The sequence below is a fragment of the Mus musculus genome, chromosome 19, assembly GCF_000001635.26.
Source record: "Mus musculus strain C57BL/6J chromosome 19, GRCm38.p6 C57BL/6J".
NCBI classification, from domain to species: domain Eukaryota; kingdom Metazoa; phylum Chordata; class Mammalia; order Rodentia; family Muridae; genus Mus; species Mus musculus.
Window position 1 is genome coordinate 45,342,120 of NC_000085.6, and position 286,038 is coordinate 45,628,157.

The 286,038-nt window shown below is 45.2% G+C and overlaps 4 protein-coding genes, 2 long non-coding RNA genes and 2 pseudogenes across 47 annotated transcripts in view, besides 7 other annotated features; 3 read left to right on the top strand and 5 right to left on the bottom strand.

The window, feature by feature from the left end:
* Positions 1-21,568: 21,568 nt before the first annotated feature.
* Positions 21,569-191,224, top strand: Btrc (beta-transducin repeat containing protein). Of its 29 annotated transcripts, NM_001360124.1 has the most exons (17): positions 21,615-21,767; positions 57,386-57,494; positions 64,426-64,467; positions 81,014-81,121; positions 114,414-114,491; positions 128,896-128,985; positions 160,813-161,044; positions 165,565-165,751; positions 170,526-170,622; positions 171,268-171,405; positions 171,889-172,007; positions 173,739-173,988; positions 174,896-175,014; positions 176,690-176,800; positions 177,323-177,401; positions 185,145-185,337; positions 186,854-191,224. In NM_001360124.1, the coding sequence occupies exons 4-16, from the start codon at positions 81,020-81,022 to the stop codon at positions 185,304-185,306; spliced, it is 1,764 nt and encodes a 587-aa protein (NP_001347053.1). In that variant the 5' UTR covers positions 21,615-21,767; positions 57,386-57,494; positions 64,426-64,467; positions 81,014-81,019; the 3' UTR covers positions 185,307-185,337; positions 186,854-191,224. The 29 variants fall into 29 exon arrangements, with proteins under 29 accessions (XP_030106574.1, XP_011245425.1, XP_011245421.1 ...); NM_001360120.1 differs by lacking the exon at positions 57,386-57,494; XM_030250711.1 differs by lacking the exons at positions 21,615-21,767; positions 57,386-57,494 and adding an exon at positions 21,973-22,155 and having other exon boundaries at positions 186,854-191,216.
* Gm18104 (predicted gene, 18104) lies at positions 54,646-55,677 on the bottom strand (annotated as a pseudogene).
* On the bottom strand, positions 108,157-109,128 carry Gm6807 (predicted gene 6807; annotated as a pseudogene).
* Positions 191,225-200,646: 9,422 nt separating the features above from the next.
* On the bottom strand, positions 200,647-202,914 carry Gm41856. The gene is made up of 2 exons (XR_001782646.2): positions 202,845-202,914; positions 200,647-201,551 (listed from the first exon to the last, which is right to left on the bottom strand). It is a non-coding gene; the product is annotated as a predicted gene, 41856 (long non-coding RNA).
* Positions 201,542-204,227, top strand: Gm19639. The gene is made up of 2 exons (XR_386758.2): positions 201,542-203,332; positions 203,982-204,227. It is a non-coding gene; the product is annotated as a predicted gene, 19639 (long non-coding RNA).
* Positions 204,228-210,155: 5,928 nt separating this feature from the next.
* Poll (polymerase (DNA directed), lambda) lies at positions 210,156-218,445 on the bottom strand. Of its 3 annotated transcripts, NM_001330506.1 has the most exons (10): positions 218,367-218,445; positions 218,078-218,245; positions 217,461-217,597; positions 216,506-216,800; positions 216,137-216,296; positions 215,596-215,913; positions 213,803-213,976; positions 212,972-213,100; positions 211,390-211,558; positions 210,156-211,051 (listed from the first exon to the last, which is right to left on the bottom strand). In NM_001330506.1, the coding sequence occupies exons 3-10, from the start codon at positions 217,570-217,572 to the stop codon at positions 210,687-210,689; spliced, it is 1,722 nt and encodes a 573-aa protein (NP_001317435.1). In that variant the 5' UTR covers positions 217,573-217,597; positions 218,078-218,245; positions 218,367-218,445; the 3' UTR covers positions 210,156-210,686. The 3 variants fall into 3 exon arrangements, with proteins under 3 accessions (NP_001317435.1, NP_064416.1, NP_001317436.1); NM_020032.3 differs by lacking the exon at positions 218,078-218,245; NM_001330507.1 differs by lacking the exon at positions 218,078-218,245 and having other exon boundaries at positions 210,156-211,204.
* An 18-nt stretch (positions 218,446-218,463) lies between these two features.
* Dpcd (deleted in primary ciliary dyskinesia) lies at positions 218,464-236,170 on the top strand. Of its 4 annotated transcripts, none has more exons than XM_011247238.3 (7): positions 218,464-218,588; positions 218,868-218,965; positions 222,792-222,872; positions 229,766-229,890; positions 230,286-230,419; positions 234,874-234,976; positions 235,352-235,642. In XM_011247238.3, the coding sequence occupies exons 3-7, from the start codon at positions 222,800-222,802 to the stop codon at positions 235,454-235,456; spliced, it is 540 nt and encodes a 179-aa protein (XP_011245540.1). In that variant the 5' UTR covers positions 218,464-218,588; positions 218,868-218,965; positions 222,792-222,799; the 3' UTR covers positions 235,457-235,642. The 4 variants fall into 4 exon arrangements, with proteins under 4 accessions (XP_011245540.1, NP_766227.1, NP_001343876.1 ...); XM_030250901.1 differs by having other exon boundaries at positions 218,486-218,588; positions 229,766-229,879; NM_172639.3 differs by lacking the exon at positions 218,868-218,965 and having other exon boundaries at positions 218,466-218,588; positions 235,352-236,170.
* Positions 224,768-226,336: an enhancer, noted in NCBI's record as "AS071-HSF51-2". NCBI's record gives its function as "enhancer in diencephalon and hypothalamus" and the evidence as "EXISTENCE:transgenic organism evidence [ECO:0001131][PMID:18334644, PMID:22937095]".
* Positions 225,228-225,357: a transcriptional cis regulatory region, noted in NCBI's record as "CNE1a region". NCBI's record gives its function as "required for enhancer activity in the dorsal midline" and the evidence as "EXISTENCE:transgenic organism evidence [ECO:0001131][PMID:22937095]".
* Positions 225,228-225,812: an enhancer, noted in NCBI's record as "AS071-HSF51-1, also known as AS071-CNE-HSF51". NCBI's record gives its function as "enhancer in diencephalon and hypothalamus" and the evidence as "EXISTENCE:transgenic organism evidence [ECO:0001131][PMID:18334644, PMID:22937095]".
* Positions 225,228-225,813: a conserved region, noted in NCBI's record as "conserved region; AS071 comprised of CNE1, SINE, and CNE2 regions". NCBI's record gives the evidence for it as "COORDINATES:sequence alignment evidence [ECO:0000200][PMID:22937095]".
* Positions 225,358-225,493: a transcriptional cis regulatory region, noted in NCBI's record as "CNE1b region". NCBI's record gives its function as "required for enhancer activity in all brain regions" and the evidence as "EXISTENCE:transgenic organism evidence [ECO:0001131][PMID:22937095]".
* Positions 225,494-225,696: a transcriptional cis regulatory region, noted in NCBI's record as "SINE region". NCBI's record gives its function as "required for enhancer activity in the ventral midline of the hypothalamus" and the evidence as "EXISTENCE:transgenic organism evidence [ECO:0001131][PMID:22937095]".
* Positions 225,542-225,696: a mobile genetic element.
* Fbxw4 (F-box and WD-40 domain protein 4) overlaps positions 236,135-286,038 on the bottom strand; it is an 82,267-nt gene continuing 32,363 nt past the window's right edge. For 2 of the 9 annotated variants that reach the window (XR_877675.3, XM_006527131.4), the window contains 5 exons: positions 249,610-249,675; positions 240,597-240,685; positions 237,534-237,674; positions 237,002-237,143; positions 236,135-236,806 (listed from right to left, as the gene is read on the bottom strand). Coding sequence is in view for 5 of the 9 variants with exons in the window: in XM_006527131.4 (XP_006527194.1) it covers positions 236,687-236,806; positions 237,002-237,143; positions 237,534-237,674; positions 240,597-240,685; positions 249,610-249,675 (558 nt within the window). In the remaining 4 variants the exon portion in view is untranslated. Of the gene's footprint in view, positions 236,807-237,001; positions 237,144-237,533; positions 237,675-240,596; positions 240,686-249,609; positions 249,676-277,619; positions 279,452-286,038 lie in introns of those variants that run through there. The other 7 variants (XR_386482.4, XM_011247258.3, XR_386481.4 and 4 more) reach the window with 5 other exon arrangements.

Genomic DNA, 286,038 nt, shown 5'->3' on the forward strand with positions numbered 1-286,038 from the left:
CAATGTTTCACAGTCTCTTCCTCAGGGGGTCCCCCGAAACATTGAGTGCGAATGCTTTTGAAAAGAAAGCAGGGGTGCTGGAGCTAAAAGCCAGCTGTAGATCATTGAGCCAACCGCTCAGCGACTGACCCAATCAGCTTCCCTTAAAGCCAAACACCAACTGTTTCATATGCAATTAATGATTGCCCTGGCAAATTAAAGTGCATCAAGTCATCACAGGCATCCTTGAATGACAAGGCACACAACAGTCACAGGTATCTCGTCCCTGGCATCTACATAATGATATTACTAGGCTAATCTGGGCTTGGAGATTTAATTCTGCAAAACGCCATGTGCTAAATATTTATATTCATAAAGGGCTGGAAAACGTGTTCACATGCTACCTCTTGGCTCTCCATTTATCTGGACTAGGCCTGGGGCTCACTTGCTGGGTCGGTGGTAAAGGATAAAAAGCATCAGTTGATGTCATTAGAATCCCACTGTTTCTGGTCCCCAACTTCATGCCTCAAAAGGGCTTATTGCTGGGTATCTAGAGGTACTGGGAAAAAGAGCAAAGCCTTTCTTGCCTGGAGATGCCAAAATAGCAAGCCCGTCATATGTCAGGGCTAAGCAAGGGGCAGCAGGATGGATAAACATGCATCTTGCTCGTTCTTCGGTGCAGAAAATCAGAGTCCAGAGGGGGAAAGCAAAGACCACCTCAGCCATTCTTTACAGATCTCAATCAGAGAAATCGCAGATGTCTGATTCGGGTTATCACTGTGTTTGAACTATAAAACTGAAGAATAAGATCTCTCTAAATAGTCCTAAGTTTGCCAGCGTTGATGGAAAGGGAACATATTGTGTGGCCTTTCAGTTTTGTCTTAGTTTCCTCTATTGAAGCTTGAGTCTGAGCTCTTGCCTTTCAGAAGACCCCAGTATATAAGGCAAGGACCCCACAGGGCATGGCTCAGCCTCCTCTCTCAGGGGATTGCCAGCATCATTTGTGTCCATCCAGACACTGATTCCCTCTTCCTGTGAGCATTTTGAAGCCCAATTGTTCAATCCAGTCCCCTCTGCCATTTCTCTCTCCCTGGCAGCAAAGGCAGATGATGGAGCCTGTCTCTTTGTGCACCCCAGGACTTGAAGCCTTCAGCAGCTTTTCCAGGGCTCTGCAGATTATAATCACCATGGGATCAGCTAGTGAACATCGCATTGGTTGCAATCTAGAAAGATTAGCCAGCCTTAAGGGTTTCATGGCTAGGCTCTTCATTGTTCAATTTCCTACAATTAAGTTAACAACAGACGACATTAACAAATAAATTGCCAGACTGGAGAGATGGCTTAGGGGTTAAGAGCACTGACTGCTCTTTCAGAAGTCCTGAGTTCAATTCCCAGCAACCACATGGTGGCTCACAACCATCTGTAATGGGATCTGATGCCCTCTTCTGGTGTGTCTGAAGACAGCCACAGTATACTCATATATATAAATTAAATAAATAAATCTTAAAAACAAACAAACTGCCAGATCACTGACTGGAGGTCAGTCAACAGGAAGGGAGAATGGTTCTGCAAACTTGGCCATGACCTGCGACCCAGATTCAGCTCGAGGCCGGGGATGTAGCACAGTGGGTAGAGCGTTAGCCTAGCATGCATGAAGCTCTGAGTTCTGTTCCCAGCACTGCATAAACTGCATGTTTATATGCACCTATAGTCCTGGCACTGAGGAGGTGAAGGCCAGAGAGTCAGGCCAGCCTGGCTACACAAGACCCTGTCTCAAAAACAAACAAACAAACAAACAAACAAACAAATAAACAAACAAATAATCTTTCTACCAGACAGACAGATAACACAGCATCCAGCCTGTGCATTCTAGCACGTTGGATAGTGGCTTTCTCAGATTTCTGGGGTGCAGAGGGAAGAGGAGTAATTTCTGGCCTTATTCCTAAAAAAACGGTGAATAGACATGAGAGCTCCTACCCACTGTGCTACATCCCCGGCCTCAAGCTGAATCTGAGCATTTGAGAGCCTGACTCCCCCTCTTCCCCACCTCCCACTCCATTTGAGGAATTTCCCTGTCCTCCACAGATTCCTCAGGCGCCTGCCAGAGACAATTCAGAAGGGATCTCTGTTCCTCTTGAAACACAGCTGTGCCAACTCACTCATTAATTTCAAGTCACAAGTCCTACAGCTGAACATGGTGGTGTATGCCCGTGACTCTAGCACACAGGGGATGAGACAGGAGGATTGCCACGAGTTCAAGGACAACAGGGGCTACAGAGCGAGGTCGTGTTTCAGAGAGAGAGAGACAGAGAGAGAAAGAAGAAACTGAGACCTCAAGGCGTTATAATCAGTTGGAATTGAACATGGATTTTGAGCCTGTTCTTTTAATGGTAAAGTGGTCAAATTGTTAAGAGTGCAAACAGTGGCCAGGCGTGGTGGCGCACGCCTTTAATTCCAGCACTCGGGAGGCAGAGGCAGGTGGATTTCTGAGTTTGAGGCCAGCCTGGTCTACAAAGTGAGTTCCAGGAAAGGCCAGGGCTATACAGAGAAACCCTGTCTCGAAAAAACAAACAAACAAACAAACAAACAAAACAGCACAAGGTTAGTCTCTCTATAGATTAGACACTGTTTCCACTCTTTTTGTTTGTTTGTTTGTTTGTTTCTGGTCCTAGACTTGAATCCAGGGTTTGACACGTGGTAGACAAAACCTTTAACACTAAGCTATATTCCTAATCTTCTCTTTACTTTATATATGTTTCTATATAGTTTTTAAAATTATTTATTTATTTTATGTGCATTAGTGTTTTGTCTGCATGTATGTCTGTTTGAGGGTGTTGGATCCCTTAACTGGAGTTACAGACAGTTGTGAGCTGCCATGTAGGTGCTGGGAATTAAACCTGGGTCCTCTGGAAGAGCAGCCAGTGTTCTTAACCACGGAGCCATCTCTCCAGCCCCTTTACTTTATATTTTATTGAAGGTCTTTTTTGTTTGTCTGAGATGTTATCTCACACTGTAGCTCAGGTTAGCCTAAAACTCACTATGTAGCCCAGACTGCCTCAAATTATGGTAATCCTCCTGCTCCTCCCCCCACATTTGATGTGATGCACGAACCTCCATGCTACTCTACTTGACAGAGATGCTCTCAAATGCTCGGATTTAGCTTTAATTTAAGATCCTCCTGCCTCAGCCCCCTGGGTTAGGGGGCGGGGGAGATGGGAATTATACACCTGCTTATCATATCCAGCTCAGGTTTAAGTTCTGATTTTGGCTAGAAGCACCCCTTCTGCTAGCAGGGTCATGTTCTCTTTGAGTTTATATTTAAACTTCTTCAAAATCAACAGCAGGAGACCAGAGAGGTAATCCACAGGCAAAGTGCTTGCTGAACAAGTCTGAGGACCAACTCCAGCCTCCTGGCTCTCCCATAAAAGCCAGGACTGCAGCCTCTGGTCTTATGCACACGCGCAATGTGTGCCTTCCCACCACACCCCCAAATCAGTAAGTTAAACTATAAAATAAATTAGAAAACAAAACAATAACAACAACAACAACAAAAATAACAAGAGCCAGGTGGGATACTTCCCACCTGTAACTCCCAGCTAGCCTGTGGCAGGCTGAGACAGGAGAATCACTAGAATTCAAGACGACCATGTGGTTCACAGCAACTTTCAGGCCAAAGGAAACTTAAGTAGACGGTAATTATAAACCTTGAGTTACAAACCCTGAAGGAACTAACTGGATGCTTTGGTCCTTCGGAGCTAGCTGTGAGAGAGGAACCAGTAGTTTAGTGGGGAGTAACAGCCAGGGCAGGCAGGATCTGATGTGGGTTACACCTGGGCTCAAGAGGGAAACTCTCTCTTCTCTCTCCTCTGCTTGTGGGTTTTGGTATCCTTTCTTTTGCCCCCTCTTCCCACTTTCAAATTCTCTTCCTTTCTTCCAGTAGCTTCCTGCACTGTCTGCCTTCTTTATACAGAAGAGTCTACTGCCTTCTCTTTTATCTTAGTGAAAAGTCATTAGTATAATTCCCCACTCCTTAGCAAGGTGGAAATGGGGGAAAGGCAAACTTGATACCTCGTCCTCCCCCAACCTCCACTCCAAGAAGCTGGCCTTGTTGTCCAGGTTGGACTCAGACTCGCTCAATTACATGTTGCCGCCTTGGTGGCAGGTTACAAAAATGTATTTTTGTTGTGTTTTATTTTGAAACAGTCTCTCTCTGTGGACCAGGCTGACCTCAAACTCACAGAGATCTGCCTGACTGCCTCCCTGTGTTGGACTTACAGGCAGCCTACTGGGGAAGGAACCCAGAACTTTGCATATGTTAGACAAATGTTCTACCCATGAGCAACATCCTGGCCTAGCAGATTTGATCTCAGAAATGGTTTTGTTTCAGAATGATTTGAGGAGAGTTTATCTTTTTTTTTTTTTAAATCCACTGTGTATTTTACAGGAACATGAGTCTATTACACGTTTGTTTGTTTGTTTGTTTGTTTAATGTGTGAGGTGGTTGCAGATGCTAGAGTGATCTTGTGGAGGTCAGATGACAACTTTAGAGAGTCCTCTCCTTCTACCATGTGGGTCTCTGGGATGGAACTCGAGTTATTAGGCTTGGTTCTCTCCTCCTCCTCCTCCTCCTCCTCCTCCTCCTCCTCCTCCTGCTCCTCCTCCTCCTCTTCCCCCTCCCTCCCCCTCCCTCCCTTTCTCCTTTGTAGCTGACAGTTTTGTATTTCTTCTGGGTCCTCCTGTTTCCAGGGTTTCCCTGCATGTCCTTCTATGTCCAGTGAATTGGTCACCTTTCCAGTCCTTCTCTACCCTGAAACCAGCAAGTGGCTGTAGAAACCCCACCTTGCCCTTTAGAACGTGGTCGTCCATTGTTACCCATCCACCTTTGGACCTTGAAGCCACAGAGATAGCACCAAAAACTCTCTCTGACCCCTCTGTTTTTCATTTGTGTTTGGCTAACCAGAAAAATGAGTCTAAAACGCAGGAGGGAAGAGATACGATTCTTCCAGTGTTTCCCAGCTGGGTTGCCCATCCTCCCTTTTGGAAGGCCCGGGCTATTGTCAAGGCATCTTGCTCTTGTATCTGCCCTCTTAGAGAGTCTTGGTAATTAACCATTCTCCCCCATGCCTCGACTCTTTGGGCGTGTTGTCAGTTGTATTCCTTGATAGTATTCCTAAATCCTGCCCAGATCTTTTAAAATATGGTTGATTTATTATTTGTTTACTTGAGACAAGGTCTCAGGTAGCCCAGACGGACCTCAAATTCCCTCTAGAGCTGAGGATGACCTTGGACTCCCATCCCAAGTCTCTGGCCACGACCTCCAGAGTGTTGAACTATAGGCATATATCACTATGACCATTCTCAGTTTATACAATGCTATGGATCAACACAGGGCCTCGTGCATGCTAGGCAAGCAGCCTGCCACCTGAGCAACATCCCCAGCCTAGCCTCTTAATCTACAGATTCATCCAATCTGCCTGTGCCAGCACTCTGGGGAATATAAGCCCTCCTATTGCCAGAAAACCCTGTTAATGTATATTTTTATGTTGTTCTTCCTCTAGAGCAGTGGTTCTCAACCTTCCTAATGATGCAACTCTTTACTATGCTTCCTGGTGTTTGAGTGCCCCTCCCCAACCATAACATTTCTGTTATTTCATAACTGTAATTTGATACGCATAATGTAAATACTTTTGGAGATAGAGGTTTGCCAAAGGGGTCTTGACCCACAGGTTGAGAACCACTGCTCTGGAAAACAAAACAAAACAAAACAAAACAAACAAACAAACAAAACCAAAGACTTTTTGAAAGGAGACGTTCTCTCCTTTCCTCTCCTCTCCTCTCCTCTCCTCTCCTCTCCTCTCCTCTCCTCTCCTCTCCTCTTCTTTCTTTCTTTCTTTCATTCATTTATTTGCTTTGTTTTTCCAGACAGGGTTTCTCTGTGTAGCCTGATTCTCCTGAAATTCATTCTGTAGATCAGGCTGGCCTTGCATTTAGAAATCCACCTGCCTCCCTCCCGAGTGCTGCCATTAAAGGTGTGCACCACCTTCCTTTCTCATCCATCTGCAGAGTGACAGATACGAAGTGAGCGTTTAATCCTCTCCAATAAACCAATCCTAGCCTCGATCACCTCCTCAAATGGCTTTGGGGAGACAGAGAATAACAGAAAGCTTCCAATGATGTAAATGGCTGTGAAATCATAGCCGCCAGAATAAGGAAACCATCACCAGTCCTGCTGAGGTCTGGTGAAGTCCAGTTAAACCGAAAACAACCTGTACAAACAGGCCAAAGTCTGCAGACTCAGCGTGATGAATACTGTTTGTCAAACAGTCTAACAAATTGAGGCACAGAAATCCAGGGAAAGATAGCAGTGTCAGCACAAACAGCTGAATGCTGATTAATCTCTCAAGCCTGGAAAGAACATAGCAAATAAAGTGTGTATGAACATGTCTACACACACACACACACACACACACACACACACACACACATTTCTATAACCAAAGTGAGCACTTTTTGTTTGTTTAGACAATGGTTTCTGCTTTGGATACTACTGTTAATAACAAAGAGACACTACCACTGCAGCCAAGCTTAGGTTAGGCTACTTGTAAGGTCTGGTTCCATAAGAACGCGGGGGACCTGGGGAAATGGCTTCACTGGTAAAGAGCTTACTGTACAAGCATGTGATCTGAGTTCAGATAGCAGGCACAAAGCCAGACGTGGTGGCATGGCATTTATAACCCCATCGCTGAGGAAGAAGACACACCAGGATTCCTAAGGCTTGCCGGCCTGGCAGCCAGCCTACCCTAATCCATGAGCACCAGGTCAATCACTGAGAGACCTAGTCTCAGAGAAACAAGAAGCTGTAGCCCTGCAGAAACTCACAAGGCAAGGTATTTACTGATGCTTCCTACAAGATAACAAAATTGAGAGGCCTGTGACCACGTTGTCTCTTTCTCTTCTTTTCATTTGCTTTTTTTTTTTTTAAGAAAATTACTTTTTTATTTTTTTGAAAAATTTATACATGTAAATAATGTGTTGTGATTCTATTCATCTCCCTTTACCCTTTGTTGTTTTCTCAAGACAGGGTTTCTCTGGATAGCCCTGGCTGTCCTGGAACTCACTCTGTAGACCAGGCTGGCTTCCAACTCAGAGATCAGTCTGTGAAGGTGTGCGCTCCCAGGCTCCAGTATCTTTTCTTGTTCTTTTCTTTGTTTCTTTCTTCTTTTCTCTCTCTCTATTTTTCTTTCTCTCTCTTCCTTCCTCTCTCTCTCTCTTCCTTCCTCTCTCTCTTTCTTCCTTTCTTTCTCTCAGAGCTGAGGATCAAACCCACATGCTCCGTTCCCCGTTCTTGTCTGACCCTCTTCCCAACTAGTCTCCCTCCCTCCTTCTCCCTCCATCCTTCTTTCTCCTCTCTTCTCCTCCCTTCCCTTCTCTCTCTCTGTCTCTCTGTCTCTCTCTGTCTCTCTCTCGGTCTTAAGTAGGTAGTCACAGTTGCTGTTTATTTGATATGCCACAACCCATGTTACTTTTTGGCTTTTTTGAGACAGAATCTTAATCTGCAATCCAGGCTGGCTTTGAACTTAAGGCTATTAATCCTCCTGCTTCAGGTTTCCAAGTACCAATTATAGGTACTATGCAGGAGCCTCCATGCCAAGCTAGTTTGGTTTGGGGGAACACGTTTGTACTGTGGATTGGGGAGCAGGGAGTGGGGAGGGTATAGGGGACTTTCAGGATAGCATTTGAAATGTAAATGAAGAAAATATCTAATAAAAAATGAAATGGAAAAAGAAAGAGAGAAAGAAAGAAAGAAAGAAAGAAAGAAAGGAAGGAAGAAAGAAAGAAAGGGAAAACTGACTTTGAATCCCATGGCTCACACCTTTAATCCCAGCACTCAGAAGGCAGAGGCAGGCAGATTTCTGTGAGTTTGAGGCCAGTCTGGTCTATAGAGTGAGTTTCAGAGCAGCCAAGGACGGACACACACACACACACACACACACACACACACATATGAAACAAAAAAACCAACAAAAAACAAGAAAGGAAGAAAAAGGAAGGAAGGAAGGAAGGAAGGAAGGAAGGGAGGGAGGGAGGGAGGGAGGGAGGGAGGGAGGGAGGAAGGAAGGAAGGAAGGGAGAGTTTAAACTCAATAGCTTGTCTCAGCACCTCCAAGGCTATCATCTGCACCACCGTGAAGGCAAGTTCCAATCAGGCCTTATGATGACTCAACTCCTGTTACTTGGGCTCCAACCCTCAGCTAAACTGACCTTGAATTTCTGGTACCGATGAGTTGTTTATTGTGGTTTATGCAGTTGTTGGGTGGTTGTGTGTGTTTGTGTGTGTGTACATGCATAGACAGGCAAACATTGTGGCAGGAGCAGGATCTAATGGGTCATTCATTTTGTTTGGTTGTCACGCCCTTTAAGTTCCTCTGCACTGAAGTCTTTCTCTCTCGAACAAAGAATATTTCTCAGGACTCCCTACTCAGCTTCCACCTCTAGCCGGGCTGCTAGGTTTTCTTTCCTTTGTGAGTTACACATTTTGCAAAAGACACGGAATAGTCCCCGCCTCCTTCCGGTTCTCTCCAGGGTGCTCGCTCGCTTGCTCAGGGCACTTACACAGCCTAGACCTTCTCAGTGTTGTGGGTCTTTCTTGGGCTCCTTTGCAGCCTCCTCCTCCTCTGCTTGTCGGAGAAAGTATGGTTCTCCTGGACTTGGCCCTCTGCCTACCGTTCTTTCTACTATTTGCGCTTCCCCTGTGCGACTTCTTCCTTCTAGGTGCCACCTATATGTTGAGACCCCTGACTGCGGAGCCTTTCTCTTGTTTCGATTCCAAATAGCCAAGGACTTCCCCCGACAGCTGACTCCTCACGGAAGCCTCACAGACACCTGTGAAGCAATATGTCCAGAAAAGAACTGATTACCCCCCCCCCACCCCAGCATCTCCTTCTCTTGTGCTCCCTGTCCCTAACAGTGGCACCTCTCATTCATCCAGTTTCCTGAGCCAGATACCTAGAAGTCATCCTGTGGCACACCCCTTTGACATCGTTCATGACATGTCTAATCAATCACCGAGTCTCACTGATTATCTTTTTCTGTAGCGTCTCTGGAATCCATCTATTCCTTTGGGTTCTCACCGACTCCCTCATTCGGGTTGCCACCATCTCTCCCAGGAAGATTTCCGCAAACTCCGTAATCCTTCTCCCAGCCTCCAGCTGTGCTCCACTTTAATCTATTCTCCACCCTGGGCTCTGAGTGATTTTCTAAAAATACAAATCTGACCAGGATGTAGCCCTGCTTAACATTTTTCAGTACTTTCCCAGAGTCCCCAGGGAAAAAGCATGAATGCCTGATTTTAGCCTGTGTGCTGGGGTCAAGATATTGATAGTCTCTGAAGAACAGGGACAGACCCCAGATAAAAAGGATAGAAAGCTGCTCACCTGACCACCTTGTGCCAGCTGAATATTGTTTTGTTTTTCATAAGAGCCCTACTGCTATCCTCTGCAGTCTGGTCTAGTGCTATCCATCCTAAAGTCATATGGTCTTGTTCTTGTTCTCAGACTATAACATCAACTACACGGCCACCTTTGTCTTTGTGATGTTTCTTTTAGATGTTGGTTTGGGTTTTGTTTTTTTTTCCAGACAGGGCTTCTCTGTGTAGTTGTGGCTGTCCTGGAACTCACTGTGTAGAGCAGGCTGGCCTTGAACTCACAGAGAACTGCCTGCCTCTGCCTCCTGGGAGCTGAGATAAATGGCGTGCGCCACCTCAGGGTTTACCTTTGTCTTTAATATTCTTTCTGGTGGCCCCATCTTCATCTCACCCATCTGAACCCCACTCTGCATGGGCCATGACTCTTTTTCTTTAGGGTCTCACTGCATATGTAGCTCTGGATGATCCGGAGCTCATAGAGAGTCTCCTGCCTTTGCCTCCTGAGTGCTGGCATCAAAGGTTCGACACTGTCATCCACTTTTGTATGTCCCAGGGATCAAACTCAGGTTGTCAGATTTGGTAGGGAGTACCTGAACCTGATGAGCCATCTTGGCTGTCCTATCTGGTTCTTTTTAAAAGAACAGTATCTCATACTACAGCCTATGCTATCCCAAAACGAAGTCAGTAACAAAAATCAGAAAGCAAAACCAAACAAACAAACAAAAAGCCCCAGACAACAGCAAATCTAGAAATGTATTGACCATATCTCTACAACTCTGTGTACATTAAATTCAGAAACTACCTCAGTGCAAAGGGCACAACTGTAACAATGCCACTGACTTCCAGGCTGTATGCGAACAATCCACACTGGTCTCAAACTTGCAGCGGTCCTCCTGCCTCAAGTCTGAGATTACACGTGGGAGCCATCAATCCTGACAGGACATTCATCTTGTTGATAAAGTTCCCCAAATGACTTCTGTGTATAATCGGGGTTAGAAACTCGATGGCTATAGGAAAGGGGACAGGAGAAAAGAGCACAAAAGTTGATTGCAGCATATTTCTGACTCGTCTGAAAGAACCTAGTGGGGAAACCCCCACTCAATTCCCGTTCCGTGTGCACCCAAAAATCACAAACAGACGACCATCTTGATGTAAAAGTATGAGGTAGTTTAATGACGGAGCTCTGGGCCGACACATATCTCCTGCAGGAGACAGAGGTGTTGACCACATGGTGGAGCCATAATGGTGGAGCTCTAGGCCGAAACCTATCTCACGCAGGAGACAGTAGTTTCGACCCTGAGGCTTGGAAGCTAGGGACTTTTATAGAAAAGGGGTGGGGCTGGGGGAGGAATTGGCGCCATTTCACATGATTGGTCCATTTAAACATCAACAGACTGTCAGGAGGGCGGGAGAAAGGGAGGCACTAGGCCAGTCAGGACATGTAACGAGGGGCCTGCCCAGGCATGTCCTGGCCTGTTCTGCTATGTTTTCAGCCCCAGGTTTCAAAGCTCACAAACAACTCTTTGGGCTATTTGACATAAATTACATGAATCACAGGTCTCAAGTTTTATTTCCTTTCACAGTCGGCTATGTGTGAAACACCATACACAAGCTACCAAGGTGGGGACAGAAGGGTGGATTAATGTACTTAAAGAAGCATTGCGGGTTGGGGGTTGTCTAGACAAGGTGAAACCTAGACATTGGCAAAAGAGTAGCAGCTTGGTTAGTATCAAGTGCTGTAAGATAGATCAGTGGGAATGGAAAGCTTTACTTGTCTCAGTCTGTATGCAAAGAGAGTCTGCGTGCTCGCAGTCGTCAGAGCACCTGCATGAAGGATACGAGGGCCATCATGCTGAATATTCAGGTGCTGGACATAATGGCCCATGTCTATAACCCCAGCGCTTGGGAGGATGAGACAAGAGGATTGCCTGGAGTTCCAGGCCAGCTTGGGCTACATAGAAATATCCTGCTTTAGCAATAACAAAGAGATGGCGAGATGGCTCAGTGCATAAAGCATTTGCAATGCAAGTATGAGGTTGTGAGTTCAGATTCACTGAAGCTACATTAAAAAATAAATAAATAAATAAAATAAAGCCGGGCAGTGGTGGCACACGCCTTTAATCCCAGCACTTGGGAGGCAGAGGCAGGTGGATTTCTGAGTTTGAGTTCACTTTGTAGAACTCACTGGTCTACAAAGTGAGTTCCAGGACAGCCAGGGCTATACAGAGAAACCCTGTCTCAGAAACAAACAAACAAACAAAGAGAAGAGAAGAGAAGAGAAGAGAAGAGAAGAGAAGAGAAGAGAAGAGAAGAAAAGAAAAGAAAAGAAAAGAAAAGAAAAGAAAAGAAAAGAAAAGAAAAAGAAAAGAAGAAAATGTGGTACATTTACACAATGGAGTACTACTCAGCTATTGAAGTCACTTGATATGCACTCACTGATAAATGGATATTAGCCCAAAAACTTAGAATACCCAAGATACAATTTGCAAAACACAAGAAAATCAAGAAGAAGGAAGACCAACATGTGGATACTTCATTCCTCCTTAGAATAGGGAACAAAATACCCATGGAAGGAGTTACAAAGACAAAGTTTGGAGCTAAGACGAAAGGATGGACCATCCAGAGACTACCCCACCCGGGGATCCATCCCATAATCAGCCACCAAACCCAGACACTATTGCATATGCCAGAAAGATTTTGCTGAAAGGACCCTGATATAGCTGTCTCGTGTGAGGCTATGCCAGTGCCTGGCAAATACAGAAGTGGATGCTCACTGTCATCTATTGGATGGAACACAGGGCCCCCACTGGAGGAGCTAGAGAAAGCACCCAAGGAGCTAGCTGAAGGGGTCTGCAACCCTATAGGAGGAACAACAATATGAACTAACCAGTACCCCCAGAGCTCGTGTCTCTAGCTGCATATGTAGCAGAAGATGGCCTAGTTGGCCATCATTGGGAAGAGAGGCCCTTTGGTCTTGCAAACTTTATATGCCCCAGTACAGGGGAACACCAGGGCCAAGAAGTAGGAGTGGATGGGTAGGGGAACAGGGCAGGGGGAGGGCATAGGGGACTTTCGGGATAGCATTTGAAATGTAAATGAAGAAAATATCTAATTAAAAAATTGAAAACAACAACAACAACAAAACAAAACCAAAAATAAAATAAAATAAAAAGGTTGATCATCATGGTACCCTTACCTATATTGTAATTCTAATGTTTGATAGCTGGAAATGGGGAATTCCCAGGTTAAGCACAATAGCTAGACATTAACCATTGAGCTCCAGGTACATCAAGAGAGCCACCTCAGTAAATAAGTGGGGAGCTAAAGGAGGAAGACTCCACCTGAGGTTGTCCTCTGGCCACTCACACATGGTTGCATATTCACTCGTAGAAAAAGGAAGAAGAGGGGTTTGGAGAGACAGCTTAGGTGGAAAAATGCTTGCTATGTAAACATGGGGACCTGGACTTGATCCCCAGCACCTGTACGAAAAGCCAGGCATGGTAAGCATGCCAATACTCCAGGGCTGGGGACATGGGGACCAAGAGATCCCTAGGGCCTACTGCCTACCCAGCCTAGACTATTCAATGAGCTCCAAGCCAATGAGAGCACCTGTGTTACACATCAAGATAGACAATGCCTGATGATCCACACTGGATATTAATATTAATCTCTTGTCTCTGTACACATATGTGCACACATCACACACACACACACACACACCCTTAAACGGACACATACAAACAACAAAGCAAAACAACAGAAGGCCTTGGGGTGTAGTAGCTCAGCTGGTGGGGTGCTTGTTTAGCATGCATTGAAGCCTCAGGCTCTTCCCCCAGCACCATAGGAAAAGGGTTTCCTGGCAAGTGTCCGTAATCTCAACACTTGGCAGGTAGAAGTTCAAGGCCCTGGTTGAGTACATAGCAAGTCAGAGATCAGTGGAAGCTGTATGAGATCTTGTCAGGAAAAAAAGTCCAGAGATACACTGCCCACATCACCATCCTGCCCCATGAAGTGACCTGTGGCATTAAATTCAGAAACTACCTCATTGCAAAAAGACACAACCATAATAATAACACCATTGACTTCTGTGCTGGGTAAAGACAAAATCCCCCAAGCCAGTGATGTTTGACCTTGGTCACTTTCTCTGAACAAGTGACAATTTTAAGAAAGTGATGCCAGGCCTTTCTACACAGGAAAAGGATGTATGTGGGAGAGAGCTTGGCTCGCAGGGAGCTGTTTTTTTTTTCTTCCTGATTACCATTTTGCAGAACTTTAATCTAGAATCTCTGGTTGTCTTAAAGGACATGATGTCACTCGAGTTGCCAGTGCGCTACTATCTACCAGGGCCTCGTCACTACTCCCCTGGAGAAAGCTGGAATGTGTGGCTGCTGAATGGAATAGTCTGTAGTCTCTTTATCTCTGCATCGCCATCTGCTCTGTCCCCCTTAGACATACCTTCTTTAGCTTCTTCTCTTTTCCCCATTCCCTCAAGAGCCTGAGATTGTCTTCATTCTGCAGGGTCCCTGGTGACTGCATGAATACAGCTTACATTACGCACAGCTTCCTGTGCCCTGTACAGCTTACACGCACTACCCCAATCAATAATACTTACCTAAGGCTGAGTTTCTGCCAAGGATGAAGGCTTGGCCTGTGATCTCAACACTTGGGAAGCTGAACACAGAGGGTTGTTTTGGGTTGAAACCTGCCTGTATCTTATAGCAAATTCCAGGTTAGTCTGGGCTACAGAGTGAGATCCTGTCTCAAGGATAAAACTGCTAAGTTATTGATTGGTTGTCATCGAAAAACAGCAACATGATTGGCAATGACAGATCTGTCTCTTTTTGTTGTTGTTGCTGTTGTTTTGTTTTCGTCTTTTGGACTTTGGGTGTTTTGTTTTTGTTTTGTTGTTTTTTGAGACAGGGTCTCTCCATGTAGTCCTGGCTGTCTTTGAACTTGCTATGAAGACCAGGACAGTCTAAAACTCACAGAGATCTGCCTGGCTCTGCCTCTAGAACACTGAGATTAAAGGTGTGTATCCCACACTCAAGCTGAGGTCAGTCTCTTGGTCCACACCTGTAGCACGTTCCCTCCTTGTTTGACCATCTGGGGCTCTCTTACCATCCTTGCCTTTGTTTAAATCTCTTTATTTGGCTTTCAAGATGTTCACCTTATTTCCTCCTATTTCTCTAGCCTCACCTTGTACTTTGCCTGATGGGGCTTCTCTGCTCCCAGTGTTTCCCATTCCTATCCTCCCCTTCTGTTGGTCATTTGCAGGGCTGGATGGCATCATTCCCCCTCCATATGTATTCATGCTCAAGATTCTTTGTTTGTTTGTTTGTTTGTTTGTTTGTTTGTTTGTTTTTTGAGACAGGGTTTCTCTGTGTAGCCTTGGCTGTCCTGGAACTCACTCGGTAGACCTCGAACTCAGAAATCCGCCTCTGCCTCCCAAGTGCTGGGATTAAAGGCACGTGCCACCACGCCCAGCTCTTTCAAGATTTTTTTGTTTGTTTTGCCTAATAATAGAGCCTCAGACTCACAAGCCAAGGTTAGCCTGATAATCATGTCTCTACCTTCTGAGAGCTGGGATTGTAGGTGTTCATTGTCATGCACAGCTTCAAGGTTCAATTCAACTATTCTTTTTTTTTTTTTTTTTTTTTTGGTTTTTCCGAGACAGGGTTTCTCTGTGTAGCCCTGGCTGTCCTGGAACTCACTTTGTAGACCAGGCTGGCCTCAAACTCAGCAATCCGCCTGCCTCTGCCTCCAGAGTGCTGGGATTAAAGGCGTGCGCCACCACACCTGGCTCAATTCAACTATTCTTAAAAACAAAAAAGCCGGGTGTGGTGTGTGTGTGTGTGTGTGTGTGTGTGTGTGTGTGTGTGTATATATATATATATATATATATATATATAGAGAGAGAGAGAGAGAGAGAGAGAGAGAGAGCAGTAACTTAGGAACAAGATGGCGGTGGATGAGGGACCCATACAAGAGAAGTAATTAAGTAATTGGTGTGGAATAGAAAGACATTTGATGGACTGGTGACATCCAAATACTGAGATCAAGGAACACTGGCATCTTCAGTAGGTAGTTAGAGGACTACAGAATGTCCAGCAGGATCTAGGGTTCTCCTGATAGAAGACCATTTTCTGATAAAGTGATGTCTAAATATTTCTTTCTTTCAAGACTATGTAGCCCCGGCTGTTCTGGAAGTCACTAGGTTAAACAGATTGGCCCCTTGTCTTCCTAGAGGTGAGTGCTGCGCTAAAGGTATGCATAGCCAAGCACAGTACTTGCTCTAGATTGAATTTATTTTTATTTTATAAATGTATGAGTGTTTCCCTGAACATATGTCTGGATTACAGATGATTGTTAATAGCCATGTTGTGCTGGGAACCAAATGCAGGTCCTCTGGAAGAGAAGCCAGAGCTCTTAATCGGCTAAGCTATCTTCATCCTCATAATTTGTTTTTAAACTTTCATTGGTTTATGTGTTCCAGAGGTCATGGGAAGAAACCCTGAGTGGCCTAGGATTTACATGATTTCTCTCTGTCTTCCATGTGCTAGGATTATAGGTGTGTGTCACTCTGCCTTTTCTTTCTCTCTCTGTGTGTAGTGTAGTGTCTGCCTGTGCGCAGGTGTGGTGTTTCCACTCCTTTGTGCATGCTGATGGAGAAGCCAGAGGTCTTGTAAGCATCTGCAGAGGAAGCCAAGCATCTTCCTCTAGTGTTCTCCACCTTTTTTGTTACTGCCTGCTTATGTATGTATGTATTTATTTATTTATTCGAGACAGGGTCTCACTCTGTAGCTCTGGCTGACCTGGAGCTTACTATGTAGGTAGACCCAGGTGGTCTCAGTATCAGAGATTTGACTCGAGTGCTTTCTTTTAATTTTGTTTGTTTGTTTGTTTGTTTTGTCTTGTCTTTTGAGACAGGGCTTTTCTATGTAGTCTCCTCCTTTTTGACCCCAAACTTATTTCTAGCATTGGCAAGATGACCCTGGCTCCTGCTTCTACCTCCTGAGTATCAGAATAACAAGCAGTATACCACCATGCCTGGTATTGGCCTCTGACATCTGGAAACTCTAAAATGTACACAATTGTGAGTTGAGTGTAACTCAGCTTTGGGGCACTTGCTTAGAATGCCTGAGGAGCTAAGTTTGCTTTTCAGCACTGTCATCCAGACAGACAAACATGTAAAGTACACATCCGTGTAACTGAAAAGAATAAATGTTGAAAAAAATAAGCACTCTTCGGGAGTGGTGGTACACGCCTTTAACCTCCACACTCGGGAGACAGAGGCAGGTGGATCCCTGAGTTCGAGGCCAGCCTGATCTGCAGAGTAAGTTCTGTACTTAAACTGAAGAGAAAATCTAGGGAAGGGAAAGGGTTGTTCCAAGGAGACAGTGGTCAGGGCCTCAGGCTATATCAGATTCCAGGAATACAAGTGGACTTTTGTGGGAATAAAGAAAGGGTTTATTAGTTGAGGAGGAGATTAAAACATTTGCATAAAAATTTCACAAGGGGTGAGGGTAAAAATATTTGAATTCCTTATCCTAAACAAAAATGTTATAGTATTTGGTAGAAAAGACTCATACTTATTTCGGAATGCCAGGAACCTCTCTCTTGGTTGGATGAGTCCCTGGGCAATCTGAACAGCTAATTTCAGCTCAAAGACAGAGCCAAGAAGTGTATTTGGTGTATATTTGATGTACCCTGATGAATATCATCTAAAGTCCTCTTCTTTTTCTGCTCTCCACCCCCAACCCCTGACCCCAGCCTTGGCAGTTGGCTTCCCAATAAGCCTTTCTTTCTACCTATGGAATAGCTTGGCGGATTCACTGTATGAGATTCTGTCTAAAAGAAACAAGCGATAAGTGAACCTTTTGAAAGAGGATTGGAGCTGGGTGGTGGTAGTGCATAACTTCATCCCAGCACTTGGGAGGCAGAGGCAGAGAGAGAGAGGCAGAGAGGCAGAGAGAGAGGCAGAGAGAGAGAGGGGCAGAGAGAGAGAGAGAGGCAGAGAGAGAGGCAGAGAAAGAGAGAGGCAGAGAGAGAGAGAGAGAGAGGCAGGCAGGTGTTTGAGCCAGCCTGGTCTAAAGAGTAAGTTTCTGAACAGCTAGGGCTACACAGAGAAACTGTCTGGGAAAACAAAATAAACAACAACAAACAAATAAACAGGAAGATGGAAAAAGGATGGGAAAAGTTTGGCTAATTACAACCTATTAGTCAATAGAAGGGTGAGCTAGAAGTAGGTCTCTTGTTCTTTTCTTCGGTTGGAGGGAGTGAATTTAGGGACTGATACATACTAAGAATTAGTCTCCTCAGGTCTCTTTCCTCTGATCCAAAGAATTTGCCTAAACTGGTTGGCTATGAGGGGCTACATCAAGGCAAGTCTCACAAAAAAACAGGGTTTCTCTGTGTAGCCCTGGCTGTTCTGAAACTCACTCTGTAGACCAGGCTGGCCTTGAACTCAGAAATCTGCCTGCCTCTGTCTCCCAAGTGCTGGGATTAAAGGTGTGCCTGGTTGTCTTTGTGTTTTAATACCTGTGATTACAGCTTTTTTGAGGCCAAAGCAGGGAGATTCCAAGTTCAGTCAGAATGGAGATAAATCACAAGACTTGGGGCTGGCGGGATGGCTCAGCGGTAAAGAGCACTGACTGCTCTTCCGAAGGTCCTGAGTTCAAATCCCAGCAACCACATGGTGGCTCACAACCATCCATAATGAGATCTGACGCCCTCTTCTGGTGCATCTGAAGACAGCTACAGTCTACTAATGAATAATAATAAATAAATATTAAAAAAAAATCACAAGACTGCCTCAAAGAAGAAAAGATAGCAGGGTGTGGTGCATGTCTTTCCAAGGCGGCCTGGTCTACAAAGCAAGTTCCAGATAGCCAGAGAAAGAAAGGAACAACAAAAGTGTTATTTTGAAAGAGGAGAGGAGAATTCTGACCCAAATCATCATGGCCAAATTAGTTAAAGCAAGTTTTTTTGAATTCATGAATAAATGATTTGGGTCAGAAGTCTCTCTCCTCTCATCTTTCAAAATAACACTTTGCTTGTTTGTTTGTTTATCTCTGTGTAGCCCTGGCTGTCCTGGAACTTGCTTTGTAGATGAGGCTGCCTTGGAAAGGCATGCACCACACCCTGCTATCTTTAGCCTCCCCCTAAGGTGGAGTTCTAGAGGTCAGTTTTGGTTGTGGGAAAGATAAGGCTTTTATAGCTCAAGGTTAGGGAGTTTCCAAATGGGGGATTTAGCTAGTAAATAGGCAGGGTTACAGATGAAGAACATAACAAGGTGGTCCTTACAAGGTGATTCTAACAAGAGCTGTTAACAGACTGTCTGTCCTGGAACTCCATTTGTAGACCAGGCTGGCCTAGAACTCACTAGAGACCTACCTGCCTCTGCCTTCTCAGTGCTGGGATTAAAGATGCCTGGATATAATAACTTTGAAACAAAGGTAGGGTGGTCATAACAATTTTGAAACAAAGACATGGTTGCCATTTTCTGGAATAGGCAGTACAGAACCACTTGTGGTTAAAATTACAGGTGGAGCATAGCCCAATCCTAGAGAAACAGTCACAAACAGGAATGGACCCAATTTGTCTTTAGTACAAAATGCCTTTTAAGTCTGAAATGGAGGCAGGTTGGTTCATCAAAATGTTCTCAATTTGGATTTATCGATTTAACATGAAAGGTGATTCTTGGTTTTGTTTGTTTTTGAGAAAATGCCATGTGGTTCAAACTGGTCCCAAATTCCTGATCCTGGGTTCTGGGATTACAAGTATACACCTCCAAACCTAGCTGTAAATAGCCAATTTTAACAAAGATTACCCCCCCCCCCATTTTTTTTGGCCAGCCCCTGACAGTTTCCTTTGAATTCATATGTACATGAGTGTTTTAGCTAATGGAGCTGATAAACCAAACCTCTTGGTTAGCAGGTGATAGTGGTGCATACCTTACATTCAAGCACTCCGAAGGGGGGAATCTCTGATTTTGAGGCCAACCTGGTCTACGGAACAAGTTCCTGAGCTACAGCTTCCCAGTTTGCTTTACCAGCTCTCACTTTCTACGTGAGTGGCCAGAGAAAGCTGCAGACCCACTGACAACCCTTCTTTGTTGTTTTGCTTTTTTTTTTTTTTTAAATAGGGTTTCTCTGTGTAGCCATGATTGTCTTGGAACTTGCTCTGTAGATCAGGCTGGCCTTGAACTCAGAGATCTGCCTTCCTCTACCTCCAGAGTGCTAGGATTAAAGTTGTGTGCCATAATGCCTGGTTTATTAGAAGTTATTAATGTAAAATTTCTAGTGATGGGCATAAAGTGATGGTGACAGCAGCTGTGACCAACGTTGCTACTTTTTAAAATACAGACTTCCATTTGTAGCCTAGGCTAGTGTGGAACTCAACTATGCAGATCAGGTGAGTGTTGAACTCTGCAGCATCAGCTCCAGACTAATTGGTCTTCCTTTAACCTGTAGAGTGAGTATATTTGCCTTCTGCCAAAACTAAGTTGGTCTAGTGAGATGGCTCAGTGGGTAAAGGCATTTGCCACCAAATCTAATTATCTAAATTTGATCCCTGGGACTTACATTATGGAAGAAGAGTAATAACTTTTTGTTTGTTTGAGTCCTGGTTTCACTATGTAGCTCGGGCTGTCTTGGAACTTCCTATGTAGACCTTGTGAACCTCGAACTCACCAGCTGCCCCCTTATCTCCACAAGCCAAGTGCACCTACGTATACACAAAATAAATAAAAAAGTAAAAAAAAAAAACCAACAAAACAAACAAACAAACAAACCCAGAAAACACCAACCAACCAACCAGAAAAAGAAAGAACAACAGAAACCTAACCAAAATTTGTTGTATTATTCCTAAGTACCATTCTCTCTTGGCCAATGATGTTCTCCTAATTAAAGATCTACTCCAGGTGAGGCACAGTAGTGGCTGTGGGTCATCATGTGGGTGCTGGAAATTGAACCCAGGTTCATTGCAAGAGTAGCAACTGCTCTTAACCACTGAGCCCATATACCCCAGCTTTTTATGTGGGTGCTAGAAACTTGAACTCAGGTCCTTGTCCTTTCATGGGAAGCACTCTTATCTACTGAGCCATCTCCCCAGCCCCATCTTGTCCCTCTCTTTTCTTTTGTATTTTTCAAGACAGGGTTTCTCAGTGTAGACTTTGCTGTCCTGGAACTTGCTCTGTAGACAAGACTAGCCTCAAACTCACTACATCAACCTGCCTCTGCCTTTGCCTCCTAAGTGTTGGGACTAAAAGCATGTGCCACCACACCTGGCCCATTTCTGGCTTTTTTTTTTTTTTTTTGGTTTTTTGAGACAGGGTTTCTCTGTATAGCCCTGGCTGTCCTGGAACTTACTCTGTAGACCAGGCTGGCCTTGAACTCAGAAATCCTCCTGTCTCTGCCTCCCGAGTGCTGGGATTAGAGGCGTGCGCCACCATGCCCGGCTCCCATTTCTGGCTTTTTATGGCCAAAGACACTACTTATAGATTTCACTTGCTTGATAGTCATTGAATTTCATTTATGTAACACAGGACTTTGATCTCAGGGTTAGCAATGGTAGTTCATACTTTCTGAGCGCTAAACTCAAGGTTTCCTGGAGTGAGTTCTATCTGTCCCTGGCTTGCTTGGGGAGAGAAAAGGCTCTTCTGAAAAAAAAGAGGCAATAATAGCTTAGGATGTTATCGGAATCTTGCATTGATGTTGAGGCTGCTGTTACATGCACACTTGGCTCAAGTCTCTAGGTCTCAATCTTTCTGCAGATGCCAGATGTATGAACTTTAGGAGGGTCTGGTTTTCTAAAATCACAATTAGGGAGAACCAAGGACCCTGAGTTCTCTATTTTCCTAGTATTTGGAATACAGAGGAAGCGCTAGTCGCCATCTTGCTATCAAATGCCAGGCAAGGAGCCACTGGCGTCGTTTGGTAACCACGGTGACACTCCGGCTTTGCCTTCTTAGAGACTGGAAACTACAATTCCCATCAGCCGACTTCCCCTCCGGGCTCTCGAGTGCTCTACATTTGGCTTGCACACAGCCGCGACTCTACGCAGTGACCCGTGGGAGTTGCTGTTCGCCGCGTAGCCTTGCCTTTTGCCGCTGGAGCCTCCAGAACTACAAGTCCCGTGAGGCAGCGGAGTGCGCACGCGCAGAGCCGCGGTCCTCCTCGGGCCCCCTGCCAGTGCCAGGAGGTAAAAAGAGAGGGCGGGGGAAGGAAGAGGAGGCGGGATCCGGACGCTGCGTTGGCTGCGGCCTGGCACGAAAGGGGCGGCCCCGGCGGAGAGCAGACCCAGTAGTCCGGGCGATTATGGACCCGGCAGAGGCGGTGCTGCAGGAGAAAGCGCTTAAGTTTATGGTGAGGAGATGGGTGCGGGCAGGGGACTAGTGGAGGCGGCTGCGTTGGCGTGTCGCTGAGCTTAGGCCAGGGTCACCCGCTCACCGCAGGAGGGGGCAGTGGGACTGGGGGCCAAGGCCAGTGGCGAGGCGGAGGGAGGGACTGGACCTGAGCTTGGGGGAGGGTGCAGGAGGGTACAGAGGGGACCCTGGGGTGGGGGCAGCAGCTCCGCCATCTTGTGGAAGAGAGGCCAAGTGACAGCGGGAGCTCATTCGAGGTGGGGGCTCCTGGCGGCGCGCGGGGCCCCAGAGGGAAAGGGGCGTGGGGACAGTTACTGAAGAGCGGAGGAACCCGGGTGGAGAGACGCCTGTGGACGCTGGCAGGGGCCTTCCCGGTGTCAGGGTTACGGGTAAGGCCTGGGAGAGGAGGTGCACTCAGGAGTGGGGAATAGTGGAGATAGGATAATGGCAAGACAGACACTGGGGGCAGGGGGAAACTGGGCAGGGCTGGAAACTGATGGCTGTAACGGCGAAAGTGGGAAAACCATGGCTGGGAGGCAAGTATTTTTGTAGGATGGGCTGAGAAGATAGCCTTTGCCTAAGGGCTAAGGGTGGAATCCCAGTTAGCTCTACTAATGTTGGCAAACTCTGGAAGAGGCCTCATTTAAGAAGATAAGGACTCAGACCTAGGGCTATGGTGACAGTTCCTGGGAGAGAAAGACAGTGTTGATTGTGAGCTAGAATTACAAATATCAGAAAGGAGATACGTGCTCTGTTTTGAAGGAGAGGGTCAAAATTATTTGTGGTAAGGACAAAGCGATGAAAGAAATGTAGTTACAGGTGAGTGGGGACAAGGTTAATAACCAATAAGAGAAATCAAAACAAAACTTGGGCCTTCAGTGGTGAGGTAGTAAAAAGTGGGGGAAGCCAGGTGCTGTATTGCTTTCTGTGAGAAGAAAGTCCTTGGAGAAATGAGATGTGAGGAAATTTCAGAGGAAGGATGTAGGGAGTAGAGAAAGTGAGATAAGTCGGGATTGGTGGTTGCCCGTGAGTTTTAGGTTGTAGTACAGAGTGAGTATTGCATTTTTAGGGTCTGTGTCAACCCCTTAGGCCCTGTTTCTGTAACTTTGTATGGTGGTTCTCCTTTGCTGTGCTTGTCTTTGGCAACCTTGACCAGTCTGATATTTGATGCTTTTAATCTGATGCTTTCTTGTATAGCCTAGGTGTAAACCAGCCTCTAGTTACATCTAAAGAAGGATGGATGCATAGATTTTTTTTTTAAGCTTAACAGGTGGTCTTAGGGATAATGCATTATTTTCAATCAAGTCTTGTGGTTTTTTGTTTATTTGTTTGTTTGTTTTTGTTTTTTTTCAGAAGTAATTGTAACCCATCTTTCAAATAGCATTCCTTGGTTGAATAGTTTTTTTGTGCCTTTGCCTAAAATGCCATAACAAATTTGATAAACATAGATACTAACTTAGTTGAAATTAGGTTTTAAATTGTCCCATTCATATTTATAGAAGCTGGTCAAATTTAACTTTTTATTTTGGGGACTGGAGAGGCTGCTCAGCAGTTAAGACCATTGCTGCTCTTCTAGAGGATGAAGGCTTGATTCCCAGCACCCACATGGCTACTCACAGTGGTTTAACTCCAGTCCACCCTCTTCTGGACTCCCCCCCCACCCCCCCACCATGTACACAGGTGAACAGGTGATGCACAGACATACATGCAGACAAAACATCCATACACGTAAAATAAATAAATAAATAAATAAATAAATAAATAAAGTGTATTAAAAAGATAAAATTTTAGCTGGGCTGTGGTGGCTTGGGAACAACACTTGGGAAGCAGAGGCAAGACTGATTTCTGAGTTCAAGGCCAGCCTTGTCTAGAGTACCAGCTCCAGGTAGTATGAGCTCTGGGACAGCAGAACTACATAGAGAACTTCTGTCTCTAAAAGCCAAACAACAAAAACATTACTTTGTATCCGTACCTTCAGAAACACAAGTTTGTCATTCACAAAATTCTATTGAGCCAAAAGACATTTCTTGAATTTCTGTCCTGTGTTGACCTTCTAAAATATTGAGACCCCAGGTCTGGAATTGTGGCTTGTACCTTATTCTCCAGTACTTAAGAAGTGGAGTCAGGCTGGGGAAGGTGGCCTACATCTGGACTGGTAGGTGGATCTCAGTTTGAGTCTAGCTTGGTCTACATAGTGAGTTCTAGGATAGCTAAAGGCACATAGTAAGAACCTGTCTGAAAAACACAAAAAAGAAAAGGAAGAGGAGGAGAGGAGGAGGAAGAGAACAAGCAGGAGGATGGTGAGGAAGAGGCAGGAGTATTGGCCAGGTGAAAGCCAGCTTGGGCTACATACGGAATTATACCCTGTGTCAACAGACCATAAACAAACAAAAAAACCAAACAAGCTAGCTAGGTGTGGTGGTGAATGTCTGTAATCCTAGCACTGGGCGGAAGGGTCAGGAGTTAAGTCTGCCAGGGCTACTTGAGACCCTGTTTACAAACAAGCAAATGAGCAGAGACCTTGAAATCTTGGGGGAGAGGATGGGAGTAAGTCAGTACTGCTTTTATGCCCTCAGCCAGCTTCCAGTTGTAAGTCAGAAAAGTGCTCAGTTTTGTTTTCCGGTTTCGAGGGTTGGCTCTGAAGAGGAACCTGCCATTTAATTAGATTTATGGAATAATGAGACTTAGCAATCATAAAGAGACATTGTGAGATCACCCCGTACTGCTGCCTGTGATCCTTAGCCTAGGAACGTTCTGAACTCCCTCAGCTCTGCTTTGTGAGTTAGGTGTTGACAGTGCCCGACTCTGAGGTGGCTAAGTACTAGTTTGTAGTTTTGAGGGCACCACACATGAATGAAAGTTGAGTCAGTCACAGGGAGAAGCTAAGTTTTCCTTTACATTTGGCTACTTTCTCTTTTGGCCTTGCCTGCCGTTGTGGCTGCTTTTTGAGAAAAGGCCACAACTGGGAGAGTGGCCAAGAAGGACACCTCAGTAAGAGAGGTCGAGACGGAGGGTTCCAATTCTCTTTCGGCTCAGCCACACCCTTATTATGAATCTGAGTAAGTCACAGCTTCCCCTCGGGTACCATGTACCCCACTATATGGTGTCTTTCCGTTCAGAGTCAAATTTAAGGTAGAGAAGGTATTTTATTTGAGCTTGCATCAAGCAATTAATGCACTACTCTGTACTCACAGTGGAAGGTTATCCTTTAGTCAAACTGAAAATTTTAGTTGCTAATAACAAGCTTGATAATTTTTTAAACTTTTTTTTCTTTCTTGACACAGGGTTTCTCTGTGTAGCCCTGGTTATCCTAGGACTCTCTATGTAGACCAGGCTGGCCTCTGTCTCCTAAGCACTGGGATTAAAGTTGTATGCCGCCACATCCAGCTTCGGTTTAAAGAATATGATGTAAAATTTATTGAGAAAGCCATCATGCAATGGAATGCTTCATGAGTTTAATTAATATCACATGAACATTGTACTTATTTTTAAACAATGGATTGTTCTTAATGTTACTACAAATTTCAAGTAGACCATTCACATGGTTTTGCCCTCTGATACTTGGGAAGGGTAGTGCAAGCTGAATCTTTAACTTCTGAAAGCAGATTAGTGAGAAGAAAGCAGTAGTTTGCACAAACCATTCTGCACCGCTGATCTCTCTCATCCAGCATTAGCAGGTACGGAGGGACCGTTTCTTAGTCCACAAGAGTGAGAACCTCAGAAAAGATACGGGCTGGAAGATGGCCTCAGCAGCCAAACGAAATTGATGGGGAGGAGCTAGGCCTCCTCAGCACAATGTACTAAGGAAGAAAAGGTGTGCTTGGTCTAAGAAACAGGAGAAATGCCGGGCGGTGGAGGCGCACACCTTTAATCCCAGCACTCGGGAGGCAGAGGCAGGCGGATTTCTGAGTTCGAGGCCAGCCTGGGCTACACAGAGAAACCCTGTCTCGAAAAAAAAAAAAAACAAAAAAAAAAAAAGAAAGAAACAGGAGAAATGTATTCCTTCCCAGCCAGTCTCAAGATCAAGCAGGAAAATAATTTTAAGATTTAAAAAAATATATTTTATGTATATGTATGTTTTGTATGCATGCGCATCTATCTGCATACCAGAAGAGGTCATCCGATTCCATGAGGCTACAGTTACAGATGGTTGTGAGCCACCATGTGGGTACTGGGAATTGAACTCAGGACCTCTGAAAGAGTAGCCAGTGCTCCTAACTGTTGAGCCATCTCCCTGGCCCCAAGATGTGTTGTTTGTTTTGCTCCTTTATTTTTATTTTCTTTTTCAAGACGGGTTTTCTCTGTACTCTTGGATGTTCTGGAACTCACTCTGTAGACCAGGCCGGCCCCAAACGTATCCAGCTGCCTCTGCCTCCCAAGTGCTGGGATTAAGGGCATATATACCACTACATCCTGGCTAAGACACTTTTTTTTTTAAATAGCTAGTAAGCAAAATAGCATGACAAGGTGAACATTGCTGAATATAACAACACATAACTGTATTCCTAACATGTAGGAGGCAGAGATGGGAGCATCCTCGGGTTGAGGCTAAGCTTAGTTCAGATAAGGTTGAGAGCCTGCTTTTTATTGTATGAACATTTAAATATGGTGCTTTGTTGTACTCCAATGAGGATTCCAGGAAATAAGAGGCAGAAACTGCCCAATGCTCTTGTGCTGGATTTGAAATTCAAGATAAGAAAAAAAATGAGACCATCTCTAATGTCATCGTGTTTGAGTCCAGTCAAGGTTAATCTAAAATCAGGGCTGGTGGGCATGGGGAGAACGTGTACCTGCTGGATGGGAAGAATAGCATTAATGCACAGGAAGGAAGAATTCCTGGACGCCGTCCTCTGTAATCTGCTGCCTTAAATGCTCTTTTAGTTGGGTGTGCAGGCTGCATGTATGAATGGGACCAGCTGACTTTGTGAGTGATATTGCAGAACGCTTGGGTTCACATCTTTGTCTGATGTGAACGTCTCAAAAAACTAATAGGATCTCCTTCGCTAGGTGCTTCTAAGCTGAGTAGAAACGATACTGAGCGAATTAATACAATTTAGTAACTTTTTTTTATTTTGTGTGTTTCTGAGGTCCGCTCCAGATGCCTTCCTCAGGAGCCATTCAGCTTGCTTCTTGAATTTAGATTCTCTGGAGCATGGGGCTCACTTAGCCTAGTGAGTGAGTGAGGAGGAGTGGCTTGCGAGTGGGGGTGGCAGTGTCCTGGAATCTGTCCTCCCGTGTTCCCCCCCCCCCCCCCCCCCCGGCACTGGGATGACAAGAGTGGACCAGAGTGCCCAGTCCTTAAGCCTACACAGCAATCACTTACCACTGAGCTGTCTTCCTGGCCTCAGCCTTCCTTGACTTATCTGAGAAACAGATGTTTAAAGTATATAAAAACAAAATTGTATCAAACAAAATCATTCTGTTTGTTATAGGTGCTTTCTGACTAGCCCCAGTAGCCTGGAACTCACAGTGTAGCTCAGGTTGGCTTTCAGCCCAGGTGGTACTCCTTGTCTCAGCTTCCAGAGTATTGGTGTCACGACAAGTGCCAGCCACCATGCATGCCCAATAAATCTCCAGACATTTCTACAAAGGATTTTCTTTAAATCAGTGAGATTGATTGCTGGCTGAGTGGTTTACATTTGAAACGAGCTCTGTTTGCCACTTTCTCTGCATCCTTTTCGTATTGGTTTTTTACTGAGACAGGATCTCCCTGTGTTGTCCAAAATACTCTCAAGTTCTTAGACTCAAGTGATCCCGCTTAAGGGTCATGGATGGAGCTACAGGCTCTTGGTACCACCCTTACCTTCCCATTTTAAATTAGTTTCTTTCCTGGATTCTCTTATCTAAATATCAGGATATGAAATTATAATGTACTTTTTTTTTGTTTTGTTTTTTGTTTTTTGGGTTTTTTTTTTGAGACAGGGTTTCTCTGTGTAGCCCTGGCTGTCCTGGAATTCACTCTGTAGACCAGGCTGGCCTCTAACTCAGAAATCTGCCTGCCCCTGCCTCCCAAGTGCTGGGATTAAACCTTTACTGTTTAAATGATAATTCTTTGTGTTCGTAATAGATGAATGAGTGGCAGTGCATTGCCAGGCTGGACTTGGTGTTAATGTAGGTACTGAGGAGGGTGAGGCAGTAGAATCCTCCTGTGGATTATAGGGTGAGTTAAAGGCCAGCGTGGGTGACTTAGTGAGGGCTTATTACAATGAAAACTGAAAAGAAGGGATGGATAGGCGTTGTCTAATGTGCTAGGAACCTGAGTTCAATTCCTAGCGCCTGAAGAATATGAAGAAAAAGAAGTGGATTATTAAATATAAAAGTAAAAAAATGTTATTTTGAATATTTGTTAGGAATTTTTATTGCCAAATTATTGAGCTTCCAGAAGAGATCATTTGCTATCTCTTATGTTTAAACCCTGAAGAAAGGAAGCAGGTAAGAGATTTTTTTTTTTTCTCTGCTGAGGGGAGACAGGACATTATGCAAAAATCTTGATCATATATAGATAAAGCCCTTTGTCAGTAGCACTCAAACACCTTTGAGATGTAGCTCAAAGTAGATAGTTTGTTTAGCATGCACAGGCTCTGGGTTTGATACCCAGCTCTGGAAAACCAAAATCAGCAGCAACAACTAATGGCCCAAAGTCTTCGTGCTCAGGATGCCTTACAGTCTTACCTGTTTCCTAGGGACACTGTGTTGTAGAGCAGAAGTCCTGTCTTCATATGAGGATCTGTTGAAGGTGAAATAGAAACTATTTACCCAAGTTTAACTTTTTTTTTAAAGATTTATTTATTATTATACTGTAGCTGACTTCAGACGCACCAGAACAGGGTGTCAGATCTCATTACGGGTGGTTGTGGGCCACCATGCGGTTGCTGGGATTTGAACTCGGGACCTTTGAAAGAGCAGTCACCGCTCTTAACCGCTGAGCCATCTCGCCAGCCCGAAGTTGAACATCTTAATAATAGCATTGTCAATGAGAAGAAATGTGAAAACTAGAGATCATTCCCCACCGCCCAATAAGACCTTGTCCTTTAGCAAGGCAGTTCCAGCATCCTAAGACAGGCAGTGGAGGGTCCCAAGTCTTTGGGAAAGGTCAGTTGTATTTTAATGGTGTTGATCAGTTTTCCACACTGGCTACCCTACACTTAGGTGATCTCTGCGTAGAGGAGCCTGACGCATATTCCTCTTAATATCCCAAAGCCCAGTAGAGACCATCTTTACACGTGGCTCAGATAACAAAAGTAGAATAGGCAGATTGAATTAATGTTGAACTAAGAATATGGTTGATCTCTGAGGCACTATCATCTTAGTATATTATTTCACTTCATTCTCCCAATAATCCTATGAGGCAGATTCAATACTATTATTTCTGTCATTTTTCATATAAGGAAACTGATTTCAAAGAGATTAAATAACTTGCTCAAAGTTACTCTGCTAACAAGGAATCTGAGGTCAAACTCAGGCATCCTTACTCAGAGACCCTCACTGCATAGGCCACCCCCAACTCCTCTGTGTGTGTGTGTGTGTGTGTGTGTGTGTGTGTATAACTAACTGTCCGTTAGCATGTGCTCAGAGGCCAGAGGAGGACTATTAGTGTTCTTCACCACCTTCCTATTAAGCAGGGTCTCTCAGAATCTAGAGCCTGCCATTTTTTAGCCAGGCTGTCAGTCCAATTTCAAACAATCCTCCCTCTGTCCTACCCAGAACTGGAGTCAGGCAGTTGAAGGCAGTTGTGTGTTGTATAGTGTGGTTGCTGGCAACCAAGCTCTTGCCTTTTGCACCCGCAGCACACTTTGGTTTTCATTTGCTGACCCTTGACTTTTGTTTTTGATTTTGTTTTTCCTCCTCCTTCAAGTCAGGGTTTCTCTGTGTTACCAACTCTGACTATACTGGTGCTCTGTAAACCAAGCCAGCCTCTGAGTACTGGGATCAAAGGCGTGTGGGCCCTGCTTGCCTGGAGGCTTGACTGTTTGTTACTACTTTAAAAAGCTCCATACTTATTTTGCTTTCTGACTCTGCTTCTGCCTTTAATATTTTTTCAACAGTTTTCTGTTCCTCAATAAGGAGGGCACATGGACGCATCACACATGGAGCCACCTTAGGCCCTGCTGACGTGCGCCTTTGTTTTAGACAGTCTCATAAGGACTGTACATCAGGAACCTCTCCAAGTTTGACCAGGCACACACAGCATACAGATTTTGGTGCTTTCATAACCTTCTTGGTATAAAGGTAAACAAATCCTATTGCCAAGGGTTCAAGATACCTAGTTTTGGGGGCTGGAGAGATGGCTCAGTGGTCAAGAGCACTGGTTGCTCTTCCAGAGGACCAGGGGTTCAATTCCCAGCACCCATATGACAGCCTACATGCAGGCAAAACACTAATGTATATAAAAATCAAAGTAAATAAATTAAAAGAATAGTTTTGTCAGGGGCCATATTATAGGAAGCCTATGATGATATGTCCAATGCTGGGCTCTTCTGAGTGCCTCTTAGCACTTTCCCTAGAAGAGCATAGTACGTGCTCTTAACCACTGAGCCATCTCTCTGGCCCAGATGGCGTGTTTTCTTCTTAGTTAGGTGGTAGCCTGAGAGTAGTTACTATCCGGACTTAACAGGTGTGTTTTCTGGTTATTTGAATTACCAATGAGAATCTGAGATGTTACAGTTGCCACATATATCTCTATTGGTGTGTGCTGTAATTAGTTTTCCTTTGAAACAGGGTCTCATGCACCCCAAGATGGCTTTCGACTTGCTGTTGAGGATGACCTTACAGTTCTGATCCTACTCTCCACCTCCTGAGTGATGGGGTCATAGGCATAGGCTGCTACCATGCCCACTTTATGAAGTCCTGGGGTTCAAAGTTTTGTCACGCTCAGTGAGCACTCCACCAACTGCCACCTCCCCAGCTGTGGTGATTGCTGTTAGTAAAGTACCACAAAGCATGCTTAGTGTGTAGTGACTGAGTTGTAAACTTGTGCGCATTGGGGAGGTTATTTGATGCTGATGGGCTTAAGTGGGTGATGGTTACATATTTTGGGATTCAGAAGGAAGAAGCAGTGACTTCATAGAGAAAGAAAGCCCTTCTCATAGTCGCAGGGATGGCTAACAGAGGAAGATGAGCTAGTCATGTGTCTTTCAGTCACTGTTTGTGTGTGTATAATGACTGCCGAATATCATTGACCAAAGACCACATGGTCAAGATGTAACTAAAGTGGAAGAGGAAATAATTTGTACAATAATCTACATTAACAAGAACCTACATTCTGTATTTTTTTCTTTTTGATAATTTTTAATTGCTTTTTCTTTTTTCCATTTTAAGGATTGAATCTAGGGCCTAAAGCATGCTAGGCAAATGCTCTATCATTTCATTAGAGCCTCAGCATTTAGTTTTTTTTTTTAATTTGAAATTTTTTATTATTATTTTTTTATATCTCTATACAGTTTCCTCTCCCTTCTTTCCTCCCCTCTGCCCCCTTGTCCAATCCATTCTCCATTCTCTTCAGAAAAAGGCAGGCCTCCGTACAAACAAACATGGCATATCAAACATGGCAGTAAGACTAGGCACCTCCTTTCGTATTAAGGCTGATGAGGGGACCCACTAGGAGGAATAGGGTCCCACAAGCCAGCAAAAGTCAGACAGCTACTGCTCCCAGTTAGAAGTACCACAAGAAGGCCAAGCTACATAACTAATATATATGCAGAGGGCCTAGCTCAAACATGTGAAGGCTCCCTGGTTGTTGGTTCAATTGCTGTGAACCCCTGTGAGCCCAGGTTAGTTGATTCTGTAGGTTTTCTTGTGTCTGTTACCCCTTCTGTAGGATTCCGTGAACTCTGCCTAATGTTTGGCTATGGGTCTCTGTGTTTGTTATTATCGGTTGATGGATGAAGCCTCTTTGAGCCCCGGAATTTTAAATGATATATTTATTTTGTGTCTATCTGCCTGAGTGTATTGTGTGCACTACTTGTGTGCAGTTCTTGTGGAGACAGAAGGGAGTGTAGTATCCCCTGGAACTGGAGATGAGGGAAGTTGTGGGCCTCCTAACATGGGTGTGGGGGGAACTGAATTTGAGTCCTCTGAAAGGGCAGCAAGGTTTTTTGTTGTTTTAAAAAGCTATCTTTCCAGCCGGGCATGGTGGTGGTGCACGCCTTTAATCCCAGCACTTGGGAGGCAGAGGCAGGCGGATTTCTGAGTTCGAGGCCAGCCTGGTCTACAGAGTGAGATCCAGGACGGCCAGGGCTACACAGAGAAACCCTGTCTCAAAAAACCAAAAAAAAAAAAAAAAAAAAAAAAAAAAAAAAGAGAGAAAGAAAAAGAAAAAAGAAAAACCTCTCTTTCCAGCCCCCTGGTATTTTTATTTAGTTTTATTTTTTAAAGATTTATTTATTCATTATATGTATAAGTACACCGTAGTTGTCTTCAGACACACCAGAAGAGGGCATCAGATCCCATTACAGATGGTTGTGAGCCACCATGTGGTTGCTGGGAATTGAACTCAGGACCTCTGGAAGAGCAGCCAGTGCTCTTAACTGCTGAGTCGTCTCTCCAGACCTTTTATTTAGTTTTACAATGTTACTTCTCTTTTTTCTGTATCTGTCTAACTGTCTCCAGTGCTGGAACTCAAGCCTAGGGACACACATGCATTAGATATGTGTTCTACCGCAGAACTACATTGCAAGCTCTGGTATTTATATTTAGTTTTTGTTATTTTGTTTTTTCAATACAGGGTTTCTCTGTGTAGCTTTGGCTGTTCTGGAACTCACTCTGTAGACCAGGCTGGCCTTGAACTCACAGAGATCCTTCCTCTCCCTCCTGAGTGCTGGGGTTAAAGGTGTGCACCACCACTGCCTAGCTATATTCAGATTTTTTTCTTTTTCTTTCCCTTCCCTTCCCTTCCCTTCCCTTCCCTTCCCTTCCCTTCCCTTCCCTTCTTTTATTTCTTTCTTCCTCTCTTTTTTTCTTTCCTTCCCTTCCTCTCTCCTTCCTTCCTTCCTTCCCTCCCTCCCTCCCTCCCTTTCTCTCTTTAATTTCTTTCTTTCTTTCTCTCTTTCTTTTCTGTTTTGTTGTTGTTGTTGTTGAGACAGGGTTTCTCTGTATAACTGTCCTGGAACTGGAATTGTGGACCAGGGTGCCTGGAATTCACAAGAGATCTGCTTGCTTCTGCCTCCTGAGTGCACCACCACACCTGCCATATTTAGATTTTTAAACCCTCCCCCCCCCCCCTTAGATTTGGCAGCAAGTGCCTTTACCCGACCCTGATGAAGTTTTTTTTTAAAAGAGGTCTTGTGTAACTCAGTCTAGCGTCAAACTCAATTTATGGTTGAGAATGTTCTTGAAGTCTTGGTCCTTCGGTGTCCCCATTTCAGTGCTGAGATTACAGCCTTGTGACTGTTGCTCTTCCTCCTCCTCCCACCTGTGTGTATTTGTTTGTCCATGTGTCTGTCTGTGTGTGCTCAGAGGATTAAGGATCACATTCAAATCCAGTAACTTGTATATCCTAGACAAGTGCTCTACCACCAAGCCAGATCCCCCTAGTCTCTTTCTTGCATACTCTCTCTCCTTTAAAAAAATGAATGTAGCAGAATATCATTAGGAATTATTTCATGTTTTCCTCCCTCTGTATATATGTTATGACTGTCAGCTCAGTGTTTTTGTGGGACTCCTAACAATGGGAGCAGGAATATTTCTGACTCTTGCCTGCTCTGGGAACTCTTCCCCATGTTGGGCTGCCCAGTCCAGCCTGCATATGAGGGCTTTTTTGCCTTGTATTTTGTTCTGTCCTGTTTGACTGTTGACTCTTGGAGGCCTGCTCTTTTCTGAAGAGGAGACAGAGGAAGTGGAGCTGTGATAGCTGGGAGGAGTTGGGTAAAAACTATGGCCAGGATTTATTGTATGAGAGAATATTTTCAATAAAAATTTAAAAATTAATTTTGTTTGAGACCATGCATGCTTCCTTTTTCTGTCAAGAGTCTTGCCTGCCTTCCTGCCTGCCTGCCCTCAATCTCACTCTGCAGACCAGGCTGGCCTCAAACTCAGAGATCCGCTTACCTCTGCTTACCTCTGCCTCATTAGTACTGGGATTAAAGGTAGGCTTCACTGCTGCCCAGCTTGTTTTCAGATTTTGCATTTGGGGGATCAATAAAAAATTTCAAGAGATTTTGTACTGCCTGCAGGCAGGCAGGGTCAGTCTACATGCTAGTGTGTAAGAAGACTGGAGGATGGCAAACACAGATGTGCAGCCGAGCACTTATGAGTGATGCCTTAGGCTCAGTTGCCCAGCACAGAAAGAAAACAACCAAATAGTAATGACTACTATTAGTTCCCTCCATCATTTTAAAAAGAAAATACTTTAGTGCCTCTTTCCTCCAGATATGAAGGGTATAACTACAGAATAAATGAAAGTGTGAACATTTTAAGATTAGGTCGTGGAATGTTGACACTGAAGCAGGCAAAGATGCCCAATTCTTTTACTCTTTATTTATTTATTTATTTTTAGTTTATTTACCTTATATATACAAGTACACGGTGGCTGTCTTCAGACACACCAAAAGAAGGCATCATACCCCATTAAAAATGGTTGTGAGCCACCATGTGGTTGCTGAGAATTGAACTCAAGACCTCTGGAAGAGCAGTCAGTGCACTTAACCACTGAGCCATCTCTCCATCCCCCATCTTATTATTATCATTTTTTAATTTGGCCTTTTTGTTTTTTGTTTTCTTTCCAGACAGGGTTTCTCTGTATAGCTCCGGCTATCATGGAGCTCATTCTATAGACCAGGCTACCCTTAGTCTCAGAGATCTGCCTGTCTCTGCCTCCAAGTGCTGGGATTAAAGGCATGGGCCACCACCACCCAGCCTTTTTTCTTTTCTTAAATTTTATTTAGGTGTATGGGTGTTTTGCCTGCATATATGTCTGTGTACCATGTGCGTGCCTGGTGTCCGGGGAGGCCACAAAAAGGTGTTAGGTCTTCTGGAATTAGAGTTACAGACAGTTGTGAGGCACCATATGTGTCCTTGAAGTTGAACCAAGTCCTCTGGAAGAGTAGCCAGTACTCTTAACCATTGAGCTTTCTCTCCAGTCCCAAGATGTCTACTTAATACTATGACTGCAGTATGCTGTGTGGTAAGGAGGAATTAAGGTAGCAGATGGATTAATGGTTGCTAATTAGTTGACTTTGTTATTGATGTTTGTTTTGAGACAGGGTTTTTCTGTATAGCCCTGGTTGTTTTGGAACCCAATCTGTAGACCAGGCTGGCGTCAAACTCAGAGACCCACCTGGCTCTGCCTCCCGAGTGCTGGGATTAAAGTTGTGCACCACCACTGCCTGGTTTAATCAGTTAACTTTTAGGTAGGGGGTTTATCCTAGACACGGTTAGAGTTCATTCATTCACAAGGGACCTTGGATGTGTATGAGAAAGTCCCAGTGAGTAAAAAGCATTTGATGACCTGATGACCTGAGTCCATCCCTGGGGTCCATGTTCAAAACCTGGGTGCAGTGGCCCCATCTGTAATCCTAGCACTCGTGCAGTGGTCAGATGGGAGTACTGAGCTTTGCAGAAAAGACTGACCCTGCCCCAGCAAGATGGAAGGAGAGAACTGCCTTCTGACTTCCACATGTGCACCAGGTCACAAGTGCCCACACAAACATGCACACACAGAGCCACTAATAAAAAAGAAATATGTGAGGGAGACTGAAGAGGTTAGGATGGTGCCTTGTGAACATTCTACCTGCTCTTGTTGACTTAGAAGATGGGAAAGTCGTGAACTGGAGAATGTGAGATTTAGAAACTGAAATATGGGCAAGTGAAGGCCTCTGGGGTGGAACTGGATGCAGCTCCAGGAATACCTTCCTTCCAGGCTGGTCAACCTTTGAAAGATTTGTCTACATATGGAAATAACCTACTAACAAGCATGTGGTACTTATATATCAGCACAGAAAATGAATACAGTTTTCTGGATAGAAGACACTTTCTTTAATTGGCACACATATGTGTGCTAATGTGTGATTGCATATTCCTGTGCATGCATGCATGCATGCATGTGCTTTCTTGCCCAGGGTGACCTGGAACGAACCATCTTCCTACCTAACTCTTCTATATGTAACTACACTGTAGCTGTCTTCAGACACACCAGAAGAGGGCGCCAGATCTCATTATGGATGGTTGTGAGCCACCATGTGGTTGCTGGGAATTGAACTCAGGACCTTCAGAAGAGCAGTGCTTCTTAACTTCTTAACTGATGCGCCATCTCACCCCATCTCTCTCTCACACACACACACACACACACACACACACACACACACAGAGGGAGGGAGGGAGGGAGGGAGGGAAGGAGAGAAAGAGAGAGAGGGAGAGAGAGAGAGAGCATGCACAGATATATATCAATACACATTTAACAAGTTGAAAGTGAACATGATGCAATACAGATACTGATTTGATCCTCAGACCTCAGTCAAAGGTAGTCCATTCCAGTAATGGGTCCAATAACAAACAGCTCCACTCCAACCTGGGGTGATTTTACACACCTTTTGGTTTTGGTTTTTGGTTTTCTTTTTCTTTCCTTTCTTTGTTTTTAAAGATTTGTTTATTTATTTTATGTATGTGAGTACACTGTCCTGTCACTTTCTTCAGACACCATTAGAGGGCATCGGGTTCCATTACAGATGGTTGTGAGCCACCATGTGGCTGCTGGGAATTGAACTCAGGACGTTTAGAAGAGCAGTCAGTGCTCTTAACCTCTGAGCCTTCTCTGCAGCTCCTTGTTTTGTTTTTCAAGCCATGGTTTCTTTGTGTAGCCCTGGCTGTCCTGGAACTTGCTCTGTAGACCAGGCCTGCCTCAAGTTCAGAGACCCTGCCACTTTAATCCCAAGTGCTGGAACTAAAGGTGTGTGCCACCATATCTTGCTAATTGGTGCGCACCTTTTAATTCAGGAAGCTGAAGCAGGAGGATGCAAGTTTCAGGTCAGAGGTCATCTTGGACTGTATGATAGATTTGAGACCATTCTAAGGTACAAAATAAGACCCTGTTCCCAACCTCTGAATAAAGAAAGATTGACTGTACATACTGAGTAAAATTGTCCTCACTATTTAGTCTCCTTCAGTCTGGAAATAATTCCGTAGATTTTCTTTGGTGTTCATGACTATGGCTAGGTATGGTGGCTTACACCCATAATCCTAGCACTAAGATGCTCAGGCAAATGAATTGTTGCAAATTTAAGTCTAGTGTGTGATACATAATAAGTTCTAACTCAGCCTGGACTAAAGAGTGAGATCTTCACACACATGCACGTCTACATGCACAGTGGATGGATACACACAGCAGTTGGAGGAGAGGGTCAGTTATTCTTCGATCACTCTCTTATTCTTTTGAGGTACAATCTCTGAATCTGAATCTCACTTTTTGCCTTTGACGACTGCCAGCAAGCCCCGGTGGTAGTCCTGTCTAGAAAACCTGCACAGCAGGCTTCTGTGAGGCCACTTCCACCTTGGGTGTAGAGATGATCCAAACCCAAGTTTTCTAGGTTGTTCAGCATGTGGTTATAACTACTGAGCCATCTCTTCAGCCTAAGAGCCAGGTGTAGTGGTATATGCCTGTAATCACAGCATTTGACAGGAGAACTAAGAGGTCAAGGCTAGTCTTGGCTACTTAGTGACTCCAATGTGCCATCCTATGCTACATGAGATCCCATTTCAAAGCACAACCCAAACCAAAACCAACACTTCCTTCCAAAGAAAACAAACTGAACAAGGAAAAACTTGGCTTCAATTGGATGATCAATGTGCAAGAGTTTCAAACATTACTCCTGATGTTGTTACAGAAGAACTGCTTAGAAGAAGTTCTCAGCTTACTGTTCCTGCCCATTGGTTTGTTTTCCCTTAGAAGATGCAGAACCTAGAACTTGTGCTGGTAGAGAAGCCCAGTCCTAATCGAATGCTACTGGCAACATTTGTGTTTCAGAGAAGAAGAGGAAACAATTTCTGGTCCCCGGAAGTACCTATCATGACCATATGTGCCATACCCGAGTCTCCTCCTGAGGGCTCCCTGATTCCCCACCCTCACATGCTCCAGCTCTGGCCCGGAGTTGAGATTTGTTTTTCTATCTATTTGTCTCTGTTGTCTTTGAGTTACAAGCTGGCCTTGAACTTGCTATGTAGCCAAACTAGCTATGTAGCTGAGGCTGCCATTGAGCTCCTGATCCTCTCCGCCTTTCAGAGACTGAGATTACAGGCATGCACCATCACACTGGCTTTAGAACAGAGCTTAACACGTGTTCAGTTTAGGAAATGGTCATTGTTATTTATTTTTTTTAGACAAGGTCTCTGTAGTCCTGGCCTTCTTGGAACTTGCTAGGTAGACCAGGCTAGTCTTGAATTCAGAGATTCCTGTCTCTGCCTCTGGACAAACATAGAAAGAAAGGTGTACTCCACTGTGCCCTGAGACTTTCTGCGGTTCTGTTATTGTTATTTGGGACCTGGTCTGGCCTTGACATTACTGTCTTCCTCTCAAGCCTCCCAGATGGTAGAATTACAAGCATGTGCCATCACACCTGGCTTGCTCATATCTTTAAAGAGTTTGTTATTCAATGTTCGTGATTTCTCAAGGATGTGTAACATAAACTTGAGACTAGTATATGATTCAGTATATATCCTCAATATATTTAATTCAGTATCCTTAAAATGTTCTCAACCATGACACTGAGCATGGGAGTCCCACTTAGTTTCTGATAGTGTCTTTTGTTCTTAGTTTGAGTTTTTATGGCTCTATATGTATTTTATTATTTTAGGACAGTTTCCATAGGTAGTCAGGCCTGTGTCTCCATGCCCATTTCACAGTGGTGATCTTGAGCCAGGTAATTGCTATCTACTGACCTCTTCTTGGCTGCACAGGGCAGTGGCATGATCTCGAAAAAGTTGCTTGTTCAGGGAACTAGTTGAGAAAGCCATGGTGGCCTTTCTCTGGAATCGTGTACTTCTTCCTAACTCCCCCCAGCCAGCGGCTTTTATGGTAGGAAGCAAAACGAAATGATTGGTAATTAAATGTTTAGTGTTTATTTTAGCTGGTTATTAGATTGAGGTTAAGCTTGTTTAATGAGTGACTATGGGAGAATTGTCCTTTTTAACAGTTGAGTGTGTGCTTGCTGATCTCTGGTATGCCACTCCCATTTTATGAAGCTGGAACATAATTTCCTTTTTTTAATGATTGCAGAGTTTTAAGTTACTGAATCTGTTTTGATGCTGTTCCTTATGCCAGTCCTTTCTTTGCTACCATGTTTCAGGAAATAGTCTCCTCATTATAACTTGTTTCTAGAGAGAATATAAACCACTTTGAAGCAGTTTCCAGTAATATATCGCTGCAGAAATAGATTGTCAGGTGGTGTTATTCAGGCTTCGTTTTTGTGTAATTTAGAAAAGGTGATTTAAGTAGAACTCTTGGTGTATCTTTTTCAAGTTGCAGTTAATTATAACGACAGGTAATTATGAACTCCTTTTTACTCTTTTAGAATGTTGTCCAACTGTAACAAATTTGGCAGGATTTGAGTTAAAAACAGACAATTTAAAAGTCAAATGAATCAATTGAAAAGAATCCTGCCTCTTCAAATTCAGTCTCTAACAGCATTTTTCTTTCTTTTTATTTTATTTTTTTAAATCTCCAGCCATATCGAGGCATCCACAATGCACAGGGTGGGACAAGGCTCACTTTTAATCCTAGTGAGCAGGATCTATGAATTTCTGATCTCTAATCTCACTGTTCAGAAGACAGAAGCCTCTAATGTAGCAAGTTCCAGGCCATCCAGAGCTACGAAGTGAGATCCTGTCTCAAGAACAAACCAGCAGGCACGGGGCGTGGGCCAGGAGGGAGAGCAGGAGACTGCAGGGGATGATGTCAGCTTGGATTGGGGTCTCAGAGTAGAAACTTACATAGATATGTGTAGATCACCTTTGACTTTGTGATAAGTATAGATGTGATCTTTTTACCTGACACAGACCTCATTAACAAACTATCTAATTTTTGTTCTAGTTATACATGGTCATCTAAAAAGTACATTTTGTTTTGGAAAGGGAAGAGTTTCGCCATATAGTCATAGTTAGCATGGAAATTACTAACTAGACTAGCCTAGTTATCCTCTTGTCTCTTCTTACCTGGCAGTTTTTCTACCTCTACTTTCCAAATCCTAGGATTAAAAGTACACACTACTACACCTGGCCTAAAAAGGAATTTTTTTGTTTTTGTTTTTTCGAGACAGGGTTTCTCTGTATAGCCCTGGCTGTCCTGGAACTCACTCTGTAGACCTGGCTGGCCTGGAACTCAGAAATCCACCTGCCTCTGCCTCCCAAGTGCTGGGATTAAAGGCGTGAGCTACCACGCCCGGCTTCATATTAGGTATTCTTAATTGCATCGTTTTTTTTTTTTTTTTTTTTCAAGAAAGGCTTTCTCTGTATAGTCCTGACTGTCCTGGAACTCACTCTGAAGACGTGACTGACCTCAAACTTAGAAATCTGCACCCTTTCTAGTACTGTATTTGAACAGTGCCTTATGGAGAAAACATTCAATTTTGTGACTATTCATATTTTAAAATTATTAGAAATAATAGAAATGAGGCAATCTTGGGACTAGAGCCCAGAGCTGTGCCTGTTAGGTGTGTTCTCCAGTGCTGGTTGCATCTCTAGCCCTCAGACCTGCTCTCCTTCAGTGTGCCTTTAAATTGTAGGTTTAGCACAGAAGAGTTCTGTCAAGTCAACTGAAACATGGATCCAGATCGATTATGGATGATGCGAGGGGAGCCTGAGTGAGACACTCACATGATTTCTCTCAGAGACGCTTCTTTAAATGGTTCTGTTAAGTGTAGGAATGGTCTGATGATTATCTTTTTAATTAAAATGAGAAATCTTTGTTTAAAGTGGCATTCGTTTTTTTACGGCCTGTTACAGTCTCTGTAACAATCATTTCTTAAGTCTGAACGTTTTATTTCCAGGAATCCATTTATATAAAACTATGTTTAGACTTAATTAAGGAACGATTCTTACAAAGCTTGTAAATAGCCAAGAAAAAAGAGACCGAAAATCAAACTGACATTCACATTTAACAAAACAGCTCTTACAAGGTATGTAATAAGCCATTAAAATACAATAAAACCCTTTTTATAAGAGTTCATATTTTTTGATCCTTGTTTTCAAAGGTATTTAAGACAAATATCAAAGCTCTACACACTGGAGTGGACCAATGGTAACTTCTTTGGCTTATAACTGGTGATGGAAGAGCCTACCTATCTTGTTCATGCTTTCTTTGAAATACCCAAGACTGGGCTAGTTTAGACTACAATGTAAATTTTAAGTTGTGCTGTAGTGAAAACAAGACCTGTTTCCCAGGTTCAACTTTCTACATGTCATAAGACATTGAATAGGTTGCTTAGCTGCTTTGAGTCTGATTGCCTTATCTGGAAAGCCGTGTTACCTTCGCCTACTTCTGTGTCAGACAGCTCTTAGGAGAATAAAGGAAAAATTTAAATATGAGACTATGTTAGAAATTATAAAGGACTGTAAGTATCTAAAGTAATGTTTCCCATAAAGATGGACCAGTATAACAGCACCGCGCCCCCCCCCCTCCTCCCCTGCCTACAGGTGTTTTGTTGGGCTTCCATGACGACGCTTGTAAAAGAAAGCGTTTTACTGGGGCTTTCTTACAGTTTCAGAAGTTCAGTCATTGCATCTGTAGGCTTAGATTTTTCTTTTTTCTCTTTTTTTTTTTTTTTTTTGGTTTTTCGAGACAGGGTTTCTCTGTGTAGCCCTGGCTGTCCTGGAACTCACTCTGTAGACCAGGCTGGCCTCGAACTCAGAAATCCTCCTGCCTCTGCCTCCCGAGTGCTAGGATTAAAGGCGTGTGCCACCACGCCCAGCGGCTTAGATTTTTCAAAACCTATTTTAATTATGGTTCTTTAATGCTTCAACCTCCCTTCTAGCGCACCATCCACCAGAGATGGGGGGAAAAATGTTACTAGGAAACAGGGGTTGTGGACCTGTTGAGGAATAGTTCTTTGGGGTGATTCCATCTTCATTGCCAGCAGTCCAGTCCTCTAGCAAACACCAAACATCAATCAGTAGCAGGGGCTTGACACAGAAGCAGCCACTCGGGGCCAATCGGAGTCTGAGGAAGCAGTGAGAAGCACCTGAGGTACACTTTAAGTTCTTTGGTGCATTTCTCTCCCGGAAGTCAAGACAAGCGAAGATCAGTGAAGAAAGCAAGACAGACCATTGCAAGAGTGTTGTCGGTGAAGTTGGTGTCAGTGAAGCCCAACAAAGTTGCAAGGCAAACAATGCAAGAGCATTATCCACTGTCTGCTGTTGGTTATACTTACACTCTTTCCAAACCTCACACGTCCTCTCAAGCTTCCACTCCAGCAAAACATCACATGCCCTTTTACCAGGCAGCTTCTGGCTGATCTCAGCAAAATGTCCTCTCCTAAGACAGTTCCCAGAAAAACATGGAATGACTCAAGTGTGTCTCCGGTGATACCAGAAATTCCCACTTAAGTCATCATGGCAGGGAACAAAGCAGTGCACAAGCAGACATCACATTGGAGAAGTAGCCAGGACTGATTCATCTGGATCTTCAGGCAGTAGGAAGAGAGAGCATCTCTTGGAATGGACTTTGTGATATCGTGAAGCCCAGCCTGAGTGACACACTTCCTCCAACAAGATCACAACTTCTAATCCTTTCAAATAGTGCCACTCTCTGGTGAACAAGTATTCAAAGTTATGAGCCCTTGGAGACTGTTCGCATTCAAACCACCATACAGGGTCTCTATATAGCCCTGGCTGTCCTGGTATTCAATATATAGACCAGGCTGGCCACAAAACTCAGTGACTGCCTGCTGAGATTAATGGTAGGCACCATCAAACCCTGTACATGGTACATGTATTTCTTTTTTCTTTCTTTTTTTTTTTAAGATTTATTATGTTATGTATATGAGTACACTGTAGCTGTACAGATGGTTGTGAGCCTTCTTGTGGTTGTTGGGAATTTAGGACCTCTGCTCGCTCTGGTTGGCCCCGTCCAGTGGACCCTGCTTGCTCCGGTCAACTCTGTTCGCTAGGTCCCTGTTCGCTCTGGCCCAAAGATTTATTTATTATTATACATAAGTACACTGTAGCTGTCTTCAGATGCACCAGTAGAGGGCATCAGATTTCATTACGGGTGATTGTGAGCCACCATGTGGTTGCTGGGATTTGAACTCAGGACCTTCGGAAGAGCAGTCAGTGCTCTTACCCGCTGAGCCACCTCGCCAGCCTGGTACATGTATTTCTTAATATTTTTCTTGTCAGGCGTAGTTGCTCATGTCTTTTAATCCTAGCACTTGGGATACTGAGACAGGTAGATCTCTAAGTACAGTGTGAGACCCTGTTTGAAAAAAAAAAAAAAACAAGAAACAAAAAACTCCCTTATAATTAAAATACCATATTCTAGTCAGAAAATTTAATATTGATAAATTAATAATTTAATGTACAGTTCCTATTCAGAATTCCTAATTGCCTCAGTAATGTCCTCCTCAGCCCCAGCCCCAGTGCTGAGGATCTGACTCAGGTCTTTCTGTGTGCTATGCATCTCTTCTAATTCTGAGCTGCAAGAAATACATCTTTTAAATACTCAGGAAAGAGGGCTAGGGATGTGACTCAGTTGACAGGGCTCTTGGCTAGCTAGTGTACAGGAAGCTCTAGGCCTAGTCTCCAGAGCTGTACAAACTGGGCATGCTGGCACATTCCTGTCATCTCATCACTGGGGATGTAGAGGCAGGAGGATCAGAAGTTCAAGGTTCTTGATCAGAGGATCAAGTTCAGCTCAGAGCTAATATCTCCTGGGATGGATGATAACCTGCCTCAAAAAGGTCTGACACTAAATATAAAAAAAACATGGGAGTAAACTGTGTCCTGTGTAATGTCTCTTTAGTTTCTGTTTCTTTACAGTAGTCCCTCAACGTGGTTAATTATGAAATTAGCCTTTTTTGAAACTGTCTTTTTCTGTATCCTAGTCTGACCTGAAGCTGGTGGTTTTCCCTGCTGTCTTACTTAGTCTTTCGAGTGCCAGGAATACAAGTATAGGCCGGCATCCTTGGCTCTGAAATCTCAGCTCTTCTTGGATAGTCTGGAGATAGTTTTATAGAATTCCCCCCACCTGGATCGTCTGCTTCTTCATGATTGATTTTATGAATTATAGTTTCTTAGTGTACGAGACCAGAAGCTACATGGTGTCCTTTTGTTCTCTCACTGGCAACGTTAAGTGAGCTTCCTATCAGGCATTGCTTCCCTCACAGTTTCATTGTAAACTATCACCACAGAGCAGAGCACCACCACAGAGCATCACCACAGAGCACCACCACAGAGCACCACCACAGCTTCTCTGTAAAGACTTTTTTTTTTTTCAAGGCAGGGTTTCTCTGTGTAGCCCTGGCTGTCCTGGAACTCACTCTGTAGACCAGGCTGGCCTCGAACTCAGAAATCTGCCTGCCTCTGCCTCCCAAGTGCTGGGATTAAAGGTGTGCACCACCAACCCTGGGCTTCTGTAAAGACTTTAAGAGAAGAGAGATTTACTTTGGGGGATGGAGAGATGGTTCAGCAGTTAAGACAACTTGCTGCTCTTGCAGAGAACCTGGGTTGAGTTCCCAGCACCTGTATCTGGTGACTCTCAAATGCCCATAGCGCCAACTCCAAGACCTTTGACCTCAGGCATCCCAGATAGACATATACATATAATTAAAAATAAGTCTTATTTGCATCTATGTGTGTGTGTTTATGAGAGTATATGCCACGTGTATGAGATGCTTGTGGGGGTCAGAAGAGTTCAAGGCAGTTGTGAGCAATTGGATCTGGGTGCTGGGAACCAAACTCGGATCCTCTGGAAGAACAAAAGTACTCTGAACCATTGAGGGAGCTCTCCTGCTCTAACTTAAACATCTTAATTGGCTTTCATTGTGATTCTGGAATTGGGCACCACCGTTCTAAAAAGGAGAATGAGTGTTCAGATCATCACCTTCAAGCATGAGTGCTGTTCTACAAACTAACTTTAGCCAAAGGGTGTGTGCTAAGGGCTGAGCCACATCCTAACTAGAAACAGGTTCACATATACTGTAACATCCACTTTTATTTATTTATTTATTTATTTATTTATTTATTTATTTTGAGATAGTGTCCTCTGTAGCAGTTCAGGCTAACTTGGAACCCACTTTGTAGCTCAGATTGGCATTAACTCAGATAATTATTTTATTATATAATTATAATTTATTATATAAATATAGTTTATTATATATCATCATGCAATTATTAGAGAGAGAAAGAGTGTGTGTGTGTCTGAGAGAGAGAGAGAGAGAGAGAGAGAGAGAGAGAGACTGACTGACTGACTTTATACAGGCCTGGGCTGCTCTGGAATATATATGTAGGGACCTTCCTTCCTGCCTCTGCTTCCTCAGTTCTGGAATTGCTGGTATGAGCCATTACTCTCAATAAGTTTTTTAAATTACATTTGTGTGTATGTATGTGCATATGTGCATAATGTGCCATTGCGCGCTCTACCATGTGGAACCCTGGGGTCAAACTCAGGTGGTCAGGGTTGGTGGCAAGCACCTTTACCTGCTGAGCCAGCTCAGTGCTCCTTAGATCTTTATCATTGATGAAGAAATTAGTAAGGTAGGTGTTGTGGTGTGCCTATAATCATAACACTCTGGACATCAAGGCAGGAGGATTGCAAATTGAAGACCAGCTGGGGCTTCATCCCTAGCAAAACCTATCTCATAAACAGTAACAAAAACAGGAAACAAAGCATTACTTAGGCTCCTTAAAGAAAGAACTAAAACTTAAGGAGTCCATTAACACTGCCTGGAGAGCTGGGGGCCTCTTCTGGGCTTGTCCATTCTGCAGGTCTGTGTGTCGCACTGTTTCCTAGTCCTGCTGCTGGTCTGGGACTACACTTTCAGAGTCACTGTGGTTTCTTTTATTTATTTATTTATTTATTTATTTATTTATTTATTTATTTATTACATGTAAGTACACTGTAGCTGTCTTCAGACCCTCCAGAAGAGGGAGTCAGATCTCATTACGGATGGTTGTGAGCCACCATGTGGTTGCTGGGATTTGAACTTCAGACCTTCGGAAGAGCAGTCGGGTGCTCTTACCCACTGAGCCATCTCACCAGCCCCAAAGATTTATTTATTTATTTATTATATGTAAGTACACTGTAGCTGTCCTCAGACACTCCAGTCTGATCTCGTCACGGATGGTTGTGAGCCACCACGTGGTTGCTGGGATTTGAACTCCTGACCTTCGGAAGAGTCACTGTGGTTTCTATAGGCCTGTTAAGCCATACATTGCTTGTATGTAGCACGTGATTTTGGGGGTCTCCCCCCCTCCCAGCTCTACCAGAATAGTGAGACTATAATATATTAGAATAAGTTGAAGTTTATATTAGTAGATTTTGACAAATACTGGGAAAATTTTAACAACTGGCTAAATTACTGAATTAGGATCTCATTAGCCCCAGCTAATCCAAAATGGGCCATGTTGTAATGAAAATGGTAATAGGTTATTTTAAAACTTATTATAGCGCTTAATATTTGTTGAATCTTTTGTATTGTGATCTCTGTTTTGACTAATTTGGCTCGACATCCACAGTCGTCAGTTTGGGCTTTCCAAGTGTATAAGTGATCTCTGCATGCTCTGGAGCAGCTTGGTTCCGTTACATCTGTGTGATTAAGCAAGTGGAAAATTTGTCATGTCACTGGGATATTTTCGCTTTTATAGAAGTTAGCCGGCTGGCCCTTCTCCTTTGCTTCCTCTATTAGAAATGCTATGAACATCAGAGAGGAGAGGGTGACCTTAATATTTGCTTCTCCGACTAAATCACAGCCTTGAAGCAGCTATTTCTTTTCAAATAAGAAGTTTAATTTCACGCCCTGATTAGTGCTAGTGCGTGCAGGTGGATATTTCTTTTATGCAGCTAAACTGATCTGCCCTTGCAAATTACTTGCCAGTCAGCAGAACTGTAGTTTCTTATGTGTAGTTGTTGTTGAGTTATAGTTCTCATTAGTAAGTTTTGTATCTTTTCAAAAAATATTACCGATTTATGAGGTAGGGGTGTATTTCAGTCACTAAATTTTGGCCACACTATAATTTATATTTTCCCTCAAAGCTCAAGGATTGATGAGCTTAAATTAACAGGCTAAATTAATTAGCAGTGGAGTCAGATCTTGTCTCCAGTTGATTAAAAAAACAGTGTACTCAGGATCTAGTAAAAGTGATTCCTTGAGGGGAAGTCCAAAAAAAGAAATTGTCTTAGTGAGGAATAAAATACTGTGTGGTCAAAATGTGAGTGTGCAGAGAAGCTTAAAGAACAGGGAGGTAAACTGAGGAAAGGTGGGTAAGATTTGAAGTGCAAGGACGGTATTGAACCTTTATTTATTTAGACAGTCTTATGGGCTGGAGAACTCATTAGGTAGACCAAGCAAGCTTTGAGCCCAGAGATACATCTGTGTCTGTTACAATTAAAGGCATGGCCATCATGTTTAGCTATTATTGAATATTTTTAAAGATTTTTATTTATTTGTGTGGGTTTGTTTCTCTGTGTGAGTCTAGTACACCATAGTTGTACAAGTGCCCTTAGAGACCAGAAGATGTCAGATTCCTAAGAGCTTGGGTTATAGTTAGTTGGCTGTGAGCCATTCAATTTGGGTGTGAGAAACTTAACTCGGCTCCTTTGCAAGAACAGCAAATATTCTTAACTACTGAGCCACCTCTTTTTCTTCCTTGGAATAATTGTTGTTGTTGTTGTTGTTTTATTATTGTTGTTGTTATTTTAATTATTATTATTATCATTATTATTGTTATTATTATTGAGACAGTCTCACTACATTGCCCTGTAACTTGCTAAGTAGACTAGGCTGGTCTTGAACTCACACAAACTTCCTAATTCTACCTCCAGAGTTCTGGGATTAAAGGCATGGCTACCTTTCTGGCTGATAATTGAATATTTAGTTGTTTAACTGCCATGGAACTGAAAGAATGCTGAGATTTGAGCCTAAGGTCTTTACATGCTAGGCATGTGCTAGACCGTTGAACTATATATCCTTGCTCCCTTAGCATTTAAAACAAGACTGACTTTCATTAGATTTGAACCAAGGATAAATATAATTAATTAGAAGGAAGTATAGTCTAGTTTTGGTGTGTCCGTTCTTAGACCTTTTTATCTCAGATGGAACCAGGTTCTCATGGATCATAAACTTGAGGTATTTGGAGGATCATCTTAAATTCAAGGTGGCCTGACCTTTTGTGGTCACAGTCTGCTCTGCAGCAAGATCCTCTCCCGTCTCTTACATTTTGCACACCGTTTCAGAAGATTCAGCAATCTCTGAATCCTATCTGTGGGTCCTAGTTAATGTTCCCGTACTAACCTTATTTATTTATTTATTTTGATTGTTGTGTGGTTTTTGTTTTTGAGACAGGGTTTCTCTCAAACTCAGAAATCTGTAGTAAGAATTTCAGGTTATGGTTTCTCTAAACAAAGAAACATTGTAAGAACATGTTTTTGTTTTAATCCCAGATAAGAGAATGTGGAGCTGCTTCAGACTGTCTGCAGCAGTTGACTGTGATTTGTCTCCTGCTCTAGCAGAGGTGTGGTTTTGCCAGCTGCAGATAGTTTCTGTGATTGTGGAATTCTGGGAACTTTTCAGAGGGTATATAAATGCTAGAACCCTGATAGGTGGGATAGGAAGTTGGTTGTTTGAGGGGGTTGGTTTTGATTTGTTAGTAGTCCTGCTCAAAGAAGCAACAAGAAGAAAAAAAATTAGATTCAGGGATTCTCTCTCCCTCTCTCCCTCTCTCTCCTTCCCTCCAGTTTTCCCTTCCTCCCTCCCCCTCTCTTGCCCCCTCTCTTGCTCTCTTGCTCTGGTTCTCTCTCCCCTCTATTCTTCTTTCTCTCCTATCTAGTGAAGGGGTGGGTGGGAATAGGGTGGGGATAAAGAGGGGAAAAAGAAGAATCCATTAGTTACAAGCAAAGAAGAAACAAGAAGAAAGAAATTAAATTCAGAAATCTCTCTCTCTCCTCTCTCCTTCTTTCTGTTTTATCTAGTGATAGGGGGTGAGACAGGTGGGGGCGAGGATGGGAAAAAGAACCTGAGAACTAGCTAAGAATGGCTGCAGAGATCCACCTGCCTCTGTCTCCCGAGTGCTGATATTAAGTTAAAGGGTTGCACCATTATCACCCAAGTGTGTGGTGTGTTTTTCATCATTTGTTGTTGATAATTATCATTTCAGTACAACTAGTTATGACTATTTTAACAAGGGTTTGACTATAAGGTCTGAGCTTCATCATAAAATGTCATTTTGAGAAGCTAATGAAGCTAATGTGTGTTGTTTGGTAGTGTCACAGAAAATGGTGGAGAGATGACTTGGCTGGTGCTTATAAAAAATGTCTTCCTAGAACATCCCGTTCTTAATATTCTCATTCCCCTAGCTGCTCAGGCAAGCAGCCACAATTTATCCCTGTCTACAATGATGGAATTTTTCTTGTCAAGAACATGTGGATAGACACACTTAAATCCTTTGATTCCTGTCCTACTGTATTTCCAGGGTATGTCTGCTTTTCTCAGTTTTATTAGAGAAATGGCATGACCAAGCAGATGCCCAGCAAGGTCAGTTTACCCCAGTGAGTGCACTTTACATCTAGGAGCGATTGAAATAAACTATTCCATCAAGGTCAGCCTTAAACACTGTCAGCATGTTCTGTTATTTATACTCTGCAGTCTGGGAGACTGGGAAACATTTATCTTCCTCTCCTTTTCTGCATCCTCTTAGGTATCAGCACTGGGAATGCTGTCCACCCACTTAGCTCGTTCAGCAAAGGCAGTTTGTGATGATTTTTAGGTCAGCAGCACACCCTGCGCAGAAGACCTGGTTAGAATTCCATCTTACAAATCCCACATGTTGCTTGAAAAAAAATCCAGTTGTATGTTATCAGTAAAGTCTATCTTGGAATATTTTCCTATTTAAAAAAAGGCAGTGGAGGTGGAAAGACTTGGGGGTGTTGTCCAAGGTCCCGTGATGACAGACTGCATTAGAGCCATGTTTCCCAAGTGTAAGGTCAACCTTATGTTTAGCTTGTAGTGACTTAAAAGCTTATAAAAATAGCCTCTTTTACATTTCCAGCTCTAATGTCAGTAGAATTTGGGTGTATTTAGTGTGAGGAAGGCATTCCATCACATTTCTTTCTCATACAGGCATCAGTGACCTCCAACACTACTTTTTGGAAGAATCTGAATTCTCTGCTGGTCTGTTGTGCTCTCTGCATCAGAAGTCCTGTCTTAGAATGTGTTGGTTTTCTTCTGAGCTCAGTACACTGTTCTTATGCCTTCCTGAGAAAGAGCACTGGATAGTGACCTGGAATTTGCTATGTACACCAGACTGGCCTAGAACTCAGAGAGGTCTGCCAGCTTCTGCCTTCCAGATGTTGGAATTAAGGTGTGAAGCACCATGCCTGGCTGTCTAGGAGCTGGAGATGGCTCAGTGGTCAAGAGCACTGGTTGTTCTTCCAGAGGTCCTGAGTTCAGTTCCCAGAAACCACATGGTGGCTCAGACCATCTATAATGGGATCCGATGCCCTCTTCTGTCATGCAGATGTACAGAAAGACAGAGCACCCATACAAACAAATAAAACTAAAACATAAATGTTCACTTGTTTATTGTATATGTCTACACACACAGTATGTCATAGCACATGGAGGTGTGGAGGTTATAAGACAACTTATATGAGTTGATTCTCTCCTACTATGTGGATCCTAGAAATCAACTTCAGCTTTTTCAGAGTAGCTGAAAACATCCTTACCACTGAGCCATCTCACTGTTTCCTGAGACAAGGTCTTATGGTGTAGCCCAGGCTGGCCTTGAGTTTGGGAGCATCCTTACTCAGAGTACAGCTCCTATAGTCCACAAAGCCAAGCCCCTGCCCCCAAGTCCACAAAGCCAAGCCCCTGCCCCCAAGTCCACAAAGCCAAGCCCCTGTCCCCAAGTCTTTGGCACTTTCTTTTTTCTAAGTTTTCTCTTCCTTCCAAGCAGCTTTCAAACTTTTAAAGATGCTCTGAGCTTGAGACTGTTCTGCTGCTCCTGTATGTGACAGGGAAGGCTTGTGTCTCAGTTTCCAACTTGAGATATTCTGTAAGAGTTCACACATTAGTTAGAATGAGCAAAGTTTGTATCTTTTAAGTCTTGTGGGTAGTTTAGATATATAATTTCATACTTGTGTAAAAAGGAATAAATATAAATGATTATCATACTTAGAATTTTATTTTTTGGTATTTAATGTTTTTACCTAAAAAGTTTTTCCTGAATAGTATGTGTAGACATGGATTTCTTGAGACAACATTCAGTTCAAATCCTTGTCTTTCAGCCAGAGTGATAGTGCATGCCTTTAATCTCCACACCCAGGAGGCAGAGCCAGTGGGATCTCTGATTCTCTAGCCAGCCTGGGCTACGTAGACCCTATCTCAGAAACAAAACAAATGAGACAGATGCCAAGGCAGAGTAGTGCTCCTCTGTGTGGTCACTGTAGCCCTTGCTGGGATTCAGACAACAGCCTGGGAGGGCAGATGTGACTTGAAAAGCAGCGGCAGCATTTGAAGTCCGGGCAGATATGTTTGAGTTAAAAAAGTTCTTCTTAAAAAAAAAAAAAAAAATCAAATGTGAGAACTGCTTTTTAGAAATGTATTATTGCTTTGGAATATATATAAAGCTTGATGATCTTTGTAACAAGAGGCTTACTATCCGATAGTATTAAATGTAGTGCTCTTAGAGCCTTTTAAAGATTTAGGTTATTTATTCAAGTCAAATGCTATGATAAATACAAAAGAGAAATTTGCCTTTGTGTGTTTAGTATGGTTTCAGCTTTTATGGATCAGGCTTCACAAAACATTCCTCATTCATCAGGTATTGGAGTTGATTCAGAGAATAGAAAAATGGAAAAATTGGTATGTTCCTTAGTTTGCTCAATTCTACAACGACGAAGCTAAAAAATTGCTACTAAATCAATAGCTTTCTAAGCCATCTGAGTTATTTTGAGCATCAATTCTAAGCAGTTTGTGTGTGTGTGTATACATACATGTATATTTGTGCACAGTCAACCAATTTGAATTCATATGGGAACCATGACTTTTCAGTGAGTATTTTCTTCTGTTACTACCTTAATTCTGCATATCTGTCTGTCTGTCTAGCTACCTCCCTATTGTTTTGTGACATCAACTGATCTTGGTTCTTTGCTGGGACTGAAAGATCTCCGGTGAGCACCGGTTTCCTGTGTCTGGCTCTCTCAGTAGCCGTGCCCAGCTTTACCTGGGGCTGGGTGTCCATGCTCGGCTTCTTGTGCTGACTCAGCATCTCCCTCGCCCACAGCAGAGCTTTTCTTTTGTTTATTTTCAACATACTGAAAAAGAATGGATAACAAGCATCCGCTTGTCACCCATTTGTGTTGTGGCACATGATCATCTAACAGCAGGTCAAGGGAACCGTTGTCAGTCTATATTGTGGAAATTAGAAAAAAATCACCAGTACCACCATCCTTGTCCACTTTTGCCACATAGTGAATTTTAGGTTCCTTTGGGATGCAGAATGAGACCTTGTCTTAAAATCAGACCAGGCTGGAGAGGTAGCTCAGCCTTTTCAGAGTGCTTACTGTTCTTTCAGCTGATGGAGTTAGGTTCTCAGCACTCAGCATCCATAAGATATAGCTCAGGGTGTAACACAAACTCCAGGAGATCTGATACCATCTTCTGACCAAGGCCACCTCATCTGCATGAATGTGCAGACACACACACACACACACACACACACACACACACACACACACAATCTTAAAAAGCAAACAAACAAATGAAGAAAACCAAGCCAGCCAAGCAACTAAACAGTAAAATAGCAAACGCGCTTGAGGAAATGATTGCTATGAAAAACCTTACATTTGTTTTTCCTACTCAGGTTCGGTAAGTAAATTATAATTTTCAGTTCATTGCTTTCTACAAACTTTATTAAATTATATAAGCTGTGATTAAAATTAAAATGTGCCTTGTTAATATGTGAAAATTCTCTCTAGCAAAAATAGTACAATATTATAAATAATCTTCTCTATGCCTTCAGGGAACTAATGGGAAATTTAGTAGCATTTGCATATTCTGTTTTATTTGTAAGCAGTAAGTGTGTGTGTCACTGCTCACACGAGCGTGGTTCTTTACAGGACTTTGGGGCACTTTATATTTGTGTGCCGATAAGGAATCCGAATTTAGTGATTGAAGATATTCATGATAAACCTTAAAAAACCCTTTCATCCCATACCCGTTCCTTTCTTTCTCTTTTCTTCTGACTGGACACACGTGAGCATGACTGCATGTGGAGGGCAGACGATGATTGGAGGGGTTGGTTCTCTGCTTCCACCGTGGAAGAACTGGGGGTCAAACTCAGTGTGCACGCTCGACGGCAAGCATCTTTACTTCCTGAACCATCTTGCCGGCCCCAAGATAGGATTATAATTTTATGTTGTCAATTTTGAACAGTAATTGCCTTTTCTTTGACCTTTTTCTGAGTGTTTTTCTTATGAGTGAGTTTTTGTAAACACTATTTATGCCATAAAGGTATTTAAACTATAAGTTTCTGCAGGGTGGTTCGACCACAGAAAAACTTGATTGTGAGGTTAAATGGCAGCTAGCAAGTAAAAGGCCCACTGCTGTCTCTGTGGTACTTACAGCAAGTAAAGTTGGGTTAGCACAGCAAAGGGTTTGGGACTATTATTCCTGTTTTACTTAAAAGAAAAAATTAGATATATTTATTTTATGTGTATAAGTGTTTTATTTGTATGTATGCACATGTAGCGCGTATATTCCTGACGTCTACAGAAATCAGAAGAGGGCCATTAGTTCCCCTGGAACTCTCCTCTTCCCTTCGGACCCCCCCTCTTTCTTTTTCTTTTTCTTTTTTTAAAATTTATTTTATGTAAATGAGTACACTGCAGCTGTCTTCAGACACACCAGAAGAGAGCATCAGATCTCATTACAGATGGTTGTAAGCCACCTTATGGTTGCTAAGAATTGAACTCAGGACCTCTGGAAGAGCAGCCCTCTCCACCCCTTCTTTTTCAAGACAGGGTTTCTCTGTGTAGCACTGGCTGGCCTGAATCTGTTGACCAGGCTGGCCTTGAACTCAGAGTGCTGGGGTTGAAGGTGTATACCACTGTGCTTGTCTTTTTCCTGGACTCATAACGGCAGAACCACCTCTCCGGTCCTGCCACTGTTTTCATTCTTGCTTCTTCTGCTTGGGCCAGGTATTACTGGACACTTACTTACAGCTCATGTCATACTTGTTGTGGCGTTGCTATGTTTTGACTGGAGAACTATGTACCAAAATCAGTCACTGCGACCTGTAAAGTAGATTTCATAAGATATTCTGCTTGGGGCTGGTGAGATGGCTCAGTGGGTAAGAGCACCCGACTGCTCTTCCAAAGGTCCAAAGTTCAAATCCCAGCAACCACATGGTGGCTCACAACCATCCCTAATGAGATCTGATTCCCTCTTCTGGAGTGTCTGAAGACAGCTACAGTGTACTTACATATAATAAAAATAAATAAATCTTTAAAAAAAAGATATTCTGCTTGTTTACTTTTAATTTAAGAACGTTTTAATTAAAAACATTAAATTAGATTTTAAAAATCCCACCTTTTTCTGTGTATGGGTGTACACAGTATCTCCAGAGGCCAGGAGTGGGTGTTGGATTCCCTGAAACAAGAGTTGCAGATGGTTAGTTATCTGCCTTGTGTTTGCTGGGAATCAAATCCTGGGTGCTCTGGAAGATCAGCCACTTGTTTTGTTTTTAGCAGACTTAATTCTTTTATTTTCCTTGTACAAAACCCTTATGTAGTAGCCACAGCTGGAGCCTGGGTCCTCTGAACAGAGACTCTGGTGTGGGTTTTCACAAGATGATCCGTGAATTCCTGATAAGGAGACTTGGTGAAGACAGTCTATTTCCAGAGGTCAGGGGTCAGGTAGCTGTAAGTCTTGGAGATGGCATCAAAGGTGGCCTTGGCAAAGTTGCCCAGGGTGTCAATGCAGCCTCTGGCTGAAGTGTAGCAGTCATCTATACCAGCCATCATCAGGAGCTTCTTGGTCACAGGAGCAGAGACAACGCCAGTGCCTCTGGGAGTCAGAGATGAGATGCACCAGCACAGAGCCACATCAGCCTTGTCACCTTGCATGGAACAGTGTGGGGCTTGCCAGACTTGTTCCCCCAGCAGCCTCTCTGCACAGGGACGATGGAAAGCTTGGCCAAGATGATGGCCTCTCGGATGACAGTGGCAACCTCCTTGGAGTCCTTAACACCAAGACAAACGTGACCATTGTAGTCCCTAATAACAACGAAAGCCTTGAACCTGGTCCGCTGGCCAGCCCGAGTCTGCTTCTGCACTGGCATGATTTTCAGAACCTCATCCTTTAGTGACGCACCCAGGAAGAAGTCAATGATCTTAGACTTTTTTTTGTTTGTTTGTTTGTTTTGAGACAGGGTTTCTCTCTATAGCCCTGGCTGTCCTGGAACTCACTTGGTAGACCAGGCTGGCCTCAAACTCAGAAATCCACCTGAGTGGCGATCTTAGACTTCTTAATGGGCAGGGAAAACAGGTAGATCTCCAAGGACTTGATCTTCATGTCCTTAACCAGGCGGCCCAGCTTGGTGATGGGTATCCACTCCTTGTCTTCAGCTTTACCCTGCGGCCTTGACCACGGCCACGACCGCGGCCCCTAAGACCACCGCGGAAGCTGCCGCAGCGGCCTCCTAATTCTGGGCCCCTGGGTCCTCCGGGCTCTCCTGCTGCACGGTGTCATCCGCCTTTTGGTGTTTTCCCGAAGAAGCACCAGTTTTTTTAAAACTACTATGCCATTTCTCCAGCCTCTAGATGTCGTTAGTTCTGTATGATGAAAGTACTTAATGAAAGTAACTCTTCCACCAAGAAAGAAAATTGGGTTCTAGATATTTAATTAAAAGTCCTATATAAATTCCATTTTTATTTTCTTTATTTCTTTATAGGGATTTGCTTTCTTTATAGGGAAATCCAGTGTCCTTAAGAGCACAATCCTAAAACAAAGTTGATACATATTGGAGAAAAGCAGAATGATTGTGTTGTTATGGCAAGTCAAATGGGGAAAATGAAAGCAGCACAGATAAACTCCATCCTGTTGTCATAATAACCATAGTTGTGACATGATTAAAGCTGGTTGAGAAAGGATGTATTACAGCTTTAGTTTGTTGAAAGTAAGAAATGAAATAAAAGATGGGGGACATGGTTTTAGACACAAGTTAAATCTGGTGCCCTGAGTTCGTAGGTAGTACATTGTATACAGACGACTCTTAGTTCTGTTTGATAATATTTCAGCTGTGTTGTCTCAGATCCTAGCAAAATGACACCAAGGAAAGGTACATGTAATAACTGTATGTAAAGGCTGTGAGTAAGTCTTGTTCTTGTTGTTGGCAAAATTAGAAAGAAATCAAAGTTAGAAATTTTTATTTGTAAAATTGGTTTTTAAAGTATTACTTTCTCCCATTTCCTTTTCTTCATTTCTCAGCTAGTGTTTAATTTTCATTCCTTTTCATTCTTTCTCGTTGTGACATTTTAGTCATAAGTGGTAACCATACACAAATGTCTATGGTCATGGCAGTTTATAAAACCTTAGATGCAGCATTTTGATTGCATATGAACAGATAGATGGATTTGGTGGTAAAATATAAGCATCATAATGTATGTAAAAAATTAAATTTATTTCTGTCTTTTAAACTTTGTAATCAAAGGTTAAGTGTAATTTTAAATGTCATTATTTCTTTTACAACTTTTATTCATGCATCAAAATAAAAGTGCTTCATCCATCAGGGTGAGACGTGTCAGGAATGAGCCTGATGGAGGCAGCGCTCTTTGTTCAGCAGCTGGCTGCTTGCACAGGGTGCTGTGGTAATGGAATTGGCATCTTGTATTAGAGTATTGATCTCTGCTGCTTTGGAGGGACTGTGTACAAAGTTGCCCAGTTACAATGTATTAAAGAGCTTTAAGAGCAGTTTATATTACAAATGAGATGGAGGGAGATGGAGTTCTGCAAGACCAGGTACAGTCACATGCTGTAAATATCCATAAAACTGTAGGTTCTTTTTCTAAAAATTCACATCTAAAGTGCTCATATTTTCACCAATATTTCATTGCAAATAGTTGAACATTACCTGAGCTGCCGCTGCCTACTCTAATGTCTTTCTCTTCCCCTTGGATACAGGGTTATGTCTATACAACTGTTGTTGTTAAAGCAAAATTAGGTTTTAAATAGAAATAAAGGATTGCATTTGCTTCAGAGAAGGTGCTTAAGTGAGCTCTCCTGCTCTTTGTCTCTGGAAAAGGATTGTATATGCCCAACATGGTATAGGCTTCCCAAGAGAAAGAATTATGTCTTTGTGTGTGAGTATATGTGTGTGTATTTTGTGAAGTTGGTTTTTAGTTTGTTTGTTTGTTTGTTTGTTTGTTTGTTTTAATCAATTAAAAAAGACTGCATAGCTCTGGCTCACCTTGAATTTCCTTTGTAGACCAAGCTGGCCTTGAACTTGCAGAGATTCTTCTGCTTATGTTTCCTGAGTGCACCAACATCACCCAGCTTTGACTTTTTACTTTCTAACGTAGTCTCACATAGCCAAGGTTGGTGAATTCACTATCTCCTGTTTCTGCCCCTCCCCCTCTTCTCTCCTCTCTCTCTTGTTCTCCTTCCCTTCTTCACTCTCTCCCAGTCCTTGCTGGCCTGGAACTTAGTATGAGATCTGCCTGCTTTTGCCTCCTGAGTCCTGTGCTGAAATTAAAGGTTAGGACCTGACAGCCTTGAACTTTTTGAGGGGAGGAGGATTAGGTTCTAAGGCAAGGTCTCACTATGTAGCTCTTGCTGTCCTGTTCTCAAACTGACACGATTTGCCTCTGTATCCCCAATTGCTAAGATTAAAGACGTGTGCTTATACGGCTAGGTAACTTTTGATCCCTGTCACTCCACTTTGAAGTGCTGGTATTATGGGCATGTACTACAACCCGCTAGCTAGCTTGCTTGTTTGCTTGCTTGCTTGCTTGCTTGCTTGCTTGCTTGCTTGCTTGCATCCTTCCTTCCTTCCTTCCTTCCTTCCTTCCTTCCTTCCTTCCTTCCTTCCTTCCTTCCTTTGTAAACCTCCCCATTCAAATTCATGGCCTCTTTAAAAAAAAATCTTATAACATGTATATATGAGAGAGAGAGAGAATATGATAATTCCTAAACACCTAAATCCCCTCATGTATGTTTTTAGGACTCACCAGTTGGTAAGCTCTTCCCTGAGGAGGACTGCTTCTCCTGCATTCCTTAGTTCCCTGTAGTTCTTTGTGTAGGACGGAAGCCTTGTGAGCTTTCCCTGTCCACGTTAGCATGTCTATTGGTCTCTTCCTTGTTCAGGTCATGTATATGTAGCCATGCTGGTGAGACTTCATGGTTGCAGCTTCTTAGTTACTAGGAGTCAAAATCTCACAGCAAACTCCCTTGACCCTAAGATGCAGGAGTCCAGCTCTGCATTTGATGAGTTATAGTTTTCTGTTAGTGGTCTTCATCCATTGCAAAGAGAAGTGTCCTTGGTGAGGGGTGAGGCCTAGACGTCTGTGGGTATAAACAGGTATTCAGATGTAGTCGGGGATTATGCTGGTTTCGTAAAGTGGCAATTGTTGACTCTCCTCTAAGATCCAAGACTCAGTGCTGGGGAGTTGATGGGTTCCTAGTACTAGGCATGGTGTCTTTCTTTTAGGCAGGCCTTAAGTCTAATTAGAGAGCTCTTTGGTGTGTGTTGGAAGAGAATCTTTTAAATGTAGTTTGTAAAACTGTGAAAATACTTTATATTAACATCTGATGCAGGTTTTTAAATTGGCTTTCTGAAAATTGATGATGAACAGGATATGTATTTGAAATGTACTAGTTTGCATCCTGGATTATGATAAACTGAATTGTAAGATGGAATTCTTTATTTTCCTCCAAGATTATTAGATATACTCCTTACTCTCCGCTTCACACTTTCCTGTCACATTTCACTTGCTTCAGAAATACTCATTTTCTATCCTTCTTGTGAATATGTAACTCTTAATACAAATGTCCTTAGAGAGAGGAGATTTTCCTATCTAACCTCAGTAATAACACAGCTTCACAGAAAATGTCCTCACAACACATCAAGCAACCAGAGAGCCAATAAATCTATTCTCCTGCTAAATTCCACAGCCTGGATCGGGAGGTTAGATCATGTTCATATTTGTTACTTACCAGGGAACATGACACTTGCTCTCTATGATGGTTCTTTATTTCATATATTGTAGCTGCCAATCAGTCAGCCATTTGCAAATAGTGGAGTAAACACTGCTGAAAATGAGTTCTTCTCTCTGTGGTACTCAAGAAATCAGGTGCAATATGGCTGTCTTTAGTTCTGTAACCACTTATAATGAGTAGGTAATTTCCTTTTCTCCATGAAAGTTAAGGAGCACCTGAGAGAACTGGGAGACTTGGTCTGCAGTCATTGAAATACTGTTTGATACCAGGTGCCCCTTTCCTGAGCAGCCATTCTCTTCAGGAGAGAGCCACAGACAGCCCTCGGAGCTTCAGCTCGTCCACAGAGGAGCTGCTCAGAAGTACAGCTCAACGGTTTGGCCTCTTTCTTTGGAAAGGATCTTGCTGTGGCTACTTTTAGCGTCTGATGTGGTGGGCACCCTTGGCCTCAGCATGAGCTTTATTATTGTGGTGCCCACCTCAGTGAGGTCATGGCAATATTGGCTGTCAACAAATGTGTCAGTGTGTCAGCTCCTCAGTGCCGAAGTGTGCCAAAGCCCTTCCCGTGGTTTACAACCCAGTTTTCTTTTTCTGTTTTCTCCTTTCTTCATTCCTTTCCTGTCTTCCATCTCTCAGAAATGCATGCAGCCTGACTTTCCCAGTGAGAACTGAGATCATTGGAAATGTGTGTATAGGTAGGCCAACTCTACATTCCTAAAACCTTCACTGTTGGCCTACTTATTTCAAAGAATATTTAATGCAATAAAGTTTAGGGTAATAAGAAATTTGGACTTTTTTGTGACTTATTGAAATGAGATTTGACTTGATTTTTTTTTTTTTTCAAGACAGGGTTTCTTTGCAGTCTTGGTTGTCCTGTATTCACTTTGCAGACCAGGCTGGCCTCAAATTCACAGAAATCCACCTGCCTCTTCCTCTCAAGAGCTGGGATTAAATGTGTGCACCACCATTGCCTGGCTTGACTTGATTTTTTTAAACTCGAATTTAATACAGTGAAATTCCAATGTGACCAAATAATCAGACATGATTATAATGTTTGTGGTTATTAAACAAAAAACTTTTTAATATGAGGTAATTGCGATTTTTCTGTGAGAAAATGATCACTTACAAAATACAGGAATCCTAAGTAGGAGATTTTTAATGGCATAGCAAAGAAAAGTGAATAAACAGACTTTATTCTCTTCTGGGAAAAATAAGATACTGTCTACCTCTGTCCATAAATTTGTTCATTAAGTTTGTTTTCCTGTACATGTGTATTAAAAGAGGTGTGTGTATATGTGTGTGTGTGTGTGTGTGTGTGTGTGTGCATGCATTCTAGAGAGAGGGATTTGGGGGAGAGTGATAGATCTCACTATCTAGCTCTGACCTGTAACTCCCTATGTGTAGTCCAGGCTAGCCTCAAATTCACAGAAATTTGCCATCTGTTTCTTCCTCCTGTGTGCGAGGACTAAAGGGAAGGGTGGGCTGCTTGACTAGCAGAATGGCTTTTGTTTTTTTTTTTTCTTCTTCATGTCTCCCATGCTGGCCTGGAACTTAGCATGTAGCTGAAGCGGACCTTGAACTGTGACCCTCCTTCCCCTCTCTCCTGTTTTGGGGTTACAGGTGTGTACTACTGCTCAAGGAGCTGGGAATGATCACAGTTGTCACTGGAAAGGCCAGGTGTGTGCATTTCTGAGGGATGGAAGATAGGGAAGAAATGAAGAGAGGAGAAAACAGGAAAAAAACTGGGTTGTAAATACAAAAAAACCACAGAAGAGGCAGCCATCTTACATGGCAGAGAAACGCTATGCCACATAGGCAAACAAGTCTTTCAATGACCTACATCCCCAGCCCCCAAATGACTTTTTTGGTATTGAAAATATTCAGTCTCTTGATGATGCTATGATGCCCTGTTGTCTGCTAATGTTTAATATTTTATCTAATTTTAAAAAATAGTTTTTATTTTATTCTTTCAAATTCGACAGTCCTAATTTCTATGCTCCCTAGCTTCTTCCCTGTTAAAATGTTTCTAACAGTTCCTTACAGATACAGTTCTGCATCTGTAATTGAAGTCAGTATTCTAATACAGATGTTTAGAGTCCCAGTTGTTAATTCCACCACAAAGCTTGGTAGATAGAAAGGGGTGGGGGTGGGGAGATCTCCTTTCTGGGAGGGAGGGTGGCAGCCCCCAATGCTTCCTTAGAACCTTACAGGTCAAGCCTGGCTAACTTCTAAAGCATTTGCTCACCATTATTTATTAAGGACACAATTAGTCAGTTATAACCCTCTGATAAACTAGAATTTTGAACAAACAAATGCTTTAAAATTCTAATAACTGTGCATAATCAGTAAATTATTCTTACTTGACTTTCCATGGCTGTGCAGAGGAAGGTTCCTAAGTACATAATTGCATAAGAGAGCCACCCAGATTTCAGAGGAGCCATTCCAGTGAATTGTGTAAATAATATGCTTTAAAAACACAACCTCCTCACATATGAATTTAGATTTTCCAGATATGGAGTAGCTTTGCACCTGTGAGACTAGAGCACAGCCCTAAAAAGGCCTCCCTAATTATGAGCTTACTAGAGAGACTAGAATGACCCAAAGCAAATTAATATATAGATTTTTTTCCAACTTTCTATAAAACCATTTTCACTGTTCTGTTTTAGTTCAGAAAACAAAAGATCTTTAAAGCCACTGCCAAGAGATAAGAACAGTAGCATATACAAAATCATTTTTTTATATCAGCATTCTAATTTTCTTAATTGCCTAATGCTTTATGTTTTACTTTTATTTGTATTAACATAAATTATATCTGGTATTTGGATAAGTTTACTGTAAAATCTCCCAAAACCGCGGAAGCGTGGGCAGGGAAAGTCAGAGGAGCTCAAGGTTCTCATTGGCTATGTAGTGAGTTCCAGGCCAACCTAGGATACATGAGACCCTGTCTTAAACAATTATTTCAGGGGCTGGAGAGATGGCTCAGTGGCTAAGAGCACTAACTGCTCATCCAGCGGTCCTGAGTTCAATTCCCAGCAACCACACGGTGGCTCACAACCATCTGTAATGGGATCTGATGCCCTCTTCTGGTGTGTCTGAAGACAGCTACAGTGTACTCATATACATGAAATAAATAATAGTTTAAAAATAACTAAAAAATAAATGTAAAGAAATAGATTTCTGTTTATTGTACAATAATCCATGTGTCCTAAAGTGGGCGTGGCTTCCCAAGGTGGTAATAAAGAACAGGTGAGTTCTGTAGTCAGATCAAGCTAGTAACAATTTAATCCTAATTTGGCCACCACTGTCTTTCTTTTCATTCTTTCTTTCTTTTCAGGCCAGTTTGGTCACATAGTAAGTAAGTTATAGGACAGCCAGGATACCATAATACACAGATCCTGTTTCAGAAATAAGCAAGCAAAAGTTTGGGGCTGGAGCGACTGACTCTTAAGTAGTTAAGCACACTTTGCTGCTCCTGCAGAGGACCTGGCCTTCCATCCCAGACCCCACATGACTACACACAACCACCTGTAACCCTAGTTCCAGGGGTTCCTTCTGCCCTCCGTGGACACCAGGCACACACAGATCTACATGGAGGCAAAACACCCATTCACACACACACACACACACACACACACACACACACACACACACACAATCATTTTTTAAAAGTACCTGGGGCTAAAGAGATGGCTCAGTGGTTAAGAGCACTGACTGCTCTTCCAGAGGTCCTGAGTTCAATTTCCAGCAACCACATGATGGCCCACAACCATCTGTAGTGAGATCTGATGCCCTCTTCTGATGTGTCTGAAGACAGAGACACAGTGTACTTGTATACATAAAATAAATAAGTAAATAAATCTTTTTTAAAAAGTACCCGTAGAACACTTTAAAATGTGGTAAAAGTTTAAATCTCATGTTTCTTATGAAGTTATAAACCCTGGGGAATTATGTGTCTTTACCAGTTGCTTTATCAGTTGAGTTTCAAATATCAAGTTGCCTGATTCCCCTTTAAGTAAGGCTGGTCAACTATTGAAGGGTAGAGATAGTTCATAGAACTAAAGGGAAGATGGACAGTCAGGTCCCATAAGGACTGTATCAAATATCTTTAGTTCCCAAGACAGTGATTTTCCACATCTGTATGTCGCTGGATTTTGTCAGTATTTTGTTGGTTTTTTTGCTTGTATGCTTATAATCTTCATTTTGCTACTGTTTTCATTCATTAAATGAGTTTTAAACTTTCAGTTCTTACATTTCCACTTCTTTATTGTTTCTTTGCAAGTAATTTTATTTCAGGAGCTTTGCCCCTAATTATTGAAACGTTTTCATTCTAGCTATATTTTTACAATTTATTTCAATGTCTTTATGGTTTTGCCTTGGCATTTGCTGACAAAGCTGAAGTTTGTTCCTTTTGGTATGTAAATTTGGTTTATCACTGACACTTCCTGTTGTTTGGTTCTTGAGACAGTTTCAAGTTGCCTGTCTTAGAACTTGCTCTTTAGACCAGGCCGCCCCTGGAACTCAGAGATTTGCCTGCCTCTCCCTCTCTATTGCTGGGATTAAAGACAAGCACCACCTTTGTCGATGGCTGTCATCGACACTTTTAATATTACAAGGCTCTGCATTTTATTCAAATCTCAATCATGGTTCTATTTTTGATGCCCATAGTGATGCATTCCTGTAATCTCAATGTTTAGGGGAGGCTGTGATAGGAGGGTTGTGAATCTGTGGGTTTACTGTCTGTCCCAGTAAGAAAGCCTCTGCAAAGGGCATTGAGGTTTGTTTACTCTGTGCATGATAGTTGGTGGCTACTCTGGGATCTAGTTGGTGGTCTGTCTTATATTTCAGTTGTAAGAGTCTTTAGCTTGCATCTACCTGCTCGTACCTTGCGGTGAACACTGGAGTCAGTGATTATAGGATTGCTCTCCTAGCGTCTTTCCCACAGTGTGAGGATCAGTGCTGGCTGGTTTCTTAGGGCTACTGATTTCAGTCCTGTGTCTAGAAAGGCAGTGCTTTATTTAAACCTGAAAATGTTATTGCCTCTGAGAGTAAATGATGAAAGGAATGAGGGGTGGGAGGTGGGAATGATGGAAACGGGAGGAAGCTTTGAAACCTCCCTTTTACCAGCTCAAAGAAGAATACCTCTTAATTCAGAGTTTTGGGTGACTTTTGTCATGGGATGGCTTAGAGAGAATGCAGTGAATTTTTAAAAAAGCATGAGGTTTTCGTTCTCTCAAGATACCCTACCAAACTTGAACTAGAATCAGGCTTTTCTGGAGCCCTTTCTCTACACTGATGCTCACTTTTGGGTTTCAGGCTGCAGTTCCGGCTGGTGGATATTGGAGGAATAATAAAAAGGTAAATTCACTGTTGGTTCAGTACTATGTTAAGGTCTCCTTCCCACCCATACTAATGTTTACCTTTTAGAGTCCTTCATAGCTGCTCCACATGTTCTGCCTGTTTGTGTTAGTTGCATTCCATGGGAGATATAAGAGGGCGCTTACTGTGTCATGCATGGAATCAGGACCCCTTTAGTTACTTTCTCATTATTTATGCTGCTCAGCAGTACATTCTGCCACTTCATTCTTTTGAACTAAAGTCATGGTCTACATTAGGATCTATCATGGCAACAGCGTTTTAAGGAGTCTGTGCACTGCACTTGATGGGTGTGGTGCCTGAGGGTCAGCCATCAGGTGAAGCTGAGTTACTGCAGTCGTCACTCCGACTCCGTGTGCTAGTTATTTCAAGGATATGTGTTGAAATCTCAAACTATGGATGCAGAATTGTATGTCCTCCCTCCCTCCCTAATCTTTCCCTTCCCCCTCCCTCTTTTGTGCATGATACTGATTTCTGGGCCTCACACAGTAGATAAGTGTTGTACCACTGAGATGTATACTCTTATTTTGCTTCTTATCATTTAGAACTTTTGTTGTTAGGGAGATTGAAATACTTTTAAATTTTGAAGCAATTTCAAAGATGTGAAAAAAGCAATTCACATTTTATAATGTATTTTGACTTAGTATACTATCATTCCAGATGAATTCAGTGTAAAGTTGCTGATGGTGTTTTACCTTTACAGAATAAACTCACTGGGTATTTAAATGATTATAGGTAGAATATGCCACCATTCACGTGCAGAGTGGCCGTGTGAGACTAGTGTTTTGTATTATGTAGTGTGCACATATACACACATCTAAATGTAGATATTGACATGATTAAACCATTCGTTTTTCTATTTGTCTTATCTGTTTTTAAACTTGCCTTTAATGGATTATTTTTTGGTATTCTGTTTCTTTTGTTCTCATAGTAGGAATTTTGTCTTAATTTTAGAGGTTAAAGTATCCTTTTTTTTTTTTTTAAAGACAAGGTCTTGCTCTGTAGCCCAGGCTAGCTTTGAACCTATCCTTCCTTCTGCTTCAGTTTTCTGACTGTGTGAGCTATAGGTGTCCATTTCCAGACCCTGTAATATGCATTTTAAAGTGTTAATCATAGTTGAAATTATATATCCACAATCTCTAATTTCAGAATACTTCAATTATACCATGTAAAATTTATTATCTGTTATGTAGTTTCTATTTCTCCCCCACAGCAATTGCCAGTCAACATTCTGTCTCTATGTGTTTCCTGTTCTGTATATATCATGTTTTGTTTCTACCTTTTTTATTTAGCGTAATACTTTTTGGGTTCATGTTGTAACATGTATCAACTTGTTTTTATTATTAATATTGTTTTATTTAACATATGGTACACTTTCCTTTATTTACTCAGTTATCTAGGCCATTTGGACCTTTTGACTATTTTGAAGAAATACTGCTGTGAACATGTGTACATTTATGTGAGTTTCATGTGAATATGTGAGTAAGCAGGATTGCAGTATAGTCCTATGGTCATTCTACATTTACCTTTTAGAGATTAGCCAAACTTATTCCCTCAATTTCTGAACTCTTTTTTTATTTCCCCAAGCCGCATGTTCAAGGTTCCTATTTCCCCATACTTTCTACTCTGTTTGTGTCCTGGGATGGTTTTGTATTTTGACATGACGGCCAACATATCTGGTCGTCTTAGCATACCTCTTACTGAAGAGTCTGGTTGACTCCAGGGTCTTTTAAGCTGCCTTCCTACTTGGGTGTGAAATTCATAATGTCGAAGAATCTTTTCATGTATTTTTGTTATTTGCACACCATTTGCATATTCACGTAGAGCCTTGGCTCTCAGCCTTCCTAATGCAGCTCCTCATGTTGAGGTGACCCCAACCATAAAATTATTTTTGTTGTTACTTCATAACTGTAATTCTGGTCTTGCTGTGAATTGTAATATAAATATGCGACCCCTGCGAAAGGGTCCTGACCACAGGTTGAATTCCACTGTCATAGAGAAATCCTCGCGGTTTTTGCCCATTTAAACATTGGGTTACTTGGCTTTTGTCGTTATTGTTGTTGAGCTATAGAAGTCCTCAAGCTTCTGGATTCAGGTGATCCTCCTGCCTCAGCTTCCAGAGTGCTTCTCCTAAGAAGCCCATCTTACGTTTACTCCTCCTCTTTCTCTTCTTCTCCTCCTCTTCTACTTTTTCTCTCCTTCTTCTCCTCCTGTTGCTGTCACACTGGGGATTGGACTCAGTGCTTCCTATATACAAGGCAAGCTTTACATTTTGCTACATTTATTTTGCACAAAAGTTATTTGTGTATGTGCCATATGAAGGTGTGTACATGTGTGTAGAGTCTAGAGGTCACCTTCAGGTAGCATTTCTCAAGAGCCCTTAATTCTTTGAGGCAAGATCTCTCATTGGTTAGCCAGGAGCACACCATAGGCTGGCTGCTCCACCTTTCCAGCCCTGGTGTTTGTAAACACACCATCATGTTTGGCTTGTTACAAGGATTCTGAGAGTCAAGCTCAGGGCTTCACATTTACACAAGCACTTTACTGAGAGTTACTACAGCGCACCCAGAAGTATTTTCTGAAGCCTTTCCCCCCATGTTTTTTCTGTGACTAATTATACACACACACACACACACACACACACACACACACACGTCATATTACTTCATAGTTTAAAAGCCCTGAGGTTTTGTTGGTTTTTCTTTTTTTAATGACTTCCTTAATTTATTTTTATTTTTTGTACATTGGTGTTTCGCCTTCATCATGTGTGTTTGTGTGAGAGCCGGATGGACAGAACTGGAGTTATACACAGTTGTGAGCTGCTGTGTAGTTGCTGGGAATTGAACCCTAGTCCTCTGGAAAGGCTGCCAGTGCTCTTAACTCAGAGCTATTTTTCTGTCCTGTTATTTTCTTAGTCTTCACCTCTTGCTTGTCATTTTGTGTATTGCTTGCCTGCCTTCCTCCTCGCCTCTCCTTCCCCCTCTCCCCTCCCTCTCCCCCTCCCTCTCTCCCTCTCCCCTCCCCCTCCCCCTCTCTCCCTCTCCTTCTCTCCCTCTCCCCCTCCCCCTCTCCCTCTCTCTTTCTCCTTCTCTCCCTCTCCTTCTCTCCTTCTCCCTCTCCTTCTCTCCCCCCCTCCCCCTCCCCCTCTCGCTCTCCCTGTCCCTCTCCCCCTCTCTCTTCCCTGTTTTTTGTTTTGGTGTTTAGAGGCAGGGTTTCCCTTTGTAGCTTTGGCTATCCTAAAACTTGCTCTGTAGACTAGGCAACCCTTAAACTCAGAGATGTCTGTCTCTGCCTCTGAGTGCTGGGGCCAAAGGCATGCACTACTACCTACCAGCTTAATTTTCATATTTTTATTTTTTTCATTTTTTTCTCGACAGTGTTTAATCTGTAGGAAAAAAAATCCTATCTTGTAAAACTACCTTTTCATCTTCTGTATTTTTCTTTTGGAAACTTGTCATGTTGTTCTGAGACAGAATGGGTCTCGCTGTGTTCCAAACTGTTCTTGGCTTCCTGATTGCCGGGATTGCAGATTCGTGCTACCATGTCCACCTTCAATTTAGTTTGGACGCTAAACGTTATACTATTGGACATCTGTATTGCTTTCTTCTTAGAAATTACTGAGCTTACTTTGGTTGGTTTTGTAAATCAGCCTTGTGCTGTTGTGCATTCTTGAGATTTGTTAGGATAGAGTTCATGTGACTTTTCTGGTAGTTTCTCAGTATAAATGACTTAGCTTTCTGGGACTAAGTTGCATTTTTAGTTTCTTTTGAATGTCTCGTTTACGATTTCTTCAGTCTGGATGATCAGAACAGAAGAGTCCCCACCCCCCACCCCCAAGCCCCAGGGTTTGGGTGATTTCTAGTTGTGGTACCCATAGGCGCTGTTGTCACTGTTTGTCTAGTCTTGTAGTCATGTATTACATGTAGTCTCTAGTCCTATATTACAAAGAGCTTCATACTCAAGAACAGACCTGAGGAGGTGAGTTCCCTGTGAGTCAGCTGAAGGCTTCTCCAAGATACATGCTCCTCAATTCTAATCTCTTTATCTTTTATAAATTCTCTTCTGGGTTTCTTCAAGGATGTAGTCTTATTATACCCTGGGTTTCTTTTCTTGTTACTGATGGAAACTGCCCTGGCTGTCCTGGAACTTGCTCTGTAGACCAGGCTGGCCTCGAACTCAGAAATCCACCTGCCTCTGCCTCCCAAGTGCTGGGATTAAAGGTGTGCACCACCACGCCCGGCTGCACAGTAGCTTAAAATACTGCTTCCCGTATCCAACCTGGCTTTCCTGGCTTGTGGCTGACACCATGGTTGTCTTAGTTAGGGTTCCCGTTGCTGTGAAGAGACACCATGGCCAAGGCAACTCTTATAAAGGACAACATTTAATTAGGTCTGGCTTAGAGGTTCAGAGGTTCAGTCCTTTATCATCAAGGTGGGAACATGGCAGCGTCCAGGCAGACATGGTGCTGGAGAAGGAGCTGAGAGTTTTAACTCTTGATCCAACTGCTGCCTAGGCAGCTGGGAGCAGGGTCTCAAAGCCCAGCCCCGCAGTGAGTGACACACTTCCTGCAAAAGGGCCACACCTACTCCAACAAGGCTGCACCCCCTGGTGGCACTCCTGGGCCACCTATGCTCAGACCAGCATAGTGGTAGAAGCTGAAGTCTGCTGCTTGTCCCTTACTCAGATCCTCTGTTTACATGCAACAGCCATGTGAGATGCCCTTTAACTGTATCTCTGTCCTTTATGGTGAACTCAAAGCCAGCCCAGGCTACATGGTAAGATACTCTCCCAGCAAACCAAAAAATCCTAAAGCAAAAGCTAAATTTAAACTTTGTAAGTTCTCATGTTGCACTGCTCTAAGTTACAGAAATTTCATTTACTACAATTTAGTTAAGTAATACCAATTAGCATAGTTTGAATTTTAATTAGCATGGTATGTTAACCATAGCTACACAGTATATAAATGTCTTTTGTTGCCAATTCTCTAGTTCATGGCAACTGTGTCAAAGAAATGTGTACTGTGGTCAGTCATGTCTTCCTAGGATTAGTGGTTGTCATCTGTAGCTGGTTTATCTGCAGACAGCAGAGTATTTAGTTGTGTTGGTTTCTTCCTGCTGGGATATTTTGTAAATATTGATAATTGAGACTGGAAATTTGGGAATAAAGGTAAAAAAAGTGACGAAGTAATAACTGAAGTCTGAGGGAAGGGTAAGATGGTAAGAAAGAGACAGCAGCCGGTGATGATGGAAGACATAGCAGATGGCGATGATGTCACGCTGTGAAAGTGACTCCACAGGTAGCCACAGGAAGTTAGGAAGTTGTTTATATCTCAATAAGTACATGCATATATTCTAACCCCCCTGCCCCATCCACAATTCTAGTCCCAGCAAATTTAGATGAGAAATTTAAAGAGATACATAATTTTTTCAAATGATAGAAAAATGAAAATTTAGATTGTTTATTTTTCAAGATAGGGTCTCACTGTCTAGCCCAGACTTAAACTCCTTGTCTTCCTGTATGTTGGGATTAGAGATAGGAACTACCATTCCGGACCAGAATTTTTTAAAATGGCCTTTTTTTTAAAAGATTATTAATTTATTTAGTGTTGGCATAAATGCATATGCATGTGCATGCGTGCGTGCGTGCGTGTGTGTGTGTGTGTGTATTGCATGTATTGCACATGGAAATCAAAGGTCAATTTTGAAAGTCAGTTCTCTCTGCTATGTTTTTTTTTTTTTCCTCTTCAAGCTTCACTCAGCAGGCACCTTCACTTGTTGAGCCATCTCACTGGGCTAATACATATTTTTAAGTCTTCCTTAGCTCAGGAGTACTGACTGCTACATGGAGATTTGTGCTATGCCTTGGCTTAGACTTAGGCCTCTTTCTGAAGTTTTTTCATGTCTGTCTCTTTTGAAATATATATTTTTTTCTCTGTTCTGTCTTCTTCATTCTGTTATATTTGGTCAATGAATGTGAAATATTTATATACTATATAACATGTTTTCATACACACAGTCACTGTGAAGTGCTTGCCACAATTAAGCTTACTACCAACATGCCTACGGCATTAATAGCTTTGATTTTTGGAGTCACAAGTCTGGGCACAGCTGACCTGGCACCTCTACTTCAAGATCTCTCACAGGGACAAAAGTATTGGTCAGGGGTAATGTCTGATTTGACCTCTTGATTGAGGAAGGACTAACTTCTAAGCTTTCAAGGTAGTTGGCGGAATTATTTTCTTGAAGGGCTGTTGGACTGAGAGCCTTGGTTCTTAGCTGGTGCTTGGCTGAAGGCCACCCTTTAGTCCTTGCCACGTGGACTTCTTCAGTGTGACTGCTTGCTTCATTAAATCACGCAGGCCAAGCAGGCCAAGCAGGCTGTTCAGTCTTTAAGGTGATAGTTAGCTTTATGTAATCTAGTCATTGTCATCTATTCATATTTAAGATGATAGTTAGCTTTATGTAATCTAGTCATTGTCATCTATTCATATTTAAGGTGATAGTTAGCTTTATGTAATCTAGTCATGGTCATCTATTCATATTTAAGGTGATAGTTAACTTTATGTAATCTAGTCATGGTCATCTATTCATATTTAAGGTGATAGTTAGCTTTATGTAATCTAGTCATGGTCATCTATTCATATTTAAGGTGATAGTTAGCTTTATGTAATCTAGTCATTGTAATCTATTCATATTTAAGGTGATAGTTAACTTTATGTAATCTAGTCATTGTAATCTATTCATATTTAAGGTGATAGTTAGCTTTATGTAATCTAGTCATGGTGTCTCAGTACCTTTGCCAGACTCCTCGGATGGAGGTTTTAGGCCCTCCCCATACAAGGAGTGGGGTTAACCAAGGGCATGGACACTAGGAGGGAGAAGCCATCAGGAGAACATGTTAAAGTTTGCTTGCCACAATTGTAACCTGCTATCACTATTCATTTGATGTTTAGATTGTTTAACATTTGTTTACTCTTCCAGCTTTTCGTCTGTCCACTCTGCCATTTTGACGTGTCTCCTGATCTTTGAACACTTCAAGAAGTTGTTCCAAACTCATCTTAAATTTTTAAGGCTAGAGCTCTGGACTTAGTCATTGTTCTAAGGCTCTATTTAGAACAATCAAATGTGTTCATTTTTTACTAGATTTTTAGTAATAGGCATTCTCAATTGGTATTGTGTGTGTGTGTGTGTGTAAAGGTATGCATATACACACTTCATTTCTCAAGTTCTGTCTCATAGTATTATCTTCAGTTGTAACACAGCAATATACCATTGATTCTGGTTTTTTTTTTTTTCTTTTTCTTTTCTTCTTCTTCTTTCTCTGATAAGCCTGACTATTTTTCTCAGTCTCCTCCCCATCACATGGAAGTCTCCTTTACTTTTGGTTACTTGACAGCAGTGCTGCCTTCACCTTCTTTAAAACCTAGGTGTGAAACTGAGTTCTGGACTCTGTCTTTTCACCTCTTGCAGTGCCTCATGTGCCCTTAAGGAACCTTCCTGCCCCTTGCCCTGCCCGGTGTGGGTGTGGATTCTCAAGTCCTCCTGCTCACTGGAGTCTCGTCCCTAGCTCCATGCCAGGCCCATCTGCTTCCAGTGATGTTCTCATGCTATTTGGACTCCAAAAGCTTGTTTTGAGCCACTGCAGTCACCTAGCAAGAGGCCTGCTTAGCTCGTACTCACTAGTGACTGCTTCCTCTAATTGTGTAGAGAGGGAGGAGACCAGGAAAAGCTCTATCACTTACATTTTTTTTTTTAAAAGCTTCACTTTGGTTTTGATTGCTTGTTTTTTGTTTGTTTTGGTTTTGGTTTTTGTTGTGTTGTTGTTGTTTTTTGTGTAGCCTTGTCTGGCCTGGAAATAACTTTGTATACCAAGGCTAGCCTGAAACTCAGAGATCTTCCTGCTGCCTCTGCCTTTGAGTGTTGGGATTAAAGATTTGCACTACCACCACTTAGTGGGTCTTTATTGAAAGAGTTTATAAAGACCACTGACATTAGCCTAGGGGTGGGGAGGGAATGAGAAAGAAAATGAATTAGTGCATATGATTTTTAAAAGTATTTTTGGCTTTTTAAAAAAAATATATCTGAATACAGTATAGCTGTCTTCAGACACACCAGAAGAGGGTGTCAGATCTCATGACAGATGGTTGTGAGCCACCATGTGGTTGCTGGGAATTGGACTCAGGACCTCTAGAAGAGCAGTCAGTACTCTTAACCCCTGAGCCATCTCTCCATCCCCCATCCATGACTTTCAAAAATGCCTCCCCAGCTTTCTTTTTTGAGACAAGATCTTAGCCCAGAGTAACCTAACTTAGATTTTCAGCATTAAAGTGCCACTTTTATGTATACTTTTCTAGGTAGAATATTGTAGTTTAGATCCTATATTTACCATTTGCTAGGTACCCCGCAACTTTTGCTAATTGACTAACCCCCCTTTATCAGGGATTATACAGGTCAATAATTGTGGAAGTTTTTCATCTAACTTGCCTTATACTCTAGTTGACTTAATCTGTAAGTAGTGATTTCTCTCTGGTGTGTGTTTTGCATTGTTTTCTGATGATTAAAGACACATTTTTTTTTTGAACATTTACCATGGCCAGATTAATTGGCTTGTTGTTGTTGTGCTGTTTTGTTTGTAATAGAAGAAAGTTTATTTAGGCATTATGTTTTCAGGGGGTTGGAGTCCACAATGCTGCTGCCTATGTTCCAACACAGGCAGCAGGGGGCAGCCAACTAGGGCAGCCTCTGAGAGCTCACATCTTGAGCTTCAAGAGGCAAAGAGAATATTGGAAATTTGAGAAACCCCGTCTCAAAAAACCAAAAAGCAAAAAAAAAAAAAAAAAAAAAGCATGAATCATATCCCTGAGGAACAATCTGGGCAATCTAAGAGAGTAGGCAAATATATGATAACTTAGAGTAATATTGCAATAGAACTAAAGCCTATGTCTGAACATTTATAAACATTAAAAAAAATATTAATAGCACATACTGTCTAATCCAGTGTTATTTTTATACTTTTTCTTGTAGTTACTATGTGTGTTAGTTTCTCTCTTAAATAGAGTACAAATTAGGGGATAATATAGGACATTGCTTATCATACTCAAGGCTCTGGATTTGGTTCCTTGAACTGTGTGTGTATGTAAGAGAGAGAGACAGACAGACACACACAGATTGAAAGAGACACAGACAGACAGACAGGCATACAGACAGACACAGAAACAGACAGATGAGGCAGAGAGACTGAGAGAGGACAGGGCACAGAATTAAATGGTGTGTGAGCAGTGTGAGAGTGGGTTGAACCTGGAGGGACACACTGACGTCTCATGTCTGCCATTGCCATTTACTCAGTGCAGCATTCTGTATACAGAACAGTGATGACTTTTTAAATGAAACAATTTGGTAGGAAAACACAGTTTTTTTTAGTAAACAATTTCTGTCTGGTAAACTTTAGTGCTCTCCTGTACCTGCACCCGTGAGGAGTCATTGTATGGTGGATGAACTTGCCGCAGCTGTGGACGCTCGTCCACACTCTTACCAGAGCAGTGTGTAATGGAATTGGCATTCTTGGAAGCTGTTGGGGTTTGTTTTGTTTTGTTTTGTTTTGTTTTGTTTTTGAGACAGGGTTTCTCTGTGTAGCCCTGGCTGTCCTGGAACTCACTCTGTAGACCAGGCTGGCCTCGAACTCAGAAATCCACCTGCCTCTGCCTCCCCAGTGCTGAGATTAAAGATGTGTAAACAGACTTCTTAAATGTGGCTAATGATGGATTGGCAAGTGAGATGGCTCAGCAGCTAAGGCCTGACATCCTGACCAGGACCACACAGTAGACGCGCAGATTGATTCTCCCTAAGAGCTCCTCTGCCCTCCACATGTGCAACATGGCATACAAACTCTCTCACAATAAATAAGTAATTAAATAAATGTGATATTTGAAGGCAAACATTGACTTTGTAAGTTAGAGCCTGAGTGCCTTGCAAGGAATATGGAATACTGCATTTCTCTTGGCCTGAATTTTTTTAGTTGATATAGTAGTGGAAAGGGAATTCTTTACCATGGCTTAAGGATACATAAACTCTCAATGCAGCTATCTTTTTATTGTTGATTATTATAGCCTCTATTACTCCTAGAAGTTGACCAACAGGGACCTGAGTTTAGGAGATTTTTGCCATTCAGCTTTCATATAGTGAATGCTGAGGCCAGCCCTTTGCCTGCAGGGCCTTTATCATCGAAGAGGATGGGGCCTTACTTTAGGAGTCAAGTGTGGGGGAGGGGTGAAGATTCTCAGGGATCTCAGGGTGGATTTGAACTTTGATAGGCACATGATGCTGAATTCTTGAAACACCAGACACATTTTGTTGCAACATATCAGTCTCTTTATTTTCTCATTCTTTGATTTAGTAGAAACCTGTTTAGCACCTCCCTCTATTTTGCATAGACTTTTTAATTTTTTTAAGATTTATTTTTAAATTATGTGTGTGTGTGTGTGTGTGTGTGTGTGTGTATGTGTATGTATGTACACATGAGTGAGGGTGGAGGCACAAGATTATGGGTAGAAGACACTAGAAGGAGTTAGATTTCCTGGGCTGGTGGTTGTAAGCTCCCTAATGTGGGTGCTAGGAAAAAAACTCTGGCCCCTTGCAAGAACGGCAAGTACTTCTAACTGCTGAGCCACATCTCCAACCCTTCCTCATAGAAAGATCATTATATATTTCTTCTGTATATGAGAGTTTTGTCTGCTTGTGTGCCTAGTACCATCACAGGTATCAGGTCCCCTGGAACTGGAGTTATAGATGGTTTAGAGCCACTATCTGTGGTGCCCAGGACCCAAGTCCTTTGCAAGAGTAATGAATACTCTGAACCCAGGAGCCATTTCTCCAGCCCCTCATTCCCCACATATTAGATATGTTTTAAAAGCTGACGAACCTGTGTAGTTGAACGCATTTTTTAGCTTAAATAAAGTATTGCAGTCTTTACTTTGAGTTTTATTTTTACTTACTGTGTTTTTGTGCATATTTGCATGTGCCATGGTGTCTGGGGATGGAACTCAAATTTTCAGACTCCTAAGGCTTGCTCACCAAGCACTGTTACTTGCTGAGCCATGTCCTTGGTCTAGCTTTCTGCTGTAATGCCAAGGAGAGTCATTCAGGGTGAAGTTAGATAGAAAATGAGCTGAAGGAACAGGCCTGTGCTGTCCAGAGCTGTGTTTACACAGGATGAAATATAATCTATTAACTGAGGCTTTGAGTTTACCCAGGAAAATCATTTAAGAAGTGTGCCATTCAGGAGTTCTTTAATGATTAGTAGAACTTGCATATTTAGATGTGGGAATGTAGTTGTAGTTGTTGGATTGAAACACACACACCCTCATCTTTCTATTTAAAAAGTTAAGGGCATGGAGCATGGCTCAGTATCAGAGTTATCTAAGCATGACCCTGGGTTTGATCCACAGCAAAAGAGGTTGGGAGGATGAGAGAAGTTTAGAGATTTAAGTTTGCAAAGAGAAAAAGCAAGGCTTAGTTAGAAAACTATGTGCTAGGCTGGAGAGATGGCTCAGCAGTTAAGAGCACTGACTGCTCTACCAGAGGTCCTGAGTTCAATTCCCAGCAACCCCATGTAAAGGGATCCAATGCACTCTTCTGGTATGTGTCTAAAGACAGCTACAGTGTACTCATCCTATAAATAAAAAATAAATAAATCTTAAAACAAAAAAGAAAACTATGTGCTTAAAGATGTGGTCTTGCTATAGAGCCTTATCTGGCCTCAGACACATAATCTTGTTTTAGCTTTCCATGAATTGGGATTACTGGAACGTGCCAGCAGGCCTGGATTTTCAAACTTTTTTTTTTCAGTCCTAGGGATAGAACTTAGGGCCTCACACATTAGGGACGCACTCTACCACTGACCTATATCTCCAGCTCCTTCTTTTAACTTGTTTCTTTTAGATATGATATTGCTAAGTTGTCCAGACTGGCCTTAAGTTCACTCCATAGATCAGGCATGTCTTGAATGTGTGATCCTCCAGCAATAGCCTCCAGTAGCTGGGATCACAGGCCTGGCAGTTGAATCAAGGGCAATATTATTAAATGATGGACAGAACATGTATTATGCCTTTGTTTAAAATTGACCCATAAACTTGGGCAACTCTCATTGGGCAGCATTTACCAGTATGAGTAAGATTAATTATTGCAATACAAACCAATTTGAAAATTGGTTTTTAAATTGAGCCATAATATATAAAATCTTATGATAATGTACAAATCTGACTATATTCAAGTGCAGTTTTCTTACCCATACCAATTGTCTTGTAATAATCGAGAATGCATCCTCTGTGTGGTGTTTGCAAGTTAATACTATTTTGGAAATCACACTGGGTATATCTGTGGCTTCCCTGGGTGTATGTGGCTCATTATTGATCATAATTTTATTTTGGAATTTTAGTTTAAGTAGATGGGGTAAGCCCCTTTCAGACTTTTAGCTGTTGGTGGAGTTGTGATGGAGGATTGGGTGTGTGAATGAGAATGAACATTAGAATGAACACAAAGGAGGCTCTGGTAAAAATTCATCAAGTGCTAACACCAGCATAGATTCTTAGGGAAAACAGGAGACCACAATCATGGGAGAAATGCCTTCAAAACCTACCAAGAAGCTCTACAGATACAAACAAGTATGTGTGTTGTAATGAGAAAGAAGAGTCCATGTCTGCGAAGGAAGGGGTTTGGCTGAGTTCTAGACCTGCAGGACCTACTGTGCGCTGTGCAGAGCTTCAGTATGGCTGAGGTGTGCGAGCACCCGCTTCTTCTGTCAAGCTCTTTTCCAGTGCTTGCTGCACTTGCATGTCCATCCTTCCCTTTTACGCACTCTCACTTTTCTACCTCTCCTACAGGTCTCAGATTGAGATTCGCCTTCAGAATGACACTGTATTTTAAAGATAAAAAATACACTAAGCAAACTTAATAAAAGTACCATGTCTCTAAAGAATAGCAGGATAGTAAACTTTAGCAATGAGTTTCTCTATATTAGGAATCTTTCGTGTATGGTGACGTCATGCTGACGGATGAATATGTTCCATGAAGGAAAGGGATTTTTTTCTTTCCTTTTGTTTCCTTTCCTTTCTTTTCTTTTGGTTTCCTTTTCTTCCTTCTGATACCAGCTTGCTAATTCTCCTGGCACTGATGGTGGCTGGCGCGCATGGTATTCACTATATAAACTCAAGCTCATGGTGAAGTGCGGGCAGTCATCTGACCTCAGTCTCTGTAGTTCTGGGCTTACTGATGTGAGCCGCCATGCCCAGCTAAGAAAGGAATGTTTTTTAAAAAAGATTTACTTACTTACTTACTTACTTACTTACTTATATCCCAGCACCAGCCTCTCTTCTCCTCCCAGAAAGGGATTTTTTTTTTTCCTTTTTAAGGCTGTTGATATAGCTCAGTGGCAGATTGCTTATCTACCATGTTTAAAGGTCTGCTTTCAGCATGAGTAGTATCAAAAGAGGGGGGGGAAGAATTTCTTTTTGTTATTGTCTTAGTCAGGGTTTCTATTCCTGCACAAACATGACCAAGAAACAAGTTGGGGAGGAAAGGGTTTATTTGGCTTACACTTTCACACTGCTGTTATCACCAAAGAAAGTCAGGACTGGAACTCAAACAGGTCAGGAAGCAGAAGTGGATGCAGAGGCCATGGAGGGATGTTTCTTACCTGCTTGCTTCCCCTGGCTTGCTCAGCCTGCTCTCTTATAAAAACCCAAGACTACCAGCCCAGTGATGGTCCCACCCACAAGGGGCCTTTCCCCCTTGATCACTAATTGAGAAAATGCCTTACAGTTGGATCTCATGGAGGCATTTCCCCAACTGAAGCTCCTGTCTCTGTGATAACTCCAGCTGTGTCAAGTTGACACAAAACTAGCCAGTACATCCATTGTTGTATCTGGTGCCCAGAACAAGAAAGACATTCAATAAATACTTTTCGAATAAGTTGATAAACATTAGCTTTAAGAAGAACTCATGTTGTAACTTACTTATGAAAATTATCTCAGTTAAACTTTGCGTTGTTAGAGGCAGGGTCTCACTGTGTAGCTTAGCCTGCCTGGAGTTCAGTAGACCAGTCTAGACCAGTCTAGACCAGTCTAGCTAGGAGGGATGGTGTCAGTTACTATTTCTGATTCAGTGAGGCGTTTTCTTTTTAATTAACTTTCTGAGATTTTATTTTATTTTGTGTGTTTGGATGTTTTACTGGCATGCATGTCTGTGCACCATGTGCCCCTGGGGGTCAGAAGACGGTATCGGATTCTCTGTGACTGAAGTTACAGCTATGTGGGTTCTGGGAACTGAGTTGCCAGTATTCTTAATGCCTGAGCCATCTCTCCAGCCCCAGTAAAGAGAGCATTTGTGGTTCAGAGCAGGGATTCTCAAAGTGACAGAAACTTTAAATATGACTCTTAACTGTCCCCTTTGTTCTGTTGCCCTTCTCCTAATATAAGTATTTCAAGTGCAGATGAGCTGAAAAGGACTGAAATTAGTAAATATAGTGCCCAGGAGACACAGAGGTAAATGGCAGGTGTAGATGGCAGAAACAAGAGCACGGAAATTATAAATGTGTTAGGGCTCAGAGAAGCATCTGAGTAGAGTATCAAAGCAGTTACATAGCTTGAGTGCCAGAGCCAACCAGAAGGGTAGATAGAGGAGGTGGCTTGATAAAGGCAGAGAGAGGAAATCCCTGATGGAAAACACTGAAGACAATGCTTAGCTGCTGTTTGTAAAATGCGTTGTAGCTTGATGTAAAGAAATTGGAGCAGTGAATGGAAGGGGCTCACTGCTGTAGAAGTCTGGGTGATAACTCTGCCTGGCTTGTTGTACTGTCTGGTGATGCCTTTAGCAGACCCTTTCTAAGTCCCCATCCCCAGGTTTTGATACAGGGATGGTGACAGCAGGATGAAGAGCTCCAGGAAGTAGGAATGGATTCTAGTCCCCACTTGCTGTCCTATTTCCTAAGTTCCTGAGCATGAGCAGACAAGTCCTTACCTATAACATGAAAACAGTCACCTGTAAGCAGGCATCTAGACTGGAGTCTTTAGCAACTGTTATCTTCATATGAGTTATAGACAGTGTGAGCAGGAAATATATCTCGTATCTCATTGTGGACTTCTACCAATTATTTCAAGCAGTAAAAGAACTAGAACATTATCTCATATTCTGTAAAACTTTATTTCTTGTGAAAATGACTTTCTGTTTTAAGATATGTGTTCATTGAGTATGGATGGGTCTTTTCTATTTTAGCTGTTATTAAGGCTTCATAGTGCTCAAGCTAGTGGGCAAAACTTCATCCTGGGGTCGCTTTAGAGAAACACAAAGAATACAGTGTCCACTCAGCCATATGTAGATCTTGTGGAACTAAGCAGAGCTTGGGGAGATGATTCGGTCAGTAACATGCTTGCCAGGGCATGTGATGTGCCCTTGTAAGACTAATGAGCAAGTCTCAAGTTCTAGTGAGAGACTTCATCTCAAAACACAAGGTGATTGGCTCCTGAGGAATACCACCTGAAGTTAACCAACCCTGACTTACACACACACACACACACACACACACACGCACACGCACACGCACACGCACACGCACATCTGCAAACTACCTCCCCCCACCAGCCTCAAAACACGGTAACACTAACAGTGTTTAATGTCACTAGTTTGGTACTTTTGGGGCTGTTGAATGCACTCTATTCTGTCCCTTCCTTTCAATGCTGAAGATTTTAGGACCACGACTCTCCGGCTCCCTACTCTTCTTCCCCTGTTGTTTTGTTTCTGTTTGGATTGTTTCTTGCCCTACCCCCTTTAATCCATCTGGAAAGATGAAGAGGCAGCTGCTCTGGTTAACTGTGCACTGCGGTTAATGAATAACAGACTAACAGGACACATAAAGCGTATGCGAACTGTGCAGTCAGCGCTGTCAGGCCCTAGGGAGACAATGCCTTTTCGTTTCTTTTTAAAGACATTCTCCTGTGATATTTTGTTTCTTCATTTACCATTCTTAATATTGTAATGCTTCCACAAAGTTCTCTTTTCTGCTTAGTTTGTATAGTATTTCTTTTACTGTATGATGAATTTATAGAAGACGGTTAAGGTCCAAAAAGGGAATTAATCAATCCAGCATATTTAAGAAGTATATTTCCTAGTTCAGGTGTATTTATTCATAGAAAAACAGGGATAGAAATTTATGACATGCGTGGTTTTTGGATCTGTGACATTTTGTCTCTTGCCTTTTGTTTACTAGTGCTCCCTTTGAGTTTCTCTGGGATTAGAACCACAGTATACCATTTTCTCCCAAGAGCCAGGAGGCAGAGGTAGGCAGAGCCTGGTCTACCTAGAGAGCTCCAGGCCAGCTAAGGCTACATAGTGAGCCTGCATCTTACCCCCTTGACAGTATTTCTATCATAAAGGTCAGCTACAACTTGAGTATTACATCAGCCAATCCTTGAAAATTCCTGTAATCTGTGCCATCCTGTCTCATACTGTCCCATCTCATAGTTGTCCTCTCTCTGCAGTGCTCTATGCCCAGGTCTCTGTGGCTGGGCTGCTCCAGCCTGGCGGACAGCATGCCTTCGCTGCGATGCCTGTATAACCCAGGGACTGGCGCACTCACAGCTTTCCAGGTACTTTCTCTGTCTCTGTGGATTATGGGTGGGGGTTTGTCTAATTCATTAGTGTGTCCTTCCTTCTCTCCTATAGTTTACTCACATCACCTCTTCTCCTTTATAGCGCCTGTATTTTACACCACTCAGTATTTCTTCGGGGCTAACTTTTAATGTGGACCTAGACTTACTGACTTTTAGAACATCTTTATCATAATTGTTTTGTCAAAATGGATAAAACACAACTGGAGCAGTGAGTTTCAGATCTTGTACAGATACGGATTTTTAAGATACTATAAGTAGCAATTCAGAACGTAGTGTTTGCTGTGGACCCACATAAAATCAAATCAAATAATTAGGTAATTGAAATCATATGCACAAACATCTTATGTTTTTCTTATGATTACTGCTATGTTCAGAATGCCTGGGCTACTATGCTACTATCATGTGTGTGTATGCATACATACACATTTATGTTTGCATTACACATTAAGAACAATGTGTTACTTGCATCTTAAAGATTTTCTTGTTTCAGAGTGGGGAAGCTGTCGATATAGTTTCCATTTTGAAGTACTCCAGTTGGTCTTACATGATGGACTCTAGCTCCTCCTGGTCTTCCTTAGAGGTCAAGAGGTCATTTCCATGGTGTCAGAGAAGCTGTAGAAGAAGCGAATGGAACTTTGTAGAGGAAAGTGAAAGAAAGAACTTGATGCCCGTAGCTTATGGGTTAGGGTGTCATGCATGATTGTTCTTGGCAGAAGTGTTGTCTATCTACTTAAGGTATTTGGAATTTGTGTTTAGCTTTAATACCTTAATAGTATTAAAAAATTGTCTTTCTTTTAGGTATATTTTATTTTATTTATGTAAATGTGTGTGCAGGTGTGTGAAGAGGCCAGAGGGACATGGGATTCCCTGAAACTATTGTGTACAGGCAGTTGTGAGTCACCAAACATGGGATCTGGGGCCCAAACTCAGGTCCTTTGGAAAGAGCATTAAGCTCTCCGGCTCCTCAAAATGTGTCTTTTAATGTCCATGTATGCTGGTACGCAGGAGTGAGCCGCTTGTCCAGCTATTTGCCAGGTTGTTTTTTACCCTTGCAATTTATTATCTGTTCAGAGAAATTCCACAGACAAGTTGTAACTAAATATGAAAATATCCATGATGAAGTCTGGAAGAACGGGATTAAGTACTGACAGTTAGTTACCAGTCTTCAGCAATACTGTTAGTCATGCTTTCATTTTCCTTTGTGCAGTTTAATTTCACTTACTTTGCTTATACTCGAAAATAGTAGGTAAATCATTTCAAATACTTTGTCACTCACTCTTTTATGTGGGGGGGGGGGGGTTATTACTGTGGAGAGAGATTATGACCACAGCAACTCTTATAATGGAAAACATTTCATTGGAGCTGGTTTACAGTTCAAAGCACTGTATGGTGAGAAGCCTGGTGGCATATAAGCAGACATTGTGCTGCCTGTGTGTAGCTGAGAGTCCTACATTCGGATCAGTAGGGGACAGGAAGAGAGAGTGACACTGGGCCTGGCTTGAGCTTATGAAACTTCAAAGCCCACTCCAGTGACACACTTCCTCCAAAAAGGTTACACCTCCTCCAACAAAGCCACACCTCCTAATAGTCCCACTCCCTATGGCCCTGTGGGGGCCATTTTCTTTCATACCACATAGTCACTGTGATCTTGAACAAATTGTTTTACTTTCATGTTCATTTCCCACATCTGTTACATGGCAACTGTAGACATGAATGGACACATGTTGCTGTTTTTATCATCGTTGTATACATTGTTGCTTTGAGAGAGTGTATGGTATCCTGAGAGTGTTAGTTCATCCCAGAGTGAATTATTTTGTTAAGGTGGTTTTTTTGTTTTGTTTTAAATCAATGTATTCTGCTCAGGAATGTCCTGACTTCAAGAACTCAAGAGTTCTTTGCTTTGTTATTGTTATGTTTGAGACAGAAGATCACTTTATAACCCAGGCTGGCCTGGAACTCTAGAGTATCCTGCCTCAGCCTTCTGAACCCTGGAATTGTAGGTGTGTTTCAGCAACCCCTGCTAATCTATTGGTTTTTAGTTGCATTGAGTTTAACCAGTCTGTAAAGTCTCAGGGAATAGGCTCATCAAAATTGTCTACACTTTAGGCCCAATCACTCTCCTCTCAGGGTGGATAATTTGTTTGAAAGTATTCGAAGAGCTTACTGAAAGCAGTGATACAGATTATTAACATGTAAAGGATACACGTTAAACCTAGTCAAGAGAGACATTCACGGGCCAGAGAAGATGGCTCAGTGGATAAGATTGGTGACCTGAGTTCAATCTCTGGATTCCACAAAATGGCAGGAGAGAATTTACGCGCCAAGGATTTGGATGAATTTTCTCACTTTGCTTCGCCTCTCTTATCCTTTTTTCTCGTGTCCTCCAATGTCTCCTTTTCCTCTCCCTCTCTGTGCTCGCTGTCTGTCTCTGTCTGTCTGTCTGTCTGTGTCTGTCTGTCTGTCTGTCTCTCATACTTCCTCTCTGTCTATCTCTCTGTCTGTCTCTCTCTCTCTCTCTCTCTCTCTCTCTCTCTCTCTCTCTCTCTCTCTCACACACACACACACACACACACACACACACACACACACATTTGTGTGCCACATGCATGCAGTGCTTGCAAAGTCCTGAAGAGAGTGTTAGCCCCTCTTGAACTAGAGTTAAAGAACGATGCTTGTGAGCCACCATATGGATGAGAGGAATGAAACTCAGGAGCAGCTCGTGCTCTTAACTACTGAGTTATATCCAGCCCTAAATAAATAATCTTCAAGAAAGACTTAATTAAAAAGAACAAAACAAATACCACAAAAGACACATAGGAAAGGATCTTAGAGAGGCTAAAATGTACAGTTTTTAATCACTCTCTTTCTGTGGAGCCACTCTCACTATTATAGCCTTTCAGGCACAATGTATGGTAATCTATACCAACCTCCAAAGTCATATTTATTCAAACTTATTTGTTTATTGCCTCCATGGATGGCCTTTAGTCTCTAGCCCATCCTTGTAGGCCATACTAAAGCCTTTAGAGTCCGTCTCCTCTTGGTGTTGAAACTTAGACAGTGTTTTTTCCACCTCTCAATGTAGATTGCATTTCCAGTATTTAAAATCCCCTAGCAGAGACACTTCTATTCACAAGAAGTCAAGCAGCCAAACACCACTTCCTTGTCACCAAGGGCAAAGGCAGATTTCTCTTTAAGTTTAATTCTTCACTACATAGGTATCATAACCTGTTATGGAAATGCAATAGGATCTATTTACCCTGGTGTATATAGAAGCCAAATTTTATTTAATAGTTATTTATAATTTTATATTTATATTCTATTGTGAAATGAGTAAGAGAGCTATGAAGCCACATAATCCCACAGGCAGAATCTCCCTGAAGTGATTGGTACTATAAAAGAAATGTGCAGGGAGCCAGAGGACTATATACAGGAGGGGCCTGACCGGAGTTATAGCAGAATGTAAGAGCACTACACAGTGTGCACTGGGTTCTATGTGCAGCACCACAAATAAAACAAACTAATCCTGGTCTAACCTAAGAGTTGGGGTAAGGACAATCAGCTAACCATATAGACTGAGAATGGACTAGGCAAAAGTCCGAGGACAGGAATGGCTTGGTGCATTAACAGCCGCCCCCCCCCCCCTTTCTCTCATGACACAACAGCTGAATACTGAGATACTGGTATGGTAACCTTACTGGGAACAAGCTGGGGAAGCTGCTGATGACCTCGTCATGGACGGCTGGGGCATGGGCAGTGAGGTGCTGGAAGGGCTGAGCACAGATGTTTACCACTGTGGCTATAGACAGATCATCTCAGAAAGCGAACATTTCTCTTGGTCACCTTTTCATTTGTCTACCTCCAAAGTTCTGACATTACAGGCCTCTGCTACCATACCTAGCAGTTTTACTAATTTGGAGGTGAGGACAGTTTGCACTCCTTAATAATTACTGAGGAACCCTAACTAACTTTATGCATGTGGCTTATTTCTACTGATATTTACTTTGTTTGAAATGAGAATAGAAAAAATATTATTACTTAAAATAATTATAATTACTCTTCAGGATGTGAATGAGTTCAAGGTTGGTCTGGCTACAGAGCAAGTTTGAAGCCAGCCTGGCCTACATGGAGTCCTGCGTAATAACAACAGTAACAAAAAAATCCTGCGACACATAAATAGAACATTCTTAATGACAACTGTATTTAAAACACTAATGCTGGCATTGTTTAATTTTTTACATCTAGTGTCTGGAGTAATTAAAGGCAGATGAATTTTCATAGACACTTCTGCATTCATTGTTATTCTTTCTTTAAAGCTTAGGAAGGAAGACTGTCTAGTCTATAAAGAGATATAAAGTTTAAAAGCGAGGTGCCAGGCTTGATGTCGTAATCCCCGTAAGCACTGAGAATCAGTTGTATGGCGAGGTGGGGCTAGCCTAAGGCTATATAGCAAGTTTGAGAATGGTCTGGAATACATGAGATTCTTTCTCAAAAATATTTATATGACTGTGAGCTTGCACGCGCCTGCACGTGTGTGTTTTTAAACCTTCTGACTTTGGTATCAGAGTAGAGTACCAAGAAAAATTCAAGTTTTCATTTGTCCTAAAACAATTCTGAATTAAAGTAGCAAATAATTCTCAACCAGTTCACCACCAGAGCCTTTTCTAGTCTTAATTAAAAGTCAATCGTGATTTTAAGAAGCTGAACGCTCTCTGTATGTTCCTACTTCTGGAATTTATTTGTAGGAAAGCTTATTTAGAGATATTTTTATGTGTATGAGTGTGTTGCCTGCCTGCATGTATATGTCTGGTCCCATGGAAGTCAGAAGAAGGTATCATAGGTACCGTAGGATCTGATATCAACCGTGTGGTGCTGGGGACTGAACCTGAGTCCTTTGCAAGGCATCTTTCCAGCCCTATGAAGAGCTTTTACTGGAAAATCAAGGAATAAATCGACCAAGTTGACTGTTGATTTTATCACAGGAGTCAAATTGTTTAATGTAAACAGAAAAGGAGCTGCTTATCAGACAGGAAGGAAAGGAAGCCCAGAGGTTAGGTTGTAGGATGGGGACCCTGGGGCAGGGTTTCCTGGAATCTGAGCTGGCTTTGTTCCTAACCACTGAGCCTGAATCTTTCTCTTTAAGGGATCACTATTGGGCCAGAGATATAACTCGGCTTGTATAATGCTTGCTTATTATGCACGAGGTTTAGGTTCTGATCCCCTACATTTCATAAACTAGATGTGATGGCAGATGCCTGTAATTCCAGAAACGACCAGAAATTCAAGGTCATCCTAAGCTACATAGCAAGTTTGAGATCAGCCTGGTATACATGAGACCCTGTCTAGATCACTACCACTACCACCACTACTAGTAGTCATTATTGTAATGACCATTACTAGTATCTTCACACCATTATTAATTAACACACTTGTTTCCATCCGTCTGGGTGACTTGGCTATACATTTATGTATGCATGTGCATGTAATGGGTTTGTTTTCAAATGTTCCTGTTGGTTTTGTTCTCATATTAATCATTAATCAAATATTGTTAGCTGTAGAAAATAGAAGTAGAAAGAAGAAAGACAATAATGATGTCCTTTCAAATATTAACATTTTTACCAATATTAGTTAGCACTTCGGAATTTCAGGTAAATTACGTGCTTGCCCAGGCCACAGCTCGCAGCTGGTGTTCCTGATGAGAGCGGCCACTCTCTATTTTGTGGACGGTTGCTTACATGGTTTTAGGCTGAGTGAAGATTGAACCTGGCTTCTACTTCACAACTCTCCCTTTCATATAATTCTCAACTACTGCAATTACAGTGCAGCATGAGTACAGGAGTCCCACTGTTTGAAAATAGCCGTGTTGACCAAACTCCAGGACACCTGCCTTTGTGTTCTCTAATCACGCCATCTGAGGCCTTCCACACACCTACCCCATCTGCCTTTGCCTGGGGATGTCCACCTTTCTCAGTAACTCTATCGTTAATTGTGTTCAGGTTGAGACAGGATTAAGGTTTTTCCAGATCTGTTCTCCTTTCTCTCTCAGGCAAGCCACACATTTGTGCCCAGAATATGCAGCAGCAGAGATGTGCTGCCACAGCTATTCTGTGCTGCTCTGATTATCTGTGTCTTTGTCTTCTGCAAGACTGAATTCTTTGAAGGTTGAACTATGTTTTTTCTTCATTTATTCTCCCATTGTCAAAAGTAATATTTCATACTTCTGGTGAATCAGTGAATGAACAGACTTAGATAATTTGAAGAAAACTATCCAATAACAATCCAGGGTCAGGAGAGGAGGCATAGTATTGTGGTGGCCCCTCCTATACAGCATACAGATGCTCTGCATTCAGAAAGAAACCATGACAGTTAACAGTCATTCCAGACATCACACATTTGCACAGAGAAAAGAAAAACATGCCGAGTCTGATTTATGGGAAGTCCTCAGATTTCATACATTTGGCTTTCTTACAACTCACTGTGCTGGTCCCCTCTGAGTTGGATTCTGTATACTGAATTTGGACTCTTGTTCATGAACAAATGCACATTTTAGGCTATTAAAGACCGCCATTGCCAGCCAACTGACTGAACATTCAGTTTCAATGGTGTCTACGTCTTTATCTGCGGTGCAGCGTGTATTTGGATGAGCATTTGACTGTTGATTGCAGCGTACCCTTACTTTGTAAAAGAACGGAGCAAAGTTGAAGTGCTGAGTACAATGAACATCAGGCTAGAGAAAGGTTGAAAGCCAACATATTGATGAATCTTTGGACTTAAGACTAAAGTCCAATTTTAAAGCATATGTGCGAAATGTTAGAAATATATTTTTGAAGATGTTTTTATAGCGAGGGGCAGAGGAGATGGCTCGGAGGGCAAGATTGCTTGCTATGTAAGCATGAGGAGATGTGGCTTCAAATCAGCATCCACTAAGTAGCCTCATGTAATCCAAGCAGTGTGGAGGGGCGGAGGCAGGGGAATGGCTGAAGCTTCCTGGCAACCAGAGTCACTCCAGGTCTGTGACAGTTAAGAATGCTGACACTCCCACCCACCCCGCACCCTGTGTGTGTGTGTGTGTGTGTGTGTGTGTGTGTGTGTGTGTAGGTGAAACACAAAATTATAAAAAAATATAGTGAAATTGTTTTAAAGTATTGGGTACATTGAAATCTAATGTTACTTTCATCTTTTATGTGTACTTCAAGTGTTAAAAGTAAAAATGACCCAAGTTCGGCTACATTTTTGCCTTATCTTGAAAATAACCTGTATTGGAGAAGTGACATCTTCCGCTGATTGCCTTTCCAGCTACTTGCTTGGTTGTTGAACTATTTTATTTCAGGTTTGTTAAAAACACAATCCTCAGTTGCTGAGTGTTTTGACATGTCCAAGTGTAGCTAATGTGCACTTATGGGATAATGTATGACTTTATCTGGTGTTTAGAATATGCCAAAATCATCATCTTGTGAGACAAATCAGATTTCCTTGAAACATTTTTATTCTTCATGATGGATGTGAAAAGTAAAAATCTTCTCAAAGTATTTATTCCTTTGTTTAGATATATTCAATAGTAATGGATTTGCTTTCCCTCAAGTGTTTTTACTTGGTCAGAACCTTGTGAAGGGGATGATAGTGCAGATGATAGTGCAGATGCCAGGGATGCAAACCATAGGAATGGACCTGGTGGGAAGAGGGTGGCGGCGGCCTTTGGAGGTGCCCTACCTAAGTGACAGATCCTCTCTGTGGGCACTTAGACTAATCTGTGTCCTCTGAGAGAGGCATGTTGTTTCTTTATGTTCGAAGATTCCCAGTTATTTCCGTTCTTTGTGCATACAGAGGCCATGGTTGTATGTGTGTTCTTTCTGTGCTGGTCAGGAATTGTTGGGTGGGTCTGTGGCTGCCAAGGCTATGCACTCCTCTTCCACTGTGGTCCTTTGTTAATGTTTTTGCCTCCATCCTGTGGAGATAAAGAGTCTCCGTGTTAGGCAGGCGGTGGTAGGCAGGCATTATTCAGGAAACTCTTTCTTTGTCATTTATTTATGCCAGGGTGTTTTAAGAAAGCTTTGAGCTGGAGAAATGGCTCAGCAGTTAAGAGCACTGACTGCTCTTCTGAAGGGCCTGAGTTCAAATCCCAGAAACCACATGGTGGCTCACAACCACCATGATCTGACGCCCTCTTCTGGTGGGTCTGAAGACAGCTACAGTGTACTTACATAAAATAATAAATAAATCTTTAAAAAAAAAAAAAGAATGCTTTATTTAAAATTAACAAGCAAGCATGTGAGCAACCCAAGAGCGTGCACTCCTGACTGGCTTCAGAGGACCCTATGCACTGTAGCACATTTCCATTAGGAGCTGGTGCATGTGAGTTTGTTTTTCTTCTGAGCTTTTCTGCATCCTTACACACAGTTCTCTGGAGACCAGGGATGTTATGTTTTGAGATAGTTATTTAGAAAGCAGGAGAAGGGTTTTGCAGTTTATCTTCTTTTGCTGGGTGATCTGTCACCTGGCCTTAAGGTCTTTAGGTGTACAGTGAAGAGCTACTGCCTGTGTCTTCGTATGAGTTAAGCTGGAGTTCTGTGACCTGTAAAATTTGCATGACGAAGGCAGCTGTTCCTTTTCATACGTGAACTTTAAAGTCAGCTTGGTTTTTATGTGTTGGTCCATATAGTCAGGACTAAGTGAAAGCACGAGGCGTTAGCAGTCCCCTTAGATTTTCACGCTACACATAAACCTACTCGCCACTTCAAGCTAGAAAATGTAAAGGTTCATCCATAAGAGCCAAAAGCTTTATATTTGAATGAAAGCCCCTCATTAGCTTAATTTAAATGAAGCTGCTGTAGTTTAACAGCAATGTAATTTCTATCTTTTGCACAAGTCACTACTTTGTATGACTTTCTTTACTGATAGTAAACCATAAGGGACATTTCTAGTTTAATATTAATGTATTTCCCCTCGATTTTTTTAAGTAGCAGGTTGTTAATTTTTTAAGCATATCAACTGTAGCATAGTACAGTCCTTTGAGGGAAATTAGTAAAATGAGGATAAGATGGATACAGGAATCCAACAGCTTGAAAATCACTGTTTGACCAAAATCTCTTTTGTATTCCCTGCTCTGGTTCTATTTCAGTAGTCCTGGAAATGTGCCTGTGTGCTATTTGCAGCGAGATTATAAAACTGAATCATGATTTTGGTGATGGAAGCCAGAGCATGTGCTTCCAGCACCCCAGCTGGCAGGAAGCTCTCCGTAGGTTTATGAATGTAGTTAGATGGCCCCCAACTGTTTACAAGACAGCAGAGGTGAGATCTTTGATTGACAAGTCAGAAATGCATTAGATCATTCTCTCTGCCATTCTCTGGTTCATGCTGTTAAAAATGTCAGCCTCCAAGTTTGAATGGCAGCCTGAGGGCCTTAGAAGCTTTTTGTTTTCTGAGATGGAAACACAAATTGGATGTGTGCCTGAGCGCTTCATCCTGGGCTGTAATTTCATCTTTTAGCTAAGAACCACAAGGTACACGGGCAAAGCACCCTGTAAACAATAATACTGGGGAAAAAAATAAACAAGGTCGTGTTTCTGGCACGTTGATCCGATGGTGTCCTGACCTCCATCACGTTGAACATCTCCACTCTGATTGCTGTTCCCTTTGGCATTACAATGAGAGAGAGAGACTGACACAGAGGCGAAGATTTAAAGTTGCAGTGCCGTTGCACATTCCTTGTATTGGTCATGAAATATTGAACTGTCAGAATGTGACACTTAGTTTTTTAAGCAACCTTTCTTGTTTGAGGTGTTCACAGTTCATTCCTTTCTCCCCTATTTGTCCGCTTTCATTCATAGGGTTGGAAGTAGTGGCCTTAAGCACATAAAAAGGGACAATGTTAAAGAGAAGTGGCGCCAGCAAAGCCAAATGAACCTAACACTGAAACAGAAACAAGCTGTGAGGGTAAAGTCGAGTCAGTACGTGGGTCTCAGGGCTTATGGAGAACCCCAACATGAGGAAGAGTCACGTTAGGCCTCTCATCTGTGTCTGCAGCAGGAAGTCAGGAAAGCGGTTATGGACAGGTATGAGTGGACAGTGGCGTTGTCTGCTCCTTGCTGCTGACCACAGTGACACTCTTCCCCACTGCCGACCATGGCATGATGTTGCTGTGCAAATACAAGTTCACCCACTGTGTGTGTGTTTGTTTATTGGTTAGATTTTTAAAATTTTGAATTCCATATGTGTAGGGCGTGTATGTGGAGGTGAGGACAGCTTGCCACAGGTTCCTCTCCTCTCTTTGTGGGGTTAAAGTCGGGCTTTTCCTGCTGAGCTGTCTCACCAGCCCCAAACCTACATTGCTTTTTTTTAAATGTATTTTTATTTTATGTGTATTGGTGTCTTGCCTGCATTTATGTTTGTATTAGAGTATGGGTTTACAGACAGTTGTGAGCTGCCATGTGGGTGTTGGGAATCGAATGCAGGTCCTCTGGAAAAGCAAATATACTCTTAATTGTTTGATCATCTCTCCAGCCCAACCTCCACTATTTTGATATTACTCAAATGGTGAATTTATCAAAGACTGAAATTTTAGTAAGAAAAATACTTTAATATGCAAAATTTGTATTTTATAGTAACACTTAAGAAGAACTGTTTTGTTTACTCCAGTGTTTTGTCTGTCTGCATTTGCACCATGTGTGCACAGTGCCCATGGAGGCCAAAAGATGGTGTTGGATCCCCTAGAACTGGAGTTACAGGAAGCCGTGAGTCACCCCGTGGGTGCTGGGAACTGAGTCTTGGTCCTGTACAAGAGCAGTCAGTGCTTTTTTGAAAAATTGAACCCAGGGCCTTGGCCATGCTCACGTGCTCTGCATTGAACTAAATCCTCCTAATAGCTCCTAACCCCTGTATCCAGAGTTGCATGCTACTTGTAGAAATCGAGTGCTTAGAGAGTAAGGCCCAAACCAAGGACAGTAAGAACGAGTCATTGCTCTGTAGTTTGAAAACACACATATTGACGTAACACTTGCTTATAAGCTATAAGATCCCACTGTCTAACTTAGTGGGGGATTAAAAAAAAAACACTCTTCTGGAAATTGATTTCTCATTCACTGATTTTCAGAAGATGAAAGGAAACAAATCTTTCTGTTAGTTAGTTTATCTATTTCATGTATGAGTATTCTGCTGCATGCCAGAAGAGGACAGCAAATCCCCCTATATATGGTTGTGAGCCTCCATGTGGTTGCTGGGAATTGAACTCAGGACCTCTGGAAGAGCAGCCAGTGCTGTCAGCTGCTGAGCCACCTCTCCAACCTGCAACCATTCTTTTAAATAAAGAAAATCTGGAATGTAAGAAATGATCCTAATACAGGGAGGCCACAACATTTCTTCCCATGCTGTATTTATTATAAATGCTTTAGTTAACAGCTCAGACGCTGAGGGCTTTCACAGCATCACACCTTATGAGAATTAGCTTTAGGGTTCAAAAGATCACCAGAGGACAGTATGTCACATGTCCTCTTTACGATTGGTTTTTGTCAGGGAGTCATCCAATCTGTGCTGATCTCGACCCATGTGCGAGAAGTGTCGACACGAGGTTTCTTTTCTTTCCTTTGTTTGCTGTATTAGATTTCTTTCAAGGAGTCAAACTTTAGTTCACTCATTGTTCCCGACAGTGTTTTGTAGTAATATGGAATAATTGTTCATAACCAGTTGTCTCCCATCCCCAATATCCTTGGTTTTACATGTGCAGAGTCAGCCAGTTTTGAAGCCGAAAATGAAGTTAGGCCAGTGATGTATACCGAGTAGACTTTTTTCTTGGTATTATCCCTTAAACAATACTGCACAGCAATTATATGAATAACAGTTGCAATTTAATAGGTGTTAAGTAATCTAGACATAATTATTTGGGAGGACGTGTCTACGCTGTATGCAAATATATACTGTTTTTGAGATTCCTATACTTTGCTAGGAGGATGAGGACTGGAGGGTCCTGAGACTGATCTTTCTGGATTCTGAATGACAAGTCTGTTTATGTGTTGAGAGCTGTAAGATTGCTTTATCCACGTTACCCACGTAGACTGTTTCCAATTCTGTTGTTTCTTTGGAAAATACCAGCCATGATTTCTGTCCTTTTCATAGCCATATTTTGGGATCAGCGTTCTGGTTGTCCTCCTGTGAATACACCCCCATCTTGACACCACCATCATTGCAGTATGGAATGCATGGCTACATACACTGTGGCAAGAACAGCAGACAGTAAGAGGCCTGGGGGTGTGGCTCAGTGATAGTGTGCATGCGAGGGATATTGAAAGCCTCAGGTCCAAGCTATAGCACTGCATAACAACAGGAAAATCCTCTACAATTATATTGTGTGAAGTATAGTGAGGTAGAGTTGGCCTTTGGTGAGAGGGGTTTCCTCTGGCTTTGTTGAATTGCTTGAGAGAGGGTCTTACATTGTAGCCCAGCCTGATCTCATACTTGAGATCTTGCCTTTTGAGTACTAGGATGCATTTTGTTATAAATATAATTTAGAAAATGTAACTGAATTACTGCAGCCTAAAATTCTATACTTGTTTACGTTGATAAGAACCTTTCTAAGAGGCTAGCCTAGGTTTGTTTTCTCGTCTTTTCCTTGAAGTCAGAGAATCATATGTAAGCACTTTGACAAATGATGTAATGTAGTGGTGTTATCTAAGTCGTACAGGTATTTGAAACCTAGCTCCAGTTCCCAAAGATGGGGAACATCTGCTTAGAGGTATTGTAGAGCTCCACAATGCACTAATTGAATTACTCTTTTCTGGAGTTGTTGACTGCACTAATTGAAGAGAGAGAGAGAGAGAGAGAGAGAGAGAGAGAGAGAGAGAGAGAGAGAGAGAGAGAGAGAGAGAGAGAGAGAGAGAGAGAGAGAGAGAGAGAGAGAGAGAGAGAGAGGAGAGAATGAGAATATATTCCAGCCTTAGTGGGAGAAATGTTAAGAGCTCTGACTGATGGTGTGTACTGTGCTGCTCTCTAATGGCAGTCCCTGGAACTACTCCATGGTCTCCAGGGAAGAGAAGGTAGTCATGTGATTTAGAGTGACCTTAGTCTAACCCCACCCTGCTTAGTTCAAAAGGTCCTCAAATATGTTTACAATTATGAATTGAGGTGGGGGGAGCATCTGATTAATTTCTTATGGCTAAGATGTATTTTATTAAAGAATTTTTATGAACAAAAGTAATTATTCAATTGAATTAAAGTTTTCTAACCTTTAATTTGTAAAAACTGATTCTGGCATTTTTTTTTTCTGTATAAATTGTCTTAGTGTACTAGGCAGGATGAGTAATACAAGGTTTATTAGTATTCCTGAATATAACTTCTTTCTGGTGGTAAGAACTACGTTCCAGCAATGAACAAATTTAAAGGTGATGTGAGCTGGGCGCAGCACAGAACTGTAATTCCAGTACTTGGATCCCGGTATTTGAGACCAGCCTGGGCTATGAGGCCTTGTCTCAGGACAAAGCAAAGCAACCAAAGAAGTTATGAGATCTTGCCAAGTATATGATTCTGCTTACATAAAGTGAAATTTTTCTATAGGAAAAATTAATTACTAGATGGCTTAAATATAATTTTAACATAATTTTGGGTGTGTTTGAAACCCTCCACAGTGAAGTAGGTAATCTTTTCTGTCTGTCTGCGTCCTTTCTTTCTTTCTTTCTTTCTTTCTTTCTTTCTTTCTTTCTTTCTTTCTTTCTTTCTTTCCTTCCTTCCTTCCTTCCTTCCTTCCTTCCTTCCTTTTTCTCTCTTCCTCTCTCTCTCCTCCCTCCCTCCCTCCCTTTCTTCCTCTCTCTCTCTCTCTCTCTTCCTCCTTCCCTTCCTTCCTTCCTTCCTTCCTTCCTTCCTTCCTTCCTCCCTTCTTTCCTTCCTTCCTTGGGGCAAGGTTAGGCATCTCAGCTGAGGCTGATTTGAACTGATTATTGTGGCTAAGGCTGTCCTTAAATGCTTGATTTTTTTTTTTTTCTTTTTTGCCTCTACCTCCTAAGTGCTAAAGTAATAGGCATTTGACACCACATTTAGCACAGTTTAATAATTTCTAAAGACATCATGCAATGTAATTCTGTGCAGCACAGAAGGCAACAGAAGACAGATCAAGCCTGGAGCGAGGAAGATACACACCTTCAGCCCCAGCACCGAAAAGTAAGCTCCAAAGGCATCTCTGTGAGTTCAAGGCCAACCTCCCAGCAAGTCCCAGACCAGCCAGGCTGCACAGAGAGATCCCGTCTCAAACAGCAACAAACAGAATAACAACAACAACAACAAATGGCCAGACAGTGATGGCGCACACCCAACACTCAAGGGAAGAGGGAGGCAGGTCTCTTAGTTAGAGGCCAGCCTGGTCACCCTGATCATAGCAAGTCCCAGGACAGCCAGGCTACACAGAGCAACCATGTCTCGAAAAACCAAACCAAACCAACAAAGCATTATGAACCATATTGTGGTTTAACTCTAGGCATTCTAACTTGTAAAATATCTCTTAACAGAATTATACATTAATATGCAGATATACTCATATAATACTCACTGGATATATGGAATGTGTGTGCACTGCCATTTCATTAATCAGAAAGTGCCATTGGGTGCCTTTCTGACCTTTTGAAACTTTTCTTTCAGTTGAGGCAAAAAGCACAGAAAAACTTGTAATTTTTTTCTTATGGTTTTCATTACTAAAATACGTTTGAATTTGCCAATATTGTATTGAATATGAATGTGTGTCTGTAGGGTGTGTATGTGTGAGTGTGCATGCACATGAGCCAGATTGACAGATGTCATCCTTCATTGTGATCCATTGTCATCATCTACTTTTTAAGATATATTTATTTTATGTGCCCTGGTGTTCTGTTCGCATGTTTGTGTTAGGGTTCCAGATCTCCTGCAAGTGGAGTTATAAAGTCCTGAGCTGCCATGTGGATGCTAGGAATTGAGCCAGCTCCTCTGTACAAGCAGCCAGTGAGCTTAACCACTGAGCTATCTCTCCAGCCCCCTATTTTCATCTTTTTGCTCAGGCTGGGTCTCCCCAGTCCTGCAAATGTAGCTGGCCAGAAGCTTGCCCTTGGATTCACTTACACCCTTTGCTAGAATTACAGGCTTAGCTCTGATTACCCATGCGCCAGCTCCTTAGCCCTGGGAATATGCCAATATTTTGGGTCCATTTTGTTGTTAAGACTGAGTTACTTGCGTTTCATATATTAATCACTTTGATAAAAACAAATTAGAAATAAGATATGGAGTTTGCTCGCTTGCTTGTTTGAGGCAGGGTATCATGTAGCCCTGGCTGGCGTGGAACTTGCTACGTAGACAGGACTGGCCTGAGATTGTCAGTGACCCTTCTGATTATGCCTCTGACTCCACAGTCCCGAGACTAGGCGTGAAGCACCATCTTGACATTAACGTATACTTCGTAGAGTGTAACGCCTCTGACATCATGTAGATCTAAATCCTACAATAACAGGGCCATAACTCCACTCAACTCACCTGTATGTGCCAGGTGGGTTTTTGTTGTTGTTGTTGTTTTTAAATATTGGGCATAAATTAAGATTCAGGCACTGGCCTCAAGGAGCTTTTAGTTAGTCATTAAACATATATTGCAAACCTTTGTGCAAGCTCTGCGGGAGCTTTGTGCGTAAGGGGAGGGATTATGTGAATCCCTATCATCTCATCCCCTTTCCCATCCATTGAGCTAAGTATCTGGTTGAATAGCTGTCTAAGAAAATAGTGAACTTATTATCATATCCAGTATAACTCATCTCAGCAGAAAAGAATGATTGATACCCTAGTATGTCTCTTGGAATAGTTTTTCTTTCCCTTTTGCACATCCTTTCAGGGTCTCTGGGGACTTTGGAGATGCATTGGCTACAGTGCCTCCTGCTGGTGGGTAATTTTCTGTTCTTCTCTACCTTTGCTGGTGCCCACTTGGGCTTTGAGAGTTATTTCAAGTCTTCTCCTATCAATGCGTTTGTTCCATTCAAGGTAGAAAGGACTTCTTTTAAACAGTATTTCTAAAGCTTAAATTGTCTTGGGACAAGCTCTTGATATAAAAATTCATAGGAACCCATTTTTCACAGAGTGTGGTAACTATTTGCCATAGTGCTAGTGTGTTACAACTCACAGTGGCCAGGTTGTTCTGTAAATTAAACCCTGACAGCCGCCCTCAGGGGAGCAGCCAATGTATTTATGATGATGTGCTGATTACACAAAACACACTGCAAGCAGAAAACAGCTGCAGAGAACAAACCCCTTAAAAAGAATACAATTACAAATAGCACCCTCAGTATTTCTAGTGGTGAATGTAGAATACAGCATGCTAATGCAGTTTTCTTACTTAGTCTGCCCGAAAACAGAAAATCTGAAGGAGATAAGTTAATTCTGGTTGAATGCACATGCAGTGCCCACGTGGCAGTGCACAGTTCCCTTCCTGAGCAGGGCTGGTGCACGTTTCAGGTGGGGGGGGGGGCCCGACATGCTCCCTCTCCATTTTTGTTACTGGGTTTTAAGTAAGTGCTTTTCTCTCATACAGAAAGGTATGGCCTTGAGGGTCAAGGGCCATGGAAACTTGAAGGACAGTACACAGTAATTGGACAGGGGGACACCTAAATTGTGCTTAAATTTTTCTGGATGATGTTGGGGTTCAGATATCAAGATTTTATTTGAAGAGCTTAATATTTTCATAATAGTAATGAAGATGTTTGCCCTTGGAATTAATAAAAGATATTATGACTCTTTGTGGTAAGGTCTTTGTGATGTTATAGTCTGTTTTTCAAACTGCAATAGCTGGGATTCTGGGGGAATTTCAGAAGAACTGGGTCTCTTGTGTGTCCCTTTCAGCCCTTCCTGTTACTGGCCATGTGCACATAGGAAAGGAAATTAAAGTTTTTCGTTCTCTTTGCCTGAGTTTTTCTTTCTCTTTTAGAGTTAGGGGCCAGTCTCTATAAAATATATCTCAGCTGCTGAACATGCTAGCCTCTGCTTAAATCAGTAGAATAAATGTTGATCTCCCACAACATAAATTTACTGGCATCAACTGTAAGGTATATCAGTGAGACATAGTGATTGGAAACAGTTCACTTCACCGCCTGAAACTAAGAATCAACTCCGCAGTGTATGGATCACTGGTATGTAATAATCGACTATTATTGGTCTGTCTGTTGGTCGCTTTTTAAATCAGTTTGGAACCTCCTGGAGTTATTTTCTTGCTCTGCTGACATCAATCCCATGTGGCAGAGGACTTGTGTATAATCGCTTTGGTTTAATCAATAGAATAATTGATAAACCAGATAAGATTTAAACTGATTATAGCTTCAACAGAATTCCCCGGAGGCCTTGGACTCTCTTAATTTTGACATGTGTGTTGTGTACCCCGAGGATGAAGTGCAGTTTGAATTATCTGTTTTTATTTGCTTAATGACGGGGAGGGTGTTAAAGTCAAATGTTTAATTAACCCAGCAATGGGCTGCGTTGTCACTTACACACAGCTGATTGAGATATCTCATGGAGAATACTGAACAGGAATGATAATGTGGCACCGGGACGGAAGATTGCTTTTGCAATCCATTTGCTGGGTCACTGCTCTGAATGTCTTATTGGATGAAAGGCATTCAGCCTGGAGAAAAAATTCAGCATTTAAGTACATTTTGTTCTCTCCTCCCCTTTGCCCCCTCCCTACCCTGAAGTTAACTAAAACAGATATGTTCTAGGTTTAATAAGCCAATCATGTAAGAGATCAGAGTAGCCAGCAGCCCCGCGCTACACAATTTCCTGTGGGAACGGAAAAATCCTACCAGCCTCTAGGGTATTCTAAATGTTAGCTCTTTGTCCCTCACATCTCTGTCCCGTGCTGTTGTTGTAGGTTGTCTCTGCTTCCCTGTCTCTTGCCTCTCTCTGCAGTATTTGTTAGATGTGCAGTTACCTCTAGGGCCACAGACAGACCTTTCCCCCACCCCACAAAGCAGCCGTTCCCTAGTATAATTTTGCAGCTGGCTCTTCTTTGCCTGTATTTTCTAATCCAGTATTTTAGTAAGATAAACTATTCAGAGATACGAAAACCTGAGTGATATTTTTTGCCAGTTCTATTATGTGAACACCAGTACCATATGTATTTGAATTATTATTATTATTATTATTTTGGAGCGAGGCACTTTAGTTTGCCATACAGGACTAAAAAAACTAGGCCAGTAAAGAGTCCAATAGTCTGCACTACAAAAAACTGCATCCTAGGCAGTTGGCGTTTTAATGACTTGCTGCAGCCTACAAAATAAATAAATATCTCAAACTTTATAATCAAATGGAAAATTCTCAGGCATACAAGGAAAACTTTTTAAAAAGGAGTCATCATAGTTTTCTTTTTGTAATCTTCTTACAGTTTTTTTTCTTCTGGTCCCTCAAAGATCTAAGCCAAGGATTTACTAATTTTTTTTTCTTTAGTAATTTGTATTCCAGAGAGCACAACAGGGAAAAGGATACGAGATTGATTTTTTATGTGTGTCCTCCTGAAAGCATAGTCTGGTGGGGTTTCAAAGCAATAGAAGCATGCAGCTAGTTTCCAGGCGCAGGTTGGACTTTTGCGGGTCAAGGCAGACCAGACAAGTAGCTTATCTTGAGGGACGCAAGTAATAGACCAAATATAGAGCAGCTATTTCAGGAATCATGTAGGTCATTTAATTATCCATTATGATTGAGTGGCTAATGCTCTTTTGGCAATTACATGACCTCTGTTATTCTTGAAACCTTTCCAGGCCCTCGTGGGTCGAATGACCCACCAGTCAGTGCTCTCAGACTTCATTCCACGGAGAAGAAAAGGAGATGCTGGGAAGCACTGGCATTTAGAAATGACTGCTCTCTTTACTGACCACTCCCCAGAATGTCCTTTGTACAGCAGGCAGTGAGAGGCAACTGGTTTTGAAACCAACTGTTTCTTCATTGTCTGCAGAAGCAAGGAATAGTCATTGATTTTTCACAGAGGGAATTTTGGCAGGACACACTGATGCCAAGAAATTGAATATTACAGATTTCAAAGCTTTCTGCTATAACATTAAAATTAGTGTTTTATATATGTGAGACTCTATAGTAAGCAAAGCAGTTTTTACATTTTAATTCCATAAAATGACAAAATACTGTGTGATACCTTATACTAGTTTTTACTGAAAAGATTATTGATTAAAACTACCCTAACTTAAATTTTGGTAAGAAAAAATAGCATTAAATTGAATGGCCAAAGAGCTAGACTGGGCCAAGTTTTTCAGCCTTAGAAACCAGACATTTATAAAATCCAGAGAAGGGAAGAGTTTGTAATTGTAAGGAATATGTGCTCGGTGGAAAAACTCACTGGAAAGCAATAATAGAATATTTTTCAATAATAAAGGAAGGAAGAGAATGATCAAATATGGCTAAGTTCCTAATAACATTATCAGAATTACCCATCTCTGTCTTCTTTCTGGCAGCTACTTATCTAGTTGGGCTTGTTGTTTTTATTTTTGTCCCAGAATGATGATGGTCAGAACTATAATATTCAGGAATGTTAAATTAATGTTTCCTCACTTATTTTTTAATCAACAAAGGATTATTAATATTTCCAAAGAAAATTATTTATTTTTACTAAGTGACAGGAAATAATTTTATAAAAATAATCTAGGTTTATGGTTGTACATCTAGAAAACAGAGACTGTGTTAAATAGTATTAGTGTAACTAAGTTGTAGAATGTCAGAAATGTAAACAACATGGTGTATAGTCGGAGAATGGACGATTAGAAAGCATGTGACTATTCTCCAGCATTACAACAACTGAAGACTACAGACATGCAAACAACATGCAAACATATCCTTTTAAGTTGTCTTCTTTTAAATAGGAAGGATTTCTACTGTTAAATTCTTCCGTTGGAGAAGACGACTTTTGAAATCTGTTAATTGTCAAAGCGCGTTGTATTAAACAAAGACACAAACAGGATTACTCATTCCTAGGAAAGTAAAATTACTTCATCGTTACAAAGAAATATACTTGAGTACTCTACTGATAGAACTCCAAGTTGGGGGTTGGTTTTATTTTCATTTTGTTTGATAACGTTAGCTTTAACATTCAAACAAGTCAGTTGTCGGTGTGTATAACCTTTGGCCTGTCCAGAAAAGAAATCTCCTTCACTTAAATTTTAATTCCTAGTCCAGTTCTCCCTCCATGTTAAGCTACTCAGAAACCTGACAATCCAGGAGGTGTTGTTATGTTAGCTGCTTTCCTTTTAAAAACATAATCCACCCCTTTCTATAATAGATGTTATCAAAAAATGAGAAAGCAAGGTTTACAGTAAAAACAAAGGTTAAAAAAGATCAAGGTCAAGTATATGAATATAGTTAGCATACTTAGCATTTTAAGAAAAAGCAGAGAGTATAAAGTGTGGTACGTACAAGCTGCCTCTTCTTCTTCTGCCTCTTCTTCTTTTTTTTTTTTTTTTTTTGAAACATGCCTCTGTTCTTTAAAACATACATTTAAAGAGCTATGCAGGACCAAATATTTACAAGAACCAGTGAGAAGGACAGTTTGTAATTGTAAGAAATATTTGATAAAATAGTTAATTTTACAGGGTAATAAGAATAGAACAACTTGTTAATAATAAAGGAAGTAAGAGAATGGTCAAATATAGTCAACTTTATAATTATAAATTCCAAACCCAGAACACAAAACAGTCTGTGTTGTTTGTTTTGTATTGTTCTGTTATTACTTATTTAGTTAGGGTGTTTTTATTTTTGTTCCAAATTGGTAATCACTTGGAGGAAATTAACAAGTTGATCAAATCTTAAATTTTTTTGAAGATACTGTTGAAGTGTAAGTAACATCTAAGCAAGGAAGATACCCAAGGTGAGGAAAAGAATTTAAAAGAACCCAGAGAACATACGAGGAACGAGCATGCCAGAGGTCTCAGTTCACTGGGGTCTGGGCGGATGGCCCAAAGGCTCTCTAGTTGCTGGCCTTATTTTGAGAAAGAAGAAAGATCTATACAATGTGCATAGATACCTTTGAGTTATAAACTAACCAGTTATTCATAGGCGAGGCAAAAGTTCACCTCTTACTCACATGCAGATAACTGTGATGATCTCTGTAGAAGATAGTATATAAAAATGACATCAAGGAAAACTGTGGCATACATGAAATTCTCCCCAGTACATATTCAGGAGGGATAGTATCGTGAAGAGGGCAAAAAGACTCTTCAATTGCTTTTAAACTTAAAAGTTTGTGCAGAAGTAAATCAAACTCCTTGCGGTTTGGTCCCATGGTAGATGTGCTTGGCCTTTTATTTCAGTCTTTCAATCCTACATTCGCTTGGCAAATGTATCTTAGTTTACTGTGCTCATTTAGCCTTATGGGTTGATTTTTGGTTTCCTTTTTTGAGGTGGGGAGGTTGTTTTGGGGTTTTGTTTTGTTTTGTTTTGTTTTGTTTGGGAGACAGGTAGTCCTGGCAGTCCTGGAACTCAGAGGTCTGCCTGCCTCTGTCTCCCAGAGTGCTGGCACTAAAGGTGTGTACCACCACCACCCAGCTGTTTTTGTTTTTTAAACCATGAAATATATGTATGAAAATATTTTTTAAAGGAATATTAGTTCTGGTCTGACACACAGGGGTCTATTTTGTTGTTCTATTTCAGTTTGAAATTTTAAGCCATGTTATTAGAGTTCGGTGACTGCATTGTCATGTTCAGGTGAATAAAATAATTTTAAAACTTCACAGCCTACAGATCTAAATGGGTAAGGAATAAAGTATGGTTTGATTTTTCAATTAAGTCTTTAGAGCCCAGAAACTTAGTTTTGTGTTTACATAGACTGTTATTCTGGTGTAGAACATGTTAAGTTAATTAAAAATTCTTATATATACTTAGAGTCATTGCTAAGTTGATGTTCAAATCTTTGATTAAGAAGACACAAAGCTAAATATGTTCAGACAGCTGTCATCTCTCCTCTTCAGAAAATAGAGATAACTGTTTTAGCTGTTTTGGGGAATGGTCCCTATATTGATTGCTGCAAATTTGTTTTTCTCTTATATCTATGCTTTAATGATAAAATACTATTGTCTTGATTATGATGCTTGTTGACTTGAAAGTGAACAAAAGCAACATTGGCGCCTCTTCTCTTGTCTCCCCCGGAACAGCTCCTCTCTGTCTTTATCAGAGCATCTCAGTGCTGAGCTGAGCTTGTTTATCTTAGAAGAGCAGGAGGCAGGCTTTTAGGGAGTAAGCTGCATGTTCCAGAATAACAGGCACCAATGCTGTTTGGCTTGAAGAACATTTGATCTCTTACATTAACAGCCCATGTCACTGTAATAGCGAGTACAGTCAGGCTGTTCAGTTTTCTATTATTTTAGCTTTGAAATAACCGTTAGTGCTGCTCCAAACTCCCTGTGTATAAAACTGTACACTGGCTGTCCCCCAGGACTCGTGAGTAAACAAGGTGATATGTGTGGCCAGAGGGAGGATATTTTGTTGGCTTTGTTTTAAATAATAACTGTCCCTATCTGAAGGTGTCCTTTCTGACCCCTGGTGTGCTTCATGATGTGGGTGCATTTACAGACTGAGCAGTATCCTGAGCAGAATTTTGTTTGTTACCAATATTTGTACTTACCGCCTATTAACTTGTAATGTTTATATTTTCTTCTCTTAATAGTGAGGAATTTGGGATTTCTGAAGCATAACCTCAAAGATTGTTTACACTTTGTCCAAATAAACAGTTTGCACAATAGTTGTTGCAAACAGGCAAGCAGGAGTTTAAGAACTATGTTTGTCAGACTCTAATACTATTTTGCTTTGTCTAAATAAATGTTCTGCTGATAATTTCTATGTTGAATAGTTTGGCATTTGGAGTCAGGTTGTGGTGTTGAAAGAATAGAAAACAGAATTTCTGAAATCAAATTGGGTTTCTTTTTGAGAAAATCTCTTCTTTTACTGACAGACTGTAGCCTGTTTTAATCATGGTGAAACTGGCCTGGATTATTTAATTCCTTCCTTCTTCTTTCCTTTATTTCCTAAATTTGTTTCCTCACTTTTATTTTTCTTGCATAATAAAATGCAACTAGGCCACCCCAGTATTTCTAATTTAATATACAAACACACACATATACACAGCTAGCACAAGAATAATTGGTCAAAAGGCAAGCATCTACCCAGGGAATTGTTCTAAATACTGAATGTGTCAGTGTGTTTTGACATGACGTATTTGTAATATCTGTGGATACAGAAAGCACTTTCTGTCTTAGCTGTAGGTATCAAAGCAGTAGTGTGTTTTTAAGAGTTTGTGCTGTGCAGATTCTGGCTTGTGAGGTAATGACAAGTGTTTGCCTGCATAGACAATATATTTTTCTCCCTGAGGTCCCCACACACCTAGTTTCCCTCAAGCTCATCATCTCTGTCAGGTTAATCAATAGGCACCGTATGGCAGAGGGTCAGTAATCAGTGTCATCGTGCCTTTAAATCGTGTTGAAAATTTGCTTAAAGCCTGGGCCAATTAACATCGAGATGATGAATGGATGGGAAGATGGGAAGAGCCTGCCGCTCAGGGGCTTTGTGAGGAGGAGATGCTCAGCTGTTGAGCAGCAGACACCAGCGAATAAAATCAGCCATTCATGTGAGCTCAGTCCACCCACTCTTAATGATAATGTCAATCTAGCAAAATATATACACATTGGAGTTGTCATGAGTTCATAAATCAAAGGAGTTTGTCAAAGGCATTCAGATTAACGAGGCAGCAGCAATAACAAGTCAAATTTGCATAGAGAATTGCTTGAATCTCAGTAAATTATGATCCTGTTTTTCATTTGATTATTTGCTAATGTCTCAAGAGGGAGAATGATTATATTAGCATGCAAAATCTCCTCCAGAAGTAGAAATCTGAGGTATGGAAGACCAACACACTATGACAATTAATCAGTTTCTGCATACTAGCATAAATGCACAAGGCCCAGAAATGAACTTCTTTTTTATTATTATTTCTCCTTGCTACTGATCCAAATGGTTCAGCTTGACAGAGACTTTATATTGCTTTAACAGTGTTCTGAATTGTGCCTGCAGGCAAGACATAGTTATGCAGCTATAACCAACCTATCCATCTGCCAACCAGATTGGAATTCTCCTATCCAAGGCTTCCATTAACCCCCACTGACAGCTCCAAACAGGATTAAGAATTTGGAAGCATAAAAAATAGTTGTTCTTTGCAAATACACACAATCCCTTTGCATTTTGAGAAAGGCTGCATCTGTAGTATTCTTATAATTAGCGTCAGACAATGTAGCAGGGGGATCAACCCACTTGGCAGGTTTTTTGACTTCTGTCCTAGGGAGGAAGGCAGTGCGGATGGCAGTTAGTACTCTTTGGTTTTTTCCCAGGGAGCACTTTCCATTCTATCTGGTTCCTACCACTATGTTTGGATCTGTGCACCGCTGAAAAATAGCCCCCCTTGAAAGCTTGGACTGGGGTTCCATAGAAGTTAAACACTGTGTGCAGACTTTGTTTGATGTTGCTGTGGTGTAATAGAGTGTGCCAAATGGTGAACTTGCCAGAGAAGCTATTGTCTGTGGAAGCATGCCAGAGAGGATTATTTTATGAGGATACTTCAGGTCTTCCCTAAAAACTGGTCCTTGGATACAACTGAACCTTCAATAAGCTTCTAAACTTACTTACTTCTCCCATTAATCCCAGGAAGATTCATTAATTTTTTTTTCAAATGCAGAGTGTGGTGGGCTTTTGTTTTGTCTTTAGAGAGAGTACCTTACTCTGTAGCACTTGCTGGCCTGTGACTCACTACTCAGACTAGGCTGCCCTTGAACTTTCAGTGATCCTCCTGCCTTTGCCTCCCAAGTATTGGGATTACAGTCATTTTCTGGCCAGCTCTGTGTGTGTGTGTGTGTGTGTGTGTGTGTGTGTGTTTTATGTCACCTTTCACTGAAGAGCTTTTATTATTTTTTTATGTAGCTAAATTACCTTTTAAGCTTGTAAAAATACCTTTTGTTTTTGTAAACTGGAAGCCCTGTGTGTGGAGGTTAAAGTTACTGCCGAGTCGCAGGACAGGTGGTGTGGAAGCAGTGTTACTCCAGTCCCTAACTCGCCTGCAAAGCTTACCACGGGATCGTTTAGCTGGTTACTAGAAATAGTCTTAGGTTCTTTTCTTCATATGTGTTTGCCATTCTACATGACAGTGAACAGTTGGATTCTGAAGTGCTTATTTGTGTGGTTGTGTGTGCATGCACATATGTACAAGCATGTACATGTCATAATGAATAAATATATGGAGGTCAGAGGACAACTCTTGCTTGGCTCTCTCCTGCCACCTTGTTGGATCTGGGAATTGACCTCAGGTTATCTCTAAGGGAGTCTCTCTCCCCTATCAACTGTCTCACTAGCCTGAGTTCCACCTTAAAAGGGTTCAGATTCAGGGATGAAATTTGCCAGCATCTACCTGCTTTGCTTCAATAATAACTGAGTCACATACTCATTTGAATTATTACAGTGAAAAATGTAGCATTGGGACTAGAGCTATGATTCAGTGGTCAGGGCCGTTCTGGCTGCTCTTCCAGAGGACCTGGTTTTGATTCCCAGCACCCACGTGGTGGCTTACAACCTTCTGTAAGTTACTTCAGTCCCATGAGATCCAACAGCCTCTTTTGGCCTCCATGGGCATAACGCCCAAACATACAGACAAAATACACAAATACATTAAATATGTAAGTATTAAAAAAAAAAAAAAAACCCTGAAGCACAAGTCAGAAAACATTACTTCTAGTTTTGAAACTTGTGATTTTACTTCTAAGTGATGTCTTTTCATACTGGCCTTGAACTTACATCTCACATCGATATTTCTCTCTCTGCTTCCTGAATGCTGAGATTAAAGGTGTGCACCCCATACCCAACTGGGTCTTATTTATTTATTGAGCATCTATTGACCCTATTTTCTGTAACGTGTTGAGCTGTGGAGAAAGCTATGATGGTATTTTAATTGTCACTTGAGTCAAGATTTTTTAAAATTTACATTTAATCCCTCCCTCCCCACCCCCATCTGTGTGTGTGTGTGTGTGTGTGTGTGTGTGTGTGTGTGTGTGGAGAGGCAGGAAGTTAAATGTATAAATGCTGGAGCACTCATAAGATAGCTTGCAGGGGTTGGCTCTCTTCCTACACTGCAAAGGTCCCAGGAATTGAACTCTGGTCACCTTGGTGACAAATATCTTTCACTGCGCCTTCTCACCAAGCTTGGAATTGAGAATTGAGACTTTAGTAGACGAAGGGATAGGAAAGCAGGCTCCTATCATAGGCGGGGGCGATTCAGTTAGCAAAGCTGTGACGGCGTATTTATAACTCTAGCACTTGTTGTCTACACACCGAGTGCAGGGTCATCCAGGCCCTAGAACAAAACTGTGGCCAAAGAGAAAGAGCCAAGTGTGATGGCACATACCTGGGACCCTAGCATTCAGGATGAGGCAGGAGTATTGTCACAGGTAGAGGCTGGCCTCAGTTAAACAGTGAGACTCTGTCTGAGAGTCTGAGAGGAAGGAGGGGAACAGAGGGGGAGGAAGAGTAGAATGGGAAGGGAAAAGAATGAAAGGAAAGAAGTAGAAAATTGACGAATGGTAAACGGTGTGTGCTTTGTGGAAGTTAAATTGGCCAGGTTACTAGGGTTTTAATGTATTGAGCTGGGGACAGGGAAGTAGGACCATAAAAGTTTCCAACTCTTCTGTGTACTGCTGGCTGTGCTGGAACTTGCTATGTAGACAAGCTAGCCGTGAACTCATAGACAAGTGAGACAGTGAGGATCTGATTAGAAATGCTGCGGAGGGGTTAAAGATTTAGTACGCTAAATTTGGATGTGCTGATTTTGAGACAGTTTATCATCTGACTCCTTTGTGAGACAGGTCTTATTGTGTATTCCAAGCTGGTCTTGAACTTGCAAGAGGAGTCCACCTGCTTTAGCTTCTTAAGTACTGGGATTAAAGGCACATGCCACCATGCCATCTCAGAACCTCTCCCCCCCTCCCCCCCGTTACATTTTTTTTTTTAACCTATGAAGCTGTTTAATGAGGTTAACAATTTAGAAGACCAGTTTGTGAGGATACATCCCGTTTGTCAGGGAAAACTGAGAGCGCAGGTAGCCCTGGAGCTGAGGAACAGCTTTAATCTTTGGCAAAATCTGCAAATCCACAGCTTTCTGGTCAGCCTTTCGCTGCTCTGTAATCTCGTATTTGTCCTTCTCCGTGTCGAAGATCTCGCCCTCCTGATGCCTGGGCTTGCGCAGCTGCTTCTTGAAGTAAGCATCAGTCAGGTGTTTGGGGATTTTAACATCGCTGATACCAACTTTTGTAGAGGTGGCAATGACAAACTTCTGGTGTGTTCTGCGCAGAGGAACTCTGTTGATGACAAGAGGCCCAGTCACAAGCAGCAAGCCACTGTCCAGCTGCTTCAGGAAAACCACTCTCTTGCCCCTGTGGCGCCCAGCGAGGATGATCAGGAGAGTCCGGGGAGTGATGCTGGAGCGGAGCCTTCTCACGTGCTGGCTGAAGGGCTTCTTGCCATGGCTCAGCAGCTTCCGAGGCACGTCTTCGGTGGGATAATACCTAGGCATTTTTCGAAGCTTCACCACCCGGGTGCCACCGTTCTTGTCCCCACCAACTGTTTTGGTGACAGTAGCAAGGACCTTCTCTTTTTTCTTCTTCTTCTCAACCTTGGTCTTGGCAGCCGAGTATTTCCTTTTGTACAGGGCCTTCCTGGAGTACATAGCAGAACGGGAGTACCTGCCAATTCCTCTCACCAGGACAGGGTTTCGGCTACAATGGGGCTTCGCCTTCTTGGGCTTTTTACCCTTAGGGTGAACCTTTTTGGCTACTTTGGCGGCCCGGGGCCGGGAGGCAGCAGCATCACTGCCAGCCTTCTTGGCCGCAGGTTTCTTCTCCTTTGTATCAGGCGCTTTTTCACCCGCCATCTTGCAAGACGGGAAAGAGAACTAAGGCAGCGGCTTCCGGTCTATAAGCAATGACACACCCCCCCCCCCCCCCCCCGTGACATTTTTATTGCCAGTTACTTCTGAAGATATTTTCAAAAAAAAAAAAAAAGGCATTTGCGGTCTGCCTAAACAGTATCTCACTTTTAAGAATTATTAATACTTTATCTTCTTATGCCACCATCCTCTCTGTTATCAATATTATGTCTCAGCCTGGGCTATATCTGAGACCCTGTTTCAAAAAAAAAAAAAAAACACACCCAAAAAAATTAAACTTAAGCAAAAACTGCATCTCGTTTTAATTGTAAGCAATTTACCTAAGGTGGAAAAAATACTTTTGGTGTTAATATAAAAGGTAAAAAGCTATATAGAATTTTTTAAATTTTGTTTTTTAATCCCACCCCTCTGTGTGTGTGTGTGTGTGTGTGTGTGTGTATGTGTATGTGTGATATGACAACCTGGGAGAGTCAGTTCTCACCCTCCACAGTGTGGGCCCTAAGGATGGACTCAGGTTATCAGGCAGTCAGTGTCTGTATCTTTGACAACATCTTACTTACTGGCTCTAGAATCTTTTTCAAAGTCCTATTCACAGATTTTTTTTTTCAGGGAGTTTTTGCTCAAGGACTACAAACACATTGAACCTATTGTTTTCTGTAATGAGGTGTTCTGGCTGTTGGAAATAAATTATCCTCAGCAGTCATATTTGCTTAGGGTTTTGTGACAGGATGTAAGTTTCGGGTACTGAAGAAGTAAGTTTCTAGACTGTGTACTGAATGCACGAAGCCCTGTATTTGATTCCTGGGACCATGTAAAGTCATATTTGCGGGTATATATGACTATATCCATATTTGCGGGTATATATGCGGGTATATATGACCATATCCAAGCACTGGGGCAGTAGAGAGCAGAGGATCAGAATTAAGGTTATCCTCGGCTACAAAGCCAGTGCCAGTAGAGATGGGCTACACGAGACCCTGTCTCAAGAGGAATAAAAAAAGTCTCAGTTAATTTTTGGGGATTTTCTTCCCAAAAGTTTTGACTAACAGCTCCCCTCTCACCCTGCTTCTTATTTCTGTATTTTCTTCAGGTTAGGCCTCTGTATTGTTTTTCTCCTCACTTTGACAGAATAACTGGCAGAAGGAAGCAGCTGAGTTGAGGAGGCCTTTATTTTGGATCACAGTTTAGAGTCCATCATGTCCAGGAAGCAAGGGAGCCTGAGGACACTTAGTCTCTGGCATCAGGAACATGTGGTGGATGGTCACATTGTGAAGAGAGGCGGGAAACAGAGATCTTAGGTATAAGATTGCTGAGCCCACCTTCAATGACCCACCACTGCTAAGCCATGTCTCTTCCACCTAGGGGTAGTAACCTCCCAAGAGCAGTGCACCAACTAGGGACCAGGCTGGAACACGTGAGTTACAACAGACAACAACAGCCTCGTGTTTCCTTTCTGACAGAACAGTACAAATCATCCCCTTATATTCTTTACACACAAGTACCAAGTGCTCATGCCGCCACGTTCTCGTTATCTCCGTGCATACACACTCACACTGACATGCTTTTTTCTGAACCATTTGAAAGCTAAAGATTTACTACATAATGTAAGATCAAAAGCAGGAAATGAAATGTGTAAAGAGATGGACGTATCCCTATCGTAGATTGGTACTTGGCAATAAAAAGAAGGAGCATGGTGGCTCATTTCTATTACTGTAGCACGTGGGAATCCAAGGGGTGCTGTGAGTTCAGACCAAGCTGTGTGAGCCACAGTGTGAAACTGTGTCTAAAATGAGGGGACCAGAAAAGGAAATAATAATTTATATAATCATAACCTGAGGGCTGGAGAGATGGCTCAGCAGATAGGAGCACTGACTGCTCTTCCAAAGGTCCTGAGTTCAATTCCCAGCAACCACATGGTGGCTCACAACCACCCATAATGAGATCTGATGCCCTCTTCTGGGGTGTCTGAAGACAGCTACAGTGTAGTTACATATAATGAATAAACAAATCAAAAAAAAAAAAAAACCGAGTAAATCTCAAAACTGTTTTGATGAGCAAGGAAAAAGAATAGATTCAAATGCTCATGTTACCTGAGTGCATTATATGGCATTTTGGAAAAGACAAAATAATTGAGCTAAAACAAAATAACTGATTTTCAGTGGGGAGAAGATTGACTGTAAAGATTTGAGGGAGTGGTAAACTTGTCAGAGCTTGACTGTGTTACAGGTACAAAGCTATATACCCCCCCCCCCAAATCCATGTCTTCACATAAGGAAGAATGAATGTTGCAAAACATTGAATTTAATATTAGCATATCTACAAGGTTTTACTTAGATTTCCCCCCAGTTGTTCAATATTCGCCTTTATGGGGGGAAAAAATCTCTGATCACATATTAAAATTAGTCGTCTCTGGTTTCCCTTTACGAAGGAACTATTACTCATCTACTCTATGACTGACGTTGTTGTTGTTGTTGTTGTTGAATTAAGGATAGTTACTTTTATAGGATTTCCTGCATTTCAGGTTAGTCTGTCACCTTAATGAGTAGGTGGGGGTGTGCCCGCACACAGGTACACATGACCACTGCACTTATGTGTGGCCGTCACCCACCTCCCACCATGCTGCAGACAGGATGTCTTGTTCATTCCTGTGTCTGACAGGCTAGCTGGCCCACAGGCTTGTCTGCCTCTTGTGCAGCAGGAATGCTGAGGTTAGAGAAGCTGCACATGAACTTTGGGGATCCAAACTTAGATCTCTATGCTTGCATGGTAAGCACTTTTGCCACTTAGCCATCCAGAGTAGATGTTTTCCTGTTTGGGTTTAGGAAACTAACTTCAAAGGTGATTTGTTCATCCTAAATATGTTCGTTTATTTTAACTTTTTCATTTGTATGTGTGCAGGTGTTTTGTCTGCATGTCTGTCAGTGCACCATGTGTGTGCCTGGTGCCTATGGAGGTTGGTAGAGGGCATCAGATCCTCTGGAACTGAAGCTACAGACTATTGTGAGCTGCCGTGTGGATGCTGGGGATTGAACCCTGGCCTTCAGGAAATGCTTCTGCAAAGCCATCTCTCTAGACCAAGAGACCAGTGCATTGTTTGCCCGATTTCTTCACTGTAGAGTTACTATTTTTTCTTAGTATCTTATGACGATACAGTCAGAATTATGTAACAATTTTACTATTTATAAAAAGTGCACCTGCTATTTTAGTAGTCTGCTAGTTTAGTAGCCTCTGGGTGATGCTTGCCTGTGTCAACTAGTTCCTCTTGAGTTTCTTGACTGTAACTTAATTTGTTGGGTAGAGCAGTTGGGTACCTTTCTTGTTGGGATTCGGTCTCACTAAGAGCGTGGACAGTAAGTCCTTGGACACTGAACTCTTCTGAGTGTTGGTGGGGAGGTTCCTAAGGACCACCCAGATGATCTATTAGGCTCATGTGGCAATTTCATCATTCTTTGTTACTGTCAAGTTGGGAGTGATTATTCATCTCTAACTCACTGACACTCCACATGTCTCCTTCAATATTGGGTGGTAACCAGTTCCTTGCCCCTTATATTCCAATCACTTGGCGTTGCTACTGTCCCATTTAACAGTTGTGCTGAATTTTTCATTCTTGGTTGGCTTTCTTTTAACAATGACTTGGCCAGAATAAATTTTTGGCTATCCTATTAAAACAAAACACTAAATAGCTCTAACAGTGTCTACAGATTTTTACTCCTTTTTCTTGTTAAGAATTCTTAACAATAGCACCTAGCCTTTAATCCTAGCACTCTGACAGAGACAGAGAGTTGTAGGCCAGCCAAGGCTGCATAGTGCGGCCCTGTCTCACAACAGCAGTGTCTCGTTTCCTCATCTGCTGTGCTTTACAGGCGTTAGCTCATCTCTTCCTTGTGAGTCAGTAAACTCAGGAGGAACTCGGACACAGGCAAGAATCACCCAGAGGCTCTAAGCTAAACAGTAAACCTGTCCCATGATTTCAAATGTATTCCTTTTTTTCTTCCAAAACTGAATATCTTAGATGTTGATTTATAGCACAGTGGTGATTATATAATTTTAGGCATTAGGAAATTTTCCAGATAAGTTCATATGTTAGAAATATATCCTGAATCTAAAAATAAAGTAACTCCAGTTAGAAAAGTAATAGCCAGGCGTGGTGGCGCACACCTTTAATCCCAGCACTCGGGAGGCAGAGGCAGGTGGATTTCTGAGTTGGAGACCAGCTTGGTCTACAGAGTGAGTTCCAGGACAGCCAGGGCTATACAGAGAAACCCTGTCTCGAAAAACCAAAAAAAACCAAACAAACAAACAAAAAAAAAAAAAAAAGAGAAAAGTAATGATTTTATATAATGTAACAAATTTGTCAGCTGTAAACTATAAACAGTTACTTTTAATAGATAATTCAAATAAATGTAATTGGGATTTTCTGTTTGTTTTGCAAATGGCTAACATTTGTTGCCCTTGGTTTATTTTTTGTTTTCGAGGGTCTCATTAGCAGACCAGGCTGACCTCAAACTTGAAACTCAAAAGATCCTCCTGCCTGTCTTCCAAGTGCTGGGATTAAAATTATAAACTACCAAGCTCAGCCAATTTTGAGCACATTTGAATCTGTTTTTAGGTGAATTGTTCCTCTTCAGTATGTAAAAATCCCGTTGACATTTTAGGATTTTGTAGCTACTATTTGAACTGGTAGTGACAAAAAAATCCCAAAGTACAGGTTAAACACTAATTGTGTTAATAAGAACTATGCTCGTTTTTGTGTAAGACAGAAAAATCAAATGTGAGATGAAAAGAGAAAGTTTTGTGGTTTTTTTAGAGTCTAAACCAGTATCAAGCAACATTTAAGATAGTTGGAGACTAATTACTTAAGTGAATGTAATAATCATGATTCAAGTTGCCATCAGCTAAGTGTGGGGTACAACTGTGGCTGGAACTTGCTCTGTAGACCAAGCAGGCCTCAAACGCAAAGATCTGCCTGCCTCTGCCTCCAAAGCTCTGGGATTAAAGGCGTGTGCCACTACCGCCCAACACAGCCTAGGACTTTCTTAACATCCCAGTGTCAAAGTATGATAAACTAGACTTCTAGCCACTGTGATCCTTCTGAGTAGTGTTAAAGCAACAGAATCCTCCCAGCCAGATCCCAGCTTGAATTTATATACATGGGCATATGGTTTCCTTTACACGTGTGTATGTCTGTATGTATATAAATCTTCAAATGCATAACCATACATGGTGTTCTAGCTTACAGAATTAGAAATGTAATGTAGTTTACTCCCACAGAATAAGATTGAAGATAATGAGAACTGAATTAAGGCTTACTTTCTTTCACAGAATTCCTCAGAGAGAGAAGACTGTAATAATGGCGAACCCCCTAGGAAGATAATACCAGAGAAGAATTCACTTAGACAGGTATGAAATTCAGTCTTACTTAAAATAAAAAGCTTCTAAAAAACAAAACAAAAGACAGGAAACCCTTGACTGTCATTCTTAAAAATTGGAGTTTAAATAAAGAGCCCTGTGTTCTGAAGTTGGTCTGGCCCTGGCCATCAATTTCAGTCAGGTAACATTATTTAATAGTCAGAATATATATTAAATAATTAATTTGAAGTAAAGAGGTCTTGTTCAGGCAAGATGACCTTAAGTGCTTCATAGAATGGACATGGAATAGTTAACACTAATATTTATTTCCTAGTAAGGATTATTTATACATTTTATTTTTAATAAGAAAATTCTGAGACAGGGTTTCATTAAGTAGTCCAGGCTAGAAGACTTGAATCCTAGCCTCCTCCTCTGCATCCTGAGTGCTGGAGTTATGCACCTGTACCTCGTTCCTGGCTAAGGTTTGTCAGCCATTTAAATAACAACAACAGAACTGGAACAAAGCTGCTTTCCGTTGTTTGAGTTTGTCTGATTTCTTTAGTTCCCCAATCCCAGGTGAAGTCTACCATCGATGGTGACTTTGAGCCGTCTTTGTGGGACTGGAGAACTGGTTCAGTGCTAACGTGCTTGCCCTGGAAGCCCGAGGACCCGCAGTGTGGCAGGCCACTTCTAAACCAGCATTGGGAAGGGATTACAGGGGTCCCAGGAGAGGGCCTCCACATGTGTGCATACACGTGGGTGACCTTGCTCACATGTTTGCACAGTACAGACATAGGGGAGAGAAAAATACATATAAAGCCCTTTTCCTGAGGACTCTGTGTCCTGCTCCCCAGAGGTAACTTGTAAACTTGTGAAAGTTCAGGCCCCTTTTTTTTAATTATTATTTTTCATTAAAATATCCAAAATAGTGAATGAAAAAATGTCCTCACTACCTGTAAAATCCTGTAATACCTTCACTGTGTTTTAGACAGTGAAGGTACAGAACAAGTCACTAAATTGCTTATTGATTAAATTATTATAGGTAGAAAATAACTGTTACCTAATCATTTTTAGTATAAGATTGTATTAAATGGGTAGCAGTACAGATAGTTTTAGTTGGTTGTGTCTATGGCCTTCGTTCTAGGACTTAGAGCAGAGATGTGGTTTGTGTTGGCTACCCACAATGCATTTATTTATTTCATTTAATGCTGCGATAACTCTGCCAAGCTGGTAGAGGTGATGATACAGTTTCCAGTTTACTGATGAAGCAAGTGGAGGCTTGAAGAGCTTAGACTTAACCAGAGCTGCTCATTGATTTGGAACTCTGACCTTGCTATTTCCAAAGAACTTCTACTTCAGCCTTAGGGTCTGGTTTTCATAGCTTTATCCTAAAGAGAAAGTACATGAAAACATGCCACAATTATTTATTTATTTATTATATGTTAACTCCTTTTCAGATAGGCAGTTTCCTAATTTTTTTTTATAAAAATAATTGTTTTAAATAGAATTGAGTCAATACAGGAAGCTTTCAAAACAAACAAATTGATGTCAAGACGATTCGTTTTAATTATTTGGAGATAGACACCAGATCTGTATGCGAAATCAATAGAGCGATATTGCATAAGTAAACTTGGAGATGGAAGCGCTATGTCCACTGCACAGAGGCGACTGTCAGAAAGCAATGACACAACAAAAAGTTTTGGCAACTTTATTTAAGCTAACAAACGAATTTTCACTCTGCAAAGTTATAAATTAATTTTAATAGGCTGATCCAGATGGTCCATTTGGAAAATGGATAGGCTGATCTGTTGAAAATTAAACTAAATTTATCTCTCTCATACTTCAAACTGAAGCAAGAGAGAAAACCGTGCCTATTAAGTCCAGCACATACAGATGGACCAGCAGGTCACACATGGGACTAATCTGATTCATTTTAAAAATAAATGCATACATTATTGAATCATTTTCTACTTGGAAGAAGATCTGTTGTGTACAGTACTTAAAAGAAATTTGATGTTTTCTCCTCGTTGCTGTTTTAACAGGTTCGCTTCTCCCTTTCCTCTTTAATTTACACCCCCCCCCCCTCAATTCCTCCAGAATGATGTTTCTAATATCTGTCATTGAGTGTTGAGATCCAAGCTCTGGAGATTAATTAGGTCATGAGGCTCCCCCCTCCCTTCTTTGTAAAGGGTTTTATCTCCATTCTCTTTGTGAAGAGCATGAACTCAGTGTTCTTGGAGCCTTTAGAATTGGGGAAGTAGGCGATCCTCCTGGGGCCCTCAGAGCCTTTTAGCTTCTGGGTGTTTTAACAGCCCCATGAATGCAGATTTGTAAATTTATTGCAGCGCCATCTGGTTTTTTGCTCGAACCAGATTACTGTTGGCTTGTGTCTGTCTATTGTGGTGGTCACTCCCTGGGAGCTTGCCCTCTCCATCTTGGGAAAGAGTGATGAATAGCAGGGGTCAATGGAAGCGGGTCACAGGGCAGCTGTCCGCAACCGCCCTGAACTTGATTACCCCGCTGCTGATTTTTTTTAAGGTAGTACATAATACACAAGCTGTTTAAACTCCTCTTTTTCTCTGTTGCATCTGACAATAAGGAAACAACGTTTGCTATTTTGTTTGTCTAGTGTCGAGATCTATAGACAAAAGGATGTCAAGGCCAGCCTAAAGTGACTGTGGCTTCATGGGGTCAATCTCTGAAGTTGAAATTCACCTGCACATATTTCTGATAAGCTTTCAGGAATCTCTTACCCTTAAATATAAAAAATTCACTTGAATTCTAACAACCTATTATTGTTACAACTAGACTGTAGTTTATATAGATTATTCTCAGGCAAAGGATTGCCATTGTTGTTGGGACATGGCTACTAAATGGGTAATTTGAAAAGCCATTTTAATATTGGAGGAGCTGAAAGAAGGGTTATTGCTATAATTCTTAGAGACATTAGAAGAATAATGGAATATCAATATAAATATAAATAACTTTATGCCAAAAATTGGCTAGATAAAATGGGCAGATTCTTTGAAAAACAACTCACAGAACAAACACAAGGTAAAAATTATATCTGTTAAATATAATGTTTTTCTTATCACAATGCTCATATAGTTTAACTGGTGACTTAACAGATATAATGGCAATCTTTTACTTTAAACCCCCTCTTAAAACACAAAAGAAAAGAAGACTTTGCCATAAAAGCGCTTCCAAAACTTAATGGAGAAATTACCAAAAGTAGTTAGTGAAGGAGAAGGCTAGAAATATAACTCCTTTTGTCATCATTTGGCACTAGGTGTGAACTTTAAAAAAATACTATATACACACAGTTTCCTTTCTACTTATATTCTCCTAAAGTGTGGAAACCGCAGTCTCTCTTTTATAGTTTTTATACCATGAGTGATGGAGGCAAAGGACTTGCGAGGCCTCTTTGCTGTTTGAAAATGTAGCATTGCCACATGCAACTCTTCTTTGCTCACATTAGCGCTAATAGGCTCTGTCAGCTCCCCCTTTCTCTGTAATTGAGTAAATTGTGGCTTTTGCCTAATTCTTCTCCTGCCCTCCACCCCCTTTGTGTATGTGTGTGCACTCACCATCCTGAGAGCGTGGGCAGTGATAAATAAAGCATTGAGTGGAGCGCTCTCAACTCTTTGAAAGCAGCATGCTGCCAGCCCTCTAGTTATATTTCTTTGCGTGTTTACATTTTCCTGTATTCTTTCTCTTGTGTAGCTGGAACCCTGGGGATGCAAAGCCATGAGAGAGGCCAGGAAGCTAACAAAGTAGCTGTCTCCTTGTTAGCTTGTTCCTTTATTCTCTAAAAACAAGATAAAAACCATCTGGCTCAGGGCGTTACATTTTCCTCCCCTGTGCACCTCTATAGATGGAGACTTCACCTGCAGTGAGGGTTTACATTGATTAGGGAGGGAGCAGTAATTCAGGCCTCAGTCCTCTTCAAGGATACCGTGCAGTCTGTAGAGGTGCTGACCCACGGAGTTAAACTGTCAGGGGAGGATAAAAAGTGTCTTCCTCCCAGGAGGTAACAGCTGCCAGGTCTTCAACACCTTGCATGCTGCTGGAAAAAGAAAAAAAAAGTCACATTTGTCAGCGGAAAGAAAAACGATTCTGTTGTCATCTTCTGTTAATGACTGGACCTTACAAAAGGAACTACATACGTCTTTTGGATGGAATAAGTAACTGTTTTCCTTGCCTGAGATTTTCTTTTCCCCTGATAAAAATCCCTGCATTGTTGTAAACATCAGCATGGAGGGAGAGCGTTAACAGAGCCAAGGAGAGTGGGATGGCGTTGTCTCCTCTACAGTTGGGCAAGTAGGCGGAAGATGCACAGCACAGGTGCAGAAAGTGACATCAGAGTGTCTGTTGACAAAACAGCCACAGAAGTTCCTAAGCCACAGGCAGGCACCACGGAGAAGAGGAGAAGTCGCCAGGCTCTGTTCTTTGGAGGACAGTTTGTTGATGTTGCTTTTTCAGGAGTCACTTCTCTATAAAAGCATGAAAGGAATTGAACCCCACAGAATTCACCTCCTTTCCCGGCTCCAGTGTCGTGTGTGACGGTGTTCTCTTCTTTCTGATTTGATTGATGAGGGGGAAAGGTTTAATGAAGTCCCTGCTATCAGGCAGGCAGTTTTTTCTTGTATTTGTTTTAGGTTAGTCATTTTAATTGTACTGAGTAATTAGAAGGTACACACAGCCAAGGGAGCTTTGTTCTGATAATTGCTCAAGAAACTGGTTCCCTATCCTCCTTCGCTTTCTATTAAGACACTTCTCCCTCTAGTGGCAATAGTAAGCGCTTTGGCTTGGCAGTAGGCAAGGTGTAATTGCAACATGACAAACTATGCTTAAGGGACCTTCTTGTAAATACTTTAGGGTTCAGCATTGTTTCATTATATATGTTTTACCCTTTGAAACTTCCTACCTCCTCTTTCTTCTTCCTGAAGTGCTTTGGGCTTTGGATTAAAAAGAAAAAAAAATTCTGCCTGGGATGCTTGCTTATTAAAAAAAAAGAAAAACTAACCACAGTGCATTCTGGGTAATGTTTTGCAGCTTGACTTAATTTTAGTCATCTGTTTTAATTACCTATTTATAAAAATGCTTTTGCATTTGTAGACATTATTTAATACTTTGGAAGAAGCACCTCATTTGAAATAAATAAATAAATGGTACATATTTTAAATAGTCTATGTAAAAAATCCTAAAGGTAATTATTGTAGGTCTCTTAAGTAAGACAAAAGTGATCTTTCTGAATCTGATGAAGTGGTTTTTTTCTGTAACTTCCCACGTCTGTTGGATTCTTCAGAGCCTAATAACATTTTTTTAGGGGGCTGGGGGAACAAACAAACAAACAAAAAAAAAAACCATGGCTAGCAATTTGTGTCTAGCTACAAAAACCCTTTTTCAAAAAAAAAGCAATTTAATAACCAGCTTTCTTAAAATTACTTTGAGGAAAGAAGACCGTATAGGGGGTTAGTGCTTTGTTTTATTTTTATTTCAGTGTAATCATTCTTTGATAAATTGTGTAATCACTGACTTAGTAGAAAACATATTATTGAACTCCTGGGTTGTAATGACCATAAAAAGTGTATTTTCATATAGAGAGTTGAGATACTGTGAATAAATTATAAAGGAAATAGCTTATATGCTGGTCAGAGTCCATATGGACTCAATTCATTTTGTGTTCGATGCTTAATCTAGATGTACCATTTTTAAAAAAGAAAAAGAAGAAAGGGGGATAAAATTCCTATTGTGCCCAGCTGCACACATTATAAAAAAAAAATAAAAATCTGTCCTCTGAACACCATGGAAAGAAATCAGAGCAGCAGTTCTCGGTGGGGGTTCGTGGCCCCTGTGGGAGTTAGAAAGCCTTTCATAGGGGTCGGATATCAGAGATCCTGCATATCAGATATTTGCATTATGGTTCATAATAATAGCAAAATGACAGTTATGAAGTAGCAGCAAAAATAATCTTATGGCTGGGGGTCACCACAATATGAGAAAGTTGGGAACCACTCCATTAGAGCTGTGTGTCCTGAGCGGGACGCCGCACCATCTGGGTGGCGCTCGGCAGGCCCAGTGCCAGCCTCTCTGGAATTGTTGGGTACTTTGATTTTTCCAGCCCATGTTCTTGCTTGGGACATGATTTGCTGTTACTGTATATCTAAAGGTCCCTGTTTCCCTACCGTACCCCAGTCACTAAACACTTTCATTATACTTTATCTTGTTTTGCTATAGGGCTGTTGAACAGATTTCTTAAACAGCTTTTTGCAAGGTTAAAAGAATGCAGCCTGGTAACAAGTTTGTGTCATTTTAAATATATACCTTCTAGTAAATAAGGAGAGACCTGGCAATCAATCCCTTTTAGTGTGTTATATGTTTCACCTGACAACTAAACCTTCTATTGATTAGCCATTACTTTGTTAGATAATCCCATGTCATTGAATCCATTGTAAAAAATTAAACTCTTTAAAATGTTTTACCCTAGCAGCAGTGTGAAAATTGAAAACTTGTTCAGAATTACAGCCTGCTTTCACAAAGAAGGTAGTTTTCAGCCAGGCATCTTACTGGTTTATGCTTATGTTCTTTATATGCAATATAAAAACGTATTAAAGTACTCCAACGCACACTCTGCCTCTGGTTCAGCAATGAAGCTACCTTCTCAGATGTTGCATGGGGACAGAGCCTGCCTTGCCTGCAGCTATTATATTCACTGGTTTGATTCAAAGTGGAAGGAATCTTATAGTCATAAAGAATTGTTTGAGGCTTTTTACTACGGAGTGGTCAAAAGACTGACAAATTTTAGGCTTCTGGAAGATAAGCAAAGTCACATACCCACTTTACAGATGGATTGTCAAAAAACAAGTCTATATCCCTAGCAGCTCTCTGCTGGAGGAGGTCTTCTGACTCTGCCTGATGTTCCCCCCGGGCATGAAGGAGAGGGAGGTTTGAATGAAATAAATCACTCTAGCCCTCATGAGTTTCTTTGTTTTGTTCTTTGAGACAGGGTCCTAGCTGGCCTGGGATTTACCTTGAAGCTCAGGCTAGCCTTGAACTTGAAACAGCCCTCTGCCTCAGCCATTGCAGTCTGTCATTTCAGGTATGAGGCACCATATCCAGCTCCCTCCATAACTTAACACAATTCATTTGTAGGCACTTGTTTATGTGCACCTGTGGAGATGCCAGGACAGCCTGGACCCTGTCTCCTGGGCTCCTCTTAGGATTTGAACTGGAGCTCTGGTAGTTAGGCTTGGTGGCAAGCCCCGTTAGCTACCAAGCCATCTCAGTGTCTCCCTCTAAAACTTGGTTAAGCTTTTCCCTTTTCTTGGCATGTGTCAGCCATCAAGCTATATAACAGCCCCTATGACTTTGTTTTTATGACTCTGATTTCTTCTTTCTTGATTGCTTTTGGTCTTTTTCTTGCTTTATTTTAATAACTTTGACCTTCAAAGTATGTTGAATCGATGTGATGAACATCTTTTCCTTGTCCCCAGTTTTGTGACATGGGGGCAGGAGTGCTAGTGTTAAGTCTCTGATCATCAAGCACAGTGCTAGTTAGGGGCTCTAGATAGCCATTACCAGACTAAACAGTTTACCTTTAATTCCCAGGCGTCCAGCCATTTTAAAAAAATCTATAAGCAGGTGTTTAATTCAGTTAAAGATTTTTAAAAAGATAAGTATGTGCATGTATGCGCTTGTGGAAGTGTGTACACACGAGTACAGGTCCTGTCAGAGACAAGAGGAATTGGAACCTTTAGAACTGCAGTTTACAGGCAGTTGTGAGTCTCCCAGTACGGTGGGAACTGGGAACTGAAGTCAAGTAGTCTCTAAGAGCACTTTTAACTGCTGAGTCATCTTTCCAATCCTGAATTAAACACTTCTAAAAATCTAAAATGTCATCTGTAACTCTGCTCCCTTATTCTGCTACTAGTTTAGTTGACTCTATTAAGAATTTTTCTTGCCAGACGCGGTGGCGCAAGCCTTTAATCCCAGCATTTTGGAGGCAGAGGCAGGTAGATTTCTGAGTTCGAGACCAGCCTGGTCTACAGAATGAGTTCTAGGACAGCCAGAACTACACAGTGAAACCACATCTCAACAAACAAAAACATTCTCTCTATGCACTTAAGGGATATTGGTCTGAAGCTTTCTTTATAGTGACTTTGGTAGAGTTTGGTATTAGGCTTATGCTAGTCTTGTAAACTGAGTTTGGAAATGTGGCCCTATTCTGTGTCTTGAAAGCATTTATGTATGGTTACTGTTCTTTCTCAAAACTTAATAGAATTCACTAGTGAAAATATTTATATCATAAGTTTAATTTCTGAAAAATTTTATAGCAGTTTCAATCTCTTTAACATGTACAGCTTTTTGGATAATTTTGAACAATTTATACTTCTGTGCCCTATTTACTATTTGTTGACTTGTTTTCTTTGGTTTTGGTTAGTTTTTAAATTTTTTATTTTGTTTCTATTTTTAATTATGTCAGTGTGCATAGGTCTGGGGCTTACTCATGTCCATGCAAATACCGGCGGAAGTCATAAGCAGACCTTGGATCCCATGGAGCTAGAGTTACAGCAGTGAGGCACACAGTGTGGGGGCTGGGAACCCATCATCGCCCTCTGTACAGGTGGAATGTGCTCTTAACCACTGAGCCATTTCTGCAGCCTCCTGGGTGTGATTTCTCAAGACAGAATCTCAGGCACTGAACTCTTGATCCTTCTGCCTCTGCACGGAATTGCAGGCTCCTGCTCACATTTGTTTTGACCAAGCATCTCATTGTGTATTCAAGGCTGATTTCAAATACAACCCTCCTGGCACATCCCCTCCTTCTCTTCTTCCCTTCTTCCTTCAGAAAAAGTCTCACTCTGTAGACTGTGCTACCTACTATACACTGTGTAGTCACGCATTGGTGGCCTAAACTCTCAGCAATCTCCCTGCATCAGCCTCCTTAGATATATTTTAATATTCAGTTTGTTCCAGATTGCCTGAGAGCCTCTGTAGCTGTCAGTTTTACCCATGGTCATCATTTTGAGTATTTCCAGATTCATCTGACATTGTGTGTGTGTGTGTGTGTGTGTGTGTGTGTGTGTGTGTGTGTGTGTGTGTGTGTGTGTGCGCGTGCACGTGTACTCGCGTGCGTGCATGCGTGCACCTACTGGTTTGTCTGTATGCCCATGGATTGAATGTATAGGACAGAAGAGGGCCTCAGGTTCCCCTGAGCTGGAGTTACAGGCTTGACTTAAGAGGTTTACACAACCATAGCTGTCTCACATTAGGTTTTTCCTCCTCCAATGAAAATCCCCATCTGTTTATTCATTGTGATTATTATCTTTCATTTAATCGTTTAATTGAACAAATGATTATTAAAGACCTCTTTAGTGCTAATCCCAAGTTAGCCACTTTTTGTATTCCTTTTCATGACTGTTGTACAAGTATGGTGAGTTTTATGTTATATGATGGATGTGTGAATGGTTCATCGTACAAACTCTGAATTCTGCCTCTGATTAAAATACTGTGACTGTGGAGTCTTGGCCTTGTATCTGAAAATGATGGGCGTGTTTCTGTTTTAGCCTATGCCTAAATCAGATCCCTTGGACCTAGAACATTTTGTTCGCCTCAGCTCCTGGTCTTGCTCAGTGTCTCAGGTCCTTCCTGCATCTGTCTCTAACTCGCTCATGAAGTAGGAGTCAAATCTTACCTGTTCTCAAGGCACAGACTGGAGTCTTGGCTCAGATCCCTCCCTGTCCAGCTGTTCTTTCCATTGGAATTCTCCATCTCCCTTAATGTATGTTGTTTGGGGGCTAAACATGGATTTGAGGAGAATTTAAATGTATTTTCTGAGACCTTCTTTTCCCAATGCTTCTCTTCTCTGTGAATTTCTCCTCTTAGCTGCCACTCACCGTGGCAGTTCTGAACTCTGTCCTTTGATAGTTCAGCCTAATACACCAAGGCTTCCTAACTTGTATTCACCATGCACCGAATGGATTCTTGAGAGCTTCCGGGAAAACCCAAACTCACACCTCACCAATGTCGTTCTTTTTCAGTGCCCCCCCCCACCCTTTTTGCCGATCTTCAGGGCCTTGCATGGTTTCAAAAACACTTTAAGCTATCATCCCAAGGAAGGTTAATTTGTGGTAACATTTCTGCCATTGTTGGAAACAGAATTCTTTTGTTGTGTTCATTCACACACACACACACACACACACACACACACACACACACACACACACACACACCCCGTTTCCCTCCCTGCACCCACCTTGTTCTTTTGACAAGGTCTGTGTAGCCCAAGTTATTTCCCAAGTCCTGGGATTAGAAGCATAGCCTAACAACCATCCTGAAGGAAGCAGAATTCTTTGCTGTAATGTTTTAGTTTATTTAATAAATGTTGGTTAATTCATGTGAACTTTTAAAAAATAATTTATAAGGATAATTTTAATGGGGACCTGAGAGTTGTTTTAGGGGTTAAGATTACTTGAGGCTCTTGGAGAGGGCCCAGTTTCCGTTCCCCACACCCACATGGAGATTCACAGCTGTCCGGAGCTCTAGTTGCAGGGTTCCGGTGTATTTCTTCTTCTAGCTTCTCTAGGCACACACACATGCACACGCATCACTCATCTATCTATACATGAGGGCATACACGGAAGGAAAGAATTTTAAAGTACTTTTAACATGTTGAAATGATTTCAATTTAAATGATTAAACAACAAAATGTTTCAACTTGTATTTTTACCAAAACACTAATTTCATAATATTGATAGAAAGGGCCAGGACTACAGATGAGAAAGGTTTTTTCCTACCAACCTTTGAAAAATAATAACAGTTGGTCAAAAGAAAAATTTAAGCTCTGTTTATGGTTTTGTAAACAGACAGGTGAGCAAATAAGTAAGTGTGGAAAGATACCACAACTCTCCCTCCAGAAAGTTCCAACTCATACAATCTAGAAGGACAAAGGAGCTGAAGAGCCACCACTAGGGCACTATAGTAAAACTGACTATAGGGCTAGAGAGATGGCTCAGCGGGTAAGAGCACTGACTGCTCTTCTGAAGGTCTGGAGTTCAAATCCCAGCAACCACATCTGGCTCACAACCATCTGTAAGGAGATCTGATGTCCTCTTCTGGTGTGTCTGATGATAGCTACAGTATACTTAGATATAATAATAAATAAATCTTTAAAAAATTGACTATAGACAAGCTCCTTCAAAGGATACTAAACTTAGCAGATGAAATTTAAAGTAGAAACTATGTGCGCACTCTCTAATTATTTCCTCTAATGTATTTGATGATTGCCAAAGGGAAAAATGACACATTCACCATGGAGCCAGTTGACCAGGACAGGTATCACCAGAACTGTTAACACATCTTTTGGTTTGATGCCCTGAGAAGGACAGGCCTGTCATTTCATTTGTATCCGTCAAATAATAACCTTATTTTGATCATGAGTTGAGGGAGATCCTATTGATTAACTGATTTAGAAGTGTCAGTCATGGAAGACAGGACAACTGCAAACTTGTGCCAGGTTATAGAAGACTGGAGGAGCTATGACAAATAAATGTGGATAAGGTCTGGACCAGCTCCTGACAGGGGAGGCCTTAGTGAGGAGACGCAACGCTGACTGGAGGCTGTACTTCATACACAGTCAGCTTCCCCCAGGGCTGGAGAGGTGCTCATGCTGAGGACCCACATCAGCTAGCTCACAAATGCCTGTACCTCCAGGGCAGTGCTTCTCAGCCTTCCTAACGTTAACCACAACCACCCACAATGAGATCTGATGCCCTCTTCTGCTGTGTCTGAAGACAGCTACAGTGTACTTATGTATAATAAAAAAGAAATCTTTGGACCAGAGAGAGCAGGGACTGAGCGAGTGGGATTGGCCAGAGTGAGCAGAGGTTCCTCGTGTTGTGGTGACCTCCAACCATACAATTATTTTTGGTGCTACTTCATAACTGTAATTTACTACTGTTAAGAATTGGCTCGTTGGGTAAGAGCACTGACTGCTCTCCTGAGGGTCCTGAGTTCAAATCCCAGCAACCACATGGTGGCTCACAACCACCCGTAATGAGATATGACTCCCTCTCCTGGTGTGTTTGAAGACAGCTAAAGTGTACCTATTTATAATAATAAATAAATCTTAAAAAAATAATCGTAATGTATGTTTTCCAGTAGTCTTAGGTGACCCCTGTAGAAAGGTTTTTGACCCTCCCTCCAAAGGCATCACCACACACAGACTGAGAACCACTGCTCCAAGGATTCATAGTCCTCTGACCTCTGAGTCTCTGACAGACAGACAGACAGACAGACACACACACACACACACACACACAAATTAATCTAAAAAAAAACAAACCCTTCCAAGCAGTCTTGTTGCCCAGGTTGGGCTCAGCTTATTATCTCCCCGTATGAGGTGCTGAAGGGCAGGGCTTGTCGGTGTGTGCTGCTGTGCCTGCCTCGGTGCTTCCCTGGGTGTTGTGTTGTGGTGCTTGAGATTGAAGCTAGAGCTTGATGCTTGCTAGGCTGATGTGTAGTTTACCACTGAGTTATAGCTGCAGCCCCAGCTTCTTAGTTCTGATAAGTGTTGATATTAGTGGGAAGCTGAGTTAAGGAAGTGTTTAAAAAAGAAATCTTCGTAACTTAAGTAAATCTAGAGCGTATCTCAATTCATAAAATAGGGTTTTAAAATGTTAAGTGCTTGTGGCTTATCTACTCTCACCTTAATTCCAACACAAACATTTATGTTGGTTCTCAAAGACCATTCCCAGGCCAGCAGTGTCAGCCTCTGCTGGAAATTGTGCTTCAGCAGGTCCCAGGTGAGATTCTCATGCATGCATAAGCGGAGAACAATTACCTACAGATTCTATGCTATCCACAACAATTTTAGATTGGAAACATAACCAGGAGGCCGAGGCAGGAGAGAACAGATGGCTGCAAGTTTCAAGGACAGCCAGGAGTATATTGTGAGATTCTGTCTCAAGTAGGGATAACTGAGTGCTGCAGAGCTTAGAGGTCAAGAGCACTTACTGCTTTTGGAGAGGGCTAAGTTTGATTCTTGGCACCCATGTCAGACAACTCACAATTGCCTGGAATTCCAGCTCCAGAGGAACCTCACACACATCTAGTTGCTTTTTGTGGTCACCAGCACATAGGTGGACATAATCAAACACAGGTACATACATAACATTAAAGATAAATCTTTATTTAAAGAGAGAAAACCTAAAACAACAGTGAAAAACTAAAGAGTACGTTTTCTCTTATTTCCCTGATATATTGACAGTTATCAGTAATGCTTTTGGGGAGCTGGAGAAATGGCTGGTGGTTAAGAACACAGGTACTCTTCTAGAGGATTTGACTCACAGGACAGGTTATCTGTAACCCCTGTCCAAGGGAGAGGTGATGCCCTCTTCTGGCCTCTGTGAGCACTGCACTCACGGTGCACAGACATACTTGCAAGGAAAACACTCAAACACATAAAATAGCTTTTATTTTAGTCCTTAAAAAAAGCATTGCATTTGGAGCTGGAGAGAGAGATCAGCAGTAAAGAGCACTAGCTGCTCTTCCAGGGTATCGGAGTTCGATTCCCAACCACCACACGGCAGCTTACAATGTCTGTAACTCCATTTCTATGGGATCCTGCACCCTCACAGAATACATGCAGGCAAAACACCAACTCACGTAAACTAAAAGTAAAGAAATGTTTTAAAATGTATTTTATCCACGGGTGTGTTGTGCATGCCTTTAATCCAGGCACTCAGGAGGTAGAGACGGGTGGATCTCTGAGTTCCAGGACAGACAGGGCTACACAGAGAAACCCTGTGTCGGTGAATGAAGAAAGCGTTTCTCCTTAAAGACAGACTGTAGTGCAGCCAACACTGTAGGCACTGCCTAGTGCTCTGTGTGTTATTTTCTTCCAATTAGGCTCCCAGTCATACTTCAGACCTCCTCTTTCTTTATTCCGTTTTCTTTTGTTGTGGTGGTTGTGAAAGATCCAGTTGTGTAGTCCAGGCTGGCCTGGAAATGGCTGTACAGCCTGGTCTGGCTTCTAATTTACAATCCTCCCCACTGATTGGTTCACAGGTTTTATCACTTTGTTGCCCAGACTAGTTTCAGACTTAAAATCTTCTCACTTTGGCCTCTATAGTGTTGGGATTATATCACATATGGTTAAATTTTGCATTTTAAAAACTTGAATATCCAATCCTCTATCTCCCATTCATACCGTGTATTCACTGCTCACATACTTATTCGTGGGCACACCATTGGCTTTCATGGACTCTGTCCTTTCCTCCTCCTCTCTGCTTGGTCCCTCAGCGACTACAAATCTCCGTTTTACAAATAGAATTGTATGTTGATTTAGAGAAATTGAAGAGAACTTGACAGCTATGTGTGTCAGTGTTTTGGTATCGTTACCAAAAAAAAAAAAAAGTGATTTTTTTTTTTTTCTTGAAATTTGTCTCTACAGACTTACAACAGCTGTGCCAGGCTTTGCATAAACCAAGAGACAGTATGTCTAACAAGCACTGCTATGAAGACTGAAAATTGTGTGGCCAAAGTAAGTAACCATGCTCAGCAGTTAATAGAGCACACTGCCCCAGAGCTGCGCCTGTGGGTGCCTTTACTCAGTGTTGTCACGACAGGTGATCGTAAGACCATATATTTATGAAGACAATATAGCAGGTATTATTTTATACAGAATGAACTGAAAGCTGGGTTTTCTTTCTCTTGAGTTGCAACAGAATCTTTTTATTCAGTTACACAGATCAGTGAGTTATTATAAGATGATGAACAGTTTATTTTGTACCTTCCTTCCTGTCTCGTTTTTATTGTTCAGTTGTTTTGTTTTGTCTACATAGCCGTTGCTGTTCTAGAGCTCACGAAGTTGACCAGACTGGCCTTGAACTCAAAGATCGGCCTGCCTCTGCCTCTCGAGTACTGAGATTAAAGACAAGCACCACTATGGCTGGCCTCCCTAAGAGTGGGCGTAGTGCTCTGGAGATAGACTGACGCTGACAGCTTGAGCAGAGATCCAGTTATGTTGTGCCACTGTTACTTGGCCAGGCATAGCTGTATATGCCTTTAAGCCCATTGGAAGGCAGAGGCCAGCTTGGTCTACAAAGCAAGTTATAGGACAGCCAGGGCTACATAGAGAAACCCTGTCTCCAAAAACCAAAACCAAAAGAGATGTCACATTTGATTTTGAATGAAAAACTGTTTTTATCTGTCCATATGGCCTAAGTCTTTCATGTATAAATATGTGCTATATCTCTAGATACAAAAATAATATTTCAAATTAAAATCTTCAGAGCTGAAGAGATGGCTCAGTAGTTAAGATCACAGGTTGATCCTGTACAGGATCCAGGTTTAATTCCCAGCACCCACATGGTGGCTTTACAACCATCTGTAACTACAGTTCAGGGGATCCAATTTCATCTTGTGGCCAATATAAACACTGCATGTGCATGGTACACAGGCATTGTTTCTGTTTTTCTTAAAAAAAACATCTTTATTACCATTTAGGATTTTGTTGTTTTGCAATTTTTTCCAAATTTCAGCTTAATCTATTCTTTTTTATTTACTATTAGAGGTAAGACTTTGTTTCTATCATGTGAACTCTATCTTATAAAATTCAAGAAAAGCTATCTTATTTCTTTTGGGTTACTACAACAAAATATAAACAGTAGCTTATAAAAATAATTTTTATATGATTGTGACAATAGATTCAATGTCTACTTAAAAGTTCACATCTTGGTAGACGGAGCCTTGCTATGAGTAGTCTCAGGATGGAAGGAGTGCCAAGCTCTCCTGGATCTTCTGCTAACTGTTCCTGAGGACTCTGTTCTCATACACGAGGTGGTTAGAGGGGAACACAATCAAATTGTTACATAGTAGCAATAATAATTTTTATTCTATTTCCTAAAACATATAGTAATCTCTTAACCCTGCTTTATTAGCTGAAAACATATTACACATAGCCATTGGAATTAGCCATATGAGTAATGTCAGATTTATTTTAAATTATAGCAGCAAAAGGTAGGTTCATCAATTGTGTATTGAGTCCACATCTTAATTTGCTACAAAAATGAGGATTAATGTAAATTAGATTTAAATTTCAGTTCCTTAGTAACAGCTTGCAGGTGCCACTTGGACCCCGGGTGGGGACTGGGTGGAGAAAGTGTGCTTTCACGCTTGTGCACGCTGCTCTCGCTTTCGTCACAAGTGGGTTCCTGCTGCTAAACAAGGCAAAGGCAAAGTCTTAACATGAGCACCAACCCAAAGACAGGGCGACAATTTAATGAGTTTCCTTGAGAGCTGGCCAACTGAGCATCTGTTCCTTTTGTTTTTCTCTACTTGGTAAGCCAGTGTTTCTGAACTCCTTAGCCGCGTTGCTGTGTGTCTCTACCGTGTGGGGGTGGGGTTGTTTCTTTTTCTACCCTCTACTTGAGTAGTGCAGTTAGAAATCTTCTGGCATCTGGCACAGTGGTGTAATTTCTTCCGTGCTCTTGAGTGAGGAAATGTTTGCTCATTGCTGCTCATCATGTCTGTCTCCTTGCTCCCAGATGGTGACCTTCTCCTCCCATTCCTGCCTGTCTTAACATTATTCTGACACCTATTTTCTCTCATTGTCCCCTTAACCACTCTAATTGAATAATGATTTCTATAATTTCCAGTTGGAACACAACCAACTTCCTGCTTCTCCTTATTGGCCCACATCCTGTCTTCTAGTTCATTGCTTCAGATTTGAGACAGATTGTCAGATAAAAATACATAACTGAAAAAAATGTTTACCACAGTACAATAGCATGGCCCCAATGAGAGTTGTCCTCTCTCCCTGCTAAACATGCTCTGTCTGTCTCGTGATTTCATGCTGTCTCTCTGGGCCTCAGTTACTGCTTGACCCTTGAAAGAAATGACTCAAAGTTATGTTTGTGGATCTTTAAACATTTTTTATTTCTTTTTCCTCACCTTTACTTCTTAGTAATGGTTTGTCTGCTACTGATTCAGATTGTGCTCCAGTGTGGCCTGCAGGTCCATATTTTGGTTTAGGTATAAGTACTAATTATAGCCTTTTTATTAAATATTGCTTGTTTGCATTTTACAGAAGGTATTGGTTCTTCTCAAAAGCAGAAACGAACCTTATTTTGTATATAGCTCTCCTCTGTTGGGTACTCTAGTTTTGCAGTTTCCGTATGGAAAGGGCACTCCCCTTAATTTGCTATAAAATGTAAGAAAGCACAGCTGTTTCATAAGTTACCTTCACAGCAGTCTCCTGAATCTTAGCTTGCCGGAAAAAGGGTCAAGAAAATATTTAAAACTAAAAGTGGGGAGTGCTCCGGATAATATTTGAAGCCATGAAGTGTCTTGTATATAGTTTACTTTTTCTGTCTGTCTGTCTGTTTGTCTCGGGTAACCCTGGCTGTGCGAACCATTCTGGCCTTGAACCCACAGAAACCCACCTGTGCTGGGATTAGAGGGGTGCCCCACCGTGCCTAGCTCGTTGAGTTTAGAGCCTTCTGTCTGCTCACAGTGCTGGAGTTAGGACACTCGTCTGGAGATGATGAGCTCTGTATTTATTGTAGCTTTAAATGGACAGTCATTACTGTCAACTCAGTCTCTCAAATCTATAATCACATCGTACCTAATTGTCAACCTTCATGTTTTTTAATTATGAAAGAAAACTAAGAACATTAATTTTTATGTTATCTTTCTATTGACTTTATTGATGTACCACAGAAAATTTTGGTTTGAGGCTTTTCCATAATTTACCTTTATATCCCACACCCGTTCCATAAACATGTATAGTTAAAATTGAGTTGTTCAAATACTTCTACCTTGATTCCTGGCCTAGACAGGGGTAGTTCTGTCTTTGTTTGGAATAAGCCCATTCGGTGGTCTTGTATACATTCTGTATCTGTTGTTGTTGTTGTTGTTATTTTGTTATTACTGGCTTTTATTTGAGATAATAATCTGTTTGAAACCGAGACAGAAAAATGTGATGTTCCTTCCCACTCACTCCAGATTTTGATAGAAGACTTGTTTTATTTATTTCCAAAATTATATCCGCAGGAAACAAGCTGTTTAAATTCAGATTATGCTGAAGCAAAATGGTCCTGGTATGAGAAGCAACGTGCTGTTTTACGAGCACAGAGTCCCTTTTCTCATAACTGATTGATAGTAAATATTTTCCTGAAGAATTATTGCCAACCATGAACAGTGCAACTGTTTCACTTTTTTTCCGTGCTACTTGCTGTACCAGCCATTGTCGGTAATTAAGATCTACAATTCACAGTGCAGACGTTTGCACTTCCTCTGGGTCTGTGCTATTTATAAGGCATTTCAGCTGTTCACAGTTTCTTCTGAGTTTTAAACTACATGTTAACAGGCTTCTCTAATATACTGTTCCACAAGAGCAAGTCTTCATGGAGGCCCTTCTGACAGACCTTAGCTTAGCTTTGTGGTGGACACAGCAAGGTGTAATTGTATCATCAGGGCCAGTGTGATTGGGGAATCTCAGAAGTATAATACTGTGTAAAGAAGCCAGGAATGAAATTCAGGACTCACCTGTTTGTTACCACAGTTTTCAGAAATACACAATAAAGCGACTTATTGGTTAGAGTGTATACTTGTCAAGCTAATGTGGAATACACTCACTCTGCTTGTGTATGACTTTTTGTCTCAAAAGATTTGAAACAAAACAGATTAACAGATTGATAACACATTTGTTGTATAACAGAAGCCTGAAGTAGTACATACCATTGATAAAGCAAGTGTCCACAGAGATCTTAGTCTGTGTTAAAATTGATCAAATTCAAATCAAGTTCAAAAGAGAATTGATTTTCAAAAGTCCAGACCCATCCAAGAATCTTCATGAACGATCTCCCAGTCTCCAGTCACTGTGCAGGCGTGTTGCTACAGGCACTAGTTAGTTGTTAAACATACAGGAGGAAGAAACAAGAAACTGAAAGCTGTCAACAAAACATGTTTAAAACTTTGCCTGGAGTGGAGCTCAGCCTGCTTGTTCTTAAGCCTGGAGTTGAGCGGCATTGATTGTGCACACAGGCCTCCAGCATCTTCCAGCAGAGTAGATCTGCACAGACAGGCAGGACACAGGGCTCAGCACTGCTTCTCCATGGCCCTTGAATAAAGGCAGAGCTGCTGAGAAAGCCATTCCAACTCCAGTGCCTATGTAAACTTCTCTTTATCAGTGAACTCTCTACGAATGCTTTTTTGGACAGCGTGGTTCAGCTGTTGGAGGCCACTGATCTATCTGACTGAGGCACTTCAAGATGCTCCAAAGACCCTGTTCACATTTCAATCTAGCCAGGGAGCCAATAAGATTGAGTTTGTCTTTGTGGGTTGATGTAGATCAGCATGAGATGAGCCCAGTCAGCGTCTTCCTCAGTGAAGAAGGAAAGGCTATGGGAGAAGAGAGGTGAAGAAGGAAGGGCCTTCATCAGGAATCGACTGCAGCACTGCCTACTGATGCGTGCCGGATCGCCCGCACAGAGATCACATGCCTTCTCCAAAAGTCAAACGATCAATTCGCCTCGTTTTGGCTCTGTACTTAATGCACAAACAGTGCGATCTGCGGGGCTGTAATTGCATTGTTAGGGCCAAGGAACAAGCCTGTGCCTTTTCAGCAGACAGCTGGCAGGGAGAGAGGCATGTTGTTAGGAAAGAGAGAGGCAAGGCAAATAAAATTACTGCTAACGCTCAGAGATCGGCAGGAGTCCTACTTGCCTAATCTTACCGGTGGGAGCAAGCGGCTGTTGTAATCCAATTATAGCAGCATAAGCAATTTGTTAGACACTCCGCATAATGTAACAATTTCCCAATAAACTCTGACTTGTAATAACGTCGGCAAGAGTCCGCATAAATCTGCCCGAATGGTGGGGGCTGGAGCGTTCGGCTGGGGGCTTGTAATTGGCGCCATCAGCACGTTTTGTGGAGTGCAGTATGGTGCAGTCTTTTAGTGCAGGAATTTTAAGGAGAAAGGCATGGCACATGTTTCTTAGAAAAAGAAAAGTGGCCATTAAAGGGGGAGCAGCAAGAAGGGCACACTCTTGCCTTCACATTACCTAGGAATCTCAGTGTAGAAAGAAAACAGAAGGGAGCCATGTTTCCTTCTAGTTCCAAAGAAGCAAGATGGGGGAAAGTGTATGGATTAGTCAGATTCCTTTATTATTTAAAAGCATCAGTTTCTGTTATTTGTACCCCCACTCTCCAAGCTCCCTAAAAATGTATTTTGGGTAGCATTAACAAGATGTTCTTAGCTAGGTAAGCCTACAAATGTCAAAATTAAACCCTTTGCCTTGGAAGTTTAGTATTACATGAATATATGTATTCACATATACTGTGTGTTTGTGTCCAGGACAAATCCCTGCAATGTTATCTCACTGAAGAACCTTTTGCAGAGTTCTGCCGTATGCTATAGTAAAGCACTGCTTACTGAAAGGGGTTCAGCCCAGCTTGTTTGCTTGACTTACTGTACTGGACTGCCTACATGGTATCGAATTCTAAAATGCACTGTGGATATCTGGAGTATTAGGATTACCAATTAAGTTTGTTGAAAACTTACATTAATTACAAGTACAATGTTAGTTAAAATATACCTGTATTATTCTTACAGAAATAGCTCAGGTTCCTAGTTAATAGTATTTCTGTTTTATAAAAAATATTAGAGAACATATTTGAAGTACACTTTCTTATTGATTGCTGTATGTAGTCACAGACTGAGGTTTTTATTCGTACGAGGTAAGGGAGGTAGAGAATCTTTACAGATGTCAGTTAATAGATGCATTTTCATGCTTCTGACTGTATGAAATGTTCCCTGCTTTCTTATGCCAGCCCATCCCTTCATTGCTACATGATTTGTGTCAAAACCACACTTTCAGAATAGGCCCAGGATTCTCCAGAATACCCTGTTGCTGTGGGTATTATCACAATAAATATTTACTTTCTGTATAAACATTTCCTTCTAGTGGAGCAATGGTGCCTTGTTTGACTAGAGCTACATCAATAAACTGCAGTGCCTCTAATAAAGCCACTCCGCGTCTGGGTTTAACTAATGGCTGATTTTCATGACTTTGACAGTGAGCTGTGTGCGTTATTTTCTCCTGATATTGTAAAAATAATGAGAGCAAATTAGAACAATCAGTTTACACAGATAGCTCCTGATTGGAGGCGATGGGCAATATGGCAGCAGGTAATCCATCTTCAGGCTCCTGTCACATTAACTTCAGCCGTGTGAAAAGATCAGGTGGGGTAAGCAGGGATCCTGCCCAATTGGAACACAGAAATTAATGAGAAGAGCATTGTTCTGTGATCAACCTTTTAATTAGCAAGAGCAGAAACAGAGGGCATGGTGAAGACAGCACCTCAGCTGCACAGTGCCAGGCACAGTTTCTGGAGGCCGAGAAAGCTGTGTGTAGTTGCTGCCCCTCTCCTGCTGTGTGGGCATGGCGATTCTGCCCCAGAGCTCCATTACAGATTTTAAGAAGTGCCCCCTCCTTTCCAAAGTAATGCCACAAATACAGTCAAATGTATTAATAATCTATAAGCTCTAATTCTTTGGGGATTATTTAGGGTTTTGATTGCTAGTACTTTCTTTGGTATTGTATTCTGGGTTTTACAGTTTGATTAAAACAAAAACAAACAAATAAAATGAGTAACCATAGGAATTAGATTCTATGAAGTTCTGCCCTGACAGCCCCCCTACCTCATTCCTTCATTGTGGAGTGTTTCACTGCAAGTAACACAAGGGTTTTATGGATTGGAGGATTCTGTCACTTTGAGTTATTTAAAAGAGGAGCAAACTCCAGGCAGCAAGCCGTGGCATATTGAAATTGGGTTCCTTTCCTGGTTCTGTTTATTAGGGAATTTGCTGTTTTGTTTGTATATTTCTTGTGCCATTGGCTTCTCAATGTTGGCACTGTGTTATTTCAATTTATGTAATTGAGAATTGAATATCAATCAAGTATGATGTTTATGGAAGGAAGAGGGGGATAAAAGAAAATCTATGAACCTAAAAGCTGATTGATTCATTTAAAGCTCAGTTATAATAATGTCGTAACCTTGTTAATCATTCTTATAATAGAACATTTGTGTAGCACAATGGAAGATATTAACGAGAGAAACTTTTAGCCAAATGAGCATGTGCCTATTTCGATTTATTTATTTTTTATTTTATGTGTATGAGTGGTTTTCTGCATGTATGTATGTGTACCATATGTGTGCCTGGTGCCCTTGGAAGTCAGAAGGGGGAGATGGATCCCTTGGAACTTGAGTTATGGATGGTTGTGAACCATCATGTGGGTGCTGGGAACCGAACTCAAGTCCTGAAAGACCACTGAACTGTCCCTCCAGCCCAAGTATGTGTTTTTTATATCCTTTGGGAAAGTATAGGATGACAAAGCACTTCACAATGTTCTAGTCTTCACCCTTTAAAAGTAATGGCTTACTGTAAAAGCCATTTAATGCATGCTATGTGATGGATTCAAATGTATAGAAACTAAGCTTTATTTCTTGATTTGAACAATTAATTGGCTTAAGCATTATTAAATGGGTTAATACAATTTGATTATATATACCTATCTGAGTTTATAATTGGTAGGTTAAAAAAAGCTATACTATACTCTAAAATATTGAGATTCTGTAGAAGACAATCTTTTCTCATCATAGCTAATAGGACTTGTTCAATCATTTACAACGATTATAGATTATATCATTTCTATAACTCATTAGGCCTATAGCTGTAAGATAGACACTCTAAGGCCCTAGTACTATGCTTTCATGTAAAACAGAAAACAAAGGCACTTCATGTCTGACCTCCGTCTCCCCTCAAAATACTTAATACAGTCAGAGCAGAATTTTAATTAATGGTGAGCCTTGACTGAAATTTGTATAAGCCATTTTTAGGATCAATGACATGATGGCAGATAGTGTCCAGGAGTCTCCAGATGCATACTTCAATATATTGAATTTGTTGCTCATATTAATATTTTTAAAGCCCACTCTATTCCTTAATGTGGAAGAGGGATTTTTATTCTTAAAGCTATCATGGGTTCTCATGGATATTGGCAGAAAAATACATTCTCCTTTCTGTGCGTTTTAAGGTTTCAGAAGCCTGGGTTCATAAGCTCTCCATGAATCATGTTTTGGTCACATGGTGGAAGAAGGTCATTTACAAGTTTCTGAAACCTGAGCCCTTCATTTGGACCTTCCCAAGCCCATGAGCTCAGGACCCACACATGTAAAATGTTATTCTCGTACTGTGACTTCAGCTTGTAAATGCTTTTCCAGTCTAGGACCGGCTCCTTTAAGGATTTAGCGCTGTTATCCTTCCTTCATGAGAATCGGGAGCTCATCTGTCCTGGAAGTCTGCTGATACTCAGCTCGTCTCCAGAAAGATGCCTTCTGCCATCAGGGACTAGGGCTCTGTCTTGTAGGTTTTTATTGTTTATACTAGGAATTTTATAAATGTCCCTTCTAAGTAGGTAAGGAACTCCCTTTGACCTCCTAGAAGAGCAAAGTACCCAGCCATCTTAAATTCTTCCCACCCCAGCATAACCCATGGCTCAGCCTTGAGAAATTGTCCTTAGTCCTTAGGAACTTACCCAGTTCCTGCTTGTTTCAGGTGCTTATGCAGGAGATGGGTGGACCTGTGAGGCTATTAGTTAGGGTCCTACACTCACACAGCAACTGCCTTCATTCCTTGATAAAACTCAGGTTTGATTTTGAAACACACTGGCTATGTGGCCCAGCCTAGCCTGGAACTCAGCCCTTCTTCCTTCACTTCCCAAGTGCTCGTATCGCAGATATGAGAGGTGTGCACCCCACACCTAGCACCTTGTGAAGATTTAAATGTCCATTTTGTTTCTATGCACCCCATTCCCACACTCAGTAATAGAGATTTATTCAGTACATGGTACGTGCTAGGCAAATGTGGGCCCCCAACTCAAATGTTCTTTTTCCTATAATTTCAGTCTTCTTTCTACTCAAAAGTTTGAGGAAAAGCAAATACATTAATGTGGTTTTGAGGCTCTGCCTTTAAGTCCTGCAGGACTAGCTATGCATTATCAGTTTCAAATGCAAACCTGATGATGAACCCTGAAGCTTAGAGGACTTGGCCACCACCCCACCCCACCCCCAGTCTTTAAGTTAAAGAAACAAGATTTCAGTTGAGATTTCTCTGAACTCAAAATTCTTGCTCACTAGAATGCTTTTCAATAGTATATTGAGGCCTCATGTATTCTCCAACCAGTCCGCTGCCCTTTAGAATTTTTCTCCATTTGATTTCTACTTTGACATCTAGCACCGGCTCTTCTCACCTTCCTGCTGCCCCTCCCCTTTACTGCTTATTCAGTATCTGCATTCAGAAAACTCAGCACTTGAGGTTACCCATTCAGGGATTCTGTTAGTGCTAGCTGCTTAGTCAGTAATGCATAACAACCACTTACCTGACGAGCAGTATATGGGACTTGAGAGGGACTCTGGTGACCTCATACCTCATGTTCTGCATAGAGAATGAGTGGGGCCCAGTAAACAAGCAGCTCAGACTGGTGACTCACATCTTAGTAGTTGTTTTAAAAGTTACTCTGGGGCTGGAGAGATGGCCTGGTGGCTAAGAGCACTTGTTCTTGCAGAGGATCCAGGTTTAATTTGTACGGGGTAGACCACAACGGTGCACAGCTCCAGGGAATCTGATGCCCACGGTTAGACATGTACATGGTGCAGATACCCATGCATGCACATCACTCATAAACAACTCATAAAAGTTGTTCTGGAATACAGCTCTTCAAAGTATAAGCAGGCATTGTTATGTTAGTCTTTATACCAAAACCTCTTTCCCCACTTAAACTTAGTTATTAATTTTGACAATTGAAAGCATAACCTCTGGGGCTGACGAGACAGCTTACCAGGTAAAGGTGCTCGCTGCCCAGCTTGACAGTCCTGAGTAGTGTCCCCCACAGACTCCATGGAAGGAGAGAACTGAATCCTGTAAATTTTTTTCATCTTCACACACAGGCTGTGTCATATGCACGCATGGACATGTATGTACACACTTGTGCACATGCATAGTAAATAAGTTAATATAAAAAAAAAGGCCAAAAACCATTGCTCTTTAAGGCTTCAAAGCTCTGGTTTTTCTATCTTCTTTTTAGTAAATAGTTTTGTTTCTATTTGTGCTTCTAGATTACAAAGGTTGCTGGTTATGTACACATAGTATCTGAGGGTATCAGAATTTAGTTAGACTGGGAAATCTTCTCTCTCAGAAGAAGAGGCTAGCATAAGGACGAATGCTTAGAGAGGCCATGAAAATTTTTTTTACAAATGTCAATGCTGAGTCTGCGGGTATGACTGTCTACGCATTCATTCTCTGGGAAAGAATAGGAGTTTTTGACAGGTAATTGTTATGTGAATTTCCTGTACAGATTTATAAGGCCACACAAGAAGCTCTTGCTCACAAAAGAACTGAAATGATGAGACCCAGGGATGCTAAAGTAGTTCTAGAAGATGGAACATAAATTTAACAGTGTTCTTCAAACATCACTTCAGATTTAAGCCATACTTTCCTAGAAATATCAATGAGCATAAGAAATTTAATTATACTATTTTTTTTAGATATAAGAGGGAGGCAAAAGAGAAGAACTATAGGGAGAGAGCCATGTTTAAGAAGGAGTGTTTCCTACAGTGTTAACTATGGAGTCTGTAGCGTGACTCTGTAATGGAATATCATGGCAGGGGGTATAATACTGTAAATAAGATGAATGTGCCACTTGTGGATTAATGGGCAACCTAAAGAGTAGCTTTATTTACATCAGTGTGTGAGGTTCATTTTCAGTTTGCATTTTTTTCTTACTCTTGGGTTTGGAGTTATTATCAACCTGACAGTTTAATTATCGACCTTAAAAATCAGTTTCCTGGATATCACTGGCATTGCCCACCCCACCCCCCGCCCTCCCCCTCTCCCTCCTCTTCCTCCTCCTCCTCCTCTTCATCCTCCTCACCATTCTCCTCCTCCTCCTCCCTCCTCCTCTTCCCTCCTCCTCCTCATTGTTTTCGAATAAAGGTCTCAGTCTGTAACCCAGGCTAGCCTAGATCCTGAAGTGCTTCAGTTCGCCTCCCTGAGGAGAGGTTAATGGTTTTTTGCCTCCAGTGACATTGCTTTACCATTCATTTTGTAATACCACCATGCTCGGGGGGGTTGGGGTTTGTTTGGTTGGGCTGGGCTGGGCTTTTGGTTTGGTTTTGGTGATTGATTGATTGATTGATTGATTGGTTGATTGATTGCTTTTTGCTGAAGTTTATGCCCTGTCACTACCAGGTGGTCGGGGTGGTGTTGTAGTTGTTGTTTGCTTGTTCACTGTTTATTAGTGCTTTTCAAGTTGTTTCTTAGTGACCTGGGTGACTTTTTAGACTTACGAATGACAAGTTAATAATAAGATGAGAAATCTTGGTAGGAGAAAAATGTTTTCTTCAATCTTGACTTATGTTGTTTTTAAAAATTAACTCTGTGTCATTTCATACTTTAAAGCTGATAGATGAGAAATTTTCTTTAAATTTTTCCCTAGATAATAACTTAGGGCAAAGAAATGATTTCTGAAATGTATTAACTCCATGAAACAAAGCTTTTGTTTTACATTTTGTCCTGATTAGTAAACTATTAAAATTATGTGTATCCAGATTACAATGTTTCATTTACAGTGACATAGTTTTCTATATTAAATGATTTTATTACTACTACCTTTTCATTGGTTGTTTAGGTGGTCATTGGCTACAAACATAATGCCATTATTTAGTGCTTTTGAAACTTCTAAAGCTTGAGACTCAAACTGTTAGCTACTTTCTGCTTTGCCTCCACTGAAGATGTATAAAATGAGTTATTTCATTTATATAGTCAGCCTATCATTTATTAATTTTTGGTTTTGTTTTTTTTTGGTGTTAGTACTTAGTCTTGTTTATTAATTTTTGTTTTAAGTTTTAGTTTTTGTTTTAAGCCTTTCTTAGTTTTTCTGTTTGTTTTAAACAATGTCTCACTCTGTACCCAGGCTGGCTTGGAATTTGCTGTGTGGTCTAAGCTGAGCTCAAACTCTGAACATTGTGCCTCTCAGGCCGCTGCATTCTGGGATTTCAAGCATGAGTCACTATGCCTGGCTCATGTGTTACCTATAAAAGCTGGGTTTATGGAAGACAAACCCTATAGCTTACTTAGGATTATTTTTCTTTTGTTCGAAGTAGAGTCTCACATTATTTGTTGAGTTTCATTGGCTTGGAATGAAATGTCATGAATTAGATTTTTTACATTTTCTTTGTGTGTTTGTTTGCAGAGTATGTTCAAGTACATTCCTGTGTATGGAGTTCAGAGAACAACTCACAGATGTGGGTGTTCTCCCTCCATTCTGTGAGACCACATCTGGTTCATGAGGTTTGGCGGCAAGTGCCTTTACCCACTGAGCCAGCACGTCATCCCAAATTTGTTTTTAAAGAACTAGGTTGGAAACCCTTTTGTACTACTGTTGACTGGGTGTGTAATGCATCACACTTCTACCTAAAGATTTTACACACGTTTGTCCTGCTGTGCACTTGGTCAACTTTAATTCTGATCAGGCATAGAAGACACCACAGAGCATGAATTTTAATTCAGACAATCTAGAAGCATGGCCCTGTGCTTTCAACCACTGTTTACGTGTGTTAGTGCATAGAAGACTAAAGCAGATGCTGCAGAAGCGGAGGATTATCTAAAAGGTTGCCTGTGTGGTGTTGGCTAAATGTTGAAGTAACTGTCAAAGTAGCGAAGTGGAGATGGTGGCAGTGTGTGAGTTGGGTCTAGAAAAATCACCCCACAGCAGCGCATCTGAAGCTCCTTGTTCTCTTCAGCATTCTGTATTGGATGATAAAAATTTTAAACCCCTCAATTAGCAACCACGCAAAACCACAAGTGTTTATTGAACCTTGTAATCTCCTCTTGTTGTCGGTTAGGATTTTCTTCCAGGCTTTGATTGTGTGTAATAAAACTGTTGCTTAATTAATGCCAGAATTCTGAAGCCTTTGGTTGCTACAAAAGAGAGCGAAATGGCTAAACCAAGAGGCAGCATCCACTAGCTTTTCTGTCGTGTTCATTTAGAGCTGTCACTCTTGTTCTAGTTGATGATAGAGCTCCCAGCAGACACAGGTGAATTGAAAGGAAGCTGTAGTGACTCCTGTCTGAGGAAGGCGCCGTTGTGATTGAGGCTCTATCGGTTGATGAAGAACTGCTTCAGCTGATATTTCACTCCTGGTTTGATCTGCCTTTGGAATCACTGTGGCCATGTTAATGTGACCAAACTAAGGTGGCTTTATGGAATGTGAAGAAAAGACTGATGTCTACCATATACAGGCTTGGTGCCAGGACATGAGCGAGGAGTCACACAGGCTGCTATTCATCTTTTCAAATAATAAAAGTAAAATGGTAAAAATGTACTTTAGAAAATTGCTAAACTTCCTTCATCACAAATATACTACTCTGTCACACACACATACACATAATACTTCCTTCAGTTTCCTTCTCTGTCTCCGTCCCCAGCCCCCCCCCCTTTTTTTGCAAGGTTCTCAGTGTGTAGCCCTGACTAGTCTGTAAATTATGCAGTTTCCTGCCTCAGCCTCCTGAGTGCAGAGATCACACTACTGCATTAGCTTCATTTACTTTTGAAAGGAATTTTTATACTTAAAAAAAAAAAAAGAAAATGCTAATGAGGGCTAAGGGCCGACTCATCTTGGTAAAGAACTCAAGCATGAGACCTGAAGTTTAGATCCTCAAGACCCACATCAATTCCGGTGGTGTCGGGGACCCCTGTGATATGCTAGCAAACAAAGATGGGTTCTTTGGAGCTAGCTCACTTTACTAGACAAATAGGTGAGCTGTGGATTCAAACTGAGAAAGCTCAGTAAGAAAGGTGTAGAGAGATGGAGAAAGACACCAAGGGCCCCCTCTGGCCTCCACTCACATGTGCTCACTCACTGCTCGCACTGCTCATGCAGGGAGGGAAAGGGGGAGGGGGGCTGGTGAGATGGCTCAGTAGGTAAAGGTACTTGTTATAGTACTGAATGACCTAAGTCCCCAGGTTCCACACTGTAGGAGAGAGCTGCCTTCCACAGGTGGTCCTCTGACCTCCACACGTGCCCCCAACACACACAAAACAAATCAACAAATAGACAAATAAATAAATAAAGAGGGTCATTTTTAAAACAGCTAAAGCTTGTTTCATATCATTATTCAAAAAATTCTTAATTTTCTGAATGCAAGCTATAGGATAGTCCCCATTAGTCTTCCTTAATGAATTTACCTTTAAGAAAACTGTATTTTTTTTCATTCCTCATGGTTCAAGGAACTTATTATCTGATGTTATATGTGTATTGATTTTTGACAAGAATTTTAGTAAGCAGTGTTTCTTGCAGTGTGTGGGGTTGAAATTCAGCAGTGAAAAATGACCCCTTTGCTTCTGGCTGCTTTCCCAGAAGGACTATATAGATACATGCTACAGTTGTTGAACTTTCAGCATTGGCCCAAGTTCTATGTAGATTGTGTAGGATTACAATATTGTGTCTAAACTATACTTTGTGATGACACTCAAGCATGAAGTAGACTTTGTTGGGTAGAGTCATTGATACAGTCATAATTCTCACTGGCTGAGGTCCCAGTGACGAAAGGAGTTTTCAAAGACATGGGAAAGAACCTAGACGCAGTAGGCTGGTAGTTCAGTAGCCTCTGTTGTCCAGGGGTTCAGTAAATGCTAGTGAAGGCTTGTCTTAGAGTGGGTGGAATTGGGTTAAATGTTTGCAGCCACATCTTGCGGTTGTCCTCCACCAAAGAGCAAGGTCCTCCCAGCCCTGACCTACTTTACTCCTGCAACCCTGTGGGCTCAGTGGCTATGCAGCCAGCAGCGCAGATGAGACGGGGAGATGGGGAGATGTTTCTAGTAGGAAGTGCTTTTAGTAGCATGTTTCTTTGTTGGTAGAATATAATGTTGCCACAAATCATGAATAAATATTCCAAATTCTCTCATATTATAGCAGTTATAACCATTTTTAAGCCTCCTTTGTAAGTAGATATTTCTCTCCTGGCTTTCTGTACTGTGAACTTTACAAAACTGGTATAAGCAGCCTATTAATTATTCATATGATAGCAACAATTAAAGCAAATTAAAAATAAAAATCACCATATTGCATTTAACTGTGGGCAGCACCAAATTGTGTCAGCTCTGTAAGGGCCTGCGGTGTTGCCTTAGTTAAGAGTGCTAGAGGGAGCTCTAACCTTGCTCAGAGCATGTGGGAACCATTGTCTGTGAGTGGCCACAGGGTCACAATAGGAGATAGAATCTCAGGCTCTTTTGTAGTAAAATTAAAAAAAAAAATTTTTTTATTTTTATTTTTTAGTTTAATGACTCCTTTCTTTATATCAGAAAATAATGGTTAGGACAGTCTATCAAGAACCAGACGATTGTGTGAATATAATCTAGTGATGCTAGGAGTTTCTGGAGTTGATGAGTTTCTTCAAAGTGAACAGGCCTGGGTGACAGCAGTCTAGCTGTTTGAGAGGGAACCTAACAGCCCACCCCTGCCCCAAGTCAGCTACTGCCCTCCTGGGGATAACATAACCCTCACCTCCGGCTCCTTATCTTAGCTCTGCCTGGCTCTGAAACACAGAGCATGCAGCCCTTACAGTATGTGGTCAGTTGGGCAAAAAATATTTAAGAATCATCCACGTTGTTGCAGGTAATTGCAGTCTGTATATACCCATTGGTAATATTTCACAGTAGATGTTTCTTACCATTTATATATTTCACTGTAGGCAATCATTTGGGTTTCTTTCAGCTTTTGATAATTAAAAAAAAACACTCACAGGTATGATTTCATGAATATGTAGATGAAATACATTCACATGTATATGAAACTAGGAAAGAAACTAGAAACTGCTGGCCTCAGAGGATGAGAGAGCCTTTGTCCTCTACCCTGCCAGCCAGTGCTTAGCGTTGCCTGGCCTTTTTTTTTTTTTTTTTTTTTTTTTTACTGTAGCATTCTGTTTTTTGAGACAGAGTTTCTCTGTGTAGCCCTGGCTGTCCTGGAACTCACTGTAGACCAGGCTGGTCTCAAACTCAGAAATCCACCTGCCTCTGCCTCCCAGATGCGGGGATTAAAGGCATGCGTCACCATGCCCGGCTTTACTGTAGCATTCTGGAAGAGGATAGAAATATCGCCTATCGTGGGTGTGGGTAAGAGAGGGGGGTAGTTTTATGGTAGTTCTTCCATCTCACACACACCCCTGCACCCCCAGCCCAGTGATTGAGATTAAAGCCAGGAGAACAGGCAGTAAGCATCCACACTGAGCCCTGTGTCTCTACTCAGGCTTTGTTTTTATAGTGTGTCTCCCTCAACTTTCTCCCCAGAAAGAAACTTAGAAACTATGTAGCCGTTTCTAAGTATGTAGTTCAGTAGCAGTAAGGACATTAATATCATCAGTACATTTTGTTTTTAATTCTTTTCTTTGTTAAGAACATATATGCTGTTATCTATGTGTGTGCACATAACCTGTTATTATATCAACCCTCAGGAACAAGTGGTGTTAAGTCTTTGGGGTTAAAGAAGAAGAAAAGGGGGAGATTGAGTGAAGGGCTTGCTAAGGTCACCCAGTTCATAGTTGACACTGGACCTGATCTTGAGCCACTCTGAGACTCTTCAATCCTAACTGTAAAACAGTCCAGTCTTTTGCTTCCTCCATAGTGTGCCCTGGTTCCATGATGTTAGTCTAAAAATCCTCTCCAAAATGTCTTAATCTTTTTTTACCTGCTTGGGTTTTTTTCTTTGGTTCTTTGAGCCAGTACCTCACTGCATAGCTAAGGGTGGCCTGTAACTTGAAACAATCCTCCTGCCTCAGTCTTCCAAGTGCTGAGATTACAGGCATGAACATACATGTCTTGATCACTAGCCTGTCTTCTTACTGCTGCTGTCCTGGTCAGCCCACTGTCCAGCCTTTCTTACTTAAAACACAGGCCCACTGGATTGTTCATTACCAAAAACACTGCTGTCAGCCAGCATAGTGCTTACCTCTAATGCTAGCACTCAGGAGGCAAAGGCAGGATCTCTTCTGAGTTGGAGGCCAGCCTGGTCTACATAGTGAGTTCCAGGACAGCCAGGGCTAGAGAGAGACCCTGTCTCGAGATGATAATGGTGATGATGAGGTTTTAAGTGCTTCTCTCATAGAAGCAGGTGCCTGTTTCTAATGTCCAGTGAAACTTAATTTCTCCAAATGGAAACCCAGGCCCAGTGTGTGTCCTCTTTGTTTGTTAGAGTGGCAGTGTGTCACCCCAACTGTGGGCGTGTTGATAACCTTCAGAGTCCAAAAGAAAATCATCTAGTACAACAAGCTATTAAAAGGACAGAGAGCAATCACTGTCTGACATGAATGATATTGAACTCTTGATAATAAAGCCGTAGGGGGTTCATACCTGTTGGTAGACTTTGTGCAGTCCTACTACTTGGATTTTGCCAGTAAATAAAACCAGTTGGTGTATAGCATTTCTTTTGCCTCTATGTGTCAAGTAAAGGAACTTTTAGTAGAGATAAGCATTCATTTACTGATGGTTTTCTAGAAAACCTTTTATTAAATCCTGGCAAGGAGGAGGGTGGTACACAAGCAGCAAGAATGCAGATGCAGAGGGGGGTGGGGGGGTGGAGTGAGGAGGCGGGGCAGAGTGAGGCGGGGCAGCGTGAGGAGGCAGGTTTCTCCCAGCCCCATCCTAGGGTCTCCCATAGTGCCAGGGTGTTTGGAAATGTTGAGCTGACATAGGTCTTCCTTCTTTTTGGAGGTTTAGTTTTGACTCTTAACTGAAGACTTAATATTTTTAAGCTTAAAAAATTATTTTTTTCTTTGTACAGGTGAGTTTCACTCTGCAGCCCAGGTAGATCTCAAAAAGATTATACAGGTTGGGCTTGAATTCAAACCTTCCTGCCTCCCCTTCCCAAGTGTTGGAGTTATAGGCCTCAAGCCATCATGCCCAGCTTGTGGTCATTCTTTAAATTTGTTACATGCAAACGTTGAAGCCAGTCTTAGAAAGTAGGTAAGCTTGTCAGTTTTCTTGTAGGCAAAGCATTGACACACTGACAGTCAGTGGCTAACACAGGCAGCCATGCCACACGACAGTCAGGGTTAACACAGGCAGCCATGGGGGGGCTTCATCTATTTTGTCCCAGGATGCTCTCAAAAAGCGATAGCCACTCCTTATATGTTTGGACTAAAAATTGAGCTTTGCCACCTATTTTTGTGCTGCTACTATATAGATTCAAAGGATTTATCTCTGTCCTCCAAGGCTTAAAGTCTGCTTTGAAAGTAAGAGTTTCTGCATATAGTTGAAAAACCAAAAGGTTCCATTAATAAAGTGGTAAGGTAATTATAACCAACAGTGTGAGGTTGCTGTTCTTTCACGAGAAAGCCATGCTTATCATTAGTCCTTCTTAGGGTCTCTCCTTAAATACTTTTATGTATGTTTTCTCACTTTTATCTTAACGTTAGTGCTTCCAACAAAGTAGAGTGTCACTGTTTGTAGATAAGGAGCTTGAAGCCCAGAAAGGCTAACTAGTTTACCCAGGATTATCACCAAGTAAGAGGGGAGCTGTAGTGCAATCAGATCAAGGCCTCATTGTGACTTGGTTATAGTTACAGCATTCTAAATACATAAACATAACTCGTGCAGACGGTCATCAGGGCTAGCTTCAGTTGATGCTCATGGTCGTGCTGTGTACGGAAACCTCTTGGCTACACAAAAGGTGTTTACAGCCCAGCGCTGGTCTCCAGCTCCTGCCCGGCCATTTACTTGAGAGTAATTTGATTATTAAAAAGAAGAACCAGACCTGTGTTCTAGAAACCCCATACAGCTTATATAACAGCTGCATTTTGAAATTTAGTCTGAACTTTGCTAATTTATGTGAGTTTGAGCAAGTTATTCTGATCACCTCTCCTTAAAAAAAAAAAACAGATGCTGCATCCAAAGTAAAGCCTTTCCTGGATAAATTAAGAAAACAATTACCGACGTATTCCAGAGAGAAATGTCTTTAGTCCCTCGATGCTCTAAGGGTTATTAAAGTTTTACCTGCAGATAACCAAGACTTCCAGAAGTTACAAGTCATTTACTTCCTTCACTGCGCTGAGAGGCCTGCACCCTGCCTCTTAGGATTATTTCTTGCTGCATTTAACATGCATTAACAAGCGTTTGGAAAGAGTTGAATTTCTTCTAGAAAGCTGAGTTGGCTTCTTGAAAGCCTGCCCCCCCCCCCACCCTCAAAGTCAGGCTTTAGATTAAGAGCAAGTTATACCAAGTCACTGTCTGTCATAGACAAACGAAAAACCAAAACCCCAAGTGTCGCAGCATGAAGATGACAGGCTTCCTGCTTTGTGTAAACTGCCTTGCTTTCTCCTCATACACTTTGAGTTGTGTCCCTGCTTCTCACGGCAGGCAGGACCTTATGGCAGAACTTAACTTTCTGATGCTAAGGAAGGCAAGGACGTGAAGATGAAGCTGCAGAGAAGACTCCTAGTTTAAACTTCCAGCATCACCAAGGCTTTAGGATATTTGGTGGTATTAACATCACTTTACACCCAGAGGAGCAGCCTGCACCTCAGGAAGCTACAGAGAGGAATCGGCCAGACTCCAGACAATTGAGCTTTATTGCTCTGCCTGAGACATCAAATACCAGTATTCAAAATCCCCCTCCGTCCTGGTGTCTACTGTTCACCGTGTGGGAGAGGACTTCCTTGTCCACAGCGCATCCTGCTGCTCAAGAGCAGGAGGTGGTCATTCTAGATCCTTGTGCACTTGGTCAGGCCTATTTCCTTCTCCTCATCGGCTCTGTCTCTCTGTCCTCATTCCTTCTCCCTGCTCACCATCTCTCTGCCCTCCCAGTCTCTCCCCTAACCCTTCTGGCTCCTCCTCACCGGTCGGTCTCTGCTCTCTCACACGTGCACACCCACTTGAGCCCTCCATCTCATTTCTCCCAGTCACATTTAGACACTGTTCTTCACTCCATTCTTACCTCTCCCCCCCCCCTTTTTTTTTTGATGCCTCCCTCCTCATTCTCCACCTCCCTCCTTCCTGTTGCCCATTTCCCCTTTCCCTTTTCCTTTCCACAATCACCATGACCTAGCATTCTGTGTATTCCAAAGTCAGATCTTGACTTCTAAGGGTTCAACAAAGAAAATTGATTTTGCTTGTTCTAATTCATTTACAGCTAAGGAAAAAGTATCCTAGATGTCATAAAAACACCCTCCCTTCCCCACTTTCATCAAATAATCGACAAATAGTTTTTTTACTTTTTTTTTCATTTTATGTATATGAGTACACTGTTGCTGTCTTCAGACACCAGAAGAGGGCATGGGATTCCATTATAGATGGTTGTGAGCTACCATGTGGTTGCTGGGAATTGAACTCAGGACCTCTGGAAGAGCAGTCAGTACTCTTAGCCATTGAGTCACCTCTCCAGACCTTACTTTTTTGAAAGTTTCTTATTTATTTATTTATTTATTTATTTATTTATTTATTTATTTAATATGTGTTATGAGTGTTTTGCCAATGTGTGTGTCTGCACTATGTGCCTGTATGCACTATGTGCCTGTATACCTGGTATGTGCAGAAGTCAGAAGAGAACATCAGATCCCCTGAACTAAAGTTATGATGGTTGTAAGCCTCCATGTGGGTGCTGAGAACCAAGTCCAGGTCCTCTGTAAGAGCAGCAAGTGCTGTTATCATTGCTGTAGCTCCTAATTGTTCTTTTAACATAATAGAAAAATAATCTATAGACATTGTCTATTTCTAGTGAAAATTCTGGGCTTTGAAAACCGGTGTGTGCACAGGACCACATGCGCATGCTCATCCTCGGGAGGTTTTCAGGTGGGATCCCCAAGGATGGCTCCCCCTTCCTTAGCTTGGATTTAACCAAGTAGGCCAGGCTGTCTGGCCGAGGAGCCCCAGGAATATTCCTGTTTCTGCACATCTCCCCAACCGCCAATGTTGGAGATTATCAGTATTCACAATTTCTGGGGTTTTATTTTTATTTTGTGGTAATTTCTGAGGTTTGAATCCAGGTCCTTATGTTTATACAGCAAACACTTTACCCACTGAGCCATCTTCCCAGCCCTTAATCCCCAGATAGATTATATAATGAAAGTGAAAGCAAAACAGAATAATTAGATTTGATTCTCTAGCACTGAGGAATTTTGTTTGCTGCTTTAATGTTTAGTTTTCCAGAGTTTGTCAGCTTTCAAAATGGTGGTCTTTTGGATTGCAGCATTAAGCCTCTAGTGTATTGGTCTGTTGCAGCGCATAATTGGGAGCTAAATACAATTGCAAACATGAGGCTTAACCTCCCGACGTCCTTCGAGACCTTTCCTGATTATCTACTCCCCAAATTTAGTTCATACTGTTTCCTCTAATGCTTCTGTGTTACGAGTGGCCTTGACAATTTATATACACATGTATTTTTGTTCAGTCATTAGGTGGCAGGAACAGACATTAATGAATGCTAATTCTGTTATTTGATTGATGGGCTTTGAGATAGGGCCTCACTTTTAGCACAGGCTGGCCTCAAACTTGCAGTAATTCTCCAGTCTTTGCCTTTGCCTTTCGAGAGCTGGGCTAGCAGGCATGAGCCACCACACGCAGTTGCAGTGTTCCATGTCTATACCTCATTGTTAGTCCTTGTCTGTTGTCTTTTATAATGCTGGTTATAAAGACTGTGACTGCGCTGTGTACTGACCTTGCCCTCCGTCAACTGCTAAAATTCCAAGCTTATATTCAAATTCCCTAAAGAGAACTGTTCATCAGAAAATGTCTTCCTGGATTGGCTTGTCTTAGGTGTAGAAGATGAGTGCGAGGCTCAATGGAAGGCCCAGATCAGGCTGTTCCCAAGCTACACTTCACTCAAATTCATGAGATTAACGGGTGTAGTTAGTGCTTTTCTAGCTGCAGGGGTTTTGAAGAGATGGAGGAATTCTGTGGTTAATTGAATTCTTCAGGCATGGACCCATGGTCATCGAAAAAATTTGAGTGAGTAAAATTTCTGGGCCTTGCCCCTGTAGTTCTACAGTGTTTCAGAAGGCCAGAATTCTTTTAAGAGGACTATTGTGCCTGTTTGTGCTGCTTAAACATTTTGTATGATAAATGTGACATCTGCACAATGTATGTGGTCCCTGGTGCTGCCCCTCTCCCTGTGTTTTCTTCCTTACTTCCCAAGTTGGCAACACTTGTGCTGTTTTTCCATCTCATGAGCAAAGTTTTAACAGTACGCAGAAAGTTAACTGCCTGGAGTCTTTTAAATATAAGTAACACGCAACCAGTAATAAGCTGTCGGTTGTTTTTTTGCTGCCTGCAAAGAAACATAAACACAGCGCTCATTTCTGGCAGGTTTTTACTGTCAGAGTTTCTCCTATTATATTTATCTTACAATTTGCCAGGGGGTGAAGTTATTAAGTTTTAGCAGCAGCCATCGATCAAGTTCACAAGTTAACACGATAAAGGCTCTGTGCCGCTCCGATCCGGGGAAATGATGATCCTCACTCGGTAATTAACTAAATGAGAAAGTTAAATCTTACTTGAGAGCTGGGAGAGATGAAAGAGAGGTGTTTGTCAGTTTCTCAGTGGAAATTAGAAGCAGTTTTCTGCAATTCCCTAAGCTGCTGCTCTGTCATATTTTACATAAGCACTGGGACAACGGCTTGTAATTAGTGCTGTCATGGAGGATTTTTTTTTTGCTGAAGGATGTTGGAATAATTCATTAGATTATCAAGAAAGGCTTGTGTCCTGAAATGATTAGCACAGTGAAATTTAAACCATTAACGATAACAAGTTTAGAGCTCGCTGCAGTGCAGAGGCACCCGGGGTATGTCTGTGCCTATTTCAATCATTTCTTATAATTAAACATTATGTCCTTTTTTCCCCCTCACTAGGACACAACCAAAAAACCCTTTTAAGGTGGCACTGTCTACATCAGTGGGTTTGCCCGCCTCGGAGGTGTGTGTCGTTAGCGGCTGTAATAATAGTGCTGCAGTAAATTAGGCTGCAGTGAGTTCCTTGGTTTAGAACAAAAGAACCCCATCTCTGTGGAAGCTACAAAGTCGAATGCCAGAGACCACCAGAGACAAGAATTTTTAAATTTAAAAATGTTAAGTGGCTTTCTTGTCCCTTTAACTACAGTAAACATCAGGAAACTGTCAAAATGGCCTTGCTTTGACTTGGGTGAATTTTATGTATGGCTTTTCCTACCATCAGTGAATAGAAGATTGGCAAATGTCTAGTCTTTAAATAATCATATACAGTGAGATGCTGTGTGTTCATTTCCTCGTGAGTTTTATTTAAAAGCTTTGGAATGATCACAAGCTTTGTCTCGCTGGTTATTAGAAATCAGTCAGATTCTTAATGTGAACGTCCTCTCTGCTGACAAATCTGCCCCTTCCTGTCTTCTGCATTCACTAATCAGATGTGACATATTTATGAGTTCACCTAATATGTAATCATATTTAGTAGAAGCTGTTACAATATTAATACACTCAATCCACTGAGAGCCGAGGTGTTTACTTCGGTTGGGATGTGTACCCCAGTCTGTATATTCAGCGCTCTGCTTTCATGTGGGCTCTCATTCCCAATCCCAGTAACAAGAGAAAGGGCTATATTTTGGTCACAGGAAGCGATTGTCTTCTTATGAGCTAACAGTAGGAAGGTCGAAGGTCATGCTTGACTGTACTTTTGAGCATTTGTTACCTTCCTCTGCTTGTTCGGTTTGTGCCCAACCACTTCCAGTTTCTCATGAATTCCTTTCTAGAAACTTGCTCTGATGCTGTGGGCTTCTCTCCCTTGCTCCCATCCCTCCCTCTGGGGCTCCAGAACTGCTTTGAGCCCCTGTTCCACCATCTCCTTCCCTAGGCGTGCTCACTCGTCCCTGTCTCTCCAGACTGATCAAGTTGCAGACAGTTCCATTTCCCCTCAATCCAACCAAGACAACATTGACTCTTTTCTAAAAGGCACTTTAGGAAAGAAGCAAGTGAAAGACATCGAAAGTAAAAAGAATCATTGTTTTTAGATTCTTACTTAACAAAAACCTGACAGTAGCCTCTAGAGACTATAGTGTGGGCCTTCAAAAAGCTTTGCCTTTCTCCCTAGAACTGTGGCAAGCCAAACATGGTAGTTCATGCCTATATTCCCAGTACTCTGGTGGATGAGGCAGGAGGATCACAAATTCAAGTCCAGCTTGAGCTATACAACCAAAACCACACAAACAAAACAAATAAGAATTTGGCAAGTTTGGACTTGTTTCTCCTGGCCACAGGAGCAAGAACCTGTAACCCTGGTTCTGCTATTGTCCAGGTTAATGTATCAGTTCTTCCTCTGAGGAAGAAATAAATGGTTATATTCAAAGAAGTGTGTTTTATATATGGACTGTGGAAGCGGTACCCACCTTTAATTCGAGCATTTGGGAAGCAGAGACAGGTGGATCTCTGAATACAAGGCCAGCCTGGTCTAAGTAGTAAATTCCAGACCAACCAGGGCTACATAGTGAGACCCTTTCTCAAATGAATGAATGAATGAATGGGTGGGTGGATGAGTAGGTGGGTGGGTGGGTAAATGAATGAATATTCTAACCCACACTTCTTTCCTCCCCTCACCGTCTCTTTTTTCTCTTCCTACTCTTCCTACTTCTCTTCTCCCCACCTCCCATCTCTCTTGACAAGACTTAATAGCCTTGAAACTCTTGACTTCCAAGGTCCACTTCCTAAATGCTGTGACTACAACCATTGGCAACTACAACCACCCTTGAGACTGTAAACCTCCACTTGTTCTTTGTTCTGCCTCTCTGTGAGAATAACACCCCTTCCTAACACTTCCTGAGTAGCTTTTTTAATCCTTGCCACCATACTCACCTCTTCTTGGATTGTTGGTCTTCCTTCATCCTCACATCACCAGCTCCTGCTCTGTTCTCTGTGATTGAGCTGGTGTATTTCCATGGCACAGCAAATGGCATCACTCATGTTTGACTACTTCAGAACCTCCACGACTCTCATTTATTTATTCATTCATTCATTCATTCATTCATTCATTCATTCGTTTTTATTAGATATTTTCTTTATTTACATTTCAAATTTTATCCCCTTTCCCCATTTCCCCTCCAACCTCCCTCCCCTTCCCCCTCCCCCTGCTCACTAACCTGTCTACTCCTGTGCCCCTGTCCTAGCCTTCCCCTACACTGGGGCAGAGAGCCTTCGCAGGACCAAGGGCCTCTCCTCTTGTTGATATCTCACAAGACCATCCTCTGCTATATATGTGGCTTGAGCCATGGGTCCCTCCATGTGTACTCTTTGGTTGGATCTTTACCAACCCTACATCCAATAGAGGGCTAATATCCAATATATACAAAGAACTCAAGAAGTTAGACTCCAGAAATTCAAATAACCCTATTAAAAAATGTGGTACAGAGCTAAACAAAGAATTCTCAGCTGAGGAATACCGAATGGCTGAGAGAAGCACCTAAAGAAATGTTCAGCATCCTTAATCATCAGGGAAATGCAAATCAAAACAACCCTGAGATTCCACCTCACACCAGTCAGAATGGCTCAGATCAAAACTCAGGTGACAGCAGATGCTGGCGAGGATATGGAGAAAGAGGAACACTCATTCATTGCTGGTGGGATTGCAAGCTGGTACAACCACTCTGGAAATCAGTTTGGCTGTTCCTCAGAAAACTGAGCATAATACTACCTGAGGACCCAGCTATACCACTCCTGGGCATATGCACAGAAGATGCTCCAATATGTAATATGGCTCTCCTTTAAACGCGAGTGGATGTCCAGACTTTTTCCCATGGCCTTGAGCCCTCAGCAGGCTCTCATTTTTCACCACTTTACCTTTTGTTGGTTGCCCTGCAGCTGTGCATGTGACCCTCACTCTTTTCCCATCTGTCTTTCCGAGCTCCTCCCACTTTTGTTTTAAGATTCTAGCCTGGGTAGAACTTAGTCTTATGCCATCTCCGCTTAAATGCCCCTTCTGCGGATCTGCCTTCGCTCCCCAGCTAAGTCCAGCTGTTCACTCTGTGCTTTGCCTTATTCTTATTTTACTTTACGTCCATATCAGTTTCTCAGGGTAGTATATTTATTTTGTTTTTTCTCCCCGGCCTTCCCAGAGAAAGCAATGTGTGTTCTGTTCCCGTTCAGCGGTTACCGCTGCTAGCCTACCCTTCAGAGCACCCTACCACAGAGCCAGTCAGGTACTGAACAGCACTCAGGTTCCAGCCTTAATCAGAAGTCTAGCTCCGTCTCTTGTAGGTGAATTCTAATCCCCAGCACAGTTGGTGCTTGCTTTAATCTTAACTCAATACCTTATCTGAACCATTATTTCCCTCCACATACCATAGTCCCTGATGCTAGAGTCTCTCTCAAAGCCAGACAGAGTCCTTAGATATCTTTTATCATTTGCATCTCACTAGTCATCAACAGTCTCTTCATTTTGTCCTTATCCTCAAAATAATTAATTTTTTTAAGATTTTTTTAATTTCATTTATATGAGTATCACTGTTGCTGTCTTCAGACACAGCAGAAGAGAGCATCGGATCCCATTACAGATAATTGTGAACCACCATGTGGTAGTGCTAGGAAGAGCTCTTAACTACTGAACCATCTCTCCAGCCCCTCAAAATAATTCTTAATGGCGTCCTTTGTCCGAAACATTATTTCTCCACTTCCTCTACCCTCCCTGTTGGTTGATTACAGCAGGGTTTGCATGTAAGCTAGAAATGTGTTTCATTTCATAGTCCTGGTCATGATGTACTCCATGATGTTACTTTTACATGGTACACCTAGTAAAGTCCACACATGCCATATTATTGGCTAAGCCAGTTGATGTCTGTAAGAATATATTTTCCCTTCCTGGCCTAGGCAGCAGCTGCAGAGACATTCGTGGTCATTTTGAAAGCGGTATATATAATGTGTTTTCAGGGGTGAGGCCCTTAGCCTTTTAGGCCTAAACTGGAAGACAGAGCCACAAACACTTAACTCCTTTCATTTGGTGTGCTTGTCACCTGACAGTGTCATTCGAGTTTTGTCTGGAGACAACTGTTCATTGCAGAGAGAAAGGCAGAAGAGCTGCACAGGGCGACAGGAGGCTGCTGTTATCATTAAGCTGAGGCTGTTTGTCAGCTTTCCCGGACATTTGAACAGGATGCTTGAGTCATCAGGCTTTTGTTGGGAAAGCTGAATCAATTCTGCGGCCACAAGCAACCATTCTCGTCTCTCTCCTCATGCACTCCAATATACAACCTTCTGGTTGTTTTAATAATTGAACTTTTTCACTGTACCCTTGTGGATTTTTCAGTTTCTCAAATGGAAATTTTACTTCGTTTACTTCAGACATTTGTAGACAAATCTGTATGGGAAAATGGTCAAAGAAGAGACGGAACAACAAAGACCTGCAGGGATTTTTTATAAATGTAGTGTTAGTTATAAATGAAATTAATATCGTGGTGGCATTAAGTATTTGGTTCAATAAATGTTGTCAGTTGCATGCTATTGTAACAAGAAGATCCTATGGCCCCAGTGAACCCCCGTACCTTTCCCCAGCTGGTTTCCCTCCCACCCCCATGCAAAGAAGCCACTAATCTACTTTAGAAGTAAAGTTTAGATTCGCAGTTCCCAGAGTGGCATCTGAGTGGACTCATGGACTGGACGAGCTCACGCCTAGCTTCTGTAGTCATGTGTTCTGGAATCCATCCTTGTTTTGGGTTGCTAAGTGTTTCATTGTGTGCTTGCATTACGATTTACTATCGTTCTTCTCTTGATGGACTTGTGTCTTATGACACTGAAGGATTGTTATGAAGGCTGAAACAATAACATTAATGTATAGAATTGTGTTTTGTGCTTAGGAGATAAATATGGTAACGTCTATGTTTACCTCTATAAAACACTGTCAACTTATTTCCAAAGTAATTATATCATTTACCATTAGCAACTGTGATGTATGAGAGGCCAATTGTTCCAAATAGCCAGTCTTTTTCATTTCAGTTCATGTATAGTAATATCTCATGGCTGTAATTGATATAGTGATTTGAAATGTTGAACATCTTATTGTCTGATTACTAACATTCCAGAAGTTTATTTTTGATGGTGTATCCCATCTTTTGCCAGTTTATAAAAAACAAACAAAAACCCTGGTATATTCTTAATAAAGAAACAATTAGCATTATTCATCTCCTCATGATTGAGTCCTAAGACTTCTACATGTACTCTCAAATCTTTTGTTAAATACATTTATTGCAAATATTTCCCCCAGTTTCTAACGAAAATGGCTCAAAAGATAAATATGCTTGCTGTCAACCCTGAAAATCCAAGTTCCACAGGCCCACCCATCAAGACTCATGCAGTAGACTCCCAAAAGTTGTCTTCTGACCTCCATAAACACCATGCCAAGTACATACACACACACACACATACACACACATAAGCACATTCTGATTTATTTATTATTTTTATTTTTTAACAGATCTTGCCTGAGTTTATTTGTCAAAACAGCATAGGACACTGGTCATCTGCAGATAGTGTGTGGGGAGGTGTGTCACAGCAGTCCTTCTGTCTTCACACTGGCAGGAGCCTTTTCTATGGGGCCTTCACAGGGGCCTGAGCACCACTGGGAGCCTGGTCTGGAGCTGAAGCCTGGGCCTTAGCTGGAGCTTTGGCCCCTGCCTTGGCTTCGGTTGGCAGAGCCCACAACCCTTGGCCATGTAGCTTCATATCTGCTTCCGAAGCTTGGGGTGACGAAAGCCAGACGGCTGAGTTTGCGGCTGGGGCCCTTTGGCATCTTGGGCTTGATGGCCCGAGGCTTCACCAGGGCCTTGCTGGCCTCTGCGCACACACTCACTGCCTTTACATTGTTGGCCTGCATCTTCTTCAGGCCTTTCTTGTTGTGCTTCTTGGCAAAGAACATGCTCCTCAGGAACTTGGGATCAACCCCCTTAAGAGATTCGTAGCTTTGTGACCAGGGTTACTTGATGCCATTTCTGTCCCATTTGCGGGACTGGCTGTGTGTGGTGTGGTTCTTGGATTTGGCCGTGTCTGCACCGTAACCCGCGGCTCCCGCAGCTCCTAAGAGGGGAAGAGAAAGTCACATTATGATTTGTTCAATTTCTTTCTTTTATTAAGTCTGTTGCTTTTGCAACCTCTCTCAATTCTTTCCTTGGCCCAAGGGTACAAAGACTTCTACACTTTCTTCAAGAAGTTTCATAGGGCTTTTTGTTTTGTTTGTTTGTTTGTTTGTTTGTTTGTTTTGTTTTTTTGAGACAGGGTTTCTCTGTAGCCCTGGCTGTCCTGGAACTCACTTTGTAGACCAGGCTGACCTCAAACTCAGAAATCCTCCTGCCTCTGCCTCCCAGGTTCTGGGATTAAAGGCGTGCGCCACCACGCTCGCTCGGCAACATGGCAAGTTCTGACACACTCTTCATTGTTAGCTTATGGTTCTAGAGATGGGAAGGGTGACCCAGCATGGATGTGTTCTCAGTTCAGGTGTCATAAAGCTGAGATCAGTGTGTTAACCAGCCAAGTTCTCACCTAGAAGCTCCTGGGGAACTCCTCACCCCTTACTCTTGGTAGCAGACTACCCTTGTCATTACAGGAAAACCTAAAGGCTTTGATTGCCTCGGTGCTTCTCAGCAGCAGCTGTTCTTAGCACTTAGAGCTGGGTCAAATTCTCTCTGTCACTTGTCTACCTTCCTCCTCAGCACTCACCCTGGGGGGGAGGGAACAAAATAAATCTCTGGGGCCTGGAGAGATGGCTCAGTGGTTAAGAGTACTGATTGCTCTTCCAGAAGTCTTGAGTTCAATCCCAGCAACCACATGGTGGCTCACACCCATCTGGCATGGGATCTGATGTCCTCTTCTGATGTGTCTGAAGACAGCTACAGTGTACTCATATACATAAAATAAAAATTTTTTAAAGTATATCTCAAGAAAAAACCCTGAAAACCTCATATATTTAGATCTCACCTCTTGAGAAAAAATGTATAATTTTATATGACCAGCTTAGAACTCATAATGTAAGCCCAACTTGCAATCGTTCCTCAGCTTCCTGGGTGCTGGGATTACAGGTGTGCACTCCCAGTTTCAATTCTGTAACCTCTTTTAAGGTCAACTGATTGTGTCATTATTTTAAACCTAACAGCACCTACAATAGTGTTTGATCTAAGGGAAGGTATATGTATAATAGGATTCTTTTTAAGACTATGTCTGACTGCCCTGGAACTCACTATGTAGATAGGGCTGTCCCCAAACTCATAGAGATCCACAAGACTTGCCTGCACATCATATAGTGGCAGTCTTCATGCAATCATCTTAGAATTTTGCCTGCCGTAATAATTAATAATTTTGACTCCCTCTCTCTGTTCTTTTTTTACATTTTTATTTTTACATTTATTTATTATGTCTGAGTGTGCGCGCGCACACATTCTGCAGATCGTGTGTGGAGGTCAGAAAATAGCTCATAGGAATTGGTTCACTCTTTCCCATGTGGATTCCAAGGATTAAACTCTGGTCACCAGGCTGAGTGTCAAGTACCTTTACCTGCTAAGTCATCTCTCCAGTCCTTCTCTATGATTTTATTCTGCTTCTCTCAACAGTGCTACTTATATTATGAGTGATATGCACCTCTTCAAGGAGAATACACATTCCTTATGGTGCTCTGCTGGTTTTGTTCATTATTGTATTCCTAGCCCCTTTAACAGTGGTATATAAGTTGTGGACACTCAGTAAATATTTATCAAATGCCTTAGTTACTAAAAAGTATAGCCTTTAATTTTTTGATGACCAAGAAAATAGGATTTTTGGAAAGGAAATGTTAACTTGAGTTTATGAGTTATTAGACTTAATCTGCAAAGATACAATGAGGTCTGTAAATATTGGTTGGTCTTTCTTTGTGTGGAAAGCTTATTTGACAATTAAAAAAAAATCAGTGTAAACAACTGATTATCTACCTGTCCCTTAACTGCTATATACAAGAAAGAGCAAATTAAACTTTTTGCTTGCTAGTAATGATTATATATGCCCTGCTTCCAGTTTTTAATCTGTGCGTCACCATAGGTTAGGAATGTCTGTGAACTTGTAGAAAGGGATGCTTGGTCTCCCACAGTATACCTGATTTACCATCTTGCTCTGCTATTTGTAAGGCTTTCCACATGATCATGGTTCACAAATATCAAGTATAGTAAATGCAACAAGAATAATTCAGTTGCAAAGATACAAGTTAGCATGCAGACCAGAAGGTTTAGACTATTTCCCTCATTTCAGTGCTTACTATTAAATGTTTCTTTCAATCCCTCCCTTCTATAGGCCAAACTTGCCAATGGCACTTCCAGCATGATTGTGCCCAAGCAGCGGAAACTCTCAGCAAGCTATGAGAAGGAAAAGGAGCTGTGTGTCAAGTATTTTGAGCAGTGGTCAGAGTCTGATCAAGTGGAATTTGTAGAACACCTTATATCCCAAATGTGTCACTACCAGCATGGGCACATCAACTCCTACCTAAAACCTATGCTGCAGAGGGATTTCATAACTGCACTGCCAGGTATGTGCCCTTCCTGTAACGTCTTAGTTCATTTGCTACAGCAGTAGTGGAATTGGATCTTCAACCTTGCTCTCCCAGCCCTGCTTCTCCGTAACCTCAGTAGCCTCAGATTCACTGTGCAGCCAGGACAAGCCTCAAACTCAGCAGTCTTCTGTCTCAGCATTGAACGTGCTGGAAGGCCAAGCATGGTGGTGCGCGCCTTTAGTCTCAGCACTTGGGAGGCAGAGGTAGGTAGATCTCTGTGAGTTCGAGTCCAGGACAGCCAGGACTCTGTTACACACAGAAACTCTGTCTCTGGGGTGGGGTGGGGTGGGGTGGGGTGGGAGATAAAGGAAACTAACTGCTGGGACTACAAGTGTCTCACTCCTCGATACATTTCTCTTTTTAACATTTTTGTTTGGAGGCTGGAGAGCTGGCTCAGTAGTTAAGAGCACTGGCTGTTCTAGAGGACCTGAGTTCAATTCCCAGCACCCACATGGTGGCTCACAGATGTCTTTAAGTCCAGTTTCAGAGGATCCAGCAACCTTATACAGACATGCATGCAAGCAAAACACCAGCGCACAGGAGATAAAAATAAATAAATTTAAAATTTATGGTTTGGTTTGATAGTTACACACCAAGTCATTAATTTTACTTTCATCAAAATAAAAGAAAAACCAAACTGCAGAATTAAATTCCATTTTACTTTGTCTCCTTGCCCCTCTGCTCTGCCTTTTTGTTTAACCCATGTGCAGTTCCAAAGCTAGTTATATTTTTTGTCCGTGTTACCTGACTCGAGGCCCGACTTGTATTCTACGTTATTATTGTCAATTCCTTTCATGGACTTGGATTTAAATGTGAATTTTAGCAACAAGAAATTGTATGTTTGTTTTGTTGTTGTTGTTGTTGTTGAGGAGACATTCTCTCTCTAGCTCAAGCTGGCTAAAACACCGAGGTCCTCGTGCGGTGGCTTCTACCACATCCTGTAACAGTGCTTACATTGTAGGAATTAATTTTTGGTTTTTTCGAGACAGGGTTTCTCTGTATAGCCCTGGCTGTCCTAGAACTCACTTTGTAGACCAGGCTGACCTCGAACTCAGAGATCCGCCTGCCTCTGCCTCCCGAGTGCTGGGATTAAAGGCGTGCACCACCACCACCTGGCTAGGAATTAATTTTAAAAACAACATTTTGTAAATCTTTTGGAAAGAAGGTTCAGTTCTTGCTGTGTGTATCATCCCTCCGCTCCCTCCTGCCATGCATGCGCACACGAGAGACACTTGAGATGCCCTCGTTTTCTGTGGATCAAGCCAGGGTCTTGTTTGTAGAGAGCAAACACACTACTATTGACCTGTCCCCCCATCCCTGATGCAGGAGCTGTATGGGGATAGGAAGTAAACCCCCGAACCTGTGCAAACTAGATAAATACTCCATCACTAAGTAAACACCTCCAGAGTGTTTCCCTCTCTTCTTTCATGGTGATCCAAAACCCCGCAAAGCCTGAGAAACAGGATGTGTTTATGTAGGCTCCACTTTCATTAGGCTGTGAATACTTATAGTCAGAGTCAATAAATGCCGGGTCTTGTTTGAGGGTATTTTTCTGTTTTGACTGGTTTTGATGGTCATATGAAATTTAGAAAATACAAATGTGTGTGTGTGTGTATATATATATATATGTATGTAAATATATTTTTATATATGAATGATAGCTCAGCCAGTAAAATATTCACCATGCAAGCTAAGTACCCGAGTTTGATCCTCAGCGTCTATACAAGAGAGCTGAAAGAGGGGGTACATTTGTATTCCCAGACCTAGGGAGGCAAATGTAAGCAGATTCATGGGGCTCAGTGGCCTCCATTCACATGTATGTGAACACACACATACACACAAAATATAAAACACAATTGCCCGGAATTCTACCACAGAGACCTCTTTGTTTTTCTTATAAAGTTCTGATCATGTGTTTCTTTCCCTGTAGATCTGGAGTTTGTTGGGGTTTTTTTTTTTTTCTTTTTAATTTTTCTTAATATAGTCTCCTAGTATATTTTTATTAAATATGTTAAAATTCTATTTTTAAATAACTTTAGTCTTATACAGTACGTTTTGCAGTAGCGAACACATTATTTAACCCCTTTGTTAATCGTTTTCTGTATAAATTATACCATGGTAGACATTCTTATGCATTAATCTCCTAGACAGTCTCAGAAGAAAAACACCCAAAGTAGAATTGCTGTATTAAAGAATATGGGGAGTTTCAGTGGGTGTAATTTTGTTTTGTTTGTGTTTATTTTGGCTTGATGGTTTTGTTTGTTGTTTTTGGGTGTTTTGGGTTTGGTGTTGGAAATTGAACCACTAACCACTAGCCACTAGCCACTAACACCACCACCACCACCACCCCACCCCACCCCCGCTGCCCCGAAGCAGGAGCCTTTTAAAAGGATTCACTTCCCTTTGAGGTAGGGTCTTACTGTGTTCCGTGACCTGGCCTCAGACTTTACTATCCTCCTGGGATTGCAGCTGTGCGCGCACCCCGCTCACCTTGTCTGTAAAGGGCTTTTGGCCCATGCTGCCACACTGTCCTCCATGCACACTGAACAAACCGAGCCACTTCACAGCTAGCTGTGGAAGTGAGTGCTGCCTCTCTGAATCCTTGGCAGCTATTTCTTAAAGTCTTGTTTTTCTGAACTTAAAATAAATTACCCTTTAAAATTAAATTACCCTTTACAATTAGTTATTTGTATATTATGAATTACCACTTTTAAACAGAATTTTGCCTATATTCTTTGCTTAAATAGAATAGGTTTTGTCCTCTTGTAAAATACTGGATTTTGTGTAGCCATAGGCAAGCAGTTTTCTTTAATGCAATCTGAGTACACCTCTTGCTGTTGTCGTCCCAATCACTGAGACATGCTACTGTCTCAGGCTAGGCACTAAGGCCAGTGCTGATTGGATCAGGGTATTTTGCCAGATACTGGGCTGATCCCTAGTGTGTCTCTGATGGCCAGGCTGTGTTGTATTAAATCGTGTCCAATGCTTAGCAGCCACTTAAGTTTCTCAACCTACACCATCTATCTGTGTTTAGTAAACCAAACTACTTCAAAAATTGCCTGTAATCCATTAATGTAATGGTTTTGTTTGTAGTGTTAGGTGAAATTACTTCCAGGGACTTATTGCTGGGACATTGTAAAAGATCAGGAGCAATTTGATGACAGCCATTAAAAATGTAAGAATGCCTTTTGGAAACTTGTGATGTTGTAGAAAGTTTAAATATAAGAGATTCAGGAAATATCCCATCATTGTATTTTGTATGAAGAAGTGTTTGTTATCTTTAATTGGCTTATAGTCATATTCCTTTAATAAGAACTAGGTGATGGATGCCTCCATCTGCTTCTGCTTAAATATGAACATGTGATGCCAGCCACACAAGATCCATTTCAAGCTTGCTTTCCCCAGATCTGCTGGAAAATTTGACAGATAGCCATACAATTTTTATAATTAGAATAATGTTTAATAAGCATATTTGGATTGTTGCTAATGGCAGCCAAGTGTGCCTCCATATGATTCGGGGCAACATGCAAAGTAAAATGCATGCTGTCGGTCCTTTCCGTTCATGCCTGCAGACAGCAGACTGGAGGAATCCTTCCCCTTGTGAGCCTTGAGAAAGCCTCGGGGATGACTAGTTGTGACTGGCTGACCTGAGAACTTAGGACAGCAATGCCAGAAGTGTTATTAGAGTGGCCATCCTGTTTGACAGGCTCTTCTCCACCGAGGCTTTGGGGCCTATTGGGTGCTAAAGAGCTTTAATTGGGAAGTACGGTATCAGCCTGCCATATTTTTCCTTTGAAACGCTACCCTCATTTACTGGTAAGATTTTTTTATTCCATTTTAGGTCAGTTGTCACTTAGGTTTTATAGCAGTAAAATTTGTTTTGTTTTGTTTTTAGCACATGCAATCAGACTCCTTTGAACCCTAGTATCCCCATGTGTCTCTCCTCTCAGGGTGCTCCTGGGCCCTGTGCTCATCCCTCTCCTGAATGCCCACACGCCACGTCCCAGATCAGTCTGACTTGCTGCCTCTCTCTCCCTAGTACATTTAAAGGATATTTCTTTCGTTGAATAGCTTTGGAACAGCAGCAGTAATAGAACAGAATGAGAAATGGACCTAATATCAGGATTTCGGGGGGTCTGAATCACTGAGTTTGAGATGCCGTCTGTAGAACATCCCCTAGTGTTGAAATCCATATAGATAGATGTGAACTGTTTTCTGGACTCCTTTTTATTTTTAATGTCTTGGGGGGTTTGCTGGTTGTTAGCTTTAACTTCCTTATCTAACAGAAGATGGAAAATACTGTTCATTTCTGTAACCTTATGGAAAAATTATTGACACTCATTTTCCCCAAGTCTCTGTTTGAGCAAAGCTGGACCACGCTGGGGAGAGCGGTGTGCCTTTATCTCAGGCATGTGCTGCTCTTTTAAAGGGCTTTCTGTGAAGAATCGCTCAGCACCCGCTCTGTTCTTTTTCTGTGCTCCCTCCCCTCACTGAAGCACGGGGTCTGGACCACATCGCTGAGAACATTCTGTCATACTTGGACGCCAAGTCACTGTGTGCTGCTGAGCTCGTGTGCAAGGAATGGTACCGCGTGACGTCGGACGGCATGCTGTGGAAAAAGCTCATCGAGAGGATGGTCAGGACGGACTCTCTGTGGCGAGGCCTGGCAGAGCGCAGAGGCTGGTGAGCCTCCCTTTCTCTCCCTGTGGCAGCCCCGGGCCTGGCTCCTGGGCACGGCCAAGTGTCAGGAGCCAGCGAGGTCACTGCGCATCGTCTGTAGTCCTTGTGAAGTTTATAGCTAAAAATATAAGCAAATGTTGTCTGTGTACTCCGTAGCTTTTCTTCTGACCAGTCAATCATAAGATGACATGTTTTACAAAAGAAAAAAGAAAAGTGACCACCCTCCTAATTAAAGAATTCTGCTCTCTGGGCAGAAGTTAGAATTTTGCAGAAAGCCTGAGAGACAATTTTTAAGGAAGAAAAGATAGCTTCCAATCAGGTAGAAAGAACCCACTCCTGCTTCCTCCTCTTCTTCTGGGGAAGATGGAGTCACTATTCTTCACCAGAGTTCCTCTATGTAGTCCCCACCTCCAGTGTCTCATCATCATTGTAATCAAAATTTAATTTTTATGCCCAAGTAGAATTAAGCTATAGCTACCAGAAAGAATGAAAAATGAAATTTAGGATAAACCATTTGTTTCTTCTTAAAACTTGTGTCTTTAGATTTGCTTGTTTAATTATGAATTCCCTAAGGCCTGTGTAGTCAGTGGCCTGAAAGACTTCCCCAGTAGTGTTCCCTGGGCATAATGGCACTATTTCATTAAAACTTCTTGAAGATATTTTTCTTTTTAGAATTTTGCCTCAGAGTGTGTCTCTAGAATGTCACTATAAGAAAGTCAGGTATGAATAATTCATTAAATAAGTTATTAAGTATATTTGATAAAAAATGATAATAGACATGTCTATGCCCAGTGATTGCCTTCAAAATTAACCTTTTTTTTTTCTGTTCTTTTCTGGTCTGGTGTCATATGCAACCTCAAATAGTTAAGATTACTAAAGGGAAGCTAGGTATGGTAGTACATGGCCTGCTTTTCCAAGAAGTAGAAAGGAGGCTAGTACATATGTGACCCACTCTCCCTCTGCAGCATGACCCTGTCTCAAAACAAGTGTAAAAATAGCTAAGGGCTGCAGGTGCCCTCATTGTGTGTGTGTGTGTGTGTGTGTGTGTGTGTGTGTGTGTATGTATGTATACACAAACACACCACACACACACCACACACACACACATATGGCTGGCTTTGGGTCCAGTCCTCAGCACTATAAGCAAAAAACCAAACTTTGACTTAGTTGGGTGACGTGGTAATCCACACCTGTGATCCCAGCAGGTAGGGAAATTGAGGCAGGAAAGAAAGACAGATGCATATGAATCAACTTTCCTTCACATTTTTATAAAATTACACTTGGCTCTCTCACTTTGATGTCGTTGAAATTCGTGGGTTCATTAAAGTGTTGGCCTGAGTGTCCTGGTAAGCACTTGAGAGATGTCTCAAGCTCTTAAAACCTTTACTCTGCAGCCCAGCTTCAGGATTCACACACTAGCCACGTCCTTGCTATGACTGCAAACCGGGGCTGACTGTCATTTCTTTCTCTTTTTTTCCCTTTCAGATTTTTTTTTAACTTCTTTCTATGTGGGAAAATAGAAACTGCCTTTGCTTACTGACTTCATACTCTGATAGTTATCATGTGTGGCATTCAGAGACCATTATTTGCTGAATCCAAGACCAGCTTTCAAAGTGGAGCACACAGTTGTTTACTTGGGGAAATTTCAGGGTGTCTGGGAAGATTCTCTAACTCTTAGGAAAGCAAAGAAATTCTCCTCCAGATAATTCAGGCTTTAAGTCTCAATTTGAAAAACTCAATTCTTGGCTACAAAGATTTCATGCCCTGTTAAGAAACTTTGTTTCCGTTCGTCCTGTGAATGATAATAAGTTTCAGCATAAGCATTAACCTGCCAGGAAGGCAGGAGACAGAAGTGCCCTGCTGATGTGTGCAGGGCCCCTGTAAGTGCAGTGAAAAGGCAGACTCTTGTTTAGGGTTGGTCCTAAACAGCGGGCTCTTTTAGGTTGGATATTAAGACAGTAACAAAGAACTATCATTGAAAAGATAGTTTTTTGGACTCTTTTTAAAAAAATAATTTTTGTGGTGCCTGGAATAAAGCTGAGGGCTTTGTACATTACATGTTAGGCAATTTTTCTGTTCCTAAGTTACCTCCTAGTGCACTTTTTAGCCTTTTGAAAGAGCTGAGGTGTATCCTTGCCTCTCCACAGCCTCTGAACTTCCTCCCACCCTTTGCAAGCCATCCAGCTTTTTACCCAAGTTCCCTTGTCTTTGATCAAATTGATACACTTTGATATGACTTGTTATAGTTCCATGAAGTGGTAAATACAGATGCTGTGTGCTCTGTGAATGTGCTTAGTGTCTCCAGGTAATACCAGGTGTACCTCCCTCCCATTTCTTTTATTGTCTTTCTGTTCAGGGTGATAGTGGTGTTGAGAGAGGGCCTTGCTGTGTAGCCCAGCTTGCTCTCAAGCCTCCAGCCTCATCTTCTGAGTACAGGGATTCTCCCTTACTCAGAAGGAAGAATTTAGGGTCAATTCCCTATTTCCACCCTCTCCTCCTTGTTCTTGTTGTTGTTCTCCTCCTCCTCCTCCTCCTCCTCCTCCTCCTCCTCCTCCTCCTCCTCCTCCTCCTCCGCTCCCTCTCCTTCTCCCTCTCTCTAAGACAGGATCTTTCTGTATAGCCCTGGCTGTCTTAGAATTCACTCTGTAGACCAAGCTGGCCTCAAACTCTGAAAGTCTCTCTTGCCCCTGCCTCCTGGTGCTGGGATCAAAGGCGTGAACAATTTGAGTCACCAAGATTTAACTTCCATTTTGCTATTATATTTCATACCCAGATGGATTTGACAGTTTGCCCCTAGGACATGAACTTTGCAGTTTTCTCTCTTAAATAACAGTAGATAATACTTTCTGCTCAGTAATGGTAACTCTTAAAAGGATGATAAAAGACCACTTGGGAAAAGTCCATTTTCTTAATCAGGAGATCACATTTTATGATAACATTCTAAATTTAATATTTCACGTTTATCATGCACTCACATTCTCCTAGGTACCAGGCGTTTCTCCTAGAAGTGGTCCCTGTTGTCAAAGAACAGACACCAGAAAAGAGTATCACTTAAAACAGATAGAGACTAAGAAGCTGGTTCTCGATATCTAGTCTCTCTAGCATCTTTGATTTGGAGATGTATGTTTGTAAGGCATAGGAAAAGCAGTGGGCTAGAAAACAAGATTAGAGAGTCATTTGAGTCCTGTTATCTGAGGATACAGAGAAACTATTACTGGATGTGAGGGAAATCCTAGAGTACCCTTATAGTAATGACAAAGACTCAGAGGAAGACAAGAATCTCAGGAATGGTGGGCACTGCAAAACAACAGAAATCTCATCTGCATGCAAAGTGTTTATATAATCAAACTGTTCAGAGACGGAGGCCATTAATCCAGAATTATTTCTCAAAGTGGTTTACTTGCTCTTTATGTTGGTGTATCCTATTTCATAGTCCTTTCAAAACAAACAAACAAAAAAACCTGTTCTTTTCACTTCCCCAGTGTGAATTTTCTTTTCTCTGTTAAGCTAGCCATCAGAGCCAGCTGCCTTCCTGATAGAGATTTTCTCAGCTAATTTTCAAGGTGTATAATAGGGAGAGGGCACGGGAGAAGCTCTCCTGGAGACATTGAACAATTAATTACATTGTAATGGAGCTATAGAGGCACAAGTGGATGACTGGCCCAGAGAAAACATGATTTCTCTGGTGCCAGGATTACACTCAGAGGCATTTCTGCCTGTCTCCACTTTGCAGGGCACGATGCCAGTGAGAACAGCAGTTAGCACACCCATAGTGGGCTTTAGTAGCTTCCACACCGTGTTCGGTGGGTTCTTAACTTCAGGATAAGGAATTAAATTTTTTACCCAGCAGGAAGTGATTGCCAGTTACCTTTTTTTCTTTCTCCCTTTCTCCCTTTCTTTCCTTCTTTCCTTCTTTCTTTTTTTGGTATCAATCTAGCTTGGGATGTGAGCGTTCAGAAATGTGCTGTCAGAAGGAAGGAGATGCTATCATGCTGCATGCTGGAATCAAAGTCAGGAAATGCATCTGTGTGTGCATATAGGAACACACCTCTGAGCTTCCTGCCTCACATATAATGGCACGGTGTGCTTAGCCTTTCTCCTCACCTCTTCCCTCCCTGCCGTTCGACATGCATGCAGTCCTCTGTTTCTGTTGTATGGACTGAATTGGCTCTTCTGGAAGACTCCCAGAGTGACCAGGAATAGCCCTGGTGACCAAGCAGCCGCCCAGCACACACGCCTTACCCTGTGATAAATAGCACAGCTCGATCATGACAGAATCATTGCTGTGACCCAGCATGCTAGGTGTCCTCTGCCACTGGTACAGCTTGACTCGGGTTTGTGCAGCTCAACGGCAGCACACCGGTAGAGTAGCTACTGTACCCGTTGCGCACGCTGCTCTGGGTTCAAGCCACAGCCCCAAGGGAGAGAAGGGAATAGTTCTTATTAACCAGAAGAGTCGCCATTATTGTCAAATTATAAAGTCAGTAAATGTATAGAAGCCTAACAGACCAGTAGACGGATTCTGAGCACACTATCAGTCTGAAGCATCCCAAAGGGCTTGGTACTCTGAGGCTCTGCACTGGAGTCAATGTTGGTCCAGTTCCTTAGATTCCAGGTTAACATTTGACACAGGACTCCCAAAATCACCTGACCCTCATGCCTTGCCAGGCCAGTTAATGGAAGTTCTGTGTGGTGGTAGCTGAAACACTTTGAAAAAGTATAAAGCTGCTTCTAAGTGGATTCATGACCTTCTCATTGGTAAATATTTGTTTTGTAGGGGACAGTACTTATTCAAAAACAAACCTCCTGATGAGAACGCTCCTCCCAACTCCTTTTATAGAGCGCTTTATCCTAAAATCATACAAGACATTGAGGTAAGAATCAATGTTTCCAGACATTTGCCAAGTGGTAGGGAATCATGAGTATGCTTAAGTCACAGCACTATAGAAAACCCATTAAACTTTTCAGTGTAAGTTACAATCATATCTTTACTAGAATAAGGTTGATAAAGTGTAGAAAATTCCTAGGCAATTTTTGTACAGCTTTAAAACCTTTGTGGAGAAGGATTGCAGCTTTCCTAAAATGGCAGAGTGATGTCTGTACTCCTTCGCTGATGAGCTTTCAAGCAAGGTCATCAGCGGGCATGAGTACTGTGTGATGTGTCTGAGACGCCACTGGGCGGGTGTGCAGCTCGACTTGGTACCCACCTGTTAGTGTTTTAGTTGTATGTAGCCCATAGAGCAGTGGTTCTCAACCTTCCTAATTATTGTTTGCAGCCCTTGTGCTGTGGTGACCCCCAACCATAAAACATTATCCTAACTGTAATTTTGCTACTGTTGTGAATTATAATGTAAATGTCTGTTTTCCAGTGGTCTTAGGCAACCCCTGTGAAAGGGTTGATCAGGCCCCAGGGGGCCGTAGACCCACAGGCTGAGAACCAGGCCATAGAGTCTCACACACACTGAGTTGTTGGTTTGCCTCTTTGCTAATTAACTGCTTCTTTGAATCCTCCTCTTTAGACAATAGAGTCCAATTGGAGATGTGGGCGACATAGTTTACAGAGAATCCACTGCCGGAGTGAAACAAGTAAAGGGGTTTACTGTTTACAGTACGACGACCAGAAGATAGTCAGCGGCCTTCGAGACAACACCATCAAGGTGACTGGACCCACTTCAGTGGAGGAGCATTGTTGGCGCGAGGGTGACCACATTCATAGAGCAGTCTGAAGCCTGGCCTTGATTGTGGTTTCTTTTCTAGGAAGTGGGAATTGTAGACTGGTTCTAGTACCAAAGCCAAAATCATTTCCCTAAAGGGCAAATGTCTGCTTCTCCCCACAGGATCATACAAATGTGTAGTTCCAGGGTTGGACTCCCTTCTAGAAGTGTGCTGATGGGAGCTGTTGTTATTTGGGCCTTCGTAATTATAGGCTACTCTTCCACCTTGATGAAAAAGGATAAAGTTAGCATTAGAACTGAAGTCAACACATCCAGGAGCTTAGCTCTACCTGTAGGAAAGAATGCAGTCCTCGCCCTCTCTGGGCTTTGATGTTGGGGCAGGGGGGGTCACACATGTACAGGACAACAAGTCTCCACAGCACCCTATTATGACAGTGATCAAAAGGGTCTCGTTTGCCCTCCTAGATCTGGGATAAAAGCACACTGGAATGCAAGCGGATTCTCACGGGCCACACGGGCTCCGTCCTGTGTCTGCAGTACGATGAGAGGGTGATCATCACAGGCTCCTCAGACTCCACCGTCAGGTAGGGACTCTCTGCTGCTCCTTTGAACGCTAAGCCTCCACTTTGTGTCACGGTGATTCTTTTCTGAAACCAAAGAATAAGCTGTTAGCTTCTGGTCAGTTACTTGTCGCTCTGGAACCAACACTTGATGTGGGACCCATTGGGTAGAATCTACTTTGGCACATTTAAGAAGCTACACACAGATTTTAATTTGGAGGTACACCTGTAGAGGAACTTCCCTCTCTTTATGGGAAGCCTTACATTCCTTATGAAGCTAGCTCAGGGGAATGGCAGGAAGGGACTGAAGCCTGTCTTTCAGGTGATTGTAACTGCAGTGCAGGTATGCAGGCGCTCTTTCAAGTGGATACAGGTGAGCAAGACTCGCTCCTTGCCAGCCCTCCCCTGCCATCCCCACAGTGTTTAATTGCAAGCTTTACTCAAGGAGGGAGCCCTCAATTTCCAGAGGCTCTGGTGATTTGATGACACAGCCATTATGCTGCTGGAGTCCAGTGTAGCTTGAGTTCAGGGTACCAGCAGCACTGCTGGAAACCTGCTAGGAATTTCACCTTAAGCTAAAGGATTTAGCCAAAGTAATACATCAAAAGTAACGTTTAAAAAAACAAGCGTAGACTAAACGGCAGTTGTCTGCATTGTCAGTTCTCTGCGAACAGCAAAGCCTGTTCCTCTCACTTGCAGGCACAGCAGAGCCCACCCTGGCAGGTGTTGGCAGTCGACTCTTCTCCTGGCTTGGAGGCCACAGGAGCTGCAGCACTGTAGAGGCTTAGGTCGTTTATAGAATAGGGGAGATGATGTCTGTTGTTGTCTTGGCAGTTTAGGGATTGAACCCAAATCGTCTAAATAGCCTTCTACCTCTTAGCAACACTACAGCACAAAAAAATAACTTTCCAAAAGGAGGGTAAGCTGCAAAGGAGAAACAAAGTGCTTTTAAACATAAAGTCAATATGCAAATAGAGAGTAATGTAGGTAATTCTATCTCGGCAGAGTTCTCCAGCTCGCCAAGGGTCTCCACTGCCATGAAGCATGGGCTTAGGGTGAGAAGGAAGGCTCATCTTGACCAACTTGCCCCTGAAAAGCACAAAACTGGAGCCTTTAACTTAGAGTCTGTGTAGGAAGAAAAGCTAATGTTTAGGACAGTGAAAGTCAAGTCCGCATTGCTAAGTCTGTGTGAAACATCTTGGCCCAGAGTGCAGTGACTGGGACAGATACTACTGCTGTTCTTCATGAGATTCCTAGCTTATATGTGTCTTTTTTATTGAATGTCAGTGTTAAAATAATAACCCAAAAATTTGGGCCAAATTATAAGGTGACAGTGACTACCTATGTCCTCCTCTCTGGGCACTATACAAGAAGCACCCACTAAACCTGCCTTTCCTGTCTGTACACATGAACCATGGTGTTTCCTCATGGTTCCTGTGTACCCTGCCTGGGGCATGCAGAACAAGAGCACTTGCCATGAAAGCAGGAGGTGAGCCAAGCATGATGGTGCACACCCTTAGTCCCAGCACTGGAAGGCAGGGGCAGGCGGATCTCTGTGAATTCAAGGACATCCTGGTCTACAGAGTGAGTTCCAGGACAGCCAGGACTACACAGAAACCCCCGTCTCCAAAAGAAAAAGAAAGCAGGGGTGACATGCATTGATTGATTGATTGATTGATTGATTATCCCATTGGTGGTCAAGAATAGGCCGTGCGTTGTACTAAGTACCATCTGATTCCTGGGTGTCCTTTTCAGAGTGTGGGATGTAAATGCAGGTGAGATGCTAAACACATTGATTCACCACTGTGAAGCCGTTCTGCACCTGCGCTTCAATAATGGCATGATGGTGACCTGTTCCAAAGACCGTTCCATCGCTGTGTGGGATATGGCTTCCCCAACTGACATCACCCTCAGGAGGGTGCTGGTGGGACACCGAGCTGCGGTCAATGTTGTAGACTTTGATGACAAGTACATCGTTTCTGCCTCTGGAGATAGAACCATAAAGGTAACAGGTCACTTTTCAGTAAGTTCACAAGCTGCAGTAGGAGTTTGTGTAAAAGCGTGATTGAGGGCAACTGTATACACAAGCCTTGTTGTAGGATACTGTAATAATTAAATTCAATTTTTATTTCTATAAACAATGGTTATGGGCTGGAGGTGTAGCTTAATGACGGCACTTACCTGGTGTGCCCAAGAGCCAGATTGGAAAGATAACAGTGCCACTGATGATGGCAGTGATGGCATGCATGGCGAAAGCCAAGCCAAAGTTAAGTTCAAGGACACATCCGTACTGGAGCTGGGGAAACGGCCAGTGTGAACAGGCCTTGCCGCATATGCGTGAGAACCGCCATGGGAAAGCCAGATGTGTCACCATGAGGTAGTGATCTCATTGCTCAGAAGGGAGCGATGCCAAACCCTGTGGTCGCTGGCCAGTCGTTCTAGCCAGATAGTAAGTTTTGTATTCAAAGTCCCTGTCTAGGAGAATGAGGTAGAGGGGTTGTCAAGGACGCCAAGGTCCTGAGTTGAGTTGTTAGCATGACGATAGTGGCCCAAACCATCTGGACCTCTAGCTCCAGAGGCCCCAATTTCCGGCCTCTGGATTCTGGCTCACATGTGGTACACACAAACTCAAGCAGTTACATATACACATAAAAAATAAGGTGGAAGGAACTAAGGCGGACACTAAGTATGCAGACTCAGGAAAGGAGGCTAATTCATAGAGCAAATCATTGGGCAGTCTCATGTGACAGCAGCCGGCTTCCCATTCGTCCTGTGTCACTCTGGCTCTTGCTTTCCATTGCTGTTTCTTTGAGGCATTGGCCTCCTCTGATGAGTCTCTTCTATCGCCCGCTTCCTGTTTTTACTAGTAGAAGTACCCGATCTACTGCTCAGCTGTCGCTTTTGTGTCTCAGGTGTGGAACACAAGTACCTGTGAATTCGTAAGGACCCTAAATGGGCACAAGCGTGGCATCGCCTGTTTGCAGTACAGAGACAGGCTGGTGGTGAGCGGCTCCTCTGACAACACCATCAGGTGAGCAGCTGCCTTCCCAGAGCACATCCCCACCACCTCCTCCACCCTTTGTGCACAGAGCTCATGGTTCTTACCTGTCTCCTTTCCGTAGCTAGGACAGGTCAGAAGTTTGCCCTGCCAGCGGCAGCGCAGAAAAGCCTTTAGGTGATGTGTTTCCTGCAGAACAAAAATGCTAATAAAGAAAGACCTTTTCTTCATGTCACTGCTGTTGAAACCAGAAAGGAAAAGAAAGAAAAAGACTTGTTTCTCTGCTAGAAATCATAACTTTTTGTTTCAGTACAGTAGTTGAGCAGAGAGCTGGCTGGCATTAAATAGGAAGGATGCACAAGTCTATCTACTTTCCTTGTAGTTTATCCTTACAAAGATAAATGGCAGAGAGATGGTTAGGAACACCTGAGGGAAGGCAAAAGAAGAGTTAGCCCTGCTGCACATCAAACCCGTCGTTCCTACGAAGCTCTGGGACTGGGCAAACAGCACCAGGACTGTCACAGCAGCCTTCCTGGGGTCCATCTTTGCCTTTCTGTTGAGGACTGCTCTGAATAGTGGTGGCAGCTGTGTCTTCCTGCCGAGGTGGAGGTGCTGTGTGACAGTCAGATGTCACTGACACGATGCCCCACACTCTTAGGTGTGACTTCAGGAAGCATGACTCTCTTGAGCTGGTTGGTCATTTCCATCCTAGGAAATTGATTCTCTCCTGGAAAAACCTGGTTTCAAGTCGGCAGTGGTGGTACAAGCCTTTAGTCTCAGCACTCAGAAGGCAAAGGCAGGTGGATCTCTGTTCCACACCAGCCTGGTCTGCAGAGTGAGTTATAGGATAGCCAGGGATACCTGGAGAAACCTTGTCTCAAAAAAACAAAACAACAACAAAAAGAGCATGGTTTTATTGTTATATAAAGTGTAGTGTTTTAGCATTATATGAAGCATTGTGTCTTAGTGTTATATAAAGTGTTTTGTAAACACTTAACTGTATTTGAACTTAAATCACACTTTTTTTCTACCCAAATTATATGGCAGACAGGAAATAAGTTATATTGAAAATAATATATTTTTATATAAGTAATCTTTGTGAAATTAAATATATATATATATATATTTTTTTTTTTTTTCGAGACAGGGTTTCTCTGTGTAGACCTGGCTGTCCTGGAACTCACTTTGTAGACCAGGCTGGCCTTGAACTCAGAAATCCGCCTGCCTCTGCCTCCCAAGTGCTGGGATTAAAGGTGTGCGCCACCACCGCCCGGCTAAAAATATATTTTTATTTTCTACGTATAACTGTTGCCCGTGTGTATATGCTTACACCACATGCATGCCTACGTCCAAGGTGGGCAGAGGGTGGGTTGTTTTCTCTGGAACTGGAATCATGGAAGATTAGGAGCCACCATGTGGGGGCTGGGAGTCAGAGCTCTTAACTGCCGAGCCATTTCTCTAGCTCCCTTTGTGAGTTTCTAAAGGAAATATGAAATACATTGTAATAGTCAAAGCTTAGAAACGAATCCATGGGCGAGTAGTGACAGTGCACACCTCTAATCCCAGTACTGGGCAGAGGCGGTACATCTCTGTGAGCTTGAGGCCACCGCGTCTAGAGTGAGTTCCAGGACTATACAGTGAAACCCTCTCTGGAAACCCACAGAGAGAGAATCTGAGACAGCTCACTTGACTTCATTCCCTCCTGCAGGCTGTGGGACATAGAGTGTGGAGCATGCCTGCGAGTGTTGGAGGGCCATGAGGAGTTGGTACGCTGCATTCGATTTGATAACAAAAGGATAGTGAGCGGAGCCTATGATGGGTGAGTTTGCTAACAATATTCTGAAGCACATCTAAGAGCTCCGGTTGTAGCTCAGTGGCGGAGCGTGTGCTTAGCTTGTGCAAGGCCTGAGTTCAGTAGCTAGCTCCTGCCTTCCCCGAGTCTCCGTCTGCATTCTCCCCAGTGTATGATGTAACCCTTCCTTGGCTCTAAAAGTTTATATACACTGTTGATTAATTACTATTCCCCTCTCTTTCGCCTGCCGTTTTCCAAATATTCTGCCCAGTCATTTTATTGTATTTGCATTGATTATTATGTTTGCTATTTGATTATGTATTTGTCTGGTTTGCCCTGTGAAGCAAAGAACCAGACAAATCCACTGTAACAGCCCCCGCATATAAACTGGCTCTCGTAAGAGTGGGGAGCCCATCTCCGACAGAGCAGTCTTCTGACTCTGAGCTACAGCCCTGCGCTGTATTTGCTGCCCTGGCTTTTCTGCTGTTCTTCCTGTGTTATCTTAAGTTTGCTTTCAACTAGGATTTTTGTCGCCTTTTTGATCTTTAGGAAAATTAAAGTGTGGGATCTTATGGCTGCTTTGGACCCGCGTGCTCCAGCAGGGACTCTCTGTCTGCGGACACTTGTGGTAAGAGCCTTATTGTTAAAGGGGTCTGACAAGCAGGTAGGGGAAGAAATTAAATGTTAATGTGCTGTAGAATATAGATCTGAATTTTATAGTTAGGCTCTCACAAAGCCTACTAAGTGGAAAGGCAACCAATACGTGGCAGTAAACTATGTTTATATAGTACCCTTCATCCAAAAGGGCTTTGGAGACTGCATATGGGGAGGCCTGGGGCAGCTGCTTCACAGCTGCATAGCACACATCCCACATATAGTGCAGGAAGTGAATGAGAATTCTGTACCTACCAGAAGCAGCAGGAAGCACTGAGGGAGAGAATATAATTACTCAAATTGGAACCTGTCCAGAATCTAAGGACCTGAACACCTGTACTTGCAAAATGTACCCTGGGACTCCACTGGAACCCCCTGGTCAGCTCCTTAGTTCTGCATCAAATTGAATAGGCAGTGCCTCCGGCATCTTAAATCTTCTTTGTTATCCCTTCTACCCTGTGTTTGAACATCTGACACTTGGAAAAAGAAGGGAGTCAGAAGTAGAAATGTCTCACCTTCCAATTCTTTGTTTGCAGCCCTGGCTGTGTTAAAATTGCATCCTTCTGCCCCCCAGTTCTCTGGTCCTGGGATTGTTGGCCTGCATTCACCACAGGCTTAAAAGCTTAGAAGTCCTAGCCATGTTACAAGCCAAAGGCTCAGATTGTCAAATGGTTCCTTAATTAGATGTATATTCATCTAGAATAAACAGATCTTTTTAAACAACTCAAATAAAACATTACAAGTCCTATGTTCTCAATTCTGATTCCACATTGAGGAGGTCTCAGTTCTGGTTAGGGATACTTTGCCTTTCTTGGATTTAAAATACATTTTAATGCTGGACATGGTGGTGCACACATATATGTAATCTCAGCATTCAGAGGCTGAGGCAGGAGAATTGCCGTGTGTTCTAGACAGTTAAAGTTAGATGCAGTCTTTGAGGAGCACATGTGCTTTGCCTGCCTTCTTCATGCTTGTCTTGTTATGTGTACTTGATGTGCTGAGCATTTGTCATGTGTCTCTGTAGTCTCAGACATTAGAAGACTATGAGGTTCTGGCTAGCCTGGGTTATAGAGAGACCCTGTCTTCAAAAAGAAGCAAGTGTTCCTATAACTTCAGAGCTCGGGGGCCTAAGGGAGGAGAATCTTGAGTTCAAGACCAGCCTAGACTTGAGTTCAAGGGCAGCCTGGTTGACATTGAATTCACTTGCTGCTCTTCCAAAGGCCCTGCATTCAGTTTTTCAGTGTCTAACATCACATGCAGTACCTCACAACTTCCTGTCACTCCTCTTCCAGGGCATTTAATGGTACTTCTGGCCTCCACAGGCACCTGCACACATAAGCCATACACACAGAAATAAACGGATGAACAAATCTATTGTAGATGTAAAGACATTTATAAATAAGAAGTTAAAGTTGATAAGGTGCTGTATGCCTATAATCCTAGCAGTTAGGAGTCTAAGACAGGAGGACATGGGTTTAGAGGCCAGCCTGTGCTGCACAGCAGGATCCCACCTCAGAAATCCAAGGGTTGGGATTGGAAGAGTGGTCTAACATACACTTGACCCTAGGCTGCTTCACCACCACCACCCAGGAAAAAGGCTGAAATCTGTCTTCCTGAAATTCCTGTGTTGAACTTGACGTCTCTAATATTTTAGAATCTGATTGTATTTGAAGGCTGAGCTTTTTAAAAGGGTGATTAGGATCAGTTGAATTCATTGAGAATTGGCATTGATCCCATGTGACTGCTTTTCCTCAAAGACAACAAGATCAGGCGCACGCAGATGCAGTGCTTGTAAAGGTGGAGGAGACGTCCGTCTATGACGGAAGCTGGGGAAGAGGCCTGAGAATCAGAACAATTGTGCCCACACTTCGGTCTTGTTCTTTAGCCTCCAGACAGTGGGAAATACAGCGCCATGTGTGCTTCCCAGTGTATGGAACTTCATTATGAAACTCTTACAGATTATATCCCATGCCAGTACCAGTTTAGAGAAACAGCATTCATTTCATAAGAGCAAACTACCAACAAGAAATCTTATCAGGATAAAAAGGTGCGGTACATTATGCTCAACCCAAGGTAGGTCAGTGCCTGATGATAGCATCAGGACATACCAAATGAGGAGGTGATAGACCTATGAAGAAACCCAGTGAGCCACGATTGGAGTTGAAGAGATCACACCCAGCCCTGGGCAGATCCAGTGGGCAGCAAATTCAGGGAGAAGAGTTAAACTCAGCAGCACTGCCTCAGCTGGAGGTGATTGGCCTCTACCTACAGATTGATTCCCCCCAAGCTTCCATGGAACATTCGCCAGGATAGACTACACTGGGCCATACACTTACCTAGCAAGTTTAAAACACTAGGTAGGCTCCAGCAAGATGGCTCAGCAGGTAACGGTGCTCCTGCCAAGCCTGGCAACCTGAGTTTGATCGCTAAGAGTCCCACAGTGGAAGGAGGACTGACGTCATGCCACGCACACACATATACACACAGATAAGTAAATGTAAGAAAACGTGTAAAGCTAGAAACATGCAGTATATGTCCTTATACACACCACAGTGGAGCTGAAGTACAGGAATGACCAGGAAAAAGGTAACTGAAAAGCCCAAAAGATGTAGCGATAAGCCACCAGCCCTTTTACATAAGACATAGGGCGAGGAGAAATCTCAAGAGAAATTTAAAGGGATTTTGAATATGAAAATAAAAATATACAATTTGTGAGCTATGGTGTCAGAAGCGCCGAGAAGAAAATTAATAGCATGAGGTTTTTTGTTTGTTTGTTTTTTGTTGTTGTTGTTTTCTAAAGAAAAAGACATTCTGGGACCTGTAAGATAGCTTCCACCACACAGTGGGAGAAGAGACTATATTCTACAAGTTGTCTCTGTCACCACACATCCAACATGGTGCAAGAACATGCAGGAGCACATAGAAAATGCCTTGTGGGGCTTTTAAAGTTAAATTTAAAAATAAAACGATGACCTAGGACAGGGCAGGCAGCTGTCTGGTAAGAGGATTTTCTGGACTACAGTGAGATGTGTTCTCAAAGCAAAAAAACTAAAATGAATCGTTTTGCTTTGTTTTCCTTTGCTTTTTTAGGGGCCAGTATGCCCTACACCCAAACAAAATCTTCCCACACAAGCTCTCCCAATGACCCTCACCCTACAACAGCTCCATTTATTCCCAATACATCTGTTTAAAAAACCTTTGAGTTGTTATGGAGAAGCTGGCTACAAGGACCTTCATCCCCTCCACTGGGCCAGATAGAATTCTGTACACTAGTCCTGTTTTCCCCTGTTTGTTCCCTTCCTCAGATGCTCTGTCGCTCCCCACTGCTTCCGCAGGCTCACTGTGGTGCAGCATCCTGGCAGTGGGACCTGTCACTCTCACCCTGACAAGTCTATGCCCACTTCCTCACCAGCCCCCTCCATTTCTCCTGCTTTTGTTTCTCCTTCTCTTTCGACCTTCCCAGAAAAGTTGTTTTCTTCCGTAACCAAATCATTTGTTTATAGCCTTCCAATAATTATTTTCCAAGACTCTTCAGGAATAGAGGGTGCTAATTGCCTGATCCATTGCAGCTAATCAAGGTAAGACTCACCCTGCTACCTGACCAGAGGAATCACCTCTCCAATAGATCCAGAGCTATCCCTGTAGAGGACCCTTCTCAACAGAAAACACCCTGCCCACATCCTCTCAGAGTTAGGAATGGTAGTTTCCTGCTGAAAGACTACACTTCCCAGATTTCCTTGCAGACTACTGAGGTCATTTATGCCCCTATAAGAGGCTGCATCCATCTTCCTCTGTAAACATTTTGGCCATCTACATACATGTCTAGGTAACAAAAGTGTCCCTCACTATAAATAAACATGGTCCCACCTTCAAGAGGAAGGAAAAAAGAGAAGAGAAGTGTATGTCTCCTCACATACCTGTGACTCCAGCACTTTCCAGGACAGACGTGGGAAGATTATTGAAGCTTCCTGACCATCAGCTTAGGTTCGGGTCCAGGCTCAGTGAGGTCAAACAAAGAAACTACTCGGAGAGAGTGAAAGTAAAGCCAGGGGTGATGGCTCACACTTGTAATCCCAGCACTCAAGAGACTGAGGCAGGAGGATTGCCCTGAATTCACCACCAGTGTCCAATTTATGAGACCCTGTCTCAAAACAAAAGACCAATATATATGTCCAGTAAATATTAGTATTAAGGAAACACAATTTTCTGGGTGATAACTCAGGGTGCACGCCTTTATCCCAGCACTTGGGAGGCAAAAGCAGGCAGATTTCTGAGTTCGAGGCCAGCCTGGTCTACAGAGTGAGTTCCTGGACAGCCAAGGCTACACAGTGAAACCTGGTCTCAAAAAGATAAAAGTTTGTATTTCACCCTTTTTTTCCTTCAGGGCTGGGGATGGAAACCCTGTGTCTCCTTCACACCCCCGGAATGTCTCACCAGAGTTTTGACTGTTAAGATAGTGATACCTTTTTAAGTTTAATGTCACTGTGGGAGGCGTGCATGCCATGGAGATCAGAGGCCAACTTTGTAGAGTCGGTGTCTCCCGCCACCTTTATGTAGGTTCTAGACATTGATATCAAGTCACTAGACTGCATGACAAGTGTTCTAATCCTCTCCCCACCTTCCTGACCTATCGATCCCCACTCATGTAGAGCCTAGACTCAAGCGTACTGTGGAACTGAAGCTGACCTTTAATTCCTAACCCCTCTGCCTCCATCAGCCAAGTGCTGGGGTTGCAGGTTCCGTGCTTACCAAACGGAATCATAATCGCTTTTTTAAAATTGTGGTGCTTAAACCCAAGGCTTTATAAATGCTAGAAAAATGTTCTTATTAGCCTTGAAAGAATCCATACTCAAAAAAAAAAGACTCCAAAATATGGATAAGTTGATTCCAGTAATGTATAACAAAGCCATCCTCCAGCAGAGATGGGTGTTACAGGTACAGTAGAGAAGACTGACTGAGCACTTAACAATTAGTGGATTCTTATGGCGCTAGAGCTTAAGGCTGGGGCCTTTTACAAAGTAGACAAGTGCTCTAACCCTTGAGCTATGTCCTCAGTGTTCAGTTGATGTCGTCCATCTCATCCACAGGTAGACTGCATGGTTACAGTAGCAACAGGTCAGTAAAAGCATTTGACAAAGGGCTGGCAGTAGTTTAGTGGCCAAAGAGCACTATCTGCTCTTCCAGAGGACCTGGTTTAATTCCCAGCACCCACGTGACAGCTCACAACTGTCTGTAACTCTATTTCCAGAGAGTTTAACATTCTCTTCATGCCTCTCTGGGCACCAGGCAATGCATGATACGGACAAAACGCCCATACACATAAAATAATTTTAAAAAAAAAAATCACTTGTCAAAATCCAGTGCCTACCAATGATGAAACTCTGAGCAAGCTAGGTGAACTTGCTCAACTTGATAAAGGAACCATAAATTTAAACTATTAAATGTCACTGTGAAGATGACTTGAAAGATGGGGAGAGAGAGCATCTGAGCTCTGTCAAGTGGCCCAGCTTTGAAAGCCCTGCTTCCCAGCATCCACCAAGGCCAGGAGTATCCTCTTCCGCGGTCTCGGGAAGTGACTGCATAGTTCCATCGGAACCATGCGGGCTGGAACCATAGTTCAGCAGTTTTGAGCAATAGCCGTTCTTAGAACAGCTCACAACTAGCTATAGTTATTGTGGGGTGGAGGGGTGGGGGCCGGGGGATCAACACCCTCTAAGCCTCTGGTGAGCACTGGACAGACACATGGTACACAGATAAACATGTAGGCAAAACACATACAACAATAAATGTTTAAAATGTTTGTAGTGTAGAGACTGAATCTCGAAATGTAGTTCAGGCTGACCTCAAGCTGGTGACCTTCTGCCTCGGTTTCCCAGGCATATGACTAGGTTTCCCGGTCGGAAGTGTATGCCATCACAGCAGCTCCACGTATATTTGTTTTGTTTTGTTCTTTGGTATTTTTGAAAAAGGGTCTCTCTGCAGGTCTGTATGTCCTGGAACTCACTCTGTAGACCAGGCTGGCCTCGAACTCAGAAATCTGCCTGTCTCTGCATCCCAAGTGATGGGATTAAAGGCATACACCACCACTGCCTGCCTTTTTTTTTTTTTTTTTTTGTTATAACAAAGATGCTTTCATTTGGGAGGCAGAGACAGGCAGATCTCTGAGTTTGAGGCCAGTCTGGTCTACAGAGTGAGTTCCAGGACAGCCAGGGCCACACAGAGAAACCCTTTCTCAAAAAACTAAAAAACAAAAGAGCAAATTAGACAGTAGACTAACTGTAGTACAGTCATACAATGGGATATTGGCCACTAATCTTTTAAAGGGGTAAAGTAACTGCTTTTACTTATAGTAACAAAAACAAACAAACAACAACAAAACATTGTTCTAATATTTGAGTAAAATAAGCTAGGCACGGGGCTGGAAAGATGGCTCAGCAGTTAAGAGTGCTCTTCCAGAGGTCCTGAGTTCAAATCCCAGCAACCACATGGTGGCTCACAACCACATGTAATGGGATCTGATGCCCTCTTCTGGCATCTGTGTCTGAAGAGAGCAACAGTGTACTCATATACATAAAATAAATAAATAACATAAAATACATAAATCTTTAAAAAAGTAAGCTTGCACAAGCAAATGTATGCAGCATGTGTGTGTTTCTATGAATTCGAGGGCAGGTAAAGATCAGTGATGACATTGGGGTGCAGCAGACACTGACTGGCAGGGTTGAAAGTCCTTTCCAGGAAGTTAGATGTAGTCTGCACCTGATTTAGGCAGTGTTCACTCCCTCATGTGCAAAATTAGGCTCTGACCCCAGAACAGCCAACCATTAAAATTTTCCAAGTTGCTAGGCATGGTGGCGCATCTCTAATCCTGGCACTCAGGAAGCAGATGCAGGCATATTTCTGAGTTTGAGACCAGTCTGGTCTACAAAGCAAGTTTCAGAACAGCCAGGGCTGTTATTCAAAGAAATCCTATCTCGAGAAAAGAAAAAACAACAACAACAAAGAATTTGGCAAGTTGTTGACCATATGTGGGTAGCTCCAGATTGGCCATGGTAGGACTTTGTGAATCATGAGAATCTATAAATAGTTCTTCACATTAAGGAAGTTTCTTTTTCCTCTAAGGTTTGCTTTTATTTTATGTCCATGGATGTTTTGCCTGCATGTCTATCTGTGCAGTTCATTGTCCTCAGAGGCCAGATGATGTCAAGTCCCCCTGGAACTGTAGTTACAGATGGTTGTAGGCTACCATGTGGGTGCTAGGAATCAAACCTGGGGCCTCTAGCCAGTGCTCTTAGCTGCTGAGCCATCTCTCCAGATCTAGGAAGGTTGTCAGCACACATTTCCGGCATGTCACTACTTACTGCGGATCACCCCTTAACTCCTGATGGTCAGTCAAAGGAACTCGAAGGGAGACAAGACCAGGGAGGTACTAAGGAGCTTTCTCCTCCAGCCCAGAAGGCAGTGTTGACAAGCCAGCATCCTCACTGCCTTTTTGCCTCGGTAATAAGCGTGGTCCCTGTGTTGCTGAGATCAGTTGTTGCCCAATATTTGAGCTTTGCATCCTAACGATGCTTTGCATCCTAACGATAGTGAACTGCTTCCTGTCTGTGATGAACAGTGAAAGAGCATACCTGAGCCTCTCTGTAGGCTCCTTCAAACAAAGAGGCTTTTGATTTTGAGTTCAAAGTCTTAACTCTTTTTGTCTCTGCCTCTTTAGGAGCATTCTGGAAGAGTTTTCCGCCTCCAGTTTGATGAATTCCAGATTGTCAGTAGTTCACATGATGACACAATTCTCATCTGGGACTTCCTGAATGATCCAGCTGCTCACGCTGAACCGCCCCGCTCCCCTTCTCGGACATACACCTACATCTCCAGATAAATAACCCAACACTGGCCTCATAATTGCCCAGGTATGAGAGAAGAAGCATGCACGAGCCCCGTGCTAGGAGATGGAGGACTGGCTGTGGGTGCTGCCCACTCCCAGAGCCATCTCACTCTCAGACCATTTGTGTCACCCATCCCTGTACAACAGGAAAGCAGAGCTGACAGCATGAGATAAGGCAGGGGCTGCCCCAGTGAGCACCACTCTCCCCAAGGTACAGTTCCAGTTTAGAGGATTCTTCTTCTGTTATTATAGTTCCTTCAGTACAAATGTTATCAAAGTAAAAGGACATTTGAACAGTTTGAAAACGAGTGAGCCCGAGCCTAGCATTTATAGTTCTTAGATGAAGTACCTACAGGGGAGCCCCTTCCAGGCTAACTTATCAACGTGACTGGAAATGGCTCAAGCAGCAGTGTGCCACTGACATCACACAGCTCTGCGTCGCTGCCACGTCATTCTCGCTGGGAACAGAAGGTGGCTTCCTTGCCTCTACTTTCTCTGCAACTTCTACAGGAGAATACCTGGTTTGTTCAGCCCCAGCAGCTACTTGAAGTTAGTACCCTTCCCACATCTCTAGCACCTCTCTAAAACAGAATAAAACCTAAAGTACCCGTGCATTCTGTATGAGTGTGTTTGCCGTTGGCATCCGCTGTGGTCACTGGCTCAGACAGGTTAGGTTATTGGCTTTAGGAACTTAGCACCAGCCTTTAGCTCCACGTCACTTCCTGTTTCCCACACTACCATTGCCTTGTAGTTACCACAGATGTGCCTTTCACTACACCCCTGCACCTGTCTTTCTGAGGGGGTGATCGGCATCTGGGGGCTCCCTCAGTTTCTCTGCTATCGTAGAGGACACAGTTGCTAAGTCACACTGTCACACGAGCTGCCATACCCTGATGAGGGAAGTGAGTGTAGGGCCCACTCACAGGTCTGCATGAAGACAGTGTTTGCAAAGCTCTTAGGACGTCACTCATCTTTTTATAAAGGTAACCGTGGTCACGCTCCTGTACCCACCATATACTTATCTGCTCTTTCTGCCAATGTTTGGTTTTTTTTCCAATGTAAGAGCATTTTGCTGTTGGGGTGGAGGCCCCTGGGGTATTGAGAACCTGGCCTGGTTCATGCTAAACACCCGTTTAACCACAGAAATGTGCCCCTAACCCTTGCCGTTATTATTCTTCCTAACTTTGTTTACATCTGTTTCCTCCTCTCGCTGCTGAAACAGACACTGCCCTGAGAGCCTGGTTTGGTCTTTTTGAATCATCATCTAGGCTCCCTTCTTAGGCTGTCTTCTCTGTTTCTATGGCATTAGCTCTCACTTCTACATAGAGGAGACAGAGCTTTTATCTCCAGGCTACACTTCCAGCCACCACCTACACCCTCAAAGGGATCAGGAGCACGGTCAGAAATCCGCCTGCCTCTGCCTCCCAAGTGTCGGGATTAAAGGCGTGCGCCACCACGCCCGGCTGAACATTCTCTTTTCTTAAAGCAAGTAAAAAGTACGGGGAAAGGTGCTGATGACTGTTGGCTGTGTTTTCACACAGGACTCGTTAATGTTGCAGTATTTAACAGACCTGCCAAGACCAGGATGAACAACAATCAAACTCCTACCCGGATTCCCGGACGGATGAGCGAGGAGCAGGGCTTTGAGACTCCTGTTGGGACACAGTCGGTCAGCAGCCGACCAGGACGGCCTGCTCGGCACCGGCTGCCTCAGTGCTGCTATCAGAAGATGTCTTTATCTTGTGTGAATGATTGGAACTTCCAAGCCTCCCTCCCCTTCCCTTCCCCTTCCTCCCTGCACCTGTTTCCCTCCCATTGGGTTCCAGACAAAGATGACTTATAAATATATTTAGTGTTTTGCCAGAATCTCTCTTGCTTTGCCGTTAAGCAGAAGAACTAGTTTCCCCACCTGGCCCACTTCTAGGGGACAGGGGCTGCAGCTTCCAGGCAGAGACTGCCTGGCCTCCTCCTGTTAACTGCAGGAGTGTCCAGCATCTGGCCAGAGCAGTCCCAGCCACTGCGTGGGAGGAGACAGCTGCCTACACATCTTGGAGGGGAGAGAGAGAGAGAGAGAGAGGAGAGGCGCACACACACTGGAAGATCTGCACTGCTGCCTCCCTCCATTGTCTGGGTGTCTGTCCCTCTTCCCTGCTCCCATACTCCATCTTGAGCCTGAGAAGGTGTGCAAAGAGAGTCCTCAGCTAGCATGAGGCGGATCACCTAGACAATGTGACACTTGCAAGAGTTGAGTTCGTCCTTATTTCCAGCCCAGGCTTTTGCTGCAAGTGACCAACCTGGGGCACCAGTGGATTTGTGACCATGACATTGGTCAGTCACATTTGCAGCTTTCTCCTTCCCTGTGCCCTGGGGAAGGGCAGGAATGTCCTGGGCACCATCAGTGCTGTGTCTGCTTCGGACTCAGCGGTCTTCCTCGGTCCCATGTAGAGTGGAGAGGAGCTGCTGATTGCATTCCTCTCATTAACAATTAGATGTGTAATAAAAAGCATTGTGCTTCATCTTAAATCACTGGCGAGGCTTGGCCTGCACAAAGGCTTGGAATAGCCAGCACCAGGCACCACTGCACTCTGCTCTGTGGCTCGAATTTGTTCCTCGACTGAGCTGGAAAGCACCCAGGGACCTGTAACTGCCCACCAAGAGCATAGTAGCCTAAGAGATGGTCAGGAGAGAAACAGATTCTGGGTTAGGCCAGTAAATGTCAGCATCTCAGCCTTCCACTGCAGGTCCTTATGCCGAGTGCTTGCAGAAAGGCGAGGCTGCCAGAGGGGATCAGGGTGAAGCTTGGCACACAGGGTTTACTGATAAGCAAAAGCTGCCTTCTCTTTCTTTCCTTCTCCCAGCCTTATTTGCTGTCCACTTTCCCCAGCCAGTTAGCTGGCAGTCAGTGATGACATAAGCGGCTGCACTTCCACAAGGGCAGAGCTAAGCAGGTCGTGTACACGGCTGCACTGGGCCCCTGCCAGTAGGCTCCAGATGCAGACACTCATGGCCAAACCTGGAAGTACTTGAACTGAAAACCAACTTAGTTACCCCACAGCATGCACAGGGCCTGCCAAGGGGTGACTTAGGCCACAGTGCAGCCTCGGTTTCACTTGGAAGCCAAGCAGTCAGACTGTCATGCTGTTCCTAACCGTGCATTTGAGTTGAAGAAAACCAACTGAACAAGCTGCTTAAAATAGAACGGGGCCCATCACATGTGGTCACAGACAGACCACCTTCACCTGAGCAGGAAGTGGGGCCCTTTCACAACTGGCCCTCAGATAGACCACCTTCACTTCACTGGTTTGCAAGTTACCCCTTGCCCAACGTGTCCCACTAGTGAATGCCATTACGTGCTGGGTCAGGTCACGTGTACAGATTGCCTTCCCTGTGTTAGCCGCATTTCTCCTTTCCCAACCAACCACGTGTTGCAGACTTGTCTGGTTAACCCCGCCGAGTCCCTTGTCTGTTATGTTGACTGTTAATAGTGAAGGACTTTGCTGCAAAACGGGTCAGACATGAAGAGACCTAAGCTGCTTCAAGAAATGGTCTAGTGGCCACAAGTCTACCAGCCCTTCTTCAGTTCCATGCTGCTTTAAGAAGTTAGGAGCTGGAGGACATCTGCCTAGCGTGGATGCCCAGGATTAGGGGGCAGTGTGGGCACTGCTGCAGACTGGTTGGTGCCAGGGCTGTGCTCTCCTCCCAGGTTCAGCTGGAGGGTGCTGTTCTGAAGCCAGCCGGGAAGTGTGGCTGCCCGTTGTCTCAGGCTGGGGTGGACGCTGCTCACTGAAGCCCATAGAGTGGTTAAGCTCTTTCTGCAGCTTGCCCTCGCCACTGCTGATGGAAATGGGAACAAAGTTAAGTGGTCTGAGCACCTGAATTGCTCGCATTTCTCAGCTCTGGGGGTCATTTACCAGTTCATTGTAGAAGAAACAATCAGGTAAGAAGTTCATTTCCAGAGAAGGTGAACCCCGCTTACCATCTCTGCATGATTTCAGTGGGAATTGATTATCACTGATCCCCAACTGGGCGAGATGTAAAGTTTGACCTTTTTAAAAAGAAAAGAGAAACAAAGAACATCTCCACACATTTAAAGGAATAGTAGACAAGAAGCTTCGGGTGTCCTGTGGCTCGGAGACGAGAGGAGAGTCTCGGGTCAGGCTTGGTTTTTTGTTTGTTTGTTTTGTTTTGTTTTAACTAAAATCTACTTTCCAAAATAAAGGCTGCAAGACCTTCCCTACTGACAGGCTGAGGTCCTTAGGCAGCTGAGTAAAGTGCACAGGGTGCCTGCTGGAGAGCATGGCTTCTGTCACACTGACAGTGTCTGGACAAGGCCAACCCATGCCTTGCTGCTCATGTGGGAGAGGGAGAGAGAGGGAGAGAGAGAGAGAGAGAGAACGCGCGCTGTTTTGCCTCTGCTGCTAGGGATGTCCTTTCCTTTGAAGTATAGTTAGAAAGTGGGTGTGAATTATGGATGGAAAGCCTTTTACACTTGTCCCTTGGCTAAATTCTTTCTGATTTGTCCTAACTTTAGAGACAGAAACTGTTTGGAACTCTGTTGACAAGTAATAAAGTCTGGCTCTCAGTAGCTTGTTTTGGAACTGAAAATGACATCGAGGCTCCTAAATCATTCTGTAAGGGGAAAAAAAAAAATTTTTTTTAACAATCCAAAGCTGCAGAGAAGGCTGTGTGCATCCATCCAGTCCCTTGCCTTGCCTTGCCTTGCCTTGCCTTGCCTTGCCTTGCCTTGCCTTGCCTTGCCTTGCCTTGCCTTGCCTTGCCTTGCCTTGCCTTGCCTTGCCGGCTCCTGGTCTGAGTGGCTGAGGTTGATCTGCTTGCTTAGCAGTTGTCCAGAGTGGAGAATACTGAAAGTAATTAGGGCTGTGGTGGTGTTAATTGTCTTAGCATCTTCCCTTTGAGCTAAATTGTGATACCTTCCTGTCCTGAATCTGAAGGAAGGAGGCCCACTCAGATTAGTGCAGGCCTGCGGGCTAGGTGTGTTCTGAAGGATGCCTTCAGGTGGAGATGAAGCATGCAGGTACCCAGCCCTGTGGCTGCACCCTTTGGTGATGGCCAGTTTACAGTGGAACTGCAGGCCACACTAATCTCTATCCCCGTTTGGTTACACTCAGCAGTTTCGAATGCACCAGAGACCTCCAATAGGGTCAATCCTAGACTCACGCACATGACCTGTGGCAGTGTAGAGCCCACGTAACCACAGTGAGTGCAGTCAGTACGAGAGGGAGCCATCCCCGGAATAAAGGTGAGCTTTGCTGCTGGCTGTCTTGAAGCGTTAGTTCACGGAGGATATCAGAATCCTTAAAGCCAAGGAGAGAGACCAAAGCAGGGAGACAGTGGCTACTGGCTTGCGGGAGGGATGGACTGCGCTGCCGCCCAGGACCCTCCATGGCTAGCAACCCTGTCTCAAAACAAACGACACTGGCCCAGTGCCTGTGGCCTAAAATTCCCAGAGACAGTTGACTTCCCAAACACTCGCTTCTCTACAAACTCAGTTATCTGACTTAGCTTCTAAGTAGGAGGGTGGGGATGGTATGTGTCCCTCAGACATTTAAGGAAAGGTCCAATAGGTTCGATCTCTGGGTATCAAGGAAACCGATACCTTCCCAAAGCGGTGACCCTTAAACCCTAGCAAACTGACTGAGGGTGTTCAGTGGACGCCAGCATGGGAACAGGCCTGGCAACAAGTGTGAGCCAGGGCTTTTGCTTGTTCGCTTTTTGTTTTCTAGATTCTCCAGTGCTGACCGCTTTAATTTTTGTGATTATGTTGTAGTGGTGTGTAGTCAATGTACCAATATGTTCACAAGTTAGGATGATGGTAATAGTGTGTTTTGGTTTTTTAACTGTTTGGGGAAAAAAAGTAAATTACAAATACAAGATTAAAGCGAATTTTCTAAGTGTCTTCTCTCTTTGACCCAACATCCTAAGGATGGTTGAGTTTTCCAGCATACAGATCAAAGAAGTATACAGTAAACATATAATTCCTTTCATGAGGTCAAGAGCCATTAATCAGGAGCCAGATCATGCCATTAATACCAGTACCGGGGAGTCAGAGGCAAGTGGATCTCTTGAGTTCAAGGCTAGCCGGTTTTCGTAGTTCCAGGCTAGCCAAGGCTATGTAGTAAGACCCTGTCTCAAAACGAAGGTCCCACCAGTTGTGCATGCTGTACTTGGGAGGTTGAAGCAAGAGATTCATGGCAAGATCCTACCTTAAAAAGATGGAAGGAAAAAAAAAACCCTAAAGTCAGGACTGACTTGTAAAGAGACAGCCCCTGCTGTGCACGTCATCCTGTGCTGTGTCATGAAGAGCCAGTGAGGTCTGACGAGAGTTGCTCATCATGACACACACACCTCGAATCTGAGCTATTCTCTGCTTTGTTGGGTGGAGGCCAATCTGCTCCATCACGTGTTCATTCATAAGCCACTTGGGGGTGACAGTGCTGCTCTCGAGTGAGCCCCTCTTCTCCCCCCAGGACCAATACACAGAAAGACGCACAAGATGAAGACCATCAAAAGGAAAGACTGCCTCCTGCCCCTCCAGGTGGTGACCCACGCAGGATTCTTATCAGAACCGATTGATCTTTTTGTTAAAAGACCTATGGGCTTTTACTGTATCTAGTCCTTTCCCTTGGCAGTGGCCACATTGTTTTTCCTGGGTACTGTGACCCCTAAGGTAGACTTGGTCTGTGATCAATGTCACTGGCTTCCAGTGGAGCTTAGAGAATGGTAGTGTAAGGTCTCCTGGCCTTGTTTAGGTAAAAACAAGCATGTCTGCTCCCTTAACAGGAGAACCCAGAGAGTTACAGGGACAGGGTGTCAGCAAATATCCCTCCATTGCTACCAGCAGCTACTAGATAACAGCCTGAGCCATCTGGCTCCTGAGCCCAGGACAGAGTCTGAGGCCATGAGCCTAGACCTTAAGCCTAGTGTCAGACCCTGTTCCCAGGTGGAGGTGCGTGGCCTGTTCTAGGCGACAGCCCTTTGGTGGCCCTTTTTAAGGCTAGGCTGTAGTTCCTCTTCCCTTTAAACCTAGGATCGACCGGGCAGCCATCAGCAATGACTAAGAGGAGACTTTGCTTCTTCCTGATTGGCTCTTGCCAATTAAGAGCATTTTATTAGGCTGCTAATTAAAGGCACTTCGTTAGCAGCAGGAGAGGCCGGGTGGGTGCCTGGTGAGATGGAGCTGAAGCCAGGAGAAATTGTTTTCCTCCCCCATGGAAGCAGAACCTCTCGGAACCCTGTCAGTCCTCCAGCCTTTCCTGCTGCGCCCACCACGCCCCTTGCTTTCAATTAGTAGCTCTGAGGGGAGCGAGGTCATTACCAAGCCCAGGTCCAGAGCTCTCACCACTACCTCAGGCCACAGGAGGCCTTGAGGAGCTGTCCAGGGCCCCAAGCACCTCCTCCAAGGAAAGTGGCCAAGCAGCCCAAAGAAAGGTGGCACTTTTTACCCTCTATGCCTCTAGTGAATATGTCATGTGGTCCCCGTGGCTGAGGCTGCCCCCAGCAGTCACCTAGTAGATGACAACAATGTAACTTCCCTCACCAGGAGCCCCTTGCTGCATAAGGCATGACTTTTCTATCAGGAAGAAACAACTCTCCCAACCCCCATCGCTTTCCTAGAGTAGAGCCCCCCATAGGGTCACCAAGAGGGGCTGGTGGCTGAGGGAATCCCATGGGGTTCTTATTTCAAGGACTGGGAATAGAACTCTGGGCTTTGCACATGCCAGGGAAGCTGTAGCACGTGAGTGCATGACCTTGCTCAGGTGGCCCCGAGCTCACTGTGCACTTGAGGCATTCATTCCCCCACCTCCCGGCATGGCCCAGGTAGGCTTACCCCAGGCAAGCCTTTGCTTCCTAGGAGAGAGGAGGGCTTGGCTGAGACTTAGCACCTGGGGGCTGGCATACAGGGTCATCAAGGACACCCCTCTCCAGAGCTCCCCTCACCCCTTCACTTAACTGCAGAATTAGCACCAGCCTGGGCTGAGAGGGCAGATTTATGGCCGGGCCCACCTCCCTCCATTTAACCCGAGGCCGGCCCAGGCTCCAGACACTAAATTAGATTTTTGACAATTAGAGAGACTAATGGGCACACAGCCATCCCCAGAGCCAGATATCCAGCAAGGCCATCCTATAACATCCACCACTGGTTAGTCACCCTCCCCCACTGTCCCTCTGGTCTCCCATGGGTGGCATCTCTCCCTCCGAGCTCTGTTCTACCTGCACTTTGGAGATGGCTACCAGCTTCCCTCCCTCTTCAAGCCTCTGGCCCGATGCTGGTTGGCGCTGGTCCTTTGCTCTCTGTTCTCCTGTCCTGTCCTCCTTGTCCGTCCATTTCCTCCTTGCCTACAGGTCGCCTTCCTCCATCCTCACCTTCCCCAGGCCTATTCACCTGCCATCTGTCGCACTACCTACAGCAGACTGCAAGCCCCTTGAGGGCAGGGCCTGAGCCCTGTCCACACCCTAAATTTAGTCCAGCACTCCACAGTGCTTGCTAAGCATCACCTGAGCTCCTGTGTCCTCCCCTTGAGGCCCTGGCTCTCCACGACATCCATGATCTTATCCTTGGGATCTCGAACAAGGCCCATCCCTGTGGCCCCTGCTCTGGCTTGGGCTGACTCCCTTACCCTGCTGGGTCCTCAGCTCTGGCCAGCCTTAAGCTGGGTGGTAATGAGATTGCAGTAAGTGGCGCAGGGGGGAGCTGCTCACACTCACTCAGGCAGACTCATAGCTCTGTCAGGCTGATTGGTCCTGAGTGGAGGCACAAACGGCCCCCCATGGACACGCTGAGATTGGTTATAAAATTACAAGCATTTGTCCTGCTGTCAGTGCCTCCCCTCCCTCCCCTCTGCCTGCCTGCTAGTTCCTGGCTCCCCACCCGTACTCTCTCCCTTGGGGTCAGTCCCCACACCCTAAAGAACTGGCCAGGGGCCACCATAGCATATAGAACTGAGAGTCGGAGGCCACTAACTCTCCATCAGTATGCACACAGCTCCAGCCTGTCTCAGGTGACCCAGTCCTATGCTCAGGGTTCCTAGTCTCTGAGTGTGGGTGGGACCACACTCACACTAATAGGCCTTAGAACCCTCAAAAGAAACAAGGCCTCAATACACCTCCATGGGGCAACCAATGTCCTAGGCAGAAAGAGTGACTGACAGGTAGCCAGGGTGTGCTATGCCAAAAGGAAGAAGCAGGAGAAGCCAGGCTTCTCAGAGAACTCCATCTCTCCTCCACTCTGGTAGCCAGTCGCCTAACTCAGGTAATGAAAAGTCTGCCTTCAAGGAGACTCCCAGTCCCTACCACACACCTTGCTGTGGTCTCAGAAGTCTGGGCCAGAGCAAAGGCCAACATGGCCCAGCAGAGCCTTGCTGTACTTTCTAGTGAACAGACTTAGTCTCCTAGCCTGGCCCCTGTATACACCCCCTTTGGCCTTGGCAAGAGCCCAGATACCCTTAGAATGTGTACCCAGGGGCTGGCAAGATGGCTCAATGGGTAAGAGCACTGACTGCTCTTCCGAAGGTCCTGAGTTCAAATCCCAGCAACCACATGGTGGCTCACAGCCATCTGTAATGGGATCTGACACTGTCTTCTGGTACGTCTGAAGTCAGCTATAGTGTACTTGTGTATAATAATAAATAAATCTTTAAAAAAAAATATGTGCCCAGAAATTCTAGACAGCCCTTGGGGCTTCCTGTGGCTTCTGGTATCTGCAGGGGCTCACGGTTGGGTTTGGTAATGATCTTACTCCCCTCTTCTGATGACAAGGACCCTTATCCCTGGGACCCTAGCCTCAAGATCTTCTGACCAACCTTGATACTCCAATCCAGACCTTAGTCCTTGACTGTACCCCCAGTTCCAGCCTTGGTCTCTATCTGGGTGTCCCAGGAGCTCTGCAGTCAGTTTGGCTCCCCAGCTCCAAGGGAGAGCTTATAGGAGCAGCGGCGTGAAGTGCTTTCTCTGCCACTCACCCATTCCCAGGATGCACTTGCTTTCATTGGGGTGATGATGGTTCATTGTCCACCAAGGATGGTGGAGCAGGGCCTCCTGTAACCATCATCCCTGTCCAGGTCCACTCTCCTCCTACTTGGAGGATGAGAAGAGGACCAGAGACCGATTGTCTGTCCTCTGAGTCCCAGCCCTGGAGTAGACTCAAGGTCTGATGTTCTCTTGGATCCCCAGGAGTCCCCAAAGGGTTAGGGAGACCTGATACCTCCACCTGGTGCTCCTGTAAAAAGGCTGCAGGTCCCTTACTGGCCACCAGATGTCTCCTTGGTCCAATTGGCCAGGCATTGCCTTCTTCATACTGATGTCTCCACCCCAACACACTCTCCCCAGACACAGCACAGCTACCCTCAAGATTCCCACCTGGTTGGCTGGAATTCAGAGCTCCCCTGTGATTCATGGCCTTCTGCCCAAGGCAGGGTCCTCCACTGCCCCTTCACACACACAAACACACACACACACACACACACACACACACACACACACACACACATGCATACACACACATACACACGCACATGGCCCATCCAGTCAGATTCCCCAGGCCCAAGGCTAAGGTCAGTGAGCAATCCAGTGATCAAGTGAGAGCGAACTGTACTCCTTACTGGAAGCCATAGGCTGTTTGGAGGCCCCGTTGTGTTTGAGGAACAAACACAAGCCTCCCAAAAGTCCAGGAAGCTGGTAGGGTCACAAACTCAGCTCTGGGTTAAACCCACAGCTTATCATTTACTGGGTGTGTGACATTGGGGGAGTTCCCTGACCTCAGTTTTTCACTTATAAAATGGGGCTAAGAAGGGAACCCTTCACAGGCAAACACATGTGCATTGTCCAGTCCAACAATTTAAAAAAAAAAATTCTACCCAGAGGCCTGGAATGGTGGTGCATGCCTCTAAGGAGACAGAGGCAGGTGGATCTCTGAGTCTGAGTCAGCCTGGGCTATATAGTCACAAAAGCAAAACTATAATTAATAATAACAATAAAGTCCCCAGGCATGTGCCCGTGGCAGAGAAAGATGTAGGTTAAGGCTCTATGAGGAGCCCATCCCAACACAGCCAGGCTAACAGCACCAAGAACTGGGAGGTGGACTCCCCTTACTACAAGAAAGACTTTGCCGGTTCGAGGTACCGCGAGGAATGGGCAGGCCTGGGACACGAGGCACAGAGATTGCAGAAGCTCTTCAGCTCCAGAGGACGGGCTAGCCTCTGTTGGAAAGCCGCCCAAGCTCTGCCCTGTGTGTGCAGGTGGTCAGGCTGGAGCTAGGACAGACCATGAACAGAAAGCAGGGCTGCCCTGGTCTGATACCAAAGACAGGCCTAGGCAGAAGGCTAGAGAGCTGGCCTCAGAGATAGGGCTGCTGAGGTGCAGGGATGGTTGTACCTCTACCACCCAATCCAGTCTAAGTTCTAGAATCTTCTACCTTTCCTCTCTCGCCAGGGGTGTGGCCCCTGGAACCCCTCTTCTCTGGTGACCCTCAGTTCCCAGCAGGGCCCTTCTCAGGGTGAAGAGGAGGCTCCAGCTTGAGGGAAGAGCTACCTAGCGGTAAGTATGCGCAACATTACATATGTATATTGGAGAGTAAATAACCCCAAAAAGTGCCTTGTAAATAGACTCCGAGTTTATCCTTTATTAATGAGGCACCGAGTGCCCCGCTGTTTTAGAGCAGCGAGACTTTCATAATATCAAAACCTAAATTACACTTGCGTCTCTCATCCCAGGGACGAGCAGGGATGAGCAGAGCTCTGGCGGCTGGGGCTCTGCTTACAGAGTGAGTAAGCAGAGTCCCTCCCTCTCCTGGGACTGATGGGACCTTCTGGCTGGAGAGAGGACAGGAGTACATGTGTACACATGTGCACATGCATACACACACACACACACACACACACACACACACACACACACACACCAGGCTCCAGAGAGCTCCACTGTCAGACCTCAGGGTGCAAAGAGCAGAATGTGTGGCCCTTGTGCCCTAGTTAGACTTTGCAGGCCCAGGCTCTGAAAGTTGAGAGACAGGATTGGGCCCAAGACACTTAACGCTTGGGGACTACACCACTCCCCATCGTCAGATAGGGCTTATCCAGATGGTGACACCCTGTCCTCACAAGCAGGTTTTCTGTGGTCATGGATCAGGGGCGCTGCGGGTTGGGCACAAGGTGTTTATAAGAACAATACAGTAGATGACAAGAATAATTAGGGCTGCTATAGCTGTGGTTCTCAACCTGTAGGTCGTGACCCCTCTGGGCTCACATGACCTTTTGATAGGGGTTGTATATCATAGACCCTGCATCTCAGACATTCACATTACAGTTCATTACAGTTAGGAAGTAGCAACGAGAATAATTTTAAGTTTGGGGGTCACCACAACATGAGGAACTGTATTAAAGGGTCACAGCATTAGGAAGATCAAGAACCGCTGTGCTATGGGAATGGCACCAGTACCTTCTGCACTGTCTTCAGAGCCCCAGTGCCTCCTGGCTTTTGGGTCAAGACCAAGCCAGGGAGTGACATCAGCCATTCACAGCATGCTTTCAGCACCCATCCTGAGTACTGTGGGCAGGGAACCTGGGTCCCCTGGCTCACCCTATTCCCAGGGCCCCTGCGGTGTATCTGTCCTATCCCAGGACAGGACAGGGAGGCCAAGGTGAGCAGTGGGCAGACAGGCAGGCTGGTGCCACATGCAGGGTTTACAAGCTGCCCGGCCAGCCTGCTGGTGCTCTGGTGGGCGTCATGTCGAATCTGTCCCATTATATGGACAGTTGAGTTTAATAGTCATTGTGTGATCACTCCAAGCCCAGCAAACATGGCGGGGCAACACCCCCTCCACGCGAGCCGCCCGCTCCCCAGCCACACGGCCCATCCGTACAGTAAATTAAAAATATGAATCACTTCTCCCCACTGCCTCCCCAAACGCTTGTCTTGTCAGCCTCTATGTTGCCTTCATTTGTATTACCTTAATTTAATGTTAATTATGGTCTTCATTTACAAGGAACAAGCCAGCCCCGCTCTGCCAAGGGACCTTCCCCCTCCCCCTCTGCCCAGGAGGGAGAGGCCTAGGGAGAAAGGGAATTTGGGGGGGGGGCTGCAGAAGAAATAAGGAGGGGAGTCAGAGAGAGGATATGAGATGAGATCTGGGCCATCAGGGCCTGGTGGCCTTTCTGGGAGGGACTTGGGGGACCCCCACCTCCCCATATGCCCTGTCCTCAATCATTTATCCATTCTATAGCTACTTACTGAACACCTAATATGTGCCAGGCAACGAGAGACCAGCGAGATGGGGGAGGTGTCTGCTTAATAAGGGCTAATGGGGTCCCCTCTGCCACCCTGAGGCGAAGGAAGGAGAAAGCAGCATCAGGAAGACAGCCATAGCCCTTCCGGGAGTGGGCTGGCACCTGGCCCACCCAGAGGGCACAGAACACAATGGCTCCTCTTTCCTCCAAGCTCCTCTGCTGGACCAGTACCATCCTTTCACCAATCAGCCTTGTCCTTCTTCCAAGAGGGAAGTTCTTTTGGCAGTCTTGACTGAGTCTTTCTTGCTACAGATCAGTCTAGGCTAAAAGCCTGAGCAGGGCCAGGAGTGGAAAGGTGACTCTTGGGCTGGTTCTGGGAGGTGTGGAGGAAGGAGCCCATTGTCCTGCCAACCACTACCAGGCTGTCCTGTCCTGTGGCCTCTCCCCAAGTCCTTGGGTCTAAGAATCCCAGGGGGCCTGATTGTGACATTTTGGTAACTGCTGGTGGCCACCTGCAGGTCAGTAGAGCCCGTGGGGGTGTCAGGCAAGTCCACAAAGGGAGCTGGCAGAAGCCACCTGCGTGCCCCCACCCCCAAGGCTGCGAAAAAAGATCTGCAGCTGGGAACATCTGCTTGACGAGGCCCTTTCTGCACAGGCTGTTACATAGCCATCTCTCAGGAGTTCTGGTCCACATACATACAGAGAGATGCATGTGCCCCCCCCCCCACACACACACAGGGTTCATTGCCCCCCCACAAGTTTCATGTGTTAATGTGTATATGCACGAACGCGTGTCCAGCAGGCCCATGTGCGTGTGCCCCCCTCCCGCTGTCAGCAGTGCTGATGACATTGGCAGAGGAAAGTGATGACAAATGCCGGTTATCAGCGAACGAGGCCGATGACAAATGGGCGGGCGCCCGAGCAGCCCCATTACGCTGTAATAACAGAAGATGGATGGCCTGGCGCCCCCCCCCCCCGCCCCACCCCCACCCACCCGCGCCGGTAACGGGAGCCGATCCGACTCCGCCCGCCGGGGAGGGAGCCGCGCTGCGGCCGCCCGCTGCCAATCCCGGCCGACGGAGACGCCCGAGCCGGGAGCGGGGAGACCACGCGGCCGCCCGCGGCGGAGGAACAAAGCAGCGCGCTCAGCGGGCGCAGGGGGCGCACGGGGCGTCCCGCCTGCCAGGACACGCAGCTGTGCACACACATGGCCTGCACACGCGCCAGCCGCCTGTGTCCTTGCACGGTGCACCTGCGGCTCTTGTCCAGGCACAACCCCAACCTCGCAGGGCCAGGCACACACACGTCCTTTACTGCCTCATGGATCTGGGTACATAGCTATCAGCATAAACTCAAGCTTAGAGCCACACGTACCCACGCCCCTCGGATTCGTGCACATTCCTGCAGAGACGGTTTACAAGCTAGGAGTGGTGGTGCGCACCTCTATTACTAGCACTAAAGAAACTGAGGCAGGAGGGTGGAGAGTTCCAGGCAACCTATGCTTTAGCCAGACCCAATTGAAACAAACAAGCAAAACAGGAAAGAGTCTGGGATGTCATTTAGTTGGTCTAGTATGTGCTTTCCTGGCAAGCCTGAAGCCCTGGGTTTGAACTCTAAAACTGCATAAACTAGGATGCTGGCACAGGTCTGTAATCCTTGCACTTGGGAAGTAAAGGAGCAAGGTCAGAGGTTCAAGGTCACCCTCAGCTACTTATCAAGTTCAAAGTCAGCCAGAGATACAGAAGAGACCCCATCTTAAAAGGGGGATGGAAGAGAACACACTTAGATTGCAGTGTGCGTGTGTTCCTTGTATGACTGCACACACACGGTACCGACATCTGGACGCGTACAGCAGAGATGTGTGTGCCTGTACACAGGCCTGGCAGGCTGCTCAGTATACAGGAGTCCAAACCTGAACACACAGGCAGAAGATGTCCGCAGCCGCATCAACAAATATTAACTGAGCCCCCGCCATGCAGGTGTCAGCTGGCACTGGCAGAGCTCTGATGATGAATAGGGCACCATCCCGTCATCTAAAACGCTAGGCTTGCTGGAGGGGCCAGACAAATGGCTATGAGTGAACGTGAGAGTGATTTGTGCTTTGACCCAATGCGTCGTTTATTATGTGGAAAATCAAGAGCCTTCCTGGAGGAGACGGCCGAAGGAGGGAATTTTCTAGAGGAATTGAGTTCCAAGCAAGAGATATAGCAGCAGAGGCATGTAGGGAGAAGCAGGGTTAGGGGGTGGGGCTTGGAGTCCAGGTGAGTGGTACCAGCGACAAGAGGAAGGTTTTCCCAGGTTCTGTAGCAGGGGGCTCAGGAGGACTGAGAGAGAGTACAGCATCATGTCACTGGATGGAAGGCAAGCAGGGCTCACTTCACGGACACCCTGTGCAATCCCAAGAAGCTCGAGCCTGCTATGTTAGTTCTGCTATCTCCATCACGAAACTCCTTATAACTTTTAAACAGGGTATCCTATGTTTTGATGGACCTTGAATATTAAGCAGCTAAACCTGGAGCTGGGACCCCTGAGGTTTTCAGGATGAGGTGGCACAGAGGTTTGGAGAGCAGTAAGTGGTGCCTGTGGCTTAGAAAAGGGAAAAGGCTGGAGGTGGAATAAGGGATGGGTGGACATTTAGGACCACTGCCTCCTGTGTCGATGCCTTTGCCACTCCCTTTACATAGCTGTCCTTCGGACTCCTCGGTGTGGCCCCTGCTCCTCCAGCACAGGGCATCCATCCATGTGCTCTTGGTCCACTGAATGAATCTGTAAATGCCTTGATAGATGTTCCCACAGGAGTCCACCTGTGACACAGAGACTGTCTGGCACCCTCAGGCACGAGGCCACTCCCACTGCCCTGCACGTCCAAGGCAGTTCTGTGGGTTTAACAGGTTTAATCTAGATGCAGAATGTTCTTGTCTCTGTGTCTTTGGGTATCTTCTTTGGAGTCAGAGCTGACAACAGTTAAGGGGGAGCCAGCAGGGGAAGGACCAGGACCCTGGGGTGGAGGAGTGGGGAGATTATGGTTTAAAGCATTGAGTCAGATGGCAGGCCTCAGAATCTCCCTCTGCTGCGTCCTCAGTGAGAGCCCTTCAAGGTGTCCCCACACAGGCAGGAGACAGAAAAGCCCACATTGGCACCTAGGCTCTGCCTTTGCCTGCTGTTTGAGAGGCAGGAACTCGAGGCAGGTCTGGATTGTTTACATCCACCCAGGGCTCTAAAATAAAGTGGGAGCTGGGCATCTCAAACAGGGTCGAAGAAGTTGGCAGATTTAAGAAAAGGAGGCACTGGTCCATTCCCCAGATAATGCAGACATGAGTTCAGATGCCCAGCCACCCCAGTTCTCATGCAAACAGGAAACCCCCACCCCCACCCCCACCCCCACTCCCACCCCGGGCAAAGTGTCTGGAAAACAGAAGCAAACACTGACATCCTGGGAGCTGGTGAGGAAAGGAGCGAGAGGACATAGAGAACTGGCCGAAGAAAAGAGACAGGGAGAAGTGGGGCCAGCTGACTACCGCACAGCCTTCCTCCCAAGGCTCCTTCTGGCGTGCCTGGAGCAATTTCAAATGCCTTTACTTTCTCAGAAACTGACTTCCTCCTAGGACCCACACAAGTGGCCCTCCCCTTGGGGTTTCTGCAGTGTGTTCAGGTCTCACCCCACCCCCATTTCAGCTGGCTTAACCACCAGACCTGTCAAGGTCTTGGCCTTGGGGAGCCTCCCACCCTTGCAAGGAGGCTTCAGTAATGACACCAAGTGGAGGATGGGAAGGGGGCAGAAGGGATGGGCCTCGGCTCTCTCTCACTTCACTTTTTCTGTAGCGTTATTGACCCGTCATTAGTTATCCGTCCAAGGTCGCCAGGTCTGGCCCAGCCATAAATCACCGCCGCTGGGGGGGGGGGGGGGGCGGGGGCGGGGGGGGGGGAGAAGTTGGGGGACTAGAGGAGCGAAGGAGTCAGTGCTGAACGCGGCCCGGAAGGGTAGCAGCAGACGTCCCTCAGGCTCATAGGGACCCGCCCCAGCCCTTGTGACCGTCCTTCTCGGCTCCCTCCCAACCCCGGGCTGCCCAGCGTGCCTGTCCCTCGGCCACTCTCTCCTGTCTCCGTCCATCTCTTTCACCGCTGAAGTGTGTTTAGATGGCTGCGCCAAGAAAAGGGTAACCAGATTGTCCTCGGTCATCTCCCTCATAGCTCTTCCAGGTTATAGCTTCCATCAACAAGAACAGAAATCCTGAAGGGGAAACTGAGGCACGGAGTCCTGACCCGAGATGAGTCTGAGAAGAAGTCTCACCCGATTCTCTCCTCGGTCACTTCAGTCCCTCCCTACTCCAGACGGATGCTGCAAGGGTCTCTCCGCCCTCAGAAGGGAGTGGATCTGCGTCTGCACCGGGCGGGACCTGCACTCGAGGAGCCGGACCCTTTCCCTAGCGCCCGGGTCCTAGAGGAGCGTGGCTTGGCCCTCCTCTCAAGAGCTCGCCCGGCTTAGCAGCGGACCTCTTCGCCGGTCCTCGCGCACCCTCTGCCGGCGCCTCTCAGGAAACGCGCTCGCTGTCCCCGCCCTGGATATTCCCGTCCCGTAGGACAGACGGAGGGCAGCCGGGAGCTCTGCATGCCCCTGCTTTTGGAACACTCCTTGCACCAAGATTCCAGAAAATTCCTTTGTCTATTCAAAACTGGAGGAGCGAGGACAAGAGAGCTGAACTTGAGGCAGGCCAGGCTCGGAGCATATGGGTCAGTCATCCATCACCTGCCACCTCCCTAGAGACCTTGGCAGGCCAGGTAGGTCTCTTCTGGTAAGGAGGGCCAGGGGGGTCCTGAGACACCAGAGCCTTGATTCTCTAAAGCAGTGGAGTAGGGCTTCAAGTCTTTAACCTATGGGGTGGGAAGCTGGGGTGTTCCCATAGGGAGGAGGGACAGTCCCAGGGTTCAAGGTTCTCTTTCTGGAACGGCCTTCTGAGAGTCCCCATTATACTGCTTGAGAGCACACAGCTCAGGGTTGATTCCTTCCCAACTTGGTGTTTGACTGGCCAGCAGGGAGGGTGGGCTGACCAAATTCAGATTCCCTGATCAAACTGAACTAAAAGTATTCCAAACAATGTCAAGAAGGTCAAAGGGATGAGACAGGATCCATCAGAGGCCCCGAGGAGCTGGGAGTTAGGAGAAGACGTGTCAGTGTCGCAGGGCAGGACTCCGAGGGCCCTGTCTAGGTGGAGCAGGCATATATTGGTTTGTCCGTGTGTGTGCTCCACTCTGGCAGGCCTCAGGAGGTGGCATTGCCTTTACTCCTTCTTTCATGATGGTGTACACAACTGGCCATTCTCTCTCAGAGCAGGAAACTCACGAATCAAAGCCCAGGTTTGAGCCAGACTGGTGGGGTAGCCTGTAAGACTCCACCTTCAGGAGGCTGTGTTGAATTCTCATTTCACAGGCAGCTGGGGCTACCATAGTGAAACCCAGTCTCAAAGCCAAACTGAACCCTGGTTTCAGGGCAGTCAGCGTCAACTCTCTCTGCAGATTTGAGGGACGAGAGGAAAGGAGGGGAGACAAAAGGCTCAGTGAGATCTGTGCGGAGCGGAACAAGGGAATCAGCTGGGCGGAATCACGGAGACCTGAGTGACATTCATCTCTGACACATGTTGCATGACTTGGGACAATAAAAAGAACCTCTCTGGGACATGTGTGTCTGTCTGTGTACAGGCATGTACGAGCACAGATGCCTGCAGTGGCAGCGGCTTTGGATCCCTGGGAACCAGGGTTTTAGGCAGTCGTGTGCTGCCTGGTGTGGGCACTGGGAATTGAACTCAGGGACCGGGACCTGATAGAGCAATACATGCTCTTGACCCCTGAACCATCTTTCTAGCCCAGGACTCAGGCTTTCCATCTGTAAAATGGAGCTGGGCGGTGGTGGTGCCCTTAATCCCAGCACTTGGGAGGCAGAGGCAGGCGGATTTCTGAGTTCAAGGCCAGCCTGGTCTACAAAGTGAGCAGAGGCTACACAGAGAAACCCTGTCTCAAAAAAACAAAAACAAAACAAAATCTAGCTGGAGACTGCATATCCACATGTAGGGCTGAGCTAAGTAGGGCTTGGTAAAACTGCTGAAATAAACCAGGTGTGTGGCACAGGTAGCTCAGGGCCCTTCCCCAAGTCTCCTTTTATAGCTTGCTCAGTATTAACTGGTCTTTCCAGCTTTCTAACAAGTCCCATGGGACCCCAAACTTCTTTTTTCTTGGTATCCATGTCCCATGAATAAATTTTTGAAATGCCATTTTGGGAAGGAGAGACACGCTTTTTTTGGGAAGGGTGCCACACAATCAGACCACTCTGCTTGCTCATGTCTGTGTGCTGGAAGTTTCTGCAGAAGCTGTCTGCACGGGTATAACTCTTGGTTAGTGCTCACAGCGACTCCATCCAGGTTCCAGGCTCCACAGATGCACACGCCACACACTGAAGTGCTTACAAGGATCTGATTCCATGATCAGCCGCAGAAGAGACGGAAGAGTCTGGAAACTGGGAGCAATTATTGCCCTGGGAAATCTGGAGGGCAGGGAGCTGTGTGAGTGGAGTCTCCACACCTCCCCCAGCTTCACCATTACAGGAGCTTCCTAAGGCTCCCCTAGGCTTTGTGCATCTCCTCTAACTGCTACACAGTACACGTTCACACTCTTGGCCCTTTCCAACAGCCGTGGTGCAGGGCAGAAACTCAGGTCAGGTTGCCTGAGCTCGCTACTTAGGGCCCCACAGGCTGGATTGAGAGTCCTGGTTATCCTGGGATCCCAGTAGGGCTCTAAAGAAAAAGTCCTCGCATGCCCACGTTTGTGGCTGGCAGCATCCGTTCCTGATGGCTGTGGGGACTGTTTCTTGCATCAGCACCACTGCTCCTTGAGGCCCCCAGAGTTCCTGCTCATGCTTCAGATCTCTCGTCCACCGCCCTTCCACCTGCCACCAACCAGAGGCAGCTCTCCTTTTAAGGGGCTTGTATGGTTAGATAATGTCCCCTTTGCTATGTAATACAATATAACCCCAGGGGCTAGAGAGACAGCTCAGCAGTTAAGAGCACTGGTTTCTCTTCCAGGGGATCCAGGTTCAGTTCCCAACACCCACATGGCAGCTCACAAATGTACATAAAAATAAAATCATTTAAACACACACACACAAGCCGGGCGTGGGGGCGCACGCCTTTAACCCCAGCACTTGGGAGACAGAGGCAGGTGGATTTCTGAGTTTGAGGCCAGTCTGGTCTACAAAGTGAGTTCCAGGACAGCCAGGGCTATACAGAGAAACCCTGTCTCGAAAAACCAAAAATCAAAACACACACACACACACACACACACACAGAGAGAGAGAGAGAGAGAGAGAGAGAGAGAGAGAGAGCTCACACCCTAGAGCAGAATGCTCTGCCCACTCTCTAAAGGCCAGGTCCCTAGGGACCATGCTCACCACTCCCAGCCTCTCAGGTATACACATCCTTCTGTCCCTAGTTCCAGACCTCCCAATCTATGTGGAGCACTGGACCAATCACTGTTCATGTCTGATCATCAGTTTCTGCATAAAATTGGCAGGCCTTGTGCCTAACAGAACAGGATGTGAGCAGCAGAGGGGACTGTGCTCCTTTAGACTGGAGCCTCCACCCAGGGAGGTGCAGGATGGGGGACCTCCTAGTGAGACTCCACCCACAGCCCAGCCCAGCCCAGCCCAGCACAGCCCAGCACAGCACAGCCCAGCCCAGCATAGCCCAGCCCAGCACAGCCCAGCACAGCCCAGCCCAGCATAGCCCAGCCCAGCATAGCCCAGCCCAGCATAGCCCAGCCCAGCCCAGCATAGCCCAGCCCAGCCCAGCATAGCCCAGCCCAGCCCAGCCCAGTCCAGCCCAGCCCAGCCCAGTCCAGCCCAGCCCAGCCCAGCCCAGCCCAGTCCAGTCCAGCCCAGTCCAGTCCAGCCCAGTCTAGCCCAGCACAGCCCTGCACAAGTGTCCGTGTGTTGTTTCCAGACATCCTGATAACTGTACTGAGAGAGAGTGGTCAGAGACCCATGGTACCCACAGGAACCCTCGGACCTGGCAAGGTGGCTCATCTCTAGCTGAGGGAGTGCAGTGGGACAAGGATCAGAGGGTGACCAACTCTGTTTCAGTCTCACCTCCTCAGCTTACCCTGTCTGCCCGTGTGGCTCAGCCTCCGGGTCTCTAGCAGCCTTCCTGTCCTTCTAACCCAGCCCTGGCTAGCCACTTGTAGTTAATGTCAGCTTCCTGAGGCCTGTGAGTTCCTATCAGTCTTGGGAGCCCCCTCCTCCCCAAGGAACACAACCCCATCTTTCTCCCAGGCTCCCTCCTGCTCTCCCCAAGGGCCAATTTTAGTGCAGTACACAAGCTTCGCTTTGGGGGTCATCTCCCAACCAAGGCAGAGGGGCTGGAAGAAGACCATCCTGACTCCATCCAAGCGCGGGAGCTGGGTAAGAGGTGGGGAAATGAATATTAATTTATCATGATTAGGCAAATCCGGCAGGGAGAGCCGATTCAGGCGGAGGAGGCTAAAAAGATGAATTTCAGCAATAAAATTAAATAAGGACGGACGGGCGGCCCCTCCTCCCTCCCGCTTTGCTGATCTCTCTCTTTCTTACAATTTATGAGGCCAATTATGAAGATGGGGTTGGAAGTTCCTGGAACTTCACTAAATGCAAACGGCGGTCCCTGCTGTTCCCATCAAATTAATTAACCGCGCGCTATTGATGGCCGCTCAAGGCTGACGCAAGCGGTCCGCCCTGCGGTCTCCACCATGGACACAGGGACCCAGAGCTCCGAGTCCAGTCAGGACTCCCCTACCTTTCTAGTCCCTGACCAGCACAACCAGGGTCCCCTGACAAGCCCACACACCTGCCTGAGCCCCTGGTGACATGGGGACTGTACCCAGAGGCTAGCTAGAGACACTGGTACTCACACCACAGCTACAGGGCCCAGAAATGTGTGGTAGGCACACAAACAAGGGACACCGGGTGCATACCCAGGGAACCTGCACTCATACAGTGATGGCTGGGTCGCAGCTCCTGGAGCAGGCAAGGAAGGGCACTGTCTGAGGTGACAGGCTTATCCTGTCAGGGCCAGGCCTGGGTCTAGCAGGTTCTACACAGAGACTCCACAGCCATTGGAGAAGAGATAGTTTATCAGTTCAGGCCCATCTTCTGGTGGCTTTCTCGGGGTCCTTTCAAGCAGCTCATCGTCCCCGGGGGCATCTCCTTGTCTTGGGGCCCAGGGCCTTCCTCAGGGAGGCTCTTCCACGGGGATCAGAGCTGAGGAGGAAGGATGTCGCAGATGAGACCTGGTCCAAAGTCTCAGACTACTTTTCTCTTGGGGCCTTAGCTAGGAGCCTCTCTCTCCAGTTCCAGAGCTTGGGTTCCAGAGCTTGGAAGCAGGGCTGCCCAGGGACTCGGAGATTCTGGGAAAATGGCTGGCTGGTTCTGACTGGAGGGCAGAGTGGACACAGAATCACACCGGTGCCAACTCTAGGCTTAGGCAGCTGCTTTCTGTTTGCAGCCTGGAACCACAGCTGTAGCTTCTCCCCAGCTTCCTCTCAGAAAACAGGAATATGTCCCTCCCCTGCCGTGAAGAGGGGAAGGCCACAGCTTCCAAGTTGTTCCCCTTGGTGCTGGCAAGAGGGGTCCCATTCCTACCAAAGGGCCAGAAATCCCATGATTCTGGAGAAGCTGGGCACAACAGACCCTGCCCACCCTGGCATGCCCCCTCTGGCTGTGGGCTGTGGATGTCTGTTATATGCTTGTGCCTGCTCTGTTCTGGCAGCCAGACTCCCAGTACAAGCTTGGTTCATAGTAAGGTTATGGCCACGACACACATTGTCACCCCAGGCCCTGGATAAACACAAGGGCTGGAAGGGCTGGGTCATAGCCACCCAAAGAGCACTTGTGTGCTAGGCACAAAGTGTCAAAGAGCAGCTGAAGAGAGACCCACAGCAGCCCAAAAGGGGGCTGGGGTCTCCCTTTCCCACAGTGACAAGTCATAGGTCTGACTTGTGGCAGGGCCCACTCACCCATGTAGAGTGAGAGACACATATGGTACTAGTACTCCCCTGTTGTAGGAAAATAATTGTAGAATCGGAGGCTTAAAAGAACCAGACATGGGCTAGAGAGATGGCTCAGTGGTTAAGAGCACTGACTGCTCTTCCACCAGTACTAAGTTCAATTCCTAGCAACCACATGGTGACTCACAACCATCTGTAATGGGATCTGATGCCCTCTTCTGGTGTGTCTGAAGACAGCTATAGTGCACTCATAAAATAAATAAATCAATCTTTTAAAAAAAAAAAAAAGAACCAGAAGCTAAAGTGGGCAGTGATGGCGCACACCTTTAATTCCAGCACTCTGGAGGTAGAGGCAACCTCTGAGTTTGAGGTTATCCTGGTCTACAGAAACAGTTCTGGCACAGCCAAGAACTATACAGAGAAACCCTGTCTTGAAAAGCAAGCAAGCAAACAAACAAACAGACACAACAACAAAACCCAAACAAACAAAAAGGAGCCACTCTATGCAGAAATGAAAGTCCACAGAAAGAAAGGCCCCTCACGGAGCTTTGGATCCTTGGACGCGGCTTGTTCACGATTGGTCATTTTTCCCAGCATGACCTATGCAGGGGAGGTCCTCTAGCTTTGGTGTCAGGGATACGGGCTTGAGCTGAAGGTCTGATCGCAAGATGCTAGCATCCAGAACTGTTTTATTCTCTTTGAGATGCCTTGAACTTCCTACATAGCCCAGGCTAGCCCAGAACTTATGACTTTCCTGCCTTCTGAGTATCTGCAATTACAGGTATGTACCACTGCCCAGACAAACAAACAGACACAACAACAAAACCCAAACAAACAAAAAGGAGGCCAGGACTGAGATCAAGGAAACAAAAACCAATTCTGGGTTTCTACCGAAACACATGCCCACCTTTATATAGAAACATGCATACACACCCTTCTACACACACACACACACACACACACACACACACACACACACACACACACACACGCCCTTCATACTCCACAGACTATCTGGGCTTAAGCTTGCCTCATGTTTTACCCCACAATCTCCCAGTGGGTCCTGGGGTCTCTCTAGGAAGCTTTCTGACTCTGGATCCATCAATTTTTCCACCTCTGCCCGCTTTCCCTGACTCGTAAGCCCAACTCAGAAGTGTATACACTGCGGGCTCACTACAATCTGGGCCATCAATCAAACCGTGGAGCCAGATCTCCCCAACCCCAGCATCCTCCCTATGACTGGTTCCTAACTGGTCCTAAAGTCTCGTGACCTCTTAGATGGTCACCTCCTTACTACCCTGCCTGCTCCTTTTCCAGGTCACTCCTGCATGGCATCTCTTACTGTTTCCTTCAAACTTGTCACCTTGGCTCATGTCCCACAATAGTCCCATCTTAGGGCCACAGAGAGGACTGAGAGGGGCCCCTTGTATCGACTCCAATTCCCCCTCTTACCCTGTACCCCAGGCTGGACTAGAAGGCAGTCAGTGGGTTTCTGACAGTGAGCCCCTCCCATCTTTGTTCTGCTGGAATGGAGGACAAACAGGTGGGGTTGGAGCAGCTCACAGACAGCAGGCAATTTGAATGTCAGAAGCACTTTATTAGGCCCCAGGGCCCTTAGAAGCCACCCTCATGGTCTGGACAGGCCACCCCCAGCAGCTCCAGCTGCACAGGAAGTGAGCGGGTGAGAGAATCCACATGGCTTTCTCTACTGTGAAGGCTCACGGAAGACGCTGAGCCCACAGCTGCTTCCCTCTCCTGCAGCCCCTGCTGACCCCACACAGCTACATCAGTCTTGGGGTGGAAAGGGAAGCTCGGGCCTTCAGTGCAGGAAACCGCCTTGAAACCAGCCACCTGTTCTGCTTGAACAGGGAAGGGGCCGTGTGAAAACCTGTCACTGGGAGGAGAGGGGACAGCAGCATAAATCCTGTCCAGGAGAGAGAGCTTGCGGGCTCTCAGAATCAGACTGGCTCTTCCCCGCAGGCCCAAAGCTCCTAGCTTGGTCACTCAGGGCAAGCGTAACCTACAAAGCGAGGCACAGCTAAGAGGGTGGGAGATGGCTACATGAGTCAGTTCATTCAACATGGTTCCCCTTGCTCCAAGTCCTAGGTCACCAGTCCCGTTCAGCTGGCTCCCGGTAGGGCAGGCCTAAGTGCTTGAAGACGTCCTTCTCCGTGGGGGTGGGCAGCACTTGTCCAGGCCCCACCTTGACACCTTGGCTGTTCCGGACTACAGCTGCACTGAGCGCATGCTCCGACAGGCTCATGCCCTTGGTCTTGGCCAGAGCTCTCATGGACCGGTTGAAGTGGGCAGAGCCGGTGAAGTAGAGCAGGGCACAGGCAAACTCACAGTAGGGTACCACGATGATGTCCAGTCGCCGGTGGCGCTTCCCGGGCCCTGGGAGCCGGCACACACCCAGGTATTTCTGCTGTTGGCCGTTCTCCTCCTGGCTCACCAAGTCATCTGTGAGGAACCCTGGTCCAACACAAGGGATGTCTGGTAGGGCAGGGAGCCAGGCCTGATAGTCTCACCTTCTCAGGTTGCCTAAGGATCTTTATTCCCAGCATACCCTGTGCCTATTTGTGTGTTGAGTTGAGTGGCCTCGCCCCTCTGGGCCCAATTCCTCATCTGTGGAAAGCGGGCAGTGTCATCAGGTGAGATCTGCCCCTGTTTTATTGTCTTTGGCCCCAGGAGAGGTAGGATTCTTGCAGAGCCCTTTCCCACCCAGTCTGTCTCAAATCGAGAACTTGGAAGTGACTGCTAGGAGGTGGCTGCCCACTGGTAGCCTGCTCACCCAAAGTCAAAATGGATACCTTGCTGCCGAAGGCTATCAAGGAGGCAGCTGAAGATGCCCCGGTGGGATCGGCCATCGGGGTGAGTAATGAGTACATCCACATCCCCGCACGTCATCTTCCCCCGTCGGTAAGAGCCACAAGCCACACACAGCAGCCCAGGGTTGAAGGCCTGGGCTGATATCCGGACCTGGGGAAGAACAGGGAGGGGTGAGAGTCTGAGGCCTCTCCCAGGACAGCACCCAGCCTTCGCCCCAGCCTTCCCCCGGGATTCATATTAAGCTGAGGGGACGTGCCGGGGCACTGGAGAGGCAAGCCTGTTAGAGGCCTGAGGACATTGGCTCTGCCTCAGCAGAAGGCTCCTGTGCAAGAGCCGAGTGACACTCCGTGGGTTCTGGCCCCCGACTCACATCCAGTGGCCAGGCCTGTGAAAGGCCTGCCAATCACAAAGGCCACGCCCATGCAGCTCAAGCAGCCTGTAGCTGATGGCTGTGTGGAAGCTCAGGGTCGAGGCCTGAGCAGGTGGCTGGCAGACAGCCTCCAACCCGGCTGGGAGAAAATGAAGCACGAAATACCACTGCACCTGTGGGAAGGGGAGGCCAGGAGCTGCCCACACCGTTCTTGGAGGGGTGAGGCCGGCCTGTTAAAGAAGGACCTGAGAGACCTAGCCCGCCCCCTCTGCAGGACACTGCAGTTTCAGGGGCCCTGGGTGCTCACAGCCAGGACACCCCAATTGCCCTGACATAGTTCTGCTGGTCCCTTCAATCCCTTCTTGGACCTCCCAGGAGAATGGGAAGAGGCCGTCTGGTTGAGCAATCCCACCGGAATCCCTACAGCTGGAGCCCTGCTTGCAGGCAGCCTGCAGTGGGGAAGCCGGTCTCTTCTGATGGGCTAGGAGCTGGCGGCTGACCAGGGCATTCTCTGTGCCCGGACACCGTAGCTGAGTGCAGGGGTCCGCATTAGCACCGCAGCTCTGTGATGGGTCTATCCATCCAGCACCGGTCCCATAGTTCCATCTGTGGGCGCTGGTGGAGGCTTATTCTTCCTCACTAGGTCTCTCCGATCCTTCTGCTAACAGACTGGTTCATCTGTCACTCACCAAGACCCCTGCCCATGTACCAGCCTGCTCCCAATGCCACTATACAAATAGCAGACATCTGGTATACCCCGTCTCTCTTGACTCAACCCTGCACATGAACTTACAGACTCAGCCCCTAGCTCTAAGCTGAACCTTTAACTTGGCTAAACCTGATTTCTTGGCCAACTAGATGTTTTTTGTTTGTTTTTTTTTTCCCCCTTTCTGTGATGCTGAGGATGGGCAGGGTCTTAGGCATGCTCAGGAGCGCTACCTCTGAACGACATACTCAGGCCTTGATTGTACTCAGGCCTTGAGGCTGTGCTTGCCCCATGCTAGGCGACTAGTGCCCAGAGTTCATGCTTAGTGACCCTGAGACCAGAGGGCTGCCACTGCAGTGCCCACCCCACCTGGGGTTCCTGGACCTACAGCTCTGGTAGACACAATCTCTGTCGACCTCTTAACTTCCGCTGCCTGTGGGGTTGCCCAGCTAGGGCTTCAGGAGCTGTTGGCTCGAGCTGTGCCTACCGTCTGCTCAATTTCCGCAGCCTCCTCCCTGGGCATGCGGTCCAGGAAGTCATCGTAGTGCTTCAAGCCAATGGCCTGCTGAGCGGTCAGGGAGCCCAGGCTTTGGAGATCTTCTAGGTTTCGGAAGCCCTGGAAGAAAGCAACCAGAAAAGAGGCTATGAGGACCCAGGACTAATAAACAGGCCAGAAGTCATGGGTGGCTGTCACAGCAGCTGCCATGGAAGACAGAAGGCAGGACCAATCAAGTCCAGCCTCTATTCAGTGGGACGTGATCTGGGCATGCTGGTCCCTCATTCCTCGGTCTAAAATGGGTCAGGGCTTCACGCTCACTAACTCCCAAGATCATTCTTGGCATGGCCAAGTTTGAGAGCCACTGTTCGAGACATGGAGCCCAAAGCCTGGGCTCCTGAGAAAGTCCCTTGCTGAAGCCAGGCAGATCAGCCTGGTCTACATAGTAAGTTCTAGGTTAGCCAGGGCTACATGGTGACATATAGTTTTTAAAACAAACACACACACACACACACAAACACACACACACACACACACACACACACACACAAACATAACAACAGCAAATCCCTGCTGGTGTGTGGGACAGAGTAATGTATTTATTGTTTCTGTCCACAGGTCAAGGACACTAAGCTACATGGCTGTTCTGGGGACAGGAGGGGGACCAATGTGAACTCTGGCATCCTTGTAGTTGGATTTCACTCCCATGAGGGCCCAGGGTGGGAAAACAGAGGGACCCAGATTCCTGCAGGTGAACAGGAAGGGGTGTGGGCAGAGACTCTGTAACAGCAATACTTTAAGAGGCAGGCGGGCTGGCATGACCTGATGGTACCACATCTGGGCAGTCTTCGTCCCAGCTCCCCAGATGTTGGAGAAGAGCTCCAAGACAGGCACACTGTCACTGATGTGGTCTAGCTTCCGCAGATGCCCACTCTCCAGGATCTCCATGACCTTCTCCGCCATCCGCTTGCCAATTCCCGGGATGCTACAGGCCTCCTAGGGAGGAAGTGGCACAGAGGAGGATGAGGAAGAGGCTAGGAAGGGAGAGCCAGAAGAGGGGAATGTGGCTCCTTCAGCAGAATATCTGCCCCAAAGGTAGCCCAGCAACCATATGGAGCTTGTCCTTTGGTTCCCAGAGACCAGCAATAAGAAGTAGAGAAAATGGCCTGGCAGGCCTTAAATCCCAGAACTCCTGGAGGCAGAAAGGCAGAGGCAGAGGCAGAGGCAGAGGCAGAGGCAGAGGCAGAGAGGCAGAGAGGCAGAGAGGCAGAGGCAGAGGCAGAGGCAGAGGCAGAGGCAGAGGCAGAGGCAGAGGCAGAGAGGCAGAGGCAGAGGCAGAGGCAGAGGCAGAGGCAGAGGCAGAGGCAGAGGCAGAGGCAGAGGCAGAGGCAGAAAGGCAGAGGCAGAGGAGGCAGAGGCAGAGGCAGAGAGAGGATCTGTGAGTTCCAGCCCAGTCAGGGCTGTGGAGAGAGACTCTTGTCTCTAAAAGAAAAAATAAAACAAAATAACCACAAAAAGAGGTAGAGAAAATGACAGTGCTCATCACCACCACCACTGCCACCACCACATCACAACTCTGCATGCACACTCCCTGCGGGCCCACTGTATTGCCTGCAGCGTGTGTGTGTGTGTGTGTGTGTGTATGTGTGTGTGTGTGTGTGTGGGGGGGGTCTCGCTGCACTGCTTGCCTAGGGGCTCCCTGTACCACACTGCCTGACTGCAGGCTCACTGCACCACACTGCCTGGGGGAGGGGGTCACAGCACTACCTGACTGGGAGCCCACTGCATCACACTACCTGAGGGCTCACTATACCTCACTGCCTGGGGCGGGGGTTGGGGGGAGTCACAGCACTGCCTGACCTGGGTGGGGCTCACTGCATGACACTGCCTGTTGGGGTCACAGCACTGCCTGACTGGGGACTCACTGCACCACACTGCCTGACTGAAGGCTCCCTGCACCACACTGCCTGAGGGCTTACTCTATGTCATTCTGTGCTACTGAGATCATCTTCCAACCTTACAAAACCCCTGTGAATGGCCTATAGTTGTTCATTCCTTTCCAGTGATTGGAAAACTGACAGAGTAACTAACTTGCCTAGAGTCCATAATCAATGGACCCCAGAGTCTAACGTATGAACCACCACGCCTGGCTTTAAACTTATCATATAAAACACTCAGATGTAGAGGAAACAGTGTATGTAATAAGCCCCTAAGCACCCATTTTCTAGTCCTAATGCTGGTCTGTTTTCCTCCCCTCCCCCTTCTATCAGTTTGTCTCTGTATGTAGATCCCAGCCATTACAAACTCTTTTTTTTGTTTTTGTTTTTTTTTTTGTTTTGTTTTGTTTTGTTTTTTTGAGACAGGGTTTCTCTGTATAGTCCTGGCTGTCCTGGAACTCACTTTGTAGACCAAGCTGGCCTTGAACTCAGAAATCCGCCTGCCTCTGCCTCCAGAGTGCTGGGATTAAAGGCGTGTGCCACCACGCTCGGCTCATTATAAACTCTTAAGCACTAAGTCGGATACCCACTGGTAACTACAGTTAACCACTAGTTAATGACTAGTGCTGCTGTAACCAGTACTGAGTAAAGAAGAAACAACCCCCTTCCCCCACGTACCTGGTAGGAGCTGACAGGCTTGTGGAAGCTCTTGAGAGCATTGATGGCCTTTGCATAGCCCAGGGCCCTCCACTTGTCTCCCTGGACACTGTAGGCTTTAGCCAGCACTTCCAGCTTCTCTGTGATGTGCAGATTGTAGTTAGTTGCCTTCTGGCTCGAGGGCTGTGCACAGACCCATTTATCCAGAGCTTCTGGTGCTGGGTCAGGCCCACCATCTTCCTCAGGGGGAGTGGGGTAGTGCCCAGTGATCAAGGCTTGCAGATCTGCTGAGCTAACCTGGGGCCCTTCTCCATCGCTGGTTTCATCCTCTGAGCTGAGCTGCAAATAGAAGAAGAGAGCGCTGTCTGGTGGGGAGGCGTCTCCTGCTTTGACTCAAGGAAAAGACCCCAGCCTGGGGCAGACATAACTAGTTGAATGCAGAACTGAAAAATGTTGGGAAGAGATGGACAGGTGCATAATTGAGAGAGACCTAGAATTTTCTGTCTAACCTCCAGGTCCTTCCATTTCTGTGATCAGCACCCTGGGCTGGGAGGCTCCTCACCTGGGCTTGGGTTCTTGATGGCTTTTCTGCCGTTGGGGGAGGAGATACAGCTCTGGTGTGAGGAGGGGAAAGAGAAAGGGTGGTCCTGGGTAAATCCCGCTGGGTGCCAGGAGCAGAAGCATCTTGGCCTGACTTGCTGGGCTGTGGTTCATCCAAGGACCTAGAGGGCAGGGGAGGTCACAGAGAGTTAGGGTATCAAATTCTTACCTGTCTCTGTCCCCCACCCCCACCCCAATCTTTCTCTATACAGAAACCTTGGTTTCCAAATATGTCCAATTTAAAAAGTACGAGTGTTTTTTTTTTCAATAACTCAAGATGGAAACTCAAACATCATCAACAAACACCTGAGAAAGGCTAAGAGCTGCCAACCTCTTGGGCATGGGAAGGCTGAATCCTTCCGTGTCTGTCAGCCTTCCCTCCTGCAGGCACAAGCTCAGCCAGGTGGACTTCACCAGCTGGGCACCAGGGGGTAGCTGGGGCAACCTGAGGAGCCGGAGAGCCCGCTCATAGTCCATGTCTTCATCCACCACAATGTGAGTGACTCCTGGGGCCTGGGCAGAGCACACCTGGCCGCCATGGTGGATAATCTGCTTCTCAAAGAGTTCAGCCCGGGCACGTCCAATGCCAGCGGGCATAATGTGGGCTCTCAGGGAGCTCAGCCATCCTGTGGAGAGGATATTCAAGTGGTATCACCATAGCTATTATTATTATTATTAATTTTATTGCACTATTATTTGAGATAGGGTCTCATGTAGCCCAGGCTGGCCTCAAACTGACTATGTAGCAGAGGATAACCTTGAGTTTCTGATTCTCCTGCCTTGACCTCTAAGAGCTGGGATTACAGTTGTAGGTCAGAGCTATAATGAACTGTTCGAAGCCACCTCCCTTCCTTTTCCTGCCATCCAGAGAACAAAATACCTTCAAAGAATTCTACCGCAAACGTACAACAAACTTCCTTTTTTTGGGGGGGGGTGGTTAGTTTCAAGACAGGGTTTCTCTGTGTAGCCCTGGCTGTTCTGGAACTCACTCTGTAGACCAGGCTGGCCTCGAACTCAGAAATCTGCCTGCCTCTGCTTCCCAAGTGCTGGGATTAAAGGCTAAAGGCTTGCTTGCTAGCGATACCCCCCAGGGGTTTTTTGTTTTTGTTTTTGCTTTTGTTTTGTTTTGTTTTTTTCAGCAAACTTCCTTTTTTGTTGTTTTGTTTTGCTTTTCGAGTTTGAGGCCAACCTGATCTTGGCCACAGGTTAGGTCACTTCTGTTAATCTGACTCTAGCTGAAAACAAGAAGGCTGAACGTTCCAGTGTGTGAGGGTGGACCGGCTCACCTCTAGCTTCTCCCACCTCCCTTTTGGGAATCTTTGCAAGTGCTTTTGAAGATAGATCTGCATGACTTTTCTTCCGCTTGGGAAAGGCCTTCACGATGCCCTGAGGGTCCATTGAAGGGCGCTGGATCCTGGCCTTTCTGTTAAAGGATTGAGAGCCAGCCCTTAATAATTTGGCATAGAGGTGGGGTTTAGGGGTAACAGGTCCCTTTCTCAGAGGTCTCGGAAACCCCAGTTAAACTTAAGTGATTTAATCCGAGTGCCACACACACATACCAGCCTTTCAACCCTAGTCGTACTGAGGGAAGCCAGGGAAAGGTTGGGATTCTTGTGGGTGTAGGGGAGGTGTGGATCGAAAGGAAACAACATGGGGTGGGGGTGGGGGGAGGAATATAGCGCAGAGTCAGCCTCTGCGTCCCCTTCCAAGAGACTTTTCCAAAATGATGACGGGTTTGGGAACCGGACTACATCTTTAGGAGAGTCTTCATCTCCCCAACGAATTGGAGTCTAAGGGACATGTCACATAAACCTCGCATCATCTTTCTCTAGCCTCAATGTGCATTCGCAGAAGAAAACCTGGGGAGTGAGGCTTCAGGGAAAGTTGTGGGCACGCTGCGCACCTGTCCCTGTCGCAGCAGCCCCATCGCGCGGGTCTGAGCCCCGCAGCTGCAGGGAGGTGGAGTGCAGCCGCAGCAGATGTAGGGAGCCCTCACAGCTGGAGGTGGGCAAGACCGAAGCAGACGTGCCACATCCACTGTGAGCAGCTGGTGTGAACCAGGGACTCCCAGCTGGGGCCAGAAGAGAGTTGGTGCTGGATCCCTAAAAGTTCTGGGAGCATCCCCACCCCACCCGGCCCCAGGACCGGTCCAAAGTAGGTTAGAATCTCCCGGCAAAGAGAAATAAACTCACCATGGGAGCCAATGAAAACGGATTGGGGGAGGAAGGGGTAGAGGGGAAAAAAAAAAAAAAAAATCAGTTCCCAGAATACTTCCCGGGTCATCCGGAAGTGATCATCGGTCGGGTAGTTGCCATGGCAGTGGCCCGGCGCGTTCCTGGGCGGAGGGAAGATGGCGGTGACTAGCTGGTTGGAGGTTTTGCGGTCGGCCGAGAAGACGGCACTGCTGCAGGATGGTAACTCGAGACCCCTCGTCCTTCCCCCCAGGGCGGGCTCTATGCGCCCGCTCCCCCAGGGAGGGCCTCAGCCTGGGTGGGCAGAGCTGGACCTGTCGCAGCAGCCTACAGCCATGCCAGCTTCCTGCTTTTGCAGAGGAAACCGGCCCAGGGAGATGACCCGAGTGGAACCCAAGTCTTTGGTCACCCACCTCAAGAGTTCCTTATATCATCTCTCCCCGCTCAGAGTTTTGTTGGTATTTCCCAATAATTCATTTTACATTCATCATCGTCCCTCAGGGCTGTACCAAGAGGCTAATTCTGCACCCCATTTGACTGACGAGGAAACTGAAACCCAGGAAGGTTTTAGACCAAACCCAGGTTTTGCAGATAATCAGGTATAATTCGTCATCTGGGATCCATGCAGCTCAATTTGGGGGTCCTATTGATGACAGCAGCCCCAATGGCATAGAAAGGAGACACCAGGGTTTTAGATCAACTCTAACATCGATTCACCTCTTCAGTTGTTAGGACCCCATTTTCTTCAATTATAAAATGAAGTGGGTGGGCTACCAGTGTTGTTTCTAAGGTCCTTGTTTTCTTTTTCTTTTCTTTCTTTTTTTTATTTTAAAGATTTATTTATTTTTTTATTATATGTAAGTACACTGTAGCTGTCTTCAGACACACCAGAAGAGGGAGTCAGATCTCGTTACGGATGGTTGTGAGCCACCATGTGGTTGCCGGGATTTGAACTCAGGACCTTCAGAAGAGCAGTCGGGTGCTCTTACCTGTTGAGCCATCTCACCAGCCCAGGTCCTTGTTTTCTAACTATGTTTTGTTTATGATGTGGATTTTAAATTGCCCCCTGATCTTTAGGGGAGATAGAGCAAGGGCTAAGGTCTAAATGACTAAGAACAGGAGCTTGAGATGTCAGCTTTTCCTCATCCTGCAAGTGGCCAGTTTAAGTGCCCTGTGCCCCTGAGGTCTTTCACAGACCCACCCACCTGGCAGCCAGGGTGCCTTAGGTCTGAATTCCTGAGGCTTTAAAGCTAACAGCTAGCTTTAAAACATCCACAGGCAGGTGCCTGAAGTTTACAGAAATTAAAATCAGGTTTCATTTGCTCCTACCCTACAGCATTTAGGGAACCCATTGCCATGTGCCAAATTCTGTGCTAGAGCAGATAGAAAAAACAGACAATAGCAAAGTTAAAACAAACAAGAAGACGACAACCATGGCTTATGCTTTCCTGGGATCATAAAATTATCAAGAAAAAAATATGTAAGGAAATAGCAGCTTGTATTAAATAGAGGTTGGGATCTTAGAAAGGCAAGGATAGCCCCATGCCTGCCATCTCTGCACTCAGGAGGTCAAGGCAGGAGACTCAGGAAGGAATGAAGGAAGGAAGGAAGGGAGGGAGGAGGGAGGGAGGAAGTCAGGCAGACAGACAGGAAGGAAGGAAAGATTGAGATAGTCTGTGAAATGCTAAGAAAGCACAGAGGTGAAAATAATTTTCTCTTTGGATAATCACTAAATAGAAGAGGTGATATTCTAGCCCCTAAGGAATTTTTAATAGTTACTTGGTAAGTGGAGATGAAGGAATCACACATAGAGACAAAAGAAGTGTGCACATGTATAAGTGTGAGAGTGTATGGCAAAATGTCAAGTATTAGGAAAGAAGGCACCATTCGGGGACTGCCTGCACAGCATCCGGGGCCAGATACAGGGAAAATAGGCTGTAAGAGGAAGTGGGAGAAAATGGAGAGATGCAGACTGATGGCCATGTGTCACAGCCACACAGTATGCAGCTTTGGGACACACTTTACAAGACAGAGGTCTTTTTCTTTGAGACAGGGTCTCACTATGTAGTCTTGGCTGCTCTGAGCTGGCCTTGAATACATTCCGGCCTAAGCCATGTACTGTCATGCCTGACCCAGTTTTGGTTTTTTGGTTTTTCGAGACAGGGTTTCTCTGTATAGCCCTGGCTGTCCTGGAACTCCCTTTGTAGACCAGGCTGGCCTCGAACTCAGAAATTCGCCTTCCTCTGCCTCCCGAGTGCGCCACCACACCTGGCTCCCAGTTTTTGTTTTTATTTTATATAACACACACATACATACATACAGCACAAAATGTACTGTCACAATCAATTTTAGGTGTGTAGTTAGGGGTCACTAAGGACGGTCCTGCTGTTTGCACCTGTCACCAATATCTAGCTCCAAAAGTTTTCATTCTCAAAGCCAATACTCTGCACCCAGAAAACACAACTCCACACCCCTCTTCCTCAGCCCCTAGCTACTTTGTATTTCAATTAAATTGACTAAGAGATTTATGTAAATGGAATCAAATAATATTTAATTATGTCACAGAGCAAAAGGTTTTCAGAGTTCATCAATGTCATCATGTGTATCCAAATTTCCTTTTTAATTTTTTTTTTTTTTTTTGTGTGTGCTTATGTGGAGGCCAGATGTCAGACTAGGGTGTCTTTCCTCACAGTTGCCACGGTGGTTTTTACTCTTTAAACATTTGTGTGTGTGTGTGTGTGTGTGTGTGTGTGCGTGCGTGTGTGTGTGTGCTGCGTCTGCGTCCCCCAGTGGAGGAATTATATGTTCATGTCACTGCCCCAGTCTATGGATGCTGGGGATCCATCAGGCCCTCAAACTTGAATGGCAAGCTCTCTGCTGACTGCATTCCACCCCTGCCCTGCCCCCAACATCATCCTTCTGTTTTCAAGCTATTCCACTGTAGGTGTGTACTCCTGATCTCTGTTCCTTCGTCTATGGACGGGTGCTTGGGTAGCTCCTGCCATTTGATTGTTGTGAATAGTGCTGCTTTGAACGTGAACATGCCAGTGCGTGTAAAATCTGCTTCTGCTGCTTTGGGTCATGAGGTAGTATTTGTGGGGTGTGTGATGCTCTCATGTGAGTTGCAGGAGCACAAAGACAGGGTGTCACGTGTGTGAAGTCCAGGCCTTTGCTTTAATCCTCTGTTACTCTCTGCCTAGGGCAGCCTTTCACTGAAGCAGCAGCTCCGTTTTGGCTTTGGGGACCTGCCTGTCTCTGCCCACCAATGCTGGGGTTACAGGCATGCACTGCCACACCTAGCTATGTAGGGTGCTGATGAGTCCAACTCAGTTCCTCATGCCTGCAGAGCAAGTACTCGTATCTGTGAATCAGATTTTTAAGGGTGCTGAAACGTAGGGTCTGCCAAGAGACCTTGCAAGTTTGGGGTCAGTGGACTGAAATACCAGTTAGCAATGACTCGGGGAACTGTGTCCTAGAAGAGTGAGTTACACAGGACAAAGCCACCTCAGGGTTCCTGTTCTTGAAGCTGATGGAGGGTACACGTCCACTGCCTAGGAAGACCCTTTGTCAGTCTTCCCGAGGAGGCTGCCTGTATCCATTTACCTGCCTGTAAGAAAAAGAAGAAATTACACAGCTCTGCCCTTGAGCGAGTGCTTGTGGGCTGGGGGACTCCCCTGAGTTCCCTTATCTTTTAGTGGTTGGTACATTAATGCTTTTTCATTCTTGTGGAGAGCATTTGAGTTCCTGTTATAACAGGTACAGTGGCTGACCTCGGGAAACCATGGGCACCAAACACATCCCGTCCAATAGAAGAGACAAACAATAACCAAAGACTCACACAAGAGACATAGAAATCATAAACCAAGCGTGTGGGGGGAAGAAAATACACGATGGTATTTTCTTGGGCTCTGCCAGGAATGGCCATGAGATGTGTCAAGGAAGGCTGGGTGGCAGTGTGGCCAGGAAGAATTGCCTGTCAGGGGACCCAGCTCGCATCAGAGCATGGAGCCCTGGTTGCAGAAGTGCAGAGAGAAATGCACTTGTCTCAGATGCTGGTAACACTATCGTGGTGGGTAGACGCTCTGCTGTGAGCTAGACTCCAACCCTGAGGGGCACAGGGGAAGAAGCCCTCGCTATGCTTGTAGCTGCAAGGAAGGGGTGACGGGGACTTCCCAGGGAAAGTGACATTTGAACTGGGTTTTAAAGAGTGAGCCAAGTTCCACAGTTGGGAAGAAGCAGCCATGTCCAGAAAAAGGAAGGGAGTCTGGGGCCCATGTAAAGCAAGCCTTGGTGGCCACGAGTCAGCTTCTGGTAGACATTCTTGGGGCCGCTGCTGTTTCACAGTGTACGGGGGCAGACATCTCAGTGTGCAGGGGACAAGGCAGAGGAAGGCCTGAGGTAAGGTGCTCTCCTCTCTGTGTGCAGGGAAGAGGATGGTGCACTATTTGTTCCCAGACGGGAAGGAAATGGCAGAAGAATATGACGAGAAGACCAGTGAACTCCTTGGTAAGTGTGGGCCTGGGAGGGGTGTGTGTGTGTGTGGGGGGGTGAGACTGAGATAAGTTGAACGCATCTGGCCTTAGGCTTGAGGTGGGATCTCAGCATGCAGTGTGCATGGTAGGAAAATGGAGGTCGTTGGGGGCAAGACTGTCTCTGAGAACAGTGTGAACGTCAGAAGCCCAGTGGAGTTGTTTACCTGGTATAGCCTGTCCCCCACCTCCAGACAAATGAGAGGACCAGTGAGCCTCTTGCTCAGGCCGAGCGTTATAGAAACAACTGGAAAAGCATATCACGGAGGAGGCTGTGTAGAAGGGGACGGGAGGGAGGCAAGGCTTGCACTTCAAGCGTTTTGCTGGCTTGTTCTTTTGCTTCCTGAAGCCATACCATCAGAGGTGGCAAGCTCTGACCTTGCCTCCTAGACGTCACCATGACACCGTATTAAATATGACCCTCATCTTGAAAATGGATGAGAACTGGGTGGGAGTGGTGCGTTTGCGGCTCCGATGCTTTTGTTCCTGCAGGTTCCCCCTCCTTCTGAGTAGGCTCATAAGTAGGAGCCCCAGCTCGGATTTCAGGGGATTATTTGATTTGCTCGGTCTGTTCCCAGGTACAAACGGCAGCAGTAACTGACTTCCCAGAGCTGGTGACCAGCTCTGTGACCCAGGGCCCAAAGCTGGCCGCCACGAGAGCTGGTCTCTTTATTAAGTTGCACCTGAAATGCTAAGACCAATGACGGAATCATGGGCTGGGATATTTTCATGTCTTTATTCTTGACTTTTCATTTCTTCCTGGGGTCTGATCGACAGGTAGTATTGGTGAGGGAATTTCGTTTTCCCTTCTCCTGACAGCTCATAAATGTCTCCAGCTGACAACGTGGGGTATACTGGTTTGCATATTCTCTCATTCTCCAGTCTTAAGGTGTGTGTGCCCTGCGCATGCTCAGTTGCAGTCAAAGTATTGAGCCTTACTTATTATGAGCTGCTTGGGCTCCAATCCCAATTGGTTTAGTCTGGCGCTATTAAAAATCTTGATGTGTTTAGCATATGACACTGATTCGTTGGAAAGCAATACAGTAGTAATATCCTCACAATGCATTGTAATTTATAGTGCTCCCAGGGGGGTGACAGCCTTGGAATGCCAGACAGGGGAGACCTTATGAAAGCAGAGGTCACGTGAGCTAGCCACAGCCACCACCACCACCACTCGCCCACCCGTCCAGCCACAGCTCTTGCCCAGACCTGCACATCAGTTCTTTTTTTTCCATACAGCAAACAAAGCAGGCAGAGCTGCCGAGGCTACAGAAGCGCACAGACAAACCCAGCCCTTGCCGTGGTTGTTGTGATATTACAATGAAGAACAAGACTGCCTGCCTGCTCTGTTGTCCCACATCTCCTTCAGTTCTGGTGGTGGTGGGTTTGGCTAGACCTTCAAAGTTCCTTCGCTTTAGCAGCAAGGATGGAGGAAGGCTACAATTCACCATTTGGCTGCTTAACCTAACGATGACATTTGCACGTTAACTGGGCTTCATGCCAGGGGCTCCACATGGATCACCTCCGCTGACATCTTCCTTAAAGCCCCACAATGTAGACACTGTTGGCCCCCATTTCTCAGTGGAGGGAGTAGGCTCAGAGGAGGTGAGTGCCACGCTGAGAACCCCAAAGTCAGATGGTATCTTAGTCAGCCTGGAGCTTGGCCCTGACCCCGCGGCAGAGCTGGAGTGTTTAAATCCTGCTCACTTTGGTTGGCTTTCTTTACTCAAGATGTGCCTCTCCTCTGCAGCCTGGGGCTTCCTGTGCATCCTGGGCAGGGCCAGCCCTCCCAAAAGAGCCTCCCAGAGCTGAGGTTAAAGTGTGCGCCTGCAGGCCCAGCCCTGAGACCCGTTTCTTACTTTCTATCTCCCCTAGCCTTCACCTAGCTATCATGCAAAAATACTCTCCAATATTAGTTCTTGTTTGTTTGTTTGTTTGTTTTTGAGATAGGATCTCTATGCATTGCCTAGACTAGCCTTAAACTCGTGGGCTCAAGTGCCCTCTGGCCTCCTTTCCCACGTAGCTGGGACCGCAGGCACATGCCACAATGCCTGGTTACTAATGTATAAATATCATCTCGGGGCCGGAGCTAGCTCTGTGCTTGCGCATACTGTGAAGTAAAATATGGATATGGTTTTTGTGGCAGTAAGTAAAATAGTTTCCATTTTTTTTCCCCAGCTAATATACAAATTTGATAATTGGTCAAACAGGTTTTCTATTAGAAAAAAAAAAAAGCTCAGAAAGTAATTTACAGAGTAGCACTTGCTGGTAGGTGTGCATCTGTCTGGGACGAAGTTCCTCCAGCCGGTGTTAATAAACATGTTAGTGTCATCTTTTTTTCTACCCTCCCGGGGCTGTTCATTCCCACCCCCCACAATGAACGCTGTATGTATTCATAGAGGAAAGAGCTGAAGGGCCTTGTAACAATGATCGGAACATCAAACCAACCCCCAGAAGAACACAGCATGTCCAGGGGGCCGCGGCTGAAGGGCAGACCGTCCCCCGGCGATTACATTTGGATTACCTCTTAATCTGCTTTGGTATTTGACCGCCAGCCTGACCACCGCAGGCCGCATTCGGAGGATATGGAGCACTTTCATCCCCAGGCACTTGAGCGCCTTTATAAATGACCCACTCGAATCCCTCCAGCCTCCTCAGGGATGGGCCAGGCAGCTGTTTAATAGCCACGGAGCAGTGTTGCAGTGTTTTAGGGCAGAAAAGAAGAATCCTGCATCCAGTTTAAGCTGCAGGGAGTATTTAGGAAAGGGGAATGTAATTATCCGTATTGGAAGAGGGCCAGGCCTTGGAGCTTTGGGGAAAGAGGCCTTTTAGGATCTCCACTTCCCAGCCCACCTGAAAGATGGGGCTGCTTTCAGCAGTCTGGGGCGTCAGCCTGCTTCCTGCTGACTTGGGAAAGGCCCCCGGGCACTGTCTCCTTCATCCATCCTGCAGTCAGACCCTTACAGGGTCATTGGAAGTCTTCTTTCCAAAGACCGGCCCTGACTCAGTCCAGAAGAGAGGACGGAGTCCCAGGGAGCTGCCTTGTACACACCAGTTTGGGTTTAACATATAATCAAATCAGGACGACATCAGGTGGAGCAGTCCTCCGCTGCCTGCCTTAGGAGCTGTCCTTGAGTTCGGGAACAAAGACGGGACCAGAAAGCCCAAGACTGTGTGTGCACACGTGCACATGCGTACCCGAACCACGGAACAAGTAAGGAGTTCAGAATCTTTCATTAGATCTTTCCGCTTGAAAGGCTGGAAAGGAAACGTGTCACATTCTTACATAGATGTGATTCCCTAGGGCGTTTTACAAAAATGAGAGCCAAGAGCACCAAGCTGCCACAGCCCGAGGAACATTGAAAGGAGAGAGAAGAGAGCCAGCGGGTCTGTGCTTTCCCCTTCTTAGGGTGCGTTTCTGAGGAAGACTGAGTTGGCCGTCCTTAAAGAGGAGGACCAGGTGGGAAGTCCTGCAGTGGTTCTCGCCTCTAGGGCCCATACTGGTGATGTCCCCAGGGCAAAGAGTGTAACAGAGCCCATGATTATCTTGCTTTTCCAGCCCAGGTCTATAAAAATTCATCATATTGCTCCTTCAGATAACCAAACCTGGCCTTTAAATACAGAACTAGAAGCTGGGTATGGAGAGGGCCACCTTTAGTCCCAGTACCCAGGAGGTTGAGGCAGGATGATCTCAAAGTATCTTTGTCTATTTTAAGACGGGATTTTGTTATCTAGCCCAGGATAGCATATAACCTCCATCCTACCAGCCTAAGTGTGCATGTGTAGCACTGTGATCTGTAGACCTGGATCTTAACTGTCACGTTTGGATCTCATTTTTCCTCAGTAATTCTACCGGGTCCCCTGGAGAATAGAGGTGAAGGAAGGGGGCAGGTGAGGAAGAAATGCCTTCTTCTCAATAAACAAATAAAAATAGAGCCGTTAGACTAGCTGTGTCCTAAGTGACTGCCTCCTTAGGCCAGTGATGACTATGCTCTGCCATTCAGTGTCGCCAGGGTGACACAGGGCCAGGCGGTGGTGACACACACCTTTGACCTCAGGACTTGGGAGGCAGAGGCAGGCGAATCTGTGAGTTCACAGCCTGCCTTCTCTACACAGTGTGTTCTAGAACTTTCAGAGTTACATAGTAAGACCCTATCTTAAAGACACCAAATGGTGCATGGGTGGTTGTATCCTGCCCTGTGAGCTGTCCTCTGATACTACTGTCAGTGTGTCGGGGGCGGGGGGGAGGACGTACTTTCCCGCCTCATTTTTCTATATGCAGCTGCTGCTGGGCTTCCCTGGCCCTTCTCCTTCTGAGTGCTGAGGGTCAAACCCATGGCCTCATGCATGCTAGGTGCAGGCTCTACCACTAAGCTGCACCCCAGGCTGCAGAGCATTTTATACATGGCTTGAGGATCCAGGGTGATCCTTGCTCTCATGGGGAGTAGGTTTCATCATCATGACATGGTGAGCTGCTGCTAGGAGGTGTCTGTTACTTGTTTGTAGCTGTGACGGAGACCCCAGAGGCTGGCTTCCAGTTGTCTGAGGTATTACCGTGGCTAGGTTTGCATATACTCCTGGTCACAGTCCATTCACTTAAGGAAGTATTTGTGGGTGTAAGAAGTTGCCTAGAAAGCGTATTTCTAAGTTTTACTCTTCCTTATTAATTTTCATTATAAACTTGCAGATGTGTTTCTAGGGAGAATCTTGGCCCTGAGATGTAATAAAACCACAGTGCAGAGTGCAGCAGACCTTATAAAAAGCCCACGTTCAAGGGAAAGTTCTAAGTTTACATGAGGCTTCTGTGTTCGGCTTTTGTGCTCACAGTGGTCCCAGCTGATGAAAAGCCCCCAGGCCTGATGCTGCCCCACCCCGGAAACGGCCGTGGCCCCCACCAGGCCTTTCAGAGTTGCTCAGCTCCTAGAGTGGCTGCAGGAGGCTGCAGGAGTTTAGCGCTGACTGCTCAGCTCTTGCAGCAGGACGCCCAAACTCCACAGCCCCCATCTTCTTAACAGAGCAGGAATGGAAGGGTGGAAGGTGGAGGGAGAGGGTGGAGGGCGGAGGTTACTCCTCAGCAGAGCCCCTCTGCCACTGGCAGGTGACACTGCAGCCACCAGCACAGCACTCAGTGGGGCTCATTCCCAGTGCTGCCGACAGGACTCCCGTCTGGATTTATGACTTCCATAAAATATGTGCCTTGGTTTAAAAGACAACGAGAAAAACTAGACCTGGTAGCACAGGTCTGTAAACCGAGCACCCATGATGCTAAGCCAGGAAGATAGCCGTAAGATCAGCAGTAGCCTAGGCTACTGAATGATTTTCATCAAAAGCAAACCTAAAGGGGTGTAGGGCAGAGGCTAAAAACAATATCATCAACAACAAAAGAACCCTTTCACAAATATCTGCCTTATAAAACCTGGGAAACTGAAAATCATTATTTGCATTATCAAGTTATAAATGTAAGGATCTATTATTATTTTACAAAAAACTCCACATTTATAATCCGTACATTGTAGGCTAATATTTTTGTGCACTGTGTATAAGGTTGTCCTTGTGTTATTTAAATACTGATTTCTCTGCCCTCATGTCTTGTTTCAATCTGGACGCAGCATTGAAATGTGTACACCAAGAATCTCCTGTCTCAAGTTTGTGTAAGCAGTTCTTACCATCTATTCTCTGCCTTGTCACTAAATGCTGACCACCCAGTGGCTGGGCAGAAGGGAGAATAGGGTGGGATGTCTGCCAACCAGACGAAGGAGAGAAAGGAGAGAGAGGGGGAGATTCAGATCGGCTGGAGGGAGGATTTGAAGCCATGAGGAAGGGATCTGGAGAGAGATCATGGAAACACTCCTGGAGCCCAGAGAGCGAGAGTTGTAATCACATACAAATATCGTGGGGTGGGGTGGGAGGCCGCAGGTTAGCAAGGCGGTTACTGCTAACCTGAGAGTGATGCGCAGTTCTTGGTAAAGCAATACGGTTGTCAGATCTTTTCACTTGTTTACATTTATATTAAAAACAGTTCACTTAGAGTCCGTTTAAAATGTAGTGTACAAATGCAGACCAAGCACATAAAACAAACATAAACAAATCTAAGAATCCAGTGTATGCCGAAGACTTTATGTGTTCATTGCGATGCTGGAGGTCAGCCCTAGTACTTGGGAAACTGTCAGTGAGTCCCACTCCAGCCTGAGACTACATTTAAATACAACGTTGGTGCTATCAGGGTTTTTGTTGTTGGTCGTTGTTTTAAGGCAGATGTACCTGAAATAAGTGAATGTCTTGATTTGGACTTTATGAATCATGAAGCAAAAACAGCTTTCACTCAATTCATTTTTTTCTTTGCATGGCATTCTAGAGGGGGGAAAATGCACCCAAAGGTGGGTGTGCAGGTTCAAGGATGTGCTGGTGTGTGGGTGTGTGGGTGCAAGGATGTGTTGGTGTGGAGGTGTGCAGGCACACTCTGAAATACAAGCACCTGAGGCCAAGACACAAGGAATAGTTTGAAAACAGCCTTGGCTATCTAGTACAACTGTGTCTCAAGAAATAACAGCAAAGCACAACTAGAATTCCATCTGGAGACCTAGATGTCCCGTTTCCAGAAATGGCTGTTATCGCCTCTTTGCCTTCTTCCGGGTGCTCTCGGAGCTTCATCCCTGGTCCAGTTGTGTGCCCGCCTTTGAAATGGACTTTGCAAGTTACCTGCTGCTGGAATGCCCCATGTGATTTCCCCAGGTTTGTGATGATTCCTGGCTCAAATACACAAGGCCCGGCATTGAGACCAAAGCCTGGGCTTCTCCCGTTCCAGTTATCCAACGTCTTGTCAGCTTTGGCAGCAGCGAGCTTTAATCCATTACATGTTTCTCTTTGCAGTGAGGAAGTGGCGTGTGAAAAATGCCCTGGGAGCCTTGGGCCAGTGGCAGCTTGAAGTGGGAGAGCCAGTGCCCTCAGGAGCTGGGAGCCTGGGATCCGAGCTCATCAAAGAAAGTAATGCCAATGTATGTCTGTTTGTCCAGGGTCTTACGGGGATTGGGAGGAGACTCCTGACCCCTAAGGGCAGGGTCTATAATTTGTTCACCTTATATATACTATGCCCACCTAGCCACAGTAGGTTTGTGTGTACATCTGAAGGGTCTGTCACAGCCTCAGCAGCTGCTTCAGGTGGGGGGCCATGGAGAAGAGCAGAGGAGCTTCCTGTTTGACTCTGGGAGGAGTTTAGGGATGGGGAGGAGCCAAGCCTTTGTACCTTTCCCCATGAATGGTCCTTGATAGGCTGGGCATCATACCACAAGCCTATAATCCCAGCACTGGGGAGGTGGAGGCTGGAGAGCCAAAAGGTCATCTTCCTACACAGTGAGTCCAAGGCCAACCTGGGCTGATTTGCTTTTCATAGCCCATCTTCATGCGCAAGGACACCAAAACAAGTTTCCAGTGGCGGATTCGAAATCTCCCCTACCCGAAGGATGTGTATAGTGTGTCTGTGGCCCAGAAGGAGCGCTGCGTCATTGTTAGAACGACAAACAAAAAGTGAGTAGGGTGGTGGGCGCCTGTTTACTGTGTGCGGAGAGGAGTGGATTGGAGTGAGCGCTCAGGCTGCTCCGTATCTGGGAGGCGGGTGCTCAGAGTAACCAGCTAACTGTGCGGCTCCATCGAGGCAGCAGAACTCAGCCAGTGTCTGATTTCCTAGGTGGCATATGCTGGGCCTCACAAGACTGTTGTTGAACAACGAGTGAGGAGTAATCACATAGCCATTACTTGTAGTCTCTGGTAGTTTTACTCTAAGGTTGTTATGTCCTTGGTCTGGTGAGCTTGGCTTGGTGACATCACTGCATTGGCAGGGAGTCACGTCCTGGAAGGTACACCTGCTTGCCTTGGTGGCAATTTGAGACTTTAAGTCTCAGACAATGAGGTAGTAAACCCCCGTCCCTCCCCAGACTGAGAGAAAGTGGGCAGACGTTGGGCTCTCCGAAATCTCTGCGATGGCGTTTCAGATTCTCTCTGTGGTCTGCTGGGTGAAGGCAGTGGGTGGTCAGGTTTGAGAGGAGATGGCCGGGGTGGGATCACATTTTGTTTCTGCCGCTCTGGCTCATCACAGTGGAAGAGCCTGGCAATGAATCTGTTTCAGCCTGATCGAGAAAGAGGGTGTGGCCACCTCCACCCTGGGGCTTCATTTTGTTTCTGTTTTATCTTCTTATCCACAAGCTGCCAAACTGGCCAGCTTGATGCTCGGGTGCAGAGCCTAGCCCCATGGGCCACTGTATCATTTACCACACTCTCCTTCAGGTGGTGTGGTAGGTACAGTCTCCGTTCCCCTAAGAGGCCTGCCTACAGGGAAGTGGGGAGTGTGGTGGTGGGGAACCTCCACCCACCTCCAGCGCAGCCCTGAGTCCTGTCCTCCTCTTAGCACCCCACACCCTGTCATTTTGGCAGGGTTAAAGGGACAAGGGAAAGGGAGAGATGAATGAATTAATTTCAGGATTATTGCTGTACACGCAGCCAGCAGCCCCTGTAGTGGACCTTGTCTATAAATACAGAGTCATAATAATAAGGGTTTACGTTTATAAAGTGCGCTGAAGTCCTAAGATAAAAGGCCGTTTATTCCCGTTATTGTTCTCATCATTAACAGGAGTCAGTGCCTAAAGTGGAATTTAGCAATTTCAGACAACAGAGAAATTGCCTGTAGGAAAACAAACTCCATGCTTCAGCAAGCATTCCCTGGCGGGAGAGGCCCTGGGTCCAAACTGGGAACAAAAGTGCTTCTGATAGCACTTGAATCTGCGGCTTAGCACTTTGTGGAGCTGGCTGCTGCCTCCTTTTCATCCCCCAGAGGTCACTGTCGAATACAGATATCAGACAGAAATGTGATTACAAGCGAGTGCTACAAGAAAGGCTAGCTAGCTCACCAAAAAAATTCATCTGTGAGCAGATCCTCTGGGCCCCATCTCCTGCACACATATACCGTATATACCGTAGGTGGCGCTGTTGGCCAGGGGCTCTGTAGCTAGTGGGGCATTCCAGCACCCAGTGGCACCCAGTGGCGGGGACTGGGGACATTGCAGAGATGCTGGTGGAGGCAAGGTAGGATGGGAGTGCTATCCTGGAGGGGTGGGCTTCCCACAAAGGGGAATGGTATTTTAGTGCTCACTTTGAGACTGAGTTTCTGAGCCCTAACCAGGCTCAGCCCTGCCCCCTGCAGGTCCATCAGATAGGAAGCTAGAGAGGCGGCCAGATGTGACCTATGCTTTCAACAAAGCACAATAGTGTTTTTATATGTGCAGGGTCTAATTTTTTTTCAGAATACTTTAAAAATCTCTTTCCTGGTCATCATATCATCCACAGCAGACATGCAGTGTATGAATAGATGTAGAAAGGCATGTAAGAAGTCGGCACCACATGACCTGTGCAGAGAAGAATGTGGCCTCCTTGCTGAGCACCTGGGCATCTGTAACACACCCCACCATGGCACTTTCCTTCCCCTGGCGCTGTGCCCTCATTTTAGTATTCCAGCATGCAGTTCCCAGCCAAAGCTGCAGCTGCCTTGCTGGTATCTGCCTGGCCCCTGGAGAATGTGGTTAGCCACTTGTTTAAAGAAGTGATTTCAGGGTCCTGTGGTGGTCCTCCGCCTCAGTATTGCTAGGATGGGCTGGGGAAGGAAGGAACTGTTTCTACATGATTCTGGTGTGGTACATCTGGTCCCGATAAGACCTCAGCCTGGAAGCTGGCAGCTGTTAAGGGGAAAGATGGAGTGTGCTGGACTAGGAAGATGCTGGCTTAAATCTAGCCTCTGCCATGTGACTGTGGTATTTAGGCCAGCTTCTCACGTAGGAGAACGGTGCTTATACTACCTCAACGATTGTTTGAGGAATTTGACAATATCAGATACCTGCGTGCTCCCTGTCCTGTGGTCAAGGTGCCAAAGCATGGGATCTGAAGAAAGCCTGGCTAACTGCACTCACTGTATGGTGATGATGCTGTGACAGCCCTAGAAGCCAGGACTCGGTGGTCAGATAACTTGCACACCGCCAGACTCACTTGAGTGTGGGCCTGTACATTATGACTCTGGGAGTGGCAGGAAGTAGGGCTGCCATGTGCCCGGGACAGGAAGTAGGGCTGCAGCAGCTCTCGGGCTGAAGCCCTCTTTGGTTACCCGCCAAGCCCTTGTGCAGGCTGGAGGAGCGTGGGGCAGCGCGCATGGACCTTTCCTCAGCAGCCCCGCTCTTGCCTCAGCCCTCCCTCAGGGATGTTCACTGAGCCTGCAAAGGGAAGGGACCGGTGAGGGGGTCACAGGGAATACAAGCAAAGCAGGCCGAGAAGGCACTCTGACTGTGTCAGAAGCACGGTGGGTTCCTCTCATCCAGGCCCTGGGGACAGTTCAAGTTCAGTTATTGTTGCAGCAAACCCTGAGTAGGTGAGGTGGGGTGGCTGTGCATGGGGGAACCCGGAAGGTACTGCACTTTAAGGAGTTGTTGAACCTCACCCAGTGTTTGCGCTGCTGGCACTGGCTGCCTCCGCTTCCCAGACTCGTGGCAGGGGTAGGTTAAGGAAGGGGTCGACGTCCCCGGGATCCTGAGGTTGCCTGGGATGGGGACAAACCTTGGGCTGCTTCTCCTTCATTGGCCCCTCCTGGGAGTGGGTGTGGAAGGCGCTTCTCTGTTGGTTCTGCTTTCTGTGTATATTTGCCAGGAAGATGTTAACACTTCCTACCCGGCCTTTGTGTTCACCTAATCTCTGCTGTTTAACCTTTGACCCTCTGCTATTATCAGCGTCTGCCACCTTTGCTGGCCAGACCAGGGCCCCAGGAAAAGCCCTCGCTCAGCCTGTTGGCTAGGAAGAGGATGAAGCAGGCATTCCACCCTGTTGCAGGCAGATGGATCGCCTTTCCCTGGGGCAGAGCTTTGGAAAGGAAAGAAACTTGCGGTACCATTAGGGTCCCCCGCCCCCACTCCTTTTGAACTGTCAGTCTTTAAGTAAACATTCTTTTCCTGCGTTGGGTCCCAGCACTTGTGGGGAGAGGGGAACCTGGGAAGAGACCCCCCCCCCCAAGCCTCTTCTGAACTGAGGGATTTGGGCAGGGAGGACAGGCCAGAAGTGCTGCATTGATGTCAACTCTCTGAGTCCCTGGGGCATCAGGGCTTTTGAAGTGGACTCAGTGTAGCTGTCACCACAAGGGCCAGGACCCTCTGAAGTATTGAAAGCCATTCTCTCTGGGCCCAGCTCTTAAGCATGTTGTACCTGCCTAAGGCATTTCCCTCCTTGGCCCACACAGCCTCTCCCTCTGCAAAAAAGGGACCCCTTGTCCAAGTGAAGGCTCCGGCAGCCCCTGGCCAGTGCCCAGCCCACACAGCCACCAAGGAGACTGCCAAATGAGACTGTTTGAGAGGAAGGGCCTTTCCTTAGGCTCTGGTCTAATAAGTGTGTGGGGAAATCTCCGACCTCCCCCCAGCCTCCCCCATCCCCACCTCACCCTAACTCCTACAGCACTGACAACTGACCAGGGCAGCAGCAGCAGCGCCTCACCCCACTCTGCTGCATTTCCTCCAGGGAAGCCTGGGATCTGTGCTTGGTTGGTTTGGGTTTTACTCTATGTGAAAATGGAAGGCTGGAGTACTGAGGGCAGGAAAAGGGTCCAGGTCTGGGATCCAGGGTCCTTTAGCGTCATAGCTCGTCTCCCTGGGGAGATAGATGGCTCTGTGTGCTGTGCTTTCCCTCTGAGAAGGCCCCCTGAGGCTTGGGGTGCTCTTTGTGTAGTTGGGAGTTCCCGCCCTGCATGGGGAGCCCCTCTGCCCCTGGTTCTGCTCACCGTTGGCTCTGAGGCCACTACCGTTCTTTTAGAACCTCAGACTCAACCAGGCCTTTCTGCAGGCTCTCCCTGTTTCCTCTCGAGCTTTACAGAAAATGGGGGAGAGCTGTGGAGGGCCTAGTGTCTCCCGACTGTCGGGGTCGCTGTGCTGGTTCCTCAGCAGCCTCTTGTGTCCCCACAGGTACTACAAGAAGTTCTCCATCCCTGACCTAGACAGACACCAGCTTCCTCTAGAGGATTCTGCGTTGAGCTTTGCGCACGCCAACTGCACCCTGATAATCTCTGTAAGGTTTGCCCAGACTTGGCATCAGGAAGAAGTTTCTCATCCCTCTCCCACGTCCCAGGATCCAAGCATCCCAAACACTTAGTGTGCTTGTTAGAGAACCGGCATCTCCTATTCATCTGGGGGGGGGGGGTGCAGGAGGAGACCAAGAGAGAGCCACACCCCAAAGCTCTCGAGGTGGGGCAGTGGTGGTAATCACAAGCCTTAAGTTGTCACCTTGGTCTTCCCCTCCCCAGCCACAGGAGCTGAGGAAGTCCTTCAGACCCGGCACGCCTAGGTTTCCTCCCATACAAGGAGGCTCTTGGAGAGCCAGAGTGAGAGTGTGGAGGGAGAATCTAGTAACTGAGTTATGGTTTCTCCCTGGTTCCCTCCACAGTATCAGAAGCCAAAGGAGGTCATGGCGGCTGAGTCAGAGTTACAGAAGGAGTTAAAGAAGGTAAAGACGGCCCACGGCAGTGCTGGGGACTGTAAGACGCAGTAGCTGTCCTGAGCCTTGCACCTCCAGTGAGGAGGAAACTGTGAGACTTCCGGCGTGGGTTTTATGGCGCGGGCAGCCTCTTCTCTTCTAAGAACTACAGAGCCCCTAGAACTGGCTCGTGGGGAACAGCTTGCTTCCACCTGTGGCTCTGTTCCTGAGTAAAGTCATTTGCAGTTGCTCTAGAAGGACTGACTGCCCCTTTCTCTACTTCTGTGTATTGCCCGCTCCTGGATACCCTGCCTTCTTAGGGAAGATGGTGGTGTGACAACCCACCCCACCTTCCCATCCTGGGGACCTTCCAGCTAACGGGGGAGCAGAGTGGGAACAGGCTGGGCATCTTGGAACTCCTGTGTGCTGGCTTGCCTTATACAAGAGACTCAGGAAAAACTCCTCTGAGGCAGGGGTGGGCAAAAGGGAAGTTTAAACATCCAGCTATCTTGGAAACAGCACAGAACGTTAAGACACTATGGTTAAAAGAACATGGTTACAGTACTGTCAAAGGTGTGTGTATGGTAGGACAGAGGCGAAAGGTCACCATAGCTCAACAGCCTAGAGTCCTCCGACAGTTCCTTGTCTACCCCCTGAGGAGGTTCTTGGGGACACAGAGCCATAGTTTTGTCCTTTCCCTGTACACTGCCTTCCTGGAGCCACTTAGAATGACCTAACCACCAAAGAACCAGATTTGTCAACAATTAAATTTTATTTTTATAAAAATTACAATGGTAGCATGTTTCCCATAGCAGGACTGAGGAACAGCTAGTCCGGAACCCCAAGCTGACAGGCTTTCTTTGTCCTTCCTTCGTTTCAAAGCAAAGCAGACTGGTACCTCAGGCACGAGCCCAGCTCCAAGATGTTGGCCAGAGTTACCATCTGACTGAGGAGGTGGCTGGGACCAGCACAAGTTCTAGCAACTGCATCTCTTTCTGTCCGGGATGGTGAGAGCCCTCATTTCACTCTGTAGGCTGCAGTAGTGCTGGGAAGGGCTCAGGAGAAGGCCTGACCCTACTGTAAACACCTAAGTTCAGGTACATTCTCCTAAGAGCACAGGAGGGCCCACGTCAGAGTCAGCCCAGCGTCCAGGACTCAGTGCTTCAGGTGCCAGGGCATGGTGGCCAGAGACCTAGGAGCTCACTCAGCAGGGCTGGGAAGAAGAGTGAGGTATCCCCTCACCTGCCAGGCAGGAGAGGTCCCTGAGTAGCTGACTTGCCCAGCCCCCTAAGCAGGGCTGCTCTGTCATGGGTTCTGAAAGTCTAAGACGTGGAGGTTGTAAGACAGCGCAGCATAGAGATGCCTAGTGGTGAACCGCAGGCAGTACACAGGGCTGCTGAGTGGGGTCGACGTCAATGAGAAGGCCTGCAAGGGAGACACAGGAGTGATGAGAACCTCTCAAGTGGGAGATGGGGTGCTCTTGCTAGGGAGGAGTTTAGACCAGTGAAACTTAATGACGACAGCCGGCTTTAGGTACACCTTGGGCTCGTCACCCGCTCTCAGATGCAACCCACAATGAATCTTGCCATCCCAGAGGCATACACTGGGCAGAACACTTACATGCAGGCAAGCCCGCTGGCGTCGGTCCCACAGCCGCACGAGACCGTAGTAGGAGGAGCCTGTGGCCAGCAGGTGGTTGCCGTCTGTCTGTAGGCAGTAGAAGGTACTGTCATGAGGCTCCTCCCACTCCATGACACATTTCCTGTCCAGGAAGAGAGAGTGATACAGGTAGGTTTGGACGCCCTCTACCTAGCCCAGCTCAGGGATAGAGACTGGTTAGGGACCCCTAATGGGCTCAAGTGATGTGAAGCCTTACTCAACCAAACCTAACGGAGCCTTGGGCCACCGAGGCAGCACATCCTCATCTGTGTTTCCCGGCAGACGACCTGATAGAGGACCCATTGTAGAGGCTCTAAGAAATGTCTGCTTTTTCAGTCTCCCTGGCCACAGTGACCAGAGCTGCCGAAGGGTAGGGAATCTGACCTTGATATGGCCTTGCTGGCACGGAGTCTCTGTGCCCTGGGCTGACTCAAGACTAAAAAGAGCCTGCACCCATGCCAGGCCCCTCTCCCCCCACCCCCAGCACACTCACCGTGTACTTGTGCGGAGGTCCCAATAGCGAACATAGGTGTCATAACCACAGGACAGCAGTGTAGAGGGGGACTCATACATGACATCTAGCACCCCAGCCCCTGGGGGAAAGTCACTGCCCAGATGTGTGATCAGCTGCCCACTGGAAGAAAAAAGGAGGGCAGCCGGTGAAAGGTGTCCACCTGGGCCGTGCTGGCACCTGGGTGCTCCTGAAGAGGAGGGCTCAGGGAAGATATGGCAAGCCACTGGACCTCCAAATAGCAACATGGCCCACCCCTCCCCCAGCCCCCCAGCCCCCCAGTCCCAAGCCAAAGCCTCAGTGGGGCAATGCGGCAGCCGTCCTCCATCACACCTGCATGCCGGCTGCCTGCTCCCTCTGGGGCAATGAATGGGTCTTGCTGAAGGGGTCGGCCCCCCTCAGAAGCACACACTTGGTTACTTTATACTCCTTGATCTGGCAGGTCATGCAGTTCTGAGCTGTCTGAGTCCAGTGCCTTAATTCTTGCCTGTAATCTCGGGCTCAAACCTTATTGGGGATAAAGACCACACAAAGGGAGAAAGGAGAGTCCTAGGAAATGTTAAAACAAGTAAACACCTTTGTGTCCAGGGACAGAAATAGCTGAGAAAGCAGCTTAGTGTGCTGGTCCCTGGTGTTCTCGGTCTCTGGCCCCCAGCCCAGGGCTAACACGCCTCTATGATCACAGCCCCCAGCCTGCTGGGCTCCAGCCTGCCCCCCCACCCGTACCCCGCCCCCCCGCCCGGTGGCCGAGAACAGATTACTGAGAAGAACAATTTCTTTGTGACTGTGTAATTCCCTCCGTGACCGCGGCAGTGGGCAGACCTCTCACCCCATGCCAGACCCCTAGCAACCACGTAGGGGGGCCTCTTGGCCCTAGCAACTGCCCCTCAACATCAAGTGCACCCGCTAATCCTTGTGGCCAGGGGATGGGTGGATGTATTGAGCTTCTGCAGAATGTCTGGGGGGAACGATGGAGGAGAGGCACCCTCTAGGCCTAATGCCTCAGCCTCCTCTTTAAGGCCCTCCTCCATGGTATGACAGGAGAAACAAGGCCATAGACACATTACAGGATCGCTCAGGTAAGAGGCCTGAGCAGTTGTCAGCAAAGGGCTTGAAACAGGCGTGGCTGCCAGCCATGTGTCTAAAGGTAGACGAGGTCCAAGCTGTCCCCATCACTCAGACTCTTACCCAGCCAACTCCCCCCAAAAAGACATCATCTTGCAAAGTATTGACACGGGAGACTGGGACTCTCTCTTTACCTACGTGGCCTTTCACTGTGAACACTGAAGGCTTCTAAGGTTCACTATTGCTATCCACTGAATGGTTACATCCCAGATTGGCACCTCTGTGCCCAGCCACCTTCCCAGGGATATTCTTGACATATGCAGCGGCCCAGTGTTGGCCTGAGGAGATAAAGACAGGCTTGTAGCAGGGTGGTGATGGCACACACCTTTGATCCCAGCACTCAAGGGGCAGAGGCAGGTGGATCTCTCTGAGCTTGATGCTAGCCTGGGCTACAAAATGAGTTCCAGGAAGCCAGGGCTCTCACACAAAGAAACCCTGTCTTGAAAAAAACAACACACAACTAAAAAAAAAAACAAAACAACCAGGCTGTCTTCCAGGGACTAGGGTAGACATTTTCTCCCCAGGTCAATGTCTGATAGAGACCCTGGGCTTTGCTCCCAGAGAGGCCCTGCCTTTCTAGACCAACCACCAAGCACCTTGGCCGTGGGAGGTGGGAGGAGTCTCTGTCTCTGGGTGCACTTGGGTTTGTGTACACCAGGGGGAGCTGCTGCGCTCCACACTTCTCCCTTTCCTGACTGCGGGCCTGCCCACTCCATTAGTAAAGCTGTAAGGGATGATTGAGGAAGTCTCCCCTTTAATCTGTGGAAGTAATTTCATGTTTGTTTGAAATAGAAGATGAAAGACTTGGGGTAGGGTGGAGTCTAGTGGAGCCCCATCTGCCCACCCTGTTCTGAGAGAATGAGACCTGGGCATCCACTGCTAGTGGGGTTAGCAACGAGGGGGCACATCCACATTGAACCACTAATCTGGATCCTGCTCACTGCCCAAGAAGCCCCCAGAACAGCATAGGCCAAGGGGTCTGGGCGGGGGGGGGGGGTGGGAAACGGACCCTTGGCCTAGCCTGAGAAGTGTCTGCTTTCCTTTCTCTAGAACTCTCAAGTGGCCACACACACTTTAAACCACCAATAAAAAGATACACTTTCTTTGGCCTTGAGGCTCAGGACCCTCGAGGCTCTGTTGTAAAGCACTGCAAGGTTAAGTTCAGAGCATCAACTGACACACCAGGCTCTGGGAAATGGCCTGTCTCTTCTAATAGTGGCCCAGCAGTGCCACGGGAGCCCTGCTGGGACTTTGATTTGGGAAAACAAACAGAAATGGCACCATGGGCCCTTCAGGTTCCCACCCCAGGCCCAATTTCCGTAGAAAGCTGTAGTGCTGTGGTGCTGAGGGAGAGGCTGGTCAACAATAGCCCAGCAGCCTGTGTCTCTGTCCCCTCCTGCCCTGCTGTTCTCACTGCAAGTGTGTTCTTGTAAAAACGATTAGATTGCAATTTGTATAACGTGGTGACCCCCAAATTCAGACATTTCACCCCTTTTCTCTGGAAAGAATGTTAAGAATGCGACTCAGCTTCTCACTGTAGGGGGCAGAGGGGGGCGGCGTGCGCAGAGCCTTGGCTGTCCCACAACTTGTGTGGGAACAGGGCTGCAGCTCAGAGCCCCAGGCCAAGACAGGAGCACAAACTGGGCTTGTCACTATAGAGTCAGACAACAAAACCCCTTCTCTTCCAGCTCTGTAGACAAAGCCGAGGTCTCCAGGAGCTGCTGCGGGCTGGGGACCCCCACACCCTAGCCTCCTGAGTCTGACTTCAGCAATTCTCTCTCCACCCAGGGAAAGATAAAGACAGATGGGGTGGCCCACAGGGCGAGCCTGATGAATGAATGACAGAGGCCAAGTATGCATGCTGAAGGAGCCCTGCTCCCTGGCACAGCCACTGCAGCTGTCTCTGTGAGGCTCTAGTACCTGGGCAGGAAGAAGCAAGCTAAGTGGGACCATCTCCCTGAGGAGTCTCTCAGAACAGAAGGCAGGGCTCCTGGACCTGGCTCACCCTGCTGACCAAGAGAAAGAGAAATTTAATAATGTATTGCCATTAACCACTGTGGCCCAGTTGACAGAGGCATTTCCCTGCCCCAAGGCTGGACCCTGCAGAATCTAAACACTATGCCATATTTCACTCTCGTGTGTGTGTGTGTGTGTGTGTGTGTGTGTGTGTGTGTGTGTAGGGGAGGTCGCTGGGGGGTGGGAGGGTGGTCCTCTGTGTAGCCCTGGCTGTCCTGGAACTCACTCTGTAGATCAGGCTGGCTTCTAACTCAGAGACCCACTTAGGATTTGAGGCGTGGGATGCCGCCGATGCTGCCCAACAGCCCCGCTTCACTCTCAGCCCTGGCCCACACACCACAGGCCCCTGTACTAGAAACCCTCTGAGGCTCCATGCCACAGTGACATGAGCTTGTGGCTCTCACATTTTCAGCTACTTGTAACATCCTGACGTATGAGCGGGCTCCCTGGAGTCTGTGCATGGGTGCTGTGCTTCTCTTTGGAATCAGGACTCATCTGGCACGTGCTACCTTGAACCGGAACAGTGGTTTTGGGGGAAAGAAGCCTGGCAAGCTGACATCCTCGCTCCAAGGGCAAATGGCCTGAAGGTTACATCAGGCCCAGGATCATTAAAGAAAGTAAAAGGGGCCCTCTTTTTTCTTCCCTTAACAATTAACCGAGCACCTTCTTCTATATGCAAACTATCATGCTTTAACAGAAATTACAGAGATGTGAGCTGCACTATAAAGGACGTACTGTCCCTCTTTTCAGTGAGTATTCTGTTCAACGAGGGAGAGAAGTCTAAATTTATACTCACAAACAGAGAAAAACAACTTTCTATGAGGAAAATCAGCATTTTGGGTGAGGGGAATGAGTGATTCTTTAGTTAGTGATGGGACTGTGACAGGCAATGAGAAGGAAAGTCATTGATGGAGGTGATGAGGCTTGAGTGGGGAGGGCACGCCAGAGTCTCTGGCACCCAGACCACAGGCCTGTGGATACACAGCCCTACCTGCCATAGAGCACCGTGAGGCTTTGGGGCAGAGTAGCAGTCTCAGATCAGCCCTCGGATTATGAATAAAGAAGCCAGAGCTACAGAGAAAATACCTTCAGGTTCACACACCAAGAAAACAGACCAGGAAAGCTGCAACCGCAGCCTGGTAGCCTCGTGAGAGGAGTGGAGATGGCTCTGCAGGCTCGGGTGGCAGATAGCTGCCACCTCTACAGCAGCTCACGTGGCTGAGTCCCTGTGTCTGGGAGGCACTACACACAGTGCTTCATAGACTCGGCTCATGGAGTCCTTAGCATGGGCCTGGGGTCTCCTAACACCACTGTACAGATGAGTAAGCCAAGGCACAGGTTGCCCCTGGTAACCAGAAGTCAAGATCATGGATTCAAGCCTGCCTGCTCTACTGCACTCTCTTGCTGGTGGCCTTCCCACTTTTCTCTCATACACACAGGACCTTAGATATCATCCGTAGTTGGCCTACCCCAGTGGACACAAGGACCAGCTTCAGGCCCTCACTTGTGCTTTGCGGGCCTCTGCACCTCACGAGTGCCTAAGGGTCTGGTCCTCATTGGGAATATGTCCTGAATTTAAAAGAAAAAAAAAAATTCACATGGTTCTTAGAAAGGTACCATGTGGGTACCACGGTGCACTTATAGAAGTTGGGGCAATTTCAAGGACTCAGTTATCTCTTGCCATGTAGGGTCTGAATATCAAACTCAAGTTGTCAGGCTTGATGAAAAGACACTTTCTGCCCACTGAGCACTTGCCCCAGACCCCAAATGTAACAGTGGAGATGTAGGATAAAGAGATGATGCTGAAGGGTTTCGCCCCTGCCACATCAGGTCTGAGGAGAAGACACATGGTATCTGTCACATGTATGTATGTGTGTGAGCATCTGTGTGTGTGAGCATGTATGTATGTGAGCATGTGTGTGTGAGCATGTGTGTGTGTGAGCATATATGTGTGTGAGAGCATGTGTGTGTATGAGCATGTGTGTGTATGAGCATATATGTGTGTGAGCATGTGTGTGTGTGAGCATGTGTGTGTATGAGCATGTATGTATGTGAGCATGTGTGTGTGTAAGCATGTGTGTGTGAGAGCATGTATCCCCTCTCGGCACCCACCAGAGCACACGTGTTCAGACACACTGGCTCAAAGGCCAGGCAGCCAGGCAGCCCACTTTGTACTGCTAACAAGGCGACATAATTACAGGAAAGGGCAGCCGGGCAGATAAAAGGATACAAAATTTCAACATCTGTTGCCATAAAGGGATAAGGAGAAGTGAAACGCAAAGTATCAGTTTGGTGTCAGCAGGCAGAGAGCCAATTTCAAAGAGTTGAGGGGGACAGAGGGGACAAGAAAGCAAAACCAAGGGGGGAGAAAGAAAAAGAAATTACAGGGTTCCTTAAAGAAGTAAAGAAAAGGGAGAATGAAAAAGCTGTCAGTAATACTTTCAAAGGAGAAGGCAGGTACTTTCAAGAGGGGCAGTCCCATAATCACCCTGACTGAAGGCCAGGCCCCTGTACGGGGCGGGGGAGAGGAAGGCCTGGGCAGACAAAGCCACATCTGGGTGGGATGGGGCATGTGTGATGTCCTTAGCATACCAGCCTGGGCTGACCATAGTTTCCATCTCCATCCATGTGACCCTGCCGTTCTGATGTCAGCCCTGTGTTCATATCCTGTGCTCAGCACAAGCTGAAGCCACGTTCCCAGATACCTGGGATTAACCAGGTAGCCCTGGTCAGTAGGCTAGCTCAGGACTCAGTAGAAGAGGCCATGGGGACAGATCAGGGAAAGCTTCATGAGGGGACAGTATTAGTGCTGACCTGGAAGGTCTCCTTAGGCAGAGATTGGTTCCAGTATGGGGCTGCCCTGAGCAAAGCCCAGGTGGGTGGGAAACCCACTCTGCCCGTTCCCTGCAGAGAAGAGATTTAGTGGGTTCCTTCAGTAGAGGAAGAAAAGCATAACAGAGAACAGTGGTGGCCCCGGCCTCAGGGGACAGAGATAAAGGGTTTGTATAGCGACATGTGAATACACACCTGCGAGGTGGACTATCCAGAGAGCTCAATACCTCTCAACAGTGAAGTCAGCAAAAGCCCCTACCTGCTTCCCTCCCTAGCAGTCCCTAGGATTGCTTATGTCCAAGGGCTGGACCCTCTGTGATACCTTCAGGTCTGTAGTCATAGTAGCTTACCTGTCCCTAGCCACAGGGGACCCAGAGTGCTCTGCTCTTAGGGACCAATGCTAAATGCAGCCAGCTCAAATGCCCCCTGGTAGAAAATGCAAGTCCTAAAGCAAAAGCAGAGTCAGTGGTGGAAGGTGATGTCAGGCCACTCTGACCTTCTCCAACCTCCAGTAGCTAGAGATGTGTGCACCCCTGGGGACTAGCCAAGTGCTTTGTTGAAATGCAGACAGAGGACGCAAACTCTAACGTCTCCGGGCTTCAAGCTAAGGGATGGCTTTGCAAAGCACAGTCCCTCAGAGCCTAACAAGACTACCTCAAAGGTTGGATGTCACTAGGAGGTGTTGGCAGTTGAAAATGAATACTGGGCCTGGAGACTATCAGAAATCAAGTTCTGTGCACCTCGAAGCTATGCTGTGAGAAAGATGCCCCATCTTCCTCATTGGAAATCCCCCCTCCTTGGGCTTAACTTTACAGTGCTGTTCCAATAGAGGAAAAGGCTGAAAAGGAGATACCAGGCAACCTCGACCAGCCCCTTCCTCGCCCCTCTTCCCTGCTTGGCTCCTGAGTACCCTGAAAGGGCTGTGCCGTCCCTCTGACCACAGTGGTGGGTACCTGGGAGATGAATGTGGCAACAGCTCTAAAGGGGACACAACTGGTGTCCAGTGGGGTAGCTGTACTTCCTGGGTGTCCCAGCCCCCACCATCACCTCAGGGTAGCTCAGATGCCGAGAGCTACCCTACACCCCAAGTCAGCACACACATAAAAGGAAATTCAGGCTGTGCTCAGGTTTCGGCGGTGACAGGTTAAAAGCAAAGCATCCAGGCAGTGGCACATTCCGCCCAGCCAGCGTCCTGCCGGCAATACCACTCCACCTCGCAGATTGCCTGTCACTCAGGCTTTGGTGTTATTGAAAGATCAAACTTGGTCCTGCCTGTTCATTACCTTAATCCTGTTTTCTACACGGCTTTATTATCTGCTTGGGCTTCTTTAGGCAAGACAGCTTCAGAGCTGCCCTGGCCATCCATTTCCTCCACCAGGGCATCTCCGTACCCCCTGGCCTGCTCAGTTCTCTAAGCTGAGCACAATTCTGGATACAGGGTAGATGTCTGCTCAAGGTCTGGCTCCTCCTATGGGTGATGAGGGCAGTCTGGGGCTAGAGAAGAGGCAATACCATGTGATACTAGGGTGGCCCTGTCACAGGCAGAGCCCAGAAGTTGGCAGAGAATACAGTGACAATAACTCATTTGGTTCCAGGACAATCAGAGACCTCAGTTGTCTTGTGCCCATTCTTTTTTTTTTTTTTGGTGTGTGTGTGTGGTTTTGAGACAGGGTTTCTCTGTGTAGCCCTGGCTGTCCTGGAACTCACTCTGTAGATCAGGCTGGCCTCGAACTCAGAAATCTGCCTGCCTCTGCCTCCCAAGTGCTGGGATTAAAGGCGTGCACCACCACTGCCCAGCCCTGTGCCTATACTTATTTGTGTTTGGGGTTGATGACATCTAGAGATTTCATGAAAATGGCAGTGCCCCTTAGAACACCATCCTGACCCTAGTGCCTCCAAGGCAGCCACAGGCAGCTTGAAGATCATCCAGTTGAGATGTTGGTTGCTAGGCCATGGTGGTGTACTCAGACCACAGTCTGCGAGCCAGGCCCAGGCAGAGATGATTGTCATGAGCTACAGCTGTGTGGCTGACTGAAGCTGCTGGCACAAATGCCATCCCAAACCACAGCCCTCCTGGCAAGATCCTCCTTGCTGTGGGGCTGGCAGTTCCCTCTACCCTGGCCAGAGGCCACAGGTATTCTGGGAATTGAGAGGTGAGATCCTCACAAACCCTTTGGTTCTGAGGGAGAAAGCAAAGGTGTCAGGCAGTTGGGGGGGGGGGGGGGCATTTTTCAGGTATCCAGTCACAACTACTTCTGGAGTTGGGGACACACTGCATTCCCATTTTTCAGTTCCCACTGTGGAAAGCAAAGTTCAGAGAGGTCCTAGATGAGGCTGGTAAGTGACAGTACAGTTTTGATTGGGATACTACTGCTTCCAGCACACAGCCCTCTGAGAGAGGGCTCCTCTTGCCTTGGCCATAATCACAAGGGGAGGACAGGTGGCAGTCGTATGGAAGGAATTCATGAGAACAAACTGCACAGCATTGGAATTCCACAGGATGCCAACAGCCCCAGGACGAGAGACCACAGGAGCCTGAGAAGTCCGAGCTCAGCAGACAGTGGTGATGGGACCACTTACTGCCTGGACAGAAGCAGTAGATCTGAAGGGAGAGAGGCCACAGCACATCTCCCACGAGACCGACCACATTTGGACTGTTCAGTGCTCAGAGGGACTGAGACATAAACTGTAAGGTACAAATGACCCTGGAGCCAGCATGAGGCCAACTGCATAGGGCACCACTGACCCACCCTCATGTTCCTGCCTGTTAACCAGACCCTGATTCTGCAACACCTGCCTCTCTCCCTGTCAGTGCTGTTATGTCCAGGGGAGGCTGCTCTTTTCTCAAGCCAAAGAGGCAAAGCACAATGGCTCCGTCCTTGCCTCTTGCCAGGGTTTGGTTTAGGATGAGACCTTGAACATAGTCTTGACAATTAGATGTGAGGAGACGCCCGTTCAGCATTCCTGGGAAAGGCTCGTTCACAGTAAAGTGGTCCCAGGCACACATAGGTCTTCCTTCTACTTTTGAATGTTGTCTTATGAGTTGGTGGCACTGTTGTCACCAAGCCACCATGACTGCAGTGGCAGGGGAAAGCTGAGTAAGGATGGCCCTTCCAGGTCTGGAGCCACCCAACTCTGGGCTCTTGGGCATCTTCGATCATAATTCCATTCTTATTTGAATTAGATTTTCATTACTTAGAGCCCAAAGCTACATTTAACTGATGAATTCTGTTTGCGAAGAACAACTAAGGAATAAAATGGTGGGCCTGGGAAAAAGAAGACCCCGGAGGAGCAGGCACAAGGTTTCCAGACAGCTGGAGGCTTATTCTACAGGAGAGATTCAGCTTGCTTTCTGTCTGGGCTTACAGATGCAGGAAACAAATGGACCTCAATAAAGAGTGGGCATTCTGGTCCTCTGAGTTGAACAGAGAGATAGTGCAGTTTGAAAAGACTCTGAGCGGGCTGGTGAGATGGCTCAGTGGGTTAGAGCACCCGACTGCTCTTCCGAAGGTCCAGAGTTCAAATCCCAGCAACCACATGGTGGCTCACAACCATCCTTAACGAGATCTGACTCCCTCTTCTGGAGTGGCTGAAGACAGCTACAGTGTACTTACATATAATAAATAAATCTTAAAAAAAAAAAAAAAAAAAAAAAGAAAAGACTCTGAGCATCCTACCCCTGTTCTCAGATTTACCATCAGAATGTACACAAATGCTCAATTAAGTGTCTTGTGTTGAGAAATCCCCTGGAGAGAGAGAGAGAGAGAGAGAGAGGCTGTGGGGCATATGCTTCTGAAGACGACGTGAGGAGACAGGGCTCGGGAAAAGGATGGATGAGACAGGCAAGAAACAGCCTTCTTCCTGCCATACAGGGCTAGCTCAAGAGTCTGAGATGTGGCACAGCTGATTAGAGGAAAAGTCAGTAGTTTAGATGAAAATCTTAAGCTTGAGGACTGAAGAGATGGCTCAACAAGAACACTGGCTGCTCTTCTAGAGAACCCAGGTTCAGCTCCCAGCATCCTCACGGCAACTGACAACCATCTGTAACTCTAGTTACGGGGGGTCCCACACCTCCTTCTGGCCCCCACAAACCAATACATGTAGGCAAAACACACACATAAATGTGAAAGTTTTTCTTAACTTAAAATTTGTTCTACAGAAGACATTAAATTAAAAGGACAAAAGACAGCGTCTAGAAGATATTTGTAAATCACATATTTGACAAAAGACTAATTCTAGACTACATAAAGCTCGAAACTCAACAGTAGAAAAGCGATGTAATAGGCCAGGGACGTGGGCGTCACATGGGCATTTTGCTAAACAGGACACGCAGATGGCAGATGAGCAGATGAACATATGTTCAGCATCATTAGCTATCAGAAAAAAATTAAAAATCATAATATCACACTAGAACAGCTAAAATAAAAAATAGTGACAATATCAAAGCACTGGTCAAGATGTAAAGAAAACCAGATACCTGGTACCCTGTTGGTGGAGATGCAAAATAATAAAGATGTGCTTTTAAAAGAAAAAAAGTTTGGTAAGTAAATAAAAAAAAAATCTAAGCAATTGTCTTCCTTGGCATTTGCCCCAGAGAAATGAAAGTGTATGTTTACTTTAAAACCTATGCATAAATGGTCATAACAGCTCATATGTCCCTTCGTGGGTGAATTCTCCAATGGAGAAACAAACTTTGGTGCATCTATGGACTATTATGGACTATACTCAGTAATAAAAAGGAATGAGATACTGACATGTATGTATAACATGTCTATAGGTTTCATTGTAATATGCTGAGTTTTTAAAAAAAACAAAAACAAAAACGAGCCAGGCATGGTGGTGCACTCCTTTGATCCCAGCACTCCGGAGGCAGAGGCAGGCAGATTTCTGAGGTCGAGGCCAACCTGGTCTACAGAGTGAGTTCCAGGACATCCAGGGCTACACAGAGAAACCCTGTCTCAAAAAACCAACCAACCAACCAACCAACAAAAATTACCTAATCTTTCAATTGTTTTGTTTTGTTTTTTCTGAGACAAAGATCTGTCTGTCTCTACCTTTCTTGTGCTGGGGTCAAAAGTCCATGCCACCATGTCTGGCATTAGCTACTCTTTTTTTTTTTTTTTAAAGAAGATTTATTTTTATATATGTTAGTACACTGTTGCTGTCTTCAGGCACACCAGAAGAGGGCATCAGATCCCATTTACAGATGGTTGTGAGCCACCACGGGGCTGTTTGGAACTGAACTCAGGACCTCTGAAAGAGCAGTCAGTGCTCTTAACTGCTGAGCCATTTCTCCAGCCATACAAAGCTACTCTTAAAGGAAACAAACTATATGATTCCATTTAAATCGTATCTTTAAAATAACAAAATTAGAGGCAGAGAGCATCTAAATGTTTGTGGGTATTAGAGACGATGCAGGTCTGACTGGGAAGGGTGTCTGACAAATCTCTATCATGACTGTGGTGGTAGGTACAGAAAAAGGCCCATGAGATCCCATTGCTAGTGCCCTGCTTCTGAAACTATGTTATATAAATGTTATACAAGCACCCCGCTGATCTCTCTGTAACATCCTATAAACATACAGTTATTTCAAAATGAAAGCTTTTGGTTGAAAAACTAACAAAACTAAAACAGACTTGCAGAGGATCAGAGAATGCATTAAGCTTGCTGACTGGAGAACTGTGAAGAAAACCTGCTTGCATTTTAATCATCATACAAAATTATGTTATGGGTTCTACAGGCCACCTTTGAAACTTTTTATGGTATAAAAATGCCCCTCTGAGGAGAGAGTACACAGCCAGGAACTCTTCAGGAAAGATATATTAAACCCAAGTAGTTACTATCAATTGTCCATGAGCACGCTCACCTGTTCCAGGTGATTTCAAGGGTCTCCTCAAGCTAACTTCAAATAACTCCCCCAAGAAATGCACTGCAGCTGTTGGTGGGTGGAGGTGTGATTTCTCCCGCTTCCTCTGGTACCACCAGGCCAACTGAGGCAGGGGCTGGCTAGCTAGCTCTTCCTTTGTCTCGCAGCTGCCCTAGCCTGCCCCCACTCAATGCCGCTGTGGGCTTAGGAATCTCTTACCTGTTGAGGTCCCAGATTCTCAGAGGTGAGAAGTGCCCACAACAAGCTGTTCCAGTCACAAAAGAGCTGCCAAACAAAAGGAGGACAGAGTTAGAGCTGGCTTGTCAGAACTTGTGGCGGAAATGGCTACACATTAGAAATGCTGGGCTCCTTGCCCAGGGATCATGGGGTTAAGCCAGAAAAAGAAACATTGAGAGAGAATGAGGAAGTATCACAGAAATCTCTAAGACAACTTGGTGCGAAGAGGGGTGCAGCCTCCCAAGGCTGTCTGACTAGAGGCTGCGGAGCTTCAACCACGGATATGCCCGCTCTTTGGACTGGGGCATGTCACCTCTGACCACAGAAGGTCGGCAGCAGACCTGTGCCTCTGCATGGGCAGCTCTGAGCCCTAGGCAGTGTGAGCTGATGAGAATGTACCTGCGTGAGACTTGAGAGCTCAGTGCTGTAAGACCCCCTAGGAGCATCCTACGGGGACTGACCAGTGACCACCCCAATCAGACAGAGACTTTCCAGAAGGGTTTAAGAGTTGGGAAACCAGGCATGGTAGGGCATGCCTTTAATCCCAGCACTAAGGAGGCAGAGGCAGGTGAATCTCTTGAGTTTGAGGCCAGAACTCAGGCTAGTCTATGAAAGTGAAACCCCGTCTCACCCCCCGACCCCAAATAATTGCAAGACTGACAAAGCTGTACAAACACTGGGCAAATAGGAAAATAGTGCATCTCCAAAAGTATGTTGTAGCTTTCAGGGAGCAGGGCCAAGTAGCCAGGTCTGCCGAGGGATGAGATATAGTTGGGAAGAGTCTCGAAGAGTACCATGGACACTGCCTACAGGCAGGTGAGAAAGAACACACAATTTCCAGAGTCTCTCAGAATGGTCAACGTAGGCAGTCTGAGTGGTTTCATGCTGCGGAGGCTCAGGCACTGTGGGAAGGATCGGTCTGCAGAGCCTCAATACTGGGATGAGAGCGTGAACGGCTGAGCTAGAGCAGACCTTCATCATAACATTTGGGAGGGGTGGAAGGGGAAGCCTCACGAAGCCTAATGTCAATCAGTAAGATTAAAGGCACTGGGCGGGGCATGGGCCAGGGCCCCACATGTCCTGCACCGGGGAAGGAAGATTGGATGCATTAGTGATACCTCACACGTGGGCAAGCAGCCCTTTGGCCGGCAGTGCCCAGCACCTGTACCCACCACGTCAGCGGGAGGTAGAGTTCTGCGGAGAAGGGTCTGAAGAAGGCCGTGCCTTGGACAGTGCAGCTGGTGAAGAGTTAGCTAGCAGTTGCTGATGAGGGAAATGTCTGGGCAGGCACTGGCTGGTTTAAGTACCAAAACTGTAGACTAGTGCCCACCTGTCATCTCCAAACTGGAACAAGGCCAGACAAGACACCCGGGGGCTCTCGTGCCTCGAGCCAAAGCTTCCTCCAGGAATATGACAGCATCCCAATTTCCTCTTCATCTACTGCCAGCAGCCATTCTACCATAAAGTGGCAGTGCCGGGCAGCTACCGAGCACCAAGGAACCAAACTACAGAGGCAGGAGGTGCTCCCCTTGCCTCCCTCCTCCACAGTTTTCTCTTCAGTGTAATCCATTAATAACTGGTAAAGCCAATTACCTTGGGTTGGAAACATAATAGCTACTTGGAAATCATTGGAGCAGGCAATTGGGCTCTCCAGACTTTTGAGGAGTTGAGGCCAGGTGAAGGGCGCCAGCACAGACACGGGCATCTCTTATGGAAGTCTCTGAGGCCTCTTGGCCACAGGCCTAAATTAGCCTCAAGGTAAATCAATAGAGAAAGCTGGGGGAGGAGCCTGGAAGCTAATCCCTGCCACTCCTGTAGCCCTGACCTCCCAGCAGGTGGGGTAGGGGCAGAGGAGGGTGCAGACCCTTCCCAGGGAGGGCAGAGGAGGGTGCAGACCCTTCCCAGGGAGGGCAGAGGAGGACGCAGACCCTTCCCAGGGAAGGCAGAGGAGGACGCAGACCCTTCCCAGGGAGGGCAGAGGAGGACGCAGACCCTTCCCAGGGACTCCAGACCTTTGCTTGACCCTCCCACCCACCCCTGGTCCTGACCATCTGCCACCGAGAATGACCTGGACATTCTCCTCCTTGATGACCTGGACAGAGCACCTATAAAAGCTTCCCCAACGCTGTTCTCTCCCCTTTGCCTGGTGCTGTGAAGCTAGAATGTCTTTCTGGCATTAGCAGGGCCTAAGAGTTTAATGACAAAGTCATGTGAACTACAGACTGCAGACAGACTGATCAATTCGGCAACAAGCCCGATCCATGGGAATGCCTGGGCATCAAGGAGCCGAGCTGGCTCTAGAAGCAGTCCTACGCTCCTCGAACTCCTCCCCACTGCTGTGGCCACGCTTTGTGCCTGCCTTCTTCTGCCCAGTGCCTGTGGTCATTATGAAGAATGTGGCAAAAGCCACTGACTAGCCACATCTGAAGGTAGATGCTAAAAGTCAGTGAGCCTGGTCAACCCGGTCAAGGGCCGCCATCACTCAGCACCTCCCCAGCACTGTCTAGATAGAAGTTCTGAAAGGGCGGTGGGGTGGGGTTGTGCCTCGTGGCAGTTTTACCCTCAGTTCTCTAAGCGCCACAGCCCTCTCTGATCTCCGAGATTCCCCACTAGTACTCCAGTCTAGTACAGTGCCTAGCCCAAAAGGCACTCAGTATGGAGTCATGAGATTGACCAGAAAGGGCCTCCCAGAGTTTAAAGCCAATCATGGAGGTGGTCCTGCTGCCTCTTAAAGGAGGGTGTCCCAAACCATCAAAGACTCAGACCTGAACAACATATGACAGGTATCCACGGGTGGGGGTAACAAGTCCCTCAGACTCCATAAGCTATATTTTCTTACCACAAAGCCCTGGCCAGAAATTAGCCTTAAGTTTCTTGTCCTTTCTCGGCCCTTGTCCAGACCCTCAACTTGGCGCTGACTATGAACCTTAGGCAAGCCTGACATCACAGAGGCCATAGGTACAAATTGGACACACAGGTATCCAATCAAGAAAGATACTAGGAAAGTTAAGGATCCTATATGCAAGACAAAGAATAGAAAGAAAATTCAGAAAAATGGAGGATGGGAAGGGTCATTAACCCTTGTAGGTCTGAATGAAAATGGCCCCACAGGCTCATTGGAACTGGCACTGTTGGAAGGTCTGGCCTTGTTGGAGTAGATGCAGCTTTGTTAGAGGAAGTGTGTCACTGGGGGCGGGCTTTGACATCTCAGAAGCTCAAGCCTAGTGTGACTCATTCTCTTCCCACTGTCTGTGGGTCCGGATGCAGAACCCTTAGCTACCTCTCCAGCTCCATGTCTGCCTGTAGGTTAAGCTACTTGACACCACGTCTCCCACCATGTCAATAACGGACCAAGCCTCTGAACTGAAAGCCACCTCCAATGAAATGTTGTCCTTTATAAGAGTTGCCATGGTCATGGTGTCCCTTCACAGCCACAGAAACTCTTGCCAAGACAACTTTGGAGCTAGAGTTACAAACAGTTAAAAACTGTCCTATGTTGGGGCCAAGAACCAAGCCCTGGTCCCCTGCAAAGGCAGCGAGTGCTTCTTAATCATGGAGTCATCGTTCCTGCCCCTTGATTTTGGTTAGGGTTTAAGAGCTGACCTGGAACTCACCAGGAAGCTCAGGGTGGCATCAAATCTGTGGTGCCCTGCTTCTGACTCTTCCGTGCTGGGATTGCAAGTATACACTACCTGCTGCCTTCTGTGCATTTCTTTAGGAGGGGATTTGAAGATGTGGAGATTTTGGTATTGATCAGGGGATGGGTACTGGATCTAATCCCGCACAGACACAAGGAAATGGCTCTCACTATCTGTTAAGAGACAGGGTCTTCGTATGTGGCCCAGATCAGCCTTGAACTCTCAATCCTCCTCCTTCAGCTTCCCCAGTGTATGATGACAAGCATGCAGCAGCACACCAAGCAACTGTAATTTACGGAGTACCTACTGTGTGTGACGTGGTGAGTACCTACTGCGTGTCAGGTGATGAGTAAGTATGTTTGAGGCATTTCCCCACAGATTAGGAAGCTCAGGAAGGTAATAAAAGTGGCCTCTTCCTCAGCGGAGCAATAAGTAGCAGTATTGGAACTGGCCCTCTTAATTCTAGAATCCATTATGTCACCCCACAAACTCCCAAGAGAGATATGTTTTAAGCTGACTTTGTTTGGGCTCCCAGCGTGTAGTACAATGTCTAGAGAAGTCTCAAAAGCTTCTGGACGGACGGTGGGAATGAATCAAACAAGTTGCACAAACGATTGTACCTGGGGGAGGGAGGAAAAGTCCAGCCCCAGACAGGCAGCAGAAGTGGCTGTGCTCAGCAGCTGTGCCTGAGGCTGGCCAGAGCCGCCCGGCTGGACGAGGCCCCAGCAGCCTGAGCCCAGGCGGACACACTTTGGCAAGGGAGGCCAGCAGAGCTGTCACATCATTCACCAGCATGCCCATCAAGTGTATTCAGCTCTCTTCAACCCGCACTGGCATTTTAATTACTGTTGGGTAAACTAATTTGTACAAATGAAGGCCGGGCTGCCTAATAGAATATGCAAGCTCTCTGACCTCTGACAGGCACTGACACAAGATACAAAGGAAGCCGAGGAAGGCTTTTTATCTGAGCCTTATTACTCTCTATTACTCCAATTAGTCAGGCTCCAGTGCTCCTAATTGGAGGAAAAATTGCAATTAAATCAATTTTTGATGGGCTGCAAGTGGGCTCCTGAACCGCCCTGCTTGTGAAACACTGATATTATAGCGGCAAAGGTCACAGGCCTCATAGGCACCTGGGCCCCACCCCTGATTTCCCTTGGCCCCCTCCTTAAATACTTCAAGGAAACCCCTGCCCCTCCACTGGCTTGGCCAGTAAGGATGGGAAAGAGGGAGTCATTAGAACATGTCAGGTCTCATTGCTTTGCTGCCATCTGCTAACCTTCGCCATGACATCATTACAGCGTAAATCCCAAAGCATGAATACAGTGCGAAGGTCACACAAACTCACTCAGGAGGGAAAACGGGAGCTATGGTAACAGCATTGCAGGGACAGGACCAGTGAGGTGGTCACAGGAGGTCAACACAAGTCAAGAAGGGGAAAGATGGAGGCAGGCAACAGGTGAAAGTGAGGCGCCTGAGCTGTAATCACCAGAGAAGCCTGGTCAACAAAGACACAGAGATACTGATTGTCTGGGAGAGGTCAAGGGGGGGGGGACACATGTCCACCTACAGCCAGGGAAGCATCCACTGCTGGATGCGTGTCACGCCTGTGGCAGAGACTGGGCGCACACTAGCTAGCCTACTGTCTAGAGTAGCATGTCTAGGAGGGAGGAGGAGGGCAGTGTCCAAAGAAGAAAACACAACTTTGTTCATCAAACTAAAGGAAATAGAACGAAAAGGACTGTCTGACATTTGAGTAAAGTTTAAGGCAAATCAGCATAAGTTCTGTTTCATACAGAAACTGGAATAACTACTTCAAAAAGAGAATGAAGACAAGTTCAGCCAATTTGGGCTAGCAAAATGGCTGTGCACGCCTGACAATCTGAGTTCCACCCCCCTGGAACCAGCTGAGAATCTGGATGCAGTGACCCACATCTTTAATCCCAGCATTCCTATGGCGAAGTGGAGACAGGAGAATCACAGGATGCTTATGGGCCTGCCAGGGGGAAGTACACAGAACAGAAGGAATCATAGAGATCCTACCTAACATAGTGCGGGGAGAATGGACTCCCCAAAGTTGTCTTCTGAGCTCTACACAGACACAAAAGACATTTGCATACTTACACACAGACACACACAACAACAATAACAACAACAACAACAAGAATTTTTTTTAAGAAGAGATTTAGCCAATTCCATGAATGGTTGGTTAATTAGAAAAGAACACACTTTGCCTTTGATGGGTCAAGACCAAAAAATGTGAGTTAAACACAATATTCCAAAGAGTACAGGTAGATGCTTATGTGTGAGAGAAAACAGGGTAAAAACGGCAGGCATTACTCAAGGATTTAAAAAACAGCGGTGAGAGAACGCGCATGCTACAATGCTAAGGAGACTGTGCTTGGCAGGCAGTAATAAGCAAGTCTTCCCGTGTTTTCTTTATTATTTCAGATAATCTCTAACAAGTGCTGGCAGTGGTGCCTCACACCTTCAATTCCAGCACTTGGGAAGCAGAGGCAAGCTGATATCTGAGTTCAAGGCCACTCTGGTCTAAGTAGTGATTTCCAGGACAGCCAGAGCTACATGGTGAGGCTCTACCTCAGTAACAAACAACACCTCGATACTCTTGTCCCAGGTTCATGGCCAAGAACAGGTGGACAGTATCTGCCAACAGCCGCCTCCATGCACATTAGCTGAAGCATCAGGACTGACCAATACCAAAGTCATACAAGAAAGCCCTAGAGACATAGGCGTGATAGTGCATACTTTTAATCCCAGAACTTGGTATGGAGAGGCAGCTAGATCTCTGAGTTTGTGGTCAGCCTGGTCTACATAGCAAATCCCAGATCAGGTAGGGATATATAGCCTCAAAAACAAAACAAAGCAGGTCACGTCTAGAGTGGCTCCATCAGCCTCTTCTTTCCACTTGGCCCTGGCTAGCAGGAGGCTGACTCCTGCCGCCCACTGCTACAGAGGCCTGCAACAACTATACGGTCAGGCTCACATTGATACACGCCTCTCTAGCCATTCGAGTCAGGGCAGGATGGTGTCTAGAAGCTCAGGGCTAGATAAAGTAGCCACCTCGTTTCCTGATGATCTTGGATGTATTTAACCCCTTGAAAACCAATCCTAGGCATGGTTTGATTGTCTCACAGAGGGGTTGTGTGTTGAAATTTACATTCCCCTGTGAGGTATTAGGAGAATAGAAACTTAACAAAAATAGAGTGTTGAGAGGTGAGACCTTTGAAAAAGACTAGGATCAGGTCATCAGTGTAGAACCCCCATAATGGAATCCTGGAGGCTTCATATCACAAGACAGAAAGAGGGGGAGAAGAAGAACAGGAAGAGGAGAGGGAGTGGGGGAGGAGGAGGAGAAGGAGGGACATGAGAGGGGAGGGGGACTCGGTTCCGGTCTCTTGCTGTGTGCTTCATGCACCACCTCAGAACTCGGCTAGCATGCAGGCCGTCATCAGACATGGCCTCAACCATTTCTGGAGCTCCCAGAATCTCAGTCACAATGAACCTCTCTCCTTATGGAGTGACCACAGCTGAGCTAGTCCTTGGTAACAGAGAGAGGCAAGCAAGCAAACCTGGTTTCTTTATCTGTGAAATAGGAATAGAAGAGATCATAGGCTTGTTGCATGGATTCTCTGGGGTAAGTATGTGGCACATATAACACAGAAGGGCCCACAAATGTTAGTTATTGTTATAACCAATGGGACATATTACTAAATACGCATCACAAAAAGTATGAAAAACCATGGAATACCTAAGAACAGCCTGACAAACCAACAGGAAATAACAAGAACAGAACCCAGAAGAGGCCCAATGTAAAACGTTATGGAAGGATACCAAAGAGGCGAATAAGCAACGAAATGAATTGTGTTTCTGAACAAAAAAATGTCAAAATGGCTCTATAGTTAAGAGGGCTTGCTGCTCCTCCAGAGGACAAGTCCCACCTCAGAGCAGCCCGTAACTCCAGCCCTAGAGAATCCAAAAGCCAGATAGTGCTGGTGCACGCCTTTAATCCCAGCATTTGGGAGGCAGAGGCAGGAGGATCTCTGTGAGTTTGAAGTCGGCCTACTCTATAGAGATAATTCCAGGACAGATAAGACTACACAAAGCAAACTTGAAAGAGAGAGAATCCAATGTTCTCTGTTGGCTTCCAAGGGTGTCTGCACTCTAATGCACAGATACACACACAGACACATACATACTCACACACACAAACACACATACAAACACACAATTTTAAAGTTTAAAAAAATTCTACAAAAAAAAATGGAACCCTGGGAATTACGAGAAAGATGATAAGAAAAGCAGTCACTTGAAATTGCCTGAAAGATGGTTTGCTTATAGGTAAAACATTACACTAAATGTGGATTGCACTAAATATGGTTCTGGATCTCACACGAACCGCAGGCCACCATTCAACGCTGGACTGAAGAGAGGCTCGCTCTGTGGCTGGCCCTGGGAGTGGTAGAGGCTTGAGAAGAGATGTCTGCGCATGTGGGAAGTGAAAGAAGCCCCGAGCTGATGTGTAAGGAGAGGGCAAAGCCCCCAAGTGAACATGTGTAGCTAACGATGCCCACTGGGACTGGGTAGCTCTCCTCTGTTGTGTGCCAGCTGACAGTGCAATGCAGGCATGGAGCCTCTTCCTCCTCTTGAACACTCACAGCCTCAGTCCCCTCCTCACTGTACACAGTGCATGAGGTCCTGTGCAGCGGCTTAGTTGACAGTCCCAGCGCAGTGAGCACAGCCCGGCTGATTCCAGCGCTCCTGTCGCGTGTCTGTGCTTTCTCCGTTCCCTGACATCCTAGTGAGGACTGCAGGACAAAGCCCGCAGGTTCCCCGAGCTGCTCTGACACTGTTCTCCCCTTACTTGCTTCATAACTACACACTCCCTCCAGAAAGAGTCACAAGAAGTTTCAGGGGATGGGGCGCTGGTTCCAACGGTAAAGCGCATGCTTAAGCGTAAGGACCTGAGTTTGATCCCCAGCACCCGACAAAAAGCTGGGTGCAGTGATGTGCAGCACCTGAGAGCCAGGGACAGGAGAACCCTGAGACTCCCAGACCGGCCTAGCCTAAACAGTGAAGTCCAGGCCAATCAGACTCTGACTCAAAGAAGGTGACGCGTTCCTGAGGGTGACAACACAGTCTCTCATCTCCCCATAAACACACACTCATCACACACTGGAAAGCTGAAGGTGAGGGCTGAAGACAAAGCCTGTTCAGTGGTTACAAACACCTGCTGCACATGCATGAGACCAGAGATGAGATTGCGGCTTACTGATCTCACCTCCACCTGAAAGTAGCTTCAGGTTCAGCAGGAGACCTTAGAGGAGGCACCCAAAGCCCTCCTCTAGCTCCTGCTGTGCACATCTACACTGTGCACACGCACACGCACATGCACACGCACACACACACACACACAAATGTAAAAGTTAAAAATTTAAAAAGACCAGGCAAGGTGGCTTTAATGTCTTTAATCCTAATACTCAGAAGGCAGAGACAGGCAGATTTCTGTGAGTTTGAGACTAGCTTGGTCTACAGAGCAAGTTCCAGGCCATCTAGAACTAAATAGTGGGATCCTATCTCAAAAAATAATAAACCAATAAAATAAAAATAGAATAAAACATTACAAAAGGAAAGTTCTTCAAGCAGGTGATCGGACTCTCCCGTGTGCCTGCTGAAGGCTAACCCTGAAGCCCCTCACACTAATAACCCACAGGGCACTACTGCTCAAATGGTCATTATGCTATGACTAGCTCAGACAGGAGCACACAAAAAAAAGATTTCATTTCCAGCACAAGACACTTTACCTTTCAGACAGGTCCCCTTAGCATCATGGTAGCATCGTCAAGCCTGAGTCCAGGGCTGCTAACAACTATCTCCTGGCCCTGGTGGCCCATTGTCTGCTGATATTTTGAGAACTGAGCACAGATGGGCTCAGGTGTTTTCTCAGGTTTGTGGATAAATGTAAGTGGCTGTCATTTAAATGGGGGCATGGGATGAGAGGGCAACAAGAGCCACTAGGGTCAATTGTGGCTCCATAGACAAGCAAAAGGAAAGCGGAGCTTAGCGGAGAGTTGTAGAGGTAGGACAGAGCCACTCAAACAGGCTTACCTGAAAGTTCCGCTCTTTCTAAACAAACATCTAATAAGACACCGAGGGCTCTGACCCTCAGCTTAGTTTAGATAATGGTGGTAGCACTGAGTAGCTATGAAGCCACTAGTGAAGAACAGAGCCCAGGGCCCTGTACCCTATCTTCTGGGACACCAGGCTCAGAGTCTTGGAGTTCCAGGAGATCTGCAGCGTTTTATCTGCATTCTCATTATTTCATTAAGTAGCAACCCAGGCCATCGTTTTCACATGCACATACCAAAGAGTAACAGAAAGTTTCTTGGCAGGAACAAAGAGTAAAGAGTCCATCTACCCTACCCACTGTATGGTCGGATGGCTTCCTCATCTGTGGCTTTCCAAACAAAAAAAAAAAAACAAAACTATTCCAGGGCTTCAGTAAGAGGCCCTAAGGCAAGCTGTAAGAGAGTCCCACAGCACACCGAGCAAACTGTGAAAGGCGGCAAAGGGGGCTACTTGTGGATTCACAACCATGGCCTGCACCTTGACCACGGCCTTTCCATCACCACAGTGCATAGTTGGAACTGATCCAGAAACTTCCTCCCCGATGGCTAGCTCTCATAGTGCTGAAAGGACACTGGAGGAAGGCATCAATGGACGGACCTGGTAACAGGCCCTGCGTGTCGATGCTGACCTACTGGGCAACATGTGGCCCAGGTGCAGTAGTGGCATGACTGTTGTGGAGTAACCAGCTGCCTTCTGATTGGATCCAAGGTCTGCTTCACAAGTGAGGACTCATTCCTAGCACTGTAAGTCCATGGAAAAGCCCTTGGCTGAGGAGGTCATGGGCCCTAGAAGCGGGGGAGGGGGTGGGGGCGAGCATTCTTGTTGTCTGGCTAACTAGACATGTTCTCAAACTGCTTTCCAAATATTTATGGCTATCCTCGTAGGTTAGCGTTGCTCTTGGCCTTGGTGAGAGAAGCTCCTTTCCGCAGCAGGCAGGGTCAAGAGCGGAGAGTAAGTGACCGTCGAGTGCTCGGCCCTCACTGAGAGCCCATCCCCAGAAGGCAGACTCAACATTAAAGAAGAGAGGCAAACAAACCTAAGAGCCAGAAGATTAAGAGAAACTCTGTCAAGTGCTGTCCTTTGGACATGACACGGCAATTGCACTCATGAACTAAGCAGCTGCAGAAACCTAAACAAGATCAAACCAGTTAGTAATCCTGTCATGGACATGAGCGGGGCCCTGAGGTGTCACTCTTAGCTGAGAACTACTGGCAGTTGACGGCTGTGGGGAAGGGGAGTCATCTTTCTTTGAAAAATGTGGCCACAGGTAGGTTGCCCACACACATCTGGACTTAAGTGATAAGAAGAGCTAGTGGGGAGATGCATGCCTTTAACCTCAGCATTCTGGAAGCAGAGGCGTGTGAGGCTCTGTGAACTCAAGCCAGCCTAGTCTACAGAGCAGTTTCTAGGTCAGGTAGGGCTACCGGTTGAGAAAGCTATCTCTAGAAAAGAGAAAGAGGAGAGTATGAAGGAGGGAGGGGCACACGGGGGCTCTAAACGGGTCAAGTACATGTATGACCAAAGTATAGTGTATATGTGTATGATGTTGTAAGAGAATACATTTAAACTTTTTAAAAGATGGAGTAAAAGGGGACGTGAAGTCCTATTCTTTCTCTCATCTCCCCCCCCCCACATATGTGTGTCTGTTTATCCCCCTTCCCATGTGTATGTGTGTGTGTGTGTGTGTGTGTGTGTGTGTGTTTCTCCTCACTCCTCTCTCTCATGTATGTGTGTGCCAGGCTTGTCTCAAAAACCCTCTACTTTTTAACTTGGACTGATCATTGTTCAACCCCTTCCCCCACTACCCTTAAGGATTATGTATGTTTTGGCAAGTATCATGGAGGCTGACAGGATTGAAGAGCCTGCCATGCATTATAAACTATATCCAGCAGAGCTATAGAAATAAGATTCATGAAAAAAATACACACACATTTGCACACGCGTGCGCGCACGCACAAACACACACACACACACACACACACACAAGAGGACTCTGCTTGTAAAGGAATGCTCCATTTATAGGGAAATGTTTATCAGTAAACAACAATGTTCATTGGTGGACAAGTGCATGTTTGCTGGGGTATCCATCGTCAGGACCGCCCGCCCATTTGTAGAAGAGTACTTATTGTTGGGGAACTGTTCTCTACAGTTCACTACAGTTCTCTACAGTGCTCCATTTGTAGAAAAGTACAGGTTTGTCAAATGCAAATCTTGGTGTGCAAATCCAACCAAGATGTACATGGCAACTCCTCTGTGCTGAGTCCTTCCACTGTCCAAACCAATTGTGACTTTTACTCCTGAAACTAGGAGAAAATCATGAGGCTGAAGAGAGAAGAGCTCCATTGGATCAAACTACATTACATGAGTTTTCAGGAAAGTAAAATTCCAAGGGGCTTCCTTGTTTCCAGACCACATACCTGGATCTGGAACCATGCTCCTCCCCAGGGCTTCTGCCTCCTTGATGAGCACTAAGGAGGGGAAGCAGGGCCCTATGCTCTGCCTCTTCTGGAAGATCGAGGGTTCTCCTCGGCATCTAGTTCCAAGTCCTGTAGCCTTCCAGTTACCTTCTTTTGGCCTCTAAGGAGGAGGCCTGGCTAGCCTAGGCCTGTTCCATGCCAGGACTTGATTCTTGTCTCTGGCCCTAGCCCTAAGTTGTACTAAGCCACAATTCATTCATTCTCCCTCTCTCTCTCTCTCTCTCTCTCTCTCTCTCTCTCTCTCTCTCTCTCTCATATTCAATAATCATGTCTCTACAGCCAAATTCCTTGTGCATGTCACATTAGGAAGATGGCAGGTTTTTCTGAGTTCCCCATCAATGGCATACAGGGGAAGAAATCTCTATTCACTACAAAACTAGTAATAAAGAGAATGGGAGTTTAAGGAATGTGACTTGTTCCTTCCAGACTTGGTTTGAGAGCCGGAAGCCAAAGTCTGAACTCAGGCAGCCTTCCTATAGTTACACTGAGAAAAGATGTCACAGGCTAATTTGATCCTTACACAAACAATGTAGCACACAGCTATTGCTCTGCCACCTTGAGTTCTCTCTTCAAAAGTGTGAGTCCTGAGTGACCTGCCATCACTTGATGTGACGCTTCCTCCTGCCTAGTTAGATGACCAAGGGGTAGTGAACTGGACCAAGCTCTATGAGCCAACTCCTCTGTCACTCTCTGCGACATAAGCAATGACTTGCCAGACTGAAGAGTTCTTGGGGGCCTCATGGAATAAGCTGGTCAGCTTGGAAAAAGGAAGGAATCAAGATCCAAGAAGACGCAAAGAAAGGCCCCAGAAGGATCAAGTGGCAGGCGGCACTGTGGCCTCTAGGTCACTTCTGAAGTCTGCTGCCTTGGAGCACAGCCTAAATAAAACTCACATTAATTTGAGTTTGCTTTGAAGTCACCCCTTACAACCACTTTGTCCTAATACAGAGCCCCTCTCTGCTCAGTGGCTGCTGGATATTCAACAGACTGAATGTCCCAGCTAGAAATGAGCAATGCACTTAGACAGGCATCTACTGGGCACACCACAAGTGCCTACGAACAGACACCTCTGCTATGAAATCAGTAGTTAGCAGTCTGCAACAAGTGCAGATAAAACCATCAACACAGGGTAGCCTGCAATGTCAGAAAGAAGAGAAGAGGTTCTCTCCCACCCAGGCCCAAGAAGAGCATGCAGAAACAGACCTACCTTTCCTCTCCAAAGTCTGCACACTAGCAGCTATCAAGAATGTTGCTGAAGGATGGAAGTACAGTGTCCACAGATCAAAGCCCCGGGCAGAGTCCGCCTTCCTCCGAACCCTTTTCATGTACCAGGACCGACTGCTTCTGGAGTTTGCTCTCCCCTGAGGTCCTCACCACAGAACCAGGACATTCCCAGACAGTCTTCTGACGTGAATGAAACCACACATGGAACAATGGAGACGGCCATGGCCAGTTGTATTCATTTCTGAGGGTTTCCATTTTTTTTAATTAAAGGTTTAAAAACATAACAGGGGCTGGAGAGATGGCTCAGCTGTTAGGAGCACGAACTGCTCTTTCAGAGGACCTGGGTTTAATTCCCAACACTCACATGGTGGCTCACAGCTGTCTGTAACTCCAGTTTCAGGGGAATCCAATGCCCTCACACACGTTTAGATATCTGAAACCAAATGACTGAAATCTTTTTTGTGACACTTCCCCCAGCAATTGATTCCCTTGCTCCAACTTATCTTTTCCTCTTTTCCTTGACTCAGATACAAAATCAAGGGGAAAGGTAAGCATACATGAACAAACTCAACTATTCTCATTCATATTCTCCCCCCACCCCCAGCAACTCATACCTATAACTCCAGTATTTGAGAGGCTGAGGCAGGAGGATCGCCATAGGTATGAGGTCTGCTTTGGGCAATATAGTGAATTCCGGGACAGCCTGGAGTACACACATCAATATTGTCTCAAAAAGCAGTGGGGCAGGGAAGTAGAAGAGGTGGCTCAGTGGTTAAGAGTGCACACTGCAGGTGCATATATATACGCATATACACATAATTACAAATACTAAATAGTTTTAAACACATGCATGCATACATACACAAGCCTAGGTAAAGCTGTACTCTCAAATATATTCTTCCTATATTCCTGTCTAGAGCCTTTCTTACACATCCAGCCTGAAGGGAGGGATTTCTACTACCTGTGGCCCCTTGGTAAGCAAATAACTTGGAATATTTGATTATTTGGAAGAGCCTACCCCTTAACACTTAATTTGACTTCTTCAGAACACTGAAATGAAGGTCAAATACACCATGAACCACAAGGAATTGCTGGGGACAAGAGCAGGGACCAACTCAATGCCATGGCCACCATCGGTGCCATCAACTCCCAGTAAAAAATAGTAAGATTCAGAGCCATCCGGGTGTGAGCCTTCCTCACCTGTGATCTGAGATACAGACAGACATACGCACTAAATTAGTCTCCTGACTCACAAGTCAACCTCCCTTCCTGCAAGCTTCTCCAACCTGTGCCTCTCAATAACTGGCTGGGGAGGGCCACACTCTGCAAACCAGAGTTTCCTGTGCATACATTGTTATCAGCCAAGCCAGGTGCCCAGAGAGCATGCCCAAACCTCTACTTTCTTACCTGTTCAGTCTTCTCTCACCTCATTTCTACCCAAGTAACACAGGAACAATGCTACAGAGGAGCGGAGCATGTCTACCCTTCAGTCCCACTCAACTGTTCCAGCCCAAAGCCACTAGGTGGTTACTGGCATTCAACCCTCCATTGCCAACTGTCTGAGGTGGACAGCTATGCTGTGGCTCAATTCCCTGGTGCTGCTATTTGGCTCCTCTTCCAGGAGAGAAAACATGGGCTTGGTCAGAGCCCTGGAAAGCGCTACACCGCTTGCTGAGTTGTCCTGGCTTTACCACCTTTCACTGAGAAGACACATGTACGGACATACACACACACACACACACACACACACACACACACACACACACACATGCAGTACTTGGTGTTCACTGGTGTCCATAGGCATGGTCCCCCACATGAGCAAACTCCACCCACACCCTGTAGACACATTGTGCCCACAGGAGTCCCTGTGGCAAAGTCACCAAGCAGCGGTGATTTTGCACCAGCCCAGGTGTTAAGCCGGCTCCTCCTCCCCTTTGGTCTGCCTGTGTCCCTGCCTTTGCCCTCCCAGGGTAAAGTGCTTTCAGGCCACACAATGAGCAGGAGGAGGAGAGACACTTCTATTGAGGAAGGCGGTTTGTTGTTTCATCCCTAAAGGGGACTGGGAGGTGGGGGGATACAAAATTTCTAATAAGCAGTTTCTGTCCTCAAAGCTAAAATGATTTTCTTTAATTGGTGGTGGGAACAGTTTATTGTGGGGTCTCTGCCCCCCCCCCCCCAGCCTAATTGACTTACTGAAGTTTAACAGCGGCTTTCACCTGGAGAGATTGCAATTACTCCCCACGGCCCACATTCGTACCTGGGCTTTCCCCACAGGAGGCCTTTGTCCCCCTAAATACAGCAGTGACACAAATGTCCTCAGCAGCAGGGGAACGCAGGCAAGTGGTAATTTTCAGCCCAACGCAATTAGCTGAGGGCTTTTCAGTCTTGCCAGTGAATGGTGTGGAGACTGTGGCATGTGAGAACAGTGAGAGCCGGGCTGCTCTGTGCAAGCCAAACAAAAGAGGTCTCTCAATTGAGCCCCGTGGAGAGCTGGACCAGGGCTGGGGGGCCAGCTGGGCCTGGGGCCTGCACAAGGGAGGAAAGGTGCTACCATCCACTGCTTCCATGGGTACCTACACAGTCTGCTTCAGGCAGGCGCAGAGCTCCAAGTAGTCTCCTTGTGCTTAGCACCACACCGGCACCATGAAGCAAACAGGCACCGGCAGGGCAGCCTGGGCCAAGGAGGAGGTCGGTGTAGGCAGCAGCATGGTCATATCTTATCCACCTAGCTTTCCCGGTCAGCTCAGTGTTGGAGCTCAGGCCATGATGGGGTTTTCAGAAGCACCAGAGAGTTGGGGAACTTCGCAAAGAGACTCTCCTATGAGCTGAAAACTAGGGAGACCCAAGGGGCCTCTGTGACCCCAAATTCTACCTCTGCTACCACAGCTGCTTCAATCCAGGACTGAAGAGGGAAACAGCTCTCTGTTAGACAGGGGTCACAAGGCTGGGGACACAAGGTGGAACAGTATGCGGCTTGCTTGGACATTGAAAGGTATTTGATCCCACTGTAAACCCCAATGTTGCATTATTTACCGAAAGAAGAGGTTTCTAGTTTGGTATGGCTCAACTTTTAGCACACACCTTTAATCCAAAACAATGACGGTAAAGTTAGTTTGTAGAAGGCAGCACCTGTGTTTGAAAGTAATGTCTAATTGGGTGGCAGAAAAAGTGATGAAATTAGGAAAAGATTTGACAGAATAGGATACGTCCAGCTCTCACAAGAACAGAGAAGAAAGGGAGGCTACTTAAGAGAACAGTGCAGAGAGAGGGGTCGGGGGCTAGACAGAGGTGAAGACAGAATGAGGAGGAGCCAGAAGATTAGAACAGGTTGCCAGAGTTAGTTTGTGCTCAAGGAGTGCAAAAGGCCAGAGGCTGAGACAGAAGCCAGATTGATTGACTCGCGCTAGAGAGGAGTTTGCACCAGAGCAGCTGAGCCGACCAGCCAGCCAGAGCTCAGAAACAGCTAGGAAGGGTGAGCTTCTTCAGCTCTTAAGTCCCAGGCTGAAAACCTTCTAGGCCTAGATTAGAATGCAGAGGCTAGACGCTTCCAGGACTAGGGCCCGGTCAGCAGACAGAGGGGAGACAACAGCTGCTTCAGGCCAACAAAAGCTACATCTACACCCAGATTCCGAGCCAGAGAATGCCAAGGCTGGCAGACGGGCTTCAGGAGGGGTGCTGCTGCAGTGGGCAGTATGCAGACCAGACTGCGGGCTCAGCATCTAGTCCTAGGTGTCCTCCTTGTAAAAACGCAAAATTTAAAGATACGAGCAGATGCGCTGAGCTGCAGATTAACTAAGAGGAGCACGAGAGACAGAATGCAGGCTTCGGGTACTGACCAGGGAAACTCAAAGCAAGCAGCATGGAAGAGTACCAGCATGGCCCAAAGCCTACTGAATTGGCCTATGGTGCCAATTCCACATTGTTGCCCAACCTTAGGCTAGCCTGTAACCTTCTGGGGCCTCAGATTTCTTGTTTATAAAATAGAAACCAGTTATACTAGAACAACTTTTTTTTTTTCTTTTAACTTTAAAAAGCTAACAACACGGGCTGGTGAGATGGCTCAGTGGGTAAGAGCACCTGACTGCTCTTCCGAAGGTCCAGAGTTCAAATCCCAGCAACCACATGGTGGCTCACAACCATCCGTAACGAGATCTGACGCCCTCTTCTGGAGTGTCTGAAGACAGCTACAATGTACTTCCATATAATAAATAAATAAATCTTTAAAAAAAAAAAAAAGCTAACAACACTTTTCTGGGCAGCATCTAGATTTCTGAGAGTCGAACTAAGTGGACCAGAACCATGGGCAGTCGCTTCATTTTGGTACATTGTTCATTGGGAGTGGTCAGGTCAGATGCAGAGCTTTTTGGGTTTGTTTGTTTGCCTGTTTGTTTTGCCTATTCCTGTCAGAAAAAAAAAAAATATGACTGCTCTATCATGTGTTAACCCTGCCCTGTTCTTCCCCAGCCGGGCTGCTGGGACCTGCAGTTCTCACCCCGCCTCAAGCCCTCCCTGCAGGATGAGTTTCACAGGAGCCACACAGCCCGGCAGGTCCATGAAGACCTGAAACCGGGCCAGCCTTCCATTCTTCTCGCTACTCCTTGTGATCTGCCTGGAATGGACGCCCTCAGTTACCTGGGACGGCAGAGGACTCTGCTCTGGAGCCCATGTCTCCCACAGCCCCTGTCCAGGAGTTTCTGAGCTGGACACAGGCAGACACGGGAGGGGGAGCTTCCTTTTTAAGCAGGTACAGTCTGAGTTTGCCGAGCCGGGCTAAAGGGTCCCAGAAAATAAAATTCAAATAGGCTTGCTCAGGTCAAAGAAGCAAGTCAAGATTCATTGTTTAAAATTGAAAATAATTTCAAGACAGTCAAAGAGTTCTAATCCCAACTGAAAGTGTTCAGCATGAGACAGGACCATGAGCAGTGTAGGACCGCAGCGAACAGCATCACCTCTGGACCCAAAGCCAGTGCTCAGACTTGCACATCTGTGGCCATGACCGCTGAAACAGCAACTGCTCACTAGCCTCAGCTTCCTTACTGGCTATGTTATGGTTTTTGGTTTTTGGTTTGTTTTGCTTTGTTTTTGCTATTTCAAGACAGAGTTTCTCCATGTAGCCCTGGCTGTCCTGGAATTCTCTCTGCAGACCACACTAGCCCTGAACTCACAGAGATCCAGCTACCTCTGCTTCCCAAGGGCTGGGATTAAAGGTGTGCACCACCACTGCCAGCAGTTTCCTTACTTGTAACTGAAAATGATAGCATTAACTATGTCTTTGGAAGGGTTAAATTTGATCATGCTCAGCACGGTCCCTGGCATGTAGCCGTGCTCCTGGTATGCTAGTTACTCTCATACTGTCAGCACTGACTAGGCAACATGTGTCACTTGGGATTCCCAATCAAGGAAGTGGCCTGGTAATGAGAACATATATTTGTTTACCTCTTGAAGCACCAAGAGCTGGAGTTAAAAGTGAGAGCTTGTCCCTTTCTACAGGCCACTTAGAAAGTCACTGTCACTGCAGTGACAGATAGGACCAATTGAGCCTGGCCAAAGTCTTAGGAGAACCTGAGTCAAACAGGGCTTTAAGGGACAAGTTGAAATTTGAGTCCCCTCAAGCTGACCACAGCCTCCTTTGCTGTAGCCCACCCTACGTTCCCTACCACTAGTCTGCTGGCTACAAGACCAGGCCCTGGTGCCAGAAGGTGCCAGCCAGGCAGGAGGAACAGGTGGCTTTCAGATGAGACCCAGTGCTTCAGAACACACGTGGAACAAAGCTGGGGCTTGTTGCTGGTCAACCTGCCTTTGCTTGCTTGGGCTATGGCCCAGACCTCGCGGTGGCTGCAGCAGGCCTGGGAGGGGCCAGGAGCAGCCCATCTGGCCCCAGCCTCCTCCGCTCCTGGGTTTCCCACTTTGTTCAGCACACAGCCCAAGGAGGCCAGGGAAAGCACTGTACTACCCAGCAAAGAAAGACAACAGGAAAAGAGAGGAGAATGAAAGGTTTCAGGGTTTTAAGATTTGGTTAGGAGTGGGCAGTGGTGGCAAATCCTTTTAATCACAGCACTCAGAGGCAGAAGCAGGCTTCTCTCTGTGAGTTTGAGCAAGGTCTACAGAGCAAGTTCCAGGCCAGCTAAGGCTACACAGAGAAACCTTGTCTCAGAAAACAAACAAAAAACCCAAAAATAAACAAATTTTTAAAAATTGGTCTGTGAGTATTTTTGTTGGTTTGAAAAATAATAAAAGAAAACTGTAGCCAGGTATGTATTCCACCCAAATATAATCCTTTTAACACCAGCACTAGCGGCAGAGGCAGGCAGTGGAGCCCGAGCAGAGTCCCAAGAAGCCAAGAGGGAAGTTCTCTATCTTCTGGCAGGCAGGGGCGAAGTGCTTCTTGGGGCTCAGTCTGGATCCAAAGGGACTACAAATCTGTACAGAGATGTAACGGGCAGGGACTACAAATCTCTACAGAGATGTAACGGGCAGGGACTACAAATCTGTACAGAGATGTAATGGGCACGCCGACAGGAGCCAGGGCCTGAGCATCAGTGTTGGCGGTTGATGACCGCAGTCCTCAGGCTGGAGCTCTCTGGAGTGCAGGAGCGGTTACTTACCTTCGGCTTTGTTTTTATTTTAAGTTTTTGAGACGGGGGTCTCTCTACAAAGCCCTGCCTCTCACTATACAGACCAGGCTGGCTTCAAACTCACAGAAATCTGCCTGCCTCAGCTTCTAAGTGGTGGGATCCCACCACAAAATCCTGAGATGAACTCAAGTCTCCACATACTCACACAGCACTGCTATGCATGGCTTTCTACATTGAATGCTCAACTCCACTGGCTAGAGCTCACTGTGTGGTGGAGTCCTGTATCCCCTGAGCCCCACCCCCAGCCTGGGCAAGGGCTCCTACAATAGAGATTCCAAGGGAGCCCTTAGCTTCCCTGTTTGCCCATTATTTCTGCCTTTGCTCTCTCCTCTCCAGCGTGCACCAGGGTCCTCATGCCTGTGCCTTCCTAAGTGACAGCCTCCTTAGACAGAACGAGGGAAGGACTCTCCTCAGGGGAACCACACTGCTGTGTGCCATCCCACCCAGCTCTAGTCTGGCTCAACCTGCTCACCACACCAACCCTTAAACCTAAGACATTGCTCCAGCCCGAGCAGAGCTTTTCACCCATTTCTGAAACAGTCACAAAGCTATGGGGGTTTTGTTTGTTTTGTTTCTTTGCAAACAACAAAAGGAGGCTGTGGAAAAGACCATCTGATCAGAGGCTTTCTCTTCCCCTGAGCCACGGTGGGGTGGGGTAACAACTTTACACAAGAATGAAATGGCACAAGCTAGCAGACTGTTTACTGGGGGACGGACGGACACCTGAATTCCTAGCTGGTTGGCCCACCTCATTTCAGGCTTCCATTTCTATATAGCCCAAGAATACCACTGGCTGCCGGCTTGAGCAAACTCAAGTCCAAAGTTTCAAGGGAAAGCTAACTTCTCATCACCTACCTAATAGCCTGAGAGCCCTGTGTAGAAAAATTAAGGAGTTTAGTTCCTTCATGAATCCACAGGCTACCTACCAGGCAGAGATGGGAGAAGGATGCGCCAGCAAGTACAATGGCGGTGCTGACTACCTAGTGCCCAGCTCGGTTCCTGAGGTACCAGATGTGTCCTCTGACCACCTTCTCTTCTCCATGGCTCTGGGGATGTAGAGCCAACACAGAGTATACCCTTTCCTTCATCATGGGAGGATGAGGAGAGTGAAAGATGAAATGAGCTTTTAAAAAATGTTTATGTGTTTTGACTGCATGTATGTGCGTGTACCATTTGTGCCCTGAGTTCAGAAGAGGACATTGGATTCCCTGGAACTGGAGTTAGAGGTAGTTGTGAGCCACCATGTGGGTACTGGGAACTGAAACCAGGTGCTCTACAAGCGCATCAAGGGCTCTCAAACACTAAGCCAGCTCTCCAGTCCCCTCAGGGAGCTCTGAAAGCCCACATACACAGGGAACCAATGGGAAACTCCCTCAGGGATGAGGCCCTTTACCCACTAGTAAGGACTCTCATGTATTCCAACCGCTGACAGCTCAGGGAAATTACGTATACTTGTAATACAAATAAAAGCCATTTGGGTGGGGAAGAGTCTCTGGGCCTCCGAGGTCACAAGCAACAAGAGAAAGGCTTGAGACTGTGTGCCACTGCTTCTGCGTGCACGCTCTCTGTCAGCAATCCCTTCTCTCGCGCTTCCTGAGAGCACCAAACACCAGAGAGGCAGAATAATTTGCAGAACTTCATTAGTCACTCCTTTGACCTAGGACAGGTTTCTGAGAACTCAACGCACTTCAGACAGGAGTCTATGACGGCTGCAGCGTCATCGCTGATAATCTGAGTTAGATCATCTTCCACAGACAGCTCAGGTTGCTCCTGCCTGGATGAAGGATTCTACGTACGCCTGCAGGAACCCCTCGGCCCACTCCTTCCCTAAGTCACAAGCAGAAGATCTTGTGCATGCTGTGCAAAGAGCGCTTTGTCAGACTGCCATGCTGCATCTTTATAGCACCATTTGGTCCTCAATATAGAAGTCATCATGGCCACGCATAAACACGGGTACAGCTCAGTAGCGGACCGCTCGCTAGACACGTGCAAAGCCATGCTTCAATCCTAACACTCCTCCCCTTACAATTCAAATATAAAATCTCCCAGGAAAACAACTGTTGTGATTATTGTTGTTCCTCTGGCACCAAATTCTTTAGCTTTGGTTGCAGGAGTGAAGAACCTACCCACAGAGCTCCCTCCCTCCCTCCTTTCTTTCTTCTTTTTTTTTTTCCGTCTTTCTTTTTTTTTTGTTTTGTTTTGTTTTGTTGTTATTGTTTTTCTGTGTAGCCCTGGCTGTTCTGGAATTTATTCTATAGACCAGGCTGGCCTCTAACTCACAGACATCCACCTGCCTCTGCCTCCTAAGCACCATACCACAGCCCAGCTCCTCTCTTTCTATTGTCCTAGAGTTGAACCACTAAGCAAGCACCTTCTAGGAGACCCAACCCCCTTAACCTCTACCTTGATCCAAACTCTGCTTTAAACCCAAGGGCAATTCCTGCCTCAGTCCTTCACCCTGACTATAATTATACTTTTAAAAGGAAAAAAATCAGCTCAGGGGATCCCCAGAGAGGTCCACTGAGCACTCTACTTGTTGTGAAGCAACGGACAGTTGTTTTCTCCAGGTGGATATCTCCGTGGATCTGTCCAGTTTGCCTCTCTGCTCACGGCTCCGTCCTCTACCACCTTTGCACTTACAGGCTGGATGTGTTGGTACCCTCTCAGGCAGACCCTGGCAAGCAACACACCCCATGGGGAGTAACAGTTGAGCCTTGGCGCTCAGCCAGGAGCCATGCTGAGGATTCCTGACAGTGTCACTCCTCGGCACGCCATCTATACAGCGGCTCTCTTGCTCCCAGGCTTTTGGCAAGGCAGAAGAAAGGAAGGGAGATTTAAAAAAAAAAGAAAAGAAAAGAAAAGAAAGGAAAGGAAAGGAAAGGAAAAGAAAAGAAAAGAAAAGAAAAGAAAAGAAAAGAAAAGAAAAGAAAAGAAAGGAAAGGAAAGGAAGGGAGAAACAGGCCTTGGAAAGACTAAGGAAAGAGAACAGAGGGACTGAGTACTCTTGGGGGTGCCTATTTCTCAGTGAAAGAAATATCCCCCCAAACAGTGATCCAAACCTCTTCTTGGTGGGCCCCTTTGGGACTTGGTCCCCCCAAAGCCTGGAGGTTTAGCTCTATTCCCTCAACAGGCCTGGCAGAGTGACTGGCATCAGTGCCCAAGACAGTCTGAAGGATGCCAACAGAAGCACAGAGGAGCCACTGTGTTTGGACTCTGGCAGGAAGCCTTCCCAGGGCCACCTCATCTCTGCCTTCTGATCCCTATGAGCAGTGAAGACATAGCTCAGTTCTGAAAACCACGTGCTTCAGAACAAGGCCTCAGGCCTAGGGCTACAACCCCGCTAGCCAGGATGGTAGGTCCCCCCACCTGCTCCCCCCCCCTCCCTGAGGCCCAGATTCTCAGAAGCTTTACCGCCTAGAGGCAGAGCAGCTCAGCTCTAACTGGGCCTCAGGCCTTCCTGAAGTGCTGGACCCGTACCTCCTACATTTGTAACTTCTCTCCCAGCAAGGTACAGAGTCTGCCCTCTCAGCTCCTGACACCCCCCAATGCTTCCCTCTACATCGGAGCTCTATGCCTGGAGGAGATGAGCATTCCAGGAGCACTCCCACCACTCTGCCTCTTTCCTGCCTACACCTACTGGCCCTGCCTAACCACTGCACCAGTCCTGCAGCTGACTGGATCTCTCCCCTTACCATCCTGCCTGCCCTCTGCCTCTCTGACCCTGCCCTGCCTCCTGGGATCTCACAGTCACCAGGAGGGTTCAACTCACTTGAAGCTGGCAGCCTACAGGGTAGAATTGCCTGTCCCCACCCATCTCAAGGAGTGGCTGGGAGGTGCCCGGCAAGGCGGCAAGGCAAGCGTGCTTTGGAGCACCCCAAGGGGCCCTTGTTTTCTAGGCACCCTGCAGTGGTCTGTGACAGACGCAGAGATGGGGGAATCTTTTGCCAGCCAGTGTTGGCATACCACACCACCTTCAAATCTGTCTCTGTCCTCTAGGGCAGAAGACCCTCCAAGAAGAGGCCCTGCAAGACAAAGACCCGAGGCCCCCCAGCCTGGCCTCCCAGACCTACACAGGCCGCATTAAAATCAACACTCCGTGAACACACAAAACTGACAGGGCAGAGGGGGTGCACACATTGGATACAAAGATCAGGCTCTCAAGAGACGCGGCCTGTTGGTCTCCCATGTTAGCTCCAAGTGACTAAGCGCAGGGTGGGAAATAGCTGCAGTGCCAAGGGCTCCCACCTGGGCTCTGAGTGCAGTGAACAGCTTCTACCTGGGAAAAATGCAGGCACTGTGTGCAGACCATTAATGGATGTGCTGTGCACACCGCTCCCTGGATCCCTCACTCTATCCCTCAGCGATTGCACAGGCCTGGAACACAGTGCACATGCCACCTGGTACTTCCCGCAGGCCCCTAGCACTGTGAGCGGTGGGAAGGGGCCTGACAAACACCCTGGCTTCATTGTGCCCCAGAAAGAAGGGACTAATTACTTGCCTAGACTCTGGAGTGCCCAGGGAGAGAACAGAAGCCAGTGGGGTGGAGAGGGTGGGAAATTGGGGGTTGGGGGGAAAAAAGAGAGAGAAAGCCACAGGATATATTTCAAAGTTTCTCTAGCAATTTGGAGGCGGGGCAAGAAAGCCCTGTTCTGACGTGAAATCATACAGAGGTCAGGACTGGGTCTCCCACCCTTGTGAGAAAGTGGTGAATCAGGACGGTTTATCAAACGATCATTTTTTTTCCTTTGAAACTGGGAGGCAGTAGCTTGGACAATTCTGCAGATGTGCTTGATGAGTTAGGGACAAAAATGGCCCTTCTTTGCCCCCCTCCCCTCCCTCTCTAAGGGCTCCCATCGGGGTTGCTTCTCCCTCCACTGCCTCCCGGGCCCTCCCCTCCCTTCTTCAGTGGTCAGCTGAGACCCCCACCCACGGCTTGCTTTTGTACTCTTGGCCTTTGGACACACTGACAGGGGCCTTTATGAGACCCCAATCAAGACCCCCATGTCACAGGTACCTAGTAGAGACACCAGACCTTTTCAAACAAGGGACAACAAGGAAAATCGGCTGGTCCATTGTCTCTTCTCTGTGCTAAGTGAGATGAAAGGGGCCCGCCACCCCCTCCCCATAGCCCGCCTGCCAATCACCTCTAGTTATTAAGGTCACAATGTGTAAATTCTTTTGACCTGCACCTAATCAAAGATGCACCGGCCCTTTCAAATCCGAATGGGGAGGAGGGGAGAGATTCCCTCCCATAAACCCAGCAAACTCCCTCAATAAAATTTCTCTCTGATTCCCTCTTGCCTCCCATCTCCACCCCCTCACTTCTCTTCATTCCGCCCTCCTCAGCACCAGCTTCAAACACAAGTGACAAGCCCTGTGGAATTACTACCCAAGGGGATCCAAAGAGGACTAGAAAGTTCTTATTCAATTCTCTTTAAAGAAAAGGTTTCCTAAGAGACACAGTTGGCCAGTAAGCCCAGGACCTAGGCAGCCCTGTGGCTCCCATGCCAAATCTTTCCGAATGCCAATATGGTCCCTGGCTCTTCCTTGGGTCCGAAACCAGCCTCTCTTTCTCGAATTGGATGCCAGAATAACGTGGAGTCTGAGCCTCACCCATCCCTCATGCCACTGACAAGCGCCAGCTCAGATCTCACTCTTTAGACTGACGGGGAAATCTCATCAACCCAGAATGTACACTGCATTAATAAACAGCACTGTCTGAGCTACTGAGAAACCGACTCTGACTCTAAAAGTGAAGTTGCCCTCTGGCCTGCATTTCAGACCAAAGCATGCTTATCTCAAGACCCCTTGTCTGGGGATGCTTTGACCCAACCAACACTGTGTCAGAGAGGAAACAGCAAAACAACAACAACAACAAAGTAAAAATCGTGTATCTTTGAGCGACAGTTCCAGAGTGGTTACTGCTGTTCATCTCATGACATGAGAATGCCTGCAGTGGGAATAGAAGCCAGAAGCTCAACCCTAGGAAGCGAAGTCTCAACAGAACACTTCAGCTGGCTGCCTCTCTGCAGATGTCCGAGCATCTGATGTTTGTTTCTGCTCTGCTATTTGTTCTTTTACTTGAAAGTCTCACCCAAGAGTTGCATCTCCATCCAGTGCGGTCCCAACCAGGAGCTCCAGCCGCCTGCCTCACCCGGGCTTCACAATCACCTTCTTCTGGACCTCTGACTGATGCTGCCTTGCGATGTATCTGCTGCTACTCTGCATCTATTTTTATTTACAACCACAGGGCAGACGGCAGAGACCGGAACCTGAACCAGAACCAGAACCAGTGGGAACTTGAAAGCAAACTTTCTGCAGTTAGGAAGCGAATGCTGAACTCAACGACTTATGAAAGACAAAACATGGTAACACACACACACACACACACACACACACACACACACACGTCCCACCCCACACATCACTATGGAGGCCCTGCATTTCACCATTATGGTGTCCACCCAACAAGCCAGGCTGGCAGCTGGCTTACGTAAGTTGCACAGAAAGCCCCGCCCTGCACTGTGTGTGTGTGTGTGTTGGGGCGCTCTCCCTTTCCCAGCTCTTAGCTTTCCTGTTTCCTTTTCCATGTTCCTTGTCTGCTGTTTATCTCTGGTCTCCTCTGGTGTAGCTCCATTGCCTTATGTCTACTGCTTCTTCTTAGGCTGAGGCCTTCCACATTTCAACCCTACATCTGAGCTTCTGGCCACCATTCCCAGCCATTTCTGGCCATTGCCACCCGGCTGCCCTTGGACACGGGAACTGGGTCTGCTCAGGTCAGAGCCCCATCACGCTCAGGTTCTCAGGTCTTCACCAGCCTCTCCCTTCCACTCTCTGCAGACGGGACCGACTCTGGACTGCATCCTAGCAGCAAGCCTCACTGCTGTGTGCAGATACCTCTCCACCCCACCACTCTCCACCCCACCTCTCCACCCCACCTCTCCACCCCACCACTTCAATCCACTCAGAACTGTCTCAAGCTCCTTGTTTTCCCTCAGGCTGAAGTTAAATCATCTCTTCAATCCATTCCCAACTTGGCCCTCAAATTCCCCTCCAGGGAGTCAACCTCGAACCCCAGACCTACTTTTGGTCTTCCCCATCCTTTTCTATGCCTTTGCCCACACTCGAACCCTTGCCTGAACGCCCTTCTGTATCGTAAGCAGGGGCACCAGATTAGTCCCACTTCAAACTCCACAGCATCCGTGAAGCACATCTTCAACAAGCCAACCGACTGTTCTCCTCAGTTGCTTGCAGACTACTCCAGCTTCTGGTAACATTCACAGTGATATACATACAGCAGGCCACAGAGCTGTGGGTACACACGCCCCTTAATACTGCTATAACGCCCCTTAATACTGCTATAACGTCTTGAGAGGTAAAAACTGGCTCTTCTCTTAGGCTTCGTACGTGACATGAGACAACCCAGCAAAGCAACGTTCCACTCTTCTAGAAGATGGGCTACCAGAGGATCACATGACAGAGAAAAATGGTTCTGAGTTTATAGTTCTTTATTTCTATTTTTTTTTCTTCTTCATAAAAGGGTCCAAGTGGAGAAAAGAACTGAGAAAAGAACTCACTGAATAAAGTATTTTCTAAACAAACACGAGGACCTGTGTTGTGTAAATTCCAGGCACTGTGGCACATGTGTGACCACAATACCAGGAGGATTGAGACAGGTAGATCCGGGGGCTGCTTGTCACAACTGCTCTGATTCCCAACCAGGTGAAAGGCAAAAGCAATAAAGGAAGACTCCCAGCACTGGCTCCGACCTTCACGCACGCACGCATGCGTGAGCGCTCACACCTACACAGCGTGCTCGCGCTCTCTCTCTCTCTCTCTCTCTCTCTCTCTCTCTCTCTCTCTCTCTCACACACACACACACACACACACACACACACACACACACACACACACACACGTCCCAGGAACAAAGAAAGGCTCTTGGGGAGGGGGATAACAATTTTCTGAAACTGAAATATGATACACAATTCTAAAACTGTGGACAGAGTCCAGGGAGCTGTACATTTAAAGTGAGTATACCTAACTGGGCGTGGTGGTTCACACCTTTAACCCAACACCTGGGCAGCAGAGGCTGGAGACTGTGTGAGTCTGAGGCAGCCAGGCCTACATAGCTAGTTCCAGGACAGTCAGGACCAAATAGAAAGACCCTGACTCCTTAAAGAAACCATCACTGTGGTTTATTATGAACTCTTGAGTGTTCATTCTTCAGCCACCATCTTGTTTGCGACACGGTCTCTCAATAGCCTGAAGCTCACCAACTAGGCCAGACTAGCTGCCAGTTAGCCAGCCCAAGTGGCCCGCCTGCTCCCCCTCCTCCCTGCTGGTGTTCCGAGAATGAGCTACTTAGACCCAGTTCTGCTTCTTCCTTTCCTTAGCCTCCCTCTCTCCCTCCCCGCCCCCTCTTCAAACACGTGTTCTGAAGATCAAACACAGGTCCAAACCAACTGAGCTATATCTTCGGCCCTGTGGCTATTTTAAACATTTTAATCTTGTGTGTGTGTATGCGCACGTGTGTGTGTGTGTGTGTGTGTGTGTGTGTGTGTGTGTGTGTGTTTCTGTGTATGCCATGGCTGGCACACGTATGCCACAGCACGAACGTGGAGGTCAGAGGACAACATATAGAAGAGATTCACAAACACAGGAAACTATTATATCAGCAGAATTCCTACTCTTGGGCCCTAAGCTTATAACCAAACGGAGCCTATTCTGACCTTAGAGAAGGGCTCCACGGCAGACGACTGGCTCCATGGATAGCCAGCGGGAGGGTACAGGGACTGGCACTCAGCAAAGGTAGCAGTGATGACAAGGGCAAGTAGAGGCCCCCTTAGAAAAAGAAATGTGAAATGAAATGGAGCACAAAGAAGCCAAGACGTCTAAAGTGAAATACTAAAGTGAAATCTGCCTGAAACGGCCCGAGGGCCACCTCACTGCAGAAGGACACCTCAATATGACCCTTCCCGAACATAGTCTGCTCCTGAGCCAGCCATAGCCTCACTGGTACCGTTTTTTACCCACTCCCAGTCCTCAGTCCACTTATGGAAGTAAGCTCTATTGGCTCAAGAAACTAACAGCACCTTTCATGAAGATCCCTATTTTGACTGATCTGAGTGTTACAGCTAACAGGTGGAGAAATCGTCTTAAATATATGAGCATTATCATGACAGGGCCACTGGAATGGGTCAGTGCCGTAAGTCAGGCAGGGCTAGAAACTTCCGCTCCACCATCAGGTTACTCTTTAGCCTTGACAGATCAAACCCCAAGCCGAAGCAAGCTACAGAGATCAGTTGTGTCTCCAAGCCAAAGGTCTTCACAGTGAGGGACCAAAGCTGCCCTGCCTGAGCCTCTGCTGGCTGAGCCCCAGATTAATCACCACTAGGCAAGAGCTGAGCACCAGCCTGCAATCCGAGCCGGGCACCACCTGCAGAGGGGTCTGCCCAGCACCTCCCTCACTCCCTTCGGGCAGAACCCCAGGGCATGAAGGTGTCCACCTGCTGGCAAGGCTACCTGGGACAGGCATAGGTGACATTTAGTTATCTCCCACTTGACAGGTAAGTCATGGACGATTTGAGTTGCTTAGTGAGATAAGGAGAAATATGTATTGACTCACACAGTGAAGTCAGTGCTCCAAGAAAAAGAAAGTCCGCAGCTTCTCATCAGAGAAAGTCCAGTGTCTTTCTCATTCCTGTCCAAAGAAGAAATCCAGCTGAGACCAGCAGTGGGGGAGGATGTGTGCCCTGGGCATAGAGTGCTCATTCTTGCTACTTACAGAGGAAGAGCAGACTGAGGGTGAGGGAAGGCACACAGGGATGTCTTTCCAAAGCACCCTTTGCACTGCCCAATAGTTTGGTGAAAGGAAGATTCAATACAAATGCCGTCCCTTACAGGTGAGAAGCACTTGCCCTGAGTTCCTAACTGTAAGAACAGTTCCCTCAATGACCTCAGTCAGCTTTTCCAGCACAGATGCATAAGCTGGTGGCTGAGAGTGGAGGACCCACAGCTATCTAGCTGTGCGAGCAGGTGCTTTTAAGGATCACATTGTAAATTCTTTGCAGATGGTAACCTGTGTGTAAACGCATCAAGATGCTAAAAAGATGAAAGGAGGAAAAGATGGCAGGGAGAGTCACATCTCACTAACACTGCTCCCAGGTCCAAAGGCACAGAGGCTTCCTGCCCACCTGCCCATGGCCCAAGGGAACCAAGTGTGGAAGAGGTTAGACTCGGATTGAAATATGTTCCTTCAAGGGCAAAGAAAAGTACAGGTCAGGGGAGAGGTGCTGGAGTCCTGTGAGCACCTTCATCTGAGGCCTGACTGTCACAGCTTGTACGACCGGCCGCCACAGCTTCATCCTCAACAACTCCCTTTGAACCTCCGGCCACAACCCAGAGTTAGGACAGAGCAGTGGCTACAATTACACACTTGCTTGGGGAAGGGGGTGGGTGCCGCATGTGACAGGCCATGAAAGGTCCCAGCCTATAAAACAGCCTGGAAAACAAACCCTTAATTTAAATGTTAATGAAAGTGCTCTGGAGACATCAGAGGCTTCCTGGCTGCTCAGAGAACAGCTACACAGGTCTCTGAATTTATGGCTCCCCTTTCCCCTCCCACCTCCCTCTCTGCCTCATCACCCACTGAAGTTTAAAGAGAAGGGGGGAAAAAGAAAGAAAAAGGTAGAAAGAAGGGAAAATGGGGGAAACCCACCCTAATTTTGACATTAAGGCATGCTTCCACCTTGGGATATGTGCTAAGTGACCCCCCTGTCAGTAGAACGTGATCAAAGGACAATACAGGTGAGCACTCTGCACACAGGACACAGAAAAGGTGGTAGAGGTGGACTTCAGGTAGCAGGCGGTACAGACAGTAGGACCGAGGCCACTGATCCCTCCATCCGCTCTTCATTTTATTTTTCACTGGCACATCAGCGCTGCACAGATCTACAGGGGCAGTGTAGTAATCGGGTGTGTTCATGCATGTATAGCCATCAAGTCTGATCATCTCCACGTGCCAAAGCCTAGTGGCAGAGGCAGGGGGATTTCTGAGTCTGAGGCAGCCTGGTCTACACAGGAGTTCAGGACAGCCAGGCCTACACTGTGAAACCCTGCCTTAAACAATAAAATGTACTACCGACATTTCCAGTTTATTTTGAAACATATTGTAAACCACCTTGGACTCCTGTTACTTCTCTGCTGTGACTCCAGTGACACTAGAGCTCTTTCCTCCCGTCTGTTTGTGTCCTCTGAGAATTTACCACATTTCACTGCCTACCCATCTGACCCCCCTGTCAGTCTGTTCCATCCAGTTCGTGGTGTGTTCTCTAGGGACAACAAGATCATAACTCTTTGTTATTTAGTTTTTCTGAGATTGGGTCTCCCTGTATAGCTCTGGCTATCCTGGAGCTAACTTTGTAAATTAGGCTGACCATAAACTCTCAAGAGATCCACTTGCCTCTGTAAACCACACACCCAGTGGTAACAGCAATTCTTACCTAGTACCTGGAAACGGAATGAAAGAGCAGATGAGTAAGAGAAGGAAGGGAGGCTGGAGTGGAAAGGGAGATGTCAGAGACAGAAAAGACCAGGGGACTAGAGAAACGGCTCAGTGGGTAAAAAGAGTACGGACTGCTTTAGAGGATCTAAGTTCGATTCCCAGCATCCATGCCAGGTGGCTCATTACACACACACATACACACACACACACACACACACACACACACACACACACACACACACACAAAATACCTGATTAAAAATAAATCTAAAAGAAAAAATACCAATACTGACACTGGGAACTGGACACAGAGCCCTGCTAAAGGGACACAGCCTCAGCACATCAACTCTAGGCATGCCATCTAACCTTGCAGTAGCCCATTTCCTACTGTGGTATTTAAGTCGGTTCTTGACAAAGGAACCAACCACACTAAAAATGGGTTCTAAGCCAGCCAGGCATCACATCAACACATGAGCCTCTATGTGCCATCCTACCCTGAGAAATGGCTGAAATTCAGTTTTAGGAACTGAAACCATCCCAAGTGTTTGGTTCTTGCTACTGATGGCTATGGCCCGTTGAGAGGCTTGAATTGGCATAGACAGTGACCCACCCCTCCCCCAGATAAAGAGCACAGCACGAGGGTTCTGCAGGACCTGACCCAATGCAATGCCCCCAGCACACAGATCACCAATGCCTGACAACTTGAGCACATTCTAAGCGGAATCAGTGGGCCCACCTAGCATTGCTCAAAGCATCTATTCTACTCCAAGTATTGCAACTCCTCTCCCAGCCACAGCAGCCCCTTGCCCTCTGCTGACTTTGCATAAACTCCTACTCTCATCGTCGAGATGTCATATGCAGGACACTCCCTCCAGTGTCTGGCTGGCTCACTTCAGGACAAGGAGACATTCTTGCCTCGTTTAGCACTAAGCCTTCTTTCCTCTGCCCCTACTCTAGGATAGAAGAAAGAGACAGAAAGATCCTTAAGCTACTGTGGTCCACCTGAGCCGTCCGGAGGACTGGTTAAAAGACGAAGCACCATGGTCATTTGTTCCTCTTTCTTCAGGTTATCGAGGCTGGAGAGCCCCTTCATATACTGCACTTCATCACCAACCAGAAAACTGAAATCCACAGATGGACTCCTTATATTTGACTCTTCTTCCCTGCAAAGCAGTGAGTTGATGCCCAGGGCCAGAAAACAGCAACATCATAAAGAACCAATGAAACCCATGCTGAAACTGCCTCTTTTTTCAACTCCCAAACCTGTCAGAGTACACTCCACATGTAATTAACCATTGGTAAAGAAAGATATACTTCAGCAGGTTGGTGGTGGCATCTACCACACACAGCACACAGCAAACCCTGTAGCTGTTGGAACAAACACCCTGCTCTCCCAGTACCAGCATCCACAGCCAAGCAGTGTCCAGAGCTGGCTTTCCTTCCAGCCTCACCCTCACCTCTGGGAGAAATGAAGCAAGAAGGAACAGCTTCTCCATCAAACCCCCCAGAGGCCACAACTCACTTTACAAACTTGAATTGGTACATTTCATGCAGACTTGGACTAATCCCCCACAAAACAAACAGGCCGCCACAGTGCACAAAATGATATTGTATATTTAATAACACGGCTAAGTCAAGTCTCTACACCTATACCACTCATATATTTCCCTGATGACAGAAGCAGGAGAGAAGGGATTAAAACCCAAGAGTGTGGGGAAACCTTTCTGACCACAGGCGCTCACACGGCAGTGGTGGTGTCCACAGAGGCAAGGGCTCTCTCTACCCAGTGCCTTTTTTCACTTCGGGGAAGTAGGCATGGCGTCTGCAGAGAAAAAAAGAGCTACAAGATGCTCTCCCTTCTCCTTTCAGGCAGACATAAGATTCATTTCATCACAGGCCCCAAGTGTAGATGGAGGCATCCAGACAACCAAAGCCCTAAGTGTCTGCGTGCTCCTGGAATAGCAGAAGCATGTACCTAAGTGAGCCCAGGTCTTTCTCATAGGTGGCCTTCCTCACCATGACCTGTGTCAATTCTGGACTCCAACGAGTGTTTTCAGGTTCTCAAAGAGCCTTTCAAGGGGCCTGGAACTGGAGCAAGTGCATGCTGGGATTGAGCCTGGGTCCTCTGGAAGAGCAGCCAGGGCTCTTACCTGCTAAGCTATCTCTCCAGTCTACTTTTAATGGGGAATAAAGTCTTGTAAATAGTATTGTATAGGGGTAGGGATGGTGGTACAGGCCTTTAATCCCAGTATTGGGAGACAGAAATAGGTGTACCTCTGTGAGTTTGAGGTCAGCCTGGTCTACATAGTGAGTTCCAGGCTAGCCAGAAATAAATACTGAGACCCTGCCTCAAAAACACCAAATATAAAATTTAAAATAAAGGGGGAAAAGAGCTTTGTATTTACTAACTTCACTCAGGTAAGAAGTATTATTTAAATAGTAATAAATATATTAATCTGTATTAACTCATAGGAAGGTATTAAGAATTCACAGTGATCTTAGAAGCTATATCTGAGACCATGTATAATGTGTTTCTAGGGGCTGGAGAGAGGTGGCTCAGAGGTTAACAGCACTAACTGCTCTTCCAGAGGTCCTAAGTTCAATTCCTCAATTCCCAGCAACCACATGGTGGCTTACAACCACCTGTAATAGGATCTGATGCCCTCTTCTGGTGTATCTGAAGTCAGTGAATATATGTGTGTATGTGTGTGTGTGTGTGTGTGTGTGTGTGTGTGTGTGTGTGTGTGTGTGTGTGTGTATGTATATGTATATGTATATTGTGGCTATATATATTAAATTTTTTTAAAATTATGTGTCTGCCACACAACTGTGGAAGACATAGACCATTTTGTTTCAAGAACATTGTGTGCCTTCTTTATGTCCTCTTGTTCACCCAACAGAGTCAGGTAGGAAACTCTTATATGGAGCAGGGCCTCATTTCATAAGAGCTGAGTCTTGACAACAGGGTAAGAAGGGTGGGTGGGCTCGCAGGAAGCAAAGGGAAAAGCCCTTGCCTGCCTGCCACCTGCCTCTGAAGCCTGCTGTTCCTTTTAGTTTTTGTTTTGTTTTGTTTGTTTGTTTGTTTGTTTGTTTGAGTAAACATAGCTTTGAGATATGTGGGGGCCAGGAGGGCGGTGCTCACCTTTTACCTCAGCACTTGAGAGGCAGAAGCAGACAGAACTCTGAGTTCAAGGCTGGGCTGGTCTACACAGTGAGTTCCAGGACAGATTACACAGAAAAAGCCTGTCTCAAAAATAAAAAATAAAACAAATATATCCTTGAGCACATAACTGCTATTAAATATCACCTCTACAATTGTTTGCAAATTAAAAATTCAAAGTCACAGAAACAAAAGGTGATACTTAGAGCCAGGTCAGAATCTCTGCTTTCTATTGGTCAGAAGCACCTCATATTAAGCCTGGAGTTTTGGGGCCCATATTTTATGCTAAAAGTTCCTGGGTACAAACACATGAAAAGAAGGGGAAACTTAGAAACAAAGAACATCATCAACAAAGTGCACAGGACCGACTGTTTAACAGGAGAAAGACGCTCACTGAGAAGGAAGCGAAGCATCGAGGGAAGCGAAGCGCCTGTCCTCAGAGGACAGTGGCTGCTCACAACCCCTCACGTTGCCAACTCAGTGACCGACAAACACATTCAGCAGGAACAGTGGCAGGGAGGTGACAGAAGGCAGCCAGTGAGGATCACTTCAAAGGAAGAGGACAGGGAAGAGAGATTCCCATGGAGATGCCACCTCAAGCAAACTACAAAAGAACCATGCACCTCCTGGGAGGCAGAAGGACCAGGGAAGCCCAAGCTTGGAAGCACTAAGCACATGCTGCACTAGATAAGACGCTGAGGGAGTGCCTCGAAGCTGAGAGCTGGAGCTTCAAAGAAAAGACAGGCGTTGCTCTGCAGCACTGGCTGACCTGGCACTCACAGAAATCCACCTGCCTCTTCCTCCAGAGTACTAGGAAAAGGCAGGCTCTACCATGCCCACCTGGAGAGCTTGCTTTTTTTTTTTTTTGAGACAGGGTTTCTCTGTGTAGCCTTGGCAGTCCTGGAACTCGCTCTGTACACCAGGCTGGCCTCGAACTCACAGATATCTGCCTGCCTCTGCCTCCCAATGCAGGGATTAAAGGTGTGTGCTGCCACTACCAGGCTTAGAGAAATTTTTTTTGGTGTGTTTTTATTTATTTATTTACTTATTTAAAGACTCAAAGTCATGGACAAAGTGGAGAGACATGGACCTAATAATACAGTATAGAGATCCTAGCCCATATATTTCTAAATACAAAAAGGGGGGGACAATAAAACCCTAGCACATGCCCTAGATGGCTAGTGTGAAGTCAGAATGTCCAGCACAAGCTTTTTTAGAAGAGAATTCAACTTGAGTTCTATCCCTGGGACCTACATGGTGAAAGGGCAGAAATAATTCCTGAAGGTTGTCCTCTGCCTTCTACATGTGCAACCAAGGCACAAAGGCATGTGAGCATGCACGCACGCGCGCGCGCGCGCACACACACACACACACACACACACACACACAAATAAATGAAAGAACGAATGCAAGTTTTTTAAGCTAGAGTCTGCAGGCATGGTGGCACGCATCTTGAATCTCAGACCTGGGGAGGCACATGTAGACAGATCTCTGTGAGCTCCAGGCCAGCTACAGAGTGAGAAGCTGTCTCAGAAACAAAATAAACAAAAACAGAGTTTAAGCCATCGTTTGTGAAATTAAGGAAAAAGCCATATCAAATAACTCGACAGTTAACACTAAACAG

What these genes read in the sequence shown, in the direction of transcription:
- Poll (NM_020032.3), bottom strand. Translation starts at nt 217,572, where the DNA reads ATGGACCCTCAGGGCATCGTGAAGGCCTTTCCCAAGCGGAAGAAAAGT. An exon ending in CCCAGATGTGGTACCATCAG is followed by an intron (nt 213,101 to 213,802) that starts GTCATGCCAGCC and finishes GCTTTCTTCCAG; the next exon opens with GGCTTCCGAAACCTAGAAGA. An exon ending in CTGCGGAAATTGAGCAGACG is followed by an intron (nt 211,559 to 212,971) that starts GTAGGCACAGCT and finishes GTTCTTCCCCAG; the next exon opens with GTCCGGATATCAGCCCAGGC.
- Btrc (NM_001360120.1), top strand. Translation starts at nt 21,720, where the DNA reads ATGGACCCGGCAGAGGCGGTGCTGCAGGAGAAAGCGCTTAAGTTTATG. An exon ending in AGAAAGCGCTTAAGTTTATG is followed by an intron (nt 21,768 to 64,425) that starts GTGAGGAGATGG and finishes TTTGGGTTTCAG; the next exon opens with GCTGCAGTTCCGGCTGGTGG. An exon ending in TCTGTCTGCGGACACTTGTG is followed by an intron (nt 177,402 to 185,144) that starts GTAAGAGCCTTA and finishes CTGCCTCTTTAG; the next exon opens with GAGCATTCTGGAAGAGTTTT.
- Dpcd (NM_172639.3), top strand. Translation starts at nt 218,525, where the DNA reads ATGGCGGTGACTAGCTGGTTGGAGGTTTTGCGGTCGGCCGAGAAGACG. An exon ending in GACGGCACTGCTGCAGGATG is followed by an intron (nt 218,589 to 222,791) that starts GTAACTCGAGAC and finishes CTCTGTGTGCAG; the next exon opens with GGAAGAGGATGGTGCACTAT. An exon ending in GAAGACCAGTGAACTCCTTG is followed by an intron (nt 222,873 to 229,765) that starts GTAAGTGTGGGC and finishes TTCTCTTTGCAG; the next exon opens with TGAGGAAGTGGCGTGTGAAA.